Here is a 288358-nt window from a genome sequence, read left to right as displayed (position 1 = left end):
CATACTAAAAGCCAAAAAAACGTTAAATAGGGCACTATTTGAGGGAACAGCCATGAAACTGAAACCATTGTGGACATTATTGAGTGCACTTATTCAATCTCACATTCAATCCCACTACTGGAACTGTGTTCTAGAAATAAATGTGATATTGATATGAGGGTAGGGGCAGGCATAGATTCAGAGGCATAAGGCACTGTAAGTATTACATACAATGATGCAACAATAATAAAACAATGCATTAACATTTACTTTTTACTTTTGGTACTTAATACTTTTAAAAACGAGTACTTCTTTACAACTTTTACTTGTAACGGAGTAATATTTGACCAGTAGTATCTGTACTTTCACTCAAGTAAGGAAGTTGTGTACTTTGTCCACCTCTGCCAATTGCAAACCACAACCATCCAACCATCCAATCAATTCCAAATGGACAAAATAAAGTATTTTACTCGAACATATGTCACAATAGGGAAGAAAAGACTCTTGCAACTTCTGTTTCATGTTTACTTTCAGTTGCAATCATCTTAAGCTCTCACATATATCAAAAATCCAACCTACATTCACTATAGGTTGTTTTTGAAGCGATTCAAACAACTGCCATCAGTGTGTCTATGCCATGTGGAAGAGCAGCTGCAGTGGCTAAAACAGAGATGGTTTGAATACTTAAGGAAACATAATAAGGAAAGCAGAAAGTGGAAAATGCTGCCTCGGGGAGCTGCTCTGCCGTCCCATGTGCGCCGCTCCCTAAGCTATATCACATATATTACGTACTAAATATCTGTGTGCTGACATGCACAATGTGTGCAATGTGACAACATTCCCTGGAGATTGCTGTGTGGAAACATTCTCCACTATGGATCAAGAACATGGGGGGAAACACTCTGTTCATACATTATGGTTTACTGTCGAGACATTGTGACAATGTTACGATGCTTCCATTGAATGTGACAAATAATTGAAATAATTCAATCACTACAAGAGAGAGTGAAATTAGCCGGACCCTGCTGCAAAAGCACTTAGATAATGCTTGAGGAAACATGTGAAATCTCAATATATAAAATATAAATGAAGCTTCCCAATCATTAAACCCAGAGCTATGGCTGCACTGATGGAAATTACTCCTTTATCGTGGCTTCCAGTGTTTTTATAAATAAGACTAAAGGCTCTTTCACATAATTTGCATAAGCATTCTCACACTGGCATTATTTTATCTTACAATGTGCTTGATGTGGTAACAATATCAAATGATTTTATTCAAGCCAAAAAAAAAAAAAGTAAAATCACTGTAAGAACCACAAGTTACTTATTTCTTAGTACATACAGTATGTAGTTAAATCTACCTTGTATTAGGTTTGAATTCTTGGTCTGATTTTTATGTTGCGGGTCAAATTGACCCTTATTGGATTCAATACAATTCAAGAAAAACTAATTCAATCAATTTCCAGTGAAATTACCATTCTTGAACTGATAAAGATGTATGCCTTCAACGCTGTGTACATTTGTTTGGATAGAAGTGTCTGCCAAATGCATAAATGTAAATTTAAATACCCTGACTGACATAAAAAATACATATTTTTTTTATTTTGGGACTGTGCAGCTGCAGTTAACCATGAAATTGTGTGTCAAACCCGTGAACATCAAAATCGTCCAAAATTTTGTACACGCATTCCTTAACACCTCAGAGTGTCAAAACTTTGCAGGCAGTCTTTATGAACAAAGTGTACAATAATATTTAAATATTTCCAACAATGAAGGTCCAATAATCATACTTGATGATGGTGCAATAACTAGATCAGGTGGAAATATCTCCTTACAGTACTGTGACTATTGCAGGTGACCACTTTTCTCCTTAAAGATTAGCAAGAGTTAGGTCAAGAGTTGTGTAAGACATAAAGCCGAAGGCATTTCATAACATTCAAAGAAAAAAATAATGCGTGGCAGAAAGTCAATGTCAAAACATGGTAAATTGGCCCTTCTGTGGCACTATCTGCAGCGCTTTTGTGTGTTGAAGCTCTGACGCAAGTCATGTGAAAGGGACTTAACATCTTCCTAATTGTGTTTATGTCTCCAGTTTAAAGCTTTTAAACTCCTATCTTTGAATGCTGAACTACAAAACAGAACAATTGAGAGCTAAGTGGTGACTAGGAGCTTTCTAAAGCTCTTAAATTCAGCCCAAATGCCTCCTCAGACCTGCAATCTTCCCATTTTAGAAATCCTATCTCAGAAAATACTCTCCCTCCAGCATCCATGCTGGATCTATATATCACTTCTGGGTCAGTCTGTTGTGCCTCCAAGTAAGCAAATCTTAATTTTCTTTGTCTCTAAGAGATTTGATCTGGAAATATAATTAAATTCCAAGAGATGCATTGTCTTTATAAATTTTCCTCCAACACTTTCATTGTACAGTCTTCTCAGAAGGTGTAGTCTGTATATGGACACTGGGTGGAAGACAAACAAAATGGTTAACCTGCAGGTAACTGGATCATAACAACAAGATCTTTATTGCTTCTTAAAGGAGAAGCGTGCCATGTTTTGCACCACTAGCACCATAAAACAGAATTGGTCGAGATGTTTATAAAAGAACTCAACCTACTAATAGCTTACTTATTGTCTCTGCATAATAACCTGGGACAGTAGAAAGCGATTAAACACTGGGAAAAAATGACACACTTCACCTTAATAGGTGTTAGGAAAATAGATAACGTGATTATATTCAGCAACAAACAGCACAGGTTGACCTTTATCATCATCCACAGCCATTTTCTCAGATTGCAGCTCTCTGATTAGGCCTCATCAGAAAGAAAATAGAGCCTCCTTTTAAAGGTCTAATACTCTTCCTCTTTTCTGACAGACTATAATTAGAGAGATTATCCTCCCAACAGAAAGATGCTTCGAGGTAGAGGTCAACAGTTCACTGATGGATGCGACCTGAGTCAGACTCTGTGTGACAGTAATATACATTCAAATGGTTGCCTTTAAGCAAATGTAGCTGTTGTATCATTTACACAGCTGGGTCATTCAAACAATGTAGTATATGTTCATGTCCCCTTTAATTATGCTTTAAGATCAAATATTAAATTCACAATTTTTAAAGGATGGAAATCATATGAGTTTGCTTTAAATCACAATAAAGTGAAACTAAAATAAATAAAATAAAATAAAATAAATACAAAATGTATGTGTGTGTGTGTGTATACTTCAAGTCCCCATGTAAGGTAAAGCTCAATTCTAACATTATAGCTATAGCTCTTTATTTCCATCTTGTTTGGTTCATTTAATTGTGATTGTTTAAATAATCAGGTTATAATCGATGAAGTTAAAGGTTTATTTTTCTTTATTTGTTTCTTTTTCTTTCGTTACAGAGGCAGCATGCCTCTTAGAATGGCTATTTTCACTGTTTTTCTGCCTAAAGTAACTTTGCAACATGTCAACAGTTTGATTTCCAGTGAGCAACAACAAACCTCAAAGTCAAAATGAATGACATAGATATGATCTTCGCAAAAGCTGTTAAAACTATGCCTGAAAGCTGTTCATGTTCAAGGACACTGTTTACAAAGCCTGAATATGAAAACTCAAAAGTCAGTACTATACAACAAGAATGAATTCATTGATAATTCTTTGAGACAAACGACAGAGTAAAGACCAGAGAGGATGTAGAAACTTTCTCAAGTTTCCAGCATCATCCCAGTGAAGCTGATTTACATTATTCAGATTTGCTTATTTAGATATACTGTAGTCATAAAAATTATAAAGTTCACAACGTTCAACCCTGACAACCTTGCACCAAGTACAGTAGCAAAATCCCTCACACGAATAATTTAAATGTATCAATGTGTTTACTTTATATTGCAGGTGTTCTCAGGATCCTCTCAGCATTGAATCCCCAGCATCTAAAATTAAGATATGCTTTAATTTTTCTGTTTTGCAGTGGAAATTTCTGACATTTGTGTGGAAGTTCAACAAATTGCAAGTTTCACAATTATTAACAGAATCCCTATTACTCAAATTTGTAATCATTCTTGGAAAAAAATGGTTCAATGGTGTTCTACATAGAACCCATAGGGTTCTTGATTCAATTTTAAAGAACCATTTATGCCAAAAAGGTTCTATATAACGAGAAATGTCTAGTTAAGTCAAGTCACCTTTATATAGCGCTTTATATTGTTTCAAAGCAGCTTTACAGTGATAACAGAAAAAGTATTAATGGGTTGGTCTGAAGTAGGTTCATTATTCATAGGTGTAGTTTGGGCATAACGTGAAATAAACCAATCAGAGCAACATCTCACATTCCCTTTAAAAGCAGGAGCACTTGTTCCATGGCGGATTGCTATTATAACGACGGATTTGCCAGGTGCACGTCAGGAGCGGTTCACAGCTGAGGAGACCAACGTTCTCGTCAGGGCCGTAAAACAAAGAGAAGTGACACTGTATGGGGATGGGAGAAACCCACCCAAATTAGCTTCGGTTAAACAGGCGTATACAAATTTGGGTAAATGTGTAAGCTAGATTTATGCCTATTTTTTCACATCTTCATGGACACAACAATGATTTCCCTCATGTCGTAATATTTTTCCTTGTAATAATGTATGGTTTTCTAAAAATGAGAACTGCTGCTTCTGTGTGTAGATGAGATAAGCAAAGTGCATGCGCGTTGTGCACACGCTACATTATGGCCAAGCATGCGCCCTTAAAATAGCATCTGAATAACGCGCCACTGACTTTAGACTAGGTTTTTCCTGGTCAGTGATGGAATTGTTTTCTAAACCTGCAAAATAGCACCAGGGAATGTTTGCGCCGGAACACGCCTCCTCTTTGCGCTGAACCGCCCCCGGGAGCGCAAGTTAATTTCCTAATTTACCGACGTGCGTCTGTGGAGGGAAAAGTCCGCTGTGCTAGGGTGCAAAATAGGAATGATACATGCGTCCGTGTTCAAAGTCAATTGCGCTGGGTGCAAGATATTAGGCCCTCAGAGTATTAGTAGACTGTAAGGTTAGGGTTAGGTGTGTTTAGGTTAGTAGAATAAGTTGACATGTAATTGCAAAGTTACATATAGTCAATAGAATGTCTGTTGGGGGAGCATTAAAATAAAGTGATAGCAGATATTAAGCAGACAGTCTACTAATACAAACTACTAATGTAGTTGCAAAGCTACGTATAGTTAGTAAAATGTCTAAAGTGGACTATCGAAATAAAGTGCTACCAATAAATTAAAACATAATTAAATAATCAAAACTAAATCCATAAAATTATCCCATGATGAGACCCTTGAAAGTTTCTATACTGTATTGCACCTGACAGAACCCTTTAAGGTTCCATAACATTTTATTCTAAGAGTGTATTATGTTGTAAACCATTCACTAACCCTACAAGTATTAAACTTTAAAGAGAGACTTGCTTGATATTGTGTCGAACATACATCAAATCATGTGGTTTGTTGAGAAGAAGTTTTCATGATGAAACAGGTGAACAAAATCTGAAAGAAGGACTTAAAGGGTTAGTTCACTCAAAAACTCACGCTCATGTCGTTCCAAACCCATAAGACTACTTCTGCAAGAACCAATGAAATTTGTTCTGGCACGTCAAGCAAGTACGGTTGCGCTTCTGTTTATGTTGCTGACCAATGTTTATATGTGAATAAAACCTAAATTTAATCTGTTCATCATAAAAAGCGTTTTAATCTCTTCAGACAATTTGGACTAAACCGCCAATTAAACCAATTTGGACTAAAGTGGTAGTTGCGTAGCTGTCAATGGAGTCATTCGAAAACATCTGTGTTCCGAAGATGAATGAAAGTCTTACGAGTTTGGAACGACATGAGGGTGAGTAATTGATGACCATTTTTTAATTTTTGGGTGAACTAACCCTTTAAGACAAATATTGGCATCAAAATATCAAAAAGAATTGTTGCTCGGCTGAAACAAACATCCAGAACACCCTAGAAACTCCACCACCCACAACAGTTTTGCATGGGCATCCATCATTAGAAAATGTAAACATTAACAGTAAATCTGACTGGAAGATGTCAGTCTACAGTGATGAATTGCAGGTATCTTTGAAGCGTCTTTATCTGAGTTTCTGCTCTGTTCCTGGAAGCGACTATAGGAATGAAAGTATTATGTGGGCAAATAATACTGACAATGCTTTCTGTTTACCAACATTTTGCTGTTTTTCCATTAGTGGTGCGAAAAGAAGAACCATTACACCAGAATGGTGTCTGAAAGCCTTAATGATCTAACAGATTTCCAGAGCGTCACCGACTCTGACTGCAGGTGGTGTGGTTGGTACAAACTCTCCTCCCAGCGGGGTCCGGTATATTTTTATTCTTGTTGGATCATTTGCTGAGTATGGCTCCTCAGACCAGCATTGACTGAATCATCATAATTAAAACTGATGAAAAGTAACGAACAGATACATTCTGAAAATTAAGGGCCACTTATAAAGGACAGATTTATGACAGAGATCTTAGCCTCATTAAAAGAGTGGTGGAAATGTGAGCAAAAAGGCACTTTTTTTTACCCGCAGCCTTCCAACGCAACTCTCCAGAGAGACCCTGCAACTGCTAGAAAATCACAGCACCGTAATGAACCCCACAGGAATACCCCCACTCCGACATACACAGCTAAATAAAGCCTCGGCAAATTTCCAACAAAAAACCCATTCTTTGAATGGACTTGGAAAATGTAGTATCTATAGTTGTTTTTTGTTTTGTTTTTTCTCCATGCATATCGTAATACAGTATCAATCACATTGCCTAGCATTTAGATCTACAGCGTTCCTGTAACTCATGTGCAAATAATGCCATGGTCATGGTTTTGGTTCCCAAGGAATTCATATACTGAATAAATATCTAGCCAAGTTTTCACCTAATTGATAAATGTAATCAAGTATTTGTTGTTAACCAGATATTATTAGAAAAATATAACATTTTATCATAAAACCATAATTATAAATATATACAAAGGCAAAACTGATAAGTTTAGTACCTACATAAAAAAACTGCATAATTTGTGTTCTTAACAGAAAGCATGATAAAATATTTATTAAAAAATATAAAACAAAATATAAATAAATATGCTAATATAAAAATATATGCTTATATATATATATAAATAATGTTAAAATAATACACAAAAGTATTTAAATATATATTTTAGTGGTAGTAGTATAATATTTATAGATTATGATAAAAAAAGACAGACATGCATATATTTCATGGCTTCAACGCAGCTCATTCAAGAGCAATTTATCTGAGAACATTTCTTACTTAATTAATCCTGATGGTGAACTCCATGAGGAAAATGCAAATTTACTCTAAAAGACTTAATAAAGAATTTTACATTTTGATGAGCATCTTTATTTTAGTAACTTTTCCTCAAAGTCAAAAAGTGTAGGATAAAGGCTGGCAACATTTTTGGGCGACACAATATGTTCCAAACTCATCGCTATTAACTGATGCCTCAGACAGATACAGTGTATGACTTCCTTCGCAGCATTAACATTTCATGTCACTTTGACAACTTAGTTAAAATGTCGGTCTCTAGCTACATCACTGTCAAAACGGAGAAATCAGTTTCCAACAACCTCCCAAATAAATGGCAAACCAAATCTCAACAAGAACAGCATATCCTACAGGGCTCAGTGAATCAGTGCAGTACAGGGACAAAAATAATGCTATTCATTATTTAATGGAAGATGACTTGAGGGAAAAAACTAAGTTAAATAATCCATACTGTAATCCTTGTTTTTTTTAAATAAAATCTAGGAGAACCCATCCCATAATTTTTTTTTTTTTTTTTTTTTTTTCTTTCCAGGTAAATGCTTGAATTAATTCACACACTCTTTCAAGCATGCACACACAATCAAGTCTGGGTAAAAGTGATGGTGTAAGTGTGAAACTGTGTGTTAAGTGTTAAGTCAGGCTGTTGCCATTAGCATCTGAGTGGCATTTAACATCTAAACATATTGTGGTACAAAAAACTGAATCTGTCTGACACACTGGCTAAACAGTGCTATATATAGCCTAACATGCAGCACACAGAATATATTTCAATATCACTCAGCTCAGCATATTTTCTGCAACATTCAGCATCAGGCTAAAACCTATTGAACTAAATGGTTAGTTCACTCAAGAAAGAAAAATGTGTCATTTATTCACCTTCATGTGACCTTTCTTTCTCAAACCTGAATCACGAAACAACCAAGAAATCAGATCCATTTCTCCCATATCTCTAAGCAGTTAAAGCACAAGCAATGGACAAACATTATCCATTAAAATGAGTGTAATTCAGGCCACACCTACTATCCCTACTATCTTTGCACTCTTACATTTTAAATTAGTCAAAACCAGTGACATCTTCTTGGGCAGCAGATCAGAATTTGCATAACCAAACAGCCACTTATCTGCCTTCTGTCGCTCAGGCAGGGGTCCAGAAAAACAGCGATGCCGTTCTGCCCCAGAGGAATAACGTCATGGCTTCTGTACCAGCCCTGGCCTTCCGTTACAGACAATTCATCGGCCAGATGACGTAAGGCGCAGGGAAAGCAGGTTTTCGGTTTCTGTGCGTATGATTGCGTAGGATGAGGCGATGATGATATTAGCTAAATAAAGTACAGTTGCATCCATAACACTGAAAATTACACTGTTTATTATCTGGCTCCTCTTAATAAGAAAGATATGAATTTGCAATGTCCTTTCTCTCTGAATGTTTCCAACATATTTTAGTTTACTTTTACGTTATATTTCTGCATTTGGCAGATGCCTTTTTCCAAAGGGACTTCGTTCAAAATACATCAGTCCATGCAAACCCATGACTTTGCCATTGGTAGAAAATTATAATTTTCAATAATTTATTTTTCTTGCTCATTTCAATGTTCTTTACCGACCTTTCTTTCTTTTCATGTTCTTTTTTCCATGTTGTAAATTATAATAAAATCATTAGCTTAAGTTGGCTGTAGTCTTTTCTTCCCTATTGTCACATATACGAACAAAATGACTTCTTAAAGGTCCCATATATGCCCCTTTTCACAAGATGTAAAATAAGTCTCTGAAGTCCCCAGAGTGTGTATGTGAAGTTTCAGCTCAAAATACCCAACAGATCATTTTTTACATCATTTTTTGGGGCTCAGAAAAACGCGCTGTTTTAGTGTGTGCCCTTTAAATGCGAATAAGCTGCTGCTGGACGACCCAGGGGGCGGAGCTTCATGAGCTCGCGCTCAGTCTCTCAGGACAATTTCATCTCACGGAATGATGATAATATCAGAAACTCTCAGTAACGGTGTTCATTTCAAGTCGGACAATAATGCCTACAGAGTCAGAGTGCTGTATAGAGATGAAACAGGTATAGTTTAGTAGTTTATTTACGTTATTATGACGTATTTGTCATCTGCTTGTATGTATCCATTATTTATTAATAGCCTACAAGTCTGCTGTTTCGGACCAGGTCCGAATGATGATCAAACATATACTGATGAGTTTAATAAAGTTTATTGTACATCACACAAAAGATGAAGCGTCAGTTTTACTTCAGCAAATCACCGTAAGAGCTGAGTAAACACAGTAAGTTATTAGAAGTGCGCAAGTACATAAACGAATTTCGGTAGAGTTGAGGGAGCATTCCTGTGGGCGGAGGTTAGTCAAAAAACTGTTCTACTGACGTCATTAAAGAAGGAAGTAAGGATGTAGTCCAAACGGGCCGTTCGATGTAGGTGACTTCTGTTAAATAAAATATCTCGCTTGGCATTGAACTTTGAGCTTTATAATTTTACAGATATTATTTATACTCTAACAACAACATTACACACTAACTAAAGTTTGAAACATGGGATCACGAAGAACGGGACCTTTAAACAAGAAAAAATGTAGGGCGGGACTTGATTTTATCCATGGGGAATTGATTGGATGGTTGTTTGCTATTGGTTGATCTCATGTGAGTGACAGGTTGCCCCGCCCCAGTAAACACATCATCAGAGAAAAGAAGAGATGTTGCTGCTAGAGGGGAAGCTATTTTGGTTAAAGATTATGAGGGCACATGACAGATAAATCATTTATAATAAATACTGCTAGATCCCATAAAAAAATAAGAATTGTCAATTTCGATTTCATGGTGACATTACAGCGCACTCATGACACACATGTCAGACACTAGTGCACACACTACACATTTCTGGATGTATTTTTAGTCATATGGTCATCGTGTAGTATTAAACATTAGCAGTTCTTAAAACTAATGCCACAGTACTTTTCTCCTAAAAAGCTGGATTCTCTTGCCCAAAATGACGTTAAAGCTCTAGATCTCTAAAAACGAGCAGCAAAGCACGAATGAGATGACAGACTGCAGTTTAAACTCAGGAACTCAATAAATCTTAACATTGATTATAGGTTGTTGAATAGCACTACACTCATCTTAGATACAAGCAGTCCCTCTCTAACTCTAACTCTCATTATTGTTCACAGATAATTAAATCTTACACTGGTCATATTAGAGCGAACTGCTCACAATGTTTATTACATATTATTTGAAAGAGATTTTAAGGGCAAAGGATAGATCTGTCTAAATGAGATTTCCAGCTCCCCTGGGGCTCCACTTTAGGCCTGCTGAGAGAACGCTGCACAGAGATCTATCAGAATCCTTTCTTTTTTCTTTCTTTTTTTTCACATCCATTGCTCATCCACACAGAAAGTGCCATTCAGATTGTATTACAGCATTTGCCTCCGTCTCGCAGGTTTCACCGGGCTTTGAACAGAGTAGATTAAGCTAGCAATATGTTTGCTCATTTTTATGCAACCCATGGATTTGTTGGAGCACTGCTTTTGAACTGTTCGTATTTTACTTTCAGACACAATCAGCACTTGAATAACTTGACAAATTGTTCTACAGGTTACAGAGACGTCTTTCTGTCAGTGCTTTTTACTATTTGGAAGGGATTTGTTTTTCTCATTTTTCTGAATGTCAACAAATAAGAATGCTAGACCCTACAACCACACAGAACACCCTAAACAACCAATTATTAGTCACTCAGAACCATAGATATTTATACGTAGATCCCACATTGGACCATCTTGGAACGGTCAGCGTGCCGTCACTTACAGTAAGAATCAATGATGCCACAACATTGCTCAGCTTCTGGTTGTGAATATTTGAATATTTGGTTTGTCCATATTTTACCCATATTTGCGTTGAAACAACTCAGCATTTGACAGGTGAGAACGTGTTTTTACATGTATTAACTCAATATTACAGGTTTTTACTGTGGTAACTTTTTAATATCGTGTTAGCTGGTGCCTTCATCTTGTTGTATTGTGTTAGTTTAGCAAATTCATCTGCTGAAGTCTATTGCAGATACAGATATACATACACCTAACTACGGTTGCAGACGCTCAGTCAACTTGCTCTCGAATGTTCGTGGAACGGCTTTGACCAATATGGTGGGTGGTTTATGTATAGTGGCCTATAGAAACTGCTGCTAATAAGACAGCATATACTGTATATATGCTAATAATACACATTTTATATGTACTATATATAATATATATAAAGACATCAGATGCAAAAGCCTCTAAGTGCCATCTGAAATTTTCTTCTAAAATTAGCATTTTTATCGAGCTCGTATATTTAAAGGTGCATTGTGCAAGTCTCTGAGTTTTTGCAGAACTATGCCCCCTCTGGCGACAAGCGAAACTGCAACACTGCAACTGAACGCGCATGACGTCACGCCCAGTCTCAAAATTCCGACCCGAATCCCTCTTATTTATTTTACTGTACAGGATTATAGAGGCAATCGCTGTGATTAGAGAAGGGCTCATTCAGCCCATCAGGCAATTGTTTAAGCATGTATGGGTTAGAAAAACGGGTATTTTTAACATGAAATGTTGCGCAATGCACCTTTAAGTTCAGTAATTTCACTTTAATGACAATTAATAAATAATTATCATTGCCATTAAAGTGAAATAACTGAACATAAACAAACAAGCTTGATAAAAATTATCATTCTAGAAGAAAATTTCAGATGGCACTTAAAGACTTTTGCATCTGAAGTCTTCATATATCACTGTAAAAAGTGAACAGTTGGATCAACTTAAAAAAATACTTCAATTGGTAACACCTAAATAAATTAAGTTTTCTCAACTTAAATTATCACATTTTTCAACGTGATAATTTAAGTTGAGAAAACTTAATTTCTTTAGGTGTTACCAATTGAAGTAATTTTTTTAAGTTGATCCAACTGTTCACTTTTTACAGTGTACATATATATATATATATATATATATATATATATATATATATATATATATATATATATATTTCATGGCTTGGCTGAATTCTAATGTAGAATGCGGTCTGTTATTTCTTGACAACAGACCGCTGCTAAGTATAACACACCGTTGCCATGAAAAACAGAGCGTTGCTATGGACACAGGATTCTAACCGTAGAGACGGAACGGACTATTTTCTTTAGCGGAAGCAATACAATCGTTTTTAAATCAATAGACTCCTTTTTAAATCAATATTTTGTGTCAAATTATTGATTTATTTGGTAGGTAGCCATGTAAAAAGCGGGATAATGTAGAGCGAGGCGGTTGTTATAGCGAATACAACCCCTTCAGGATGATTCTAGATCCCTCCGCTTCGTGTCAGGGTCCTGATCAGCCTGTCAGGGTTGTATTCGCTTTAACAACCGCCTCGCTCTACATTATCCCTTACACATACACTGTATATCTATGCTCAGAGCACCCTAATAACTGCCTAGAACACCAAAGCAATAACCCAAAACAACGTCTTAAAAACCACCTAGCAATAAATTAGAAGTCACTCAAGCAGCTGCATAGGAATGCACTAAAATCCATCTTGAACAACTTAGCAAGTGCATACGAACATCCTGCCTCGCCCTGTTTATAACCACTTAGCAACCACACAGAATGCAACAGTATAAGAATGCAAGAAGGCAATGACAGAACATTAGAGCATCATTACAGCGAGTTTTTAACTGTCCAGCACTCACATTTTCTTTTAAAACATCTGTAATAATATTAATCTAGTTTCTATTAAGGTTTGAGGTGCAAATGGCTGTCTGCAGGCTTTCAGTTCTGCCCAATCAGCATAAATATGGCCCAGACACTAATGATGCTCTTTATTGCAGTTCATTTACTCCTCTTTTCACATCCCCGCATACACATCCTTTCTTTTTCTGTTCCTGTAGACTTTCCTTTACACCAGTGGCTACTCGATTATCCAGGGAAGTGTGAGCTTGTGAAAACACATGCCAGGGGTAGGGATGGCAGCGAAAGGCCCAATTAAGACTGCACTCCCAGAGGTCTGTGCTTTCAATGGTTTGCATCCTCAGTAGGACCAGGAAGAGCATAGTTGGGGCAGAACTGGCAGCCTGGGAGCCTGCAGAGGTAGCAAGTGTTGTAAACCATTCAGAATTTAATTGAGAATGTCTTTGAAATTCCAATTCAGCCCTTGGAGGTCGTAAACTGAATGCAGAATTAAATTGTAATTTAAGGAAAAATAATTAGGAAAGAAATGAATATCTCCTGAAATGAATTACCCATAAACATGTTATCATACACACTACCAGTTTCCCCCTAATTTTTATTTATTTTAATTTTATTTCAATTTATTTCCCCTTAAAAACGTAAAGTAAGGTAACAATTCTATTTAAATAGAATAGTGGATTTAACATCAAAATGTAACATCTAAGTATGTTACATCTATGTTAATGTATCCTTCTCCCTTTAAACACTCTGGTCAGTTCAAGATTAATTTTTTACTATTTTATGTTATTTACTTGAAAAAATTTAAAGAGCAGTTTCATATCTATCCTTGAATTGTACAACTGGTTGAGGTTGGTATGAGGTTTAGAAAGTAATTAGTAATTAGTTTTTAGAGAGAGTAATTAGGACATTAATCTAATTACACTGTTGAAGATATAATTAGTAGCTAATTGATTACTTACCCAACACTGCACACAACATATGGTCCAGTTCCAGAAAAATAATATAGAATTTATATTTTTATAATAATTATAATAATATTTAATAATGATATTTAATAATAATAATAATAAATATTCTATGGTTAAACCTAAGAATGTGAAAAAGTAATTTTCCCAAAGTCTTCCAAATGGATATAGCTACATGAAGCAGATCTTAAAAGATAATTCTTGAAATGAATGCTTTTTTGTGTTTTGGGCTAATGAAATTTCTCTGTTGTGTAACTGTTTAATTATTTTAAACTGCAATTAAATAAGGTCATTTTTCTCCAATTTCAATTCAACATAGTTGCGTGTGGTCAATTAAATTCAGATCTACACTAATTTACTGAAAATAAGCTTCTGCCTTGCATCATACCTTGTCATATTTCATCCCTAAAAAGGCCAAGGAGGAGCATTCAGTCTGTAGAGATGAGAGATGAGAGAGAGAGAGAAAGATAGAGGGGGGGAGAGGGAGAGAGAGAGGGGAGGGGGAGAGAGAGAGAAAACAGAGGCAGAGTAGAGGCTTTAAGGCCCCGATATAATCCCGATGAAGTTCTTTTGACCTCGATGGACTGAACAGGAGAAATGAACCGGAAAAGGCTTCCACGTGAAAAGAGGCGGGGCCTACGCACAAACCCACCAATTACATAATCACCACAGACCAATGATAGTACAAAGGTGTTTACCAGCCGAAACAAACTTTTCCGGAAAAGTTCGCTTTGGAAAGCTGTTTAGAACTCCCAAAACAAAATCCAAACAAACTTCATTTTGGCCTGGTTTTGTTCGAAATTACATCACAGCAGTTTATTCTTAGATTTCGCTTGAAGTATATCGGGCCCTTTACTGCAAAGCAATCCCCTCACACTCGTCATTTTGCTCTTTAGCTCCTTTATGCAGTCATAAAAGAAATCCATCATCCCCTTTTTTCCCCACTGAGTTAAGAAATCCGTGATCCCAATTTCTCCAAGTGGAAGATGAGCTATGAATATTTGAGATGCAGGTGATTACAGAGAGCAGCAGGCACTGACAGAGAGATAGAACAAGCTGCTTCAGCACTTCCTGACACATCCTTAACTGCTATCAACTGGAAGCGGCACGGCGGTCCCACCTTGGATTGAGCGGCATCAACACCCACGTACTCCGTCTTACAAAGCAGTTTAACTGAGTCAGAACTAAGCTGACATTTTGAAATGAAAGCACAGAAATATGTTTAGCATGCTGTATTTTCACTTAGATTCCAATTCAGCTTTATGCCAACAACCGAGTCGAAAGGGGATAGGTGAGGAATATGTTTTTAGTTTGGCGAGCACACGGCGAAATAACATTTATTAAAGATGGAACAGCATGAGAATTCATTTAAGCCAACTGTGCCGTTGACTGCACAATTATTTGCCAGCTTCTCTGTGGAAAATGCGGGTGTAGGAATCAGGCAATACTTCCGATTGCATCTGATAACTCATTTTTTTCAATGCCATTCATGCATTTCCATAGACTGATTGAGCCTGTGGAGGATACGTTAAGTCCTTTGAGCTTCCCAAATTCATTACCATTCCTGTTTTTTTAAAACACTGGGAAAGTCTTATTGGGTGGAAATTATGTCTATTTAAAACACTCATACAGTCCTGGAGGAAGGCCTTTGGTTTCAGGACTAAATACTGTTTTGAGCCAGGTAAAGTCATATATATTTTTGAGTGTGATTCTGTCCTTATTGGTAGTCAATAAGGATATGTAAAGATCAACATGTATCTGCTCTTTAAATCAGATTTTAGAGCTAAATAGTTGATCAGTGATCCAAACACAAGATCGTAAATGTTCCTTGACACTAAGGAAAACATCACCATTAGGTAAATGCCTTTTACATTTAAAGAACAGTCCACTCCAAAGTCAAGGGAAGACCTAGGGTGTGTTCACACTTGTAGTTCGGCTGTCTTGGTTCTTTTGATCCAGACCAAAAAAATTGGTTCGCATTCACACTGTCATTTTTAAGACAGAAAAAAACCCCTGTATTTTGCGTATCCAAAACAATGCTGTGTTCTGCGCTAAATGCACTCGTATGGGTGTACGTATGATAGTATGATGACCAGCTAAGAATGCTTAAATAACTGAAGAGTTGTATAAAATGTGGAGTCAAAAAAGCACCAGGAATCCCTCCATCACAAACAAAGATCTGCTGCGTGGAGACGCATTTTATGCCTGTACGTAACTTTTAATGGTGAATGTATCTCGTATGACAAGAAAAAAACAAGCATGCCTCAGGATTCTGTCCTTTTTAAGGTCGCATTTTGTGACATCACGTCCTGTTTTTGGTTCATCTAGATGTCTTTGGTTTGTGTTGCACTCATATTTCAGTCGAACCACACCAGAGTTCGTTTGAAAGCGGACCGAGACCAACCTTTTCAGGGGCCTCAGTCTGCTTGTTTGGTGCGCAACCAGGGTTCGGATAGCAGCGTTATTCACTTATTCAAATAAACCGCACTAACAGAGCAATCACACCAGAGTTTGTTTAATGGAACCAAGCCTGCAAAGTGTGAACACACCCTTAAGTAAGCTTGTGGTTTTAAAATACTTCCACTCTAACGAGGTTTCTACATAACAATTTAACGATTGCTTAGTAACCCATATCAAAAGACCCAATTCTATATTCTACATAATATTTTGACCCTAAAGAACCTCAAAGTATCTCTATGGAATATTTTTATGGAATGGTATTTGGTGGAAAATGTGGTTATCATAGTTTGTGAAATCAAATCTGATGAATTTGGCTTTTAACTCAATAGACCATAATCAATGTGCTATGGGGTCCAATAGGCTTGCTGCTGTATCCTCTATATAATCTATTTATGTGGAAAGTATGAAAAAATTGTTAACTTAATACATTACACCTTGTAATACTATATACAGAGAATTCCTAGAGGAAATAATAGTTACAGAATAACTGAGCCCAAGTATGAAAATGCATGTGCAACTCTTTGAAATTTTCCATGCAATCCTTTGATAAATTGCTCTAATATAGGCAGACAGTGTGAGCCAATCTCCCAGGCATTTTAGCACACTCACTTGATAAGAAGCTCTGGAGGAGCACAGAAACACTTAGCCTTGAGAGGAAATGATGTATGCTGGATAACACTACCTAAGACCAGAGGGAGCTGCACTCTGGGACTTTCACAGGTTTGCTAGCAGCCATTTAAAGTCCCTGGAGAAATTGTTCATTTCCCTTTATCCAAGAGAGGTGAGAACAGCATGCCGTGCTCAGGCCCAGCTCTAAGAGTCCTATCATAATGATGGACAAAAAAAAGAAGATCAAGAGCAGCAAAGGGACACATTTAGTTACGTAGGACATGATGAAATTGTATTTGTGCAGGTCCGAAAGAGGTTTACCAGCTCTAAGCAGCTTGACTAAAATGCTCTGCCAGGTGAGTCAGATCTTTTCAGTCTTTTCAAAAGAAGAAAAAAAGTTGTCAATGGCAACAAGATGCACAACAAGGTATTCAGATGCATTTTAGTATCCACCTAAAAAAAAAAATCAACTAATAATGTGTTTGCCCTTTTAAAGCTGACACATCGTCATAGAAATGCTCATGGTGCAAGATGCTCACACACTCACACACATTAATCCTAGTGGCAGTGCTAAACTATTTTTCTATTTTTTACTGGCTTCAGCATGCTTTTTTTTCCCCCTGTTTATTGGCCACCTTTTGCTTTACAATGGCATGGTTTTAGATCTGAAGTTATGTTCAGATAAGTCAGCCGTAAAGCTGCATCGTTCGTAATGCAATGCTGTTTAGATCCAAGATGAGAAGTTATTTCACACAGGACATCATCCATCATCTGCTCCTCTCTTTCTTTCTCACTGCCACTACCATTCTGCACTTTGCAGAGATGTTGACCACAGCTGTGCTTAGAAAACAGTTCAGCTGCTATTAAAAAGCGAAACCTTTTCTCAGAAAGATTCCCATCAGTTTCCTTCTTAAACCATTAAATCCAGCAATGCAGCATCCCATATATCTCCAATACACATTTAATTGCCCTATTCATCACTGTGATTACAGTCAACATGGTTTTAAAATGTATCTTTACTTTCTTACAACACGTTCCTGGTCTTATTGTAAATGATCCTTGGTGCATGTATGTCTTCTTTCATCAAATGCATGTAATCTTTCATCAAAATGTAATTGTACTTGCTCCACCTGAAATTACTTTCTTTGTTGACGTCTCCAAGCCCTCTTACAGTATTTTCAACCTTTCCCTTACAACTACCTATTATATAGGGAACACTTTTTACAATCTAGTCATTTCTCATTGGATAAAATCAAGTCCAGCTCTAATCCTCTCATTGAATGTACTGTTTCACTCAGAAATATGTCACATTATGCTGTTCTTTTGAACATTCTATTCACACACAAAAAAAAAAAAATATATATATATATATATATATATATATATATATATATATATATATATATCACGTTTTCCACAAAAATATCAAGCAGCACAACTGTTTTCAACATTGATAATAATAAGAAATCTTTATTGAGCAGCAAATTATATTAGAATGATTTCTGATTCCGAAGACTCATGCACTGAAAATTCAGCCATCATGAATACATGGCATACTATATTAAAATATAAAACCGTTATTTTAAATGGCTCTGTTTTATTAGCGTATTTAACTGAATTTAATAAATGCAGCCCGAGTGAGTATAGTATATAACTATTTTTACACTGGAATACCACATTTCAGCCTAGTAGATTCACAATAAGTGACACACAATAAGTACAAACAGACTGTTGTTCTTGCCTCTAGCTACCCAGCTGCGTTAAAATTGCAGTTAGTGTGCAAATGTGAAACTTTTGATATGTTCATCTACTCTAATGGGGTACCTAAAAAGTTAATGACATTGAAGGACGACCTACCATTTCTGACTGAAGACGGAGGAAATTTACTCTGCAATGCCTCTGCAATACAAATGAAAGGTATTTGGCTGCTGTACAGAAAGTCATTTATTTTTTCCCTGCACAGGAAAACAAGACAACGACCACGCTCTTACAAACGGTCACAGCTCGCCAGAACCGGTATTAAAATGGGTGATTATGTAGTAAGATCAGACGAGAGACACCCACAATAGATGCATTACATTAATCATTCCAAACGAAGATGCTTCTCATGTGATTTGGCCTGGATAGATAATAAGGAAGCTTTAAAAAAGCAGGTAGAGCTACTATATTTGCATCATTTTACCATGGGTGCAGACTTCAAACATTCTCTGCGGTTCTGTTGCAGTGCATGACCATATTTTAAATTGTCAGTGTAGAGAAAAACTATACCAACGTGCAGAGGCAGGCCATGAAATTTTAATGTTCTACAGACATCTGTAGATACCAAACCTCTGCATTCAACTGAGTAAGTTAAGAATAAGAGAGTGAATGCCCCAAAGTGTTTCTAAAATGCATATGCATGTAGGGTTGGTCCTAAGATAAGCTTTAATTGCTTATTTAATATGAATAAGACTTTAATTCACTGAGATACTTTGGGATCTGAATTACGTAATAATATATAGGAATAGGAATAGTTCAGTCAAAATAGTTGTCATCATTTGCTTCAGAAACACACACACAAGATTTAGTTTTGGTCCATACAATGATACAATCCAATTTTCCACAGGCCACAATCAACAACCTTTATATATATATATATATACACTGAACAAAATTATAAACACAATACTTTTGTTTTTGCCCCCATTTTTCATGAGATAAACTCGAAGATCTAAGACTTGTTCTATGTACACAAAAGGCCAATTTCTCTCAAATATTGTTCACAAATCTGTCTAAATCTGTGTTAGTGAGCACTTCTCCTTTGCCGAGATAATCCATCCATGAGTGTGCTGGCCATGCAAGAACGGGGATTTTTTCAGCTTCCAGGAATTGTGTACAGATCCTTGCAACATGGGGCTGTGCATTATCATGCTGCACCATGAGGTGATGGTCGTGGAAGAATGGCACTACAATGGGCCTCAGGATCTCGTCACGGTATCTCTGTGCGTTCAAAATGCCATCAATAAAATGCACCTGTGTTCGTTGTCCATAACATACGCCCGTCTATACCATAACCCTACCGCCACCATGGGCCACCCACACGACGCCATATACGCTGTCTGCCATCTGCCCTGCACAGTGAAAACCGGAAATCATCCGTGAAGAGAACACCTCTTCAAAGTGCCAGACGCCATCGAATGTGAGCATTTGCCCACTCAAGTTGGTTACGACGACGAATTGCAGTCAGGTCGAGACCCCAATGAGGACGACGAGCATGCAGATGAGCTTCCCTGAGACGGTTTCTGACAGTTTGTGCAGAAATTCTTTGGTTATGCAAACCGATTGTTGCAGCAGCTGTCCGGGTGGCTGGTCTCAGACGATCTTGGAGGTGAAGATGTCGGATGTGGAGGTCCTGGGCTGGTGTGGTTACACGTGGGCTGCGGTTGTGAGGCCGGTTGGATGTACTGCCAAATTCTCTAAAACGCCCTTGGAGACGGCTTATGGTAGAGAAATGAACATTCAATTCACGGGCAACAGCTCTGGTGGACATTCCTGCAGTCAGCATGAATGAATGTGTTTGGGATGCTGTGGATCGGCGTATATGACAGCGTGTTCTAGGTCCTGCCAATATCCAGCAACTTCGCGAAGCCATTGAAGAGAAGTGGACCAACATTCCACAGGCCACAATCAACAAACTTTTCTTTCTTTTTTTCAATACAGTAAAACTGCACATTTTAGAGTGGCCTTTTATTGTGGCCAGCCTAAGGCACACCTGTGCAATAACCATGCTGTCTAATCAGCATCTTGATATGCCACACCTGTGAGGTGGATGAATTATCTCGGCAAAGGAGAAGTGCTCACTAACAGATTTAGACAGATTTAGGCCTTTTGTGTACATAGAAAAGTCAGCTCATGAAAAATGGGGGCAAAAACAAAAGTGTTGCGTTTATAATTTTGTTCAGTGTATATATATACATACAACATAGGGCCATCTCATGCGGGCTGACATGCAAAGCACTACTCATTTATTCCTGATAATGTCGCTATTACCGAACACTCCTGAAAGGGAGAATTTACTGGTGGAATGAATTAATAGCTGACAACAAATAACATTCCTACAATGCTTTCGGCAGATAAAAGCAATTATTTTTTTGTGTGCATAATGCAGCTTTTGCATCGCTGTAAATAACGCAGATTTACATCAGTGTAAATCAAAGATGACTTCCACCAACCAAGACAACATGAGTGGTAAAATTAGTGCACTTTTAAACTGGGATAGTAGGAAGTATTTTAGCGTCAAAAAACCATTACCAAGATTCTGAGGTTCAATCCTGTAGGCCTGTAATGTACATTTTTGCTGTGAGAAAGAGAATCTAATTTCAACCACTGAAACTGTCAGAAAAATAATAAGCTTTATGACAATGAGGAAAGCTGCTTGGGGTTATGTAAGAGGGTAACTACACAAGATGAATGTGTTTTTCACTCATACAAGATACGTACAAGGCTGGAGCGAATGATTAGCCTGCAGATATATAACTCATTCACCACAGCTGGATTACAGGAGGGACACAGACACATTTAATCACACACTGATAAGACTAATTTGAAACAAAACCAAAAGAATTGTTGTGTCTGTTCTGTTGAAATTATGCTTTTGCTACAAAGAGAGCAATAACTGCATGTGCACTTCTTAACAGCTCCCTTACAATCAGTCAAAACAAATACCCGCTTAAATGTCTGGGGTTTTTTTTATTTATTTTTTTTAGTTTTAACAATCACAGAAAGCAAATATGGCTTTTTTCTTTTTTTTTTTTTCTTCCCCCCTACTGATTCTTCCCAGATGAAACAAAAAATGTCACGTACTAAAGTTAGAAGAGGTAGACGTCCATCAGGTCTATGGATGTCCTCAGGTTTGGGTTGTAAATCACGAGGGGAAACGTTAGGTGTAGCATCATTAGATTTCCCCACCTCCCACGACCTCTGGGTCCTCAGATGTGCGTCAGTTGGTAAATGTTAAGACCTGATGGCCTCCAGCTTCATGGCAGCAAATGATGCTCTAAAACGTTTCGGTTACTCACGTAACCTCTGTTCTCTCTAGAAGAGGGAACGAGTATTGCGTAGTTTGCTTACGCTACGGGAAAGCCTTTCTTTCTCGAGATACTGAAGCCAAAAATTATCCTTAATTTTTATAATCTTGTCAACGCAGTGCGGCAGCCTGCAGACCTAGGGCAAGCTTACTAGCGTGCCCATTGGCTGCCCTGCGGCAACTGCAGCAGCCTACCGCTGAGCCCTTGGCGTGACGTCACGACCAATGAGCGCGCTTGGCGCGCTTAATGCGTCACAGCCCGCGAAAAGGGGTGTGGCTTAGCGTATATAAACAGGGCTCGGAGGCTGCTTCTCTGGTTTCTGTCGCATGAAGCGAAATGAGCTCGTGGCGCGAGCACGGCGGGCTACGCAATACTCGTTCCCTCTTCTAGAGAGAACAGAGGTTACGTGAGTAACCGAAACGTTCTCTTACGAGAGGTTCTCTCGTATTGCGTAGTTTGCTTACGCTACGGGAACGCCCTTGTCAACGCCGTGCGCGCCCAGCATCCACTGAATGAGTCCCAGGGAGAGCCCGGGGAACGTGATAGCGGAGAGCCGGGCAGCCCGAAGAGGGCTAGCGCCGTACATAAGCACACACTAGGGGGTTAGGAGCGGCACGGCCGGTCCGAACTGACAATTCCCTGCATAGTGCAGCTCAACCAGTAGAGCTAAATCACACAACGTAGCCCGCGCACAGATAATGGGCTGGCATACGCGAGACTTAGACTGATAACACTTTCGCCTGCAAGGCGGGAACATCCAGGTTGTAAAACCTAACAAATGTGGAGGGGGAGGCCCAGCCTGCCGCTGCACAAATGTCATGAATGGGAATCCCGCTGGACCACGCCCACGACGAGGCCATGCCTCTGGTGGAGTGAGCTTGAATGCCCAATGGGCACTGCAGGTCTTTAGACGCATAAGCAGCAGCAATAGCGTCCACTATCCATCTGGACAGGCTGTGTTTCGAGGCGGCGAGACCCTTGGTGCGCCCGCCAAACGAAACAAAGAGCTGATCCACCACTCGTTTGACTGAAGACAGTGCTATCAGAAAAACGGTTTTGAGCGTGAGGTATTTCATATCCACAGTTTCCAAGGGTTCGAAGGGATGCGCTTTCAGGGCCTCCAAGACCAGTGAAAGATCCCACATAGGAACCGAGGGGGGTCGCGGGGGGTTCATCCTCCTGGCTCCTCTAAGGAAGCGGATGACGAACTCGTTCCTTCCTAATGCGCGGCCCAGCTCTGAACAGAGAGCGCTGAATGGCCGTGACATAGACTTTGAGCGTGGAGGGGGACCTGCCCGCGTCCAGTAACTCTTGAAGGAAACACCGTACTCGCGATACCCCACATGTCTGTGGATCGAGCCCCTTAGCAGTGCACCATCTGTTAAACACTGACCATTTCGACATGTAGAGCCGCCTCGTAGAGGGGGCTCTAGATTGTATGATCGTGTTCATGACCCCGTCTGGCAGATCAGCGTGTAATCGTTGAGGCTCCACGCATGCAGAGACAGCGCTCTGGATGGGGATGCCATATCGAGCCGCGGGCTTGAGAGAAAAGGTCTCTCTTCACCGGTATCGGCCAGGGGGCTGAGTCTGCCAGCTGTATTAGATCCGGGAACCAAGCTTGGTTCTCCCAGTATGGGGCTAAGAGGAGCACTGTGTGGCGCGCTTCCCTGATTCTCTTGATGACCTGAGGCAGCAGAGAGACCGGGGGAAAAGCATACAGCGGGCCGCTGGGCCGGGTCTGGGCCAGCGCGTCCTCGTTCTTCGAGAAGAACTCTGGGCAATGAGCGTTGTCTTTTGACGCAAAAAGGTCGACTTTCGCTTTGCCGAAACGGCGCCACAGTGACTGGACTGTTTGGGGGTGTTGAGACCACTCGCCAGGGGGAACGCTGTCCCTGGACAGTCTGTCGGGGCCCTCGTTCAGGTGGCCAGGCACATGCGCGGCTCTCAGCGAGCGCAGAGAGTGCTGAGCCCACACGAGGAGGCGTTCCGCCAGGGTGCAGAGCGTCTGATCTGACACCGCCCTGGCGATTCACATAGGCCACTACCGATGTATTGTCCGTGCGGACTAGAACATGGTGACCGTGGAGGAATGGGAGGAAGTGTTAGAGAGCTTTCTCGACCGCGAGCATCTCTAGACAGTTTATGTGTAGGAGATTCTCCTGGTCTGACCAGCGGCCATAGACCGGTCTGCCTTCGAAGAGCGCTCCCCAATCTAGGTTGGAAGCGTCTGTCGAGACAACTTTCCGGTGTGAAATCACTCCCATAGTCACTCCTGTGTGATACCATTCGGCTGCCAGCCAGGGCTGCAGGGCTGAAAAGCAGCTCTGATTCACTCTGACTCGCAAGCCGCCGGCCGCCCAGGCTCGGTGGGGCACGCGCGCTTTCAGCCAGCGTTTAAGCGGGCGCATGCGCAGTAAGCCCAGCTGGAGCGCTGCTGCAGCTGAGGCAATATGCCCCAGGATACGCTGGAATGTCCTCAGCGGAACCCGGCTGCCTATTTGGAGGGATGCGGCGAGGAGGCGGATGCGGCGCGCGCGCTGCTCCGACAGTCTGGCCGTCATAGCCACCGAGTCCAGTTCTATTCCAAGAAAGGAAATTGACTGACGGGGTGATAGCGAGCTCTTGGTCCAGTTGACCGAGAGACCCAGCTCCTCCAGATGGCTGAGAAGCGCTGTTCTGTGAGACACAAGTTCCGTCTCTGACTGCGCTAGAATAAGCCAATCGTCCAGATAATTCAGTATTCGCATTCCCTGTTTCCTCAGGGGAGCGAGGGCCGTGTCCATGCATTTCGTAAATGTACGGGGTGCCAAAGACAGGCCGAACGGCAGGACTGTGTACTGATATACTCGACCCTCGAAGGCGAATCTCAAGAATGGCCTGTGACGGGGAGTTATCTGGATCTGAAAGTATGCGTCTTTTAGATCGAGAGAGATAAACCAGTCTCCTGGGCGAATCTGCGCGAGGATTTTTCTGGTTGTGATCATTTTGAACGGCCGTCTCATGAGGGCTTTGTTCAGATGTCTCAGATCTAAAATAGGTCTGAACGCTCCGTCCTTCTTGGGCACGAGGAAGTAGCGGCTGTAAAAGCCCGACTCGCTCAAAGAAGGATGAACCTGTTCTATAGCCCCTTTGCGCAGCAGCTTCGCTATTTCTGCTTGAAGCAAGTGCGCAGCTTCTGAACTCACTCTCGTCTCCGTCTGTGCTGTATAGCGCGGAGGGCGACGAGCGAATTGAAGCGAATAGCCGTGTTTTATAGTTTTCAGCACCCATTCTGACGCGCCCTGAATCGCTTCCCATGCTTCCGCATGCATAGCTAGGGGTCGAATGGTCTCTGGGCTCAGATCGCCGCGCTGCGCGGGATGGGGAGCCTGTATCAGAGAGAAAGGCGCGGCGCGCGCGCCGCTGGTGCTCGAACACGGGGGCTGGTAAACAGTGTTGGCCGACTGTACAGCGTTCAGTAGCTCGGTCCCATCGGATGGAGCGTGATTTGCTGTCAAACATCCCAGGCGCGAGAGAGGCGTGGGGATTATCATGTCTACAAGTGAGTGCGCGTGCTCGTGAGCGGGCGCAGGGTTTACACTTATGACACGGCCAGTGTTTGGGAGCTTTAGAGGGTCCGTGACCCAAGGTAACTGGCTGGCAGAGCGAGCAGCGGGTAGGTGTGAGCACAAGGTTGTGGGCACATTTCCTACATTTAATACTCGAGCGGCTTGTGTCCGCTTTATGAGAGAGCGCTCTGTAAGCGTTACCATGGGGACCCTGTTTGTGTGAAGCAGTGAGCACATGGGAGTGGGCACATTTTCTACACCTATAACACCCTCGGCTTGAGCCGCTGTTGCCCGGGGTAACCGAGTGGCAGAGCGAGTTACAGGTAGATGTGAGCACAGAGTTGTGGGCACATTTACTACACTTATTACTCGAGCGGCGTGTGACCGCTTTATGAGAGAGCGCTCTGAACGCGTTACCATGGGGACCGTGTTTGTGTGTAGCAGTGAGCACGTGGGAGTGGGCACATTTTCTACACTTGTAACACCATCGGCGTTATAGAGCAAATGCTTTGATGGCTCATATGTTTAGACGCTCATAAATACTCAAGCACCATCCTGTGAGATGCGGGTTCGCTTTCTGTATGTAAGAAAGCTGGCCGCGAGCTCGGAGAAGACAGCAGAAAAAATATTTTCTGCCGCCAGAGCCGGATTTGAACACGGTTCTCCAGTGCAGAAGCGTAAAATTCTGCCACTGAGCCACAGGGGCACACATGAGCTTCCAGTTGGTGCGAGCATATGACCGAGCGTCGTGTTTCGGCGTTTGTTTGCAGGCGCGCGTGTATTAAAACAGGCCCGTTTACTGCAGCATTAGTATTTCCAGCCGCCTAACTTAGAGGGGACTGAGAAATATGTATCCCGTGAGATGCGGGTTTGCTTTCTGTATGTAAGAAAGCTGGCCGCGAGCTCGGAGAAGACAGCAGAAAAAAGTTTTTTTTTCTGCTGCCAGAGCCGGATTCGAACACGGGTCTCTGGTGCGGAAGCCTAATGTTCTGCCACTGAGCCACAGGGGCACACATGAACTTCCAGTCAGTGCGAGCATATGACCGAGCGTTTGTTTGCAGGCGCGCGTGTATTACAACAGGCTCGTTTACTGCAATAATAGTATTTCCAGCCGCCTGAACTTAGAGGGGACTGAGAAATATGCGAGGATTGGAGGAAGTCCGGCCTAAGCGGGACGAAAACACTCTCTCTTCCTCCTTTCGCCGGTGCTCGTGACGTCCGCTCTGATATCCCTTGAGAACGGCGCAGTTGCGCGGCTCGAACAAAGGGAGAGAGAGCGGGAAGATGTCATTATGTGCTGTGACATCGTTTGTTTGCAGGCGTGCGTGTATAACAGGCTCGTTTACTGCAATATAGATATTTCTAGTCGCCTGAGCTAGGAGGGGACTGAGAAATGTGTGAGAAAAGGAGGTGGCCGGAGAGTGACGCGCGCGACCGAGACGCGGGGTAGCTTTCTTATAACGTAAAGGAAGCCAGCCCGTGACCGTCTACTTCTGACATCCCTTGTGAGCGGCGCCTTGCGCGGCTCGAACAGAGGGGGAGAGGGCGTGCGTCATCCGGGGGGGGTAGCTTCCTTGTAACGTAAAGGAAGCTATAGCCCGTGACCGTCCGTTCTGACATCCCTTGTGAGCGGCGCCGTTGCGCGGCTTGACAGAGGGGAGTAACCTGCTGGTCTGCTTCATCCCCTGAGGCGACGGCAGTGCGGGCAGAGGCCGGCCGCTGCGCGTCGGTGAAGGGCGGGGGAGAAGGAGAGAGCGAGGCTCGCGGGAGGGGCTCCGGCGAGCGCTCAGCTATAACCACCGGCTCGGAAGGCCTTTGAGAGCGGCGTTTTTTTCTTACGCGGCCCGGAAGAGGCAGCCGGAGAAGGTGGAGGATCGTGAAACATGGCGAGTCGAGCCCGCAGGGTCGACATCGGCAAGTCCTCACACTGTTCGCAGCCGCCCGTGAAGGGCGCGGGCTGCGTGGTCGAAACCCAGGCAGAGAGCGCAGATTACGTGGCGGTCTCCGTCGCTGAGCGCGGCTCTGCACGAGCCACAGGATGAGCGAGGCATTTGCAACAACGCCTCGCGCTCTTTTAGATGCAAAGTGTGTCGCGGGGCGAACACACAAACACATACAACACAGAGCAGTAAAAGGATATATTCGCCGGATAGCGAAGCAGGCAGGGAAAGCTGAAGGCGGCGAAGGCGGCCGGCGTCCTCAGGCTGAGATCCTCGGCGTGCTGGTCACTTGATTCGACGGCGGCTTCCTCAGAGAGCAGCGATGCGTAGAGCTTCGCTGAAAAGACAGAAATCAGAGAAGCAGCCTCCGAGCCCTGTTTATATACGCTAAGCCACACCCCTTTTCGCGGGCTGTGACGCATTAAGCGCGCCAAGCGCGCTCATTGGTCGTGACGTCACGCCAAGGGCTCAGCGGTAGGCTGCTGCAGTTGCCGCAGGGCAGCCAATGGGCACGCTAGTAAGCTTGCCCTAGGTCTGCAGGCTGCCGCACTGCGTTGACAAGATTATAAAAATTAAGGATAATTTTTGGCTTCAGTATCTCGAGAAAGAAAGGCTTTCCCGTAGCGTAAGCAAACTACGCAATACGAGAGAACCTCTCGTAAGAGAACACAGCAGAGCTGGGCTAATCTGATAAAAATGTGGTGTGTGTGTGTGTGTGTGTGTGTGTGTGTGTGTGTGTGTGTGTGTGTGTGTGTGTGTGTGTGTGTGTGTGTGTGTGTGTGTGTGTGTGTGTGTGTGTGTGTGTGTGTGTGTGTGTGAATGAGTGAGTGAATGAGTGAGTGAATGAGTGAGTGAATTTGTGAGAGAGTTAGTTTGGCGTCAGATAAAAAAAATAAAAATAAAAATAATACTTTTATTCAGCAAGAATGCATACATTGATTAAAAAAAGTGGCATTTATAATGTTACAATATTTATCTAGAAAGAATGCTGATGTTTTGAACTTTGAAAAATAAATCTGAAAAAAAAAAAATACATTCCACAAAAATATTGAGCTGCACAACTGTTTTCAAAATTGATAATAATAAGAAGAATTTTTTTTTTTTTTAAGTAAATCAGTATATTACAATGATTTCTGAAGGATCATGTGACACTGAAGACTGGAGTAATGATGCTGAAAATTCAGCTTTGATCACAGTAATAAAAAAAACAAAATTAAAAATTAAAATAGATATTATAAATTATAATAATTTTTTTTTTAAATGCACTGCATTTTTGGCATTAGATTTTTAAAATGTTTTTTTAAAAGAAGACTTAAGACCCCAAACTTTTGAAGGCAAGTTTATACAGTATATGTTCTGAACACACTCGCATAATAATGGATGATGTTTTATGGACTCAGACTACCAGTGTCAGACCATGATGAGTTCCAGAAACTCTCCTATAAAACATCTAAAACGTGTCAGTCATCAATTGAAAGCCTATCATTCTATTGCCATTGCTGGGGAAGCCATGCATTCACATTTTTGCATCATGCAGACCAACAACTGCAACCATTCCTTCAGTATGGTATCAATACCTGTCAAAGGTCATGCTGTGTCATGAATAATTAAGAGACAGTGCATTCTCATGGGATAAGAACAATTAGGCTCTGCTTATATAAATACTATAGTGACACTGAAGAACTTGAAAAAACACATTTTTTTAAAAAATCGACAATTTTCCATTTAAAAATGTTTAAATCTTTACAAAAAGGTGGTTAGATTTAGGCAAAGAATATGTGTGTGTGTGTGTGTGTGTGTGTGTGTGTGTGTGTGTGTGTGTGTGTGTGTGTGTGTGTCCTCTGTTTCAGTTCCTCATTGCCTGGTGTTGTCTGTGCTTGTGTACACTGTTTCTTTGACTCATCTGTTGTATTATTAAAGGACTATTTTGAACTACTGCTTCTCTCTTCATCTTCTTCTTGCAATACCCGTGGACAGTAGGGTGAGCTCAGGATTAAAAAAAAAATCTTGTCAATGTCAAAAACTGGCCCAGTTCACCTGAATTCAGCCTATATTATGGTGATGTGATTCTTAGAAGTGCAGTAAAGACTTCCTCTTAAAAGCCCTGCCTGCAAACATAAGGTTCACGTCATTCAAATGAGATGTTGGATTTAGCAAAAAAAAAAGCCACAGGCTTAGGCTAATCTTTTTATCATTCTGCTGAAAATCCAGGAAGTCTTTTGCTCAGATATTTTTTCAAAGTATTCCACACTTTAGAGCTACCTCACACTGAAACACACCGGTCAGGCATCAGAAAATGCCCTGACAAACCAACAAACCATGTAAGACCACCAAACAATAGAATGGACGCATGGACATGCTAAATGGTCACATGTTAAAGAAATTGCTTACAAAAAAATGTTTTTTTTTGTTTTTTTGGGGTTTTTTTTAGAGAGAGAGAGAGAGAGAGAGAGTAGAACATAGCTGCAATCACTGTGTTTATTATTGAAAATGCAGAAATATGTGAAGTTGCACTCCATCCAGCTGTTTTCAAACACAAAAACACGTGACGTGAACTCAATGTAAAGAAACGGATTCAATTAGGTCAGGCGAACCCTGAAAAAAACGGTTTTCAATTAATATTCTGTTGTGTTCCGCAGAAGAAAGAAATGCACACAGCTTTAAAAAAGTAAATGATGCAAGATTTTTTCTTTTTGACTTAACTTTCCTTTTAAGATCAATTAGACTAACAACTATGATCTTGAAAATATGTAGTTTTGCACATAACCGCTAATCAACCAGCTTGGTGCAAACAGCAGCATCCCATGCTGAGGACCAGCGTCTAAATCCCATACGTGCATGACCAGCTATGTAGAGTTGCACTTTTTCTTTCATGCTGAGTAATGAGTATGCATAATACGCGGCCAACTGAGAGCAACATGTAGATGAACTTGGATATATCAGTGGTGTGTAGAAGCAGAGGAAGGAATAGTACACTACAGACTTCCAAGGATGTACGCTTCCCTCTTCTCCCACACACACTGTCTGCATTACAAGCAGCTGGTAGGTGGTGAGGTGCCGTTGACGTCTACTCGTGGGTTGCTAGTCTGTACAGCGTTTTTAACCTCTTTCTTTTTTCTTTCTCTCTCACTGTCCATTGACGGGGAGAAATGCAAAGATGAAGAAATGGTCTATCTTTATGATGCCAAAAGTCAGCTTTCAATATCTGTTTGTTTGTTGTTGTTTTTTACTATAGTCACAGATATATCCGACTCATCAGGGTTGCCATAGTTATGGAGAGGCAATGGAAAAATACAGCAGTGGGGGAAGTGAAAAACATCTCACATAGGACAGGATAAAAGATCAGCATGGCTTTTGAGAGTACAGAGACGAGAAATAAATGAAATGCCCTCATTTAAATGTGCTTTGTAGAAAATTATTATTATTATTATTTACTCATCATGCAGGTTGTTCCAAATCATTCCATTCCTTCGTGGAACACACTTATTGTGGATGCTACTTTCCATTTAATGAAAGCAAATGAAAATGGAGCTGTTAAGTCTAAAATGACAAAAATGCACCATGAAAGTTTTGCGAAAAATGATCCATGTGACTCGTATACTATATATTAAAGTTATACCATAAGTCATAAGATAACTTGTGTGAAGATCAGACCGAAATTTAAGCTACTAAATCAGTTCTTCAATGAAAATCATCCCCTTCCAGTGAGCTGTTAATCGCTGCAGCCTTTCGTGTTCAATGGAAGAATGAATCAAATGATGTTCTTTTAGTATTTTTTACACAATACACACACTATTATAATATTTATTAATATTTTAAATTTGCATTTATTTTCAGTATCCATTTTCATTTTAGTTTAAGTTAAATTTTTCATCTAATATTGATACTTTATTTCATTACAGCTTTATTTCAATGAACAAAAACGTTTTAGTTCTAGTTTAAAGAATAGTTCACCCAAAAATGAAAATTCTGTCATCATTTACTCTCCCTCAAGTTGTTCCAAACCTGTACGACTTTATTTCTTCTGCTGAACACAAAAGAAGATATTTTGAAGAAAGTCGGTAACCAAACGACTGATGGACCCCATTGACTTCCATAGTAGGAAAAAAAAATACTATGGATGTCAATGGGGACCAGCAACTGTTTAGTTACCAACCTTCTTTAAAATATTTTCTTTTATGTTTAGCAGAAGAAAGGAAATCATACAGGTTTGGAACAACTTGAGGGAGAGTAAATGATGACAGAATTTTCATTTTTGGGCGAACTATCCCTTTAACAATAGCGTGTGAGTAAATGACTAAATGATTCTGGCAAGATTCTGAAGAGTGAATACGATGAACACTTACTATACCATGAGGCCACGGGAGAGGATTTATGAATGGCAGTGAAGCGACGCAACTGACGCTGGTAGGTCACATGATAATCACAACATGGCGAATGTAGTCCATCCAGATTATATTCACACTACACACACTCATACTATATAAAACATACTTTTTAGCAGCCCTGAAGTAATTACTTATTCAAAACAAGTATGCGAGAGTATGCGATTTCGCCATTGTTTGTATTCACCACTCTATAGAAGTATGCATGTATACAGACGCATAGTGTTTCTTTACAATGTGACATCGCCAACTACTGGCCTGGCATGCATAATACAGCGGTTTTAGTCGTTTTCACAGATCCGTGAGAACAGGGATCTTTTTGACAAAGTTGTTGTCTGTAAGAGAACCTTTTCAAAAACGCAAAGGTAAAGCTTTTTTTTTTTTTTTTTCAGAAATCATATTGTCATGTAAAAGTAACCCAAACAACCATCTAGCAAGCATACACCAATGCCCTGACAACCCCCAAAACACAACCTAGCATTATTTTCAAGGGCAAGCACCTTGAAAATCAATAGTTTATTTTTCTTTATGCGCATTAATACTCATTTTAAAATAACTCTAAACCTCATGGCGTTCTGTTTACAATGACCTTGTGAAATATTTGTGCCTTTTTCGAGTCAACAAATTTCTTTGTACGAATTCTTTGCAGCCCTGTAGTTTATTTATGGACTGCTGTAAAGGTTTTCACCTTAGCTGACTGAAAATATCCTATCTTCTGAAGGACGTCTCTTCGGTTCAACGTGGCCCTTTAGTTGATTTCGGTTTAATGAAGTGTCTACTGCATGAACTCAAGAGTTCAGGGCTCTTATAACCTGTGAAGATGACAGTGATGAAAGAACAGCACATTCATCTTCACCAAACAAATCACCATGGGAACTACATCACACATCCATCGGCACGGCAAATGCAGATGCGTATGGGTCCTCTATGCTCCAGGAAGCAGGAGTGGTTTGGATGGAGGAGTGATGGATGGAGTGTTGATAATCAGAGAGATGAAAAAGAGTGCTTCACCGCTCTCCAATCATTTTAATGATCCTCCTGTGTGATTACTCATTTGGCCAATGACACTCTGATTATATAACACTTTACCGTATTCTGCACTTTGCTGCTCTTAATTTATATCTGTTGTGTTTTAGGGTTGACTCAATACCAAACCTTTGGATTTGGCATGATACATGCTTTGACGGAATAGATGTCCATATATACACACACTATACCGTTCACAAGTTTTTTAAGTCCCACTGTGGTGAAAATTAAGCTTTAAATGTTGTTTATATGTCTAAATATAATATAATATGTAAATATAAATGAAATGTCGTTTTACTATGCATTAAGACAAACCATGTGCAAATTCATCAGTCATCCCCATTGCTGAGTATTTTCTCTTTAAAACTGCAGTGAACCAAAGACCGTCTCAAAAACGTGTTTCTGACGTCACAAACTACCTTGTAATCGATCACGTCAATGTGTAATCGTCAAAGAGTGGAGGCGGGGCTAATTTGCATATTCATAGAACCGCGTATACTAAATGAGGCAAGAGTGTAGTTACATTCAAGCTATTTTAAGGCATGAATAATATATATATTTTTTTATTATTACTTTTTTTTATTATAAAGATCTTGCACATTTGACAACTTTTCTGACATTTTCTGCGAAAGACACACTTGCATAATAACTCAAAAACAGGAATAAAGTGTGACTTATGCTTATTAATTATGCACATTTGGAATAATATTTTTTTTAAGGAAAAACATTTAAATATGTAATTTTGGTGATCAAAGATGAGTTTTAAGAGATACAATTATTGACTATTTTCCCCCCTGGACTTTAAAATGTTTTTGAAAGAAGTAGCTCACAAATGCTGCATTTATTTGATCAAAAATACAGTAAAAAATGGTAAAATATTATTACAACTTAATATAACTGGCTTATATTTATTTTATTTTATTTTATTTTATTTGATTTAATAATGAGATGGCAAAGCTGAATTTTCAGCATCATTATTCCAGTCTTCAGTGTTATATGATCCTTCAGAAATCATTCTGATGAATAGAAAGTAAAAAAAGTCTCTTTTGATTCATTTAATGCATGCTTGCTAAATAAAAGTAATTTATTAAATATAGAAAGGTGAAATGCCAAACTGTGATGAATAGATTTTATACAAGAAAATAATTACAAAGAAACTGCAAGTAACTGGAAGTAAAAGACTTTAAAAGTATTTTTTTTTTCTTCTTCTTTTTTTTTCTTCTTTTTTTTGCAAAAGGTATTCCAATGTTGTTTTATTTACAACTTTAAAAAACATGAGATTTTTTACAGTTTTACTGTAATTTGCAAAACAATGATCATTTTGGTGCAATGGCATTTTTTGTACCGGTATACCATATTATGAGATCTCAGGCCATTTTCCCTCAAACTCCAATTCAAACTATTAACTTCAAACAGTTCTCCAAAAAGTCCACACATTTCCACCTCTAACAAGGCACTATCATCAGCCTCTCAGGAAGACTCTCTAACAGGAAGAGAGGGTGGGGATTTTCCCAGGTATAGGAGGTGCAGGTCGATGTGTGATCTTTAATTAAACAGCACTGCTGGACAGGAAGCCGCAATTATACCTCCCCCCCTCTGCTGAGTGAACCGTAGGTCCCTCTACTGCATGAATCATTCACCCGCCCAGGGGTGGGATGAATAATTCACGGGCCTTACTGGGAACCATTGACTGTCTAATCACTATCATCCAATCCAATAACATAATATCTTCAATATGATTATTATTCACTGGAAAACACAGGTTCAATCTTCAGCTTCAGTCTTGCAGGAGACATATATTTCTGATGTTTCAAACTTGATTAAACAGAAATAAACCTACAGGCAGTGAACCACAGGGATATTATATAAAAAAAAAATAACTCAAGGTTGGAAACCCGTATGCCAGTTCTTAAATACATACAAAAGATCACCATCTTGTTTAAAGAGAGTCATTTTAAATTATCACACATTAAAACCGGGCTCAGATTATAGGAGTATTTAAATCTTAACCAATTGTTAAATCTGGTTGCTTCATGCACAAGAGGAGAATTTTCTTCTTTCAAATCTCAAACCTACACACTACAGTGTTTTCACTAGAGTGTTTGCTGATCTGCAATACGTCTATAGGACGTTTCCTGTCAGATGTCAAATAGACGGTTAGAAAATGTCTTTAAGACGTGAATGTATGTAAATCTAACATCTTAAAGACGTCTATCGGATATTAGTAAACAGCAGATGCTTTCCAGATGAAGTGATGTTTAACAGACATCTTGCAGACGTACGTGTGCTATCACAACAAGATTTTCTTAAGATTATAATGCCAGATTTAGTACCTCACGGGGAAGTGGATGTAAACAAAATGGATACTGTGTCGCAGCAGCTTGCTGTAGAAATTATATGAGGATACATTATAAAAGCAGTTGTGTTGTTGCCACATTTCGACCAGCCGTTCCTCCTCCTCGGTTGTCCACAGGACCCGTACAGCTGCTCGTTGTTTCACGGTCGCCATTTCAAAACTTCCGTCACTTCCATCTCCTTGTAGACTTGTCCAAAGCTAAGGGACTTTGACTTGTCTCTAATTAGCTATTGTGGAAGTACTGACATAATCATCCTAAATATTAAACATGTCTGATATTGTCCGGGCGGCCCCGATCTGTCCACGAGTAATTTAGAAGGTTTAGATTTGATCTGTAAACGGCTCACATTACCAGATAATCTGGCCGAACATCAGAACCGACCAGACACGATTTTTTCACGGGCATAAATCAGTCCGAAACTCCTGTAGCCCTGTTTCACGGAAAGAGTTAACTCTTTCATCTTAGTGATGGAAATTTCCGTTATTTATAAGACAATGCTTAGTTCAAATTTTGCAGACCTTTTACACTCACAAACATCTACATCACACAGTAATATTCAGAAAAACATCATAGGCGCACTTTAAAGCTCCAGTATGCGACTTTGGTATTTGACCACAAGAGGGCGCAGTTTCCAACAATAACAAAGGCGAAGCTTGATGACGCTATGAAGGAGGTGACGATGGGAGATGTCGTTTTTAATGCGTTTTCACCATCTAGCGATATATCTACATGGAATTAATGAATCATGATCACTGATGAGGTAATTTATTCGTTTTTGTATTACCTGTATGTCTGATCGTATTATTTTATTTCATCATAATTAATGAACTGCAAGGAACGTGAAATGTTATGCTATATTATCCCGTTACAACATACAGCTATTTGTCAAATGATTTGTTTGGTTAATGTTGTGCAGTTTTACGTTTTTATGGTTAATGCCGTGTTGTTTAACGTGTTCAAACCAATATCTAAAAGTAAATTTGAACGAACATTTGCAAGTAATGACTAAATATATTTTTTTAACATCATATCCGATTGTATTTAATTGTACTGCCATAAGCTCGGTCACCACACGTGATAAAAAGCCTTACCAAAGTACAAAGAGCAATATAACTTTGTTTATAAGTGCTATTATTGACGGTTGCATGTCTTACCTGTCTATCAATACACTTGCGAGAGCAGAGTCTCGGTCAAGTCCAAGATTGACGCGCAGCTCTCTCCATCTCGAAAACGCCTGCCGATATTTATCTGGGTTTTATTCCTCCGTTTGTCACACAGTCTGAGTGTATCCGAATATGGACGCTTTCGTTTTGTTGGCACTTCAATACTCGCCAAAGAGTTCGTGATCCATAACAGCTATAACCATAGAGTCTATGGCTATAACGCTTTACCCACCACTTCCGCATTTGACCATGCGATATTCCGGTGTGGTGGGTCATATTTTTTATTTTATTCTTTTTTTATTCTTTGTCAGACGTCTTTATTGTTTATTGTGATAAGAAAAAAAAACTCAATAAAGTTGTTGTAAAAAAAAAAAAAAATCCGGTGTGGTGGAATATCCTATCACATGGTCCACACCGGAAAAAAGGGATATTGCGTCACTGAGGCGCTACATTTCTTTTCCGGGACGGCCAGTTATTTAAAATCGGAATTTCTCTGAAATAAAAAATCTTTGGAGACTTTTGAGATATTGTAAGTACACAACTGGAGGAAATATATCACACTGTGCAAGTTATTTTTGGAAATTTTATTACAAAATTCCTACATATTGGAGCTTTAATGCTAACCTCCAATTGCAAACCTCTTCACTTACAGTCAGTTTGGAAGTTGCGAAATCATCCTAAAACTTTATTAATGTAAAACCTCATAATGTTTCTGCTGATCTTGTACTTCTGGAATATCAAAGCAAACCTGTAGCCTCGTACGTGTTTTGCATATTCATGCTGTTACTTTGGACATTTCATTGGATCATGTTCTGAGAGAATTCTCACTCTCTCGAGTTCACAGACTAGACTCACTGTTTGCCAATGCCTATTATATCGCTCTGACCGCACCATTCAACACATAAATCCAGTGAGAACATCACGCCTCCTTATAGTGCCTCCATCTACCCTTTATGTATTTGTTCTATTCCTGAATAAAAAATAAAAAAGTAACCTTTATGACCCAACAAATCTTATGTAATATAAACATTTCAGAGGGAAAAATGGTGCACTTATGCCTGGAGTTCCAACTGTTCAATACACACTTCATATTGAACTGAATCCATTATTCACTACATCTACAGCCTTCAAAAAAGCACAAGCAAGGCCATTTGGTCTGGTTTGGAAGTGTTTCACAATCACTATTCCAGTTTTATGATCTACGGCAGCAAAATAAAGACAGCTTGAGAAAGAGAGAGATGTTTCGTAGCTGTGAATAATTCCATTTTTATAAAAGTCAGTCAGAAAGCAACAAACGTGTGTGTAAAGCAAACGCAGACCCGTTAATCTATAAACCAAAATTCTGGCTTTGCCTCTGGCAACCTACACATCCTCATTGTCAAAAAATCTGTTACCTAGGCAACAGGATCACGACAATAAGGCCATGCTAGGGAAGAAACAAACGTAGCGATAGCAGAGAGTGGAGGTTGGATCGGTGAGACACATTTACGTAATCACAAACGCTTCTACTGTACTGATCCTCAGTGCCATCTCCACGGAAACACTCTGAAAAGCACAGCTGCAGCTCCTTCTGTCCACGGCAAGAAATCACATATGGAACATTTGGAATTTTCTATTGTCCCTGAACATGAAACCAGACAGATTTTGTAGTTCTCTAAATAGATGTTGCTATGAATCGTACGTCAACTGCTATTTCTGGAAATCAACAAGAGATCTAATGCAGTAAACAACATTTTTGCATGCTTTCAACTTAACTAAAACCATACATGACGTTTCATTACATTTTGTTACTTGAAACACACTTAAAATACACTTATTTTATTTCAGCTAGTTGCCTAGGCAACATTTCTCATTTTGGATTAGTTTTGGGCTAAAATTACTCAAAGTATAATAAACTAAAACTAATAAATTATAATGAATAAAAATTATATAGACATACAGTATTAAAAATGACGAAAACACTCAAACTTACTAAAGCTTTAAATAAAATTAAAGTATGAGAAAATATAGTTCAAAATATGACATTATGTCATATGACATTAACTGAAATATCAATAATACTAAAATATCACTGCTATCATATTCGCCTCTAAACTGTATGAAAAATAAATGAAAGCCATTAAAACTGCACAAATGCAATTTTAATCATATTCCTTCATTTATTTATTTGTTTACTCATACACAATTTAAGTATTTTTGGCATGATCCTTTATTATTATTATTATTATTATTTATTGGAAAAATTATGAATGATAAAGCTTTTTTGTGACTTTTGTCCACCAAATCAAGTCAATATATTTATGTTATATATATTTTTTTTAATTAAAAAAAGATCATATTTTATCCTTGACATCAGTGAGATTTTGCACACACACACACACACACACACACACACACACACACACACACACACACAAAAGACTGCCATCAAAAGTCAGAAATCAATCATTTCTCTTCAAATTCTTTTTGATCAAATTATATGAGCTATGTTCAATCTGATTACTTTATGTTATCAATGTTATCTATTTTATTTCATCTAAAGGGATTTTAGGAGAATCATCTGAGACAAATTTGATACTTAAATGATGCGTAACTGAGAACTCCATTAAGTCTGCCGAGCTGTGAGCCTGTGAGTAATAAAAATCTTCCTCTGGGTATAACAATGCCATCCTAATGCAACTGTAGAACTGTGTAGAAGTGTTGGAGATATGTTTATGTAAGTAGTAATGGTCAGAGGGGTGTTATAATCTTGTCTCTTATTAGCTTTGCATTCTCAACACAGTCAAGCCAGAGAGAAGGTGTAAACAAAACCGGTTCAAATCCTGTCAGCACCCAGAATCGCTCCATTAGCTCACCTCTCCTCAACAGGGTGAGACTTTTGTGCTCGACCTACATTTCTCATGCCTAGAGGACAGCTTCCATCCAAAATTCAATTACAAGCAAACACTCCGATCATCAAGACAGGAAGGACACTGTATCGCAAACATAGATTTCCTGGATCTCAGTCTATTGTGGATATCATATGTGGACTCTCTCAGTTTAAACTCAAAATGTGGCAGGATTTGACTGAACTGAGTCCCTTTCAGTAAAGTCAGTTCACTCGGCGGCCATCTTGATAACGCCACATGGGCAGCTACACAATATAGATAATACCAAAAGTCAAGGTTTAGCTGGTTAGCATGATCCAAAAAAGCCAGATTTCTTATCAGTTGGGTGCGTCTCAATCAGCTCCCTAGGTCATTTATCAATATATCATTAACATTACATTTGTAAATTATGCCTAATTATAAATTTTAGCTAGATTATGTTTAATACCTTTCTAACGATGCATTTTTATGCTGAAATAACGGTTTGTATTTTTAAACATCTATCGCGTGTCATGGTGTGTATTGAGTTGGCTTTTGCAACTTATGTTTTGTGCTTTAAAACCTCAGTTAAGGAAATATAGTGAGCACCTGGTTTTTATGGTGCATTGTGGGACTTTTTAGGGAGTAAACGTTTCAGTGCATTGCAAGGATTCTGCAATTGAGACAGCGCTTAAAATGGCCGACTACCTGATCAGTACTCGTACTACTGAACAAGGGAGCTGATTGAAACAGTGTATAATACTATGTATAAAATACACTGCACAGGTTATAAGTTTCACAGCTATGATGCAGCATTTCATTTACACCAAAAATTTACGCCACAAGCTAAGCTTACTCAACACTATAGGCTCCATTTATTCCACTGCTGTTTCCTTCTGGAAATGCAAATCTAGTAACATACATGAAAGTTCTTATGCAGTGTCAGAAATATTGAATATCGCAATTTGTGCAGAAATTGTTTTCTCAGAAGTAAACACCAGAACAACAACAAAACTTCCTCTAAAGTGCTTTGGGCTCTTGCTGTGGTGAGTGGGGTCAAGGCACAGTGTCAAGAGTAAGCACTTCGTTGGGTTATTTTGGTGTTTACAGTGTTTGTAATTATACTGTGGGCGGTCTGAGTTACACATTTAGCTATTAGCTTCCAGGTGCCACTGCTGTTTTAGTGACCTTTTTTGTCTAACTTCACTCTGTCTTCCTCTAGCCCTTGTTCGTTTTCACTCGGCTCCTCTCCAGATCACTCAACGAATAAAAACTTTTACATCACAAACTTTCCGTCTCAGAGCCAGCTGAAGTTTCCAGCATTAGACGGCTTCGCCACAGTGTGAAACTCAATATTGGATTGAACATTCAGCTCTGAGAAGCAGACCATATAGCTCAAAAATAATGATCACCATTTCATTTTTAATAGTTCTTTGACGGGTGAGAAGACTCCATCATCGATTTAAACAAGCACTCTGTCTCTGTATGGGTGTGGATAGCTGTAGCTAAGTATAAAATGGCTGTCTGCACTGCAGGCTAATGGCTTTACAAGCCTCAAATTTTGGGCCATATTTCAAATGGAGAGTAATTTCTGATGTTATTCTGTGTAATTGGGAAAGGTGGTGGCAGCAATACATTTGTTCCATCAATAGAAGCATCATGTTGCTGACAGTGAAATCTCCACTTTTACAGAAGTTTCAAAACAAGAAACCAGACAAGACATTTTACCTTTATGTGTACAACAGCTTCTCACTATGGCACTGCTGTTAAAGGGACTAATTTATACTGTATTTACCCCTAAAAGGTCCATATTAGTACCTTCAAATAGTGGTAGTATGTAGCTGAATTAAACTTGTTTCATAATTGATGAACGTTGCATCTACATTAAACTAAATTGAGCTGAGTAATGACACTATTATCTTCAGTAGAGCTTCTTTACAGCTTAAACTGAATTTGTATAGCCTAATAACTGATCTTTTTACATCATGAAGTGTTATTTTTCGTGAAGCTGCTTTGAAACAACAAACAATCAGTACTGCATAAAGCACTATATATATATATATTTATATATATATATATAGTACTGCCCCAGTGACATAACATTTTTGCACATTTTTCCTGAGAGTGTCTCTTAAATTCCAATGTACAGTTCACTCTTGCAGGTCAAAAACTACAAGTTTAGTTTAATTTGTTGCACCATTTGTCCTAAGCTAGTAGATCAAGAAAGGATTTTAACCCTTACAGGTCCAATACAACAGTTGTGTAATATTTTCAATTACCACACTGATACATGATCAGATTCCTTCTTAGACATACAGTACAGTACAATTTCACTGACCATGTGTAAAACTGTAACAATGCTACAACCTCGAAAACACTGTTTACCGCATAATCCCAGTTCTGGGAGGTGTGCAATCAAATAGAGACAGAAAAGAAAGAGAAAAATACAGCATGATGGTGTCTATCTAGAAGACATGATGGGTTACAGCAGCTCTCCATGTGAATGTCACACTGGATTTCTTATGAGTCCATGGCTGCCTCATGGATTTCGACACCAACACCCTCCATTCTGAATAAATTCCGATTCCTATCAGCCGCAGCAGGAGTATGGCTTCGGTTTATCATAAAATGTGAATAAGAAGTGTTCCATACATAATGCTCATGAACCTTGTGAGAAACTGGGTCAGATGTGATGAAGACAATGTATTCTGCTGTGTGGCCCTGTATGGCATGTGTTTGTGTCATTGTGTTCTATGAATCTACATACTGTGTTGGCACTTTGAGTGCCTCTGGGCTCGTTCTATCCGATTATGCGGATTACACAGGTAGCACACACATGAGTGTTGACGTCTGCTGGAGGTGCATTCTTCAGTGGCACAGCATGATCACTGCGCTTTCAATATCTGCTATGACAAACACACAAGCCTCTGTAAAATACAACAAAATATATGACTTCAAATATAGTAGTCAACAATTAACCTTGGTGTGCAATTATTCTATTTCAAAAAAAATGAACAATAAACTATAATTATTGAATTATTGAGTTTTTTTTAATAAGCAACATATTGTGAAATATAACATAAGACATATCTTTATTATGTCTGATGTAAAAATGTAAACATCCATCTAATGGATAACCTTTGAAAAATCTTTGTATAATGAAACATAAAATGTATAAAACACAAAGAATAATATAAAAAGTTACTTACAAAAATAAATGTAATTTAATTTAAAAATGTTATGAATAAAATGATAATTTATCCAATGAAAAAACTATGTTCTTTGGATATGTAATTTAAATATAATGTAAAAAAAGTAGATATAAAAAAAACAAGTCTAAATGACCTTCAAAAGATCAGGGGTTGTTAAGATAAACTTTCTGTAAAAGTAGCTTTCAACATAAATAATTTCTTTAATTATTAGCATGAAGGCACAATAATAAATTATAATTATTAGTTATTGTTTTTCAAAAATGTAAATATCCATCTAATGTACAACCATTAAAAACATTTATATAATGAAATATTATAAAACAAAAAAAATATTTAAAACGTTGTGTGCAAAATTAAATTTTATTTAAAAATGTAATTAAAATTCTTTGGACGTGTCATTTATACATACATAAATGCATGCATATACACAAACACACACACATATGCATTAGCATGAAGGCACAATAATAAATTATAATTATTTATTAGTTATTGTTTTTCAAAAATGTAAATATCCATCTAATGTACAACCATTAAAAACATTTATGTAATGAAATATTATAAAACAAAAAAAATATTTAAAACGTTGTGTGCAAAATTAAATTGTATTTAAAAATGTAATTAAAATTCTTTGGACGTGTCATTTATACATACATAAATGCATGCATGCATATACACAAACACACACACATATTCCCCCTTCCATGTAAAGCGCTTTGAGTACCCAGAAAAGCGCAATATAAATGTAACAAATTATTATCATTATTATTATTATTATTATTAAAGGGATACTTCACCTCTGGAAAGATGAATGTGTATTTAAAATAGGTCATTTATGTAGAAGAAATTTTTTAATTTGGAGCTTTCTAGACTGAGAAAAGCCAGAAAATGTATTTTTGGCTTTTGTGGATGAAAGACAACAACTCCCAGAATGCACTTGCTTCGCTGCCCTAGGAGGCCACGCTTACCGGTTAGAGAGAGCAGTTGAAAACAACAAGGTTAGGCTACCAGTGAGTCTCCGTGACGAGTCTGCCTGGGATTTCGAGATTGCCCAAAATGTCCGGGATTTGGCTTTTGCGTTCTACAGTCGCCATTCATCATGTTTACTGTGGTGAGCAGGACGAGGCTGAGGGCCGTGGGAGAACGGCGCGAGGCCGGGGGCGTCATTACTGAGACGCGCCGGTCTCGTATCTCTCTCGGAGGTGCGGTAATTTTCTTAGCAATGTTAAAACGCACATCAACCGATCACTTGTTTAGCGTTCATGTAAACACTACATTCAGATTCACCAATCAGAATGAATTCAGTTAGATTGAAACAAGAGGTGTGCATGTAAACAATGAATGGCGACCGCAGAAAGCAAAAGCTGAATCCCGTACATTTTGGACGGTCTCGCCCGCCGGACAAGTCCGGGAAAAGGAGGATGGTAACCCCTACTACTCAGCTTTCCTCACAGAACAAGAGCCTGCAAGCTTAGCTTCCAAAGAAAGACGTCTGATTGTGTGTACATTCTGTGAGTGAGATCCCACCTCCTATGGGCGGGTTGAACACATGCGGGACAGCCCCTACTACTGGCTGTAGTCTTTAGCCTCTGGCCAGAAAATCCTCCGATGACGCAAAATGACGATTTTTGCGTCATCGGAGGATTTTGTCCAGACAAAAAATACATAAATCTCTCGTCTCAGGGGGATATGAGGGTGGAAAGCACGATAATTCGAAAATACTACAGGTTTTCTACTAATACAAAGCTTAATGCTAAATCCTGAAGTGTCCCTTTAATTAAATGACTTCGGGAAAAAACTGTAGCTGATTTATTACTTATTGTGAAAAATACCTGTACCTCTGTCCTTATAAGAGATAGCAAAAGCCTTCGTGTACAGATTTTACGATGAACTATTCATTCTTTTAAAAAATGCCTGTGCAAACACAGTAGATCATAGCAACAGCAATACATTTTAATAAAAGCTTTCCTTACTAACAGTACTACCCAAAATGCATTTTCATACACTGTAAAAATTAAAGGTGCCTGGAGGAACCTTTTGGGGTTCTTCACTTCGCCACACCGGGGGAACCGTCTGTAGATCCTCTAGGCACCCTTTAAAAAGGGGCGGTTCTCTGAGGAACCACACAGGTTTCCTGAGGAACTCTTATATTAGGCACTGTGTGGAACCACTTTGGGTGCCTCCAGGAACCAAATTTCATTTTTTTTTTTTTTATAATTTAATTTCATGTTGTTACTATGGTTACCTTTGACTTCTATTATAATAAACAAATTGAACCAAATACAAAATAAGAATTGTTTATTACATATTTGATATTAATTTTTATACATACACTTCCATGCACATGGGGAAAAAAGCTAACTACATATTAATATCAATGACTACACAAAAAAAATAGTATAATACATAAGCAACATGAATAATCAACCATGTATATACAATAGATAAACAAGAAAAGACATCTCAACAAAATGCATGGAAACACATATGTTCCACTAAATAAATCAATGTAAAAAAAAATTACATTTGAACTAATTAAAAATGTCCATCATACTTAACTTTAAAACATTTGTGTTTCAGTCCGATGGTAAGTCTGACATCACTGTTTCCAAGTCCAAAAGCTCTATCAGATGCCAAAAACAAACAACAGTGCTAATATACACTCATTGTGCTGTAACCTTTATCTCTATACTGAAATCTCAGATTGTTAGTTATTCAGCTATTTTGAATCATAAAATGTTTAAGTCTGGGATGCCGTTAGACTGGAGACTGTAATGTACACTATGGCTTTTGAAAAGCTTAAATGTGTGACTTGAATCAAAAGTGTTCATAAATGGTTGTAGAGTATTCTCATGAAACAAGATAGAGGAAGTAGAGGCTTCGACCCGGAAACAGTATTAAGGTGCAGTAAAATGATCTGTTGTTCTGTGAATGTTCACTGGTGAATTCAGTCATTTCAATATGAATTCACACGATCAGCAATTTCGTTTGTGGTCAAAAATGTCACTATGGGACCAAGTTGGTGTGAGGTACTTAACGAGTTAGAAAAGTGAAAAGGTACAGCATCGTTTTCCGTGTGTTTTTCCTCTTTTCTGGTGGATGGTCCAGGCACTTCAATGATTTTCAGGTCTACAGGAGGATTTTTATTCTTGATCAAACTTGTATTTCAGCTTACCGAGATCCCTGCAAAGTACAAAATTTACTGTTAGTAATGTTATTAAAGTGATAGTTGTGAAATTTAAATAATTTCCTCAGCCTTGTGACGTTCCAAACCTGTTTGACTTTCTGTCTGTGGAACCCAAAAGCAGATCTCAGGCATAATGCAACCCCAGTCACCGATCGCTGACACTGCATGAAACACAAGCAGAAAACAATTGTGTAAATCATTCATGAAACCATTCTTATGCACACTTGTCTAGTTCAATTCAATGCAACAATTTATGTAAAAATGGTTAAGCTCCAAAAATGTCCCAGAAAAGATTCTAAAAATAATCAATGAGTTCACAACTCATGTGTTATGGGTTGTGTTGCAAGTCTTCTGAAGCCTAATTGCTTTTTCCTATTTATTTATTTTTTTGTCGAAAAAGACTAAACTTGAAGTTATAATTCAGAGTTAAAATGTCTATAGCATTTTTTGTGAATCAAACCTGTGATATTATTTTTCTGAGTAACATGAATGAGATTTGAGATCATGAGAAAAGATTTTCAGAGAGTAACAGATTAAAAAACACAAGTACACAGTCAAACAATACAACTTCACACAGCTAAAGTTCATAGTAATAAAGTACTTGCATGTGGTGCAGGTACTTACTGTAATTCAATGTTGCCACTGAAATGTTCAGATTATTTTAGAAATGTAATGGTTGTTCTGGGGAAACAAAAGAACAAAGCTGATTATTCACATCATAATATTTATTGACCAGTAAATGGCTTTAAAATGGTATTTGAGAGAATGAGGGCACCTGTAGTAAGTAAAGTTAACGTTAGGCTAAACAAAAACAGAGCAAACTATAACCTGTTTTTGTTATTCATAACAAACGCCAAGAATCAGAGAATTTCCTAAATTAGTTAGGGTATATCAGCAATTTGAAGACACAGTTGTACAAAATATGTTGAATTGAATAACTAAATCAATCTAAGACAATAAGTCAATCATTTCCATTTGTTCATTAGATCAACGTAGTTAGCATCGCGGCTAAAACCTTCATACCAGATACTGTGCAATAAACGAGTGGTAAACACTGTAAAAACGTAGTAATGTATAATACATTTAGTTTATATATGTGTGTGTTTAAATATATAGTGAGTAGACTCTGTATTTATATTTATTTGGCGAGTTTACAAACCTTGTAATGGAGAGCCGAACAAACGGCGGAAGCTTTGATGAGAGGAGCCGTTACTTTCAAACCGATGACGTCGATCAGCTGAGCTTTGTTGCGCGCGAGCAGCGCGAGGATCACTGAAGCGACGACAGCAGAGGAATAGCAGCAGTTTCGTGACTGAATAAAACTTTTCTCCTCCTGCTTCTTCTTCTTCATATAATATTATTATTATTTAGTGTTGTTGTTTAAGGTTTAAATGACTTAATAAAATAGGCCTATACTAAATATATGTAAGCTACCCAAGTGAAAAAGACTATAGTTACTGTTAAATGTATTAAAAATGCATTAAAGTATATTTGTATTGTAGGTCTACTAAAAACACACTCAAGTACATTTTTAATACATTTAATAGTACATCTTTTTCACCTGGGTATGTATACTGAATCAAACTTGCCTATAATAATAATAATAATAATAATTAAAAAAATGCATTAAAGTAGGCTATATTTGTATTGTAGGTCTACTAAAAACACACTCAAGTACATTTTTAATACATTTAATAGTACGTCTTTTTCACCTGTGTATGTATACTGAATCAAACTTAAGTAGCCTATTATAATAATAATAATAATAGGATAATAATAATAATAATAATAGAATAATAATCTAATTCAGGCCTCACTGAACCATTGGGTTCCTCCAGATGCTGGCTTTAACATAAGAGATCTTCCAGGAACCACTTAAATGTTAAAAGATCTTCCAATAACCCTTTTATCGCATTTAAGTTCCTCTATTTTCCCCCAAAGCACTTCGAGGTCTCATGGTAATGAAAAGGTGACTCCAGAACCTCTGAACTAAATACAAAGTGCTTAAAGGATCCCATAAGTTCCAGCAAGAACCTCAAAGATTGTCAATGCTCCTCCAGTAACCCTACTATAGGAAAAAGAGCTTTGAGGCACCAAAATTACATTTTGAAGTTCCTTGAGTATCCAACAGGATACTTGAGGCTCCTTTAGTTTTTACAGTGTAGACTGACTTTGTTTATAGAGGATTCCTTTTAGTAAGTGCCACATTCCCACAAGCCAGGCTCTGAACTGGCAGCATAACAAACCAAATAAATCAGAGGGGGGCGACCAAGGGCACTTTGTAATGACTTCAACCAAAGCAAGAGGACTGAAGACAGTAAGTCACATTTCAAGGGTTTATATACGGGGAGGGTGACAGACACTAGAGGGGATTCTCAAAGGGCGAAGGAATATTCAAGCTCAGATGAGATCTGGTGTCTTAATCTGATATGACAGTTAGAGTCAGTGTGACAGCCAAGATATATTTTCATCTCACATCAGTTTATTTTCAGTGATGAAATCTGGATTTTTTTGCTTGGCAGAGGAAAACCTGTAGGATCTGCCCTGAGGTGAACCCTGAATTCAGGCCAAAACTCAACACTTCTACAACAATTTCCTCTGATAATTCATTTCATAACAATGCTGCATGAAGAGAATAAGTGTGAATGGCTTACAAATATGCTCTCCGTTACGCGATTAACAGTGTTGATTTAATGAGTTCACAATTTAAAAAAGGCCAAATACCATCACTCACAAAAATCAAAGGATAGCATTCTGCAATTCAATTCAGTTGCTGTTTGGAGTTTCATTTTTTATCAATATTAAAGGACTATAAAAGAAAAACACGTCAAAACTTGCCTTAAATGTTTCCTGAGTCGACTGCATCCTGCAAACTAGCACTCAAAACTGCCCTGCAAATTAAATTGTTGGGGTGTTAGCGCCACTACCTAATTTGCATAATACCTTTAGTGAATCATGTGCTAAAATAACACTGACAATACGAACAATTAACAACGCTATCATCAGCATCATTCATTCTTGATGAATTCCCCACTTTGTGTCTTGCATATTTTAGTATTTCGCTTTGTTAACACATTATATAACATCATTTTCCTCATGTCAGCAAGACGTAGAGAGATTATGAGCTACATTTCCAAGTTATTGTTCAACAAACCTACAGGGATTTGGGTTCAAGGCTGCGATATGAATGCGAGTGATTTTTCAGAATATATCATTATATGCATGACTCAACAGACTTCTAATGAGCGACCAGAGTAACTAGCGGAACAACAAGACTCATACTCGCACTGACAGTACTTTATCCTCTTGGCATTACTGTTAAACGAATAGAAGGGGAAGGTAATGTCAAAGCACAGGATGGCATATGAGAAAGCAGCACTTTTGTTTGCATGGCATACGGCTAATCAGAACACCATGACATTTTCCTGCTGTCTGCATTCGTTTTTGCAGTTTGCCAAAGGTAAACTGCTCACTTTCAGGAAGTGGTTATCTGAGATCCTGCTAGTAGTGTGCAAATATGCATATTTTTTCAAAATCACCTACATGAATGACTAGTTGACATCTCGGATTGTCTTAAAAACTGTCTGTGCCTCCATTGCCAGTTTATTGACACTTCAAAAAGTTCATAAAGAGATCGTAAAACTGTCAAATAAACCACACAAATATGTTTTAGTAGAGCTCAGGGAATTGTACACAATGGTAACAAAACATTATTATCAACAGCATGGAACCTAACAGAAAAAAAATAAAAATTTTGTGTGACTTTTGAAGGAGCAAACGTTTCAGTGCTCTGGAAGGATTTTGCGATTGAGACAGCACTTAAAATGGACGACTCCCTGATCAGTAATCCGACTACTGAACTAGGAAGCTGACTGACCAAACACAAATCAAACAAGCTCACAATTCAAACTAAATTCAAACCCAGAACAGACGTCACAATTACGACATGTATTATCAGAACATGAAAATGTGCTGCATAGTAGGAATGACTCAGCTACAGTTTTACAGAGCCTCGTTGAAAAGAGATCCTGCCGTGATCTTCCAACATGCTAGTCAATAACCATTGATTTACAAAGTGCTGTGTCTCTGAAGTTACAACCCGTCGATGTTAGACAGCTTCAGGCATTCAAATGCAAAATGTGTTGGATTATCTTTAGATTTAACAACCATGTTTATATAAATCGGCAGCAAGATAATTTGAAAGCTGATGGTACCATGCATCACCAATGGCAGCTTAAACACTTAATGATGAGTATGATGAGGCTAGCTAATGATGCCTCATGTGCCTTTTTATTCGCTCATTTTATTCCTCAAATAAAGTGCAGACTGTTTAAAAACTGAGTAGTAAATCATGCAAACGTACACTTAGTTGAATCGTGGCCTACGTTGAACTAATTCGGGAATAACAAAGGGAATGAATCATTACAATGTGGCCAAAGTTTAGTAAAACGAGAGAGTGAATTATTGTATCGTGCGCACAATTTTCTTAAAATGAGGTAACGAATTAGTAAAAGGTGTTGACGTATATGTTGTAGGAACTAATTGTTAATTTATGGGCTCCATACAAAACATCCAGTTTTTTAAATGTTTTAAAAATGTTTTCTTCTTGGTTATGTGAAAACATTAAGGGAACGGTCCATTTTATCATTTTGCAAACATTATGCAAACGTTACTTTTGTAATGGTCTCTGAATGGTCTCAAACAAGTAACGTTTTAAAAAAAAATTGACAAAAAGTATAACTAAAGCATCTATGAAAGATGTACCGTATAAATACTTTTTTGTGCTGATCTTTTGAGAACATTATTAAAGACCAGCTAACTTTGAACGAATAAGAAAGTTTGTTCATAATGTTGAGAGAACCTTGCCAGAATGTTCTGAGAATGTTCCCTGTTAGCAGGGATGAGGTTCAGTGTGTTGCATTCAGTGTGCAAAACTAGACACAATGCAGCAAAATATTGGTAAAATAAACTCAGAGTTTATATTCTCTCTCTTTCCTCCACTGCTCATAAGAGACCTCTTCAATCATACATTTTCTCTCCAGCATCTGATATGTAATTGAATTTTGGAGGTAAAAGATAAACTATGTGAGATTGTGTTTTTGAAGGGGAACAGTTTTTTTTTTACCTACGTTATTAGAAATAGAGTATATTATCAAAAAGCATTGACGTCATTATTGAACTTATGCATAGAAGTATTTGTGCTCATGAGAAGCACAGGTTTATATAATATAATTCTTGACTGATCCAGAACCAATAGTACCCATGCAACTCTCCCAGCTTCAGTTTGATGCCCACAAGAGCCCTTATCTCCCTCTGCAAACCCACAGGGGTCAGGTGTATGTGTGTGTGCGTGTGTGAGGGGTACTTGACAGGTGGTAGTGCAGCCAGCTCCCCATATTAAATATGGATGTGAATGTGAAGAGCGAACTTGTTGGTGTGATATTGCAGCAAACCCATCACATAGGCAAGAGTAGCGCTGATGTTTTCCCAGCAGTCATAGGCTGTCAGTGGGGTCGAGAGAGAACATTGGTTATAAGGGCTTAAAAACAGCATGGTCTGTTTGAGTGAGGGAACAACACTGACTTATTTCAGGATGATTGGAGCACACAGTAAACAGCCCTCTACACATAATCACATGCATAATGTGTTTTTATGAGACTGTGTATAGCTTGGGAGGGGGTTGTTTAGATCTGTATGAACCTTTTTGGAAGAAAAAGCATTTTTGGATTTGATTTAGGTGTGTTTATTAAGTAAATAGTTAAAACAAAAAAAATAATTTGTGATTATATAGTGTACAAGCTTTATGGAATCATTTTAAGATATTTTTATGGAGCAGTTGCATCTATTTTTTTCTTATAATTATTCTTTTTTCTTTGTATTGTTTTAATTTTCTTCTATGTAAAGCACTTTGAATTGCCATTGTGTATGAAATGTGCTATATAAATAAACTTGCCTTGCCTTGTTCCCCTGTTCTGTTCATTGTAATTCCATACGGAGTTTTCAAATTTTGTTCTGTGGAAGAAAATAAGTCATAAACAGTATGTGGAAAAACGATCATATTCAACCTTCCTTCTTACTCTCTGACAGAAATGATCCTTTAAGGCTTGTCAGTAAATGGCCAGTTATGATTGGCTGTCACTGCATAAGAAACAGTACTCACTCACTATTGCACGTTAGTGTTTTAAAAGCATTATTATCCATATAAAACCGTAATTTACAGACAAAGCATTATGTAATAATTTACCAGTTTGTGATGCAGCTGCTGTCAGAATCAGATACAGCTGACTGCTTCATCTGTCAGCAAAAGTTTCTTTGTGAACTCTCCATTACACCGTGCCTCCTGCCATCAAATTCTCCGAACAAACATATAATCCTCTGACGCGAGGCATGACGGCATTAAAAATAAACCATCCACTTGTTCCATGACGCTGGTTTCTGAAGTATCCAAAGAAATGAGCAAATGGACTGTTTAAAAAGGACGCGTAAATTGCAAATTATGCTTCAATTACTCTTCCATTTGTCCTGTTGTTGGCACACTCAAGCACATGGAGTCAGCAAACTGTATCCAGTGTAGACAGCGTCAGTGATTATAATGGGTTCAATTTGCTTTTGACGTGAGAAACGAGCAGCCTGAACGCCAATGGGCGGGGTTTATGATGTATAGACCTTATGTAGCCCCGCCCCTTTTCACCGCTGCGCGCGCTCGTTGTCTTTTTGACTTTTTGCGTGTTTATTAACGAACGGCTCGTTTTAAAATCTTCCCGGTCGACTGACATTTGTTAAGTCATCTGCTTTAAACATTACAGCCCTCATGATAACTTTCTTTAACTTTACATTAAGTAAATCCACTTCAAAAGTTAATTACTCATGGAGCGACCGCAAAAACGGAAGACAATATTCTAAACATGGCGGCGCCCTCGTTTCTCTGGCGCATAAGGTCTACGTCTTGCTTTGGAGGCAGACATTTGCAAATATATTTGGTCGTGTAATGTCACAGAAATCCACCATATTCAAACGAGCTGTTTTTTTTTAGCTTGATTAAATGTTTTGTTTATAATCATGAGGACTGAGGAGGGCATTTTAAGCTATGAAACTTGCAGGACGTTTAATTGGTACAAAGTTATGTCTAATGGTATAGGCTATGTCAAAAGATCAAGGCAAATTTGATTTCTCATGTCATGACCTCTTTAATTTCTGTATAGCACGTCTGAACTGTGATATACCATAAAGGAATGCTTCTCTGTGGTTCTGATATTTTTGGATACAAGTATTAGGTATTTGTCAAGGGTATTAGCTAACACTTAAAAATATGAAATGCCTTTAAGTTAGAGAACATTTGCTTTTCAAATGTCATTAGCTAAAAGATGTGTGCAAAAAATGTTTTTGTGCTGCAAACCTTTAAAACTCCAAAAGTGTTGACGTTTGAAAGTTTTGTAGGCTAATGGTCAGAAGAAGTTTATCAGTTTGCAGTTGCTTCTGCTGTCATTTACAAGGGGTGAAAACCCAATGCTTTTAACCTTTCTAAGTAGTTAAATATTGGACAGACTGCATAAATCTCAAGCCAGAAAACCACTTTTTCATCAAGTGACTGGAGCCAGGTTGTTATGCTGTATGCCCTTGAGTTATGTCCAGGTATGTTTTAAAGCAGTCTTATTTCATTTTTTTCTCTCTTTTATTGTTATCTATGTAGGCTATGTAAGCTCAACCATAATACGTGGTTAATCCCAGCTAGCAAAAATTGTGCGGGCCGAAAGCGGCCCGATTAAGGCTAAAACACTCGGCCAATGCTCGGCATGAATCTAGGTCCGATTGCTCTGCGAGCGCTCGGTTTTAACGCGGCCCGATTAAGGCTAAAACACTCGGCCAATGCTCGGCATGAATCTAGGTCCGATTGCTCTGCGAGCGCTCGGTTTTAACACGGCCCGATTGCGGAACCCCGAGTGAGAGGACGTAAGCTCGCCTCCAATCCCGTTCCTTATTTGGGCTTATTTGAACTTTGAATTCCATTCATATCAGGTTAATACTAAAATTGCTTAGCAGCCGTTATTTATGCAAGATAAACAAAGTAAAACAGCACAAGGAAGACAGGTTTCATGTTTAATGCATGTTTTATTGGACCACACTACAAAAATAGGATAAACACACTTTTTAATAACAGATTTGAATAGAATATAAATAATATCACAGCATTAATGTAGAATCAAGGAGTTCAAATACCATTTTCCAATATCAACATTTTTAACTTTGAAACATTTAATTCTGGCCCACTGCATTTGAGTTGTCTACGCACACACACTTTTTAATAACAGATTTGAATTGAAAAGAATAGAATAGAATAGAACAGAATAGAATAGAAATAATATCACAGCATTAATTGTAGAATCAAGGAGTTCAAATACCATTTTCCAATATCAACATTTTCACTTTGAAACATTTAATTCTGGCCCAGATGCGTTTTTGAGTAGTCTACGCACACACTTTTTAATAACAGATTTGAATTGAAAAGAATAGAATAGAATAGAAATAATATCAAAGCATTATGTAGAATCAAGGAGTTCAAATACCATTTTCCAATATCAACATTTTTAACTTTGAAACATTTAATTCTGGCCCACCGCGATTTTTGAGTTGTCTACGTTGTCTGCCTGTTCGCCCTCTTTGGCTTCGGCCACCATCCCTATCAGAGGCTAGCCACAGCCACCTGGTGATGAGCAGCTCGGTTTCCTCTTCTGTAAAATCTTTGGTCAGGGCATTCCGGCGGACTGCATCTGAGAAAAACACAAGATAGAAGAGAGCAGCATGACCATGTGATGTTACTCAGCAACCACCAAAACTTAATTTGGATGCAGGGCTCTACACTTACATTTCTTTTTAATTTAAAAAGTTTAGGAGCACAGTCAAAAATTTAGGAGCACCTTCTGATCAATGACAAATTAACCTACCCATTAAAAGGCGATATTTGATAAAATGACTTGCCGGGGCATTTTTTTTTTTTAAAGCGCATATTCTTAACTAAATCACAGCCTTTGTGATTTCATGATAGCACTATGCTATATTATGATTGTAAATGGTTTTAAATAGATCGCGTAGCCTTAGAAAACGGTGTAATAATGTTATTCATGGATTCTCGTCTGTGGAATGCGCCACTTCCAGTATTTTGCCGGTTACTCAACACGGGTAAATTGCAATTGAGAATTTTTTTAAATCGAGTGCTCGACTTTAATCGAGGAATCGTTGCAGCTCTAGTTTCAATGGAGGGTGCACCCATAGAACCTGATCAGGTCAGTCGCACTGGTGCTCCTAAATACTTTGTCACTGTCACAGCCAGTAAATAAATAAATAAATAAATAGGTTGCACTGTAGAGCCATGGGATGTCACCACAGTGCAGTTATCCAGCACTGACACTCACCCAGAACCACACTTATAATGTGTGTCTCGCCAGCGAAGTGTTCATTGCTCTTTTCAGGACCCGCCCCACAGTGTCTTTAAGAGTCATGCCTCCGACCATTCCAAGGAGAACAGTCTGAAACAAAGACATGTACCTCATTAGTTATTTAAGGAATATAGCATGAGTGAGAGTGGGGACTGACTTTTAGGAATGATCTGATTAATGCATAATTTAACTCACCAAATTCTTCTTCTCCTCTGGATTCTTTAACATCTCCTCCAAACATTGTAGATCCTCAATAGTTGAAAGTAGGAGCCCAAAATGTGTTGGGTCTGGCATGAAGTCTGGAACTGCTGGAGATTTGTAGGAGCTGCATCAGGATGAGCAACTGCTGCTGTCTGATAGAATCAAGCTGGATGAGGATCTCCTTAGCAATTGCTGTAAGACACAAGAAAAAGCAGGCATAACAGATTAGTAGCAAAACATTGTACGTAGATCAGAGTAAACCGAGAGAGATCACTTTGTAGAATTCCTACCTGTAGGCACAGCCTCCCGAGAAGACCTGTTTTTTGTGTCTTCCATGGTGTTGCTTTCCATGGTTGTGTTGACATTTCTGCCTTTATAACTGAGGGGATTATAATCAGAGGAAGGTTAAGTTTAAAATAAAAATGTTGAATGTAATATATTTTTCTCCTGGTCCTTATTTTAAATAGGTCATAAAAAATATCAATATTATCGACTGATATGAAACGCTTACATCATGATACAGTTTTCAGTCATATCGCCCAGCCCTATAGCTAATAAACTTTTCAAACCTGTCTGTACAGACCGCATTTAGCCAAAGGTAATGTTGATGTTAGCTATAAAGTGCGATTTCAGTTTGCGCCATAAAAGTTAGGGATGCACCGATGTGAAAATTGTGGCCGATACCGATAACCGATATTAATATTGCTGTTATGGCCGATACCGATATTTACCGATGTCGATATCTCTGTATAGAAAACAAATTTTAATGATTATCAAATAAAGAGCTATTTTCCAAAACACTTTTTTTTTTTTTTTTACTTTAGAAATGACTGATATTGGGCACCTTTACCTGTATGCAAAATATGTCACACATACGACACACATGCATTATATTGCATTGCATATAATGTGTGCTGGTCAACTTGTCTAAAATTATGAAACCCTTAGAAAACAGGAAAAAAAAAAACAGGAACATTGTGTACAATTAAGATAGGCTACTTAATTTATTATTCCAATATCCAAATATGATACTGAATACCACAGGGAAAAGGACTTCTATTTGTGACGTGCTGTCTTTGCCTTTGAACATTGCACATTTTAAACAGGACACGCATTAGCTGAATAAATGTTAGCCAATACAAACATATTTATAGAAAACAGTTGACAATGATTAGACAGGAGTCCAATAATAGCATAACGAATCACTTATTCTAAAAATAATAACAAGTAGGCTATAAGACGAATCCGACATATGGGCTGTGTTAACAGTAAAACGTCCGTCATTTAACGAATTTTAAAAACACGGATCGGATGGATAATACAAAATGCTTTCTGACATTTTGAAAGAAAAAAAAACAAGCAAGAACAAAATTTAAACTTAGCCCGTCAATTTTTCATTTTACAATTATCTTCTCTCTCTCTCTGTGTGCGCGCGTCCGTGTTTGTGAGGGACAGCTCGCGCAGCACTGATACATCGGTAGCCTACTTTTTAATCCATAAGTAACGAACGCGCTAGTTTTCATACAAAATAAATATGTAACATAATTAGGTAGGCTACTTTAGTTATTATCAACACAATAACGTAACACATGAAGGTACGTTTCTCAACACAGAATGAATAATAAACGCCTGTTTCTCCACTCGCGCTTATCAGTAATCCACAAATCACACGTGCGGTCACTTTTGAGAAAAAATCAAATTCGAACGGGTATCAAATATCAAGCAATATTCAAATATCTACGAGTCAAAAAACGATCAATCAAAAATGTGTCATGAGGGAAAAATCATAAGTCGCACTGGACTGCGTTAACAATGTTACTGACGGGACAGTTCTCTGTACCGCACGTCCAAAGACTGCTTTAAAACTTTCACAGAGACCTCAAACAGAAAGCACAAAGCCTGTCTTTAAATTTAATTTCGTTTTGTATTAATTGTATCTTAATTTTGATCAATGTTTCATCAAAAATAAACAAAGTAAATATTAGAAAATATTTAATCAGGACATGGAGGCGAAAAAAGCGCGTCTCAAATGAACCGAAACCTACCTGCCTCACAGACCTGAGACATAGCCTATATAGAAAGCTTGAAACATCTATTTTTAAACAGAACAATTCAAAATGAAAGAAAACAGACTGTTCTCTGCTTATGTCATCTGTATGAAATGTGTATTTCTCTCAGGCGCGTTCACTGCACGAGTCAGCATCAGTAACTTAATCTTCAACTTCACACGTCAAATATCGGCCTGTTCACATCGGCCCTATTTTGACATCGGACCGATACCGATGTGAAAAAAAATGACCATATCGGCCGATATTATATCGGCGGCCGATATATCGTGCACCCCTAATAAAAGTACAACTAGAGGCCAATTCACACCGCAGACAAACGCCAGCAAACACCAACAAAAAAAAGTCACCAACAAAAGTTGGCCGTTGTATTCAGAATGTTATGAAAAATAAGCGTCATGTTCACACTGCCCCAACCGACACCGACAAACTCAAGCACCCATGGAAAAACACGAGATATTCGTTCATTTTAGCAATACAAGTAAAAGATTGCTGCTTTCAGACACGACTTTCTTCTCGTTTTATATTGTTAAATGTCGAGAGTGCATCTGTTACAGGCCCCTGTGCAAAAGGCCATTAAATGCACTTCACGACGTCATACACAGCGTTCACAAAATGGCGGACGGTCTGCACATAGATCTTCACAACCCAGAACATTAATACACAAAATATTTGCAGCATGAACATATGTTGTATCATACCTGTAAAACCAGGAGCAACGTGTCAGCGTAATCATAATCCCCAGCAACTGTGAGGTCGCCGGCGCAGGCGCAGCTGCTCCTCTACCGTTATAAGAGTCCTCAGTTCATTTTCATAAGTCCCGATCTCACTCAGCAACAGACATGACCCAGCTTTCAGCAGACCAAAATCCCACATCATTCCTCTATATAAGTAAAATAAATATTTTCTTACAGGATCAAAATGTGCACATACTTTAGGACAAAACGTGTTTGTTGGCGTTTGTCTGTGCGGAATTGGCCTTAAGCCAGCTAACATTTGTTCCACTTTATTTTCTTCCACAGATCAAAGACTGTGCTCGTAAATATTATTCACGTAAATTGCATTCAATAAAATGGTGTCTAGCCTAGCAACTAATTCTTTGCTAACTAGCAGAACGAAAATATGAGCTGCTAGCGCAAAAACAGCGCAGCTAACGTTAGTCAATGTTAGCTTCGTTCGCGCCATAAAAGCTTTCATATTACCCCCATTTGCACTACTTTACTCAGAATTTTTTTTATATATATATTGTTGTCCTAATTAATAGAATTCGAGTTCTGAATTCTTTCTTTTCGTTTCATCTAGGGAAGCACTGTCAAATGAACATGAACAAAGTTTAAACGGATCGATAATAATCAACATTTAATCAGCAACAGTTCGAAATATGTAGGTCGACGTAACTCGATTGATATGCTCGGCGTGAAATGTTGATGCTTTTTAAGGAAATTGAACACAACTTACCTCAAGTTCACTGTAATGACGCATGATCGAAAAGGGATGATTTTAAGTCAGGCGTTGAGTTTTATCTCACCGAAAGTTGTGCACACGTCTTGCGTGCTGACGCTCGCTGCAGCAACTGTTGAAATCGGCTTCATACCGGTAAACGCATCTGAGCCGAGCGCCCAGAGTTTAACCGTCACTGCTGGTAAACATTTGAAATAGCCAGTAAAATGAATTTTAGACTCGGTGTTAATTTTAGACTACCCAACTACTCAGCCGATGCGCGACTGCAATCACCATGACTGTGCGAGTGATGTCAAGCGGCCATGCATTTTTAAAATACACGTAAAGAATCTTCATGACAACTAAATATTTTTGCTATGGTTATAAATATTAAAAATTGCTCTGTGCAAAATGACTCTATTATTATTATTATTTACCGCAGATATTTTGTTTTGGACAACGACATTCGACGAGTATAACATCCTAAGATACAGTCAGGAATTTACGTCAATTTTAAAATAATTTTTATGTTAATTATTGCTACATTAAAACCATCCTTGATTTAACCTAAGCCGAGTCATTTCCAGAAGTGGTCCAGATCATACAGCAGAGCCGAGTTACCAGTTACGGTGAACATGAATCGGCCCAGTGCTTACAGCCGTAACAAAAATGCATGTGCCAGAGCGAGCTGCGGGCCACAATCGGCCCGGTTAACACACGCCGATGCCGAGTCTGAGCCGCAGGCGCCGCGGGGCAGCCGAGCTCGGGCCGATTATACATGCTATCTGGGATAAAGCTTATTCTATAGCAGTTTGTTTTATTATTTATGTGCTATATTTACTGATATTTTGAATGAGCTTTTTTCAGTTTTAGTAGTTGTAGTACTTCACCAATAATATTTATTTCAGTAGTTGCCAAAGCAACATATTTAATTTTCATTTATGTTTTTTAAGTTTAAGTTTTTCATCTAATATTTATATTGTATTAGGGATGCTATTTAACACAATCTAAAAAAAATGTTTGGCCGATACTGATCACCAATAATTCTTTATATTTGAAAGCCGATGACTGATACATTGGTCGATAAATCTAAATCCAGTCTCACCATTAAAAAGCCATGTCTCAAGCACACAGTTCTCATTATAATTTCATGTAGACTTTATGACAGACTTGTGCTGTGCATGTTTCTGTATGTTCCTTTTTTGAAGTGATTCCCAATCATATTTGAAACAATTCAAAACCCTCATGGCAGACAATGCGCATCTGAAGTGTCTCAGCTGAAGGAAATAATCTGTTATTTAATATATCGGCAAAATTTTCTTATTGGGCCGATAACGATAAAATTTAAAATATGGTGGCCGATATATCGTGCATCCCTATTTTATTTCAGCTTTATTTCAAGTACCAAAATAATTTTAGTTTCTAATAACTACACTCACTGTTCTATAGGAAGGACAAAAATAACATGTATGATATGAGTGGAAAACAGTGAGTGTAATTCAAAGACTTTGGTGTATTGTTCACTTGCTATATAGCATCACAAAACAGTTCTTTCCTTTTTATAGTTGTTGAAGCCAACTGATCCGATGACAGCGACAACAACTACAGTACCTGTGATATTTCACATTTCTATGTTATCAACACCCACACAAACACACATAGAAATGAAGTCTCCTATTCCAACACAACCCTCAGTAACCTCGAGAGACTCCATCCACTGACTCTCAGATTGAGCAGACTGGCCAAGACAATGATTTCCTGTCACTCCCGCTCTTCAGCACACGCTAAGAGAGGTGCTAATGCCCTTCTAGATGCTGATTAATCTGAGACGGTGATGAGTTCTAATGTCTTATTTCATCTAGCAATGAGAGCCAGCCAAAAGCTTACAGACGCAGGATTTACCATATTTAAACTGATGGAAGCAAGTGCCAGATCTACATAGTGCTCCAAAGATATTTTAGGTTTTTCTAATGCCTCTGCATTAAGAATAATATACGGAAAAGCACCCATGTGAATAAATAACTTCACCACTTGCAACTAAATATTCATTGAGATTGATTTTGCCGATTAGATCGTGTTCCATGAATGTGTTCATGTAATATTCAGTGGTCATGACAAGCTTCATTAGTCATATTGCTGGTTGGTGGTTGTCTACAGTACCAAATGTACATGTAATGTCCAGAATGCTTGCCAATTGTCTTCTCTATTTGGTTTTGGATGGAAGAAAGGCATGGTAAAATGATTATTTTAGGCTTGAGAATAACAAGTTTATTTCTGCAATTCAAATGCATGTATATTCACATGAGATTCTGTGTAGACGTGCTTTGGGAGGTGATGCCAATCAACCTCACACAACCGCGCTTAACAATCAGATCGTTCGTTTCTTCATGCATTGTAAATACAATAACTGCTACCAGTCTGTTTCTGAATCATCACTATGACTCCTATTTTGAGGACGCCATCACAAATACCAAGTTTAGATATCATTCAAGTGAATTCAATTTAACTTCCTTTTTGTCAGGTCAGATAAGTGAAAGAGCATGTGATTGGTTGACGCATTTGAGATTGGTTGAGGAACATTCTGCAGTTATTGAAGTTCAAAATAGTGTACTACCATCCCAGCTAACAGGGAATGTTCTCAGAACTTTAGATAACGTTCTGGCAAACATTTTAAAAAATGACCCAAGGTTTCAAAGACAAGGTATGTGTAACCTTTAGTTTGTCGAGTCTTGTCTACAGTTACGTTGTGTTAAATATATAAATAAACCTATCAGACGTCCTGATACATATATTTCCTTCCTATCTCCTATATACGAAAAATAATCTAAATTATGGAAAGCTTCCATTAAACATGCAGGATGCATCTACTAGAAGGATTTTTTTTTTTTTTTTTTTTTTTTGAGGCACTGACAGAAGCTCCAGCAGAGTGAGTCTGGGTTTTTTCAGCCTTTACTTCTCCCTGCACCTATAACTTTTGTTTTGGAGCTCAGTAATGAGTGATTCAGAGCAACGCTCCTGGAACAGATCCCTACGGATGATAACCCAAACCTGGACGTGTTTTCAAACTCACACACATGCCGGAACGTCTTTGGTTCTCTCCTCCTGCCTCTCTGTCTTTCAAAGTTTGCTCTAGAGCTGTCTCTGTCTTGGACACAACAACCTAAACCAAATTTCTTTTTGACTCACCAGCCTCATTGATCTCTCTTTCTAATGCCAGCAGCATAAATCTATCAGACATTAATGACTCAAATTATGAGCTATGTGTGAGCTGCCTTCTTAGAAAGCATTTTATGGAGCTCAACACTGCAAAAAAAATGACTTAATCAGTATGTTTGTGTTGTTTTTCAGTAAAAAATATAAAAATTTCTTAAAACAAGATACAACCAGCAGGGGGCTTTGGCTAACATTCAAGGTTTTCGCAAAGTTATGAACATTCCAGTAACAGATTGTTTGGTCAAAGTTATCTGGTCTTTAATAATGTTCTCAAAACATTAACACAAAAAACATAATTTATGCATCACTCATGTTTTTTGGACGTCACGTTTGTCTAACATTTTTTAAATGGTACTTCTTGTTTCAGAATGTTAAGAGAACGTTCTCACAATGTGTGAGAGAGAGAGAGAGAGAGAGAGAGAGAGAGAGAGAGAGAGAGAGAGATGTGTAGAGTATGTGTTGATCTAAATCCGAGCTGTTAGAACATGATGAAAGGGTTCAAGGCTGCAGGTTGTGACTATGCGGCGAGAGCAGCCTGTGTCTACAGCTCACTATTCATCTCACCCAGTAGGAAATTTTCTTTCTCTCTCTCTCCCTCACACACACACACACACTTTTGACACTGGTGCAGATATGAGCACACAATCAAAGGCTGCATCTTCTGGGAATTTACTTTGGTTCTTTTATCTTGTAACAGAGGAAGTGAGCGAGGGACATGGGAGGGAAAAACAACGTTATGATGTTTGTTTCCCTCTCTGTTTTATTTGTATTGGCTTCTGTTGTTGGAATGAAACTTACTACCTCTGAACCTTGAGTTCTTCTTTGTGGCTTTTGTCGACTTGGATCTCTCTTTTTATTCTCTTCACGCTTCTGTCTGACACTGTCGGCCAACAAGTTTTGCAATTGTACAGTCAATTCAGTGTTGCAGGTTTTATAGTCTGTGCATTAAAAGTGAATAACGGATATGCATAACAGAATATAACACACAGTGAGAAGGAATCATAATAGTAAAACCACCATACAGTGATATTGAAAGACACACACTCTTCTCTCAAAAAAATAAAAAAAATAATCACATTGCTTTGAAAATGATTATTGGACTTTAAACTGTGTATGAGGGAATCATAATTTGTTTTTTGTTTTGTTCATTTTGCTGCAAACTGAGAAAAGTGCATCCCATTTAATATTTGCTCCATCATGAAAAGGTTTTTACTGACCCCTAGTGTTCTCTTCTAGCACAAGCTCAAAGGCACAGTGTGTTCCCTTTTATGATTTTAAAATACTTTTTTCTACCCCACTTTAAAATGCAAAGACACATATAGTGCCGGTTATATTTGGGGTCATAGTTTACTCCAAAAAAAAATCCTGGCCAAACAAAAACTGTACAATGTATGGATCTCTTCTCATTATATCAATACAAAACCTTTTTTTAATACAATGTATAAGAGCATTTTGGTTTTTATTTGTCATTTCCAGATGCTAATGATGCCAATAATTATTTAATAAGTTCTTTAAAAAAAAAGAAAAAGAAAAGATAATTCAAGTATACACAACCCTTTTGGCAAAATTGGATTTTATTTAGAGATGTGCATCGTAGATGTCAAATTCTCACTCGTTTCTACAGGCTCTATAACTGCAGGACGGTGATATATTCAGTTCAACACCTTTCAGTGCTGACTCATCCCAAACATTGTGCACTCAATCCCTTCTCTGTACAAGCATCTGATATAATCACAAACCAAACACCAAGTTAAGGCTCACTGATTACAACCTATCTTTAAAATTAAGTGGTGCAGATATAGGCCTATATATACACATAGGAAAATACTGAAAATTATTCACATAAAAATGTAGTTGTTTCATAAATAAAATATACATCCTCTACAACTGAAATTAATTCTAATGAGGACAGTGCTTGAGTGTGAAACAAATGTGTTAAGTGCTGTTCCTGTCACTGCTGACTTGATTTCAAAGTTAATCACTTCAAATGCTTCATTAACAATCCTGCACATACAGTACAAGGCCAGAAGTATACTAACATACAGGTTTCATACAGTATTTTGACTCTATGGCGAGCGTTATATGCAAAATATAACGTCATATGATATGAACTACACATAAATGTAACTTAGTTTGATTGCACTGGTATACTGCACATTTTTATAAATGTAGTTCTGTCATGACAACTCTCAGAGCGTTTGGCATGGTAATGGGTATGAGGATGTTGATATATTTGGTCTAGACTGCTGCTGCAGAGCAAGTACAGGACTTGCCACTGCCAATACATACATGACACGCTACTGTGAGTATACAAGACATGCTGCTGCTGTACAATATAGCGTACATGAATTACCCGTAGCAGATCTAGACAGGTGGAGCTGGGGAAGATGGAGGGTTTCTGAAAGTGTGCTGCACTGCTAAGGCAAATGCAAACCAAGTATTTGAAGGTTGATCACGCAAGCTCATTGGCTACAGATACAGCAGGAACCAATCAGCTGTGCCCTATAGAGAATGATATGATTGAAAGTCTGCACCATCTAGAGGTTCATTACAGAACTTTGTATTAGGTCATCCAACTCTTCCATGCACAGGCTACATTATAAAATGTTTAATTATAAAAGCCTAATAGGGGCTTTCGCACCAGAGGAACGTTTTCATAGTTCCTATAACTATTGGTGGAAGTACCCGCTTTTGGCGTGTTCGCACAGGGAACGATTTTAGTTATAGGAATGACTTTTGGGTGGACTAAATTAGCTCCTACTTCAGACTAGGGTTGAATGCTGCCTTCACGTGTTATCATAAATGTACTACTTCCCACTTCTGAAGTCGTAATTACGAGCTCGTCGCATTCAAGTGCTTTGTTTGCGAAAAAGAACAGGAATCCTTGAGGACGGTTTATTCTTTATTCTATATTTTATTGGGAAAATCTCGTAAAAGTCAAAATTATAATTTAGCGTCCAATATTCACAACCATACAAACATTCACCGCGCTATCCAGATGGAATTTTCTGGAATTTCGCTCAAACACAGGGTATTTTCGCTGTACAATGCGCTTCAAATGATTATTCATATATGTAAATATGCATTACTTTAAATGACAAGACAAGGCGATGTAACTGTTGTGAAAAACTAATAAAGAATAGCAGTCACAGCAGCAATCGTCTTCCCTCTGCAATGTTTAAAGTTTATTGCCCGCCCAACTAGGGAACTTGGGTATCAAAATTATCCCCAAGATTCCCAGAGGTAAATATGACTTGAAAGGACATTCATGTCCAATTTTTAACTAGGAAACCCATATTTATGATAATTCTGATAGCACATGAAGGTAGCATAACCTAGCACAAAAGGAACTACCAGTGACGCAAGTGTACGTCGACTGGTCGAACACATGTGAAACACCGGTACCCGCCATTTTTAAAAAGCTATGTAAACACACACAGTTTATAGCCTATATATTTACTCTAATAATACGGAAATACCGCCGAAATCCAGGCACTTCTCCACCTTTAAGCTAAGGAGGAAATCCAACGCGACTTTGAAGGGAACAAGCGAAACATGATATGTATTTCTGCTCAGACAGCGACATTGGGCATCAACCACAAGCCAAATGCTATAATACTTTTTCGTATACTGTTTACTTTCTTTCTACTGTTTACTTATCTAATATAAACTAAGGAAGACGTTCTCAGCGTTGTCAAAATAAAAATCCCACAGAACAACCAGAACGGCAGGACACAAGTGACAGAGTTTCTCTGCAGTTCTCGGGGGACCACCATGGTGGCTAGTTCCTATAACTGAGTGCAAAAGCCCCTATTAAATCCATATACCGTGCACCAGTATGGATACTGATAAAATAGTACTGTTTAAGTAGTATTCTAGCATGCTATTTAAAGAGGCCACATTATTCGCTTTTACAAAGTCCTGATTTTGTGTTTGGGGTCTATTAGAATAGGTTTACATACTTAAATGTTTAAAAATAACTTTATTTTTGACATTGTTGCAGCACCTCTCTTCCCAGTCTGTCAGTAACGCTCTGTTTAGTTCCTGTCTCTATGAAGCCCCTCCTTACTAAAAGAACAATGTGCTGATTGGTCGGCTGGGCCAGTGTGATTGGTCAACTGCTTCGGGCGTGTTTCGTAAATGTCACAACTCTTACCATAACCGCAAGTTTCAACACACTACTAATGCAACTGCACATTTTTTTGGTGTATGCCTTTGGCCGGGAATTATGATTATAAATTAGGGATATTGTGACATGTACGTTACCAGAAGAAAACTCAAGACTACAATCGAGGTGTTTCAGGGAGTTCAAAAACAGTGCTTACTGATATAGAGAAGAACTCCCTTTATAGTGGACTTTGTGCTTTGTAACTTTGCAGACCTTTTTCATGCTCAAACAGCAACATTACACACTAAAGAAAAAAGCATAATAAGTCCTCTTTAAAGCACAGTCGTTAGGTGTGTAGTGTGTTCGTATGCTTTCGAATCGCTCTTGCGGTACTTTGATGTCATACACCGATCAGTCTGCGCAGCACCACTTCAAGTCGAACACACCTACTGCCTTGTCAGCAAGGGCGTGAAAAAGATTCCCTTTTTAGTGAGTATCAAACCAGTTAGCCAATCAGCTAGAGACTGAGCCTGCATCATCTGCATCTGACGAATCATATTCATCGGCAGAGTCTGTTAGAGCGGGGTAGGGCCGGGGCTGGTCCAGATTTACATATGTGACCTTCAGGCTGATGTAGTGTTCCCCCTCCAGGCTGGAAAGGATACTCATTACAGCGGACACCAGTGTGGAGAAGGTTGGTCTCTTCTCAGGGTCAGGGTCCCAACACTGTAGCATAATGGCAAACCTGCAGATAGAGAGGTGAGGGTCAGTCATCTCTCAACTGGCTCACCTCAACTGAAAAGTGATCGGCTTTGTCATACTATATTTGCAAATTAGGCATCTGACATCATAGTAACCCCATATGATCTTGAGTCAAACACAATCACAGTTTCCATGGCTGAACTTCACCACCCGTCATGTTTCCACATCCTGTTACAACACTCTGTCATAATTTAAGGAATGGTTAGTGACTCAGAGTTTCCAACTCTGCCCTTTACAATGTAGTTCTGTTGTTCAATATAATTTATGACTGGAAAAGGCTCTCAGTCAAACAGATTAGAGAAACAGAACTAACTGTTGTGCGTGTATATGGGGCTTCTGTAACTATATCCAAGAAAAACAAAGTTAATACTTTTGTTTTGTTTTAAATATCTAAAACTTAAGAGAGAAAGAAACGGGGAAAAAAACGTATTTTGCTATCATGGAACTCTTTTAGAATATTCCCAGACATATTTTTCACAGTTCAACTCTGGCTAAAAGCTAAAAGTTGGGTTAGTGATTGCTGGAAATTTCTCAAGGTTTACAATGTTTTGCAGTGTCACTTGGGATTTTTAAATATTTCCCTCTGTCTGAAAGTGAATGATGATTAACTCTATGAGTGTAGTGCTTGAGGTGATGGATAATTGAAGGGACATTCACAATAACCTTTCGATTGACCTTTTCCACCGCTCTGAATACTGAGTAAGCTCTAAACCCTCTGAACCTCAAATGGTGGAAAAACACTAAACAGACTGACAGCTACTTAAAACCATTGAAATTCCAAAAGGCCATGCCACTCTTGTGGAGCAATGTCTAAAAACAAATGGAAGAATGGAAAACAACTGCAGAATAAAACCAGCCTGTGTAAGCCAAACTTTCTACTATACACCAACATTATCGCTCGACTAAGAAAAGTAAGTTGGAGTAGAAGTGCATCCTGTAGAAAAATAGAGAAACTTACAAGGGACCTGGACAATACTGTGGCTGAGGTAGCCGTCGTCCCTTTAAGAGGTAATGTGTGACATCATATGGGTCAACTTCAGGGTACGGGCTGGCTCCTCGTGTGAGCATCTCCCACATCAGAACCCCAAAAGACCACTGCAGTCAAAGACAGAATAAAAAGTTGAGAAGAAACAGTGTATAATTAATACTTACTGTAATCCAGTAGTTAAACATAAGCATATTTCATTTTCATATCTCACCACATCTGACTTGGTTGTGAACTTCTGCGTCTGCAGGCTCTCAATGGCCATCCATTTAACTGGTAATTTGGCTTTCCTGTGATCCTGGACACTGTAGTACTCCTTCTCAAGCACATCTCGAGCCATTCCGAAGTCTGCAACCTTTACGGTGTAGGATTCATCAAGCCTTGAGAGAACATTGGATGAGTCAGTACCAAATTCACAGCTGCACTCTGAACTTCACTGTGCATTTACATACATAATAGTTGGTATAGGCGAAATAAAATAAAGCAAAGATAAGAATGCAAATAATGCAAAGCTAGTGCTTACAGTTTATAAAGTTATAATTATGGATATTTTTCTTACAAAAAACTTCACTTCAGAAGGCCTTTATTAACCCCCTGGAGCCGTATGGATTACTTTTATGATGGATGGATGGACTTTTTTGGGCTTCAAAAAATTGGTACCATTCACTCCCATTATAAAGCTTGGAAGAGCCAGGATTTTTTTTATATAACTCCAATTGTGTTTGGCTGAAAGAAGAAAGTCATGTACACCTACAGTAGGATGGCTTGAGGGTGAGTAAAGTATGGGATAATTACAATTTTTGGGTGAACTGACCCTTTAATCAGAATGGACCAATAGTAGTTTGAAGGTATTTGCAAGTCGAAGTGAACTTTTATTGAACATTTGTTTGGCAAGCTGTTTCAAACTCCCGAAAGCTCCAAACAAACTTTGTTTGGGCCTGACTTTGTTCGAAATGACATCACATCAGTTTGTTCGTTGATTTCGCTTGATTTCGTTGATTTCGCTTATCAGGGCCTTAATTCATAATCTTTGTGCGTGCAAAACTCACATGCAATTGCGTGCCGCTAGATCGCGGTGTACGAATTTCTTTTGTGCCAGATACTCCATTCCTTTAGCAACCTGGAGCCCGAAGCCAATCAAATCCTTAACTGTGGGACTCTAGGATAAGACAACAAGACTATATAAGACCCAAACAAATAAGTAAAACAGACACAGTGAGTTTGTATAATTTTTGGCAACATCACTTCCTGGAACTTCTATAAAGGTTATGAGCAGTGCAGGAGGTCATGTTGTGAAATCCATCCCCAAATACAAACCTGTTGTGCAAGGCAACGGTGAAAGGCAAAATACATAACATATTTGATGTGTCTGAGTTCACGTTCTAGCAACTGACCCTCTTCTCACAGCGAATGAAGTGACGCAAGTCTCCGTGTTTCATGTAAGGTAAGACCACCAAGGGAAGTCCCTCTTCAGGAAGCAGGATACCAAGAAGAGAGAGAACATTACTGTGATGAAATCCCTTCATTAGAATGCCCTCTTTCAGAAACTGCTCCACTTCTTCCACATCTGTTATTCCTACCAGAGAGAAAGAAAAAAAAATTTGTTGTGATGCAAGCATTTATATGATGTATTAAGTCAATTTACATTTAGAGATCAGTCTTCTAAAAATGATCTTAGACCCAGGACGTTGTTTGAAAAAATGTTTTGAATATTTTGGAATGAAAACAATTTTTTCATAAAGTACTATTTATGCATTTGGCAGACACTTTTATCCAAAGGAAATTGCATTGTGTTCAAGGTACGGTAGACGTTTACTAAGTTATTGCATTCCCAGGGATTCAAACCCATGACCTTGGTTTAAGCAACAGGAACACAGCAAACAGCTAGCCAATTTTAAAGGCAGCTTATTGTGAGAAATAAATGTTTTTCATCAGGTAGGTCATCCCAAGAGTGCAGTTCAGATTTTCAGGAGTATCTTTATGAGCCATAGGGGAGTTTCTTACTGTTGAGAGATTTCACAGCACAATGGATTTCTCTGTTGTTGTGGTCAGTGAGGTAACCATGGTAAACTGTACCAAAGTGTCCTATGAAAAAAAAGCATGTTTATTAATCTTCAAGTTCAAAATATGACCTTATTCTTTTTTTTCAGTAATTGCATTTTTTGAGAAATGAAGCAATATCATGTTCTAAACCCTGGAGTTTAGGGTCAGTTATATTTTTACGTTAAAAAAAAGTGATAGTGAAGACATTCACAACGTTTCAAAAGATTTCTATTTCAAATAAATGCTGTTCTTTTGAACTTTCTATTCATCAAAGCATCTTGAAAAATAATGTATAACGGTTTCCACAAAAATAAAATCAGCATAATCAGCATATTAGAATGCTTTCTGAAGGATCATGGAACACTGAACACTGGAGAAATGATGCTGAAAATTCATCTTTGCATCACATGAATAAATTACATTCTAACATGCATTAAAATAGAAAGATTATAAAAATATTTCACAATATTTCTGTTTTTAACTGTATTTTTGATCAAATAAATACAGCCTTGAAGAGCATATAAGACTTTCAAAACATTTCAAAAATATTATCCACCCCAAACTTTCTAACGCAAATATATTGAACTTATTTGCAGCATTCAGCATATTTGATTTATAAGCATACCCTTTCCGATGATCTGGTGGTGGTGAACCTTGAGCATGGAAGCTGGGATCAGCACGTCCTTCACCTCCTCCAGAAGCTCAGGGCGGAAACTGGTGATGGAGATCTTCTCTGGGGGCATGAGAGGGGTCAGGGTTGTGTCCAGGGTGCCTGTGTAGGCCAGGCCGGGGAACGCCACGACCCCAGCGGGTGCAATGATGGTTGTGACGGGCAGTTCTACAAGGAGCAAAGAAAAATGGAAGTGCTTCTGAAATATTTTTAGCCTTCAAGTAAATGTGTAGACCTAATATTTCATGTGAACAGAAATGAGGTTTGTGCTCTTAGTAGGACACATACTTTATTTTAGTTATGTGTTATATTAAATCATATATTATGATATATAATGTTTGGTTCCATTTATTGTTCTTGCACATGGAATTAGAATCAGAACCGAACCAGAACTGTTCCCCCATCTCTAGTAGAAACCATTCAATTATATATCTAAAACTTATATTGAAAAATATTTCAATAAAAATATGAGAACACTGATAATTCAGTGATCGATCATTTGATCTTTTTTTAATTGGTTGCTGATGTGAAGGTGTCGTCTCACCACGTCTGTAGTCTCCTAAGGGACATAAATCCACACTATTATTACGCGAACGACTGTGGGAAAAATAAGACAGACGACTTTCTGCCAGCGAAGCTGTGGATTTAAAAAAAAAAAAAAAGTATTGATAAAATCGATAGTCTTAACTGTGCTTGCTAAGATGTGTAACTGAAAAATGACTGAAAAAGATTTGACCGCAAAATAAGAGTTGGCATTGCTTAAATGAATGGAAAATGTGAAATGTGCTCACCTTTTTTCTGCTTCCTCAGATGTTTCAGCACAATGAAGGCCATAACCGCACCCGTGACCAGAGCTGCCAGTATGCCAAGCACAATACCCACCATATAGTGGTTACTGACCAAGATTACAGTGCCAACATTATGTGTGTACCCATTAACTGTTACCTGGCATGAGAAAGTGTCAGAGTAAGGTTGTATTATGCAACTAATGGCAATCAAGGTATTTTGGCTAAAGACAAGGTAAAATTACTGCATTTATAGATCTACACATACTTTAAAGCACTCACCTTCACAGGTAAACCCTCACTGGGAATAGTGATATTATTAGGGATCCGGCATGTGATCTCATTATCTAGAACTTTAGCACCACAGTCAGCGTCTCCAACCGTCATCGTGATTGACATGCAAGAACTCACAAGGTTCAACTTCTGATGCTGCGTCATAAGAAAAAAGTTGTATAGTCACATACAGTGTCTTTATAGTGAAAGATATTACTAGTGAAATCTTTAAATATGATTTAGCACCACCATTTTAGAATATGAATTCTAAAATCTTTTATTTCCAGGTTTTTAAAAGTGGTCTCAGACTTTTGGACCCCATAAAACATTATCAAGGCATTCATTGAAAAATGATTGAGAGTGAAAAAAGTCAGAGCAGCAATGGAATAATGTGATTTAATACATACATGCAAGGACACTTCATCAAACCCAGGGTAGAGTCTCAGTATGTGACCTTCAGTCTCAAACGGGATGGGTCTGCCATAGGGGTGGTAGGAGAAGTCTTGTTTCCACAGGCCAAGCACTCCGTCCATGTCAAACGAGAGCTCGCCCTCTTCGGTCTCATCTCGATGGAAGACGGGGGTGACGCACTCCATTCGGGTGGGTTTTGCTTTACCCCTGCACTCCTTCAGAAAACAACAGTACGGAACAAATGTAAAACAAGGCGAATGTCAGGTTGTGCCATGTGCCCACAAACATATATCTGTTCGCTATGATGCTGCAATCTGAAAACACTAAGGCTGCACTGCAAACGTAAAGATTTAAAACACTTTAATCTTTCATTTATAATCACAGCTCTCGGTGGAAGAACCGAGACAACAGTATGAAAGTCTTACATGCTCCGAAGACACCAAAAACTATGCATTGTTGTTGTGGTCACTAAAGGTGTGTTCACACTTGGCAGGTTTGGTTCGATTAAAATGAACTCTTGTGCAATTTTTGTTGTTGCCATCTTTAGGTTTGGTGTTGAAATGTGTCATTTTCTTTTTTGGTCTGGACCAAAGGAACCAAGAGAACCGAACTACAAGTGTGAACACCCTAAAGAGAGTAGGTAGATTCACCCAACTATATATATATATAATCTTTAAACAGAAAATAAATAAAGAGAGCTGGACACTTATACTTGTAGCTTTAAAGAGGTAATTTCATACATTTTTAAACATTTATTATAATAATTTATTAATTTATTATTACCCCGAAAGCCACATTTAAAGTTTTTCTTTGTGCCAAAAATCATCATCATTTAGATTTTAAAGTTATCCATTTTGTGTTAATTAAATTGGCTGCTGTGCCTTTAAGACGATTATATGATTTGAAATGAGATACAGTGGTTTGAAAACATGTCACTGAAACAGATCCGACTGAAACGTAAAAATAAACTCCAGCTCTTTTCTAACATTTAGATTATATAAGATCTGCAGAGCTTTAGGTGCTACACAGCTAGGGACCACACATGTTTCACTAGTTTTACTAGTGTGTAGGAATAAGATTATCTATCCTGCTACCTTCTTATTCCCTCACCATGACTGTGTGGGCTAAATTTCAGTTTGTTCATGACAACTCTCTGAATAGTTTTAGCATGTTATTGAATATAGAAATGTTGTATTTAGTCTTGGTGGACTAGATTTGGTACGATGCTGCTGTTGATTATTGGTGCTGCGGTGGAGCAAGAACAGACTTGCTACTGCTAATAGATACACAGACACGCTGCTGTGAGCAAGTAAGATATGCTTAAATAAAATGCGGAAATAAACATACAGTAAATCCCATAGCAGAATTAGGCAGGTGGAGCTGGGAGAGGTGGAGGATTTCAGAGGAACTGTGATACAGTAAACAATGAACCAGACTATTTAAATAGCAAGCGATCTTATTGGCTGCAGGAACAGCAGAGGAAAATCAGTTTGTGCCATGCGGTAATAATGTGATTGCTTGTAGACTGCATGCAAAGGACACGCGTCCTGCGTCCTCTAGTCTAGAATTTCATGACTGAACTAGATATTTAATGTTCTTAAGGATTTTAGAATTGACCGTTTTTCCATCCTACAGTATAATATCAATGAATCTTTTTGAGTTCTGAAAGTTACAGAATAATACAATAAATGTTTATTTTAAATTATTAAGCAATATTCCTCATGATACATGACCCCTTTAAATAAACAAGGCAAAAGATCAGTAGTTATCAAATATCTCAAGAGCAAAAGTTTACAGTTCATACAGTGGAAACCGGCTTGAGGTGGCTTTCTTTGGGTTTAAAGTAGACAACAGTTTTGTAGACAGAGTCCAGATTTCGGCCTTCAATGACGATTCTTGACCCACTGCAATTCAGCAAGATAAAATGTTAGACAATCCATATATTTTATTTTTAAATAATAAACAATAAACAACTTCCTGCATCTACAGTACCTGTCAAAGCTGCAATCGGGCAGCACCGCAAGAATCTCAGGGGTCTTTTTGTAGCGGAAGACGTTAGTTGTCACAACACGGGACTTATCGATGTAGACACGGAGCACCACGTCCTTCACCTCCGTCACAGGCTGAGAGACACATACGATGGAGGACAGGTTTCCTCTGGCCACAGATACACTGAAGCATGAACACCATTATGTATTGTATGAAACTGTGCATTTTAGACCTGGCCAACAATAACATGCATTTACATACTTTAGGATATATTTCACACATTTTGCAAAACAATTAAATTAATCATTACTGTAATATATCATATACAAGTAATACCAATCAAAGGTTAGGGGTCATTAATTTCTATTCAGCAAGGACACATTAAATTGATCAAAAGTGACGTAAAAGTATAATAAATGCTGTTCTTTTGAACTTTCTACTCATCGAAGAATCCAGAAACAAATATTTTCACAAAAATATTAAGCAGCACAACTGTTTTCAAGATTTATAATAAAACTGTTGTTTTAAATTTGAATAATATTTGATAATAATACTCTTTTTACTGTATTTTTGATTAAATAAATGCAGCCTTCGTGAGCAAATGAGACTTATTTCAAAGACATCAAAAAAAAAAAAATCTAACCAACCTTAACATTTTTGAAAGTTAGTGTACATTATTTTAATTTATACCATGGTCTGGGTGAATACTCGATTCTGATTGGCTGCAGGGTGTCCATTAAAAAGTGATAGAGGACACCTAGTAAATAAACCGTCAGACGTAACCAGGGAAACCAAGTTATTGTTTGTAAAAACTTTAGATTTCGATTGTAAAACTAATTAAAATATAAACTAATGTTTTAAACGTGTTATTTGGCAAGTGACCATGGTATAAGCGGGTTAATGCCCTTCGAGGTGCCCATTGTCAGGTATTAATGAACTCCGCTGCGCGTCAGACTGTTCACGCCTCGCCGTCGTCCATTAATACCTGACAATGGACACCTTGTCGGGCATTAACCCTTACATATTACATGGCTCGGCTGAATTCCATTGTAGAATGCAATTATTTCTTGACAACAGACCGCTGCGAAGTATAACACACCGTTGCCATGAAAAACAGAGCGTTGCTATGGACACAGGATTCTAACCGTAGAGAAAGAACAGACTATTTTCTTTAGCGGAAGCAATACAATCGTTTTTAGATCAATAAACTCCTTTTTAAATCAATATTTTTGAATTGTGTCAAATTATTGATTTATTTGGTGGGTAGCCATGTAATAAGCAGGATAATGTAGAGCGAGGCGGTTGTTATAGCAACTACATTATCCCTTACATAATAAATTGTGTTTTAGGCATTTTCACACAAAAATGTATTTGATATAATTGGCAGCGCCTCTTCAGGCCACCAGTTGAAGACTAATATAATGGATACACACACACCTTCGGATTGGACATGTTTCTCCATCAAGCGTAACTTTCCTGTTCTTGCCAGAGTCCAGATAAGGACCTGTGATGGTGATGAGGGTTCCTCCGTCCACCGGCCCATAGTCAGGTTGAACCTCAGTGATGTTTGGAACCTGGTGAAAAAAGGATGTTGATCAAAGGTAATCTGTTGTCTACACACTTGCTAATGACTATTCTTAAAAAAATCAAGTTGACAAGAAAATGCATGTTTTGCTTGTTTAACGAATGAACTAATTACCACAAAGGTGAATCCAGGCATCTCTGCACTTCCTTCAATAGAGTAACGGCCCTCCACTCGGCCCTCGTGCACTTTTGCTGTGACGTTCACTGGTTTAAAAAGTGGCTCTGATGTCCCAGAGCGGATCTTACACAATAAGCTGGGCAGAAAAATGACCAGTTACATGACTTAAACACTCAACTTCAAATTTAATCAAAAATCTTTCTACTTTCCATGAGCATACAAAATCTATTTGCAAATATTTATGTGAAAATGAAGCCTAACTGCCTAATGACTTTTTCAACACTATTTATTCATTGTGCAGTTAAGATTGAGTTCATTTGGCAAAGGTTTTATATAGTTTATATATTAAGTTTGGGGTTAGTAAAACTGTTTAATGAATTTTTGAAAGAAGTGTCTTATGCTCACCTAGGCTATATTTATTTAATTAAATAATTACATTGAATTGAATTAAAAAAATATAGAAAAACAGTGAAAAATGATTCATTTTCAGTATCATAACAACAGTCTTCAGTGTCACAAGATTCTTCAGAAATCATTCTAAATGCAGATTTTAGCTCAAGAAACATTTATTATTATTATTATCAATGTTGAAAACAGTTGTTCTTGATATTTTTGAGGAAACAAAACAATATTTTTCAGGATTCTTTGATGAATAGCAAGTTAGAAAGAACAGCATTTATTTAAAATAATATCTTTCAACAAAGTGTAAATTTACACAAAAAACTGTGCACGTATTTAATGCATTCTTGCTGAATAAAGCATTCATTTCTTTAAAAAATAAATACTGCCACCAAAGTTTGACCAAAAAAATCAACTTTTATTGTTATTCATCATCTGTAAGAAGAGGAAATCAGGAATACTTACTGTGTGTTGTTGCTTTTGTGAGGCTGGACCACACAGGCGGTCTCACCCAGCTTCACCTCATGGGTTCTGGTCGTGATGGCGGGTCGCAGGGGAGACTGGAACTCCCATCCGCACAGAGTCATCTCACTCTGACCATCAGGGGGCGCTGTCTTTGGGAAAAACTGAGCACAGAACATTTCCATTCATGTTTTATTTGCTAAATGCTTTCTATTACCCTGTGGGTAAACATATTTAAACACATGTATACACAACCGGCCAAAAAAGCAAAAAGTCACTGTTTGGATTTAAATAGGCAAATGCTTAAAGGGACACTTCACCCATTTGCATTAAGCTTTGCATTGTTAGAAACCCAGTCATACTATTGAATGGTCGTGCAACACTCTCTCATTTTCCCCTGAGATGGGAGAAATCTGTTATTTACCTCTTACACTTCCTCCTACAATGACGCAAAAATCGTCATTTTGCGTCATTGTAGGAGGAAGTGTTAGAGGGGGGGATTTCTGTTAAGACTACAGACACTAGTTTCTCATCTTTCCCAGGGTGGGGCGCGCTCACGCTACAGACCTATTACAGATCAGTGGGTGGGACTTTACTCTCTGAAACTGAAAGCAATATCCTCCATCTTGTTTGTAGCTAAGCTAACAGGCGCTGTGGAGACAGATGTAAAGTTATGACAATAGCGGAGGAGAGTGCTCAATATGATATAGAAGAAGAGGATTTCGGAAGTCTGATGCTTGAATCAGGTGTTTGTGGCTACCTTTACAAGCCGCATTATAGCGAAGAGCAGCCGAGGCAGAAGACCTGCCTGCCGCGGACGAGGAGCCCGGACTGGCTCGGGTTAGGGCGGACCGGTGGCGCCGGTGATCTCACAATGCAGCTACGAACCGCTACGAACACAGAGATAGAGTCCGTCTGCGGCAAAGAATTTCAACGATGACAATTTCTCCTGGACGAAATCTCTGAATCAGACGAGGACACGGACGTTTGTGTTGAGAACTATCCTAGTCTCGCACCGCATATGTTCTGACTGAACATCCAGGTACCATGCAATAATTCACCTTTTCGAAAGAAATACAAACGAGGAGTAATGCACTATATGAGTTCGCCAACTAACTAGACATTTTGTGTGAATGTGAAATGAATTTCAAGCTCTGGTAGTAGCTAGCCTTGTAGACGGAAGAGTGATTTCTCTTATAGGCAAATATGCGCTTTCTGGATTAGTGGGAGTGGCTTGCGGAGCTGTGCAATGTGGTGCATTGTGGGAGTTGTTGTCTTTCATACAAATGCGTTCTGAAGTTATTTTTTGTCTTTTCTCGTTCACGAAGGCACCGAATTCAAAAATTATTTTACATTTCGACTACATATATGACCCACTTTAAATAAAAAACAATGTTCAAATGGGTGAAATGACCCTTTAAGAGTCCATGATTGGATCACTATTGCCGTGATTATTATGTTTCTAGCATGTTATATGTTTGGCAACAGTTCTTCTAATCCTAATTGATGGAGTGTGTAGCTTTCATTTCTTAAACAATCATGTAGGAAGACATCATGGCCATATTCCAGGATGACATTGCCAAGATTCATCAGGCTCAAATTGTGAAAGAATGGTTGGGAGGGAGCATGAAGAATCATTTTCACACATGAATCGGCACCTCTGAGTCCAGACCTTAAATTCATTGAAAGTCTTTGGGATGAGCTGGAGGAATTTTTACAAAGTGCTTGACTCTTGCATTCACCAAAAAATGATGGAAATATGGAATATGGCCATGATGTGTCTTCCTAGTTCCTACATGGTTGTTTAAGAAATGAAAAGCTACACACTCCATCAATTAGGGTTAGAAGAACAGTTGCCAAACAAGTAACATGCTAGAAACATAATAATTACAGCAATTATGATCCAATAATAAATCCAAAGAGCAACTTTTTTTTGCGGGCAGTGCATGTATAAACATATATCTATATATATATATAAATGTATCCATTCTTTACATCTACAGTCTTGTTGTAGACCATACAATTAATTCTCAAATCATATCTCACCTCTGTGATGCCGGGCGGACATGACTCGTTTCCCCAGTATCCCCTGCACTCAGAAGCCCAGGTGCACTGACCCGAGCACCATCCACACCCCATGAACTTTGGTGCGGTCAGGCACATGGCACATGTGAGGAAGTGCCGGCAACCTGGACCTCTCTGAGGCACCTGAATCATCTGCCAGTTATGAATATAGAACTTTTATTAGCCCAAATGAGGAATAAAGCCTTCTGGAAGCTTGGCCATGTCCACTTGGAATATTTCTTGCATGTGAAATCATGGTTGGAACTTTATCTGGATCATACCTTATCTCCAACAACAAACAGTAGATGGTCTGGGGAGAGAACCGCTGCGGTAGACGACACCTTCTGGTTCTCTACAAGGGAGTAATTCGCAAAGATGACAGGGCTGGACCTTCTCAAGACAAGCTGTGGAGTGAAAAGAAAAGAGGTTGATATAATGATAAATCAAACCGGCATAGCTAGCAACTGTCTTCTTTCTGATCCACACCTGCAGGAGTCTCCCATCTGATGTGCCTATATGAGCCACTGTCTTGTTCTCGATGCTGGTGACCAGTATAGAAGTGAGCAGAACGCCTCTCATCTGTCTGTTGAAGAGGTCTACTCTGTAGTACGGCTGAGACACCAGGGTGGGCTGATCTCTGCAGGTCATATTGTGCTCCATGCTCTGATCACACATATGCAAGAAAACAAACGGAGTTGCACTGCTGTATTACAGATATCTGTTTGTCTGTCTTTATAATAGATGCTCCGTGGTACAACATCCAAAAGTTCCACATTTTCACAAACACTTTCATTCATTTTCTAAAATCAGTCATTTACCCACACACAAAAAGTTATGTGTATATTTGTAAATAAATAACCAGAATGAACATAACATGAAAATAACATATGGGATGTTCAAAAAATGAAGAAAAAATGAAGAAATATATATTTTTAAATAGATCAATACAAAGTAAATAAAATAAAGTTTAAAAAAAAAGTAAAAAAAAATATATAGTAAATAAGTACAAAATAAAAAAAGACAGACAGATAGATAGACAGACAAAATGATGAACGATAGAGAGGCTAACAGATAGATAGAAAAATGAACGATAGAGAGACAGACAGACAGACCTATTGTTGGTTTGAATGCTTCAGCGTATTGCTCTCCTCATTTAGATAAAAGCATCTGCTAAATGATAAAATGTAAGTGTAATGTAAATGCTTCCACAGATAAAATGGCAGTTGTATGACAATGTTTTGCGAGGAATATTTAAAATAAAAAATTTGATTTTCCAGTAAACTAGGCCACCAATAGAATCTTACCACAATATTTCCAACCATAACACAAACAAACTCAGACTCAAATTTCTCTGTGCCTCAGTACTGTGGTGCTCTGGTGAATACTATCATGGTATTCTGCTCTGCTGTAAACTATGGTGAGCTCGTACATGTAGCTCTCTGAAGCCTTTCCTGTATTGTTTGGCACATACATTGTGTAGACATTAACCACACAATCACACAACCCCTGATCAACCAAAAACTGCCTACATAACTATGAAATAAGTGGCTGTGACTGACTTACTATTTAATTAAAGTGTGCAGTTTTTGGGGGGGTCACAAAGACAACACAATTCTCACTAATGCATTCCCAGTGTGGAAACTAAATATTTTACTATGTAGACTGATTTACCACAAACTAAACTAGCTCTATGCAGATGATGTTTTTAAAAAACATTTTTATCTGTTCAAAATGCTAAATCATCCTTTTTAACAAAATGAGTAATCTGTGTCTCTCATTGAAATCTCAATAATTACACTGTAATTTTCTACTTTTTCCACTCATTTCCCATAAACATTGACCACAATGGATAAACTCTTCTTTTAACTACACTAACACACACTCATACACACATACCATCTGTAAAGTGTGTTTTTATAGCACCAAACTCGCAATCACACCCTGAGATTTCTGAGACATTCTCCCACACATTACAGGGAAATTTGGATTGCGTAAAAGTAGGCAGTTCTCATCTGGACACTGAAAGAATGATCTTCACATATTTTAAAACACTTGCCACACATTTATGCTGCTTCTAACTCATTTCAAATGTACATTACCATTATAGGCAAATACAGAGAAATTTAAGTAACTTAGGTATGATACAAATAAGTTCTTGCAAATATGCAGTGTCCGCAAAAAGAATTCAGACATGAAAAAATGAATCCAGTGTCACTGCATTAGATATATCAAACCAAGAGGAAACCCTTGACTGACTTCATATATCCACTAAAAATCATCTGACACTGGTTAAAAGTAATTGCAAAAATGGCTTAGAAAAGAGTGTTTAACATACCAAGTAGACAACCTCATGCTAGTTTTAGACCACATACCATAATCATGAACTCAATGTCCTCCAGTCCTCCCTAATTTCAAGTTTCTCTGATACCCTCAGTGGAGCCTAAAAGTGTTCTATGCCGCATGCCCAAAAATGTTCCTCTAAACACTTTGCCTTACAAGTGCATTTTTTCCATTCACATTTTTTTAATGTTCCAAAACCTTCCACAAAACTGAAAATCAGACTTTTAATGCTTTCTATAATGAAAGAAAATTAAGCTAGCATCTCCTGTAAGTGGCTGAGATTGTTTTCTAAGAATCCTGCTGTGATACAGAGCAGGAACATTAGATTTCAGTAAGTTATTTAACAGATGTTAGGTAGTCTAGCAGAAGCAGAGCTATTGCAGGCCTGAATATGAAATATACATAACAGAAAAAGAAAAAAATATGATTTAAACACACACTCACACACAAAGCAAAGCACAGTCTACTTAAGAATCTTGTCTTAAAAGGCATGATGAAACTCAAAATGATGGAAGCACCAAAAACTTAAAAAATGGGGGTTTTAAAGTGACATTTTGCCAGCAGGCCAAGCAGGTCATTGTTTTGCAAGTCTGATTCAAGTTTTAAATCATTTCCAAGTCATGAGTAATGTCTCAGACGATCAGACTCACAAAAAGCACAGCCTCCAAAAAAAAAAAAAACAGTAACTATAATGCAATATCAACCTCATAAACCTTTTAACTATATTTGACTATCTGTCTGAGTCCAGCGGGTGCCAAATGGCTTTGCCACTGTGTTTTCCCCAAGAATTCTATTGGATTACAATAGTTGCTTTTAATTCCTGCATTAACAAAAACTGTTTTTGCCTTTTGTGTGCATGTGTAGAAGTACACCATTGCCCACTTAGAAAGCTTCGCAGGTCTCAATGTAAAACAATAACATGCGAAATGAGAGAGTGTAATGGGAACAGACTGAAGACGGAAACAATTAAAGCCAACATATGGAAAGTTATGATGGACAAGAAATGCAGTCCACCAGCCAATTCTTCAAAAGCACACGTAAAGTGTCATGTGCTAAAATTAAACATTAATTGCATTTTACCTTTAGAAGTCATGGATTGTTTTCTGTGGTAATCGACAGTATGTCGTGGATGCTTTCCATAAAACTGGTTCAAAATCGTACAGAATTTACAGTAGATTGTTGTGAACAAAAACAAAGTGGTAAATAAATAAGCTGAAATGCACCAACCTCGTGCGGGCAGCTCTCACAGGGCTGAAAATGGCAAAGGCCTCTGGAAAGCTGCTCTGGTCCCGACTTGCAACAGTCCTCCACTCCGTCATCTATTGCTGTGTTTACCGTATCCATCGGAAATGCACAAAGTGCCGAGTCATCTTCAGGAACACCCGAGTCATCAGTTACAGCGAACACACCATATAAGATATCATCCTCTTCTTCAGCACCCAGCTCATCGGCGAGCTCCCGTCCAGCCTTCCCAAAGTGGGCCGCTTGAACCACGTTGTAGACCACGTCTTTGAAAGGTTCGCTGACGTTGCTTCTCCGTCGCCGTTTGGGTTCAAAGCGACATTCTAAAACAATTTCACGATACCGTCGCATCTCCCACTCGTGCCGTGGTAGACGGCCTAGTCTTGTTTGAAAGGGCGAAGTGTCCAAGTCGGTTCTCTCTCGCTGGACAGACAAGAAGTAGACAAAGTCCTGCGTGTAGAAGCTGTAGATGTACTCAATGCTGTATGTCTGCCATAGAGCAGGCAAAACCGTCAACCCTCTGACGTCGGTGTAAAAACCATCCTCGGTTGCAACTGGTCGGCGTACGGAAATGGACATGCGACCGTATTTTTGAGTCACGCTGCTGTTCACTGTTGCCGCGACAAAGAAGTAAACCGTTTGACCCTCTTCCACCATGGAGACTTTAGTTCCCAAAGGACTAGCGATGCAATCCGGACAGAACTGCGGAGAGTTGAACTTCTTCCGGAATAAACACTTTGAAGGCCCGGGAGGCTTTCCATTTTCATGGAGTTGATGGAAATAGCAAACTCCATACTGGGAGCTTCCACACGAGTACAAGTACATCAGGAACGTGTCTAGAAGCAACACCTCATTGTCTGTGTCCTCATGAAAGGGATCTCTTGCGATATCACACAAATTGCATATCTCACACTCCGGACTGGCCACCGGGCCCGTACGGAGTTCCCACAGTTTCCCTAGAGTGATGTTCACTGCCTCGATGACGTTCTGAGAGGCCACATAGACCTCTTGGAAAAGGGAGTTGGTAACTATGTTCTGGATGGGATTGCGGGTCTGAAAGTAAGTCATGGGGTACGGCACCGAGAAGTCCACAGCGATGGGGGCAGTTGGGGGACAAGTGTCTAATGCAGAAGACATTATAGCCTGTATCCAGACACATGTCACCAGATGAGTGGCCCAATGGACCATGTCCACTCCAGGGTGAAAAAAATGGCTGTAGTGTTTCGGTTACCTCCAGCAGGCATCTGTCAGAGAAGACATCCTGAAAACAGGAAGCCCTGAGAACAGAACAAACGCTTTATTTAAAATGGTTAATCAATAGCTCAGACAAAAATTATAATTCTGTCATCATTTAGTCATCTAACCCTAACCTCGTGGATAATAAGTGATCCTACTATCTTAAAATAAAGGTTTCATAATCTAAATTATAATAAGATGACATAAACAATGTCTTATTGTAATGGAGGGAAAGATTTCAATGACCGCAAACAATTATGACATCAGTAAGTCTATAAACACCAACCGAGGTTTTGCGCATTCATGTCATTCTGTGCCAGCATCTATGCAAGAGAGAAAGTCATTAAAGGTAAAAATAGATATTTTGTACAACTCTGAGATAACAGAATGTTCTATGTAATATTTCTTGGTTTTCCTCTGAGTTATTTATTAACAGAGCTCATCACCATGTTCTACACTGAGGGCCTCTCTAATTGACATTCTTGTCACAACCTAGACGTGCTTTTTTGAGCTAAAGTTGCAAATGGACTGTTCTACTTTTCAGTCAAGCGCCTTTTAAAGTAACAAATGAACTAATTACTTTTCAAAATCGTGCCACAGCATTTGCACCGTGGCACAGAATGCATTACATGTAAAGAATTTATTAATCTTTAGGGAAACAATGGAAAGTAGTATGTGTTTCTTTAACACAGATCTGGACCGGAGGGTAGTGACCCAAAAATGGATCACATGTCTCTTTTGAAAACTAAATGCAAATAATCACCATATAACGATGCATAGTTAGGACAGATATCTGAATAGGCAGGCTTATCAACTTTTGAGATCCTTGTGCAAAACTACAAACAACTATTATATATACATATATTCAATAACTTGGATCCAGGCTTGCATGACTGCCCCACAATGTGCTATGTAAAACAGTCTGTCTCAGTAATATTTGCATTGACAACATTTTTTTTTAAATAAAGTAAAATAAAGTCCCCAAGGTTGTACAACATCTGAAATATTTGATTTATTTGTAGCAAGGATATTCATAGTAAGGATGTTAATAAGGATATTCATGAAAATATTATTCAATTTGTGTCTAACAAGAAGTCGTCTGATCAATTTTAATGCTTATTCGGTTAGTTTATTAATAAATGAACAAAACATATTTGTGATGCTCTGTACCTATGAATCTAATACTCTTCTTAACATTTATAAATCCTTATAATTATTACTGACAAAATTTCAACAGAGATAAAGTTGAGACTGAGCCTCGGAAATCGTCAATCGTTACCGATTTAGCATTATGACAAGAGACATGTGTTCGATTTTTTTTTATAATGTAGACGAGAACTCACAACGATTTGGGTTTAATCTGCTTTGAGGTATTGCAACCGATAGATTTTATAATGTTATGACGCAAGATAGCGGCCGTCTACAAAGTAGCTACAAGGAACAAAAGACAATTAATGATCGAATACTTACAATGACTTTTTACAAGACAAAAAATTAATCTTGTAAATAACTAATGATATATATATATAAAAAAATTATTGAAATATATATATATATATATATTAAGATAAAAAAGGCAATAAGAACACACTAACCTGTTAGTGATGATGATGATGATGATGATGATGACAAACCGGGCGAAGAACAGATCTCAAGACAGATCAATAACTGCATTTCCAACTCTAAACGTGTTAACACTTCCACGAGTGAAAACAATAAAAGAAAGGTAACAACTTTCCAAATACAATACCAGAATATATTGATTTTCGTTTATGCATCAAACCAGGAAAGAAACTTTAGAAATACATGATTAGAGAGCTGTCTTGGTGTTGTGGGCGACTGCTCGTTTCGTTTGAAGCACGAGCGCCACTGACTGGAGCTGATAGGCCCCGCCCAGGAATAAAACGGAATGAACTGTAGGCTAATGGTGACGGCAAGTCACGGCATTGCTTATTAATGTTATTTATGCCATGCAGACGTTAATGTTACCTTCTAGTCACGTGATCTAATTAATATTAATAAGACATTCCTTTGCCATAGTAGGGCAATGTTACTTATTTGATGCATAGAATAAATGAATCTCGTACACAACGTCCAAATAGGCCTAGTGTAATGTGTCAGTAAGTAACGTTAGTGGTTGTGAGAACACAACTGAGCAGTAGGCTAGCTACAAACCTAGCCAAACTTAGATAAACGCCATTATCTTTGGTTCAAACTTTGCCTTGAAATGGTTAACAAAGTTATCAAATAAACAGACACACCGCGTTCACTGTAATCAGTAATTTATTAAAAACAATAAGACCATGAATTATTGTTAAGTGAGGTTTATCTGAGCAACCTCTAAGTTTTACAAACATTATTGAAATCTAATCTACATAGCCTAGTGTCTTGACAGTACCAAACTTGATCTTAAATTATAAATCCAGAGTTAAATTGCTGGTGTGAATCTTACACTAGGTCACACTGTAAATCATTTTCAAGAGAATCTTTTTTTAAAGGATTAGACAAAATTCCAGATTTACTAACAGTTCCCATGTGAAAGCATTTTGAAGCAAAAATGCATTATAGTATATTTGTATTTGTACTAAAAACATATTTAAGTACATTTTTTAATACATTTAATAGGCCCTACGGCTTTTTCACCTGGCTTTGCCCCAGCGCAAACCCTCTTTTGGCATTAAAATAAAACTCCTGTCAGGATTTAATAAAGACATGCAGTGAAAAAATAGTGCTGAAAAGGTGTGAACATTGTTATTTTTGTGGCTGACCGTATTGCATACTATGCATTTGTAGTAGTTTTCCTTTCAGACGCAAAATTTATGTGAGGAAAGTATTTAAATTAATCATGCAAGGTGACTTAGTATAAGGTTTGCGCTATTCAATTTGCCACCATTATTAACAAAAATCAACATTTCCTTGATGTTTGTACTAATTTTAGTTTAGCTTTAGTTGATCTGATTTCATCAAAAACACATTTAAACATATTCAGAGCAAATCATATTTTCTTAAATCATAAAAAAAATCCTTAGACTCACGCAAGTTTAATTGTCCAAAGGTACCATTTTTATTATTATTATTTTGTTTCATAGGGAAAAATTTTTGTATTTACTACCAAAACTATTATATTATATTATATGATATTCATTATTATATTATGTTATATGATAAAGGGACTTGACATTCATTATATATCAACATTGCAGTGTCGGTTATTTAATGTTTATTTTACATGAAAAGCTTAAAATGCAAGCTTTACATTTTCAAAGACGAGCATAAGAGGATAAGAAAACCTCCTAAAAAGATCTAAGATGTAAAAAGTCGGGAAAGTATTGGTACAAGCAGGAGCACAGGTCCCTGTGTCATCTTCTGGGCATTATTACACAGGTTTTTTCCACAACATGAAGGCTTGAGTAGCTGTCGGGAAAGTGCACTGTTCAATAGTACGATGTTATCACATACGTATTTGCTTGCGCATCCTTTGAATGTGCCATTTGATTCAACTGAGAAAAAAAGAGAAGAGGAAAGGGATTTGTTGAAAGCTTACACTAAAAAATGAGTCTTGGTGGTAAACAAGAACTGTTATTCATTCACATTAGGAAACAGCAACTCTGTCTCTGCATAGTAGATTAGATTTTAATAAGCAATTGTCCATGAATCACCTTCTGCAGTGAAGCACTGGTCCTCGACACCTTTACATTTCAGTGTGTTTGTGACGTTTGTGCCATTGCAGGCGTAGCAGCTCAATTCGTTCTCTGAGTCTGAAGATGTAAAGAAAAGCGGAGACAGTTGAACTCAGACATTCATTAAAAAGCCTTAGCAACTGTCGCCATTTTGGCAGAGACTTTCAAAAAGGACACGAAACATCACAAGCATCATAAAAGTGATCCATAGCGCTTGTACGTTATATTTACATCTTCTGAATCTATACAATGGCTTTGTATGAAGAACATACTTATTTAAACAGTAACTCTCTGAAAAAAGAACATGATTCAGAAATAAATCATTCTTTTGAGTGAGATCTTTTCCCTGATTCAGTTGATTCAGTTGATCCAGTTCAGCGGTCAGAATGACCTGGTTCTTGATTTCAAATCAATGACGTACTAGAAATAAAGTTTATCAGTCAGTAATGACATAAAATATGTATGGGCCACTTTTATGGTGATTTTGTGCCCTTTTTGAAGTTTGAAACTTCCATTCATTGCAAATGCACTGAAAATAATGACTAGTAGCCTATATTCTTTAAGATGTCTCATTTTGTATTACATGGAAGACTGAAAATCATACAGGTTTGAACAAAAAATGAGTGAGTAAACAATGAAAATGACACATTGTTACGCATTGATTCAAATCATACTACCAACTAAAAGATCACAGTACCATGGTATGTTGTAGAAATGTTAGGAATAAATGTAAAATTGATATAAAGCAAACCTTTTCAAAAAATGTAATGTATGGAAAATTAGAATAATTGGAAACATCACAGTGTTGTTTCCTTTACATTTACATGTTTATACTACCTGTAGCATTGTTGCAGGAATCTGAAGAACAGCATTTGGAGGACATCCTGAACGATCCAACATTTATGCTCCAATAAACACACGAGGCATTTGCACAACTCTTCACATTCGAATAATGGCTAACACCTACAATCAACAACATTAAAAATAATGAAGATTCACTAGCAAACCCAGTCAATAACATATTCCTATATCAAATGCATGTTTCATAATCATGTTATTCTTACTGTATGTGGTCACGGAACTGCACTGTGAACTTGAAGAACAGTTAGCAGTTTGTGTGCATGCTCCAGCTGTAATGTTAGTGTCAGTACAGTTGAAACACATCAGTGTCAGTGCTGGAAGACAATGAGAAGATAATAAAACATTTCTAAATGTGATTTTTTTTTTTTAAACAATGACATAAATATCAGCAAAGCTATAAAAGAAATGTATGGACACATGGAAATAAATCCTGTATGACGTACCTTTGGAGAAAAACACAGTGAAAAGAACCACGGAGATGATTTGCAGTGCCATGATCCAAATGAAGGGTGTCAGATGGACAGTGCGGGAATATTATATACTGGATTTACAGAGGTGGGGTTTGTGTTAGATTTACATCATGACATTCCTTTGCATAACCTAAACACGATTACGTGATACACAATGTAGGTTTCATATATTAAGCAGAATACATGTCCTCATGACACTACTGAGTTATAGGATATTATACAGTAAATAATGTAAATATAATAAAAGAAAGAATGTATTCTAACTAAATATACATGAAAACTGGTTTGCAAAATATACAGTTCATCATTTGTAAATCTGAATGCAGAAGTACATAAAGTACAATTTCTTTTCATAAAAAGAAATAACACAAATACTGTACGTTAATGTATTTCACGACTCTAATTTTACAGATGGAGATGTCTATAAATGTTGTATTTATAAATGTTTTATCTCAGAATAACAACACACAAATATATCTCAAAAATAACAATTATGAACTGAGACTAAGATATGTCTTTTCATTCTTTTGAGAGTGGATAAATGTCAATTCTCAAATAAATAAATAAAAACTGTAAGTAAACTCTGTTAGCATATATTCAACTTATTGACAATGATTTAGTAACACTGACCAGTTATTACCATTTCAAAATAAATATATATTTAATATAAATAATTGAAATAAATACATAAAATAATTTGCTTTTGTGTTTATAAAGTAAAGTCTAAAATCATAAATTCAACTTGATGACAATGATTCAGTAAGACCAACCAAAAATAAATGTAATTTTACTTTCTTGACATCAACTATTTCCCCTTTATTTTACATACTTTCCCTGAATCTGTAAAGTTCATGTTTGTTTGTTTGTTGTGTTTTCCCCCCAAATTCAAATCATTCAGGGGTTTTTATTTGCATGCTGCATTTTTCTCTACAATCTACAGTTGAATGCAAATGTCATGTTTACATATGGAAATATTACAAATGATATCATCATTTACTCACCCTCAAGTTGTTTCAAACCTGTATGAATTTCTTTCTTCTGCTGAACACAAAAGAAGATATTTTGAAGAATGTCGGTAACCAAACAGTTGATGGACCCCATTGACTTCCATAGTTTTTCTTGAGTTTGTCAACTAGAATATTTGATCCTTACAATATGTTATTTCATTAGGATTGGTTCTAAATTATGACAGAAATCCCATAAGCATTCATCCCTCTTTTCATTTTTAGAATTATTTATTAACTGCAAGATATGACATCTTGACAGCAGAGGAGACCCATTTGTTCACACAAATTCATCAATTCACCCCCATGTTGTTCCAAACCTGTATGAATTACTTCTGAGAAACACACAAATACATTAACTGCAACCATCCTAACTTTTCTTGAACATCAACATATTTTCAGTATTTTTATTTCTGCTTTTGTCACTGATACTGATTTGCATACTTTTGCATTTCATGTGTATTTTCCTTGTCTCATCTTTCCAGTCACATCAAGAATAGCGTGAGTTTATTCACAAACAGAGTCACCAAATATCTATTTATACTGTAAGAATCAGTAATCCTTTGTCTCTAGACACATACCTGAGGAAAAGTTTTAAAGTTCAGGGTTTTTTTTTAAAGGAAATGAATACTTCTATTCAACAAGGGTTCATTAAATTGCTCAAAAGTAAAGATTTTTTTAATGTTACAAAAGATTTCTATTTCAAATAAATGCTGTTCTTTTGAACTTTTTATTCATCATCATCTAAAAATGTCAATATTGATCATAATAAAAAAGAGAATTTTTTCTTATTACCAAATACGCAAGCATAATTAGAATAATTTCTGAAGGTTCATGTGACTGGAGTAATGCTGAAAATTCAGCTTTGCATCACAGAAATAAATTAGATTTTAAAATATATTAAAATAGTAATTATATTTCACAAAATAATTTTTACTGTATTTTTAATTAAATAAATCCAGCTTTGGTGAGAAAGACTTCTTTCAAAAAACAAACAAACAAAAAAAATCTTACCAACCCCAAACTTTTGAACAGTAGTGTACAAGACACAAATACGCTTTTATAGCTTTTAATGACACAAATAAATCTTAACACAAATATTAAATCAACATGTTATTCTTTGATTATTTGTATTGATTACTATTAATTTGTTAATTATTGCTATTTTATATTCCTAAATAAAAACTATAAGGAGAATAAATGTCTGGATCCGACATGACTAAAGCTGTCATTCCTATATCCTAAAACACAACAGCATCATGTAATTTTTCATTTGATGAATTAAAGAGAGAGCCAAGCAATAAAGTAAACATATGGCAAAATGTATATGTCTTCTTTAAATGCATTTAATTTCTTAAGATTGTTTTCAACTTTGTGCATGTGACAAAATTGCTTTAGACGGAAATTATAAGCATGAGTGCCACCACCACCACCAGAAATATTTTTGAAATACCAGATGTACAAATGACTATTATTCTCTGGCATATATTAACATCTACATCATTTATCTCATTATTTCCCATAGGACTAGAATAACCAGACCACACATTGATAACTTGAGTGCATTAGAATCCCTAATGACACACAGTGTCACTTACACTATTAATTCAAATTAAAGCATTAGTAACAAATAAAAAATCAAGTGCACCAATGAAACAAAAGAAAATCATAATATAAAAAGTTACTATCTCTGATTCAATTGGTCCTTGTATAGTTTTGGAGAGGTGCTCAGTAGCAACACATTGTCAGTCACTGAAACATTTGAACCAGAGAGATCTTTATACAGACCAATTCACAAGTGGATTCCTCTTTAAATCGAGCCATGCTTCAGGTTTTTACAATGTTTGCACCTAGTCAGTCATGTCTTTTAAATAAAATGCTAGTCAGTTTGGTTAGCTATACTTTCAGTTCCTCTACATCACACATATTTGAATGTCACCCAAACGTAACACATAAAAAAAAAACCTTGTTTATCTTCTCATGAATATAAAGAAATATGAAGGCCACAGCTCAATAATCTATTAATGCAATCAGTAATACTTGTTAATTTGGCTCATTTAAAACTATAGATGTTAGGTTGAAACAGTGACAGGTCTATTATATATCTCTCTATATATATATATAGTGAAGGCCTAGATGTTCAGTTTCTAGCAGCGTACAGACAGTGTAAGCATTTATTAGATTTTTTAGTTCTGCTGCCTTCGATGTTTTGCTGCTGGTTACAGGGCCACATTTAAAAGCAATTATTTGTTAATACAGCATTACTTTCACAACACTTTTCCCACCCCTTTTTTTTACTCAGTTTAAACTTTCCTGATTCCACCGACTGCAGTTCACCAGTGTGAGTAGCCCTCAAAATAGCAATCAAGCCCTTAATATATGACAGCATCCTTTTACATATTCATGCATTCACGTAGGCTCACAGGTGCTGCTCTTCCAGCAGTCTGAAGTCAGACGTTCACTAGTGTTACAGGTGTTGAGAGCTACCTGAACTGGCTCAGTATGTTAAGGGACTGAGTATGAACAGACGATCCTCCTCCTTCCTGATCCACTTTAGGAGTTTGTTGACAGCAGATACAGCAAGGCTCTTTGTTCCCAAAGGACTGAAGCAGAGGTAGAGCTCGAAGCCACTTGTTACCTATAGAGAGTTGAGGTTTGACAATGTAAGAAAGTTAGAAAGCAGCAAAAACTGAAAGGAAGAGTTCACCCAAAAATGAAAATTCTGTCATTAAGTACTCGCCCTCATGTCGTTCCAAACCCATACGACTTTCGCTCATCTTCTGAACACAAATGAAGATCTGTTAGATCTGAGAGCTTTCAGTTCCTCCATTGACAGCTACGCAACTAACACTCTGAGGCTTCAAAAATGTATAAAGAGATGGTAAAACTAATCAAAATGAATTGAAGAGACGCGATCGCTTTATTTGATGAACAGATTGAATTTAGGCTCGGAACAACTTGAGGGTGAGTAAATGGCGACAGATATTCAATTTCATTTTTGGGTGAACTATGCCTTTAACTGGATACCTCCTCAAGAATGCATACACATAACAAAATCTCTGAAAGGTATCCATCTAATGCACTTTACAGCAGACTCACCAAGGCATAAAGGTTTTCAGTGTCTGCACAGCGATAAATGTAGCGTAGGAGGCGTGTGGGGTTATGCAGGCAGCTGTGCAGTTGCTGGTACAATCCCATCAGCCTTTCTTTCTCCTCTTCTCCCTGGTATGGTGCTGGAAGGTCAGGGCTGACAGGAAAACAGGAAGTTAGATAAAAGGCAGGTGAAAGCAATGAATATCAAGCTCCAATGCCTGTCCATCTATCATCCATCCATCTATCATTTATTGTCTTTTCTTTTCATGATCATCACTAAACTCTTACCTTGTATAGAGCCCAGAGCTTTTAGATTTGTACACAAAGTGTCGCAGCTCAGGTATGCCGACCTGTGAGACAGGATAACTTGGCATGTTCAGCGCTTCCTGTAGGGATTGATATGCACTGCGTCTGCGCAAACGCTCCAGGAACCGTTTCTTGCAGTCGGAGAGGTTAAAGAAATCCTCTCGATCGGTGGATACCAGGATTAGACACAGATCAGAGGCTGGTTCCAGGTAAGAAATATGTGCATGGAAAAATCCAGCCGGGTTAAATTTGGGCAGACATATGGGCGTCCACCCCTCGCCTGCACGGAAGGAGGACGAAGAGCCGACCAAGTTGAAGAGCAAGTGCAGGTCCATGTGGTGCAGGAACTGGTCCTTTTTGCGCACCAGCGTCACAAGCCTGTTTCCTGCTAGCAGGATGGAGAATACCAGGTTCTTGGCTTTAGCAGCCTGCAAGCTGGAGGAGACCATGTCCCGGGCCGAGCTGGCCAAAGGCAGGCACATCACGGCGCTCAGCAGCAGGCCCGGGTCTTGGTCCAGGAGCCGCAGCAGGTTGTCGGTGAGGTGCTCTGAGCCGGACAGCAGGCGCCGCAGGTCGTAGCTCTGCCGGTGCTGGAAAACGTGGTTCAGCTGCGTGAGGGTGAGCAGGCTAACAATCTGGTAGTAGATGTAATGAAGCTCTCGCGTCAATTCCCGGTCGGAGCAGCTTGTACGAAAGACGCCCACCAGGATGAGAGGGCTCTTCCGCAGGAATACCACCCTGTAGCCATCTGAAAGAGATGTTTACGCAAAAATGTCTAAGCTATATTGACTGTAGGGCAAAAACTCATGGAAGAGTGCATTTGCATTTTGATAATTTTAAACACAATATAAAACCAAAAAGCAAAGCATAAGTCAGTTTTTTCATTATAAAATAAAATAATTGTAATAAATATTATTAATACATAATAATAAATAAATAAATATAAACTAATGTTCCTGATAAAAATTGTCAAACATATCTCACAAGTATACACAACCATTCTAAAGTTCTGGAAAGAATCATTTATTTGATTTTTTTTTTTAATCAAAAATACATTAAATACTGTATAATTTTAATTAGAAAAAAATGTTTTCTATTTTTAATATATTTCGAAATATAATTTATTCCTGTGATGGAAAAGATAAAACATCAATACTCCAGTCTTCAGTGTCACATGATCCTTCAGAAATCATTCTAATATGCTGATCTAATGCTCAAGAAACATTTTTTATTTTTATTAACAATCTATATATGGAAACCGTTTTCAGGATTCTAACAGAAAGTTCAAAAGAACAGATTATATTTCAAATCGTTTTTTAACACAATATACTGTAGGCATCCTTACTGAATAAATGTATAAATCTTTTTTAACAAATCTTACTGAACCAAAACTTTTGAATAGTAGTGCACATATATCAATATCAGCTATTTTCCTTTTTGTTTCCTTTCTGGATATTCCCTACCTGCATGGATGGAGCGTATGATATTCTTCTTATCTTCTACAATTGACATGAGTAACATCATGACTCCCATGATGCTGGAGAGCGCCTCCTCTGTGCCGTAGCGTGTGTAGATGGGTTTCCCAGCCTCACTCAAGACAAACACATGCTTCCTGTGACTCCGCCACGTTTCGCTTGTCACATCCTCCTCTTTTGCCTTTTTCCTGCTCTGCACCTCCTCTTTGCCCACCTCCTCCTGTTCAGCCTCTAAGCTTTCCTCCTGTGCCTCCTCCTCACCTCCTTCCAGAGCCGCTTCTCGAGCGTCGCCCACCTCTGCAGATTTATCATCAGTGTTAGACTCACCGTCAGCAGTCAGGTCCTCAAAAGACTGGGCGTGAACGAACATGGCGCCCTCCTGTCCGGCACCTGTCAAGAAGTGACACATTGCTTAGAAAAGTTCTAGCACACCTCTGTTCAACAAGCTATATGATTTGAGGTATCATTAATGTAAATCACAGTGTTGACAATGGATAATAAAAAATCAAGAAAAATAAGTATTTTTCTGTGCATTTTGAGTAAAATAACATGGAAATTAAGAGTTAATTTACGATTAATATTCAGAAACTTTCTGTACTTCTCATTTTGTTGTCATAAAATTGTATCATATAACATTCAGACTAAGGTTTGGGGTCAGTACGATTTTTTCGAAAAGTGACAGTAAATTTTTTTTCAATTTATATTTTTCCTTGTCCCTTTTTTTCTTCTTTTTTTTTGCTATTGGATGGGGGGGGGGGGTCATGTAAGAGATTAATAATGGACAATATCTTACTGTCTACTGTTTATGATGTCGTATTCTGTACTGACACTGAAAACCAATAAAAAGATTTGGAGTAAAAGTGACAGTAAAGACATGTATAATATTACAAAAGATTTCTATTTCAAATAAATGCTGTTCTCTTGAACTTTCGATTCATCAAAGAATCATTAAAAAAATTATCATGGTTCTCACAAAAATATTAAGTAGCACAACTGTTTTAAACATTGATAACAGTATGTTACTTGAACTCCAAATCAGCATATTAGTTTGATTTATGAAAGATCATGTGACACTGAAGATTGGAGAAATAATGCAGAAAATTTAGCTTTGCATCACAGGAATAATCTCTACATTTTCATTGTGCCCCTAAAGTTCTATGTACTCCTACATTTTTTAAATTAAGAACAAGTGTTTCTTGTGAAAAAAGCAAGCATCAAGCCCTTCCTTGCTGGTTGCTGGTTAAGAGTGAGACTGGACAGTCAATGAGATTGAGGTGCTTCTGTACATGCATCAACTAAATGTATTAAAAACTTTTAACTCATTTAGGATCAAGAATTCCCACAAAGCCAAGTAGCCACTGTTATTTAACACAGGCACTCTTTTACTTTCCAGTTTGAGGAAACAGCCGGAAGCATTTCAAAGCATTATGAAACTGTTGTGATTAAACTTCAACTTCTGTAAAGAATCATTTACATGACTAAACTAGTTCTAAGATTCTAGTCATCTATCACATATATACAGATGACATCTGGGTTATTTGATCACTCACTACAGGAAATACAATGGGATGAGGATATGCATTAGGGTGGTCCTTATCAAGTCCAATTTTTTTTGTGTGCAAAATGTTAGTGTCTTAACCTCTTAAACTGTTACTTTTAACTTCAAAATTAGAAATATGCAGAGGTAGCTCAATCATGTGGAAGATTGCCTATGTTAAGCTGTGCGGCGTTATTGTGATATGCAAGTAATATTAAAAGTTGCTGCAAATGAACTACATTTTATTGAAATCAGAGCAACACTGACATGACAACAATGACAACAATCTCAAAAAAAGCACAAAGTTTTCAACAATCCCTCATTTCTGATGCTCAGCAGCCAGTGTTGACTTTTTGCAGTCTGGATAGATCCGTCTGTGATCTTCCAGCACATGAAGGAGAAACTGCAATTGTTCTTCAGAGTGTGTGAGATAGCCATTGTATTCTTGAATCAGAGCCACTCCTCTCTCGGCGTGATCATTGACTACTTTCAATGCATGTATGGTTGCCTGTGCCTCCTGATAATCTGCTTGATTCGGCCAAAGTTCCGGGTCAATTTCAAGGAACGTAATGTAATTTTTTAAACCAAAAAATGTGCTCTAAACCCAAACAATAAGCAAGGTCATCATCAATAGAAATATGTATTGATTCCACCAGGAAAGGTAAATCTGCAAAACCGGGTCATGGATGGATTAATTTGGATTTAGTTTCTACAATAAGTAAACTGAGATATGCATCTAAAATACATATTTAGGAATATATGGAGCATATGGAATATGTGGAGATTTTTTGGGAATTTTACTAGCCAGGTACAATACCAATTCAAATGATCGGTTTTTACGAAAATCATCAAAATCTCAGAAAGTTTAAAGCTATTGAGCTACCAGTAATTATTATGTTACTGCCATAAAAATTGGCATGCTGTATTTTCTTATATAAAGGAACAATTTGAAGGGTTAAGAGCATGACAATTGGAGACTTTAAAGGTGCTGTAAGTGATGCGACGCGTTTTTTAGGCCAAAACATTTTTTGTCACATACAGCAAACATCTCCTCACTATCCGCTAGCTGCCTGTCCCATGAACACACTGTAAAAAAACGCGGTCTCTCTAGACACCACAGGCTCCACAAACGGCAACAAAAACAAACTGGGCTCACCCGCACCACGAAACGTAATAAACAGTGTTCCAGCCAATAACCGACAAGAAGTATTGGAGGGTGGGGTTTGGGGGGTTGTGCGCGGACACATAAAGTGTGGGGAGTGGAGGAGAGAGAACAGAGAAGCATGAAGAGGGAAGTTTGAATTATGGCCGACACACGACCAAAGAGACGACGTTCCGATGAACAAATTGCAAAGAAGAGGGACAAGGATAAGGAACGCACGAAGTCCCGAATTTACATCGGAAAAACCTTTAAAAGGTGGCGAGAACTCCGCCGGCAGAAGGGCTTCCCATCCGACATAGTTGCTCTGTTTTTGCAGAACAGGTAAATCCATTTTTCTTTCTAAACTGATGTTCATGTTCGCTAAACCAACACAAGGATGTAATTAGCTAGATTAGAACTATGCAGTCAGCGTTAACTTTGGTGAATACAACATACGTTTCTAGCAGCTAACGTTAGCGATCAATCTCTATTGTAAATGATCAAGCAAATTCACAGTAGGGCGACAATTTGTGTGAATGATTGTTTTCATCCACTGTTTGTTATGAATTTGAATGTTCATTTATAGGCTGTTGACAACTTTGACTAAATTTGTTTACGCCGCCGCCGTTGTTTATGCTCACTGGGAAACACGAACGTTATCACTCTATTATTGCGTCCTTGTATGGGAGCTATAGTTATAACCTCAGGTGGCGAGATGATTTTAAGATAATGTTTCTCTTTTTCTGCATTCTGTTCTGCAATATATAAAAGCATCTAACTTGGCGACATTACTCATTGAAGTATCAGTAAAACTTAACTTTGTTTGTAGAGACTATTTGGACTTTCCTTTATGTCGGAAGGGAGGGGAGGAGGGAGGAGACGGGATGAGGAGGAGGGAGGGTCTAGCTAGCCTCCGTTTTGTTTGACAACAATTCAAATGTCAACTCCCGGGATCGCTTACAGCACCTTTAAAAATAAGGACCACCCTAATATGCATGACTAAGAAAAAAGGTGTGGTTTGTTTATAAAGGACCAACATGTAGGCTTAAGAACCATATAAGTCTCATTAACTACTTTGTTACAGCATCATAAAAACTTTGGAGACAAAATCTATTTAAATCTAATAATCATTACACAGCTTTATATCTGAGAGTGTGAACTGTGAAACTAACCTGGCTCTGTCCCCTCCACCAGGCCGGGGGTCGGACTGTCTGACCGGTCCTGCCGGAATCGATCTGATGGCGCCAAGTTACCATTTTTAACCTCCCAGGATACACCCTTATTGTGGACGTCTGCCGCCATCCTGGCATCAGGCATAGGAGAAGACGCGGTGTCCTGTAGTGCCAGTCAGTGCCAGGAGCGATTCACTGCAGGATCCCTACAGCTCTGAAGGGCCAACAGTACAATTGAAAGAGTTTCCATCAGTGTCTGGAAGTGAAATTACAGATAGACACATTAAAAGAGGAACTAGAAATTAGTAAATTCCTCAATTTAAAAAAGTTAACTTCTGACATTGGGTCATAGTGACCGACAACAGTGGAAAAATGGCATCATTTTCATTTTTTGGGTGAAAGTTATATGTGTTTGAGAACAACTGTTAGGAAAATCTATGCTTATCTGTAACGTTAGTATTAATAATAATGTGTTGTTGGTAATTATGAAAGAAATATTAGCATACAGTATATTTACATCACAGTAATTCAGACTGTTTATACTTCTATTATCAACAATAATAATAATCAGCCTATTGTTGTTATTGTTTTTAGAATAATTCTAGTAATAAAATTTTAATTAAAATCCAATGTAACGTATTAAAAAGGTCCTCGGTTTAAAGCTGTAAAACATAGTGTATGTTAATGCCAGTCTTGAGATATTCATGCACATGATTTGTGATTTTTCTCATATGTGCATAATAAATCCACTAGCACAGGCTAACGCACTAGCCACTGAGCTAACGTTAAACCTCTAAAAACTGTTGAATTTCACAACAAGACATTTTCTCCTGCGCCAAACTTCAATTTAATTACGTCTAACAGATGTTGTCCACACAGTTTAGACTCCTAATAAGACAATTTAACGCAACTGTACCTTAAACGGTCTTTATCCAAATCAGTGTAAGTTGACCTGCCGTTGGGTCAAAAATCAACTCCGCCTGTCACAGAACAGGCAACACAAGAAAAGAGATGCACTATGGGAAATGTAGTTGTTAATTCGGGAACTTGTAGTTTTGTTTAAGTATTGTTACTTTGCTCAATACAATGTACACGTTTTCATGTCAAATTTAACTTTACACGCAAACCATATAAATCTCGCTTGGCTTTTTCTAGAACGGTTTGATATTAACGGATTTCTGTAAATTTCTCAGGCAGTTCGGAGTCGTATGTTGATGACGCGATCAAAGAGGAGGAGTCATTACGTTTGAACTAAGCGCGCTGCTTTGCTGTTATCGGGAGCTCAAAACTTAACCAAAAACAAACTATTTAATCATGGTTATGGCGTTTAATTGAGCAAATTCGTGTGAATAAGGCCCTTCAACCGTCTCAGCGTCATCTGGGTGAGTAAATACAGCACATGAAGGAATAAACCAGTAGCACAAGGTATTACGCAACACATCAGTGAAGAACAAAACACAAAACGTTCCATCAACATGGAGGTTTTAAGCTTTTTGTGTCTAATATTTTAGCTCAACGATGCCCATTCGCGCATATTGCACCATCTGCTCGGATTTTTTTGATAATTCCAAAGATGTGGCTGCAATTCACTGTGGTCACACTTTTCACTATGTCTGGTAAGAGTCCTTTTTCATTCTACTGCATGTTTGTTTTTATTGGTGAGACTTGTGTATATTTATTAATAATATCAACAATTATTATAACATTACGTATTGCTCAACACAAGATCCTCAATGCCATGGAAAAGTCATGTAAATTTCTATAGTGAATTTAAATATTTTTGACCTAGTTATTCTGAACAATATTTAATTGGCTGAAATAAAAAGCTTATGAAAATTCATCAGTCAAAAGGTGTGGGAACATTTAAACAGAGTATTAATGCATGTACATTCAAATAGTTAGAAATGTCAATGTTTGAATCTTTTTTACAGTCTATGATTTGAATAATTAAACAGTGAATAATGACATTAAAATACTTTCCATGTTTATTTTCCTTTCAACAAAGTCTTCTCCAGTGGTTTCAGTCGGCCCCAAGCAAAACCTGTCCACAGTGCAGGAAACAGGTAAACCTTTGGCTTGATCTGCGAACTGACTAATTCTTCTGTGCGAGTGCGATTAAATGAATTTCTGGACTGAAATGAAACCCTCACTCTTTCTGTTTAAGGTCAGCACACGACACATTATCAACAAGCTGTTCTTTGACATAGCCCCAGAGGATGATGGGACGCCAGTGGACCCCGAAAGTTTACAGGTGATAAAGCATGCTGTTGAATTTATTCAGTGCTCAGAGTTTAACAGCGTATATTGACAAAATTGTCTTGTTTTATTGTTCCAATTTCAGAATGAGCTTGATCGCATGAAAGCAGTGTTGTCTGTAAAAGGTAAGATGGAAATAATTTCCTCACGTTATTGATTGGTAAATCCATCCATCCATTCATATTTGTATGTTTGCATGTGTTGTACATTCCAGAGAAAGAATGGAGGGACAAGCAGAAGTCAGTGGACACTCTAAAAGACACAATTGAGAAGCAGAAGAAGGACCTGGATAGAGTCCGGAAGGAAATCGGAGACAAAGAGATGCTGTGTTCTGTCCTCCGGGTACGTTTGTTTCAGTGGAAAACCTGTCTATTAGTCTGGCATGCTTTCTGCACTAATTTAATGCTGGTCTTTTTGTTGTATATGAATTCTCAGAAACAGATGAATTTCTTGGAGAGTCAGAAAAATGATGGACAGGCAGCCAAGGAGGAAGCCAAGCGACTCAGAGTCAAAATGAAAACCTATGAGAGGTACAAGTCATGTGTCTCGTAAGACACAACATTTCGTTTTTTAATGTGGAAAAGTCTAGAGAAAAACTGTAAAAAAAAAAAAGTAAATTAAATTAAAATAAATGAATAAAAAATGTGTTTAAAATAAAAAAAATAGGTAGTTATTAATCTAATAAATAGATTAAATTTGATTAAAATTAATATAAATAATACAATTAATATTAAATAAATAAATAATACATTTAACATTACTATAGTGAGAAGTAAATGTATATAATAAAGTATCTTAATGGAAATTAATTTTATATCTATAATTTATAATATTTTTCAGTTTATAAATTGGGTATTTATTAAAGATAGATGCCTTTTAAATTTTAGCATTGGGTCTGTGGCATCTAAAATTTAAAAAACCTCTAGTTTAACGTGTGTGAGAGAGTTATAGAGAAATAGACAACGAGTGAATGATTGTGTTTTTTCCAGCATCAATAACACCTCAATAGTGATTTGCACTCAAAGATCAAAGTTAATTATTTTTATTGATCACATGGAGAGATAGACACAAACCTTTCAATTGTGACAAACTAAAGAAGGCCTTGTGTCCATCTGCCCATATATAATCAATAAATATATTAACCTTTTGATTTTTGAGTGTGACCATTATGGTAATGGTAAATGTCACAGTTAAGTCACTGCAGTCGCGTGCGCATTGTGGTGATTAAAAATGGATGAGATCCACTGAATAAGGTAAAAAAAAATGTCTCGTTGTGCCTTTGGATGTCAGAATCAGAATGCAAAAAAAGATGTTCTTCAAGTCGTCGATGACGTTTATGATTGCAAGTCATTATACGTACGGGGGGGGGGGGGGGGTGTCTAAATATTGAGTTTATATCTCACAAATATGATTTTTCTTCTCAGAATTGTGAGATATAAACTCGGTAGGATCCGACCACAAAACACTTCATCACTGTTTGCAAACTCCCAAATGGTCTATTGAGGTTTTGATGCAAGTTATATGGATAATAAATATTTACTGAGCTTTATTCTTATTTTATTAAATAAATATTGCATATGTTTCTGTCCTTTAGTTTAGATGTGGTCCTACAGGGTCAAAGGTCAGAGGTGGAGGCTATGATCACTGATATGGGTGTTGGTCAGTCTGCAGTTGAGCAGCTCTCCATATACTGCATCTCACTTAAAAAGTAAGTTTTACTTCCAGCAAATCCACACATATATTTAGTGCAGTTGTGTAGTTTTAAACCTAGAACTTCAGTAGTTTTACTTCCCAAACCATCAATACTTCCTCAAAACACCAGTTGTGCTTCTTCAACTATACATTTACTAGGACTTGCTCAGACTTATTGTATTTGTCCTTAGGGAGTATGAAAACCTGAAAGAAAGCAAGAAATCAACAAATGAAATGTGTGAGAAGCTAAAAAGGGAACTGCTCTCTTCTAACAGCAAGGTTACTTTCTTTTCTGTGAAACTATACATTAAAAAAAATATTATTTTAAAATATATAATGGCTTATTGATTGTTTTATACTTTTCTTTAGCATTTATTTATGTATATGATCACTTATTTATATATTTTTTTTCTCACTGCAGTTGCAGAAAGCCACTAAAGAGACAAACAGGATAAAGGAGGACATGAAGGCACTTCAGAATGACCTGTCCAACGCAGACAAAGAGATCACTGTTAGAAAATCACAATTTTGTTATATAAAATACAAACACCCTTATAGCTTATATTGATTGTTTTTCCAGTTTGGTGTGTTTTAAGGTTAAAAGTTACATAATTCGTATGCAAATGAAATTCAAGGGAAAGATGAACTGAGAAATCTTACTGTTCTGGAAAAATGCATTTGTAATAAGTATGGAAATACTTTGACAAGATGCACACTCTTACATCTGTGTTTCTAAACTCCTGGTTTGATATCTGATGTTTTGCAGAGCCTGAAGAAGAAGGTGGAAATTCTTCAGCGGACGTTAAGCACTCCAACTCGCACCAATGAGGCCATCAGCAGACTGGTGTTCGAAAGGTCCGGAATGACTTTTATTTGAACTAAATCCTCTCTTTGGTAGATCATATACTTTGAGATTGATTTTATAGATCTGCTGAAAGAGATGTTTATTCCTGCATTTCCAGCCCTGCTCCTCTGGAGCTGAAGCCTCCTGGTCATGGTCCGATGACAGACTCTCAGGAAATTGATCTGAACCTGACCTTTGACATCAACACACCTGAACAGGTGGAGAAGAAACCCGTTCAGGTCCCGTCTAAGAAGATTCGTCTGGACCCTTCGGCGTGAGTTTTCATTCTGCGCTGTACTGTTTAGCTACTGTTCAGCAGATTTTTAGTGATATCTTTTTGTTTTCATTTTTTCACAGACCCTTATCCAACAACATGGAAAATGCACACGGACGTAGTGTATGTGTTCAAGCGGGCTGTCTTGGTGTTGAAGAATGTGACATTGGATTAGATGGAGGGTGTAATATTTGCATGTGTGTGTTTTTGCTCCTAGAATGGTCGTGTTAAAGAAGATGATGTCATGGGGCCCATGTTAAGGAACTCGCTGCTCTTCAGAAAGAACGCGTTTGGGAGCATGTTAGACCCGAGCAAATTTGGCACTGTGAGAGACGTATACGTTTTTGTAACTTATTCTCCAAAACCATTCATGTAGTTTTTATTCTCACCATAAATACAGTAAGAACAGTAATATTGTTAAATATTATTACAATTTTAAATAAATTTTTTTTATATATATAAAATAAATGTATTGCTGTGATGCAAAGCTGAATGTTCAGCATCATTACTCCAGTCTTCAGTGTCACTTCAGTGTCAATCATTCTAATATGATGATTTGCTGCTCAAGTAACATTCCTTATTATTATCAATGTTGAAATCAGTTGTGCTGCTTAATATTTGGTTGAAAACCATGAATTATTGTTTTTATATATATATATATATATATATATATATAAATATATATATATATAAATATATAAATCTGACTGACTTCAACCTTTAAATGTTCATGTATATTTGGTTTTGTTTTGTTGTGTTTGTGCAGTTTGCCTTCATGTATCTTGCTTTTTATTCCAGGTAAGATCCGGCTATGATGGACTTGGAGGAAGAGCCAAATTTATCCAACCTGTATCCTTATCCCATGAAAATAGTTATATTGCTAGTAATAATGATTTGAGTTATTGCTTTTGTTCATAAGATTTCCTTAATTATAGTATGTGCACCAGTCTCCTCTATCTGAGATTCGACCCCTCGCCATGAAGTCCAAGAGGAAGAAGGTTTCCAGGCCCGTTACAAGCAAGCCCACCTCCAGCCTGACCACTCTGGATGGTTTCTTGGAATAAAACATCTAACATTTGATGCCTGCCAAGAAAATGCAATATGGGAAGCAACTATTTACAGCAGATTCAATAAGAGAAGTGGCTCTATTGGGCCATCGCTAAGACAGTTTTACTGTGCATCTGACCAGTTTCAGGGGGATTTTCATCTGCAGTGATCTGGTGATAAACAGAGAAACACTTGATGCCACTTGCTTTTGGACATTTTTAGCAGAGACTGAAAATGAAGAAGTCCAGTGCTAAACAGTGTTTGTGGGAACCTCAATGGCCACTCTTAGCTCTTCTGTATGTTTGTCTGTGTTTGTTTTTAAGCTCTTCCTTGTACAGATTGAATCGTCCCACTGGGTAGTGGGCACCTCATATTACGCTGGAATGAACTCGTCATGAGATAGAAAAGTTTTATTTATTACTTTGACTTTGCTCACCATCAAAATCTAACAGGGCTGCATTTCTGTCGTTCAGTGTCTTTAGATCAGAATTTGTGTCCATTTTCTCTATTTGTTTTTTCCCCCTTTGATCTATAGAAGTTTCTGTCTTTATGTTCTTTGAGATTTTCCTCTTGTCTCTGTATAGATAAGTATAATTTGAAACAATAAACTATAGTTTTTTAAATAATATTTACATCTCCATTGTAATCCCTATCAGGATTCTTGAAATTCTTAAAAGGTGGCTTGTAATATATCCAAACACCAAAATATTGTATAAGCCAGACAAAAACCTGCTGAAAATGTAACAATGCCCTAGTGGAGTGTAAGTCTTCACATGTGCAGGCAGCAGGTGGCGCTAAAGGGTTGTGTATTTGACGGCTTCTTTTTTTCAATAATCAAGCAATTGAAAAACACTGGACCTGGGACAAGCATATCATGATTTCCACAAATATACTGTTTTCAACATTAATAAGAAATGTTTCTTAAGCACAAAATCAGCATATTAGAAAGCTGAAAATGTAGCTTTGGATAAATAATATTTTAAAATATATTAAAATAGAAAACAATTATAAACTCGATATAAACTTGAAATTGCACGAAAAAAAAGTCAGAATTGGGAGATATAATCTCTAAATTACCTTGTTTACAATTTTGTCCCATAGCTTCCATAGACTTCTACAGCAGAACAGTAATTTTCTGCCACCAGATAGGCTCCGCCCACAAAATACATCATGCAAACATCCAAATTATCTATTGATGAGAAAAGAAAATTGCATATTTGACGTGATTTTTAGCTGTTGTCAATACTACGAACAACTATATCCAATGTGTCTACTTCCAGTTGGCACATCCTTCCATGAAAGAACTATTTCATGAATAATTTCAATCCTATTTCAAAAAGACTAGGATTCCTTGAGCAGCTTAACACTGAAGTGCAGACACCACAAAACCAATCTAATTGTAATCTCAGACAGCCAATATAAAGCCAGAACTTACAGATCACCGTAAAGGTCTTGTGACGTCCTGTGGAGAACAATTTTAATCTTATCATCAGTTCTGGCACTTCAACATCATTACACGCCTGTAAGGCTCTTGTGCATCAGGTCCTCTCAGTTCCAATTTTGTCCCATATTTTCCCTTTATGAGGTGTGTGGACGACCTGCTGAATGCTGTTCATACTCTGGAAGGCTTCCATCAGGCTGAGGAGCCAGGGATTTATTCAGCGAACACAAAGGGAATCTGGTTTTGATGGGATGATTACTGATCTTGAAAGCCTCTCATGGAGCAGGTAATTGTGTCGTAGAGGTTATTATCTCTCCACAGCCTCCCGGTGCTACCCGAGTACCCATAATTCTCTCTGAGGTACACCAATGGAGCACTGAGTGATGTTTTCAAGCAATTTTCACCTATGTCTTAGTGTCTATGTCTTTGTTCTTATTGGGAAGATTGTTTTTCCTATTGAGAGGTATGAGCAATCTCTACTTGTCCCGCTCAAATAGCCGTGCGGTCTACTAATAGGCATTTGGAATGAGATGGTCAGGGTCGTTTCTAGGCACAGGCCACCTGAAGAGCCCCAACGCCACAGTTAGCACGTTAACATATTGACACTGCAATTTAGCAACAAAAAAAATTGTGTTAATTACATTTAAGTGGCTGAATATGAGCTTAAGTAAGATGGAATTTTTCAAATGTTATAGAAAGACGGTGATCAGATATACAAATATTTAGTGTATATTGAAATTAAATCGTTTTTAAATTAATTAAAGTGTGATGTGAAAATTAACGAGTGATGATTTCCACAACTAAAGCTTGAATGTCGTATTGGAGAAAAAAAAAAAACATTCCAGAAAACACGAAAAATAATTCTGTTCCTATCTGGAAATCTAAAGGTCAATGTAATAGATCTCGGTATCATAGGAAATATATCTTGTCTGAGGCACCAAAATACTTCTGGACACGGTTTTGGACTTGATAGGTTATAAGTGTAGACGTGAAAGGTTTTGTCTCCCTCCAAAACTTCCTTTCTCAGATTTCTCCGAACGTTTCTCAGAAGGTGTTCCTGTCAGATCAGTGCGCTCGCTTTATAAGAACCATCTGTGCCGACTCGTGGTCCGTAATTGTTTTCATTAGGTTAATGAAGCCATGGAAGATAAGATACGAGGTCTTTTTATGGACCATGAGGCTCATGGGAAAGCAGAACTGACAGGAAGCTGCGCATGAAAGTCCCACAGAACACACTAAGCCGAACTGACCTCTCGCTCTCCTCCTAGTGCCTTGAACTTCCGACAAGAAAAAGGACTGAGAAGAAATTAGTGTGGCTTTTCTCATGTTCCCCAAACAGAAAATATTTACAGCCACATTTAGCGATGAGTTAGGTTGCTCTGGCCATGGCCACTTCCTGTTCAGGGCAGCAGCTGGGCGGCAGTATAAACATCTGTGGCTGATTTGGTCGTTCTGCTCCTCTGGGCTGTTTTAAAGCAGATCCTGGAGTGTTTACACAGAGCCAGTGGGGGAACGGCATGTGAACTAAAGCGAGTGGGCAGAGCTAAAGCAGGAGAGGGGCTCCACCGGGCCTCCATTTCCTCTATTTTATGTCTATACAGATCTGGAAACTAATCATAGATCATGTAGGTTTGTGTTGAGATCTTTGCACAAATGCTTTATCACCCAAACTCCAGCGGGGGACGCTTGACAAGTGTTGTAAGCAAGTGAGAAATGCTCATAATTTCCCATCTTAAATAACAGGTCTCGATTTTTGCTCCTCTCAGCTAAAACTGCATCACAGTATACATGTGTGGGTAGGCATGTGCACTTTTACATTAATCTGTCCTGGGACCGGATTTACGAAAATCTTCTTAAAGTCACCATGAAATCAAAATATTGCAGTATTTATTATAAATGATTTATCCGTGCACATTATTATTTTTTTTTTTTCAAATCTAATCTTTAATCAAAATAACTTCCCCCTCCCTCTTGCAGCGACATCTCTTCTCTGATAGGAAAGAAAAGACTATCGCAACTTCCGTTTCATGACGACCTTAAGGAAGAAGTACAGAAATTCTTAAGAATTTCTTAAATATTGCCTTAAGAACATTTGAATTTTCTTAAGAAGAAAATGATCATTGATATTATCTGACTGTATGGCGGTTCTTGCCGAAGACTCGCTGATCAGCTCAATGGAAAAAGCCTCAAAGCCATCTTTTTGCGCTGCCTGCAGATTACGTAATAATTATAATAAGCATGCATACTATTTACTAGTTTCGTTGCAATTGACTTGGTGGGAGTTTAGCTCTTGGCATCAGGTTTAATGCGTTGTGTTATTTTGTGGAGAATACTGCCAAAATTGTTGAAAACGAGATCTCTATTTGAGTCGTTTTTGAATTTGAGTCGAGTTCTTACTGAATTTTGAATTCAGCAAAGTCACCATCAAATCATAACCACATTTGTGGTTTATCTGGGATATTAAAGGTCATCACGGCGAGCAGGGAAACTTATCGTGCTTTTGCAAACTATTCTAATACAAACTTTCCAACTTGCAGATTTTAAATAAAGATTTAAAGAGTTCTCGGAAGCTTAATAACGGTGACACTGAAGTCGTTCGACCATTGTATAGTTCATTTATAGCCTAAATTCAGCTACTTCTGGCGATTATTTAGGCCTCAAAATTCATTAACGTTGTGTTAATTTGTGAAGATTATCATGATGAACAAAATGTGTAAACTTTTGTTGGTCACAGATCATATTTTATGCAATAATCCAAAATCCAGTTGGAAAAAACAAATGTCTTTTTGCTGATGGAATCAGGGTGATGCTAACTTCCATGTTGGCCCACAATAATAGGCTACGACGTCAACACTGCAGAACTCTATATCTGCGATATTTTTATAGGGCAGAAATAGTAAGCCAATATGTTATTCTGAGTTCAGCCTATGTATGGCTGACGAAACAGTCAAAGGAATGCGATCTGTACATTTTCTCAATATTAACCAACTGCAGAACCGCAGAACCATACGTCATAGCAGTGAGAGGATGACAGCGCCAGCCTAACAGTCTGATGCCGGAAGTGGGCGGGGTAAAAGCATCTAAGGGGTGGAGATGGGTAGGTTTAGGGGTGGGTTAAGGGGTCAGGGGGTGGAGATGGGTAGGTTTAGGGGTGGGTTTAGGGATCAGGGGGTGGAGATGGGTAGGTTTAGGGGTGGGTTTAGGGGTCAAGGGGTGGAGATGGGTAGGTTTAGGGGTGGGTTTAGGGATCAGGGGGTGGAGATGGGTAGGTTTAGGGGTGGGTTTAGGGATCAGGGGGTGGAGATGGGTAGGTTTAGGGGTGGGTTTAGGGGTCAGGGGGTGGAGATGGGTAGGTTTAGGGGCCAGGGGGTGTAGATGGGTAGGTTTAGGGGTGGGTTTAGGGATCCGGGGGTGGAGATGGGTAGGTTTAGGGGTCAGGGGGTGTAGATGGGTAGGTTTAGGGGTAGGTTTAGGGGTCAGGGGGTGTAGATGGGTAGGTTTAGGGGTCGGGGTGTAGATGGGTAGGTTTAGGGGTGGGTTTAGGGGTCAGGGGGTGTAGATGGGTAGGTTTAGGGGTGGGTTTAGGGATCAGGGGGTGGAGATGGGTAGGTTTAGGGGTCAGGGGGTGTAGATGGGTAGGTTTAGGGGTGGGTTTAGGGATCCGGGGGTGGAGATGGGTAGGTTTAGGGGTCAGGGGGTGTAGATGGGTAGGTTTAGGGGTAGGTTTAGGGGTCAGGGGGTGTAGATGGGTAGGTTTAGGGGTCGGGGTGTAGATGGGTAGGTTTAGGGGTGGGTTTAGGGCTCAGGGGGTGTAGATGGGTAGGTTTAGGGGTGGGTTTAGGGATCAGGGGGTGGAGATGGGTAGGTTTAGGGGTCAGGGGGTGTAGATGGGTAGGTTTAGGGGTGGGTTTAGGGATCGGGGGGTGGAGATGGGTAGGTTTAGGGGTCAGGGGGTGTAGATGGGTAGGTTTAGGGGTAGGTTTAGGGATCAGGGGGTGTAGATGGGTAGGTTTAGGGGTCAGGGGGTGTAGATGGGTAGGTTTAGGGGTGGGTTTAGGGATCAGGGGGTGGAGATGGGTAGGTTTAGGTATGGTATATGTAAGGTGGATATGTATGGTATGCGGTTCCGGCATCAGACTGTTAGGCTGGCGCTGTTGTCCTCACACTTCTATGACATATGGTTCTGCGGTTCTGCAGTCAGACCTATATCCATTTTCTGGAGAATATTGTGCAAAAGTCACCATGATCATGGTCACAGGGAAGATGTCTGGGTACGGGAGACGTATATAGGGTCAATAATAAATAAGCAGCTCATTACTTCTGCTACAAATATCTTACATACGTTATGTTTTTGCACATTTTCATGGAAGCCCCACACACCTACACACCTTGGCTTAAACTGAATTTCAAGGTAAACTGAATAATAACGCCTGACAGCGTGTGCCCTTTAGGGGGCAGTATATGATGATTATGACGGCATCTTAAAACAAACTGCTTCATAATTAAAAGTAAAAGTAGACTGATGTAAATGCATTACAGACACTCATATCTGAAACATAACACTACTATCCTCTAGGATGAATTATATAATTATAGAACTATATCAAGAGTGTTTTTCTTTGTTCAGAAAGTCTCTACATTAATATTCCAGTGCGTCTGTTTTAAAAAAAATAATAAACTGGACTTTCTCGTGAGATAAAACCTCTGGGGGTGACAGGAAGAAAGGAACAAAACAGAAAAAAAGACTGTGAAAATCTGACTGCTGCTATTCATGGATGGTCCAGACTCCAGACATCATTCAGAAACTCACATCCTGTGTCAAAGTTTAATTTTATCATGGGAAGAAAGAATCAACTCTATTAAAAAGGACGAGCCATAAACAGGAAAGACTCCCATTGAGCCACTGTGTTTTCTCAAATGAAGAGACCCTCTCTGACATCAGCATCACACTCATGCACAGAGTTGGACACACTCATTAATAGAGAAGTGTTGGGTTTGGTGTGGACGAGGGAAGATCTACCCTTCTTGTCTTATGTTTTCTGTATTTATACTTCATTTTCATTACTGATAATTAGGAGGGTAAAATGATAACTTTATTAATCCCAGACGGACAATTTAGTTTTGAGGCTGCAGAATAAATCATAAGGACACAAAAATAAGAATAGAGAAATAAAATATCCTAAGAAATATGTCATATAATGTGCAATTAAATCTGTGCAATGTGACAATAAATACAATGTAAAGATGCCAGCCATGACCACCTATGAAATATACTGTTGTCTGAACTAAATATAAAATATTATGGAATATACTAAATAAATCTTAATAAAGCTGAATGAAATATATTGCAACTAAGATTGCAATAATAATGTATGCAAATCTGAAGTTATGGTAAAAGATTAGAAAGTTGAGAGCTTTAAGTGTCCTATAGAGACCTGAAGCCATGAATGCTTGTACATGTTCACATAAAGTATGTACCATCTTTATTGTGTTGTTGTGTTTGGATGGCTCTACTGTAAATGTCACACTCAGATAGTTGCCTTACGCTCTGATCCAGGAACAGCCTGTGTGATTCCAAAGGATCAGCTAAGCTGGTTTCAGATCAGTGTATTGACTATTAAATGTCAGGGGTCATGGGCGGACCGTGACTCATCCACTGCTGAGGACGGTTCGTCTGGAGAAAGGATGACAGTTTCTTTAATTCTTTGACCTTTACCTGAGACAGTGCTATGTTTATTTAACTGATCTCTGACTGATCTGTGAAAAGGTCAAAACAAAGAATACAATAAAAAGACCAAACTGCTAGATTCCAAAAAGGACCAAAGATAATATGAACATTTCATCACAAAGGACTCATTATTGATCAGATTATAATATTATTATGCTTTATAAAGGCCTGATGTGATTTTCAATAGCTGTTTTGATGCTTAAAATTTCATTTTAGTAATCATAATAGTAATCAGAAGTTAGAATTCATTATGTTTCTTTGATGAAATCGCTAGCCGGCACACACTGAATTAAGCTAAATGAATCTAAACAGGTTAATAAATCAGTGAAGCGGTTTATGAGAAAACAGGTTGACCCTCCCTACCTACACAACGCAACACGCCGGCGGTTACTGGTCTCCAGCTGATCAAACTGGCCTTTTGGGTTGTTGTGCCACTCCACCTCTCACCTGACCTGATCCATGTCTGAGCCTGTCCGCTCCGTGACACTTTTCTGTAAAGTAAAACACGGAGACAAAGGTTTGCAGGAAATCATGTGACTCATACCTGTACACATACAAAATATGATTAAAACCAGTCTGGCTATCCATGTTCGTGTCATTATGTGGAGCGTCACTCCTCTGAGTCTGGCTAGTGTGGAGGTGTTGGGCTATTAGGAAATGAGGTTCCTCAGATATTGACAAAGGGCATGTTCAGAATTGCATATAGCTTTTACATATATCTGCAGTAGCTTTGTATTATGTACAACATTAAAAGGTTTGGGTTTTTTTATGTTTTTTATTTTTTTATGTAAAGTATCTTATGTTTAAAAAGGCTGCATTTATTTGATATAAAAATCAGTAATATTGTGACATATTAACTGTTTTCTATTTTAATTTATTACTATATTTAGTCATTTATTCCTGTGATCAAAGCTGAATGTTCAGCATCATTACTCCAGTCTTCAGTGTCACATGATCCTTCAGAAATCATTCTAATATTCTGATTTGCTGCTCAATAAACATTTCTTATTTTTTATCAATGTGGAAAACAGTTGTGCTACTTATTTTTTGTGTGAAAAACATGATTATTTTAAATCTTCACTGTCACACTTTTGCTCAATTTATTGCATCCTTGCTAGTATTCATTTCTCCGCTGTAAAAAAATATTGTTGGTTTAAGTAAATTACCTGGTTGCCTTAACATTTTGAGTTAATACAATGATGGAGATTGATTTAATCAACAGAAACTCAAAATATTGTTATCTGAACCATATTAATTATCTAAGTTGATTTGACAGTTGTGATAGCAAATCATGAAAATACAGTGTTTCAAAAATAATATTCCTCATCACAAACTTTTGAATGTTAGTGTATATTTTTGCCATTGTATAACATGTACTGTTTCACATTATATAAATATAATTAAATCCATATTCAGTGTATAATGTGCATTATTGAGTATGCATTATCACAAAAAGCCAAAGATTCACCTGACATGACAAATAAATAGCTGATTAATAACCCTCAATTTACTTTCTTTTCCAATCACTCACAATATTTTGCCTTCTCTTTTTAAAAAAACGAACTTTCTCTCTTTCTTCTCTCTTCAAATCCATTACTGTGCACAACTGTTGGAGCTCTCAAAGATGTGTTTTTTTTCTCATTAAGTACTTGGAAAATGAATATAATAACAGAATAAAGCATACGAGGTGAGAGGAGGGGGCGTCCAGTAAAATATCACACACATTTCTGAAGAACCCCTTGAATACGGTCTTCACCCTGCGGTGAGATGACACCACAGCCTCTCCATTCTGAGAAGCATCACACACACACACACACACTCCCTCCAGCGGGAGATTGGTTTGAGTGGCGGTCCCATTGTTCTGAGCTCTGCTGTTTTTCCCCACACTGAAGCTGAGACGCAGATCTGGGGATGAGCAGCCGGAGCGAGAGATGACGGAGTGCATGATTTCAGAGTGGAGGTGTTGGTTTGGATCACGCATCACTGACCGCAGTACCTGTGCAGGTAGCCAGCCAATGAACAGATTCCAGAGGTGTTGGATTTCCCAAAACAAACGACGAAAGCCTGCAAATATCCCTCTGGCTCTAGAAGTCACTCCACCAAATCCTTTATACACACTCAAACACACATGCAAAAGAGAGTGACCTCATGTCGAGAATATTTCAGTCACGATTAAATAAGTCTGTGGCCGCTCATATGAAAATGATCCGGCTCTCGTACAGGTCGCTTTCAGCAAGATATTTCAAGTGACATCATAAGTCTAGTTGAAGGCTTTCAATGAAGGAAAAAAATTATATGGAAGAAGAACTGAAATTTGTGTTTTGTTTAGTCACTTGAATGAGACAGAGGGCTAAGTTCACACAAAAATGAAACATTTTCTCTCATGTCATTACAAATTAGCATGACTTTTATATTTCTAATTTAGTTAATTCTAGGTTTTTATAAAAATGCAAGAGAAAAATAACAGTTATTTTAGTATTTATAAATTTTGCTATGTACTTTTTTGAATTTTTTTCTAAAAATTTCTATTTCGCATTATTTTCATTTGCATTTTAGTAATTTTAATCATTTTAATACTCAAACATATTTTTGTAATTTTATTTCCTTTATTTAAGTTTAAGTTTAATATTTAATATTTATCTTTTATTGTATTTCAGCTCTATTTCAAATACCGAAAACTATTTTTAACAGCAAGTAAACGGCTTAAAAACAGAAGTTTTTGGAGTTTTACCTGTCTTTACTAACATTTACAATTGTTTTTTTATATAATATCTATTTTGTCTGGTTCACGGAAGAAAGAAAAACCAACAGGATTTTTTTTTTTTTTTTTTACGCTCTATTGCTTTAAATTACTGGTGAAATCTGTTTGTGTTGCTAGTTTTATGCCTGTGTGTGCCCCCGTAATAGCAAAATCTGTAGCCAAAGGCAATTCAAAGGCACACACAGGCACACACAAACACCTTCTGCCCACTCAGGCCAGAAAAGACAGGTGAGGAAAGAAAACAGCTATGTGGGTATCAGTGTGTGTGTTGTTGTGCACACCTGCCTTGCAGCCATAAATTGTCTTCAATGACTCTTGGCACTGCCCTCAGATTTTCATCCAGCATGAATCAGAATGAGTGAGTGTGTGTGTGTGTGTGTGTGTGTGTGTGTGTGTGTGTGTGTGTGTGTGTGTGTGTGTGTGTGTGTGTGTGTGTGTGTGTGTGTGTGTGTGTGTGTGTGTGTCACAGAGAGCAGAAGAGCTGACTAAACTCGCTGTGGTGCGTCAGTTTCTGTGGAACTGTCTGAACATGTTGAAGAGAAACCACCCACCCATGTCTTCCACCTTTCTATCTGCAGTACACTTTAATTCTGCCACAGGCTTCAAACATATCCAAAATGTCCATATTAACAAAATTCTTACATTTTCAAAAGAAAATTAATGGAGCTGTGCAACACTCCCTGTCACAGTGGAAAAAAATGACACAAAGAACACAAAATAAAGAAAGAAAGAAAGAGAAAAACAAGACAGTAATTCAGGTTCAGATTCTTATTAATGATTCCAGTTCATTAAAGGTTACTTTAAATGCTACTTTTAAGGATAAATATTTTGGGGGGAAAAGAAATGCAAAATGTGTTTACACAGACTTTTAATTATTTATTTTTTGTCTTTTTGGAGCATATATAATTGAAATCCAATAACTCATAAGAGTCATTCATTCAAGAATCAGATTACTGGGTGCAATGTATGATTCTAATGGACTAAAACGAACAAGCTCATAGAAGTCATTGATTCAGGAATCGAACTATACACTGGGGCTGCATCTGAAATCGCATACTCTCTTGAGTAGGTACTTATTTTGAATAAGTAATTACTTCATGGCTACTAAAAAAAAAAAGTTCTATATAGTATGAGTGTGTAGTGTGAATGTAGGTCATCCAGATACTTTTTGCCTACTCTTTTCTGAGTACTGTGAATTCGGACATACACTCACCTAAAGGATTATTAGGAACACCTGTTCAATTTCTCATTAATGCAATTATCTAATCAACCAATCACATGGCAGTTGCTTCAATGCATTTAGGGGTGTGGTCCTGGTCAAGACAATCTCCTGAACTCCAAACTGAATGTCAGAATGGGAAAGAAAGGTGATTTAAGCAATTTTGAGCGTGGCATGGTTGTTGGTGCTAGACGGGCCGGTCTGAGTATTTCACAATCTGCTCAGTTACTGGGATTTTCACGCACAACCATTTCTAGGGTTTACAAAGAATGGTGTGAAAAGGGAAAAACATCCAGTATGCGGCAGTCCTGTGGGCGAAAATGCCTTGTTGATGCTAGAGGTCAGAGGAGAATGGGCCGACTGATTCAAGCTGATAGAAGAGCAACTTTGACTGAAATAACCACTCGTTACAACCGAGGTATGCAGCAAAGCATTTGTGAAGCCACAACACGCACAACCTTGAGGCAGATGGGCTACAACAGCAGAAGACCCCACCGGGTACCACTCATCTCCACTACAAATAGGAAAAAGAGGCTACAATTTGCACGAGCTCACCAAAATTGGACAGTTGAAGACTGGAAAAATGTTGCCTGGTCTGATGAGTCTCGATTTCTGTTGAGACATTCAGATGGTAGAGTCAGAATTTGGCGTAAACAGAATGAGAACATGGATCCATCATGCATTGTTACCACTGTGCAGGCTGGTGGTGGTGGTGTAATGGTGTGGGGGATGTTTTCTTGGCACACTTTAGGCCCCTTAGTGCCAATTGGGCATCGTTTAAATGCCACGGCCTACCTGAGCATTGTTTCTGACCATGTCCATCCCTTTATGACCACCATGTACCCATCCTCTGATGGCTACTTCCAGCAGGATAATGCACCATGTCACAAAGCTCGAATCATTTCAAATTGGTTTCTTGAACATGACAGTGTACTAAAATGGCCCCCACAGTCACCAGATCTCAACCCAATAGAGCATCTTTGGGATGTGGTGGAACGGGAGCTTCGTGCCCTGGATGTGCATCCCACAAATCTCCATCAACTGCAAGATGCTATCCTATCAATATGGGCCAACATTTCTAAAGAATGCTTTCAGCACCTTGTTGAATCAATGCCATGTAGAATTAAGGCAGTTCTGAAGGCGAACACAGTATTAGTATGGTGTTCCTAATAATCCTTTAGGTGAGTGTACTTCTTCTGTCTGTTTTTCATCCTGTTTTAGAATCAGACTATACTTAGTAATATCAGAAGACCTTAAAAAAAATCTTGTCAGACTTGACAAGATTCCAAAGTCTGCAATCGAAAGTCGGAAATTTCAGTATGAGCTCAAACATTTCTCCTCAGATTCTCCTCAAATCAAATAATCTGAGCTATATTATACACAATCAATCTTTTTTTTTAGCTCTATAAACTTACAGTACGTCAACCATTGTCTCATATCTACAGTATATTTTAATATCTTCAATGTCATTTTAAGAGAAACTTAGATGAAACGTCTTGTGCTATGAATGAGCAACCTTTGAGCAACAGCATTTCCCTCTGCGCTACCTTCTTCTCAGTGTAACTAACACCTTCATAACAATCATAAATCCAAGTTCAACTCCCTGCTGCCGCCACACTAAACACTCACTGTTTTCTCTTCCACATAGAAGTGAAAAACGAGTTTGAGGTATCAACAGATATTCTGGCACGCTGAAAAAGGCCCCGTTAAAATAATTAGTGTGATTAATCAGAGAGTAAACACACGCAGGCGGCTCATTATCTCTCTCAGAGAGGGATTGTGACGACATCCGCAGAGCTCAGCTGGAAGGGTAATGAATAAAGCGGCTTCCTCGGCCTTGCAGAGATGAATGGATGCTCATTTGTATTTGGTCATTATCTACATGTCCGAGCGAGAGAAAGCAAAGAAAGACAGAGGATCTTGGGTAGACTTCAGTCCTTGGGTTACAGACGGATTGTGCTCTGCTCATATAAATCTTCAAGCCCTCAATGAAGAGTGATTTTAGTTGGAAAGAGATTATAGTGAGGAGAACAAGCCGAACAAATGTATGGCGAAGTGTGTGAGCGTAGCTTTAGAGAGATGTGAGACAGTCTGTCAGCTCTGTCGGCTGGGGTCTTGGCTAGTGGTCCTCATGGGGAGGGAGCTACGAGTGTGAGTTTGAGTGTTTAAGGTCCAGACCTTGTTTCCTGCATGTTTTAAAGTGGCTCTCTGTTTCCGCCGTCTGATGGGTACCAGACCTCAAGGTCAGACAGTTCTGGAGAAAACCCAGCATTACCATAGTCCTAACCTAACATTCATCCAAAGACCAAACCCAACAGTTTACCGCAGTGGATCTTTTCACAAACAGCCAAGCCAGGTGGAGGGAAGTTATAATCTATGTGTGTGTAAGTGTGTGTGAGTGTGTGCTTGACCTAACTCCCTCACACACTCCTCTGGCAGACATGTGAAGGCCGGGCAGTCCTCCAGTAAGAGCGCGCATAAACAGACTCAAGGCGAAGACACACACACACACACATACACACGCGCACACATCACAAAAGCATGTTGCTCATTTGCGTGAACAAAAGCATATTTTGTCAATATACAGTTCAGAATGAGTCGCAAACTGGACCAATATGTTTTTACATTTGTTATACTCATGAAAACCCCTTATGAGAAATATGCAGTTAAAATGAGAGAATATCACTGAGGTTTGACACAGGATCTTTTTGCTTGGGCTAGTGCACATCCACCCAGAACCTCCATCTCATAACCTATTAATGGCATAGCAAGCAAACAAAACAACCTAGTAACCACGTAGCAACCCCCCCCCCCCCCCCCACCCCCCCATGAATGCCCTAGCAACTGCATAACAACATGCTAAAACCACTCCGAAGAACATCATGCCAACCAATGACCTAGCAACTCCATAATCATGTATTAAAACCAATCAGAACATCTAATGAACTACATAGAAATGCACTAGCAGCACCCAAAAAACTGTAGCAAACATCCCAAGACACCCTAGCAACCACATAGCAACACCCTGGTGACGACCCAGAATGCCCTAGCAATGTACCAAAACACCTTAAATGGTTAGTTCATCCAAAAAGGAAAATGATCCCATAATTTACTCACCCTCAAGCCACCACTGCAACACTTTGGTGACCACCCAGAATAGTAATATTCTAGAAGCCTTTAGAACACCATAGCAACCCCTTGGTGACCACCCAGAATGCCATAGTAACTTGGAAGCATGTTGTGCAAAGCAAACAACACAAGTTCATTCTTTTTGCAAAAAATGTAATAATCTAGTGTGATGTTTCTTTCCAAACTTTTATGATGATGGTCATGCTGCCATTATTGTCATAAGCAATTTTCTTTTTCATTCTTCTATTTGTTCCTCACTCCTCATCTCATAGTTTTTCTCTCTCTCTCTTCCACCATCTGGTTTCCACATGTCATTCTGGTCCAAAGCTCATTCATCAGACTGTCCCCAGTCTCACATCTTCATACCAGCCAAACACACTTTACATTCATCATACACACTAACTTTAACTTCACACACACCCGAGCTGGGGAACTCTCTCCAAAAATGTCTGCAAGCAACCTTTTCAATTTCCATTTGTTTACTAGGGCCTTTCCTCATGCAATTTAATTCTCTTTTCACTTAGTTTAGCATTTTTTTCTTTTACATTTATTTATTACCATTTTTATTTTATTTTCATATTCTTTTTATTTATATGCACATGACTATTTATTCTCACCATATTTATGAATGTAATATTTATGTAAACGATACAAAAGTTTAGTCTGTAATATTTATTTTATATTACTGAAGGAAGTCTTATGAACCTTTTATTTAATAAAAAAAATTCAGTAAAACAGTAATGTAATATAAATGTAATAAATAAATATAATATAATATAATAAATGTTTTCTATTTTAAAATGTATTCCTGTGTTGGCAAAGCTGAATTTTCAGCATTATTACTCTAGTCTTCAGTTTTGATGGTTTCCTACAACAGGTTTACATCCATCCAAGGTCACAAAACACTTTAAATCTCTCATAATATACACATTGCAGCATCATCTCTTTTCTCACAGTGTCCGAAACGGTTCAATAAAGGATTCACTCTCTCTAAACCCCTCCTTTCCGGGAGCCTACTCCGCTCTGATTGGTCAGATGGCCCAGTATGTTGTGATTGGTCTACTGCTTAGAGCATGTGTCAGAAACCAAACCTCAATTACCATATCTGATTTCAGGCTTCCTCAGCACTTGTATACACAACAATATGAACAATAACAATGGCGTCAGATTTACCGCATCAATTCAAGTCCAAGTCCTCAACCTTTTGAAGTGTGTGCGAAGTGGATTTGTCTTCTTGACATATCAACAACATGAACCAAACTCTTCCAGGCCTCAGCTACAACTACAGTGTTTGAGGCGGGACATTGTTCGTGGACAGCCAATGAATCCTACAAAATAGTTCACATGATCCTTAAAAAATCATTCTAATATAATGATTTTGTGCTCAGGAAACATGTCTTATTATTATGAATGTTGAAAACAGTTGTGCTGCTTAATACTTTTATGAAAACCATTTTTTCAGCATCCATTGATTAATAAAGAATACAAAAGAGAACAGCATTTTTTTTGAACTAGTAACACAATAAATGTCTTTACTGTTACTTTTCATCAATTTAATGCACCATTATTGCTAAATAAAAGTATTAATTTTATTTAAAATAAAATCCTCAAACTTTTGAACAGGTTTGTACATGTTTCACTTTCTCCCCACCAAGAACACACACACACACATGCACCAACCTAACTAAAGCACTCTCCACACTCAACACATTTAACTACACATGTCTCTGTTCACCCTACACTGAATGCAACCACACGCTGACATAATAGATTTTGTCAGAGGAGCGAGTCTGGGCTCAGAGCCATGCTTGAGGGGCAGAGAGTTCCTCCAGAAGTTGTAGCTGGGCCTCTTACGAAAAACACCCCATTTCCCTTAAATTCCAGAGCTGTTTTGTAAGCTAAAGATCAAAAATGACGGTTCATGGTCTGTCGCAAGCGAGTGTGTTTATTATTAAAAATATCATGCTAATGTATATAGATGGATTTGACATGGTTAAAGGAATAGTTCACCCCCCAAAAATCGAATTCCGTCATAATTTATTATTGCATTTAAGTTTATGACTAAACTTAAATTTCAGTCTTTACTATAAGCTATTGGCATATAGTGCAAAACTTGTATAGTGGGTTTTGGTCACCATTCACCTTCATTTGATGGAAAAGCATAGCATCAACATCTTAAACTCTTAAGCATATAAACTCTTTTTATGTTCCACAGGAGAAAATCATAAATGTTTGGAATGACATGAGAGCGAGTAAATAATGACAGAAGTTAAAACTTTCCCTTTCAGGACTGCATTTTAATTAAACACAGTTCTCTCTCACGGATGCTGCAACCAGTTAATGGTAAAAGTGTGGTTGAAGGTCTGATAAAAATGCTTTGATGAGTATCAGATCTAGAATCAGACACAGGCGGTTATCGGGTAAACTTGTCAAACACTCAAAGCTCCTTGTCGAAGTGATCATTGAGCGGGGAGTAACTGAAGTGGCCTTGTTTCAGGGCTGCCGTCACCTCTGGCCCCCTCGGGCAATCGTAACCCCTCTCTGTGACCCCTGGTGACCCCTGAACCAGTGGCAGTCGCTTTAACCGACACTCATCTGGGATGAATTACAGTATCTTCAAGCGACACTCTAGACACCAAGCCTGTGATAATGTGAGAAGCAAAGCTCAGTCTAATATCTAAAACAGATTTACAGTAAATGATGGATTTACATGCGAGTGCTAGTGCTTCAGTTGAGGTGACAATTATGAATGCAGCTCTTATGAGGGTGGACGAGTGTTCATGATAGAGAGGAGGGGGAGAGATTATATTAGCTTTCATGTGAAGGTCGTGCTGATAGTGTAATCCTCTCTATTGTGCTCTCATAAAGCAGTCTAGCTTCTGTGAAAACCGGCTTCTACACACTGATTTTAAAGTGCCCCTATTCTGCTATTTTAAAGTTTTCTGTTTTTGTTTTGGAGGTCTCCTACAATAGGTTTACATCCATCCAAGGTCAAAAACACTTTAGTTTTCTTATAATATACATTGCAGCATTACCTCTTTTCTCACAGTGTCTGAAATGGTTCGATAATGGATTCAGTCTCTCTAAACCCCTCCTTTCTGAGAGCCTACTCTGCTCTGATTGGTCAGATGGCCCAGTCTGTTGTGATTGGTCTACTGTTTACAGTGCGTGTCAGAAATGAAACGCCACCCTAATAGATCAATCAAATTAGATGAGATATAACTGATGAATGCTCAAAAAGGCTGTTAAATACAGAAAAAATGAGTAATATTATAAAATATTGTATTGCAATTTAATATAACTATTCTATTTTTATATATTTTAAAATGTAATTTATTCCTGTGATGGCAAAGCTGAATTTTCAGCATCATTACTCCAGACTTCAGTGTCACATGATCCTTCAGACATCCTTCTAATATGCTGATTTGATGCTCAAGAAACATTTATTATTATTATCAGTGTTGAAAACAAGGTGTGCTGCTTAATAATTTTGTGGAAACCATGGTGTTCTATAGACTAGCTTTTATATGAAATAGATTTTTTTTTGTAATGTAAAACTCTTTGCTGTCACTAATGATCCTTGCTGGAAAAAAAAGTATTATTATTATTATTTTTAATATTACTGACCCCAAACTTTTGAAATGTATTGTATGTAAGCCATGTGTTGCTACGTGCTAATTTTGCATCCAAAATCTGACAACATCTTTAATATTACATAATCATTAATAATAAGTCATTACCATAAAATCAATGACTTCAGTTGAAAGGAAAAACACCCTACTGGTGAAAGGTCTCAGGTAGGAGAATTAAGGGCCAGATGGGATTTAGTCTGCCCCTGTATTTAGTTACCCTATAGCGGTAATTCATGGTGCTTCCTTTGTGTGAGTCTGGTGTACCTGAGCTACTACACAGATGGCAGAAATGAAGGACAGGAAGTGAACATATGTTTAATGTAAATCCATATACCCCAACACCAAACTGAAGTATTCTCTGAGAGACAATGTTTGTGCTTTGCATTTTGCAAGAGTAAAGTTTGACAATGCTGAAATTGCAAAATGCTGCTTTTTCACAAACTGTTTACTAGACCTAAAAGCAGCCTTCAGATGTTCTAGGCAAATTGGAAATGGTCATAGTGGTGTGTTTGCCTAATGAGGCAGAGAGAAACAGGGCATTTGGCACGGTCCTGGAGCTCACTAATTGGGTTCTCAGATTACATGTGAGCTACCTGATCTGCACCAGCAACCTTCACTAACGTGCTAACACACACACACACACACACACACACACACACACACACACACACACACACACACATTCAGCACGATCTACAGCTCACCTACCCTAAAAGACCTTGAGACCTTCCAGAGAGGGTTTTTCTGTGGTCACAAATACACATTCATGCATGCACACTAGTACAATTACACATAAGTAGCACCGTGCAAACACATATTTAATTACACTGCATTTACAATTTATATCACCTTGGAGCACAGAGTGTGTGTGAATGTGTTTCTGAGAATACACAGACCTTATCGTGATGTTCACTTTGTGCTGCCCAGAACGAATGTGTTGGTTCATATGTACATGTAGATGAGTCAATGATGTGATGCACAATTTTGGCCAGATCTGTAAAGATATAAAAATAAAAAAAACATCTCATAAAGATCTCAAAGAAAGCATCCTGAATATGATTGAAGCATATGTGTGTGTGTGTGTGTGTGTGTGTGTGTGTGTGTGTGTGTGTATATATATACTAGGGCTGTTTTCGACTAAGGATTTTCATAGTCGAATTTGATTCGTTAGATTTTGCCGTAGTCGACTGATAGTCGAACCTTTTTTTTTCTTTTTTTTTTTTTAGATAGCAGCTAGATTTTTTCCATTTCAAACAAAAGAGCTAAAAAACACATATATATCACACATATATCATAACATTTCATAAACATGAGGAGCAATATGAGAGAGAAATTTGGTGATGGTTGTTTAGGTACATTAAACCACGTAAAGCTTTTTCACGCCCATGAGAACCGCGTGGAGTCAACTCACAGCCGCTCCGCTGCCCTGCTGAAAATGTGAAGCAGAAACGCTTAATATCAGATAACGTCCATAATAATTGGATTCTGGGTTCGATTTTTTGACCATTTTCAGTGGTTATGAGGAGCAATATGAGAGGGAAATTTGGTAATCGTTGTTTAGGTACATTAAACAACGTAAAGCTTTTTAACGCACATGAGAACCGTGTGGAGTCAGCTTTTTAACGCACATGAGAACCGTGTGGAGTCAGCTTTTTAACGCACATGAGAACCGTGTGGAGTCAACTCACAGCCGCTCCGCAGCCCTGCTGAAAATGTGAAGCAGAAACGCTTAATATCAGATAACGTCCATAATAATTGGACTCTGGGTTCGATTTTTTTTACCATTTTAAGTGGTTATGAGGAGCAACATGAGAGGGGAATTTGGTAATCATTGTTTAGGTACATTAAACCACGTAAAGCTTTTTAACGCACATGAGAACCGCGTGGAGTCAACTCACAGCCGCTCCGCAGCCCTGCTGAAAATGTGAAGCAGATTTTTGAATACATTTTTATTTATTTACATTAGTAAGCTACAGGACATCGTCTTTCAAAACATGACCTGCGCAAAAGCGAAAAAATAAAATAAAAATGGTACCCAGCCCTTCTGAAAATGCGAATGCGTCTCTGTCCCCAGCACATTTCAAACCAAACTGACGCCCATGTATTCGACTATGAGGTTCATAGTCGAATCAGACCTCTCCGAATCGAATCGTCGAATCCTCGACTATTAGAAGTCAGCCCTAATATATACACACACACACACTCACCAGCCACTTTATATAAGGTAGACCTTGCTAGTACCGGGTCTTCTTGACCTTGCTAGACCTTGCTGGACCTCCTTTTGCCTTTAGAACAGCATTAATTCTTCATGGCATAGATTCAGCAAGGAGCTGGAAACATTCCACAGAGATATTGGTTCATATTTTCATGATAGCATCATGCAGTTGCAGCAGATTTGTCGCTGCACATCTATGATGAGAATCTCCCGTTTCCACCACATCCCAGAAATCTTTAAAGGTTTTAATATAGGTTTTTATCATCTCAGGTAACCTTATTTGTCATTGACCCAGACACACTCCCAAATGCTCCTCATATCTCCATATAGTGTTTGGCAAACTCTCTCTGTTTTCACCATGGACAGTTTCTATTGAGACACTAATGGCCACCACACTGGGAGAAAACATGCAGTTGGATATTTGCATGCATTTTAACAGTGTCAAACACATAAAAGAAGCTAATCAAACTGCAGGAGGTGAGACTTCTTACTATTCAGGAATGGAGGATGTCAGTCGTTAGATGGTTTGACCACATGGTTAATCACCTGGAGAGACAGATAAAGATAGAGAGAGCATTCATTTATAAAATTATAAGCTGTATAACAAAATAAAACGTTGAGCAATGATAATAAGAAGGGTTTACTTTTAGAAGAACAGAACAATCCATTACTGCAATGATGCAGACTAAAAATATCTTGCAACTGGTTTATGATGCACACTGCTTTGATAAAGAAACAAACATTCATCAAACACGAGTACATGGCATTCCTCCAAATATATTTATATTAGACAATTAAGTTGTGCAAAAAAACTGTGACATCTGACAACAGTAACAGTGTACATTCTGTTCTAGGACTGTCTACCCAGCCCAATGACACTTTACATAATCTATGCATATTATGTACGTATGCTAGTATTTGTGAAATGAGTCCTACAATGTCCTCTGTATAGGGTGTCATTGTATTGTGTCTTGCGCTTGTACAACATATTACAGTATGCCAAGTGAATAGCCATTTGAGGTTTTTTCTTTTCTTTTTTATGAAAATCTGAGCATGTAATCTACTTGGGCATGTAAAAGTTGACGTCTGAATCTTAGGATGCTTATAACATTCGGTTAACAACTAGGTTTATACATAATTTAGTAACACTGTTATATTTTTATTCAAATAAAATAAAATAAAATTTCCAGGTGGTTGCCAAGTTGTCATTTCTGGCTCAAGTCAAGAAGCTTACAAGCAATTATAATTTAAAAACAGACTTTTAGCAAATCTCTAAATAAATATCTAATTTCACAATGTACATTCATTTGTTTTTATACTTAAATGTACTTTGAGCATTTATAACAATTTGTTTTTTGTTTTTTTTACACAAAAAAAAAAGTATAGACTTTTAATATCTGCCATTTATCGGTTATTGGAAATATATGAAATATGGAATTTAGCTTACCTGTAACTTTAATATTAGTACATCCCTAATTTGTGCTTACCTTAAAAAACACTTCTGCTAATAAAGCACACATGTTAATGGTGCTGGCCAGTAGGAAATAACAAGCCGTTTATGAATCCAGAATGTGAGATCAACTTCTTATCTCATGGCTCCTCAAGGAAAAGTCTGTGCCATCAAACACATCTGCTTTGCCAATCACAATCCTTCCTGCATATTTATCAAGGGATCTGGAATGAGTGCAACATTCAGAGTTTTCTGTGAATGTGGAAACCCAAAACTCAAGCTCAGATATTTGTCTGTTGACTTCTGATACGCTTGATATAAAGGTGTGCAGCTCAGGCCTGAAAAATCCCATATATTTTTGCCTAAGAAAATATCATTATCATATTGAGTTTGGGGTCAGGTCAGCTCCACATGTTGCTGACGGGCGTCAGATTTTTTCAGTGACTCCGTGACCTTTAAAGGCGGGCGGGTACGGCTTCACCCCAGGCCTCGGCAGCTCTAATGTGGCTTCCTGTGGGGAAACTGACCTTAGGAACGCCAGAGAAGCAGTTTCCAGAGCTCGTGCAGAAGACAGGGAGGCTTTGTTGGGGCTTTTGAGAGTGAAGGGCCATTTCCTGCCTTCACAGGAAGAAGTCATATTGGAAACAGATTTGCTCTCCCGTCTGTGCCTGTGATCTAGACTTCTGTGCTAATCGCTAAAGAGAGAGAGAGAGAAGAGAGGGGAGGAAAAGGGGGTTTACAAACTCATCCACTTTGTCTTTTCACTTCCTTTTCCTTTCACTTTTTATCAGTTAGAAATATCAACTCCATCTCTGAATCTTCCTCTTTCAGTCAGCTCCTGTTTCAGGGCAAGATTTTCAAATATAAACACAAAGGAGAGCCAAATACGGGAGACACCCAATCATGAAAGGAGCCACGGGCCGCCCACGCAGGCTGAGTCTCATCAGCTCGGCAAACGTAAATAATACAGCCGGTTCAGAATCAAGAGAAAGCCATACCAGTGGGAGTGAAGATATGAAACCTTCCAGTGAATGTAGCCAGCCATCTATTGGGTATATATAAAACTGTCAAAGCAGAGCCAACTGACCCTGGCGTCAACCCAAACATCCCCGTCCTGCTGCGCCAGAGAACGCCTGAAACTTCTAGCGCACACACACACACCATAAAAATACAGCTGATTATGTTCGAATGAAGTGTGTGTATGTATGTTTGTCAGGGTGGTTACATTAGCTGAGGATTGTTATAGTTATATAACCTGCTGACCAGGAGGATCTGTGGCTTGATTGTATAACAGTCCCGTACCTCATCCAGCGCTGAGGGGATAACTTCGGTTCCGTTTTATGATGTCTTCTTTGTCATGGGATATTTGCTTACGGAGCATGATATTTATTTGGATTTACGAACACCGACTGCCAGCATTTCTAACCCATTCAGAGAAGTTTATTTTGTTTTTCATAAGGTCGTAGAAGCACGTGTCTTTCTCTCAGTTTTGTAGTGTCATCTGCATTATTGTTTTACATGCATTATTACAAAGACATCAATTTAAATAAAATGATGGATGGATGGATGGATAGATGGATAGATAGATGGATGGATGGATGGATGGATGGATGGATGGATGGATGGATGGATGGATGGATGGATGGATGGATAAAAACCAATGGATGGATGGATGGATGGATGGATGGATGGATGGATAAAAACCAATGGATGGATGGATGGATGGATAGATAGATAGATAGATGGATGGATGGATGGATGGATGGATGGATGGATGGATGGATGGATGGATGGATGGATGGATGGATGGATGGATGGATGGATGGATGGATAAAAACCAATGGATGGATGGATGGATGGATGGATAAAAACCAATGGATGGATGGATGGATGGATGGATAGATGGATGGATGGATGGATAAAAATCAATGGATGGATGGATGGATAAAAACCAATGGATGGATGGATGGATAGATGGATGGATGGATGGATGGATGGATGGATACAAACCAATGGATGGATGGATGGATGGATGGATGGATGGATAGATAGATGGATAGATGGATGGATGGATGGATAGATAGATGGATAGATGGATAGATAGATGGATAGATGGATGGATGGATGGATAAAAACCAATGGATGGATGGATGGATGGATGGATAAAAACCAATGGATGGATGGATGGATGGATAGATGGATAGATGGATGGATGGATGGATAAAAAACAATGGATGGATGGATGGATGGATACAAACCAATGGATGGATGGATGGATCTTGTTATAAGCCACTTCGAAATAAAATACTTAAATAAAATAATTAAACTACTAAATCAATACCACCAGGCAGCACCACAGATCATCTGAATTCAATCCAGTAGCGTTCCCTATGGGAGCCGTAGAAGTGTGTTGTCATGGAGATGACCCTGGGGTCGGAGGAAGTGTGCCAGTGTGAGACCCCCCACACTGAGGCAGGACCCCTGGGCTGTCCTGTGTACATTACTGTAGCGCTAGGGATGCCTTGTTGATCTTTTCCCTTTTGTAAGAATGTGGCAAGTCTACATGGGAGGCTAACAGATATTTCAAACTGAGCACAGTTTCACTCCCAAAAGTGAAGTCAGTTGGGAAGATAGGTCATTCCTGGAGCCTTTAGGTATTTATAACATCATGAGCATTCAAGCATTAAATTTGATAATGTTCTGGGTTTAAATCAACACCATTTTCCTTTCATTGTGTTACATAATGCATGTTAAAAAGCAACATCACCCGACTGGCTGGAGAATGATTTTTACCAGGGCGTTCTTTGGGCGGTGCAACTGGGACCTGCACTTTGGGGTCGCGGACTGACTGACCTAGGAGGGCCCCGCTTTCTCTAACTTGCACTGGGATGCACACGCCCCATGCTTGAGATGGCCCTGGTTTATTACCACATATTACTCATTATATTCTCTGTAAAACATAATCCTACAGGAAAGATACAGTTTAATTTATCATTTAGAAACTCCACAAATGATCCACAGCAAATCAGTATTCACAAATCTCACAGAATTCCAATCAAACTTTCAGTTTTTCAATACACTTATTTGGGTAAATCATGGTGTTTGTCAGACAAATGCTTGAACAGTGTTAAAGACATCTGGAAAATTTCAAATAAGCCCATGGAAAGATTTGTCATTCCAGGATGATGTTGTTAAAACTGAGCTCCGCTAGAAGAAAAAGCTCTCTGCAGTAACTTGTGGAGGTGCAATTAGTTTAAAAAGGACAAAGTCAAAAGAACACAAGATTAAAGTTTCCTTTCCGAGTCATTCTGACATGCCTGTGAGTCTGAAAGCATCTAGACACAGTACACCCAATCATTAAAGCAATTGAACTGTCTTTTGAATATTGGTCCCCATGGCCTGTGCATTTTGGCATTCAAGGCTAATCTTCATTTCTTTGTTTATCTAAGCAAGTTAACTCTGGTCTATTTCACCTTTCTTGTCAGTGTATTTTGTTTCACATCCGCGAATTTTCATCGTCTTTTATTTTCTTTGAGCAGATTCTTCTGCGCCAGTGCGTGTCACAGCATGCCGTCTTCAAAGCTTTTTGTTCTCTTGGACGGTGAGGTAAGCCCTTAACTTTACCTGGGCAGGTGCTGGCAGCCAGGCGGAGGTTTCCTATAGCAACCCAGCAGGGCTGAGGGTTAGCCGAGGCGGGCACTTGGGAATCTATGGGGAGGCTGCGTCCTAAATTATCAGGTTCCACACAAATAAGAGAGACTAAGATTGCCGCCAACATGTCTCACATGAAAACACATGGCCTGCGATTGACCCAAAACAAAATATAATTTGAAAACTGCAGCTATCAATAGATTCAATATATGGATTTTTTTTATTTATTTTTTTTATTCAGTGTTATTTTCTTTTATTTATTTTTTGGGGGTCAGTGGATTTTTATGTAGACTTTATTTAGAAAGTATGTAAACCATTTACATTTTAAAAGTTAAATAATTTGATTATATTTTTAAAAATTATTTATATACAGTATATATACATATAATATATATATAAACTACCAGTCAAAAGTTATGGATTGTAAGATTTTTCATGTTTTTAAAAGTCTCTTCTGCTCACCAAGGCTGCATTTATTTGATTAAAAATGCAAAAAAACAGCAATATTGTTAAATATTATGAGAATTTAAAATATTTTCTATTTTAATATATTTTAAAATGTAAATTATTCCTGTGATCAAAGCTGAATTTTCAGCATCATTACTGCAGTCTTCGGGGTCACATGATCTTTCAGAAATCATTCTAATATGATGATTTCATGCTCAAAAAGCATTCATTATTATTATTCAATGTTGAACAGTTGTGTAAAAAAATGTTTTCAGGATTCTTTGATGAATAGAAAGTTCAAAAGAACAGCATTTATTTGAAATAGAATCTTTTGTAATATATATAAAATATATATATATATATATATATATATATATATATATATATATATATATATATATATATATATATATGTATATGTATAATTCTACCTATTTTTAATTATATGTTGAACACATTTACCGTTATTATTATTTTTATATTGTTGGTCAATAGCTCAGATGATAAGGGATATGTGTATATATATGTTTGTGTGTACACTGTAAAAAATATTTTCATTATTTGTTATCACAACTTTTAATCTTTTGTCAAATCAACTTAGATAATTAATGTGGTTCAGATAACATATATTTTGAAGTTCTATTTATTAAACCATAATCTTTTGTCAAATCAACTTAGATAATGTTGTTCAGATAACATATATTTTGAGTTTCTATTTATTAAACCAATCTCTTTGTTGCATTAACTCAATTTTTTAATTTCAATGAACTCAAAATTTTAAGGCAACCAGGTAACTTACATTTTTAAGTTAAACCTTTAACTTAAAAATGTAAGTTACCTGGTTGCCTTAAAATTTTGAGTTCATTGAAATAAAAAAATATAATAATTTATTATATTTATATATGATTAACATTACATTGATAGCCCTATTCAAAACACATTGTAAATACTGTTGCAATCTGACTGGCTATGACTTATTGCGAAAAACACACATAAATGAGTTGGCATAAATGATGTGGCAAAAGATGCAGTATGACTAAAACTGAACCCACTGTGGTCCGTTGTGCAGTCAATCAAGGGCCGCACCTATCTCGGTCCGAAACAGAAAATGTGTGTGGTTGTGTCAATGGAAACGCCCATGAAATCAAGAAAAGAAAGATCTATTTGAGTGTCACGCATGCACAGCGCATACAGGGGTGAAATTACAGGTTGAATTCGCTCGCACTCAATCTGGATCTCCTCAGCGGAGCCGCGCCGCGCCGGGACGCTCTGCAGTTTTGGCAACAGCAGCAGGGTTGTTTCTGTAACAGGCTGCTGGAAGCACAGGCCGCAGTATATCATTCTGTTCCTCACATTTTGCCTATATTTGTACACCAAGTGATCCAGAGAATAAACAGGCGCTTTGACAGAGTTTAAAGAGGCAGTTTCTCTTGGAATAGCTTGTGACAATGTTTTAAAGCAAGACGGTGAAAAGCTCACAGTGTATTCTCAAACAAACCACTGCTGAAAATGTTCTCTGCTCTTAGTCAGTTGAGATGAGCGACTAATGTGCATTAAAGAGGATCTAACAGTCACAGACGCTGCATTATTAACACAGATGTGATGGGAAACTTTTACATAAAAACCTGTTGTAGGTATAATAAGCATTGAAACAAAATAACTAATGATGAATGATAGACTGATGGATAGAACGATGGAAAGATAGATGGAGTGTGTGTGTGTGTGTGTAGGGTGGCATGTGGCTGTAATTAAGCGGCCTAAAGCCCCAAGAGAGTGTTAATTGAGACCTGTGCTTCTCTTTCTTTTCACAGCAGTCTGATCTAAAGCTCTAAGACATGTGCATCCATAAACACACACACATACACACTCTTTCTCTCTCACACCCACACACACACACACACAAATATATATTTATTTTTTATGGGGACATTCCATAGACATAATGATTTGTTAGTACAAACTGTTTATTCTATCTCCTAACCCTATACCCCCACAAGGACAAGTATTTCGGATATTGCCTTCTTTGTGGGTAACGAGTAAACACAAGGGTGCAGAAGAAAAGAATAAAGCCATGTGAATCATATATGTGGCTTTTCAATCTCTTCCTCTCAGCTGTTAAACTGATTGTTATTTCTACAGTTTAATTGGTGGTTTTTGCTGTGAATGGTTTGTGGGGTGCATGTGTGTGTGTGTGTGTGTGTGTGTGTTCGCCCTCATTATATATGACACTGACGTTCTTGCTGGAGGTCCAGATGGTTGAAAACAGCTCTCTATACTTCAGAGCCATGCAAATAATCTCCTATAGAGTCAGAGAAGGAAACCACATCATACTGCTTGCACTCCTCTAATCCTGATGTGGACGCTCACTTCAGAACAAAATACATAAACATCATTATTTCTACTCTTTTCAAACAAACTTCTAGCATCAACTGAATTCTATATGAATGCGTCTATATAATATAATATAATATAATATAATATAATATAATATAATATAATATAATATAATATAATATAATATAATATAATATAATATAATATAATATAATATAATATAATACCCAAAAGTTTGGTATCAGTAAGATTTTTTTATTACGTTTTATTTAAAACGATCATTCTAAAAGAAAGTTCAGATGGCACTTTTCACTCTCTTCATATACATATGCAAAGCATTCCTGGCTTGTAGATTGGGTGTTGTGTGGTCAGGTGTGAGAACTGATGTCGATGTAACTGGATATGAGGACAGCAGGAGAGGCGAGCACACTGGGGATCTGGTGTAAATTGGTGCGGTGATTGCACTTAACCCAGCAGGGACTGAGGTTAGCTGGTCTGCTCAGATTTACAGCTCTTCTCTTAATAAAGGTGAATGAGACAAAGACTAGAAACAATACTGTCAGCACTACTAGTGCAGGTTGAGGAAAAAAAATGAAACAGTCCCATTAATCACCAGATAGTTTCATAAAAAAATGGTGCTTTAAAAAAAAAGTTTTTTACATGGCAGTCCTTTAAATAAAGCCCTTCCAGGTGATGCTTATGTATATGTTACCGGCAAAGTGTGTAATCCGGCATTCTATAGAATGCCTAGGTAATGTATAGAATTAGGTAATGTATTTTTTGCAAAAAAACATCAGGCATTCTATACATTGCCTAGGCATTCTATACAATACCGGGATTTCACACTTTGCCGGTAGCATATATATTATGCATAAATATTCAGCAAATCTGCATATTTTCTAAAGCATTTGGGGGTCTGAGAAAATGGCAAGTCACAATAACTAACTTTTTATCAGTCATTCTTGAGACAGAAAAGTAAAGAAACTGCCACGTTCTGCCTGTTTACTTTCATTTACATGGACTTTTAGTTTGTTTCTCTCAGTTACCTGTTTTCCTTTGTTCTATTTTCCCGCTGTTCATTTGTTACCATGGATTTTGATTGATTAGTTGTCACTTGTTCATCATTGAGTTCATTCACCCTGTGTATTTAAGTTCCTCATTTCTATCAATTGTTTGTCTGGTATTGGTCGTGCTGTCGTATGTTATGCTGTTACGCTGTCGTCATATCTGTGGATTACCTGTGTTTGTTTTATTTAATAAACACTTTTGTTTCGGAACCTTTTTGCATCTTTATCATCTTCATCTGACCTAAAACGTAAACTTACTAGAGAAACAAGTAATAAAAACTCAGTGAGTGTTTTAGCGCAATTTTCTGACGTCATGGGATCACAACACTAAGAGATAGTCAATCTTTTTAAGGTTTTTTTTTTTTTTTTTTTTTTTTTTTTGTTCGTTCCCGAGATTAGACCTTCCTTAACATAATGCCGAAAACCCGAAGTCTCTAGGTGGTCTGGTTGAGGAGGAGATAGAAGTGCAAGATTGGTGCGCACAGACAGAACAGAAATCATGAGTTAACAATCGCAATTTTGTACGTTGGAAAATTGCGCTAAAAATATAACCTATAAAAAAAGTCTGTGATATGATAGTAAAATACTTTAAAGGGGTGGTTGATTATTATTTCAATTTTCTAACTTTAGTTAGTGTGTAATGTTGCTGTTTGAGTATAAACAACATCTGCAGTTACAATGCTCAAAGTTCAAAGCAAAGGGAGATATTTGCTTCTACATGTTGCCACTTCTTCTTGAGTCTCTCCATCATTGTCTGACTTCGGTTTGAACATAAAAGGCTAAACGTTTTTGAAATTTTCAGTGCATGTCTGTGTGAGGTAAAAGGACATGATCTCTTGAAGCTCCGCCCTCTGTGCCGGGAGCAGCAGCTCATTTGCATTTAAAGGAACAGACAAAACGGTGCATTTTTGCTCACCCTCAAAAAGTGACAACTTTAACATGCTATATAAAAATATCCGTGGGGTATTTTGAGCTAAAACTTCACATACACACTCTGGGGACATCAAAGACTTATTTTATGAAAAGGGCATTATACCACCCCTTTAAGGCCATAAGTATCTAATATCTCATAAATCTCTTATTCCAGATCTGAGGTGCAACACAATGCTGTGAACCAGCTCCCACTCAACTTATTGAAATACATCCGCCCTGTAATTACGATCTCTTCAGCACAGCCTTCACTGACCGTCAGACCGAGCCAAGATTCAAAACAGCTGGTCCTTTTCGGTTCAATCTGACCCAGCAGACGGAGTTAAATGCCAAAAATAAAGTTGACATCTGCTGTGTCCCAAAAGGGAACCGCCATTATTCATAAGTCAGTTTCTCTGTCTGTCATTGTGTCTCAGCTGAATCCAGTGGAGTTTGATGTTAACATGTTGCTACCACAATAGACTCTCCAATAAACAAAAAAATACATAGTTACCTTTACAGTATATTTATCATAATTATTATGAATTTTACCATTATTATTTAATTATTTTTATAAATACTTTCTGATATTGGATGATTTTTCCGCCTCAATGCATTCTGGGAATACTTTCTTCATGAAGGGTATTTGCAATGCTAAGGAACGCATCTTTGAAGACGGCATAATTATTATCATATTTGCTAAAATCATAATAATGCTGCCTACCTTTTGGATGCAGTTCACTGGCAAAGTTATAGTCATACACATATACACACCCCATCCTTCCCACACACACTCCAAAACCAGACTGGGGCCCTGCACTATTCCCTGGGTCAAAGGTCAAAAGTGAGCCCCATTTCCTGTGGCCTGTAACATCAAAAAGTCTTTATTATTCAGATCTGTCATCAGAACTAGTAAAAAGGCTCCAATCCTGAAACCGTTACAGACAACAGTCTACCAGATGTTCATAATAACACTGACATAAACATAAAAAACAAAATGATCAAAAGTGAATTCATCAAGGAAACTTAAAGCAGACAAGGCTGATTATTTGTGTGTTGACGTGATGCTGAAATAAATAAAGCACAACGTGACATACATTAATGTCATAATTGACAAAGAATGTTTCAGTTTTGGGCATCAAAGCCCTTCTGTTCACAAGGGAGCATAAAAAGAAAAGAAAAGAATGGAAAAAGAGGGGGAAATGCTATCCGCATGACCGCCATCTAAATGCTAATGTGTTTAGTGTGAGAAGAGAGCAGCTATTTGTGCACAACATCCTTCATGCAGCACTTTTAAAGAGCGGTAATGTGGACGGATGCCTTCAGGGCCTGGTTCGGGTAATACGACTTTGTGTGACTTCTCAGCATTCCACATTAAAGACTCACTCCTTTTCTTTAAAAGGGACTCTGTTTCTCTTTAATCGGGGCCACTGGCTGCCCAGATGCTTAATAAAATGAGTGTGAGGAAGTGGATTACAACGATCTGGCACTTACATGATCGCATTGGCAAGGGACACTCAAGGCTGTTTTGTGCAGAACTATCTCTTCCTCACTGGTTTGAAGATTGATTCTCATGGAAAACCTCATAATGCGTTGGTGAATTCTCATAGAAAGCATCCTAATTTGTATAGTCTCCTAATGATGCATGATCTGTGCTGAAATCATCCTCAGTTTTAAAGGTTTTCTTCAACTAAAAACATATAATGAGTCATTATTGCATTATCAGTCATTGCATTATGTTTTTTTCCAAACTTTTTTTCTTTTCTTTCTAAGTTCAGCATAATGTTGACAGCTCTTATATATATATCAAAAGCATACAGTGACCTTTTTTGTCCAAAAAGGACCCCAAAAAAAAATCACCATAAAAGTGGTCCATGATTCATCCTGCTATTGTTCAAATACACATTTTCATTCACTGAAAATCATTCACCACAAACTCTCAAATCTCGTTGCATATATTCAAAAATGCTTGAATGCACACCAGATTGAATGCCAATCAATGATCCCATTGTGAGTTGACTGGTGAATAAATGATGACAGATTATTCATATTGTGGTAAATTATGCTGTTTAGTAAATTGGATAAAATAATCAGCAATACATGTAGCCTTGAGTTAAAACAATTTAATTCAGTCTTTGTCAATATATTGTGAGAGAAACTGCAGCAACAAGGTATAATGAGCAAAGATGCTGGACTGACAATGATTAGTAAAGATTAAATACTAATAAAATATCATAAAAAACATTTTATGTGCATGTTTTGGTAAAGCATATCTTCATCTAGGCTGATATTGCATGTGCTGAATATAAATGAGCAAAAATTTATCATTCATCAATCCTGCAGAAACACTTGTCCCATCTTGTTTAGGTCACAGGGGAAGACGTATCAACAGGTATAGCCAAATCCAATCAACACGTCCGGCACACACTTGTAATTGTGCAAGATGAGTTACACGTCAAAGTTTAATTCTTAAGTTAAGGGTTTTGGGAAAGCATTTGTTTGAATCACTCTCGTTTCTGTGATCAATAGTGAGTAACACATTTATCAACAGGGCAGATCGTAAAATTTCCTGAAATCCAAGCCAAGAATCTCTCAGTCAACAATGCTTTAAAAAGCGGTTACTCATCACAATGTCTGTCTGAGACTTTCACTTCAAATCATGCATCGGTTGTCCTGAATGATGATTCTCAGGAATGAGAAAGTTACCATACAGCATAAATGTAAGCATACTACTTCAATAATGTTTTTGTTTTTATCATGATTATATTCTTAGTACATGACTGGCAAGTTGTGAAAATTTTTTTGATTTTACTGTTAAGGTAAAAATCAACATCCACGAACGTGTGAAATCCACATGTGATCCTCAGGTGAGGATGGTCAACTAACTTTGCTGAACTATTTTGTCTAATGCCAAATCCTAGGTGGAACATATTTTATGTTTGTACCAGCTATAAAAAAAAAAAAAATTGTCTACTGTGTTAATTTCCCTCAAAACTCATCTTTGATCACCAAAATCACATATTTTAAATGTTTTTTCCTTGAAAAAAAAAATTCTTCATGCTAAAATAGCTTGAATGTAACTCTACACCCTTGCCTCATTTAGTATACGTGGTGCTATGAATATGCAAATGAGCCCCGCCTCCACTCACCCACACTAGCTCAGACATCCACTCTTTGACGATCACACGTTCACCTGATTGGTTACAGGTAGTTTGTGCTGTCTCTTGAGACTGTCTTTGGTTCACTGCAGTTTTAAGGAGAAAATACTCAGCAATGGTGCTGACTTATGAATTTGAACATGGCTTGTCTTAAAGCATATTAAAAAACACCACGTAGACATATAAACAACATTAAAAGCTTGATTTTCACCACATGGGGACTTTAAAAGTGAATTTACAATTTAGTTAAACAAGTCTAGGAGAGCTTTTTAAAAACTGTATCACCTCGTGCAATTATACATGTAAAATCATAAAAGAATTCTTCCAGTCTTGAATGCTGATATGAAAAATCATGAGAGTGAAGGGCACAGTGAAAGTTCAGGGCAGTATTTGTGTTTGGTGTCGTACAGCGGGCAGTAATGGCTGATGGGCTCTCAGCAGGGGCAGTGCGGGGTCAGATCTCGGGTCAGGGTAATTAGGCAGACAGTGGTCGGTCTGTGCTGTCAGATGTTAGTAGCTATTGATGCTGTCTGCCCTACGGCTACCCACGAGGCTAATGAAAAGAAGGGAATGGTCATCAGTGACATGACCCCATCTCACATCCTGCCAGTGCATTAAAAAAAAACATTATATTTCTTGGCCTCTGGTTTCTTTCACATTCACAGGTTTTGAGCTAAAAACTAGAAAAATCAGAAAACTACCAATTCCAAAATACCTATTAAGGCCAATTCACACCGCACAGACTAACGCCAACAAACAAGTTGGCCTTAGAATTTTATGAAAAATAACTGTCATGTTCACAATGCCACAACAGACACCGACAAACATTGAACATGTTCAGTCGGGTGAAAACAAACCCTATAACCAAAGCCAACAGGGGTAACACACTGATCCAACAAAACCCAGCAAACATGTTTGTTGGCATTTTTCTGTGCTGTGTGAATTGCACTTTACAATAGATTTACAGTCGTGGCCACAATGTTATATACGCCTTGCGGAATCTGCAAAATGTTAATCATTTTTAACAAACATGAGGGATCATGCAAAATGCATTCTGTGTGATTTGATATGTGTTATTAAAAATGTTAGTTATTATTTAGTACTTTCCTGAAAGATGTTTACATATACTCCAAAAGACAAATTAAAAGTTGAATTTATAAAAAATGACCCTGTTTACATACACTTGTTTCTTAATACTCGGTGTCGTTACCTGGATGATCCACGACTCTTAAAAAATCATCCTGTTCAAATGTTTAATTCATCGTGTTTTCTTTCAGGAGCATCACAGAATGTTTTCACCTTTTGTAATAGTTGCATACGAGTCCCTCAGTTGTCATCAGTGTGAAAATCTCAAAATCATGCAGTCACTGCTGGAAAGGGTTCAAATATGTAAAAAAATGCTGGAAAACCAAATAATTTGCATAAGAATTTGAGGATTTTTCTGAAGAAAATATGGCAGTTGAACTATTCAGGACAAACAAGAGACTCAAGTACAACCATCACAAAACTAAACAGGTCATGATACGCAAGTCAATCAAATGAATGTAAACTTTAGAACAGGGTCAAAGTAAAACTTTTATTTTGTCTTGTGGACTATAAGTAAACATGTTTGATGTAAATAAAATACTTATTTTTTGTATGATCCCTCTGATTTTTTTAACATAATTAGCATCTTGCAGATGCCGCAAGGTATATGTAAAATTTTGACCATGACTGTATATACACGTTCCGTATACACACACACATATTTATCAATTATTAAATATATATAAAATTGCTTTTTCCATTGTAATGTTATCTTCCATGTAAGTTTTAGCAGCAGCAGTATCGTTTAGTCGACTATTCTTGCACATCTCTACTCAGAACCCCTTAGAAATGGCCAAGAAACCACTCAAGACAACTTAGCAATTTTTATATAAAATATTGGGAAAGTCTGGCTAACTCTAGCATTGGAGCAGTGAGTTTTGCATGGGCAAGCACCATTCACATTTTCTTCAGAAAATATTACACCTATCACACCCATACAGTTGATAATGGGAATTTCTGGATGCTATTTTTGTAAACGCTTTCCTCCTCGTTTACATGTGTAGCTGGTTCTGCAGGTATCTCCACAACAGTCGATTCCCATGTTCCTTTGTGCCCTAGCGGCACTGCCACTGTCACTAACTCGCTGACTCAACTCATTTCACACACTCCACCGTTACACCGTTAAAACATAATCAAATGTCATAGCGTGACTGAACTTCATCACGTGTGACATTGCCTTTGTAGACGGGTTTGAGATAACTGGGTTTACATGCTAATGCTATAAAATGAGTCCTTCCCGTCAAGAATACACCCAAACAGATTCAAGGAAAAGGATCAATGCAGCTAAACACAGAGGACACTGTGTGGTATCTAGGACAAATTAACCCTTAAACAGATTAGATAACTTAATATCTCTCTTTTAAATAATGTGATCAAATGATGCTATGTTAGATAATAGCAATTCAGGGACACAATAAGACAATCCCCCACATGACTGCAGAGTCCAACTTAGGGAGATTGTGAATGTGTGACTTTCATTTTTCACAATCAGTTTCAACTGGTTTCTCCTTGTTGCGTTAAGAGACTATAAAAGGGTAGCGAAGAAAGAGAGAGAGATACTTGGTCACTTTATGCTCATTTTAATTTGAAATTTTATACTAATGATTTGTGTGATATTTAATGAAAAAATATTATAAAAGAGTATTTCTGGGAGCAGTTCGTTAAAAATGGTATAATTGTAAAAGCTTTACCCATATCATTGATTCTCTCTTACCGAACCAGTTGTGCTTTAATTATCCGTTGGTTTTGACTTAAGCTGCAGCACTTGAAATTCTAGTCAATGTGACTGACAGCATTAAAAAGAAAAATAATAAACAACTGAGTCAGTCTTTCAAGAAAAACATCTGCCCTAGATCTTGTACAATTAAACAGAAATGAGATAAAAGTTGGTGAAATTGCTATTAGCCAAAAAATTGTTATTAGTAATTTTTACAGTGAATAAAGTTTATAATCTTTAACAGATATGAAGATTTTAGCTTTGTTTTGAAACCTAGTGACCTAGAGAGAATCACAGGTGTGCTTCCGACATGAAGGCTGCTCCTTCTAAGATACCTCGTTTTTGTCAAATTCTAACAGCAAGTGATAAGACAACCCCAGAATGCATTGCAACTAGCTCTGTGAAAACAGTTCATCCAAGAGGGTTGATTATAAACATATTCTGTGAGTATTTAATTCATTATTGCAAAGTATCGATACAAAAAATACCTTTTTGTGATTATTGTAAGCTTAACAATATGCTAATACCAACTTTTATTGGAACCAATTGTTTGCAAGAAGTTACGAAAGTTGCCGCCTATGTAGAGCATACCAAATCAGTCACTTATGATCTTCCATCCTTCACTTTCATCTTCTGAACTCGTGCTGCGTTAGAAGCTGAATAGACAAGCTGACTAGGAACAGAACTAAATCACACATTCGGTTTCTCTGCTTCACCACATATATGTGAATGTGTGCGTTTTTGGCAGTGGTGCTTGTGTGCACAGTTTAATGTTTAACTCAGTTGTTAGGCCAGTTTCTCATGTGTGTGTATAATGGTTTGACAGGCGAGTTTGAGGCCGTAGATGTCCAGGTGTAAGAAAACGGGCCGCACACACTCACTATCTATCCTTAACCCTCTCAGCTCACCGAGAATAAACACCATATCAGAGGGGAACCATCGGGGCCCTCTAGGGCCTAAACTATTGTATAAAAAAAAAAAAAAAAAAAAAAAAAAAAACTTTTTCAATAAAGTCATCAGTTCTAATGTTGTTTTTGGAATTCATAAATTTACAATAAATATCTAAATCTTTTTAAGGAAATAAACCCTTCAAATTCAGTTTGTGTTGTGTTGTGTAGATGCCCATTTTCTCCATATTAGAATTTTCCCACTTAACGCTTTCAGTTCTGTGATTGGTGATCCAGCTATGAAACTACAGAGGGCCAAGCAATAGCAAATCAGAGCTTTAAGCTTTGAAATCGTGTTTCAAAGTGCATGTTTTTGACAACAATACCATCATTGCCTCTGTGTAAACTACAAAAACGGTGCTGTCATGCGCATGCATATCATTTGTTCGGTCTATATGTGTGTAGTGTTTCTTCACAAAGTGACATCGCCAACTACTGGCCTGGCAGCAGAATACAGCATTTTTGTGGATCTGTGTGAACGGGATCATTTTGATAACGTTGTTGTCTGTACGTGAAAAACAAAGGAAAATCTTTTCAGTTTTAGTACATTGTTGTCGTGTAAACGTACCCTAAGTTTATGATAAGTTCCGTCCGCTGTGGGGAACGTGATCGGGGGGGAACAACGCTGATAAAATAGCAAGCGCTATTCGCTATGGAAAACGCAAGTAATGTTAGTGAGGAGGACATCATTGCTAATTTATCATCCTGACCGTTTTCAAGATTTTCAAGAAAAGCTGTAGTTAATCGGCAAAGGCGTAGCTACACCAGAGCTTCATTTGGTGCAGAAAGCCAAAGTTTTTGAAAGCATTTCAACCCCAGCAATTATAAGCGATACGCCTGGATGACAACATCAATCAAGAAGCTAAAGCGTTACTGCTGGAAATGTTCGATGTTAGGGTAAGCTATTGCAACGCATTCTCATCCTTGGGCGTCATATACTGACGCTTTTGACATTTCGTCTACATCGAACGCACATGGCACCCTTTAGCATCCAATATGAGACGCACAGAGCTTTGTTCGGTTATGGGTAGGTTTAGGTCTGGTGTAGGGTTAGGGTTAGACCGCTAGGAGGCGCCTTCTGGCCCATTTCTATCTGCGTCTCATATTGACGCTAAAGGGTGCCATGTGCGTTCGATGTAGACGAAATGTAGACGAAATGTCAAAAGCGTCAATATATGACGCCGCCCTAGGATGAGAACGGGCTGGCTATTTCAGATAGAATAAGTCACGTGCCAACTGATTTTATTGAGACATCAATTCAAATAAAAACAGTTTGATAGATAGATAGATAGATAGATAGATAGATAGATAGATAGATAGATAGATAGATAGATAGATAGATAGATAGATAGATAGATAGATAGATAGATAGATAGATAGATAGATAGATAGATAGATAGATAGATAGATAGATAGATAGTAGAATTTTGTCAGATTTACTGTACCATTGTAGCTATAATTTATATAAAATGGTAAAAAAAACAAATGTCACATGTAAAAATGTAATGGAGCAAGAGAGAAGGAATGTGAATGCTTTGGTTGTGAAAAAGCATTATCCACACCGAGGTCATACGGTTAGTGCGGCTGCCATGTGACCCTTCACAACACCCTCTCTCCCTCTTTTTTCCCCTTTTCTCCTTCTCTCTCTAGGCTACGAGACTGCCCGCTGACTTCCTCTCCGGCCATTGCCGCCTATACAGACAAGCAGACAGCTCTTATACAAGAGCTATTGAGCTTAACCCAAAGAGAGCATCAATACAGTATTACATCATCGCTCAGGCTTAGCAATGATCACCATGTGTTTATCTTAATGAGAATGCTATTGCCGCAATGGTGTTGGTGTGAGAGGGCAAAAATCAAACCGTCACGTCTGGTCTGGTCATATAATACCCTTGAGTGTTCACAGAAAAAGCAGCTCTTGTTTGCATAAGTAAGGGGGAAATACAAATGCACTTAAGCAATTACGAGATAAAGGAATGCTCCGGACTCAATTATTTCAGCCCATCTCGTTTGTAAAAACAGGCAAAAAAAGGTTTACAGTAATACACTTACAATGGAACAGCATGGCTTTTTATGCTGCCTAAAAAGACAGATATTTGCTATGCGTGAATTTTTCTTACATGTGAAAAGTTGCTTTCTGGTATCCGTGCACTTTGAAATAAAAAGAATATGAATGAAATATTAAGAGTTGGAAATGTTAAATATAAAATTGCACATTGTTAGCACAAGTTTTGTGGCTCTACTTTCAATATTCTCTACTCTTTACTTTCAAATCTTTTTGTTAAAACGTACTTTAACATTAAGTGCAATCCAGTGCCTCATTTATTGACATCCAGAATAAGCGCATCACTGTAAACATGATTTTTGTAGAAATTATTCTGGCAGTAAAATACTTATTTTTTCATTTTCTTAAGTAACGATGTTATGGCCGGTAACTGATGAATGGCTAATAATAATAATAAACTAAAAACTAAAACGGTCATTTATTATCAGTAAATTATCAGTGTCACAGATACTGGGACAGATACCAGAGCTTGAAATTTGAATGGAATATTCAGACACTTTAAGAAGACACAAATATAGACCCAATTCTTTCTCTCTCTCATTCAGGCAGTAACGTACTGAGTCAGTCTCTTCTATGCATCAGTGTGGGCCACCGCTTGACATGTCTATTCTACTGTCGGCCACAGAGACGCTCCGCATCAGGGTCGGGACTCTGACCTCAGCTTCCCGTCTCCCAAAGCTAGTCTTTATGTGGCCACACAGGGTGACATCATGGTCACCACCGGCGGCCGATCACTGTTCATCTGCACTTTACACCCCTGCAGCCAGCCACAGAGCTCAACAGAACCGGCTTTGTGTGTGTGTGAGACAGAGAGAGAGAGAGAGAGAGAGAGAGAGACAGAGAGAGAGAGAGAGAGAGAGAGAGAGAGAGAGAGAGAGAGAGAGAGAGAGAGAGAGAGAGAGAGAGCAAGAAATAAAGAGAGTGTGTGTGTGTGTGTGTGTGTGTGTGTGTGTGTGTGTGTGTGTGTGTGTGTGTGTGTGTGTGTGTCCTTATCACTATGAGTCCCATTCCAACTGTAGCAAGGCCAGAAGAACATCCACTCCTCCATTCCAAACCATTTCCTGTGTTTCAGACATCAGCCAGGCTGATTCTCTGCTAATGAAAGGCATTGTGGGTCAGTAGAGGTCATGGCATCCGTGGTTGTTCATAAGACCTCTTGATTCTTCAGGTCCAGATGAATATGAATGAATGTGATTAAAGCATATTACGCAAGTGGAAAGCTTAACGCGTCAAGTGCTACTCGTGCGCTGACTGACTGGCATTCATATGCTGATGATTCCAATGAATGATGAAATGGGAAGGGGAAATGGGACAAGATGTCATTAGGCACTTCACAGTTTTTTTGTCCTTTCCATCTGTCGTGCTTTAAAAAATGACAGATTTAGAGACGGCTCTGAATGTCATTTTTTGTTATATAATGTTGATAATCTGTGTTGAACATCATCACAAGCTCTAGAACACACAATTCAGCAGACTTTAGAGGTGTTGATTAAGGGGTCACTTACATAAAAACTTTTGTATGTGTTTTAAGCTGTTCATTTACATGACAATGGTGTTTTGGGGGCCTCTGCAAACTTTTTAAAAAGGGTTTCAAAGTGAAAGTTTTAAAAATGATATCGTTATTGTTTCTGTGTAAACGACTGTGTAAAATCATTTTTGAAATGGTGATGTCATGCGCATGTGTATTCAGTCTATAGGCGCGTAGTGTTTCTTTACAAACTGACATCGCCAACTACTGGCCGGTCAACATAATACAGCATTTTTAATCATTTTGCGCGGGATCATTTTTACAAGTTGTCGTCTGTACGTGAAAAACATTTCCGTTTTTAGTACATTATTGACGTGTAAATGTTCCCTTGGTGAAATATGCATAAAAGTAGGGCTCCACAATTAATCAAAAAGAAAATGAAATCGCTTTGTGTGATTATTAAATCCCAATGGCTGTAATTTAATTAAATAAATATATGCTCTGCGTGTTTCAGAGCGAAACGTGGCACTGTGTTCTTACATGAGCAGCTCATTATCTACTGATGTTCACAGTAAATCTCTGCATCTACTCTGAGTAACGTGTTTGTTCTGTTTAGTTCCTGTTAAGCCTGCCTGTGTTCGTTTTCTTGGTAACTCATTAGGTAATCTTTCTGTTCATCTGTGCCTGTTTAGCTCCCTCATTTAGGCCGTTTTGATCAGTTCTTTGTCCTTTCTCGTCTATGTTAAGTGGTTGTGTTATCTCCTAAATCTCTATGACATGTTATCTGTTGGATTATTGTATTAAATACTGTTTGTGTGTATCTACTCCTGTGTTGTGCGATTTATATACGCAACCCACACTTGTGACACTCTGAGTTTGGCTTACTTTAACCTGTATTTGGGAACGCAACATGCGCCAACTATCTACCAAAACTTGCAATGATAAGCATTTATCAACAAAAGAGAGGCTTTAAGTGCTACCTGTGGTTTTCCGTAAAAAAATAAAAGTTTGATTAACATTTAAAAATTAAGAAATTAAGACAGCCATAAACATTAGTATTGCAATTTTACAGTTGTAATTGTTAGTATTATTTTATAGCCATATTGATATATAATCACAAACTTTGGACAAATTGTGCAGTCTTACAAACAAGCACAGAAATCGCAAATTGCGATTTTTAGCAGAAAAATGAAAACACAATTAGACCCCCCCCCCCAACTGTGCTCTACATAAAAGCCATAGTAAAATATGTGATATGCGTTGTTGTTTGAGCAAACACAACAGCCAGCCAAAATGTGAAAGAATCTGTCAGGAATCTAAAGGTGTTTGTTCGGCTTTTCAGGACAAGCACACACATATACAGTCGGATCTTTATAGCAAAGACATGGAGGAATGTGGAGTATTCCTTCTATGTGTCCACAGTGGCACCTTCTGCTTATTGTGGCTGTAAAGAGGCATAAACGTTCAAACAAACACAATCTCACTAAAGCACGTGACACAGCTCAGTTCACTTTGGCGATATTTGGTGGCTTTTCTTGCATCAGAGAAAAGCTCTCAGTGCCAGCAACTATATGCTCACAATTTGTATACCCAGTTCAAGCAAAACACATCTCACTCTAAATGTAATTTGTCTTCTTTTTCTCAAGAGAAACATCTGAGAATCTCACTGAGGAGAAAAATCGAGAATTGAGATACTAATCGGCACAAAATAGAAATTTATCTATTTTCTAAATGCACGTTACTGATCTTATTGTGAAAGATTCATCCATCTCTGTTTCTCTTTATTGACTTTGTAATTTGTAATCAAAATGTGATAACTCAATCTTCCAGTGATGCTTCACTGCCTCTGCTTAAACACTGCCTCTTTCTTACAGCTGACTGCATGCTCACTTTCAACCTCCATTCAATCAATAACCGATTGAACGTTTTTCTTTTTTCTTTTTGATAGTCACTTTCACTTGGATGTACATACCGAAGAAAGATCTGTCACATTACTTCAGTTACATTGTGACTTTAAAGGGATCTCATTTGTACATTTTCCTTCTAATAGTAATATAGACAATAACAGAATTAACATCTGACAAGAAACTAACTAAAAAATGATTTGTGTATGTTTACAATATGCATTTATAATAGCTTCGTTCAGTTTTATAGCTGTATGTATCAAAAGCCAGAATGACTTTAAGAACATTTATGAAACAACAATGAAACCCAATGAAAGAAGTAACAGGAACTGAACTGTGTCCAGGTGTAAGTGTGTGTTTTTTCCATTCTTCCTAAATTAGGTGTGTATATGCATCTGTGTGGGCCAAAGTTGTCTTTTTTCTTCCCCCTTTTTCCACTAAACCGCAGCAAATTCAGATCATGCCTGATACTGATGCATCGAACGTGACTCCAAGGATTCTGGATCTGTAATGAGGAACAGCCTGAGGGTTTCTGCTACTCACACACATATTTCCACAGATTTGCTCTCTTGCACAATTGTAAAAAAAAAAAGCAGAGTTCACGTTCTGATCTGAAAATAAATAATAACTGACAATCAGAAAGAAAAGCAACAGCAATGAGCTGACTTCTGTACTAATTCCTCATATATCTGATCCTGTGTTCTTCTCTTTCTGAAGAAAAACCCCTTTCTCTCTACTTAACTTTTGGCACTGGACGATCATCTGTCTTCATTGTGACACCACAGGAAATACAAGAGACTTTGTCTGCCTCAGCCACCACAGATAAGATTTTCAACCTTAATGTTGTAAGTAATCATATGACTGTCCAGCAACTGACCTCCGTACGAAGAATCTGCGAATGAGATATATGGTACACTCAGAAAAAAAATGGTACAAAAGCTGTAACTGGGACGGAACCCTTTAAAAAGGTTCTAATATGTACACTTTTGGTACCAATATCCTAGATAACAGGGAACGCTCTCAAGATTTTCAACAACGTTCTTAAAAAGTTATTTAAATGTTGACAAAATGTTCTTATAATGTTATTAATAGTTAATATACGTTCTCGTAATGTTGAGAGAAAACGTTCTAATAATAACATACTCGGAACATCCTTATAATGTTATTTTTATTTGCTGAATGTTTTCATAATATTCATGGTACGTCCTTATGATGTAGTTTATACCCGAATGCTCTAGTAATGTTGAGAGAAAACGTTCTTGGGATAACAAATCTCGGAACGTCCTTTTAATGTTATTATTATTTGCTGAATGTTTTAATTATGTTATGAAACGTTCTGAACACAACATAAAAACTCGCAATTCTGTCTTTTTTCTTGAAATTGCGAGTTATCTCACAATATTTCTTCTGTGCAATACAGTAGAGATGAGTAGCGACATTTTATTGCCGACATTTGCTCTCAAAAGGCATATTAATAGCCTAAGTTGATGGTTCACCAAATATGAAAGAAAAAAATATCCAAAATACATTATAAAACCAGGACGGATAGCTTAAACTTTCAGCAAATTTTCATTTTCACACACTTAAGAACAATACCTATAAAGACAACTACATCGATAATGTTCTGTTGATTATTAAAGTGAGCTGCACTTTTGTCGTTTGGTGAGTTCTGATTGGCTGTAAATGTTTTTATCATTCATCAGCTTTCATTTCTGAAAACGGTTGCAATGATATCGATTCTGTGTCGTTATCATTATAGATGTGGTGTAAACCTCCCTATTCTCATAGAATTAGAATGATTATTAAAACTATATAGATGTAGTTATCATTGCCCGTTCACACGAAGAAAAATAACTATAAAGATTAACTTTATAGTCTTAAGTGCACTGCAATTAAGTTGTCTGACTTGTTAAATGTTTTTATTGTTCACCAAAAGATGATGAAAATGATTTTTTGTTTATTGTTCGTCTGCGTCATTATCGTTACAGCTGTGGTGTGAACTTCCTAATTCTCATAATTAGAGATTAGACTATTAAAACTATATGTCTCCTTCTTGGTGTGAACGACCCTTAACTCTTTAACAATGATCTTACTTATAGTCTGGGAGAAAGACTGATCTGATTGTGAATCTGTTCCTCCGGGAAGTAACAAGATCGATCTTGGATATCTACAACCTTTGGTTTCTCCTTCTGTGAGGAATTTGGGTGTGGAGTTTCACAATTAACTTAAGTTTAATAAACATATTAGCTTGGTTCTAGTTTCTGTCATCTCCGTTTGCTTGCTAAAATTAAGCCGTTTCTATCCAAAAAGTCTCTGGAAGTTGCAAACTATTATGGTATATCAAAGTCTCAAACTGCTCGATCTACATTGGTTGCCAGATAATTAAAGAATTGAGTTTAAAATCCTATTACTTGTCTATAAATCTTTACATAATAAAATGCAGCGCAATCTGTCTAATTTACTCCACCCCTATAATCCCTCATAGCCTAAGGTCTGAAGATCAAAACTTGCTACAAATTCCAAGAACTCGCTTAAAGTGTCGGGGTAATAGAGCTTTATCTGTGGTTTCTCCCACTTTATGGAACAGCCTTCTACTTTATCTGCATTCAAATCTAGTCTTAAAACGTACATCTTTTTATTGGCTTTTAATACATTGTAATGTCTTGTTTTGTTATTCTCTGATTCCGTTTGAACTGAAACTGAATTAAAGCAACATTCACACAGTTAACCCTGACCCAGATTTACATTCTCAAAGGTAAGAAAAATAAACCACAGTTTCTGAGTATTACAACTTCATAGCAGAGTCTGTCTTTGTGTTTAACAATTTATTATTGGCCTGTGAAAGATCATGTTTGGCAAGCAGAGGGAAATGGCCTGTGACCCTGAAGGCCATGTTTGGCCTCCCTCATGACCATGAGAACTGCAAAGCGTCGTGGGATATGCCTTCGGTTCGGCCTTCAGGCCTGTTTTTTCCCCATGGACTTCAACGTTAGGTTACAGATGAGACTTCAAATCAATCTACATAGATATATGGAGCAGCATAAGGGTTGTGTTGACATCAAACAGAGATTTTTTTTATTGTAACTGTTACTGTGTTTAAAGATGATCAATGTGAGTGTTGTACATTACTTAATGTCCACAAAAAGACAATTTTGCCCTCAATATTCAAGTGTTGCATTTATAGCTTTGTTCAAATCTTGTCAGCAGCAAATAAAAGTTATTTTCTCTGCTGAAGGTAGTTCTCTCAAAAGGAGGGAGGGATTGACCTCTGTGACAGCTTTGGTCTTCACCCTGACTGATTCTTGTTTACCCAGAATCCACTGTGTTTACCCAGAGGACCTGCAGAGAGATGGGCATTCATCACATTCACCTGGGTTCGAAAAACCGCTGATGCCTTGCCGTGCGTTTATTCTCAATTGACAGGGCCGGACCAGAACAAAGACTAAGTAAAAAAATAAGTACAGATCCTGTTTTTCAATGTCTTCATTCCCATTTGTGGTTGCCGCATTACATCGCTGCTCATTTATGTGCTATTTACCACAGTGCAATGAAACATTTTCAGCTAAAGGTTTCGGGCCATGCGACACCAATTTAGCCCTCCACAAATTAAATCATTAAAGGTTGCATAATTGTGCCCAATTTTATGATATCTCATAAAGTAAAATGTGAATATAAAAGGCAGCATGCACACATTTTGTCTAAGACAGTCTGTTTGCACACATTTCAATTCACCAAAGAGCTGCATTACTGCTCTCAAATTGCAGTGTATTAATAGTGCATTCTCCTTTAAAAATGTAGCTCACATCGCGTGTGTGTGTGTGTGTGTGTGTGTGTGTGTGTGTGTGTGTGTGTGTGTGTGTGTGTTTAAAGGCTTTTATATATAAATGTACAATTCGAGTGAGCCCAAATGCACTGTCTAATTAGCCAGTGAAGAAAATGTAGAAGCAGTAATGTACACATCTGCACACACACACAAAGCACTAATGTGAGCATTAACATTTTCCTGACATTGCCAGGCCATTAGCGGCTGGTTGACTGGCTATTATGGACCAGGATCCTAATTTAGGAGGTGAAAAACTCCGCTTTTAATGAGAGGGGCGAGTGGGGGTGTATGAACAGAAAAGACACGCACAAAAAAAAAAATAGGATAGTTTTCTTTTCGTGAATAGCAGCCGACGCATACACAGACAACAAGCATTAGTTGGCGAGTCCGGACACATTTCCTTCCTTGCTTTTAATTCACCCTAATTCACCAGTCACGTTCTTTGAAATGTTCCAACGGTTCGATGTCATTTCCTGGGTGCATCACTACAGTCTTGAGGCTTATTTTTCCAGTTTCAAAGGAATTGTGGAAAAGCACCCACTACATAAATAGAACAGGGATTTCATCTTACTTCCTTTTACTTCTCTAGTTCTTGAACCTATTAAACAGACAAGCAGGGTGTTTACCATTGGAGGTCAACTGCCCCATTGACACAGGCGTTAACGCTTGGACATCGGTCTAAAAGTGACATCTCTGTGTCATCAGATGTTGCCGAAATGCTTGGCTGATTGGCTGCTGTTGAATGAGGCACATCTTGTCCACTATCTCAATTCAGACTCTATTGTAAGGTATATGACCACCAGAGTCAGCCCACATTTCCATTGTAGATGTTCACAATGTGTTTAACAACCTCTCTCGACCAGCATTGAGAATTCAACGGTTGTTTACACACTGAAAAATGTCCAGATTTTGTCCAAAGACTGTGGAATATCAATGACGGGGTGACAGGGACACAGTCAGTCATCGTGGTGAACACACAGTGATGGTGGCAGTCGTGTGCTGTTGTTAATTTCAGATGTATTTGAAAAAGAACTGGGAGCTTCTCAACAGTGTTTGCCAACACAGACAGCGGTGATGATTCTGCCTCTGTGCATCTGGTCTGAGTTGACTTGTTCAATGTTTGAAGTCACTGACATCTGGCCCCTTCACACACTTACACGTTTACTTCAATTAACACACTCCACACACACTTACACTCTGTAAAAGCTGGCACACATTCAACGCTTGCTTTTGCACTAGAGCTTTAAAACACAGGAGGCAAACACCACCAATAGAGCTTCCATGCATGCGAGGAATCTTAAAGGGTAACTCGCTGAAATGCAATCTAGGGTCTTTTTGTTAATCTACCCGAGGCAAACTTTCGTTTAAAAGCATAATTAGAATGGAAACGCCACTATTAAGTTTGACCGTGTTTTCGCTTTCGGTCAAATTGCCTTTTGAATGGGAGTGCTTGGGGCACTTCTATGATAGCATCAAAAATCGCTATTTTTAAAACACTAAGAAGGCTCGACACAACATGAAACTTTGCTCAAAGTATCACCAGAGGCTCTACACATGAACTCGAGCAATGAGAACATTGCATTGAGAACATCAGTCTAAATACATTTTCATAAATACATTTTGTGAAAACATAAGAATCTGTCAGACTTAGGCTATAAACAAGCAGACAAGTACGCAAATGCCTGACGAATGCATTGCAAGTGTACAGTACAGTTGTGCATAGTTACTAAACTAAGTCTCAACCTCAGACGTCACACCCACGGACACCTGATGCATATGGCACACAAAATTGAAAACACTTCAGAAGTCTCAAAGTCATCATCTTATTAGTTGAATTCTACATTTTACATTTACATTTTCACACCCCCAAACATGAAGCTGAACAAAGTCGCAATTGCAAGTTATAAAGTCAGACTTGCGAGTTTATATCTCGCAATTCTGACTATAACTCGCAATTTTTTTAATTTTTTTTTATTGTTATATTTCACAATTCTGACTTTAAAATTCACAATTGCGTGATATAAAGTCAGAACTGTGGGTTTATATCTTGAAACTGTGACTTTACATCACACAATTCTGACTTTATAACATGCAATTGCAACTTTATATCACGCAATTCTAAGAAAAAAAAGAATTGAGAGATGTAAACTCGCAATTGCGAGAAAAAAGTCAGAATTGTGAGATAAAAAGTCGCAATTACATTTGTTGTTCCATGGCGGAAATAAGCTTCCACGCCTAATGGCAATGTTGAAAATGCAATGCTTGCATGCAGTGATTTATGAATTAAAACAAGTGAAAATGAGCTTGTGTAGTTACAAGTGATTGTATATTTACGTAGATCATTTTTGGGGCCTTTAACACTACAAATAAACACATCTACACACTATGACAGAAACAAAGGAAAGGAAAGGAAAGGAAAGGAAAGGAAAGGAAAGGAAAGGAAAGGAAAGGAAAGGAAAGGAAAGGAAAGGAAAGGAAAGGAAAGGAAAGGAAAGGAAAGGAAAGGAAAGGAAAGGAAAGGAAAGGAAAGGAAAGGAAAGGAAAGGAACTTTTTGAACACTGCACAAAACTAAGAAATTTGTTTACTATAAATATTAGACTACAAATAAAATAATAATATAAATTATAAATACATAGGCTATAGGAGAAAATGTTAGCATTAAATTATCACAATCTATAAATAACATTACCCACACACACTTTTTCTATGTAGAAAAATGAAATATTCAAGTTGACCTGGCTCTATGAATCTTTTGTTCTTCTCCATAAATTATTTAAATCATTTTGGATGTATTTTGAAGTCACATTGCAAAAATTCTCTCCAAGGAGTGAGGCACGAGGCTCCTGGATATTCTTAAAACCTCTGGCAAGGAATTTGTTGGCTGTTATGTATTCCACTAAGCTCTAAGTGCAATTCCCTGTTTCCACTTGTACACCAGAAACTCTGTCCATCTGTTCCATGTAACCTCAATGGAAAAAGAAAACCCCTTAAATATAGTTTTTTATATAAGCATGGTAACTTAAGACTGTTAAAGGATAAGGCCTGATTTTACTGCCGCAATAATTCACTTTTTCCACACAAAGGCCGAGATAAACAACATACTGATACTATACTTAGTATTTCTCTCTCTCTCTCTCACCTTACGTGGTCAGTTGTGATCTTAACTGTAACACTTAAAACAGAAATATAGCAGGCTGCAACGCATTTGTCATTAATTCCTGGTATTATCTCGAAAATAATAACTCTGACATCATACGGTGAGAACAGCCTTCAGTATAGGAGTTTTATTTTCTTTTATGACTCTGCAGTCACCATCTGTGACTTTAAGTCTTTCAAACAAACCAAAAATGATTAATAAGTCTTTAAGGAGACGTATCCATATGAGCAGGCACAAGTTGCGGTGTTGCAAGATGCATTAGTCTGATAACTGAGGCACTCTAAAGCTTAATGAAGCTAAAGTCAACGTCTTCACCCTCTGACCAGCTGCTGCAGATTTTTCCCTATTGGGTCGTGAAGGGACACAAGCAGGGTTACCTCATTTAACACAAGCTGCTGGGGCCACCTGAGATATGTGTGTTGCTACAGCCTCTCTGCCATTACTAAAGATCTTTCTGCTTTTTTCCACTCCAGAGACGCCAAAAAGCAAGTTGAACACTGCGTTCCTGTCCACTGCTGTAAGCTGCTAAAAATAATTTCAGCTGTTCACAATAACAAAAACTGGTTAAAGGTTATAACTGAACAAGTACAGACAATGCTCATTTAAAAACGTTTTGAAATATAATAAAATAACCATTTTTGTCCTGCTTGCATCAATATTCTATTTTAATATACTTTGAAATATAATTTATTCCCGTGATGCAAAGCTGAATTTTCAGCATCATTACTCCAGTCTTCAGTGTAACATGATCCTTCAAATATCATTCTAATATGCTGATTTGCTGCTCAAGAAGCATTTCTTATTAAATATTATAAATGTTGAAAACAGTTGGGCTGATTAATATTTTTGCGGAAACCTTGATACATTTTTGTATAAGATTAAATAAGTAAATAAGATTATTTGATGAATAGAATGTTTAAATTTAATTGAAATAGAAATCTTTTCTAACTTTATAAATGTATTTACTGTCACTTTTGATCAATGTAATGTGTCCTTGCTGAATATAAGTATTTATTTCTTTAAAAAAAACGTTGTACTGTTTGTATGTGTAAATACAGGTATAAACTTGATAATGTACATTATCACCGGTTATCACTATCATTATCACAAAATAACCCCCTTCAGGGTAAAATAAGCCCCCTTGTCTTCATGTCTGGACCCTGTCTGTTTTTTTTTATGTTTGTTTGTTTGTGATAATGACAGGCTGAGCGAACAGAAAATCCTGTTAGCCGCATGAAGTTCCTTTCATTCATCGAGCTCATTGAGGCCGCCAACAAGAGCAATGCAATGACCAGTATGACTTTGTAATTTTTTTTATTTTTGTGCATTTTACATAGCATTTCGAAAGCTTATTATAAAAAATAATAATTAGTCTCTCCTGGAGATATTGTCCATTTAGATATTGTCCAGTTCTGTAGTCATATGTACCCAATAATGTCATTACAGACAATGGGCATTCTGCTTCCAGATTTCATGAGTGCTGTAACCTTGAAGAAATCTGTGTCCAGTTCGTTCAGACCTGTGTGAGATTTATAGAAGAATGGCATTTTGTGTTGTTGTACGTCAACTTGGCAAGAAAGTCGTTTGGGAGCCATAATTGATTTGCTCAGCTTTGTACCATCTGACGACTTTCTTCGCCCATCAGCACTCCGCGAAATCCCGGCTATCCTCCGTTTGACGTTTACCATGAAGTCTTTAGCGAAACTGCGTCCAGAACTGTGCTTTTGTTCCGTCTGTTCCGGACATTCCGGTAAGTCCATCCAGTTCTGAATGAGATCAGCGAAGCTGTTGTCTCCCAGCACTAGCGGCTGCCGGTTACGCCCGCGCGTGAGTAGTGACGTAGTCCAGTCATCCGGGTCACTTGCGGTCTCAAACGCCGTCCAACTTTCCAAGCAAGCATCGGAAGTTGACTTCGGACGTACTCTGGAGTTGGCCGCCTGGTTGGTGCGAAGACACGCAGACGAAGATACACGGATGTTTTTGGCGCGCCGTAACACCACTCCTTCATCCTGCCAGGAGGCCTCAGAGTAACCCGAATCAAACTCCAGACTCCGCTCGCTGCTCGGTGAGCTAACAGCCGATGGGTCGCCGGCGGTGTCCTCCTCCTCCAGAGAGCTGGACAGACAGCAGGCAGAGTCGTAACTGCTCGCCTCACTGGCATCGCTGATCCTCAAGCGTGCTCGCCGTTCTCGTTGGGCTATCAGCTGTTTGCATGCACGCAACCTCACTGGAGGTCCGACGGGGGGCGCTGCGCAGCTCCGCCGCAAATGCTTTAGATCCTGCAGGGATTGCATCATATAACGCATCTGTTCCCGCAGACAGTCGCTAGATTCCTGTAGACACAACTGCAAAGAGACAGAAAGAAACAGTAAGAAACAGTGCAAAACAAATATAAATGCACGAACATACTTATATTTTAATTAAGCCCAAGCTACCATTAGAAGATAACCACCACTAAATTTAATTTGGGTCACCCTCCTTTTGGTTTTGTTTTCCTCTGATTGACTTATCATGCTCCTTAAACAGGCTTGGACTTGCACTGTTAGAGGGCATGGCTCTATTTATCTGGAGGAGCTGAAAAACCACTCTATTCTAGATAGAGGGAAACTGAACAACCGATGAATGCACATGGTGTGGACACACTCACGCCCAGCTATCAAAATGGATGGATGACTACTACCAATCAGTTAGAATAAACCTGTTACTAGCCACACCTGAAATATATCTTTTCAATAGAGTAATTACCACACCTTCCATCCATGCTGTCAGAAACATGTACACAAACATACACACAAATCATAATCAAGAAATAGAAGAGCAATAGCTTCCTCATTTGAAATGAGTAAATTGCAATTTCAATACAAACTACTTGCTTTCAAGAGTGAAGCTACATCTTTTATTCATAGACAGTAAAATAAAATATGGAAAATGGAAATATGACCACATACTGTAAGTCTGAGATTAACAGTCTCAAAAGGTCCCAGATCCTAACTTAACCGATAAATGCTACTACTGCCATGTTTGATGTAGTTGCATTCACCCAAATGCATATTAATTTCTAATAACTCATCACAAACAAAACCAGCACAATAATGCAAGTGCCTAATTCTGTTTCATCTGTCTGAAATACTCCAATGCATGAGTATTTTCCAAACTGTACCAACATCAACATTTTCCCTCTTTGGGAAAATCTTCAGGTTTTTTTGGGCAGATACAGATCTTGTTTTTTAACATATTTGCTGAAATCTGTATCTAAATTGACAAAAAAGCTCAGAAACACAGAGTGTGGATACCGCATGAACGCAGCAATAATGGCATGCAGACGGGGTCGAGTGACTTGCATTGTTTATATGCACAGATTGGCATGTGGTCCAGATGTCATTCCATATGCTAAAATTTCATCAACGGACATTACTTCACAATAACTAATCCTTTGCTGCACATAATGTAAAGTGATGACCAATCAGTGTAGTTCTACAGAGTAAACAATCTATTGTAATTAACAAGACAAAGTCCAACGAGTGTGGAGAGGTGATGATTTAGAGGCATGCTTACCATGATTCTGGAATGATGGCAATCAAAAATCCAGTAGCTTTAAATACTCCTGAAATAGAAAAATGTTTTATGAAACATCATGCTTTGCAAAGGTAAAATAAAGCAAAAAAGTTAAATAAAGCAATAAATATGATTTTGCATTTTAATTATTAGGAAAACAGAAGTAACTTTTGTCAGGTAAAATAATGTAGAACTAAGTCTTGCACTTACATTTGTTGTGAAGCACAAAATCAGTATAATCCAGGCAGTGCAGATGTGGCTGTTGTGACTCAAACTCCAGATCATGAGCCCCTCACTGCAGACAAGCTCATATAATGTGCGTCTGTGTCATTCTAGCATGCGCGTCTCAGCCAATCACAGCGCAGCATCGCGGCGCAATCCAATCAAATTATCGCAGCTGGAACCAATCAGAGGTCGCCTGAAATCTGAGCGCTCGTTTCCACCCTCGCTCAAATTATGAGAATATTCAGTGATGCCAAAAAAACAAACAAACAAAAAAACAGAAAATATCCAATACAAGACTTTCTTTCTATCTATCTATCTGCATAATTGTTTTATTTAAAAATAAGTATGTAAGATATTTATTTTACGTACTTTCAATTTTACTGCTATTCTTGGTACGAAAGGCAAGGAAACAAGCATTGTTGAAGTGGCAAATTTAAAATGTCGTGCTGTTGATGGGTGCACAATACAATTTGTTAATTAATTCCTTGTTCATTTTAACATAAAAGACTAATTTAAGCTTAAAAACTGAATCTATACCGTTTAGCAACAATGTTGAATCATAAGAAAACCATCGTCTTAATATACGAACAAATTTAGGCTGCCAGGAGACATTAATGTCTTCGCCCAAAGTTGCTCATTTGAGCATCCCATTTTCGCACCTTTAAATATGTTAAAGATGTACGCAGACACATCTCAAATCCACTTACCCTGCTGTTATCAGCATAACTGAAATGTATGTGTAATGTGTGAATGTCTGTCCATACGACATTCAGAAGAGTAAGAGTTAGTGAGATTCACGGCGTGTTGAGCAGCGCTCTCTGGCGGCCGGAGAAAACGCAGCATCGTCCGAGTCTTTCTTCTTCTTTTTTGCATTTTCAGAAAATAAACTTAGCCTAGCTCTGCGAAAATATTATTTTCTCAACTAATTCAACGAAATTCCCACAAAGCCACATGGGGTTGATGCCACTGTCAAGGTGTTTATTGTAATTAGAGTAGAATCTTCCCATTCATGTTTCCATTCTTTATTTTTCTCCCATCCTAATCGGTGACACATTAGGTCAGAGATTAGAAGTGTTTGGATGATTAGGCTTGCACACAAAAACATTGCTTTACAATAATGTTGATCCTTTTGTGATGCAAAGCTGAAATGTGGCAATCCAGTTTACATATAGGAAAAAGTCTGAACAATTGCCTAAACCTGTGAATCCACCCATTGTGTTAAAGATGGCCACTTGATCCTAGTTGTTAAAGTGATCTTCCTGAAGCGTTAAACGTAAATGCACAAGTTTACTATAAGTCAGATCAGCAACCCGGGCATGTCTTCAAGATTTGTTTCTTCATTTGCCTTCACCAAACAGAAATAACTCAACACATGCTGCTTAAAGTTAGCGTTCATAACAACAGTAACCTACAGTTTGCTTTTCATCTATATAAAAAATAAGGACAAAGTTTAGCAAGACCAGACTGACCCTTAAACTAATTTTAAGTAAGTAATTCAGACTTCCAAGCAACCAAGGGAGTGTAAAAATAACATTTACCAATCTCCAAGTGCATAAAGAGAGAAGTTCATCTAAACTTCACCTGCACTTTCTAAATAGAAAAATATGGACAGCAAATGTGTGTTGTGTCCTGTCACAGAATTACCAGTGTACCATTAATTAAATATTATCAGCAATATTTAATAATTTGATGTGTTGGTGTGATTTAAGACTTTCTAATATGCAAAATTACATTTTAAAAGCTGCCCAAACAATTACTGGAAATAGAACAATTAAGTTTATTTATTTAATTACTTTCTTTAGGTTTTTACTATATGGACTTATATTAATGTATTGTGGATTTAATATTATTATAGGCCTATAATATTACAGAATCCCATTAAAGTTCTAGAAATGATTCAATATTATGTGTTACTTTACGTATGCTAAGTGTAACAGGCTATAGGATTTTTTCCCCCTTATAAGCAACAACTTTTTTAACAGTGAAACAAAATGCAGATTGTAAAATGTTCTTTTTATAAATTTGTTCTACTCCCAGTACAACCATCACCACAGCTGTAAAACTCAAACCATGAAGCATGTACTGCAGGGACAGTACATCCACATGTAAAACTATACTTATACTTTTACAATCACTTTGATAACCTCATTGAGTCATTTTGCAAGAAGAAGTGACTATGATAGGTTTAATGACTGATCTGTGATCTGTTCAAGGCTTGCGTTCACCTGCCTGCATGGGTGGATGTGTTGGAGAGCACTGTTCTCAGAGCCGTCCTGCTGGAGTTTCAGATCCTCTCTGTCACACCATCAGCTGCTGTGTTTGAGGATCCCGTCATCAATCCCACCGACATCTTCACCATCCAGGTCACCTGAACATAAGCAAATGAATATATTCAGCATTTTTACTGTACTGAATATAGTAATCTGACAGTAAGGTATCAAAATCAAATAATTCAGCAGTGCATTTTTAATATATAAGCATTGTGGCTACAAAGTCTTTGGTAATGTTGATTTATTCTGGTTCAGATCTGATACAGACTTTAGCAACCAGAATATTCTATGCATAAAATCTTCTGATGTTAAAGGGATAGTTCATCCAAAAATGAAAATGTTGTCATCATTTACTCACCCTCATGTTGTTCCAAACCTGTATGAGTTTATTTCTTCTGTTGAACACAAAAGAAGATATTTTGAAAAATGTTGGTAATCAAACAGTTGATGGTAGTCATTGGCTTTAACCCTGCTCTGACAAGTCACAAAGCTCATAAATAATTTTCATTTTTACAGCATTTTTATTTTAATCCTCATCATTAGAAGCTCATATTGGTCTCTCAAGAGTCAATAAGCAATATGTACCAGGAAATATAATCAATATAGTCAATCAATAACATATATACAAATATATATATTTAAAATTCTCAGTTGAAATTAACATCTATGTATCTAAGATGTACAAATATGACACCAAATGAATATAAATCAATTAAGTGCCACCAGCTCTGGGAATAAATTCCCTGACAAACAAACAAACAAAATAATTGACATTTTGAATTCACCCAGTAAGTTAGACGGTCATATGAACTAAAATGCATTTCAAATCTGTATGAACTGCAGTCAAAAGTGATTCCAGTCCCATTTTCTCTCCAGCCGAAATCCAGATCCTGATCACAGTCACTCCAGTAAATGAGTTTGACCCTCAGATTGTGGGTCCGTTGGCGCTGCCCGTCCCTGAAGACGCCAGTCGTATTAGTGATGCATGCAGTCGATGGAGACTGGCCATCTCAGGTTTCACCATTGATCAAGTCGGAGGTGAGATCATATGGATCATCCCTACTTAAATGCTCATAAATGGTCCATTATACTCAAAACGTAATTTTAAATGATTATTTCAATTACCCTCCACAATAATCACATTGTCCAGCTGCATCAGTCCAGCTTTTTCAATCTGTTGGACAGCTGTATTTGGCTACAGAACTGGACAATCACAGCAAAAGTGTGATTTACCAGCTGAATACTGAATACAAAAACACACATTTGCCAATGTATTAGCCATATTGTTAAGTGACAGAGGAACTTGTGGCATAATACACAATTTGAAAGAAGAAAATATTTTGTTTTAAATGTTAATGCCTTTTTTTTGCAGCAGAATATTGCATTGCATTTACTGTAGTAGCATTGTCACGACCAACCAGTTGAGAGCCACTATCTTTTCAGAGAAGTGATGCAGACGTTCACATTATTCTCTTTCTCTTTTAGTGCAGAATGTAAACGATAACTCTCCAGTCTGTGACCCATTCTCATATAAATCCATTATCTTCTCCACCCTGGCGGCTGGAGTTCCCATTGTCACCCTCTGTTGCACAATCACCAATGTTAACATCACAATCATTATGAATTCAACAGTCAAAGCTGAACATCAACTATCCACCATTATACGTAGGCCTAAATGATCACACTCAACAACAGCACCATGTTTATGTTGTCAAAGGTGCCATCATAGACCGTTTCCACATGAATGGTTTGAGCCTGACAACAACAACAAAAAACTCTTCTCCTACATGCCAGAATGTGTCTGATGACACCATGTTTGAGGTCACCATTCAGGTGCCTGATGGGAAATATAGCACTGAAATGGTCACCACTAAACCCACAGCAAGTAGGCTACAACCACCACCACAGTGAGCATTTCCTATCAGCCTACAGATGAGTTTTTTTCTAATAATAGACACTCACTATTCCTACAGATGCATGTACCTGTTTGTGTCTGTATTCTCAGACAAGAGCGTGTTGAGTGAGTTCTGGGATTCACAGCCCTGCGGTTTGTGGTTGTTTTCCATCACAGGAGCTCTGCTGCTGCTGTACACATACAGCGCGAGAACACCTGGCTGTGTAGCGATTCAAAATTATAATTAAAAAATTTAAATTATTAAAAGCAGAGTGTGGGGTGTGGGAGCACCTTACACAGCTCAACAGTAGGCCTACCATATAGCCTAAATACATAAAAAGTATTTAAAAAAAACATTATGTTCCGTACAAACATTTATTGTAATTACAGTTTCTGTCAAAATACTATTACCATTAGTATTTCTACATCAGCCACCAGTTCACACACACTAAAAAAATCATATGTCGCGCAATTTTACATAAAAAAATAAATAAAATGGCGCAAAATGTGGCGCGCACGCGCGTGGAGCTGAAAGAGCAATTCGCAACCGTCAGCATTATTTTCGAACGCGGAAGTAAACATGGGTCCAATATCCGGTTTTTGTGCGGCACTTCCGTTTCCTCGCTTCCCTGGGCTAAATAACATATCGATCGCGAAGGATTATGCAGAGTTGATAGAAAAATGTTACACATGCCGTAGCAGATGAATACTACAAAGAACTAAAGCCCCGCCTCACTCAGTTAGGGTACCGGACCTGGTTGAAAACACTCATGCATCTAGCTGGCAGAGTGACAAAACTTCATCGGCGCCTTCAGCCCCGCCCTAAACATAGTCGAGCCAACGCTGGACTAATATAGAGGTATTTTGTCATGTCAAATGTATTAATAATGCCATAAGAATGCAACCAAAGCATAGGATGGATAGCAATAAGTAGATGGCTATAAATAGTTGTAAATCATACAAAATAAATGCCATGATCATGCCATTATGCCATGATCACTAGATTTTATACAGGGGTTACTATAATGATTTTGTTTCTCCTTGGAGTTTTTATCATGGTTTTTATTGAGACTTCATAGCCCAGCCACTTTTCTGGTATCGGGTGGTCTTCTATAGGTGCTCACGAAATGAAAAGAACAAACATACGGTCGTTTCGATGGTTTCTTCAAATGTAAAGCTTTTAACCACAGGCGAAGGGATTCCTCAGGCCGGCGACACACTGCGTGTCCGTTTTTATTTCGGCTCCCATGTTAACAGGTTAGAACGTGCACACTGCCTGCGTGACATGCGCGTCTCACAGGCGCGGAAAACGCGTGCATGCTATAAATAGAATCGACGCCTATTTTTCACGCGACACGCAAGCGTTTTGGAAGCGTTTCCAGACAAAATAGAATAGGAAAAGATCTTTGTATTTAATTTTACATGAATACATATTAATAAATTACATTTTGATGTTTGAAATTTTAGGTTTTGACAAATGCAGATATAAATGCAATGAAAAAAAATCGATTTTCTAATATTGCACCTGTCAATACAGAACGAAATATTCTGTAGCCTGTTTTGCCGTCAATACTGCCGACGTTGTCTTTGCTGCTATATATATGTTTAACATTAAAGGCCTTCCACAACTCTCTCCCCATTATGTCGAATATAATCACCAATGAATGAGGATCATATGTCACCTAGCAGTGCCGCGTCAGACACGTTACTGGTGTGCAAAGACATGTAAAACGCCACGCAACAGAAACGCCACGCAGCCAGTGTGTCTCTGGTCGTAGGGCGCCTGATTAAAATGTCAATGATTTCGATGATTAAAACACTCCTGCTCCAAGTAAACCTTTCTTTTGTATCAGTTTATGACAACCTCTAACTGCACAAACAATCCCGGTCTTCCCCGAAGCCATGACGATGAGTTAGTTGTTAGGAACACTTGTTTAATTAACCGATATGGTGAAAAGTGATCAGCGCGCCAGTTACCGGAAGTGCCTGACCGGAAGTCTCGCACAAAATACCGTCAACTGGCTGCGTCCGTATTTCCGTTAAAAATAAGGTGAGTACACAAACAAATAATAATGAAAAATATTAATTCAACGCATAAAAACGCTTTCTATGTGAACCAGCTTTACTTTTTGTAAGGAAAATAATGTACTAAACCACTGAACATTATTATTTAACTTAGTACGCTAGTTTTACATTTAATATAAGTTACAAGTCTGTCGTTCATTCTTTGGTGTAAGTTACACAGTACACCAGTTTGTCGAACATAAGAACTTCACTGGACTTCTATTGAATGGCAGGTGAGCTTGAAAATAATTAGAGAAATGGGTTTCTCGGGTTTGTTGGTATTTGTGATCTTTTCAGTAACGTTACTCAAACTAACGCTGAAAGAACTGAGAATCCATCCGCATTAGATCAGAACGACAAGGTGGGTCAAATCTGTTCATGAGAAGTGAGATTATGTAGATTTAATTGTTAATAGGCTGATATAGTATATGGTGCCATTTCAAATAACAGCCGCTAGATGACAGTGTCAGTCTGTCAAAAGACAGCATACAAGGGGCGTCACCGACTTTTATTTCACCCTCCAAACACTAGTTAAGATCTTAAAACCATATTTTCCATTCATTTGTAGAGGTTTAATGGAAAAGCTCAAGACCCAGGTTAGATTACAGTGTGTGAGACGTTTCCAAATGAGTGTAATTATAATTTTGAGAAGCATGTTCCGAACACGGTGATTAGCCTAATTAACCTGAGATTTTCTGTCTTTCGACAGTAACAGGACGCAGATACTTGTTTAATTCAGCAACGAGCCTTATCTTCCAGCTGTCTGATCTTAGAAAAGAAATTAATCTTAATGTTCTTAAATAATTAAGTTAGTTAATGTTCTTACAGACCTCTCCAGGTAATGGTTAGCCAATTTCAGCTAAAGCATAATATACTAAAATTAGAAAATGTTCCAGTTGATGCCCTACAGCAAGTCCTTAAATGTGTGCTTAATTACTGCGATTGGATATTAAATTAATTATTCATTCAGCCACTGAAATGAACTTATTAACCTCCACAAAATGAACACTTGAAATAAAAACCACAGCCGGCAGAGCTTCATCTAGTGAATGAACTTTTATTTAAATTAAATCATTATATAGGACTTTCAAAAGAACTTTATTCTTTACCCAAAAAAAGGAACAAAAAAAAACTACCCTTTTTTTCAATTAGATTTCCATTATTAATCACTATTTATTCTTACATGGTGTGAAATTTCTGGAGCAGAAATGTTTACGTACAGTAGGACAACTGGGGGAGAAAATAAAGTCCATTGTAAACGGAAGTCAAGGCACAAACAGAATGCTAGAAAGAGGAATGAGAAGATAGAAAAGAAGAAAAAAAGACTGTTAGATACTGTTACGTACATACTTTAAATATCAGTTACATTTTAGCAGTTCTTTCTCCATTTGTGAAGCTTTTTTTGTGCTTTTTTTATAGTTTTTTGTTGTTTTTGTACTTTTTTTAAATTTAATTTTAAAAAGGAATGTTACGCTGATGTGAACTGATTACTTGTATTGATATATTTGCTATCCTCTATCATGCAGGAAAACTTTCCATTTGCTATCAACAAGGACGTCATGTAAACATCATAAAAAAGCGCTTTCCTTTTTCAATCATACTCTATATCCAATGCCTGCTGGTTGTTTAAAAAATAAGCATTATGTAATTAAAAGTTCAATAAAATTTGCACATCATATTCCCTAGAGTTAAATGAAAGTATCATATAAAACATTTTGTTGCCTCTGCTATTACTCAGGGGACAAAAAAAAAAAAAAAATGACCAAAAGGACAGAAAATAAACAAGACAAATTGACAATGGATAATACAACAGTTGGCGATTTGTGTCATAGCCCAAGGAGTTATTAATACAGATATTAAATGTCAAACACAATGATGGGACGGTGTCCAGAGGGAGGGAGGACAGAGGCTAAGGTTGTTGGCAATCATTGAAATTGTGTCGGGCTCCTCTGAGCTATCAGTCGTGGTTGGCTAGAGCATTTGCCCGGGACGTAATCCACCCCTGCTTCCTCTGGTCATCAAAACTGTTCAAGTAATCTAAAAGAGAAAGAGAAATAAGTTAGAATGCCAAGCAAAGTAGTACAACTAGACAGGACACTGATTTTGTGTATTTCTTCTTACCTCGAATAACCTTCCTGTTATTATGCTCTAGAAGAGCCCACAATCCTTCAGGTTGTTTTTGATGATGACGTCGGTGACGGCGTCGAAAACGAACTGCACGTTCTTGGTGTCTGTGGCACAGGTGAAGTGAGGGTAAATCTCCTTGGTTTCTTTCTTCTTGTTCAGGTCCTCAAACTTGGTGCGGATGTACTCGGCAGCCTCGTCGTAGTTGTTAGCACCTTGTCGAGAGGGGAAATACAAAGCACAATGAGAAAACAGCAGGGAAGGATGGAGACGGAAAGACAGAAAATAAGTGAAAGACAGGGAGCCAGAAAAATTGGAAAACAACATGAAATCGAAAAAATTCACAGGATGATTCCCACTTTGATCATTACAATGACACATGATCTCTTCCAGTTGATGGATATCAACAGCTTTATTGATATCCATCAACTGGGAGAGATCATGTGTCATGATCATGTGTCGCTTGCTCTGTGTTAGATCGATGTCGCATGCACTATACTCTGCATGGGATGTAATGAATTGCTGGCCTTTTGGATATCAACATTGATGGACACCCAAAGTGGACCTCATTTGAATAAACCCCTTGATGAGCACTTGAAGTGAACAGCCTCACAAAGACGGGAAATGCCTGAATTAAACTGGTTTGGATTGGTCTGTTTTTCACATGGAATATGTGCATGCTTCAAAGACAACATGAATATGACATTAGCAACACATTTTAACTTCTGTAATGTGATGCATTTCAGGGTGGAAACGAATATTCAGTCTGAAATAATGTAGGACAGATTTATGAGCATTTGATTGGATCGTGAAAAGTAGGGAATGATAGTATTGGTTGAAGGGATAGTTCAACCAAAAATGAAAATTATGTCATTAATTATTAACCTTCATGTCGTTCCAAACCCATAAGACTTCTGTTTATCTTCTGAACACAAATCTTTTTGATGAAATCAGAGAGCTTCTGTCCCTCCATAAACAGATACTCAACTATTTTTTTGTATCCGATTATTAATATTCATTATTGATATTAATGCTACAATAATCTAATATAAATGATAATAAATTAATATTAACAATTTAATATGATTAATGTATTTTATTTTTATTGCACAAAAAGACCAGGTACAATTACTAAGAAACTAAAAAGGTCTGTATTGATTTCATGTTTTCTTTAATGCATAAGTAAAGCAATGAGCTTGCATTTTATTGAACTGAAGCACTCAAAAGCACTTCTAGAGCACTTGTGCACTTGATTTAGATGATTTATTGGGAAGTTGGCTGTTTTATAGTACCTGCATACTCAGGGAAGCAGATGGTCAAGGGGCTGTGTATGATCTTCTGCTCAAACAGATCTTTCTTGTTGAGGAAGAGAATGATGGAGGTCTCGGTGAACCACTTGTTGTTGCAGATGCTGTCGAAGAGCTTCATGCTCTCGTGCATTCGATTCTGTGGTGGAATTAAGAACCAGTTCATTATTCAGGCCTGTATTGATGAATGAAAGCCTGAAATATGACGCAACTACACTACCGTTCCAAAGCTTGGGTCAGAGAGATTTTTTTATTTATTTTTTAAATTGATCAAAAGTGATAGTAAAGACATTTAGAATTTTACTAAAAATTTCTAATAAAAAAAAATGCTGTTCTTTTGAACTTTCTATTCATCAAAGAATCATGAAAAACAATGTATTCACAAAAATATTAAGCAGTTTTCAACATTGACAATAAGAAATGTTTCTTGAGAAGCAAACCAGCATATTAGAATGATTTCTGAAGGATATGACACTGACGACTGGAGTAATGATTTGCAATCAGGAATAATATTTTTCAATATTACTGTTTTGACTACTTTTGATTAAAAAAAATCTTACCAAACCCAAACTTTTGAACGGCAGTCTTTGCCGTATCATACATGAAGAAGTCTTAAAGGTGCGGTAGAAAAGCAGCGTATTTAATTCTAACAATACAGAGGTTTAATAAATTAAACCTTGACTAACAAAACAAATTGTGCAGAAGTGCAGCCTCTTTGATTCTTAATACAGGGTTTCTGCAGGTTTCAGTAAGTCAAATTTAAGACCTTTTTAAGACATTTTAAGACCATAAAGATTGAAATTTAAGACCTACACGACGCATTATCCAAGTTAGATAGATCGTTACCTCGGGATCATTAGAGTATCTATCTATCTATCTATCTATCTATCTATCTATCTATCTAGGATTACCTGATGTGTGTGTGTGAGAGAGAGGGAGAGGGAGAGGTAGATTTCTTTTATAGAAAATTGTACTTTTGCATATTATACTGTAAAAACACAATTATTGTTGATCATAGTTGATCATAACTAGAGAGGAAATGATGATGATTAAAGTGACCAAAATTATCACGGTTATCACAGAATCCTGTTCAAAAAGTACTAATACTACAGAATGAAGTCAATTCAACAAGTTTTATGTAAAAAAAAAACAGCAAATAACAAATTGATTAGCATCAATATGCACTTTGTTTACGTAAACATTAAAATACCATTAAAAATGATGGCCAGATTTTAAAAGTTGACAAAAAAGGGTTTATACAAAGCTAAACCTCATATTTCATCCTTTAAATATTTTTTTATAAAAACAATCAGTCAAAAAAGATAAATTACTGACATTTACACTTTAGCTTATATTTATTAGTAGTGTTTGGGTGCACCCCCATCCTTCATGTTGACTGAGCTGCCAATGTTGTTATGGAAATAAAAGGGGTGATTGGTTGGTTCCTGTCACATGACCTGCGGTGCGTTTGCGGCATTGTGAAAAGTTAAGATTTTTTTTATCTCGTTGCGTCTGGTAAAAAAATTAGCGCGTTGCTTCAATTATGAGCGCGCTTGCCACGCGCCTACATTTGAACAAACTTGAGCGCGCAAAAGACGCGATATGTGAACGCCCTCTGGCGAGCTAGCTCATATCAAGCCACGAGCTACTGGTAGCACGCAAGCGACGTGTTGGAGCCCCCTGCTAGAGCTCCGCTTTGTAGGCTACAACTCTATACGTTTTTGCTACTTTGTAATAACTTTCTGCGGCCAGCGATTCTGGAAATGAACGAGGGTAAACACTTTTTAAGACCTGACTAAATTAAATTTAAGACCTAGGATGAAAATCTGGCCGTTTTTAAGACTTTTTAAGGCCTTAAATTCAAAGTTCAGAATTTTAGACTTTTTAAGACTTTTTAAGACCCCGCGGAAACCCTGTAATAGTTTCATGAATTATAAACTGATCTGGGGTAAAAGCTAAGAGGATCTCACCATTTCTTCATCCTCAGCCAGCACCAGGTCGTACGCACTCATGGCCACACAGAAGATAATGGCCGTCACACCTTCGAAACAGTGGATCCACTTCTTTCTCTCTGAACGCTGGCCGCCGACATCAAACATCCTATGGAGAGAGAGAGGAGACACGTAAATGGCCAGCAGTATATACAGACAAATGTACAAGTAATCAATGACAAAAATGCCTTGAACAACCAACAAAGCAAGACAGAACATTCAATCATCCAAATAAGCAGACAGATCATTTAATTTGACGCAAAAGTAATAGAGATGAAGTTGTATACAAATATGTTTGTTATTGTTATCCAAGTGCCTTTACTTTGTTTTTGTGTGCAAATCAATAAATATATGAAACAGAAAAGTAATAGAGATGTAATGGGCAGAAGAACAGCCTGTTCAATATGTCATACTGTCCTAAAGGAATAGTTTTGTCATCATTTTCTGAATTTCATTCATAAACTATCAAAACATAACATAAAGCTCCTCCGACCATGTCTTAACCAATAGCATTAGTTATTGTATTGGCTTAATAGACTTGAAATAAGGTACACGTGGTATGGACTGTTCTTATTATGTTTTATGATGTTGTTTTGTCCTGTTTGACAAAATAGAAATGACCCGAGGGCAAGTAAATGATGACAGTATTCCTCATTGTAGGTCACATCTAGTTTCCACAAACCATATGTTCCCAGAGCTTGTTTTTATCTACTGGAAATTTGTGGGAAATTTTCAATGTTTTGTCAGCAGAATATTGAGGTTGCTGACTCAGTGTTCTGATGCCCTTAGAGAGGTTTATCATGCCGTTTCCTCTTCTTTAGGTCCGGACGGTTCACATGTGTCACTGGCATTTGTTGACATTTGAGTCTGGGCTTTGTTTCTATGGTAATGGAGGGGTTGAAAGCAAAATGGATGAGACTGGGAGGGAGGATGGAAGAGCTGGGACTTCCAGTCAGTTGCAGGAGTCATTTATTTCTGTCAGTCACACATTTGTCTCTTTAAACGTGTGGACCTGGAAAAGACGTCATTGGCATTTCTAGGAAATTCCATAATCATTCTCCCTCTTGTGTGGCATTTTTTTTTTTACACACGATACATAATATAATTTACAAGTCATTAAATAAAGTAATAGACCATCTTGGACAGCTGGCTTGTGTTTGATCTTTCTAAAGGTCGGGCTGACATTTCTTCTGTAGATTAAAGCCGACTCATTCAAAGAGAATCATCCCAGCCTTGCTAAATCCCATAAACTCCTAAAACCAAACGCCCTCAACAGTTTTAAGAGAAATTAATCCCAAAACCTCAGGCCAGAACACATGGATGGCATGGAATTAATTCCTTGATGCCATTGAGGGTTAAAGAGGGTGTTGCTAGCTAACGGAAATAGTGGAGGCTGTTCCGATATGGCAGATGAGTTGTTTGAAGTGCGAATGTGTGTGAACACACGTTAGCGCAGCTACTAGAGAGTGTGAAAAATCTGTTAAAATCAGAGCGAAAGAGACATCTATGTGCGTAGAGGTTTCTCACTTGAAGTGTAGGTCTTTGAAGGTGAAATGTGTCTCTACGATGCCAGTAGTCTTCACTCTGGTCCTCAGCACGTCCTGCTGGGTTGGGATGTAGTCTGCTTTGGCTATCCTCTCCATGTCATTCAGATAACTGCAAAACACACACACAGGATGGTACGTGTAACAATTAGCTTTTTTAAATAATAGCATTTCCTTCTAACTAGACCCTTTCAATGTTCACTACTGTATAAAAATGACTATATAGAGTGGTGGCCAAAATTATTAGAACGGTAAGATTTTTTTTATGTTTTAAAAGAAGTCTCTTCTGCTCACCAAGGCTTCATTTATTTGATCCAAAATACAGCAAAAACAGTTATATTGTGAAATATTTTTACAATTTAAAATAACTTTATTTGAATACATTTTAAAATGTAATTTATTTCTGTGATCAAAGCTGAATTTTCAGCAGCATTACTCCAGTCTTCAGTGTCACATGATCCTTCAGAAATCATTCTAATATGCCGATTTGCTGCTCAAGAAACATTTATTATTATTAATCATCAATGTTGAAAGCAGTTGTGTACAATTTTTTTCAGGGTTCTTTGATGAATAGAAAGTTCAAAAGAACAGCATTTATCTGAAATAGAAAGCTTTTGCAACATAACAAATGTCTATACTGTCACTTTTGATCAATTGAATGCATCCTTGCTGGATAAAATTATAATTTTTCCATTTCTTTCCAAAATAAAAAAACTGACCCCAAACGTTTGAATGGTAGTGATGATGTTACAAAAGCTTTCTATTTCAGATAAACGCTGTTCTTTTGAACTTTCTATTCATAAAATAATCCTGTAAAAAATTGTACACAACTGTTTTCACCATTGATAATAATAATAAATGTTTCTTGAGCATCAAATCAGCATATTAGAATGATTTCTGAAGACTGGAGTAACGATGCTGAAAATTCAATGTGTGAATGTATGTATATATATGTGTGTATACCCGAGGTGTAACGGCCACATAAAGTGTTATACCACAGGGCTGTTGAACGCTTGAATTGGTTGACTAATGTTCTGAGGTATGCAATTATTTATTTCAGGGAAACGCACAGCTAAAGTAGTTCCAGGCAGGTCTTGACCGTATTAAAGTTCCACATCACTTCGCCAAATGATTTCAGTTATTTCAAAGTTCCCTACAGCCTACAACAGCAAAAGAACCAAAACCCACACTGACCAAGCAAATATAGTAAAAAATAGGATAAAAAATGACAAATTATTTCCATGTTTTTGCCACAAAATTATGCTATATTATGTACGGAATGCACATACTCTCTTTCTCCTACTCTCCACTCAAACGCACACATATACAGTATGGACACACACTCGCACAGAAAAGTGTTATCAGCGCGACGATTTTATCAATAAAATATTTAGCAACCTAAAAGCTACATGACATTTCTCACTACTGAGGACATAACGGTGCTGTTCTTGGAGCAGATAAACTTACATTTTCGCTATTAGTAGAGACACTGCTGCTGAACACTGTTGAGAGACGAACAGACTCATTCAGTTAATTCACACGTCTCTAACTCTAACTGCATTAGTCTATCACTGGCTGAACCCTCAGTTACTAGCTCTAAAATTAAGTTTTTGAATTAGCAACGGAGGCTTGGGACTTCGCTTCGTGTTGCGGACACATTATCACCTCTGGTGTGCATTATTTTTCAAATTATTCAACGGCCTGTCGTCAATTATTCCTTAAGAATATTTTACACCTGAAGTTAACTAGTTAACTTTGACTGCACAAAAATCTCAAATTTTCCAGACACCCACGCACCCAACTTTACTCTGAAAACCTCTGCCATAAAATACTAAATATTCTCTCTAAATATACATAAGTCAAATATTTTTTAGGTATATATGATGCAAAGTATTGTACACTTCTGTCTCTCAGTTTCAGCATTGGTTTGAACAGGGCAGGCCTTGTAGATGTTCTTACGTAAAACACTGTTTGGAAATCTGATTAGACAATTGCACACAGAGAGCAGACGAACCGCCTAAGTCTCGGAGGCTGCGAGAGTGACAATGCAGATCTTCATTCAGCTGCCAATCAAAGGCTGATAAAGACTCACAGTAACACAGCTTGGATAAGCTGCGTAGGCAAGAACTCCTGCCAGAAACACTGAATGTTATTATTATTCCACCTAATGCCGTACAATCCCACCACAGCTCAAATGTACGGTTCAAAGACGAACCAAGAATTCAAGTTTTCAATATCACAAAGACCATAAGTTCCTCCAAGTTGTTTTCTTTCTTTCTTAGGCCCCGTTTACACCTGGTATTAAGATGCGTTTTGGCCGATCGGAAAACAAGTAGACGAGAGAGACAAACACCTGGTGTTTTAATCCACTTTCAACCACTTCTGTCCTGATTTCTTCGAGGGTCTATGGGCAGGTAAATGTGTTTGTTCAGATCTTTCGATCTAATGCACAAAATAAGCTTGCGCTATTTACATATTAATGCGCCTGGAGATGATGGAAAAACATATGGAGAGCAGCATTGACCGACCGATCAAAACGCATTTTAATACCAGGTGTAAACAGGATTGGTGGAGGCTGTTCGATATAGCAGATGTTAAACATTTATCAGTCCTGAGAGCGGTCTCTCAATATTGTGTGGATCCCCGCAGACACTCGCACTCCACTGGAATCCTCAGGCATTAAAACAATCAAGCACAACCTAAATCAAATTGAAAAGTGCTGATAATCCCTCTTCACAAAGCATGGCTTAGAGCTGCCTTTGTAGTTCTTACCTAAATCAACCCCCCCCCAACCCCTACCTCTCCCAAAAACAGAAAAAAAGACATTAAAAAACATTCAGTTTCACATTTCGGCTTGAGTGAGCTTTGTTTTGAAGGAGGGCTCTCTTGAAGACTTATTTATTCTATTATTCACACTTAAGTACATGGTGTGCTGTGATTTATGCAATGAAAGATCTGGCCTGTAGGGTGCAGGACAAAGGGGTGTGCTGACTGTGTGTAGAGAGAGATTAATGACCACATGCTATCATTTAAGGTTCGGGGAATTAAAGTCATGTCTCTGATAAACGCAGCTAGAGTTTATCAAAGCCAAGAGTGCAGTCTGACACTGTAGCTGTGGATCTAATGAGAACAATACACCAACGCTAGGCACTTAATACAGTGGCTGTTCAAAATAATACACCAGTCTAAAACATCTGATGGGATTCAGTGCATGCTATTTACTGATGTAGGCTCTACTGGTACTGTTATTCTGAATCTGAACGCAGTAAGTGTGTATGGAAGTTTGTCTTGTTTTTTGACTGGAACAGGAGCTGTGCTGGACGTCTGGCTCTGGTTCAGAGGCTGGAAAGATTTCAGGGAAGAAAAATGTGTTCCAATTCCAGTTAATCTTAACGCTACAGCATACATTGGTTTTCTAGAGAACTGTGTGCTTCTAACTTAGTTTTGGGAGGGCAGGTTTCAAAGATGGATCGTACATGAACTCCACTAGTCTTCACAAAGTGCCAACCTATACTCAATTAGACACTTTTGGGATAAATTTGAATTCTGATTCTGAGCCATCGCTCAGTGTCATCCAATTGTCTCATGTCACTCTGCAATCTCTTTCTTCTCACATAAAATGAGAAGTCAGGGTTCATTTACAGTATGACAGTATCCTGTCAGGGTTCATTTAGCAATAATGACAGATTTTCTATACATAATGCCAAAACTCTAATTGTGTGAATATATTTAATATCTCATTATCAATGTTGAAAACAGTTTGTGACAACTGCTAAAAAAAAACTGTATTCTTTTATGAATAGACCACTACATTTTTCACAAGTCTTTACTGTCACTTTTGATCAATTTAATGCATCCTTGCTAAAAGTACTGATTCCAAACCTTTGAATGCTAGTGTGTATGTGGAGGGTTTCTATTTTTATATATTGCTTTTAACATAAGCTAATTATGATTTCTATAGACTGCATCTCTCTAAAAGGAGGTTTTCTTTTTGACAGACATTTTAGCCTCTGTTCTGAGGGTGGGGAAGGAGTGGCTGCCTCTGTAAAACCACACTTCTCTCCACCCACCCACACACAGGCTGTAAAACCTCTCACATAAACATCTGCTGAACCTAGCAAACACAACTAAATATTATGAAAACTAAGATTAGAACTCCCTCTATCCTTTCACAATCTCTTTTCCCACCAACAAATGACATCATGATTAATTTTCTAATTCAAGGCCAAATCGACTGTGATCCCCCAGTGAGGGAACGCTCCGCCTACCCCGATTGATTCTGAGTGTATCAAGCATGGGAAAATTCTTGGAAATCCTGACCCAGGCCAACCCTCCATTTAACAGCAATTGGTTTCTCAACGGACCGTTAACTGTTAATGCCAGAGTTTCTGCTTGCTTTGACGTATCGATCTGATCCTACCCGCTCCCATCACACAATTTCATCTTTCTATCCATTTTGAATTTAAAGAGACTCTTGGGTAGGTGTCAGTTTTAGTTTTGCTGTTCATTAAAAAAAATACACTTATATTAATTTTGACCAATAGCAGAGTGGTTTTGGTGTCTATATAAAACTTGTGAATATTTGAATTTTATTTGAGTTTATATTCCAAGAAAAATACCCACAATGCTATAGTGCACCACCCTGTTCCATCTGTAAATGCATATTTATCATCTGACAGGCTGAGCATTATGTGCTATGATATTTGTTTGCCATGAATATTGACGAATTGTCATAGGTCAATATCTTTTGTGACCAATAACGGAGAGAGAACTCACTATGCAGCGGAGTCGTTGAGCTGGTACTCTCTGGCGCGGGTGAAGCAGCTCTGTACCCCTCCATCAGCCCACAGTCTGGTGATGACATTTGCCAGGTCATCAGGCAGAATGCCCTGTTCCTCCGCCGCCCCGGACAGGGCAAACAACTGACGGGCATCATCCTATAAAACAAACAAATAAAAATTTGCCTCAAAACTAATGCACATTAACACACCAATATACATAAACTAGCACATTCATACACACTATATATATAATAATACTTTCACACTGAATCTCCAAAGTAATGTAGCAACAACAAAGATGGTATATTTTAAATATTTGTTTAATGGCATCTTTTAACAAAGCACTATAAATGCAGTCCAGTATCCCTGATACCAGTAGAGATAATGATGTCTCGATTACATAGATTTTTTTGCTCAGTTTTAACCGTTAATTATAGCCATTCAACATTACAGTATAATTGAAAGCTATCAATTTTAACATTTAATAGGCTTTATGATGAAGTATATAACAATTTTAATTTAAGTGAACTTAAAACAATCTTCACATTAACTCATTGAAATAAATGCGATGCCTTTAATATATAACGGCTCATTGCTAAGGGTTTTTTCTACTGGTCCAGTCAGGCCGGTTCATTTTTACCTGCCCTGCAAAAATGCACAACAAAGTTAATGTTTTCTTTTTTTTTGTTGACCCATGTAACCTCGTAAACAGTGCTTTAAGATTATCAGGTAGGTTTAAAAGGTTAAGTTTTTTTCTTTGTCTTTTGTTCTTTGATTTACATTAATGACAGCAGCAGGTTTATTAGGCTGTTGTCACTTTAAGACCTGATGTACATGACGTGGATCTGACGGTTTCTATTTTCTCACAACTCTTTATGTTCATTTAACACTTTTTAACACATTTAAGACTGTGCTTACGGTAAAAAAGTGATTTCGGTAGAAATAAATATTGTTTAAAAAAATATTGGATATTTGCTTTTCCTAGACAACCATTATCATGAGGACAGACCAGTTGCATGGTGGCATTCTGGAAGGAGAGACGTTTTTGCCGTGTGTGCATGTGTGTATATGTGCTTTGGGGGGGGTTACTTGATGATTTAAAGATTTATTTGCCAGGCAGGTCAAAAGTGCAGTGTACAAATGTGAGCTATGCATCCCCTGAGAGAAGGAGCCTATGAACCGGTTTCCTGACTAGCTCTTACCTCTAGATTCTACTATCATGTCTGAGTCTCGATCCATTTGACGAGTGTCTTGCAGCCTGCCTGCCTTCCTGTCTGTCTCCCACACGTTTTCCTCAACGGTTCTCTCAGAACTACAAAAATAACCGTCTACCTACATATCTGTCTCTTGCCAAAACCCCTCCCATCATAGAGATGAACTAGGTCACAGGAAGTCAGCCCTGGGGTGGAACATGGGAGCCATGAGCAGAAGTGATGGGCTGAGAGACGTGTGACACGAACGACCCTGCACTTCTAGGGAACGTGATGAATTCTTAAACTGTGTGCTACTGTAGATTACAGACATTGTAAAGGTGAAAAAGCGCAGTGTTTCACAATTCAGAAGTTAAGTAGCTTGTAAATTCAAGGAATGCTTGGATATCTATTTCACAACAGGAATACTATAAGTTCTTTTACTAGGTGGTGGGGAAAAAAGCCAATAGATATGAATAGAGAGAGGACAGAATGGTTACAGGCCTTTTAAAAGATTTACAGCCTCAAGAGAAGAGAGCAAAAGAGGGAAAAAAAAAAATGAGGGAGTTACAGCAATCAGCCCCAAGGGATGCTGTTTTCCGCGTGTCTAAAGCACACTGCTCAAACTGTGACATATGGTTAACACATGCACTCACTCATATGGTTTAAAAGGTACACTGGCCAACGTTTCACTTCCTGTATTACGCACAGCGCTGCATTCTCAGTGTTTTTAAAGGTAAGTAGTAACAGAGTCAAATTAAACAGGGATGGATCAAGATAATGATTTGTAAGGTCCACTAGTGTATTTAGATTGTTATCTTGTTTTTTTTTTTTTTTGTTTTTTGTTTTGGAATACATTGGATCTCTAGTACCTGTCAGAAATCACTCAAATCTATAAACAGCAGGGCCGCACGATTCAGGGAAAACAGATTTAAATTGCAATAAATAATTTTTATATTACAGTAAAACTATAAAATTCTAATACATACATTTATGGCTCTTTAATTTCTTAATTTTCAAACCATATATCATCAATTATTTTGGCAGAGAACCGCAGGAAGCAAACAGTCAGTTTATAAGTGCTTCTTATTACAAGTTCGGGAAGATGGTTGGCACATGTTGCTTTCCCAAAAGCTCATTATGAGCGACCCAAACTCAAAGCGGATGCAAAGATGAGTTCACGTGGAGCAGCTTTTACTGTTAACTGAACTGCTTTGAGACACGGAAAACACTGGGACAAAAAATATATATATGTCAAAAGATATCTGTGCATTAAATCTTGCAGTTATTCATGGAGACTAACAGCTAGGCTACAATGCTAACGTTTTAATGTATTATTTACTTATAATTATTACTAGCATTAATCATGAACTCCTTTAATTTTTTTTGACATGGTTAAATAAAGAGATTTTTGCTATGGTACCAAAATTGTTACAGAGAACTGTTAGTTTGTCCATTATGTGGGAATGCAAATTTGTTAAAATGTTTAATTTAGGTTTACATTGAATTTAGCATGTTAAGGTTAGGTATAAATTATGATTATCAGAGTTTTCTAAGCAAAAGACTCTGGTCAGTCCTGTTTTACTGAAACTCTTGGAGTTTGTGTTTTAGCAAGAAAGTCCAGCCAGTCCTGTACTCGGGTCTCAATGTTTGAATAGATATGCTGAGTGGATTAGGGTGGGCAATGCTCTCAGTCTAAAACCGGTTCCTAAACCTGTCTTTTTCGGTTCCTGCCCCTAAATGTATATAAACTGTAAGAGAACATTCACGTCAGACTTGGTGACTGCAGCCAGTGGCGTAACTTTGTTTTAAAAAGTGGGTGGGACAGGTGGGGGGGGATAACTCAATGCTAAATCATAAAACAGATGTATGTACAGTAACATTACGATGTCCAGCAATCGATTTAAATAGTAGGCCTACAGGGATTGGGTTTAATTAGTCGTTTAATGAGGCCTATTATATGTTGATCCGACTATTTTAAGAGTGTATTTAAATGGTCCAGGGGCAGAACTTTCGCCCAGCGCGGGAGAGGTTTTCGGTTCTTGGTTCCAATCCGCACTCATGTAGGTTTTTTTTTTTTTTTTTTTTTTTTTTTCTCTCGATTATGTTTTTCAGTGGTTGTATATCAGGCATGGACACGTTTGTGTGCATTTTGTTTTGTAATTTAACCGGAACGAATAGAAAGTCTCTCTCCACAACGGATTGAAGCGCGCGTCCGAGTGAAGACTGTGCGCGAGCCACAAACAGACACAGTATCCGACCGCGCGCCACTGATCGCAGCGGCAACGAGCACTTTGATCACTTGATTTCAAAAACAACACATTTCAGCGCTAGATCGCCTCTTATTTGACAAACAAACGAAATTAATGCTCTGGTAGTTAATTGGAGATGTTTTGTTTATTTGTATTGGTACATTCGTGCCGCGAGATGTTTCAAAAGTGGTGGGGACAATATCGACCTTAGCAAAAAGTGGTGGGGACATGTCCCACCCGTCCCACCCGCAAATTACGCCTATGACTGCAGCTACCGACAGCTCGTGTTCTCAATAAAGAATCCTGCTGAAGAAACAACCAAGTCTCCTGGTCTTTCGATTCTAAGTTCACAACAATTAGATCGAAACATCTGGAAAAAAAAAAAAAAAAAAAGATTTATCCGCCTAGAGACCCTCCCCTCGAAGAAGTCAGGACGGAAGTGGTTGAAAGTGGACAAAAGAGATTAAATGTCTGCCTCATCAACTTGAGATCCGATCGACCAAAAAGCATCTTAATACCAGGTGTAAAGAGGGCCTGGGGGCATCCTCACCCAGAAGAAATGTAAACAAAGCATTCTAGTGCACTCTGACAAGAAAATAACGGGAAAAGACAACATTTGCTTCAAGTAAATAAAACCCATTTACTAGGGCTGGGTATTGACAAATTTCACAATTCGATTCAATTTGGTTTCACAAGCTAGCAATTGGATTCGATTCTGATTAGATTCAATTATATATATATATATATTTATTTATTTGGGGTCTATCAGGTACAGTGCATGGAAAATTTACTGTAAGAAAAAATGAATCTCTCAATTAATGCTGTAAACCAAGGTTCCTCAAATCCGGTCCTAGAGGGCCACTACTACCCCTTTTCCCCCAAGGCAGTGCTGGTGCTGGTTCGGAGCCGGTGCCTACTCGTGAACCAGTTCTTTGTGTTTCGACAGCCAAAGAACCGGTTCTCAGCCAGGAAAATTGGTTCCAAAGCAGCCCCAACTCTTTGCTGGACTAGAACCGTTCTTTTACCACGTCATGCTTATGTCAGGGGCTGGGGGCGGGGTTATTGTCGAACTTCTTCTCGAACGTAACCTCCGTCTATAGTAATCCAGATGAGCAGCACAAAATGTGTTCTAAATGTCTTCTTCTGACCCCAATATAGGATCGCAATGCCAGGAGAAACATTTGCAGAAAGACGATGTAGTCCGCCATTGTAATTGTTATGCTTGAAGTTGGCGCAAGCGGTTCTAGGAAAGCTAAGTAGCCGCCTATGGCAACGTACACAGTGATGTAACGACGTCGTTCGCTCTCTAGTCAGTGGAAAAACAAACAGGTTCTGAGAAGGTTTGCAAGTTGAACCAACTTTGAACCAGCACCAGTTCCGAACCAGTTCTTTTTTGGTGGAAAAGGGGTATACAAGTCAAACACACCTGAACAAGCTAGACAAGGTCTTCTAGCTTTTCTAGCTGACTAATGAATTTTTGGACATTAAATGGCTTTCATGAGGTAAATGTGACGTTATGTGACATTGTTAACAAGCTGTTTATTGATGCCTTTTTTTTTTAAAGTGGAACAGTGATTGAGCGACTACATGAGATTAAGGTAAGTTCAGTTGTACTGTATCTTTTTTTTGACATACCTTCTGATGTTTATTCATATTTAGTTTGTGCTGTAACTAGTAGTAAAGCGGAACGAGATGATTGGTTCAACTGCGCTCCATGCAATCTTTCACGCCACATTAAAGAGCGCCAAAAAAGATGCCGATAGCTTGAGATAAGTCTAGGGTCTCACTCCAGTCTATGGGAAATTAGCCCACCCCCCCACCCCTCTCTTTGGATCAACACAATTCACACAAATTACATATTCTTATCAAAACGGCGAATTTTGCCGAAAAACAACTAGTTCGCAAGTATGACACATAGACCAAGGTTGAACAATTTTTTTTTTTACATTTAGCCTCCACAACATGATGTTTCTCCCAGTTCAGCCCTCAACCACTCATGATAAATCGCACAGAAATGCATCTGATCGCTGTCTGTTGGACAAGACTCTTGAACTAGCTTACAGGGTTTCCTTAACAGACTAATCAACTAGTCGTTCAGACAACCCACTGACTTATCGACCCTAAAATACATAGTTTAGCACATCCCTCATCAAATACACCATAAACAAGAAAGAAAGATTCATACTTGAGCAATGTCTCCAACAGATCTCCCTCTCTTACTAATTAAACGTGATGGAGAGATGTTGTTAGCTTCTCTCACAGCACTTTACAGCTCTAATCCCAGAGCGGAAACACAATCCATCTCTCCCTTCATCCGTCTAATTAAACTACACACTGCTGCTACAAAAAAAAGAAAGAATCTGTATTGTTTTTAAGAAGCCATATTCCTCACTTGATTTTCTGCATCATGAGTGCTGCTTTTTTAAGATGCTGTGACAAGTTAAAAGAAGTTCGACTTTTAAAAACACGTCTCGAGACTCCTGCATCCTACTTCCTTACATTCAGACAGACAGTTAACCCTGTAGATTCAGTGAATGACCGTAAATCTAGACTATCAGTGATTCTAAGATATAGTGAGGATAAATCTGTGCTGATAGAGATCAGTGTTTCTCCAAAGCCTCAGGTGGATCAGATGCACTGAACATACTGCTGCCTTCAGGCTGTTCTCTAGACATCCTAGATAGCAAGCTACTGTAACGCTCTCACTTGCTCATTCTCTTTTTCCCTTACACTTTGCAAGTTTTGAGAATCGGTGCTTAGCAGAATAAAAGATTTATTGTGCAATGTTTGATCTGTTGTCTTTTACAGGACACAGAACAGAACAGAAAGAATAAGCTTTAGTTTTCTTTGTCTTATTCCCATGTGGCCAGTGGACTGTTCAAGTGAGCATCTAATGGATTTCACACAACGAGGAGGACAAGAGGTGGCTGGAATCACTATTTGTAATCTGATTGCCTGGCTTTATGCAATTTTTGCAGGTCACAGTGCACAAGTTTCATCATTCTAACAGAAAAAACAAGTTGCATTTGAAAATTCTCAGGCTCGTTCAATACCGTTAAAATATTATTTTTTTTCTTTAAAGAAGTTAATACTTTTATTCAGAAAGGATGCATTAAATTGATTAAAAGTGGCAGTTTAGATATTGAGAGTGTTACAAAAGGATCAACTGAGGCTGGTGGGCCTCTGTACAGTGTTACACACAGGCTCAGATCTATCTCAGGGTGTGTGTGTGTGATTATTTGCTGAGGTAATGCTGTGTGTACTCACCGCTCTGCCACTGTCGTCATATTCAATCTTGAGGTTGCTCATGGCTTTAATGATGGCCATGATGGACTGGATGGTGTTACTGTAGACCACCGCTCGATACTGCTTGCACTCTTCCTCCGAGTAGCCATCCTCATGGATAATCCTGCAAAACGGACACCCAGACGATCAATCGATCAGTGTTGTACAGGATATTTAGCCATCATTGTTTTGATGTGACGTTATACATTATATATAATGAACACATTCAATTTATAAATAGTGACAGTAAAAAATTGTTACAAAAAAGAAACTATTCAAAATAAATGCTGTTCTTTTGAACTTTCTATTTAAAAAATAATTCTGAAAAAAATTTATCATATATCATGGTTTACACAAAGATATTAAGCTAATATAGTCAGCTCTGGATCACGGAGATGCAAGCGAGCCAGTTCACTCTGTCACTCTTGGCATACAGATGGCATACAAATCACCTGAGGGGATTCTCTCGGGTATAACTAAGCACAACTAGTTTCTAGAGTCATTTTTTAATAATGTAAATCTATTATAACAGAATAAATGTTGCTATTATGAGTGTGTGCGTGTCGGGGTGCATTCAGTAATGAGATGGAGTAGTAAACATTTTCCATCAGAGTGATTAGAGTGTAAAACTACTTTGGGAAACAGAGGCGCAAGAAGAGCAGCAGAGGTCAAGGTCAGATAAACAGTATTATCTGCTTCCAGGGGCCTGACTACACGCACACTTCCACATCCACAGCTGTTTATGAGAGTGTGAGCTAAGATGACATTTAAGTTAACAGCATTTTTAGCCTTTAGTGTTATGGTTGCAACAATCCTTATGTTAAAAAATGATATCAAGGTAGGCAACTTGCTCGGTTTTGAGACATACCATCTATCTGTAAGACCTGAAAACACTCTTCTCAAGTACGCCAACAAGGCAAACACGGTTTCATGTATTATTATTGTCACAAGGGGTGCCAGAGCAAGAATTTGTAAACTGTCTTCCATGATTGCTTTTCTGTTATGGTGAAATAAACCTGCTGAACAATTTGCACTAATTAAAGTCGGCATGAAAAAGAAATTCACCCCATATATTCTTAAAAGGCATGTTATTGATCTTACTGTTAGTGATTCATCCATGCCTGCATTTAATTTAAAAAAAAAACATCAAAATGTCACAACTCAATCCTTCAGTTAAACAGCAGAGTTCTCTCTGGTGATGTATGTTGAATTTCTTTTCTATTCTATTCAATTGACTAGCTAGCGGCCTTAGAACTGATTCATTGAAGCTGTGAAAATGAAATGAATGATTCTAAACTAGACTTGGAGCTCAGGGGTTTGTGTATGAGTATGTGCACTTTGAGTTTTTATCAGGGGCAAAAAAAAACCCTCCCAATGTGCCATGTGAATGTGTGTGCGTATTTGAGTTATTTTCTTTTTCAACATTTTCTAATAGTAGAGTTGCAGCTGCTCCCTCTCATATCATCCACACCAGCATTAACAACTGTCTGAAAGAGAGTGGAGAGAAAATTGTCGATTCACTCACTTCATCTGTTTTACGATGGTGCTCTTCCCCGATTCTCCAGCACCTGTGACAGAAACACAAAACAAACGGGGTTAAAAAACACACTCATGCACTCATTTCATCTTCAGACAGGAAAGCAAGCACACAGTCAATGTTTTTTCCTCCGTCTGGTCAGAGTCTTAGTGCTAACTGCAGTGTGTGTGCGTGTGTGTGTGTGTGTGCGCAGCCTATACTTTCAGTAACTCAAGTCTTGCTGACTTAGCTGTCGATCTTCAGCATTCCAATCTCTGCCAGACCTGGTGTTTATCAAGTTTGGCCTTTAATGGAGATGTCTGAGTGCTTCACAAACAGGAAACGAGGTCTTATCAATGTAATTTCCACAGGCCTGTGGGGGCATGCTACTCATTTGGCATCTAACTCCCTCATTTGAACATTAAATAAACACACAAAACATAACGGCCATACACAAGAATCAAAAAAACTCAGACAAGCACCTATTAACATCTCAAAAACAAACATGCACACGTCAGACCGACGCATCCGATGCAGACTGGCACATTTGTGCTCAGGGAAACATGTTTGTGTCACATGACATGCAGCTCTGAGATAGAGCGCTGCCCCCGGCCGTCAGTCTGAGACCCTCTTACACAACTCTAAACCCAGCTTACGCTCTAAACTGAGCGGAAACCATGAAATGCTGCCCTCAAACTCCAATGAAAAAGTATCAGAAGATAATAAAGAGATGAGTGTGAGTTGAAGGGCTTTTCAAGCAAAAATAATATTCGAAGATCGCTGGGAATTATTCGAAAATCGCACCCCTCCCCCACATGCTCACTGGTAAAACGGTGTTCGCTCAAATCCCGCTCCAACATTAAATTTCTCTGTAGCCTACTGTAGGCCTACTATATATAGCCTACGTGTTGTATCCATTAAAGAAAACATATTTAGTATCATATTTATGTTTAAATAATATAAATGTTAGTTTTTTATTTCATCTATGTTGATTATATGAAAAGTGAACAGCATGAGAGATAGGATCATAAGATAAGCAATGTATCTGGATGGAGTGGGTCAGACATGATTTCGACCACTTCAATTTTGTTTTGTAGAAAGCCTTTCTTTAAAGTGAATTTCGTTTTGTATAGATTGTATCTTAAGTTGAATCAATGTTTCATTAAACAATTGCCTGGATTTAATAAATAAGCAAATATAGCAGACCCTATAATCAGGACATGGAGGCGCCGGCGCGATAACTTGCACTGCACGTGAACTGGAGCTCGTCTCATGAATGAACCGAAACTCAGCATAGAAATATGCAGATAGTTTGAAATCTCTAGGCCAACCTTTAAACAAAACAATTAATAACGAAAATAAACCGACTACTATCTGCTTATGTAATCTGAATGAAATGTGCATTTCTCCTATAGGCGCGTTCACTACTGCAAAGATGGCGAGTCAGTATCATCAACTTCTTTGCAGCCGAGTCCAACACTGACACAAAAAAAGCTAGTTTATTAATAAACAACTAAAATGTCCCCTTGCTATAGATTACATTCATAATCGAACATTCGAAAATCGTGACTCATCACTAGTGTGTTGTAAGATCTCAAAAGATACAGAGTTCAAAATCCTGGTGTTAGCACACCTGCCAACATGCCACACTCTCACGCCCACTTTTTCTATGTGAAGAGACAACTTCACACTTGAGCAGCTGGTGTCAACACCCAAAACATGCAAAATCAGATCTCTCACACCTTACGGAGACAGCAGCCGTTCAAACTTAAGTAATGCGTCAGTTTGTGGCTTTCATTTGAGAGATTTTTGCTGCTACTGCACGTTTAGAATGTTAGCATTGAAGGGTCATGAAACCCTAAAATGTTATGTTTTTTTTAATCACAGATATAAACAGTTTTGGCACATCAGTGAATATAATGATATCACTCATTACGTTGATTATTTTTGTTGTTTTTTTAAACCACTTTTCTGGTTTAAAAGGAAAAATTGAACCAACGTCACAAAATGTAAGCTATTTGTTTCGGAGTGGTGACGGAGTGGAGAGTACACATCAGTTTCTGAGCCTTTCTACGAATTATACGATATATACATGTACAAATACATGAGAATGAACTCTTTCAGTCCAATAAAAGTGCTGTATTACGCATGAGATCGCATTACAGGAAAGAATTCAAATTATTCCAAACAAACTGATGCACAACAGAGGTGTATTGTTAAAATTAAAACATGAAAGAAATTGTGATATTTCCTGTGGATATCCTACTGTATAATAGTAATATTTTAGATAGGTCACTACTATAACAATAACTATAAAGATTTATTAATTGTTCTAATTCTATAACAATAGGAAACATCACACCACAGCTGTAACGATAATGACACAGGAATGAAATCGACAAATAACAACAGGCAACCAATCAGAATCCATGGCTTACAGAGCTCAAGCATTTAAAGAGGCAGACGACATGACTTTGTTTATTATACATGCCAACTGCAGTGATCATGCATTGGTGTGGATGGATATAGTTATCGTTATAGTTATCGAAATAGTTATGATTCTCGTTAACTTTTTTCAACAACAACAAAAAAAATCCAAATTTCTTGCTCTGACTTTTGATGAGTATTTAATCATGTATATTTAAAAGGTTTTAACAAACAAATCGAACACAAACGCAAGCTGTGAACTCCTATTGTGCTCAATCCCTTAGAGGACAGACAGGAGACGGGATAGCCCGCATGGGAAAATGAATGCCTGTATGAATCACCCCATCTATTGTGTATTAGTATTCATACAACTAGTGTTGCGCACCTGCAGGATGTGTCCGTGTATGTTTTAGTTATTGTCTGTGAATAAAACATTGGCGACACTTCCACAGAATATGTTTTAAGCCATAACAAAAGACAAAGGTCGTTGCATGAGCAACACTCAACCGAACAGAAGTTGGGTGATGGATTACCTGCAAAACTCTCTTTTAAAGGATCTTAAATGAGCTACACACTGAAGCATGCTACATCTCTCCGATTTGTCCAATTATGGTTTTAGATCGTTTGTAGGGTCTCAGAACTGAAATTTGTGTGCCATCTCCCACAAAACTCATTTTAAACATTACCAGCGATTCCACTGGGACAGTAATAGTGTTTCTAAGAGTATTTATTAGATGTCCTGGATTTTCATGCACACTATCATTTAAACCAAACCTGTTTTCACTTTATGAGCTAACATCCAAAGCAATATGCACATCTTGGCCAGAATATTCACTTGCAGTAGTTTTTCCTTAAGAATAATAATAATAATAATAGAAAATCCAAAGTGGTAAAGAAGATTAATATCCACAATTTATCAGTATCAACATAACTTAAAAATAATTGTCAGAAAAAAACAGCGGGATGCACGATAATAATTTCACATTATGGTGATTCCAATAAATGATAAAAAAAATATAGATTTTTAAATAAATTAAATTAAATCAAAAACTAAAATCAATTATTTTGAAGACTACAAGTGAATTTAGGCATCACAACATCATAATGTACAGCATAAAACAATTATCAAATTATTAGTGCTTTTAAAGATGAACTTTAAGTGAGAATCAGATGAAAACAAAGATGCAAAGAGAGGAAATGAGAGACACAATTAAATAAATTAATAATAATAATAATAATAATAATAATAATAATAATAATAATAATAATAATAATAATAATAATAATAAAACTCTACCAAAAATATTGGCCATTTCATGTTGACTCAAGACCTCCAGATGTATGCAAATGGCCTGGTATCAGGTGTTGTTTATGCTGTCCAAACACCTCAACGCATCACATGGTTGCGGTACCTCGGATCTGAGGGAAAGTGTGGGCGTGTGAATGACAGCATTGCCTACGCTAATGAGAGGTGCACCAATACAGTAAAGCAATGTGCCAGTGAGCTCAGGTGTCTACTCCTGATCTGGGGCCAGTGTGTCCGGCTAAGTTTTTATGGTCATTATGGTCTGAGGCACACAGGTTCACAGTGAAGACAAGAATAATTTGGTTTTGTTGCAGCAGCTGCGCCCCAGGTTACAGCAGTGCACATCTGTCTCTGTCTGTCCACTCTGCTCGTCTTATTTTTTTTAGGTTGGTCTTCGCCTAACCAGTTTTACGGTCTCTCAGCTGCAGCTCTCAACTTCATAAGCAAGTAATTTACTTATTTAAAATGCTAAGATCATGTGTGTGATCAAACAGACTTAAGTTCTTGCTCTCTCGCTCTTACTTCATTCGTCCTTTGGGTTTTTGCATTGAATGCTCTAGAAGCTCACAGTTCTCCGCTCTTTGTGGCACGGTTGCTAGGCATTAGCTCCTTTCTGCTCAAATTCTGGGAATCTCCGGGCCTTCACAAGCAGAGCGTGATCTCTCTGACTGTTCACTTAATAAATTCATCTCACTCTTCTCCGTTCTCTTCTGCTCTCTGGTACTAGACTAATAACAATGCTGGACTAATAATCTGAAGGGAGCCTTTATACAAAATACTATATTTATACTATAAAAATACTATAAAAAATAAAATATACATGGGTAGTTAAAGGTATAGCGGAGGATTTTCTTTTCCAGGTGGAACATCAAGACTATTGGTCCTCCTAAGTGTCAATCATTCTGGTGATATGTTTACGTAAGGCCGTCGTACGTGCTCATGCACACGATTCACACGATGGCGTGCGCTCAAAACACAGGTTGGGCTTCCCACTGATGCCTCAGTTGCGAAGTTTCTACTTGACAGGTTAAGTTTGGCATGCTATTTGGAGAAATCCATTTAAAATCACTGCTAGTAAAAGTTCATGTAAGCTATGATTAGCTCGTGCATGCTCTCTCGTGCACACGTTTAATAAGCGTTCCCTCTCGGGAGCAGAGTGTTGCGCATGTGCATTTTTTCAAAAAGTGGAGAGGGCGGTTCTTTTCTAAAATTCGGGAAAATCCTCCGCTATACCTTTAACAAAAAACCTGTTCATGAGCTTTTTTTTTTTCCAAATAAACAAGCATCAAGAAATTAGGTTTTAATAAATATGAATGTGTCAGAGCTGTGGTGCAATGGACTGTGCACATGCTCTGGAAAATAATATTATTAAAAAAAGATATAAAATTATAGCATGTCATTCCGCAGGAGGCCAACTTGCCCTCAACAATTAAATGCCAATTAGCCACATTTTACTTTTACCATATTGAAGTCACATGCAGTTCCCTTTGTAGTCTGAGGATCCATTAAACAAGACTTGAATGACTGAACTAAAAGCTTGAGAGCTGAAACAAAAAACAAGCCATTTCCATTAGGTTTCTCTGTGCAGAGTGATGTTAAATGAACAAAAAGTCTCACTGCTCTCACAAAAACAACACTGCTTGAACTCGATGTTAGTTAACCGTTTCAACGTAGGAGGCCTGTGATTATCCAAAAAAAAATAAATAAAACTATTTATGAATTATGTACTATCTGACAAAATATAAAAACACCCTGACAAATGCACATACACGCTCACAAACCGAATACTTTGGATTAATGAAGCGATGGTTTAATAAGTGCTGAACTTCATTGCAGTGTCTCTTGGGCCATCTGAAATGTTACACGCCTGCTAAAACAACCCGCTGGATAATGAATCGGCAATGACAGAGCTGTTCTGAAACCAGTCAAACACTTCTAGTGTGGTACACCCTGATCAATGCACCGGAGACTAGACCGCAGACTGATGATGCCCCGCAGATGGGCGAGTCTGATTGTTTTTATGCCCCCATTTATATCTACTAAATGGATAAAACTGTCAGCTGTTTATTGGGCTGTCTGAAAAATTTATTTGCCTGCTTATTTGATAGCCTTAATTTTTCCCCAAGGTTGGTTTATTGCCCAGTGGTCATATCAATAGAGTTAGGAAATGTTGTTCTTAACAAGACTGAGACAAAAGTTCAAATGTGTCGCACATTTGTTCGGTGGTTTCACAGGCTATTACACACATTCGTAATACCTGAAACTCCAACACACACCATTCTTTGGTGACGTAGTGGGAAGTTTGTGTGTTCAGTAAACAAGCTTTTATTGGTCTGTGGGTGAGACACCTTCAAAACGGCTGCACCTGCTGGTCAACGGTAACACACACTAGCTCTGTCAAAAACCTAGTGTGCTACTTAGAAGGCAGACAGCAAAGACAGCACCCTTAAATAGAGACTAAATTGGAATCTTCTACACATGCGGCTGATTTTGATGCGAATATGTTGCATAGAACATAATACTCGAAGTAGGATAAGAAGGTTAAAATATATAGCACTCAAACATTGGAATTTTAAAAAATGTTACTGATACTTGTCAATATATAATACTGTTCAAGTCGATTTTTTTTAACAAAAAGACAGTAAGACTTTTACATTGTTACAAAAAATTATATTTCAAATAAATGCTGTTTTTTAACAGAGACTGGTTAACTGAGTACTGAGAAGAGTAATGGCAACTGAAAGTCTTACTAAAAATGACTCGCTGTTTCGTGGCTAAAACAACCACTGGATAATGAATCGGCAATGACAGAGCTGTTCTGAAAGACTTCGTGTCCACAAACGTGCCCAGTGTGAAAGCCCCCAAAGAAATATCTCTAAACCTAAAAGGAAATCCAGAAGGAAAAATAACTAAGGAGCTCTGGAAACCACATTAGCGTGCACCTAAATCACATCTAAACAGCTTCCACAACATCTCACACGTGTGTATTAGTGGAAGTATGATGTAACACGTTGGGAAACGCAAACTAGAAACAAAAGACTCTTTCCACGCTTGGCTCCTAAGATGCCAAAGAGAGTCACGTAGCCATTGTCCCAGAGTCCCCTGCTTCTTACAGTTTCCACCCAGGGAGGGAAATCCATGCCAGTCCAGTCTGCTTGGGGCCATCCTGCTGCCTATAGCCCTTATGGCTACAAATGGCCCGTATGTGTGTGTGTGTGTGTGTGTGTGTGTGTGTGTGTGTATCGGAGGGGGTGGAAAGAGAAGGACAAAGAGGCCAGTGTCAATGTGGCTCTGGTTGTGTGGACAGCAATACCACTGTTTACCATCATTTAGGTCACAACAATTACAGCTGAACCAGCCTCACAAACACACACACACACACACACACCCCCCCTCTTAGAGCATCAACACCCCAGGCCTCCATCAGCACCGCAAAACTCTTCATTCAAACAGAAAGGAAGCAGCACACATGGACAGAATATAATAGTGCTTGCATGGGCCCACTGCACTATTAGGCTTATCGTGATTGTCATCAAACAGAGGCGTTAACAGCCTCTAGTCCACAGCTGCATCAATCAGTTTGGGTCCTTTAAAAAGTACAGCTCTGAAAGTTCAACAAAGTGCTGTGTCAGATTTTACAAGCTCAGCAGCAGCAGTAATGAACTCCTAATCGGGCTGTTTTCATGAGACTGAGATAATCGCCATTGAGTTGATCTATAATTTAGGGTGGTTGGTTCTTTATTCCAAGCCTGCGGTCGGTCTTGGCTATCTTGGGCTGCACCAACCAGTCTGGTCTGGTCTGATATGACAGGCTGTTCAGATGGTGTGATGTTTTAATATTCCAATTGTTTTTGCTACAGGCTTTTGTACTGACTGACTTTCTCCAGTCCTGTTTTCTGTTTGCGAGGTGAACAGTATTACCTTACATGACCAAGCGATGTCAAAACCACAGGAATGAAGAAGTTTAGCCTGTGGCATCTCGCCAAAGCTGCCATGACCACAAATATTATAATACCTGCAATTAGAGGGTGAATCTCATGAAGAAATTACCAGGTCATACCTGACTCCAAAATCAACAGAATAATTGAATTTTAATAATTAACAAAATCATTAAATTCACCAAATTATACATTCAAATTATATTTTTCCATTTTTAGGACAATTAAAACTAAATTCTTACTACTGTAATAATGAAAATCATTTTTAAATGAAAAGCTGCTAAAATTAAATTCAGTAAAACAAATACATGATGTATAAACGTTAACATTTCTATAACCTTTTCGTATAACAGTACAGAGAATGAGTTTTTTTATTACAGTAATGAGAAATTGAGTGAGTATTTTTTAATAATGCCTCTTTTTTGTTCTTGACCGGGTTCTTGAGATTCACCCTTGTGGGGAAGAGCCGAGATTCAATTTTTCCCCAGTGCAGAGATATACCAAAAGATGACGTGTTTTGATCCTTTGTGGTGAGACGGTTAAACAGTTAAGGTTAGATGTGGGTGGGGAGGAAGCAGGTCCTAGTTTAGGGAATAACGGAACAAAGGGTCTGAGCAGAAAGCATTTCCTCCAAATCCCATAAGGACACAGAGAGAGAGAAAGAGAGATATTGCCAAAAGTTCCTCCTGCCTCTAGCACTTCCACGTCTGTGGTCGAACAGAGCCAGGATGCAGGAGGTCCAAACACTGAACAAATTTCCCAAGGAAGAAATAATAATTATTGATTAGAGGTGTGACGAGATTAAAATGTGACGAGATTTCTAGTCGAGGCGAAAAGCTGTCTCGTGATATTGAGTGTGAGGGTGAAATTGGGATAGAATATGGCACCGCTACGTTTACATTACGCCTCAAATGTCGTTTTGCTTTTTATAGAAATTAAAAGTTCACTGATCACGTGATGAGAGTAAGTGATGAAATAACTGACAAGACCATGGCAGAGGCCTAAGCATCTGTAAAAAGTCTTATCTTGTAGAATGAGCACTCAGCATATAGAAATCTCGTTTGAACGCACGCTCGCGTTTTACTTTCGATTTCAAACACGATTTCAATAAACCACATTTTGAAAGTGGCTGTCTGATGCATGCACATATCTGCCAATATGAAAGCTTATATCTTAGGCTGGACTGTGTAGTTGTAACCATCTCTTAGCTCTGTATCATGCTTGAGAAAAATTTGGTCTCTAATTGCACTTTGAATATTGAGAGAGTACTTTGATTATGGCTTTGAGAAAACTGTGTTATTCATTTTTATTCATATACTGTTTTCATTTCTATGATCAATTTGTGGAAAGGAGTTCATTTAGGAGATCAAAAGTTGTAGAAGCTCATAAATCATGTACATGTACAGGAGAGAAGCCAGACAGTTGAGTTTGTGGAAAAACCTTTTACAGTGCTTGAGTATTGTTGTCTTTTACTGGATATGATAATTCATACTCAGAAAGTAGAGCTGAAATGACATTTTATTATTATTAATAATTCAGAGATTCATCCAGAATGTAAAATCAATGTCCTGAAGTTTGACATTTAAAGAAAAGATGATGGATGAATTCATTTTCCATTCTTCAAAGCACACAGAGGTAACACAAGAGAGAGACAAAGAGATGAAAACACATGGCATCTTTTCAAGACTCATTTACTAAGAATACAGCTTACACCGCTGGATGGAGATGCCATAGAGAAATAAAGAAGAAATGGCTGCTACATGAAAACACTAGCATAATGAGGCTGTCTTTGTTAAAGAAACACTAAGACAGATTCTGGTCTCATGTTCCTCCTTCCATGAAAGTCTATGCAAGCCTTCAATGAAAGAATTTTTCAGTTGCCTTGTGTATCCACAAGGTGAAAATTGTAGGTACTTAGAAAAGTAATAGCATACCTCTCCTCAAACAAACCACATGATTTGAGGTATCATGCCCATAGCAAAAAATGGTGCAAAACAAGTTATTTGGCCAAAGCTGAATAGGAGTTAATGGTTTGCTCAACACAAATTTGTTAAAAATACAGTACTAAAGCTGAAGTCGATAAATCAGCGAGAAATCAATAAGACCCCAGGCAGTGTCTAGCATGAGCAGTGAGGTAGGAGTTCAAACTGAGGCCTCACACAGACTTCAAGAGACAACTAAGGAAAGAAAAGTGTGTTACACAACAGCAATGACCTTAGATCGGTTTCATTTAGAAGCATGACGGTCATTCTCATGACCTGTGACCATGTGTACACTTCACCACATGCACTTTCAGAAACCCACATCACATGTGCCCTTGACAATCAAATCAAAATAATGAGGGATAAACACTAAAAAGAACTGAAAAAAATCCGATTATTCTCCAGCTGGAACATCTGCATTTACTTCCAGCCCATGAGATGTTTAATTAAAGAACCGCAGTGTTTCTAATGACTCTAACAGGTCCACTGAGAGGCGTGTTGATGTAAATAAAGTGCTTGGTTAGAGGTTATGCGCAGAGTAATATCTATTAAACACCTGCCTTTGGGCCCTTGTGAATAAGACAGTGTGTATGTGTGTTTGTCTGGGCAAAGCATGACACTGGTCTCATTAATCTAGGCAGGCAGCAGAAGGACGGAGCATTGTGTTTGTGTTTGTGTGTGTGTGTGTGTGTGTGTGTGTGTGTGTGTGTGTGTGTGTGTGTGTGTGTGTGTGTGTGTGTGTGTGTGTGTGAGAGTCTCAAAGCAAGCAAGCAGTAGCCCAGAGGCCTTGAAGTCTCCTGGCAGACGGCAGATCTCCCCTGAGCTCTCCAGTCGAACTCATCTAAGAAACCCTCTTATCACATACAAAAACACATCAGACGCATCTAAAAGCTTTACATCCATCAGACAGCAAGGAGCAAATCTTACTGACAACGAAACTCTATCACAAACAAACACACGTTGTTCTCCTCCCACTTTTGTTACCTAAAGGCTCAGCCACATGCCCACAAATCATTCAGACTAGGGATGAACATTTTTCAAAAATATTGCATTCGAATATTCGGGCTCATAAAAATCGAATATTCAAATATTTGTTTATTTAAATGATGGTTAACAAATTTTTTTGCAGTGATGGACAGCTGTCTTTCCTCATTCGACTGCTGTTTTGATTTCATGTGATTTCTCATTGTGGTGTTGATAAAGTAATTCCATTTTGTACGATTATTTATTAAGATCATTTTCATCTAAGTAGTCTAATTCCAAACTTCGTCCGAAATTATGTGATCACATAAAAACAACTTAAGTTAACAAACACGCTGCACAGCACCTTAGTGCATTTAATTATAACTGCGAGTTAGATATTGGGATTAATCATGGATTCACTGCATTTACGGCCAGCAAAGCAACGTAGTAAAATTCACCCCTAGTTCAGAGTGTTCATTGCATCAAAAAGAAAGTGCTTCCTCAAAACTATGGTATTGGGTATGAAAAGTAATAGAGGTAAAAACATTCAGAAACTACTATACAAAGCATAAAATTAAAAACTACCATAGTTGCAATGCAATTTCAAAATCATACTGAGATTATATAAAAAAATTGGATGGATGGCCCATAAATGGCCTATAAAAAGAAAGAAAAAAACTGTGGTTGTCAAACTGTCACTTTATATGTTGGTTGATCAGTTGTTCCTGTTAAAAGGCTGGTTACGCGACACTACCCTCAGTGTCAGCTCTCACCCGCTTAGCAACCATATAAGCAGCAGTGCTGTTTGTGCTGATCGATACGTAAATGACAGTAAAAGGTTGGAGACTGCATCCCGTGCACTGGCAGAGGGGTCAGAAAGACTTGACGTTAGAATAGGCATAGTGTCAGATCAGTGTAGAAAAAATGTTTTAGGTCCCTCTGCTGAGTATGCAGATCTCAGTTTCAAAAGTAGTTCTTATAGTCATGTGACTTTTCAAAACCAGCCCATCCTATTTTCACAGATTCTCATCCCAGAGTTTTACAGTCCCGGGATGAATTAGCTAGAAATAATGTGTATGCGTGAGGAGAGTCTGAGCGTTCGGCACAATCTTGCTGCAGATCTGACTGAGCAGAAACAGGCGATGGGCCAGTTTGAGAGTGTGCGTGCAATTATTCAAGAGAGAGACAGAGAAAGAACAGTATGTGCACGGCTGATGTTTTAAGCATCTAAAAATCAATTAGCCATGTGAACTCTTTTCTGAGGTGACGGTTTCTTCCATATGAGATCGGGCTGACGCACAGATTAAGAAGAGTGCTTTGACTAACTCTACAAACAGAAAATCCTCTTTAATTCCACAGTTGCAACAAACAGCAGACAAACGAATTAGAGCATGTGACTGTCCGGAGACAATATACTTATAAACAATGTCATGCACAGTGCACACACACATATACAATAGAATACACCAACTATAGACATCAACATACACACTCAGAATGTCTTGCTTTTATGAGACAAGAAAGGCAGGAACATGAAAAGACACTTAAGGTACTTCCTGACACTTAAGCTGCTATTGTTTTAGAGGGGGAAACCAGACATCCACTTCAGAACAGAAAGATGCTGAAACAAAGCTTAATATGAAAATCTGTACAGCTGGACGTCCTTTGTACTCAACGAGTGTTCCTCTGTCACTGAATAGTGGATGTATACAAGCTACTGGTGATGTAAAGCTATTCAATACATTACAGCAAAACTCTTTCATAAACTGTGCATGTCATATGTATATTTACTTATTCATTTATTTATATTACATACTTGGATTATTAATACAAATTAAAATCAATACTTTTATTGAGCAATGAGACATTCAATTGATCAAATGTGATCAAATATGATCAAAACTTTCACATTGTTTAAAATAATGTTCTGTTTAAGGTGAAAATAATGTTCATCCTGTTTAAAATAATAAAAGCTGTTCTTTAGAACTTTCTTTTCATCCAAAAATCAACTTAGTCTTACAAAAATCAAAACTTAGTATTATTTGATGATATTACATTGACATTATTAATTAATTAACTAATTTAATGAATTTTATGAACGAGGACCAAATTTGTTTGGCAGTAATCCACTAATGTATCCACCTTATTATCAATGCAAAGGTAATCTATTTTACGTGAATATGCAAGACTTATAGTATAGAATAGAGCCAGGATCCGCCACTAGACATCCTCATGAATTAAAAATTCATTAAGATGTTTTAAGGTTAAAAATATTGCTGCATGTGATTTAAAGACATAAATTAATCAAATTTGGCAGTGTTATGTAAAAAACTTCTGTTCTGTCACTTGTCGTCAGCTATTTGATGCAAGGAGGCTTCATCATTTATTTATTTTGCAGGTTTTCAGCATTCGAAGTCCATGCAGTGCCGCTTCTGCAAGTTTTCATCACGTCACCAAGACATCCTTTTCAAGCACGACAGAATTGGCCATTGGTCAAGTTAATGCAACTTCTTTTCCCTGTTTACACCCAGAATGTGTTTGTATTTTCAAAAGAATTGGGGCTTTAAAAACACATCTGTGGAGGGTACATCCTAAGTCTGGCTTTATGGAGAATGTCACATTTTCTTGTGACAACTGTGATTTTAAGGCTCTCACAATCTGCTCTCAATCAGCATTTCTTCACCATTTAAGAGGACATCATGAGCTCAAAGTACCTCCTGTGAGAATACTTAAATTCACATGAAATTACACTAAACACTGAGTGAAGTAACCCTGAAGTACTTCCCGTTTTTCCTTTTTTTGTGTGTGTGACTTTTGCAGTCTTACAAAATATTTATAAATGTTTTAGATGTTTAATGTTTATAAATTGTCAAGATGCAGTTTCATGAGCTCAAATACCTTGTTTCACAATACTCATCATATCATGATTCAAAGATATTGATGTGTCAAATTGTGGAATCCATGGTTATTCCCAGACTTTAGTATGTCATGGAACAGACGCAGTACTCGCCTCAATTTCGGAATGGGTCACCAGAGGCTCCAATAAAAGCACGGCGAATGCATTATGCATACCTCCATTAAGGAGCTGGCTTCCTGAACACACACATATAAATTATGGATAATTTCGACAAAGCATACGTAAGAAAAAAAGAAATGCGGGAGAGACAGAACAAGAGAAGGAAAGAGAACGAGAAAAAGAGAGTCGGATTTTCATCCTTCAAATCAGGCTGGTACTAAGGGACATCTCCCTGATTTCCCATTTGAACTGCACTTGTGTGTCTAAGGTTAGGCAAGAAAAACAGAGATACAAAGAACAGGTTAGCAATTGGCAATATATGTATAAAATAATATATTTGACCATTGTGACCCATGCCTAATTTCTACAAAGTATCAGGTTTCTACAATGGGCACTTCCAAAGATGATCTTATCAGTGAGAGTACAATATGTATCCATTTGACAATCCAGAGTCAGTAAAAGGTGACAAAATTAGATATTTCTTAGAGAATTCAATGACATAGCTTACTCATTAATTCTAGCTTTTATTACACAGCCACATTTGTGAAGTCTACAGCACTCCTGAGTCTACAGACAGTCCTGTGTTTGATTCCTCCTCTAGGCACAGATCAGACTTTAATAAAGCCACGCCACTACCCACTGCCAGGCAATGCATTACTAAAATATCATTAATGCTCAGCAGGGGGCACAGATATGCCCTTCAACAATGAACAGCCCTAAAATTGGTTCAGCTCAAAGTTAGACCAAAAAAAATGTGGATTTTGTAAACAAAGTCACCACAGACGGAGACAGACGCTTAAGCCACGAGATGAAGAGATACAAGGAACATTTTTCACATAAAGTGTAGCACGCCAGACTTGCTATTGTGCTGTTTTGGCAGAGGCGAGGAAGAAAGCTACCGAGGAGGTGTGTTGACAGATGCCTGTTCATTCACACACTTGCGCAATGGACGGCACACCCAAGCAACATGCTTGATAATTAATTCTGGCAGAAAGGCCTTCAAAGGAAGAAGTCTGTCTAACGCTCTAGGTTGCCTTGAAGCCCAAAGAGAAGAGAGGAAGACTCCAGACAGCCACACACAAACCAAAATGCCCTTCATGATCCCGATTGGAGCCAATTTGATTCAAAAGTGACATTCAACTGAACCTGTTCCAAAGCCAACCTGGTAGCTTTCATCATATAAAACTACATCCGACAAACGACTCCATATCATCTTCCAGCCACGGTGGAGAAGAAATTAGGCACTGCTGCCTCTAACCTTTGGTCCAATTCTGTTTGTAGAAAAGTACCAATGCTGCTCTTTTACATCTGAAACAGGGAGCAAAGCAGGGGTGAAATATCAGCTTTTCATCTCTTCAAATGAAATCAAAGTTCAAAAGAAATGTGTGGCTCAAAGCTGACGATCTCCAGACCCTAAGAGCAGGCTGAGGCTTGTCAGAGGTAAGATACAGATGGATGGTGGCCAGTCACTCACAAGGCCTGGGCACTGTAGGGAAACACATTCAATTTCCTGAAGACAAACTGTCATACAACTATAATATACTGAAGGCCAAATCCTGACAAAAATTTCATGAGTACTTTTCATTTTTTTTGATTTTCAGGTAAGAACAAGTCCTTTGTAAACTTGAGTTAATACTGTGTCTTTTTCTCAATAGCCAGTTTTCTACTCATGCAAATTCAATGTCCCTTAAAAAAGGATGCTAATAACACATTTTTATCGACAGTCACTTGTTATTACTTACACCTTTCTTCTATTTAAGTTAGCAGCTACAAAAAAAAAACAAAAAAAACGATGGTATATTAAACCATGTAGCATTGGATGTAACATGGCACAGATGTGTGGATTAAAGATGAAAGAGCAAAGGTTCAGGTGTGTTTCTGAGGAAACTGGTATATTTCTCTCAATTATTCAAAAGTGAGATTAGGTCTAAAGTGGAAAGGAGGGTTTTGTCCGATCTACTTTTATCAAGAGCTATTCAAGCAACTATGCAAGTAATATCATATCAAAATTACACTGATGGACGGAATATATTAATGTGTTGAATCAATGTTAAAGGCCATCTTTCCAAAACAAAACATAAGATCAATGTTACGTTTTCACAAATGTAGGTCAACTGAAAAGTGATTAATATCAGCAATCTGTGTTATAAGCTTGTGACTAATGTTAACGCAATACACATAATGTGTGTTGCAAAATATTGAAGCACAGCATATTTCATTAATGAAAATGCACCAAGATTGACTTCACATGAAATCACTTGGAAGTACCATGAATCATATCAAACTTGTTTTCCTCTGCAATGCTGTGAAGTCCAACATTGATCCACAGTCAATCTGAATTAATTGTGTATTTGTGCCAAACTAATGCAGATAATTAAAATATGATTAAAACACAAACTTTAAAAACGAAATTATTACTATAATTAAACATTGGTACTTAAAATATCATAACACTCCTGCATCAGTTTCCACCTCTCACATCGAATATGAAGTGTAACTGCTCCAGAAATCAAGCTTTAAATTCATTAATGTTATTTGTCCTGTAGCCAAACACAACGTGTTTAAAAGCAAAAGTGCAAACATCTGAAGGAATTAACAGTCTTCCAGCAGGTACACTTTCTACACACTAATCTTCTAATGCAACAAAATGAGAGAAATGTTTATTATAAATATAAAAATGATAATTAATTGCAATACATAATGAGTGTAGTGCTCAATTTGTATGCTACCCAAGCTCCAAATCAGTCACTAAACTAACTACCTCAAAAGGCAGCTGCCTACCTAGGCCATCTACCAACCCACCTTCTAGTTAACAGCAGCCGCTATTGAAACATCCATACGCTACAATTTCAGACATCCCGTTTCAAATGCAATGCAACCATGAGCAATTTAAAAACTCCAGCACCTGTTATCTGCCTCATATGATTAATTATTTATGCCTCAGGTTTAAACAGCCAGCTCAGTATTGACAGACGAGGTACGCATTAGGCCCAGTCCTTAGTGATGCTTTTGAAAACATTCTGCCTAGAAATCCATGCTAATGGCTCCTGCGTCACACTGAAAATTGGAAAGCAATGATTTGGGAACAGGTCTACCGTCTCTCGAATGTCTACTCGATGGGTACTGGGAACCAGGGGCTTTGAGGAGAAATGTTGGTATCTCAAATAGCATCAAGCTAGCTTCTCAAAACAGCCTAATTTGCCACGTTCCCAGAAGCACACGCAAGTTTGCAGCCTTACAGGAACAATATGTTGTGACAAACAAGCAAAGGCCAGCCCGTCAATATTTCTTGATTGTTCCTGTCATTCAAGTTTTAATTTCCTTAGTGAGAATGGTAAACATGTATTGATGCTTTGCTGGACTAACGGTTTTAGATTAGAGCAGGATTCTCAGAAAGAAAACATGTCTGACCACAGGACAGGAAGTTTAGTCCCATTTGCATTGCTATTGTAATTACTACCCAGCGAAATTCACAAAAAACACAGGAAATGTAAAGAGAACAGGAGGAAAGAGGTGTGGTTACAGTTACAATATTTATATAAGGGCTAAAGGTCTTATGCCAGACCTACGGTGTTCATTTATTCCTTGTGGCGTACTCTTGAGGCATCATTACATTTATTAACTTTGAAATATAGACTAAGCTTTGACTCAGATGCCATATCACATGGCAACTAATACACCATCTACCTTTAAAAGTATAGCTAAAAGGCTCATGATATTAAATCTGGCTTATAAGTTAAGACCAGGCGTAACCTGTGAGCGACCCTACCATGACAAGCCAACTGAAAGACCTTTTCTCCCACCGGCTTTGAAAGCCGTTGTTTGGGCCGTGTTCAGAAGCCAAGAGCACTGACAAATCAGGATCATTATCCATCATAGGATCCCTCAGGCCATGAAGGGAGTGAGATAAGACGCCCCTGAAGAAGAGATTAGTTTTTGAGAAACCTGTTTTAGACCAGCGTGGCGTCCCAATTCGCCTACTTATACTATGCCCTAAAAGTATGTACCGTTTTTGTGAAGAAAAAGTACATACTTTGAGTGTGTAGCAGAATAGTAGGCAAGATTTGGGACATACTACGCCATAATTGCGTCTTTAACGGACGCTCTCTCGCTTAGTTACATGCATCCTGTCACTGTTTGAACTGCCCTGTCAATTACAGTATCTTGTCACAGTTCAAATCCACCACATTCAATTACTATTACTACTTCTATTTTAATAATACTATTTAGGATGGATAGCATGTGAATCGGGTCAAGGGGGTTGAAGAGGAAGAGAAATGTACAGTCCTGAAAACAAAAGCTGGATTGTACCAGGAGGATTTAATTTTTCAAGAACAGCGAGACAAAGCAAGGACTCATGCACAATGATCATGAAAGGTAGTCACTGATGCTAGAGGCGGCACTATACGATTGATATTTGATTGATCAGCCATCCTACAATACAATAAGAAAATAAAATAAAAATGATGGAGCCTTAAGGGAAAACTGATGGTTTTACCCATCCAAAATCAACTCTCATCTGTGGCTGAGCAATCTAATGTCACGTACTATTCGGTACTGCATTTATACATTTAATTATCCATTTGACGTCTTCTCTTACCACCATGAGAGGCTCAGCCGATTACTTTAACTGCATAAAAGTACCTTTAGATGTGATAAAACTCAATAGCATAAAAAGCCAGAACGCCCACCACACACCAGCTTATTGGTGGAGAGGAGACAGAGAGTGATGAAGCCTATCAGTATATCTATGGGGATGATTAGGAGGCCATGATGAACAGAGGCCACTGGGCAAATTTGGCCAGGAGACCGTTACACCACTACTCTTTCGAAAGACATCCTGGGATTTTTTGTGACCACAGAGAGTCAGGCCCTCAGTTTAACGTCTCATCCGAAGGACGATGCTCTATGAGAGTATAGTGTCCCCGTCACTATACTGGGGCGTTAGGACCCACACAGACCACAGGGTGAGCACCCCCTGCTGGCCTTACTAACACCTCTTCCAGCAGCAACCTGGTTTTCCCAGGAGGTCTCCCATTGAGGCACTGACCAAGCTCAATCCTGCTTAGCTTCAGTGGACGACCAGTCTTAGGCTACAGGGTGATATGGCTGCTGGCCTACAGTCTTCAAAATCACTACATTCCCAAGACTTTCAAGTAGTCATGGGACGTTATGGGATTTTGACGTTATGATAACCAAAGCAAAAATATTATGATTTCATGGTATCGCGATTACAGCTCAAAAATGGTCTAGCAACATACAGAATATTTGGATCAGTAGTAAACATGTATTTCAGGTTAAATAAATTAAATAATTGGATTCTAAAATAAGAACAAAACCAAATTGCAAACGATAGCACTAGGCTTGGCGCGATAGTTGGTGTTACCGGTGTTACACGGTGTTCAGTCGCAACACCGGTTTCATCACTTGCCCACCGCAGCACCGCAAAAAGCACCGCAATTTTTTTTTTTTTTTTAAAGCAATACGCAGTATCCGTATTTTCTGTCACCAGTTGACTAGCGTTGTATGATCACGCTCAACCATTCAAGCGCGACAAAACAAGAGACCGCGCTGTAAGTCCTGCCTATTACACACACACACGGAAAAGACGCGCGTCAGTATCTAGTTCTTTTTTCGGCCTTTGAACAAAACATAACACACACAAATTATGCCAAAATGTCCGTTTTGTCGAGTGTTCTCATAAGAGCAAATGATTTAAATAATATCATAAATGAATGTAGAGATTTGTGAGAAAATGGGACGCGTGTCAGATGGAGTGTCATTAATGTTAATCAAAGAACAAAGGTAAGAGAGTAAATTACTCACTCAGACCCGGCGCCAGGAGGATTAGTATACCGGTAGCCTAATAATCATGAATACACTCTCTTGTGTGCATGAATGAATCTTTTAACACATCTCCGGCGAACGGCTTCTTCACGCAAAATAAAAACTCTTCATAAAGCGCAGTGAAATTCATGTGGCGTTTCCTGATTGAACGAGGTTGTTGACCAGGGCCGGGTTTTCCGATAACGATGTATCTTGGATCTTAAGAGCGTTCTCTATGTGCAAGGTTACGCTCGTCACACGCCGCAATTCCACGCGCGTTTCCCAAAAATGCACTTAACATGAATGCGCGAGAACGCGTTCGTGATACTTAAGAGTCGCTGTCCATTCGCGAAGTGCTGAAATAATAACATGCGTTTTTCAAGAATAATAACGAACCCACCATTCAAACACTGTGGTTGAATCCGAAATCGCGCCCTATACACTCAAATAGGGCGTTATTGTTCTCAACATGATCTCAAGCAGTGAAAAATAGAGGACACGGACAACGCACTGAAAGACAGGACCGAGCAGGTAATATTTAATATGAAACAAAGTCTCAACTTTCAAATTTGGTCAGTCAAACAAAAATAAAATAGGCCTACCATTTTTTGGCTCTTTAATGTGTCGTGACAGATTGCCTCAGTTAAAGCCAAGTTCAAATCCACCGAAGTTTATCAATAGCCTAACTCTTCTGACTGCTTTATCGCACAAAAATGGTGGAATTTGATTGGTCAGATCGCATGTCAATCAAACTCAATACGAATGATGAATTGACGCCATGTAAAAAAAAAAAAAAAAATACGTCACTCTAACACCCCCCACCCCCACGATGAAACCGGTAATACCGGTGTTGTCACAAGTCGATTAACCGGTGGGAGAATATTATCACCGTCACATCTCTAGATAGCACAAATAAATACAATAGAATAAAGAGACAAATTAAATATAGCTTTAATTTTTTCAGGTGGGTCTAACAGTAGTAGCCTATATTCAGGTTGAAAAACTACTGAAATGAAAGCAATCAAATGTAAAATAACACTGGATCGTTTTCATTGTAAAAATAAATTAAATACAGATTAATGCTTTTAATTAAATGCTTACAATTAAAGTTACAAAAGTTATTCAGTCTCTTTGTCTTTTGTTCTTTGATTAACATGACAGACAGCAGTAGCTGGTTTATTAGGCTGCTGCCACTATAAGAGTTTATGCACAGATCCAATATACTGTTACATCACATGCGTTTTCTCGCAACTATTTACGTTCCAAAACTGACTGGATTTACCTGAATACTTGGTGACTGACTGCTCACACCAACTAGAGGGAGGGGTCGTGTTACTCTTACCCTGAGGGATACCTGCACTTTCCTTCTTTGACAAGACATAAAAAAACAGCCCATACCACAGGAAAGGTATAACAGAAATTGTAGTTACTGAAACCGGCAACCGGCCCATGCCTACTTTCAAGCCACATATGTATTAGGTGGCACATGCACCCTTAATGAATGCATGCAACCCTATGAAACAAAACGATACAACTGAGTTCAGATCAGTGATGGGAACGTGCAGCAGCACCTGCCGAATGGTTTGGTGGAGAGGGCTGGCAGTATGCAACAGGAATACGGAGAGATTTCCTCCCGCTGCTCTAACAGAGATGGCACTGTTCGAGACCACCTTCCCCTGAACCTCACACGGCCCTCAACCCTGCTACTGCTTTATTTTCTTTCCTCTTCTTTTATTTATTCTGTTTCCTTTCAATGTTTCTCCCTGTCTCTCAAATGCAGCTGATTACTGGACTCTAGAGAAACAAGGGAGATGGATGAATAGAAAAAAATTAAATAAAGAGAAATTATTGGGGGGGGGGGGTGGACTTCGTCTCATAGGTTAAACTATCTCTCTTGCAATCATTCTTTAGAAGTTCTGTCATGCTACAGAAACGTAAAACGGATTTTGGTTGCAAGCAACTTCTATTAAAAAGAAGCACAGCTGTAAATTACATCATACACGGGCTATTAATAATACAAAGAATGTGTCTGGGAAGGATAGTGTGGTCTTGTTTCTTGTGCAGTGAAATAAAAGCTTGCAAAAAAAGGCACAAAGTGGTTCAAAAACTCCACAAAACACAACACTGCTTGAAGTCTGAAAGAGTTTCACCTCGCTGAATGTGCAAACAGCTGGCCGCAGTCAACATTTTAGTGAATGGCTGTATTATTGCAAACTCCCTTTTTTCCAGCACTCCATGCTTTGCACTTCAATTTTCTGCCTTTCTCCCTCTCTTTCACCCGCCTAAACAGGCCTGTTTGCTTTTAAAACAAACGTCACTGCGGTTTCATGGAAACAAACACTGCAGCTTGGCCTAGCTTGCCCTGCCCGAGTCATGTGTACAAAAACAATTACAGTAACAATTACATTTTAAAACATATGTCAAAAGCCAAATTAATGAAGCTTGATGCATAAACTCTGATGCATCCTCTGATGAATTTAGTGAAACTCTTATCTGACAGTGGCCAAGTGGCATCACAAAAGTGTAATTTCCAACCAACCTTGATGTAGCATAAATTATGTGTTAACAACATGATCAGCAATGGAGTTCCATTCCTTGAGAAAGATGCCCTGCATGTGAAATATAATATGCACAATGAGTCGAGATACAGATAAGTTCTCAGGGTCTCACAGTCTTCAGCGGTTACTGCATTGTACGATCGCTATCGCCGTCCTCCTTCGTTGTGAAAACACATCTACGTGCCTTTGTCTGAGGGCACAACAAACAGAGGGATGGATACGGTCATTTACCGCTATCAAGTTAAATCTCTGACATGATATAAGAGTGATGGAGGACATCGAGCTTGTTGAGCAACAAAAAAACTGAAGTGACTTAGCATTAAAGATCTACGACATGGATTGAGGAAAGTCCGCACAGGAAGAGGAAGAAGTGCGTTTCAAAGTGAGCGGGAGATGAAGATAAGTTAAGATTGAGTCAAAGAACACCCGACCTGTATGACGACTTAAGTGTCTTCACTGGACGCAAGCTGCTCGAAATGACAAAAGACAACAGAAGCCATTATAATCAGAGACGCTGTCTACACTGGATGCGGCACAACACGACAAATCCCCGACAGTAAACTTATGCCAGTTCTGTTTTGGATGTATTCCAAGCACTCGTGCTATTTCTGACACAAAGAACAAATGGAGCGTTTGCTTTGTCTCGTAAACTGTAGACACAATGTTACTTTCTTCTGTGGAACACAAAAGAAGATATTTTGAATTATGATTTGACTCTTTATATCCACACAATGAAAGTCAAACACCATTGGACCAGTGTTGTTAATAGTAACTGGGCGATTCCACAGTTTAGGGCCAACTGCAAGGACAACAGCCTGCAAAATTAATCTTCATGGAGAAAGCCATTGTCCTCAGGTTAACATCCTGAGAAAACCTGGGGTACAGCTGTGTGAAAGGCAGGATAAATCTGGCAATGGTAAACTAGTAAACTTTGATCAAAGTTGAGTTGATGTCAAATTTAACGTATGTAACATGGACGGAAAAACAATGTAAGTTCAAGCAGAAAGTGTACTTAATCTAATTCAGTTTAATAAAATTCTGGTTGAATCCCAGTTCATGTTTTACTTTGTTCCTAATTTTGTGTAGTTATGAGTCATGCGTTGTGTATGGTTCACAAAACTGGTAATAGGAGGCAGGCAGGGTGGCCATCTAATATTATCTGTTCTATATCTTAAAGGTGCATTTTTGAGTCTGGTATTCTCATAAACTGAAAGCCAGCAAAATACTAACAAATACCACAGGTATATTTTTCAAATTTATTTGCCAAATGTAGAAGACAAAGAAACTCTTACAAGTGTGCTAAGTTATAATGTGTGTAACGTGGACGGAAAAAATTAAACAATCCTGCAAGATTGCCTCTGTAACACAAAATAATACCATTTCATGAAAACTGGCAAAGAATAGAACAAGTTCATAACACATTAAAATAACCTGTCATCATACTATCAAATTTAAAGATCATACAGATTGTGTTAACGCACTATAACGTGTTAACTTCGTCAGCCTAGGCTATATTCTTACGAACATTGGACAGAAGAAAAAAAAAAAAATGTCATTGACGATGTTGACTTTCATGAACAGCTTATTGAGTCAAAAATACGCAGAAAACAACGTTGGAAGTTGGACAGACTGAAAATTTCCGTCTAATTTACGAACAAGATGTGCAGAATCTGTCAAAATGTATAAAACCACCATTCATGCACGCTCTTTCACGATGAACGACGCTTTCAATACGAAACCACTCGGAATCATCCGACTTGCACACTCTTTTATCCTTTCTTACCACAATGATCCTATTTAATGTTTACTTAACTAAAGTTTACCACGTTCGTAACATTTTAACGTTCGTAACCTTTTGGACAGAATCCACAAACTTACCCACATTCGTCGAAATCCGTGAAATCCTTTTAACTCTTCCTCCCGCGCAGAGCGACCGTGACCTAGACAATCTTATTGCTGACATGAGAACCGTTGAGACATTAGGAGATGGAAATTCAGCGTCAGAATAAAATGTTCGAGCGTTATGATTTTTTGACAGAAAATCACGGCCCCTGTTTTATCCCGATTTATTAACAATTTATCATCTAGCAACGCATATGAGAATTTAACCCACACAAGATGGTTTTATCGTTATGCTACTGATAGAATTACATGGAAAGATTATATCTCCGCTTCCTTTAGAATCATAGTTTAACGTGCGTAACTGCTTGGACAGAAAGTGTAACGAACGTTAGTGAATGTTTCCATTGCATCGTGGTGGATTAAGGGAATTCTACTTTCAGTGTTAGTAGTAGTATTTTGTAGAAGACACACCAAAATAAATGTTATGCGCAAAAATTTAGGATTTTATTAAAGGAAATGAAAGAAATGACTTAGGAAAAACCAGATGCACTGAATGTCCTACCCTGACATCCGCAATTTCTGGGGACGGAAATAAAATAAAGTCTCATTACACGATAATGCCCAGGCTTAGTGGGATAAAAGTAACTTTATTATTTCTTACATCTATCTTTAACAAAATAGTGAACTAAAAATAAAAAAATGACAATAAATGGGTATTATTCAATCTATATTGTTCATTACACCCCTTGTGGACAGAAACTGTGGAATCGCCCAACTAAAACTATTTAAGTCTAGGCTAGGCTATATCTAGGCTAATTGAACTGAAATAAAGGTGAAATAAAATAAAAAATATTAATGAAAATCTTAAACTTAAACTATGTTGCCCTGGCAAATAAATGATACAAGTTTAATTTGAAGTGCTAAAATAAAAAAAACGAACTAAAATAGAAAAATAAATAGTTATATGAATAGTATGACAGAAGCCCATAACATAATTTGGTAACACTTTATTTTATAGTGTCCTTGTTACATATGTTACATGTACTTACCATAGTAATAACATTAAATTATGCATAATTACATGCAACTAACCCTCAACCAAATCCTAATCCTACTCTAACCCTTTAGTAAGTATATGTAGTTGCTTAAAATAAAGTATAACCCATAATTTAAGTTTTAAAAATAAAAGTTAAATCAAACTAATAATAAATATTACAATCATAATTAAATAATACTAAAATAACAGTGAATTGGACCCCGTTGACTCACTGCATGGAAAAAAAGAAAAAGAAAAGACCTTTTTATTAAAGATCTTCAGTGTTCCACAGTAGAAATAAAGAGATAGCCTACATGTTTGGAACAACAGAGTGAGTAAATGAAAGAATTTTCATCTTTGTGTAAACTCTCCACTTAGGAGACAAGATCACAAGCCTCCCAGAAAATTATTTAAAAAGAAGTATTTTTGATTTTAGGAAGAGAAGAAAGTGAAGGCCGCAATACGCAAATTCTCCTACTTGCAAACTTCAAATCCCTCTCCGGCCGAGTCAACAGGAAATTGGCATCAATGACAAAAGACTCCTTTGCGTTGTCCTCTTCCATCATGAGGGTCAGCTACAGACATTGATAACCTTTACAGAGTCATACACTGTGACCAGCAAAGCACTTTTAAATGCCACCCTATCCATCTTCACACGGCCCTCCTCAAACAAATTGCACATTTATTAATTGAATGAAACAAGCTCAATGAAAGGAAGACAATTTCCAGAATTAGAGAATAGTTAATAAATTAGAGAGTGCAGAAAAAGATCCGCAAAACAAAAACAATGACTTTTCCATCTTTAATTACATCTGAGAGACGACACTTTGGCCTGAGCCTCAGTAATAAATAATTCTGTAGTCATTAAAGGAGGAGTATAACCAAGGTCCTAACCAAAGAACTAAAATAAATATAAATATTCCTCTCACGACTATTTGGCAATGAATTCCAATGAAGCAAACCACTTTATTAAATGTAATTTCCAATAAGTTTCCATATAAGTTTCTTTCCCATGCCCTTTTTATGATCATTTTTCTCCATTCTGGTCCTAAATGTTTCCAAATATGATTTCCAAATCTTGCAGACTTCCTAAAACATTGCGAAACTAAATCACTTCCTGTCGACAAGTGCAACACTGATTTATACAGAGCCAAAACTCCAGACTTGCATGTTTCATTACCGCTTTTCAGGGTGAAAGATGGTGTCATGACTTTGCAGTAAAGTTCCTCAAAAATTGAAGTGAGATTCAGGTTGTTTTTCCATCAGGCACAGTGTTGGTTTTGTGTTAAACTTTTTGGAGGGCTGCATAGTCTTATTATACAATAAATTACAATGTGTTTGAAAGGCAGAAGACAAATCTTCTTGGGGTATAAACTAAAAGAAGGAACTATCTTTCCAGAGTTAGCCAACAGAGTTCTCTGAAAGGATAGGGGAAAATACTGAGCATGTGGTTTGGTGTCTGTTATTCATTCATCATAGTTGATGCTTTTGGAGAGCTATTTGCTTTGGATCACTGCTAGGGGGAAACCGTGTCACTACTCAAAGATACTTCCTGCCTAACAGGAAGCTAGCGTGAAGGTTCCGCCCCAACCCTTCCTGTTCTGGATGCCAGTTAGCGTAGCACAGAATATCCGCCCTACATTAGTGTTTCCACAGCACTTTCCACAGATAACGCTAAAAACGGTCACCTCTGCACCCTATTGTACCTCATTGCAACACAAGTTGGCGTTTTAAGCACCCCTGACTCAACAGTAAACTTGAACATAGGTCATGGCTGCTTTCTCTGCTCTTACAGAATACAATTGGACCACATCTTTTAGTCAGCTTTGGCAAACTCACTTCAGAGAAGCGATTGCCTCAAGCACAGTGCCATGATAAATGTGGACGGCCACCTTTACTCAACCTCAAGCAAAACATTGAGCAACCTGAGAGCGCCTGACTGAAGGACAAAGAGTGAAGACGACGAAGAGAAACAGACAGACATTTGATTTTCCATTGTTTCAAGGAGTTTGAGGCAAAGCGCCCAGATTTCTGTAATTTAAACAAGGCAATGCTGAAAATAAAACAGTCTCCTCAGCCCTTCACTCCAAGAATGCTCAAAACGCTACAGGAAAATACATATTTATTGCTTTGACAGAGACTTTCTTGCAAAGGGACTTTTAAGAATATGAATATATTGCATACAAACAAGTTTTATAATCATTGCACTTGGGTTAGGTAACAGAATCTCAACTAGGACTAGAAGTGCCGCATAAAATGAAGGAAACAATTATCAATTTATTAAATAATAAATGTAAAAATTAAATGAAAATGTGTACATCACTTTTCAAATGGACAAATAGACATTTATAGTTGCTTTACTGGCACTCCTAGTCCTCCATAGAAAATAGCATTCATACTGAGGGTGTACATGCATGTAGCATCACAAAAACTGCATCAAAATAAGCAAAAAAGTGACAGGAAATATGGTAAGGCCACTACCTCTATGACCTAAGGGATAGAGAAAATGATGACAGCAGAATTCCCTTGCAATTTAGCTTCCTATTAACATCCTGAAGAATTCACAGCATAACTTACAGATGATAATGACTTTGACAGTTGAAGTAAAAAAAAAAAAAAGAAAATGCCATGTTTTCTGAATCAGAGGCACGTTTTATTAGCATAAGCAATCTCTTTTAAGTTTTCAGCTGTTAATTAATTTCACTTCATGGAAGTTCTGTAATGACAGGCCCTTCAAGCCGGCTTTCCAGTAGCAGTATCCATGGTTACTAAAGCAAAGCAAGGAAAAGTCAGTTCAGGAGGGAGTTCTGTGAATTTGAGGTGTGAGTCTCTGTGTGTGAGCCAGATTGAGATTCAAGTCTTTAAAGGGAAAGACCAAAAGGAGCTTAAGGGGGGTGGGGGGTGGGGGCTCCTCAGAGTCATTCAGGGTGGCAAAGTTGTACAAGGGTATCAAATAAATTACAGTAATACAGCGACAACAATGACAAATATGTATAAGGAAACAGAAGAGTAAGCAACCACCTAGAAACCTCCATCTAAAAAACCCTTTAGAGTACAAGAGTGCTCGGCCACTTTTTCAGTGGGCTTTGTTCTGGAAGTATTTCTCCCATTCATTTTTTCTCATAGGGCTTTTAAAAACCATCTTTGTTAAAGAATGATAAGCCATGAACCAAACTAACCAGCCACAAGGTGAACCAAAACATTACAAACTTTGATTTGAAGCAAAAAAGTATTTGAAAATCAGACCGTTACAAGACTTCAATGTCATGACGCATTGCGAATGACCATCGAAACTAAAAATGACAGAAAAATATAAAACTATTGATTTAAATAATCAATTTAAATATTAAATTGATAATAGTCTGTTGATAATAGATACAGAAGCAAAATATTTTCAGTTTATTGCAAAACATGCACATATTTCAGTAGTTTGAGAGTGTAGAGAGTTTGACTACGTCATTCGCAGTAGCATTTGCTTTTAGCAGGATTTTCTAGTCACGATTCTCTGATTGTTGGAGATTTCTTTGCAGAATCATGGTTTTTCATTATTAATGTAGAAGAATTCATTTAGTTTTTCAACAAGAATTCCACTGATAAAACTTGATTATTTAAAAATAAGTTGAAATAAAGCAAACTGATGGCTTCAACAGCATACCATAAATTAACAACATTGTAGCTTCATAGTTCTGTCTTTAAAAGTTTAAAAATTATTGTTGAAAATCAGTCCCGTTATGGAGAAAATAAATGGGATTTTTACTTCTGGAACCTGACTGTTTTTCAATCTGATTAGTTGATTGTCATTTAAGAAATATACGCAAATTACATCTGCGAGTGTGGATGAGAAAAAATAATGGGGCACTGGGTCATGTTAATGGCTGAATTTTGGCACTCATAGTGTCTCGCGTGTATGTAGTCGGAATCACAACACTTTAACCTTGAATAGCTCAGGTTTCCAGCGCTCGTGCCAACTATAGAATGGGTCTTTTATTCCAGACAGCTCTCCTCTTACGTACTGTGTGTAATCACATGGTTTTCTTGCCCTTGCTCACTGTTTCCTGCATTTCTTTCATGTTTAAAGAACCTTTGCACTCAAGGCTTGGAATTCAATGGATGCAAGATCCTAAAGAAATAAGCGAACTGAACTATTCCTTCAAGATGCTTTCCGTGATGAGATTCTCTTACTTTAATGTCTGCAACTCTATAATTGTGGGTCACTGTCAGAGTGTTTGTCACCTTAATCAAAGCATTTAGAACCCTCAAAAAATGGTTTTATATCCTATATTTTTCCCTTCTAACCACTTTCTTCTCTATAGACACATGCACTTCTCACAATCAGGTAGCTGTGTATCCTGCCATTATTGATCTCAGTGTCGCATCTCCTGCTACAGGAGTGGTGTGAAACACAGCTGCCCCAAGCTAATGATTAGCCCAGTGGTGGGGAAACAGCCCTGACACCGACTGTTCAAAGGTACAGGATAACTAAGAGGCACTATACTTAGGAAAACCTTTATAAACAATGTCATACATATTGTGTGGCAGAATGGCAGAATTCACTGGAACTGAAGAGCATGAAACAAGATCAAAATGTTAAGGCTGAAGAGTCACACAACCGGGTTTGAAATGGTCGTAAAAACTTGAGGGGGAAGCTCTCCACTGAATTACCTTTCACTCACTTTCTCTTTCATTATGTGGGTGGATCTTTGAGGGCTGTAAACGTATTCCTCTCTCTCTCTCTCTCTGAGGTTTTTCACAGTCTGCTCACGTTATGCTGCCCCACAAAGAGTCTTTCTGTGGCAGGGCACAAAACTACAGGCCTGCGGAGCACGACATAATTACAAATCACAAAGCCCTCAGTACTGCAGGCCAGCCCCAGCTGCATTCTGCACCCTTTCCAAACCCCAAACACACTCTCCTGCCATTCCTCTCTTGACTGACTGAAATCCCTCCTATTTTCTGTTTTACTACACGCTTTCCCTTCCCAGTAAAAACCAGGTCTCACTATCTTCCTAAATCATGCATGAAAGACTTCAAGGATCAGTTAGGCCAAACAAACAACACACGTTTCAACACTAGTTTAGTCAGGACCAGAGCCCCCTATGGGTCTCTTTTTTACATTATATTATTTGGCTCTGAACTGCTGCATAGGGATGCACCCATATTAAAAGTCTGGATAATACAGATAATCCATTAAAAAAAAAAAGTGTAAATAAATTCAAAACAAAACTCAAATCAATAGTTTAAAACGCTACAAGTGAATTTAGGCATCACAGCATTACAATGTGCAGTATGAAAAATGGATATTAGTTTTAAGATTTGCAAAAGATTACATTTAACAGTGTTATTAAAGTATTAGCTATTTTTATTAAATCTAATTAAACAGGCTATATAATAGTATCAATTTAATTATTATTGTTTAAATATTAACTTTAACGGCAAAGGTAATCTTAATGTAAAAATAGGGGAAACAAGCATGCACAATTTAATATCAACTTATTTCAAATATCGATATAAAAAATAAATAAAAAACTGGTATGCCAATCTCGAATCTAGAGTCCACAAAAAATGCTCTGTGAAAACGGCCTTATTATGATGAGATAAGTCCATATAAGCGGCAGTCAAAAAGAAGACTCAAATCACTCCATTCTCAAACTTACCAAATTTTGCAATTCATTCCCCTGCATGAGTCATTTGTTATAAGTACTTAGGAAGTGCTGTTTTATCATCCTTCCTCATGAGTCCCTGTCTAATCAAACATCGAGGGATTTTTTTCTTCATTGAGATGAAGGTCTTACTTAATCCAACTTCTAATCATCCTCTCAGCAGCAGACTGATGACAGCCGTGGTTGTCCGAGATAAGAGGGCACAGATTCAGGCAGCTGTGGCTCCGTACATGCACACTATCCGCTACCTAGTACACACATACTGAAAAAACATTGGGTTATCTTGAAAAAACAATTGACCGTCAGAGCTTGTAGCAGTGTGAGTCAGACTGATGTTGCACCTGCCACACGTCTTGGATTAAAGCAGGAAGTTGAAAGCAGGAAGTGGTGCAATTTTGAAACAAATAAGGTATAACTGCAACCTCTCTAATGCAACTTCTTCGTTAAACATCATTTTGGAGTGACCGTTTTGGGAAAAATGTCAATGAAGTGCCTTCTCAGCATTCTGAGCTGGTTAAGAGGCCTGAGGCGGGATTGCAAGTCAGGTCTTCAAACGGTGTTTTCCCCAGTAAAATGATTGTCTGTTTCCTCATGCCTTGGGTTAAAAGAGGACAGGTATGACAGAGAAGACACAGGCTAATTGTGGAAAAAGCTAAAAAATTCTATTCCAGCATCTTTAATAAATGTCGGGACGGATATATACGCAAGCTCTCCCACCCAGACAGAGCAGATCAGTGGTGTACACTTCATTTCACATTCAATGGTTAATTACCCCAGCTCGGGCACTACAGTGGCTGTTATAGCAGCATTCATACCAATCCAAGAGCACTTTTAAAAGGGAGTCTTTCAATCATCCTTGTTAAAGAGCGAGTTCTACGTTCATTTCACATGCTTGGATTGGAATCATGACAGCTGTATCATTATCAAGTATGAATTTTAAATTCCACCGCATAATTAAAGTGGATTATGCAAGCAACAATAGTAGCAACTAGGCTTGCTGCGATAGTTGGCGTTACACGGTGTTCAGCCGCAATACTGGTTACATCACTTGCCCACTGCGGCTACACGCGGCTCCCCACCGCTGTTTTGATTTTTTTTTTATAGTAGCCTAATAAAAATAATTTAGTTTAGTTAGAGAACAGACACTACAATTAAAAACTGAACGCGTCTGCTCAATGCAGCGAGAGCCAAACAAGTGTCGCAGCAGCAGGAATCAGTTCAGAAACAAGTATTTGGTAAGAGGCGTGACCTTTCCGGGCAACATGCGCTAAGCTGCTGTCGAATCACAACACAGGAACCGCTGGCACAATCAGAACTCGTTACGTATTTCTGAAGGAGGGACTTCATAGAACAAGGAAGTCATCAGCCCGTTCTTAGGACAGTGAAAACAGCGGTATACAGAGAAGTAAATTGTGTGAAAAATACTGTGTTTTTTTACACGCGAAACAAGAACACATGTTATATTGCACACTGTAAACACAATCAAAGCTTCAAAAACACACGAAAAACGGGACCTTTAAAATAAAACAAACATAAAATGAATACATGTTTTTGTCCATCTAATTGTGTTTAAGGAAAGTAATTGCAAACCTTTCCTAAACAAGCCATATGCTTTAAGATATCATTCAAGTTTGTAGCACAATCAGTTTGGGTTATGCAATACTTTAATTTGGACATATCACTAACCCCAACTATGAGCAACAGTAATAACATAGCTTATCAAACTAATTAACAACAATAAGGCTCAGAGTGTTTATAGCTAATGTTATTTGCCAATGACCAGCTCAGATTCATCTCAGATAATCACATGGATGTTTGGGAAAGTCCAGAAAAGGTCAAGAGTGTTTATGACTTACAACCGACACACACACACACACACACACATCTTCCAGCTTCTGCTGAGACTCTCGCATGAGAGCAGAAGCAGTGACTGCACATTTGGCACATCACAATTCCAGGGAGTGTAGCGTGGCACATGTAAATGTGTGTGTAACGGTTCTATAGGGCATTTCCGGGCACCATGCCCTGCCCGCTCCATCTTATCAGCTGTAGAGACACAGAATTGCCAGCTTTTATGAAAGGCTTCCTGAAGCTCATCTAATCCTCTGGCAGAACGGATCTACGCGAGCAGTACGTCAGCAGAGCTCCATCAAAAAGCCAAAAGACAGTTACAATCACAGTTATGATCACAGATGTGTCAGAAACGACCCTAATCTTGGCATACTATCATTAACACTACTTCACTTTGATTTTGTGTGTGTGTGCATTCAGATACGAGAAACATGATGGAAGTGAAAGGTTTTTCACATGCAAAAAAGACTGCACATGACAGTCACGTAATAAATGTACTTCCTCTTTTCTGGTGTCCTTGCAAAACCATCATCTTATACCAGAGCATTAATATACGACTGAGTAGAGTTCAAACAAAGCTGTAGTCCATGAACACATCATTAACTTTATTTTAAGAAGTATACACCATTGAGACATCTTCCTTCTATACGTAATTATTAAGCTCAAACTCTAAAACATGAAAAGTGAAACGAGGCACACGATAGAGACTGAAACTGTTAACGCAGTTTCACTCTTTTTTTTGCGGACACGTCAAGTCTCTCTTGGCATTTGGCCAACTTTCAATTGCTAATGAGTGGTAAATCGTCACATTTGTATAATAAGATTTATTGCATTGTGAAGACGTTGCCAATATCTAGCTCTATTGGATAAACATTACCTCACTACAAAGTGAAGACAGAATAATCAGCATGATCAAATCCTTGTTTAAAATTGGCCAAACAACACTGAATTTAATCTTTAATATTTGGCCACTTTACAATAGAAATGCTACAGCCAATGTGATTTCTAAAAATAAAATAACATGTGGACATCAAAACATGCAAACTCAGAGTGAATGTTTAAACTTTTATTACGATGACCTTCAAGGAATATTAGAAATGGTGCACGCTGCATTCCCAGATGAACGTCATAAGCAACCCAAACTTACAGCATATGCAGAGATGGAGTTTGTTAACCGAGCTTCTAAGACGCGCTCCACACATGTAAAATGATAACAGTGCAACACTACGCTTTGAAACACAAAGCACGTCAGACTTTAAATGCGTTCCCGAAATGCACATTATTGGAAACCCAAACAAACAGTACATGCAGAGACTGAGTTTGTGTGGAGCAGCATTTCCTGTGTACGAAGCTACTCATATCCACTGGTCGAAACGCGTAACCTGCATTTATTTACATTTAAATCGAGGATCCGTGACAGCCTTAATCTGGATCTAATTACATGGCAAGTTACCAAGCTATTGTCTATGCTTTATGGTAAATGATCTAGATGGTAAGTGAGTGCACAAATAATTGATGATTTTTGCAATTCCATTTGGTGATAATTTTTGCTGTGGATTTGTCATAATGGCTTTAAATTTTGGGGGGGTTTTACTCAAAATCAGAGCACTTGCGAGGAAGAGCTTGACAATTTGCCCCTGAATTAGTGAAACAGGATGGGCAGGGCGTGTAAGCTTCCTGTGGCAAATGAACAAAGGGATAGCACCAACCTCAGTCTCAGCATTGACTGAGACAAGCCAAAAGAGGAAGTGGTTTGAGGGAAAGAGCAGGAAATTACATCATTCCTCCAGCACCAGCTTTTTAAAACAGGGATTGAGAGACAGCAAAGTAACAGCTTCTGTGGTTGAGAATGCCATAAAGACACTCAGTATGACAGCATAACATAAATACAACAAACGTTGACTTTGCCATGCCACCAAAAATAACCATTTTGGAAGCCCGGGCTACTGTTAGTTGCCCTTGCGGCCATTTACATTCTCCAGACTCTCCATGATAATTAAAATCAATGTGACTTGAACAGCTGAATTGACCAAATCAGGGAAAAGGGCCAAGCGAGAGGCACAAGCACAAGTTGTGCCTGTTGAGCAGCCATTAAATCAAAAGTGAAAGGAAGACATTATACCAATTAAGGCTGAACATCAGCTATGGGGAGAGGACTGAATGTGTAAAAGAAATCAGGCACAGCATGGACCTGGAAACTGGATCCCACCACAATGCTAAACCAGAACACCAGTGGCCACAAAATACATCTAAAGTAGGGATGTGCAAAACTACATCATTTCATAATCGACATAGCCAATTACATAGCCCTGTGTTATTATGCTGGTCATATTCATAGTCGTCACGTGCTTAGAGAGTGTTTACATAAGGAGAAGATTGACAGAATAGGACAAAAGTACGCAAAATAGAATCTAGATAAGCCTCTAGACTAGTCATTCTAAAGTGTATGCTAACACAGGAATGAGGGAGAGCATTCGTTGAAGACTACAGCGTAAGTGTTTTCCCTAATGAACGCTTTGCTTTTGTGCATTGCACTGCAAACACAGACACAGAGAATAGTGGGCCAGCATGAACGAGCAATAGACTAAAAAGGAAATGGGAGTTTCTGTGTTTTTCATTTTCACTCCCTTCACCCTGCACCTCTGAGACAGAGTTGGCTGATCTTTCTTCTCCCAAGCGGCTGGCACCATCTCTTCATGCCCCACAGTCCCAAGAACAAAGATCTGTGCTGCATCACCTCACTGTCTCACTCTCTTGTCAAGGATTAAAGGGGTCATATAATGCCATTTTTGTACAAGCTAATATGATTCTTTAGGGTTTAAATTAAAAGTTTGTAATATACTTTAATTAAAAATTCTCATTGGTATTGTAAGAAAACACTAATTTTACCTGGTCAAAAACAGCTCTGTTTTCAGCACGCCGTTTAAGTGCATGTGTCTTTAAATGATAATGAGCTTCGCTCACCCCGCCCCTCTGTTCTGTGGGTACACCGTTTGAAATAATAACACAATATCCATAACGCCTTGTTAATTATAAACGTGGGATTATGAATTATATTGAGAACGTCGTACATAGAAAACATGCCGTAATGTACCCTGAGTGTAAACCTTAGATGCATTCATCGTGAAGCGTGCAGCAAGGTTTGCAAATTTGCAAAGATTAATATATTAATATAAAGGTTAATAAAACATTACACTCACTTCTGGAGGTTCAGCAGGAACACGTTGGTACCGATCCGTTTTTTCTCGTTTGTAAAGCTGTCTGGTGTGAAATGATTCGCGCAAACATGAAAGCATGAGGGAATCCCCGCGTCAATCCTTTGGGCATATCCCTTCAAAAACAAAACTCGGCCACTGCGTCTTCAACGGTTCGGATTTAGGAACATCAAAATTACTGCTGTGTTCCTTATTACACCGAAGAACAATCGCAGACGCCATTCTGCTCATAGACAGCGCTCCAGTGAGGGTATCAACAATGATGCGCAGACTATGATGACAGACAGCTCGCTCACGAGCGAGGGCGGGTCTGTGTTGAAACGCTGCTGTCACTCACCAATCGTGGGAGGGGCGTCGATTTTGTGACGTCACAAAATCGAACGGCTTGATTTCAGAGAGGGTCAAACATATAAGGAGATTAAAAAAAAACCACTGGATGGATTTTTATCATTTTATGATGGTTGTGTACAGGCACTGCCAACACACATTTCAGTACAATCAACTTGTAAAAGTGCATGTACCATTATATGACCCCTTTAACAAACCTGCCTCTTATGAAAATAAGAGAATCTGTAGCTAATTACAAGATTTAATAAACAGAGCAATTCCTAACAAGCTTCTATAGCCGCATTTCCACCGCAGGAACTTTCCTCAGGAACTAGGAACTTTGGGGTGGTACTCGTTTACACTGCAGGAACCAGGGTCTAAATGAAGTTCTGGGTAAATATTTCCCCCTCCGAAAGTACCTGGTCGCGAGGTAGTACTTTTTTAAAGTTCGGGAACTGTACCGACGACAAGATTCAGGCTTTATTAAGCTTAACCCTCTGAGGTCGACAAACGCGCCGGCGCGTTTTGCTGGATTTTCTCCACATTGTAGCACTTTAAACTTAAATTTCTCCGTCATTTATGGTCATACAGAAAAAATAAATATAAAAAAAGAATCTGTGGTATTTCTACTTTTGTATGTGTCCACTTCCAATCAAATCAAAACATTGTGCTTTTGTAAAATAAGGAAAAAAAACAGTGTGTGCGTTCTGCCTCTCCGTCGCGGTGAACTTTTTTTTCTTGAGCACGTCTATAAACTGAAACAAAACTCAGCGAATACTTGTTACACATTTATGAGCCATACACCTTTATAAACATTTAAGTGTGTACTTTTAAATGATCGGATTCAAAACGAAAACAAATATTCTCTGTTTAAGTAATTTGTATAAAACCAACAAGATTTCCAGCTTCTCAAACGCTTCCTAATTATTTTTAATTCGGCCACGCCCACTCGCGCAAAAGATATTCACATGCAAATCTCCACATGGAACGCGATCGCCCTCATTACCTCAACAACAAAACACTTCACTTCACTTTTCGTCGAGTTTGAAAGACGTGCCTGAGCTTACATTGGATTTACATCAGAAGAAGAAGAACGATATTTGAAGACAAGAAAGATAAGGTAAGAAATTCTTACATATTAGTTTGCTATTGTTGCATAAATTTCACATTGCAGTTGAACTGTTGCTAGATATATGGTGAATATTATAATATTTAGACCCGTGTTTACTGTTACTGTGTTTGTGGATATCTGCTCAAACGTAGATAGGCTATGTATATGGTAGGCCTAACCATAATGTTTTATATTTGATCGCAATCGCGTTTTAATGTATCATATTTTTGATCGCGATCGCGTTTTAATGTATCATATTTTTGATCGCGATCGCGTTTGAATGTATCATATTTTGGAAAAGCAAAACGCTCCAAACGGCTTCATGTTTTTACTATTATCTCATTTCATATCATCATAACGAATGGAAACATTTGAAGTAACATGATAATCAATATATTTTTCTCTAGCTTAGTTGTTACTGAAATCTTTTTGAAAATATATATAGGCTGCTATATTGTTATTATTTTATGCAGCACTGCGCATAGCCTATACCTACAAGGCACAACAAACCTGGTGTTCATTATATATTGTTGGAAACATTTGTGTGAGTGTGTGTGTGTATTCTGTGAATTTTAAAAAGCAATTTTAACAAGAAAAATCTAAAATGTATTCCCAAAATCGTGCAGGCCTTTCTCTTGATATCAGTATGTTCACTTTTTTTTTTCAGGGCCCAGATGCCACTGAGTCCTGCTGACTTCAACATTCACAGTACATGTCTCTGTACATGAACATGGTAAAGTGAAAGTCAAACACCTTAGAAAATGAAAGGTATGTACAATGTTTTTAGGAATGGCACAAAGGTCTCTTTCTTCAATAAGTGCTTTTTTGTTGTGTATCTTTAGATTATGTTGTGTTGTAAATAAATCCAAACAATTTTAAAAGCCATTCTTTTTTAAATCTCCTCATTCTTTGTGCAAGGTTGGTCAGAATGATGGGCCCTGATAAGCTCCTAATAGGGCCATTAGGGAGGTTCTTTGTCTTTCTCAGGTGTGGAAAGCTTTCATATTAATGAGGTGATCCGCCCCTTCGCATATTGCTTTCTAACACAAAACACGTCGTAAAATTTTTAAATCAATATATTGTCTTCTCTGAATGAGCAGTCAGGGTGATTCTCACATCGTTTTGGAGCAAATATTCTAGGCTACGTGATACAATTTTCAAAAGTCTTGTGAAGAAATAATCAGTATGGGTTTCATGACCTTATTTCAGTGAGAATTTATTTTTGTATTTTCACAAACCACGCATAAATGTCATTATCTCAAAACTACAAACTTTTACATACATGCTGCTGATATATTATTGTAGCAGAGTTTGTGCTGAATACAGTGTAATTAGACTTTAGCCATGAAAATGTCACAAGTAACAGAAATAACCACAAATGTCAGAGCATGTCAGAACACCTCCAGGGCCCAGAAAACAGCTCAGACCCCAGAGGGTTAAATTCAGAGGATGAAATCCAGTGGGAACTGTAAAGTCGCGCGCAGTCCTACGTCACCGGACTATTTGCCTAATCTTCACGGTACTTTAGATCACGGTGGAAACGCGGCTAGCAACAGGTCTGGGGAAAAAAAGTTCATGGGACAAATTGTTCCGGGTAATTTCGGTGGAAACGCGGCTTAAGTGTAGTTCGATGTATGTTGATGTTAACATTTAATGGAAATTGGCACAAAAGCAAACATCAAATGATCTCATACTTTGCCATCCCAATCCAGTATTAGTAATGAAAGATCACAGGCTACTTGATAAAATCTCCGGTATTAGATTAACTTTTAAATTAAATTAAAACTTGTTCTTTCAATAAACTGAAAAATGTAGACGTCAATCAGTCTTGTGATTTTACAGTCTGACTATTAGAAAAGGCAGCAACATCAAATATGAGGGAAAATAGCTTGAAGTCAACATGAAATTACATTCGCAACCTATTTTACTTCTGTAATGCAATGTATTTCTGGATAAAAAAAGGATCTATAGCCTAATGAGAAAAACTAAAGTTTTGGGAAAAGATTTTGTTTCAGGGATGTGTTGCACTGAATTGATCAAAAGTGACAGTAAAGACGTAAATTGTTAAAAAAAAAATATTTCAAATACATGCTGTTCTTTTAAACTTTCTATTCATCAAAAAATAATAATTTAAATCACAAAAAATTAAGCAGCACAACTGTTTTCAGCAATGATAATAAGAAATGTTTCTTGAGCACCAAATCAGTATATTTGAATGATCATGTCATGTGACACTGAAGACTGGAGTAATCACAGTTAGATAACAGTTATCCCAAATAGAAAAAAAAAATCATAATATTACTTTTTTTGTCAAATAAATGCAGTCTTGGTGAGCATAAAATACTTCTTTTTTTTCAAATGGTAGTCTATATAGCAGCTTGATTTTATCCGTTGTTTTGATGGCAAGTAAGACGTTTTCTCTATGGCCTGATGATTCATTTATAATAAGGCTAAAGACATGTATTTTAGTAAGTAAATGGTGTCAGTTTTCATTTCGTGTTCACTTTAACAGCAATGCAGTAAATAAAAGCATCTATATAAAACATATACAATATAGGCTATTACTCCAGATCCACAAGATAAGAATTACCCCTGCTCATGCTTCTGTAAAGATCATGTTTGTTCTAGCCCAAGGAGACATCTTGTCAGCGTAACAATCCACGAATGAGAGGCTTCTGCCACAAGGCACATGAGCAGCCTACCTTAATTATACACATCATAACCCCAATGTTCAATGAACAAAGAAAGTTGGATACATAAGATGAAATGCAATCTGTCGGCCATTTCCTGAGGTAAAACAAATGTAAACCCACTATAGAGATGACCTTTCACCTTCCTGATGACGTTAGAGGTTATGAACTTCTGTTCAGTGCATTTCAGTAACCTCCGGCAAAGACTTTAGATAAGTCGCTTTTTCCACCATGTGCTTTCTAAGACATCGCCGTTTACAATAGCTGCATGTCGTTACTGGTTCTTATGGGTCAGATTGAAGTAAACAGAGAGAGTTTTCAGTGATGCACTCATGCAGACGTTCGTTTACAGAATGGCAGGCACGTATCTGGTCTGTTTAAAAATACAATATATATTATAATATATACAATAAAAATACGATATATTCCATCACACATACAACAAGTTCCATCTTATAACGCAGCTTTAACTTCATGCATTCAAAGGATAGTAAAATATGCTGCACAACCATTTGCCATTTTTCATGTCAGCAAACCAGCAAAGAGCAGGTCTGCACAATGTCATCAACACCACCTTGTCCCACACAAACAGATGGCCGGGCCAGTGTCCATGATCCAACTCCTAATTTCCGGGCACCTCGCACATCTATGCCAACGTTCTCTTTGCTCTTACAGCAGTGTGACAGAGTGCTGTGTTCCCACTTAGAGGTGAGCAAAGCGAGCAAGCTCTGGTCCTGGTGTAAAATGGAGCCAGATGGACATTATTATCCATTCGAGGGACAGTTTTCACTTCTCAAACCCTACAAGGAAAGCTGCTAAAGAGCAAATAGAAAGACTTTAAACAAATCGGTTCAGAGGAGAACAGAAAAGGTCAGAAAGGAAATCCCAGTTGGGTTTGCGAGAGACTGCATGTCTGTAAAACTTGTCATTATCATCAACACTATTGTTTTCCATCATGGATGTGAAAAGAATGTGTCTGGTTTTGGGGCGTGAGGGAATAAAATCTGAACACACAGATGATAGGCTACTTGCACACAATGGGTTTGATCAACATCGATTGCTGCAAAACACCACAAATTCTGCCATTGCTTACGCACTCATGTCATTTGTGATCACATCCATTCAAATAGAGCATGTCAAGATGGTTCACCAGGTTTCAATTCAGTTTTTCACAATGCATAGGCCTATTTCAAAGCAGCTTCACAGAAACTGCATGTTTCTACATTACAATTTAGAGTGATCTGTTATCAGAGGTGACTGTGTCAAAGTAATGTCCATATTTAAAAAATCTACAGTTCTAAGATAAAACAAATCATAAGCTAATATTCATCTATTCATTAATGCAACAATGATCTAATTATTACAATATATAGAACATCTTTGGTTTGATGTAGAGCCCGACCGATATATCGGCAGGCCGATATTATCGGCCGATATTATCGGCCGATATTAGGCATTTTCAAAACTATCGGTATCGGCATTTATAACGGCCGATAAATTAATATTTCAAAAATAAAATAAAAACGGACGAAACACCCTTCAACCATGTTATGAGGGTTGCCGTTGTATAGTTTGTCCACCAGAGGGCACTCTACACCGTCCCTGTTGGCAACACTCGTGTATAACGTGCCACACATTCTGCAACCTGCTGATCCAGCCAGAGTCGGGCAGAGAGAACCGCGAGTGAGATCAGCAGTGAATTGTGTTCATGGTGAGTTGGTAACGACTCACGAGACATACATTGCTTGAATAACAATTAAAAGAACATCCCTATCAGTTCTCTTAACTCAAATAAGGATGACAAAATTCGTGACTCATGTCCAGTTTTGCTGCGGTTAAATAAGCCGAGAGTGAAGCGGAACAACGCGACGTAGGCTATATTCACATAAAATGTTAACACTGCAGTTCACAAAAGTTCATAATGTGCATGTGCTTTAATGCTTTGTCGGTTAAACATTTAATTTTAAATGCTGATGCGCTGTTCTAACGTGTGCGTTTCTCAGCGCGTACATGTGAAGCTCACATGCACTAAAAGCCTTTCTAGTACCAGCGCCTGGATACTGGACTAAGTTATCTTTCGAGTATTATTGTGCTAATACTGTTAAATACACACAAGATTTACATAAACAATGTCGGTTGTCCGCTTGTCAAATGCGTGTACATTAGACGTGTCGTGCTCAGCTCTTAAAGAGACAGTAGCAAATGTAAACACATTGCCGCTTGTCCTTAAAGGGATAGTTCACCCAATAATAAAAATGATCTCATTATTTACAGGCACTCTAATGTTGTTCCAACTGTATTAATTTCCTTCTAATATTTTTCTAATATTAATAGTTTGAAGAATGTGGGTAACCAAACAGTAGCTGGTCCCCATTGACTTCCAAAGGAGAAAAATATACTATGGAAGTCACTGGGGTACATCAACTGTTTGGTTACCCACATTCATCCAAATAACTTATTTTCAACAGAAGAAAAAAACAACTTGAGAGAGTAAATTATGACAATTTGAATTTGTTGTCAATTTGAATGTGAAATTGTTGTTTTTGTTCAAAGGACTAAACGTTTAGTCTTAAAAAAAAATCTTAAGTTTGTATTTTTATACATTTTATTTATCAGAACTTTAATATATTTTGATGTTCCTCTGTTCTGTTGTGACAATACAAGAAACAAGTTTCTTTTTAAAATGCATTATCATATAGGAGGATCTTTGTTGACATCTTTGTACGCATGCGCGAGTGGTTGTGTGGCAACAAATCAAAGATCTTATGTACTGCATTGAGGTGCTACTGGGCTGTAAAGACGCGACGAGCACTTTCAAGAGAGTTAGCGGGCAAAATCCACAATATATAAGCACTTTAACATCTGAAGACCGGAGGAGGTTTGGAGAGAAGCTCAAAATTTGTATTGGTGACAAAATCGAAGTTATTCAAAGCCCATATGAGATCTCCGCTGACTGTGCGTGCAACTCCCCAAACAGACGAGGCATTTATACTTGACGCAACTGTTTTGTTTTAGACTGAACACCAGACCATACAACTGATTTAGACGCGCAAACTGGGTGATGATGAGATGTACTAATATCCGTCTGCTCGGGCAGATTCGGCTCAAAGTCGTGCATCTGCGGATGCGGAGGCGCGCGCGCTGTAAAGCCGAATCTGCCCGAGCAGGCGGATATTACTAGTTTTTTTATTACCTTCGCGCTCATGCGGACGCGTCGAGTATAAACAAGGTTTTACAGCTCAGCCACTTGTTTTTTCATATTTTTTTGCAAGTGGAAGATCTTGGTTTACATTTGGACTTGGATGTGATCTTATAGGCTTGAAAAGGTTGGTGACCACTGCATAACGCAAACCCAGTCAAACGTTTGACAGCAGTATCTTCTATTCTATGCGCCTTATAATCCGGTGCGCCCTATATATGAAAACAGTTATAAAAATGGCCATTCATTGAAGGTGCGCCTCTGCTTATAGTGCGGAAAATACGGTAGTCTGGGTGCTGTGGATCGCGGTTTGGGACACCTGAATCAGAACGCGAAAACATATGACTCGGTTGATTTGACTCAGTTTTATTATTTTTTATTTTATTCAATCTTCTATAAATACATAGTCACTAAGACTTAGGCCTACCATGAACAAAATGAGCCTCACAAACTCGATCAGTAACGTTAGGAATCCAGGCTTCGGAGCGTCCAGGTTCAATCGCCTAATTGCACACAACCATTTCTTTCGTTTTTCACGATCCTTTTCGGAGGGAATTCGAAAAAACTTTTTATCAGGCCCCCAACGAGCCGTACAATCGACCACACAGCAAGAGTGAACCATCCTCTTCTCTAAATCCTCCTCCAAACGTGCAAAACAACATGTATCTAGCGGTGTTTTCTGCCACACGATTCCCATGATGCAACGCGGCAAACATAAACAATGACGCCACAAAAGATCCGCCTATTAGTTTAGTTAAAACTCATAAATAACTACAAATAACTAATGTTAGGGAAATTTGTTAATGTTTTGTTGCGCGTTTCTGAAAAAAAAATATATATATATCGTCCGATATATCGGAATATCGGATTTTAAAACCAACAAATATTTGTACCGGTATCAGCCTTTATCAAAATCCTTTATCAGTCGGGCTCTAGTACCCATCAAAAGTTTGTACACACCAATTGTAAAGTGTGTCCAAACTTACTGTACTATAATACACATAAATAATATTGCTACTGTATTATAATATACACATAAATAATATCGGCCGATATATCGGTATCTGGCTTTTTTTATCGGTATCGGCGCCCAAAAATCCATATCGGTCGGGCTCTAGTTTGATGTCAATGATCTCACTTTGAGTCCATTTAAATATAACAGCAAATAAAGTTTGACATCAATGCCATATTACCATTAAACTAATTTTCTTTAGAAAGCAAAAGCTATTTTATAGTCACTGATGTCAAACTTGCCGCTATATTTGAATGGACTGGACTCAAATGTGAGTGAGATTTGAGAGCTATGGTGGAAAGGAAGACTTTCAGTGAATACATTTAATATCAGTCTGATCTTCATACAAAGCTGTTACAAATGATAAAAGCTGTTAATGCATGATAAAATCCCATGAAGCATTCAGCAGATTAGCCTAAAGAGAAAAAGAGCAGTTACTCTTTTTGCACTTGCAAATTTTAATAACCACTATAGGATTCAGTAATTTAGTGGCTGATATTAATCAAACTGATAGAAAGCAAAAACTATTTAAAGCATATCGAGGTATATGCATAAGCATAGGCTAACTGATTAATTATACATTCACAAGCGCCAAGTAAAAACACTGATGAAAGCCCCTTTAACTCATATATCACTGTATCTTAGTGATAGAAAACTGGCCAAGGTTTTTCTGTGAAGATACACTGTTTATATTTTGGTACCAAACGGATCACTTAAAAAGTTAAGCCACTTTTTATGGAATATAGCCTATTAAACAACCCTTGACCTCACCAACAAGCAACTTCTAGGAATCCAGAAGACTTTCTAAGTAAGTGTCATACTTCACTGCCCCACAGTTAATGTTGAATAAGTTCAACAATGCGCTGGTCCTCTAGCCAGGTTACTGAAAGAATTATTTTGAAAGCAAAAAATAATGCAAAAGCAGCAAAAACAATGGCTACGTTTACATGCAACCAAATAATCCATTCGTAATCGGATTGACGGCTCAATCGGACTGAAAAGCCTTCATGTAAACACCTTAATCGATCAAAAAGAAATTTCAATCGGATCGAAAGGGGTGGTTTATTCCTTTTCTAATCCGATCCAGAGAACATGTAAACACTTGATCGGACTGAAAACCGTAGAATGACATAGAAATAGCGTAATGACGTATGACGTGTGGAATGGGCTGCTCTTCCTGTTGAATAAAGTGTCACATAAATACGTCATTCTAAAATTCTCCTTTCACTCAGCGTCTGTGAAGTGGAGCAGGACAACGTCCTTGTTTTGGATTCTCATCCACAGATGACACGGCACAACGGTTCATATGCTCATTGTCTCCAAATTATGATCAGAAATGGATAAATATTAAGTCTGCTGTTTAAAACGAATAAAGGACCAATGTAGGAGAATAGTTGTCAAAAAATCTATTTCGATTTGAAGCTTGTGACATATAAACGCGCACATCAGCCTGATCGCATGTTTAGCGTTCATGTAAACACTACATTCAGATTCATCAATTGGAATGAATTCAGTCCGATTGACACAAAAGTTGTGCATGTAAACACGCCACTGTGTCGGAGCAAAAACAATTCTGGAGCCAAAGGACTCAATGAGCATTCTGACCTTGCTTTGAGGAAATACTTGAGAACATTGTGACGGACCATTGAGCTTGCCTGACATAAAAAACCTTTCGAGGACAGATGCAGTTTGATTTCATCAGTCTGATATGCACTGCTCATCAGAGCATGCAAACTGGCGAGAAGGGCATTATAAGGCCATTTTTCACATTAGAATAGCTTAATAATCAACTACTTCCAAACCCAAAATTAACAAGAGCACAAAAGTTAGGGAAAGTTTTCCAAATTCTGTAAATGGTTTGTCTTGAGTCTAAGTTCAATCTAGTGATTTGAGCTAACTGCGGTCCTTCCATGTCTTTGGTGGATAGTGACCAGAGACCAATAAATATTAAATATCAGACCTGGATAAAATACATGAAAGCCTATACCGTCCATAAAATACCCAAAGAACTACATCTGTTGCTTGGTGTGCATGTGCATATTTGCACAAATTTTATTATAACAAACTACTCAATCTTTGATGAAATAATCTGAAGATGATTTCAGAACAACAAAACTTTAATTTCGTCATGCGTATCAACTCATGCAACGTCCAAAGATCAGATCAATCAAGCCATTTTCTAAAAACGATGTTTCTTTAAATTTACTTTCTGTTCTTTAGCTTGAATCACACCAGGCAGGATTCAAAATCAGGTCTGCTGCCAGAAGAGTATGCGCTCTACTGACCAGGCCACTCCCCCTATGTGTCATGATTTTTTTTTAATCATAATCATCTGGTCACCCTATCAGCAGACCAGAGAAGAGATCTGCCAAAAGACAGATATAAACCCTGAACGCAAATGCTAGAGACCGAAGTAAATATAAACAAAACCCAATACCCCTCACAATATCTTCTGCCCAGAGGAAAAGCAGGGCATTCCGTCTCCATTACTAAAAATGCGGAGTAAGAACCAGACACAGCCTTGTCAGTAGCAGTAAGAGATCTCACACACACATATCCACACAGCCTGCTATTACTATAATCATACAGTGGAGGCCTTCAAACCTACATTATAACTATACACCACCAAACATAATAAATCTGCTCATTCTTGCAACTAATTATAAGCGTAATCATCTGGGGCCAGATGCATTTAACCTGCCTTTAGACCCGTGACAGCGGAACCCTAAACAGACCGGCCGGCTTTTTCCACTAAGCGCTCAACAGAGAAGGCAAATAAGGTGTGTAAATGCACAGCGTGATTTCCATGTGGTGAAGGACCATTACAGCCATGCTGACAGGAGACAGTAACAGTTCCAGTTTGCAGTCATCTTTCCAGCCCAAAAGGGCTTAATGGGTTTTTGTGTCTGTTTGTTTGTTTTGGGGCCTTTTGCCAAAAGCCTGTCGGCATTTATATGTCAGTACAGTAAGAGTGTGAAAACAAAACAGCACACAGGATGAGCGATTGTGTTCTGGGAGTTATCCTCGCTCTATTTATCACCATCAACGCTATTAAGCCCGGTGGCTAAAGCAAAGAGAGCGAAAGCACGCATCAGTTAAACAGGTTCTGTTCAAACCTATTAAATGGGATCAAGGAAGCATCACAGATGCAGAAGCATGCTTGACTATGTTCTTTTGCAATTTGATAAGAGTAAAATTACAGCGCAGTGACTCCAGAAATAATTCAACAAATTAATTTAAACATGAAATATTAATCCTTTTACATGACTTTTCATGCATTAAACGAAAGTGCAAATTTCATGTACACTCATGCTGCAAGCAAAGGTCTGGAGATGTTCAGACTTGCCTGTGCATCGAGGATGATGAGTGCAATGGCACAAATGAATATTTCCCTCAGCCAGTAAAAGCGGAAAACAAAGGCAGTTAGAACAATCCAGGACTAGAAGAAATAAACAGAGCCATGTGCTGGAATTCACTGTGAAAGATTAAATTTGATCAAAGTTCAGAAAACTTAAAGGGTAAGCCGAGCTAAAGAATCATTCCTGGAATTAAGAGGAACAAACACATAGAAAAGTCTGCACAATTTTATTGTTAACGGAGTTTCAGAAAGACGTTCAGGGGAGGTAAAGTTAAAAGCCTAAACTCAGGGAGCCTGGAAATACAACTTTTCCCTACATCTGCCTCAAGCTAAAAATAGTCCATCATCCATCCAAGCCATGCAACACTCCCCTCTGAACCAAAAGTTTGACTTTGGAAAGACCAGAGGGGTGGAACAGAGGTTGAGACATCGGCCCGTGTGAGACTGACCACGTCTTTTCCAAACTCAACCAACTTTTCCAAACCAGAGGTCTTTTCCTGGCATTAGAAGTAGTTTTGGGATTAAAACGCAATCATTTTGAGAAACTGGTGGTGATTCTAGGGAATAAGATTGTATGTGCCCTAAAAAACTAGCATGTAAAGTTCTGTTCAATGTTGTAACTCGTTACTTTTAAAATGGGAAGTGACTTGTCTATATGTGCGTCATTTAAACCTCCACAGAGTCAGACAGTGACTCAAATCCCTAACCTAGTGTTTACTCTCCAGGTCTGCTATTAAAACACAGCCCACTGAGAACTACAATTAAATGTAGTAACTGACAAGGGAAACATTATTAGGACTGTTCATGGTTACTTAACTGAGTAGGTAGGTGTCCTGCAGACTGACAAGAAAACTGACTCACTAGAATATAAAGCTTAAAATTAGGGTCTAAATTTATTACTCAAATTAAAAGCTGAATTGGAAAAGCTCAGCGGGAATGTTACCATCGTACATTTCTATGATACCTAAAGATTCTCCATAGCACATTTGTGGAATATTTCTCACATAAAGATACAAAAAACAAAACAAAATTAAGGAGCAGAATCAAAATGAGTTTTCAGGTTTTTGTGACTGGCATGGAAAATGGCTCATCTTGTATATGATGCTGGAAGTGTTTATCATACATATGAAAGGAATAACACAATTTTGAATGGGATAAAAATACACTAAAATGATTCAGACAATTGGCAAGCTTAATGCCTGTGAGAAATATTCGTACTTTTTAAATTCACCCTCCACTAAAGAGTTAATTTTGGACAGTGTTTGAAATCCAACTTGCTGGTGTTTGAGGGACAAACACCATCATGAAAGATAACTAACAGGTTTTGTTTGACATATGAAATGTGAGAGAGAAGAAAACATACAAAATGACTGCCGTTCACAACGTTGTCTCCCTCGCATATATTTTTTAAGTCGACGCAGTGGTATGCCAAAGCAATTTTCTGAGTTCATAAAGTAAAATTCAAAAGGCTTTAGAACGCACAATAAAAAGCTCCACACCAAGTATTTCATTTCCCAGCAAGAGTCCTTAGCAAACACGCAAAGCAGTACAGCACACAACCCCTGCCAAAAACGTACTTTCAACACTTTCTTTGGTTCAGGGTGCATGTTCCAGGCTTCTGTTTGGGCTTGAAGCCTTCCAAAAACATCCCCCCACAGAATTCCTGCATTTCTGTCAAAACACAGTTCGGACCAGGCCAAAGTGCATGCTGAGTGTGAGTGTGTGTGGCCATGCTGCACCACAAGGGATGTTGAGAGTGATCACAGGCACTGTCAAAACATTCCCTCAACCTCTCCCCTCAGTCACACTGAAATAACCAGTTTCCAAATCTTTGACGTACTTATGTTTTTCTGTGATTGAGAAAGTTTCATACATACACTATCAGTCAAAGAAATGTGGAAACACTACAGTGAATTTGTTTCTCAGGGTCTTTTACAACTTTTTGATCTAAATTTCATCCTTACCATGGATGATTTGGGTCAGATATTGAAACATTTGTGGCATTTAAAGGGTTAGTTCACCCAAATATGAAAATTATACCATAATTTACTCACTCTCAAGCTATCCTAGGTGTATATGACTTTCTTTTTTCAGTCAAACACAATCTGATTTATATTAAAACGTATCCTGTAATCTATAAATATGGATATTTTTCTTACGAAAAAACGCATTTCTTTGCTTCAGAAGACCTTTATTAACCCCCCTGGAACCGTATGGATTGCATGATTATGCTTTTTAGGGCTTCAAAATCCAAGTTACCATTCACTCCCATTATAAAGCTTAGAAGAGCCAGGATATTTTTAATATATCTCTGATTGTGTTTGGCTGAAATAAGACATTGATATACACCTAGGGTGGCTTAAGGGTGAGTAAATCGTTTTGATGCCTTTTACTATTACTCTAAAGTTTGGGAAATAATCATAACTACAAAAAAATAGTAGGTGTGTGTATACACTTTTAACTGGTAGAGTAATTTCGTGAGGAAATAATGCCAATTTTTTTGTTGAGTGCCAAAAACGACCGTCATCATTTCTTCAGCTTTTCAAATGACAAGTTTGCCTCAATAAATTAATTAAATAAAAAATATAACTGAAATACAAGTAACATTTAAATTGCTAAACACGTAAACGCTTGCTCTATCGTAGTTTACATTTTCTTCAAATCCGTTGACAGTTTCTTGCAGGCCACACCTGAGGAGGAAACCTGACACACACACACACATTACCTAGAAACCTGCCCTCAAACTCTGCAAGAATATCTCCCTTTCTGTCTCAAACACGTTTAAAAGGAGTTTTTGAATCTCATTGCCACTTACTAATATGGAAAAGTGCTTAAAAATTTGTTATGTGTTGCAGCAACGAGTCGCTGACCGTTATCTGTGATTCTTCACTCACCCAACAGCAGCAGCTTCACTTCTTTGGCGGCTTTCTCGCCGTCCTCGCGCAGATTCCTGTCAATCATTTTGGACCGCTCGGCCGCGGCTTTATCTTCCTGGCTCACGGTACAGCCCATGGTTCCGAATGCGCGCTTCAGGGCTACGGATTTATGAGTATAGATTTAGGAGAAAAAAATAAAAGGTATTACCCTTTTAAAGCGACTGTATGTTTTTTTTTAAACAGTCTTCCGTGACCAACTTCCTCTTTTGGCTTTGAAAAAAAAAAATAACTGCCAGGGAAAGGAAATGTCCTTAAGACACTAGTAGATCCAAAACTGATGTTTTTATGCGACGGAATAATCTTACAAAAGACGTCTGGGGGGTTGGGAGAAAGATTTAAATGGATATATTTGACTGAGATCAGAACACCACCTGGAAACTGTTGACGTTTAAGGCTCCCAGGAGAAACCAAGTAACGTTAGCCAGACGCTGGAGTTTTACATCACGCGAATAGGGAGGGGAAAAAACTTAAATCCACATATCCAAAAAAAAAAAAAAAAGTTAGCAGAGAAAGTTGAGATCAACCCCTTGTGCTCATGTGTAAAAAAAAGCAAGCGGATCGACGAGACAACTCGGCGAAACTGAATGAATCAGAAAATGCAAAAATCCCGGTGGTTTCCTCGGTTAGTCCTTTCAGTGAACGCCGATGGTTTTGAATAATATGCGCCGCTAGACAGCTAACATTGAACGGTCTCTGATTTCTTTCAGTGTTTTCAAAGCCGCCACACCCCAGTCTGCTGAGAAGTTGCTCTCTGCCACACAGCAGAAGACAGTTTAGAACTGTTGGGTTCCTCGCGCATTGGTGCCAGCCCCTCGCGGATACGCCCACCGCGGGTGCTCATGGGAAATGTAGTTTTCCCACAGTACACTGAAAAATCAGTTAGTAAATTTCACAATTAAAAGGATAGTTCACCCAAAAATGAAAATTCTTTCATTAATTATTCACCCTCATGTCGTTACAAACCTGTCAGACTTTCGTTCATCTTCTGAACACAAATCAAGATCTTTTTGATGAAATCGAAAAGAGAGCTTTCTGTCCTTCCATTGACAGCCACGAAAACTTCCACTTTGATGCTTAAAAAGGTCCATAAAGAGATTGTAAAGCTAACCCGTATGAACTGAGCGGTTTTGTCCAAATTTTCTGAAGAGACTTGATCAATGAACGGACAGGCTTTTATTATTTAACATATAAACATTGGTCAGCAAACATAAACAGAAGCTGAACCAAATCTGCTTGATGCGCGAGAACAAACCTCATTGTGCAGAAGCTCAAACATGCTGCGTAAGACACGAGAATGAACCTCATTGGCTCTTGCAGAAGCTCAAACGTGCTGCGTAACACGAGAATGATCCTCATTGGTTCTTGCAGAAGCTCAAACGTGCTGCGTAAGACACGAGAATGAACCTCATTGGTTCTTGCAGAAGCTCAAACGTGCTGCGTAAGACACGAGAATGAACCTCATTGGCTCTTGCAGAAGCTCAAACGTGCTGCGTAACACGAGAATGATCCTCATTGGTTCTTGCAGAAGCTCAAACGTGCTGCATAACACGAGAATGAACCTCATTGGTTCTTGCAGAAGCTCAAACGTGCTGCGTAACACGAGAATGAACCTCATTGGTTCTCACAGAAGCTCAAACGTGCTGCGTAACACGAGAATGAACCTCATTGGTTCTTGCAGAAGCTCAAACGTGCTGCGTAACACGAGAATGAACCTCATTGGTTCTCACAGAAGCTCAAACGTGCTGCGTAACACGAGAATGAACCTCATTGGTTCTCACAGAAGCTCAAACGTGCTGCGTAACACGAGAATGAACCTCACTGGTTCTCGCAGAAGCTCAAACGTGCTGCGTAACACGAGAATGAACCTCATTGGTTCTTGCAGAAGCTCAAACGTGCTGCGTAACACGAGAATGAACCTCATTGGTTCTCACAGAAGCTCAAACGTGCTGCGTAACACGAGAATGAACCTCATTGGTTCTCACAGAAGCTCAAACGTGCTGCGTAACACGAGAATGAACCTCATTGGTTCTCACAGAAGCTCAAACGTGCTGCGTAACACGAGAATGAACCTCATTGGTTCTCACAGAAGCTCAAACGTGCTGCGTAACACGAGAATGAACCTCATTGGTTCTCACAGAAGCTCAAACGTGCTGCGTAACACGAGAATGAACCTCATTGGTTCTCACAGAAGCTCAAACGTGCTGCGTAACACGAGAATGAACCTCATTGGTTCTTACAGAAGCTCAAACGTGCTGCGTAACACGAGAATGAACCTCATTGGTTCTTACAGAAGCTCAAACGTGCTGCGTAACACGAGAATGAACCTCATTGGCTCTTGCAGAAGCTCAAACGTGCTGCGTAACACGAGAATGAACCTCATTGGTTTTCACACATCAAGCAAACATGCTTGAGCTTCCGTTTACCAGATCTGATGTGTACGTTGAGGAATGCTTTATATGTGAATAAAAGCATAAATTCAATCTGTTCATTATATAAAGTGATTGTGTCTCTTCAGAAAATATTAAATAAACCCCTCTATTAGTTTTATGATCTCTATGAACTTTCTGAAGCGTCAAAGTGGTAGTTGCGTAGCTGTCAATGAAGGGATAGAAAGCTCTCAGATTTCATCTCAAAGACCTTCACTTGTGTTCAGAAGATGAACGAAAGTCTTACGGGTTTGGAACGACATGAAGGTGAGTAATTAATGACAGAATTTTCATTTTTGGGTGAACTATCCTTTTAATTGTGTGGATTTTAAATCCGTCAGAAAGACAGAAATGTATTAACCAAAATTGAAATGATTTTTCATTATTTTAAACTTTCTTTTTAAATGTGATATTTATTTATTCAATGCATGAACTGATCAAGTTTATGCAAAGTTAGGTTAATAGCATCTGCCAAAAGCATAAATGTAAATAATAATTGTATTTGTTTGTTTATTTATTTAGCTCAAGCAGTAGAGCATGCGCTAGCAATGCCAAAGCTGGGGTTTGATTCAGGGAATAAATGAACTGATAAAGTAGCCTATATGCTAAGCTGCTTGGATAAAGGCATCTGCCAAATGTGCAAATTTTAAATAAATAAGCAAAATTATTATTTACGAGTAACTATTTATTGAATGTTTCTTGTGACAAAAGTGCCTGTGTGATGGGTAGGCTATGGCTTTCTCTTGTTTGCCGTTCAATAACAATTGACATTCTTTAGAGCCTCTGTAAGAAATCTCTTTTGTTGAGACTATGTCAATATTGACGCACTGATTGCAGTATGTGTTCTGTATGATTTGTGCTTAGGCAGGAGATGAAACCTTTTCAAAGTAAATGCTCGCACTGATTTTTCCATATGGAGTGTTTCCATCGTTTGGCTAAAGCAAACAGCATCTCGACAGAGAGATAGAGCCGTTTCTGTGTTAATACCGCCCTCATGTGTCTGAAATTATATAAATTGACACTATATTGTACACCAGCCCAACATCGAATTATCAAAGTCATTTCTTTAATTAAAACGTTAATTAAAGTATATTATTGATCGATTGATTATTTGATTGTTGAGTTTTAAAGCTGAAACTGCACGTTTATCCTCCAAGCTAATGTTAGCGTTAGCATGTAAACAAAACAGTTAAAAGTACAATGGCATCATTTCCTTGTGGGAAAAGTACCAAATTAAATATTCTTTGTGTCTTTATGGATTCAGGTTGCACATTTTGGTAAACAGCTTTTGGAAACAAAACTATTGAGGTGATTATACATTAAAACGAACTTTGGAATTCTATGTGTCCGATTGGATGGGTTTTTGTGACAAATTTTTTAACCAAATGTACTGCCCATTTTCTCACATGAGAGGAAACACGTTGTGTGAACGTTTTCAGGAAACTGCTGCTTCAAGGCAAGACTTTTTTTGACATCAACAGAGGACAAAAAAATCTGCAGGTTTGATCCCAGGAACTTGAGATGTCAGATCTGCTTTCAGAGAACTGTGACTCAACCTCCAATTAGTGTAGGTTGTTTTAGATATAGATCTGCTAAACAAAAGAGCATTTATTCATACTGTTCAATGAGCCACAGAGACATCATATAAACACTCACATGAATATAAGAAACACACCTGTGAAGACTGAACCAAGAAAGAATGAATATTATTTATTCTTTTTTTATTTTAACATTGTTTACAGTACATTAAATGCCAGCAATGTACTCGATACTGAGAATAAAGAAAATAAAGACATAAACTGGCTTTTTAAAAAGCATTTTTAAAAATTATTACGTTTTAATCATCGACTAAACATCATCTGACTATTTACAATATATAAACTATAGATGTGCTTATAATATAAAGGGTTTACATTTATGTACATTATTTATAAATGCTGCCATGTAAGTAATGAATTCATATAAACTGTTACAAACAGATGACACTTTCATTACATCACAAGGGAAACATCACGCTGACTGGACACAAGTACACAACTGCTAAAAAGACAATTAAATGCTTCCCCCTTCTGCTACTTTGTGAATCACTGCAGATTTGGAGATCATACAATCTGCAGGTGCTTAAAAAGTGCTGCCGTCAGCCCAGGCGTCAGCTCGGAAGCTACAAAAGCGGTGCGTGTGAAAGTCTGGGGATGGAAGCACAGCATTATGGGGGATCTTGTTGGTCAGGGCAGTTTCTGCTGCACCGCTGCTAATGTTATAGTTGCAGCAATCACGGATTGTACTTCTAAAGGGAAAAGTATGTATGCATGATTCATCATCGATGCTAAACATTTCTACTTTGTGCTATATGATAGTAAGTTAATAAGATCTAACTGGTTTACTACCTTCATCATTAAATCAGAGGAGTCAAATACTCGGCATCATCATGAAATCAATGTTACACTCTATGAAATTTCACTCCAAATTCAGAAGAAATTCTCTCTCTATGTATATATATGATTTTGGAGGGAAATGAGCCTTTGTTTCAAACTCATCTTCAGCAATCAGGAATCATTTTGAGCCATTAGATAAGGACAGATAGTGGCAATTCTTTAACAACTGGCACATTTAGTTCTCAGGTTTGTAAACACACATTAACACACACTGCTAAAACAATGGGACACTTTTGTGCTTGAGAAACCACATTGGTGTGTGAGGCATTAAACCACTACAGACAACACCATCATCAAAACACACAAATAAAGGCTTCTTTTCCAAAAAAATTAACCATGATCTCAATGGGTTATTTCACTGATGCACTTCAGAAATCATACACATGTTTAATCAGTAAATCACTAATTTCTCTTTGTATATCCAAAAAACCACAAAGAGGGAAATGAAGCATCTGGCCATGATAAACAAGGATGTTTTTTTTTTTTACAGCCTGGAAAAGGAAGTACAGATTGTAATTTGGAATATATTACAGTGCCTTTGCTGTCAGACAGGCCCTTGATGCAGCACCAGAGACATTTAAAACACTGAAAGAAGATATCAAGATATGTAATTATGCTGATACTGGTTCACAGATATGATGGTTTATTTATATGTGTGGCTGGCCTATCCATTAAACATTAATTAAGCAGACAAAATGAATTAAAAAAGTACCACAATTTAAATGCACATCTCATTTAGACAGTCCATTACAGTACATTCACTGACTGAAATATTCTTTCTCCGTAAGCATAAAGAGGAGAGAACGCACGCATTCACACACAATAAAACACCACAGTGTTACCACTTAGATCATTATGGGCCAGTAAGTGCTTGATTTATAGTATTTTAGGATGACGAGATTCAATTACAAAGATTAAAATATTCATGATGTACCATGTTAAACATTCACACATTACTTGTTTTGTTTTTTTTCCTTCAAACAATTTACAGTTAGTAGTACATATGCTTTGTTCATATATCTGTCTACAAAATATATTATTAATCTATGATTATGTCATAAGTCGTAACTGGGTCACTAGGTCAAGAGATTGAGCGGAAGTTGTGCTTCAAATGAAAGTGCTACAGTTTAAGGTTTCAATAATCGCCAAATGACCCTTTGACCGGGAACCGATCTCCAAAATCATCCGTCTGGTTCGGTTAATAGCATAACTAGAAGCAACATTTTAATACGATCAGCTTTCCACTGAGCAACATTTACCACACGTACAGTACGCCATTTGCCCTGGAACTAAAACGTTTATGTGCACCAATGCACAATATTTGTTTCTCCAATCAAGGAGAAGACCCTGTGAATGTTTTTTTTTCTTTTTCTTTTTTGGTTTTCTCTGCTTATAAATCCAGAGAGTCTTTCAAAATCAGTCTGTCAGTAGGACTCATGAGACCATTACAAACTGACCGTACGATTAACTGTGCTTTCCAATCTGTGCTTTCCCATTGCAACCAGCAGTATTTATTAAAATATTCAAAACGTGCCTTTCACCGTAATTATTGTTGATCGGAATCTTTTAAAGATGGCATTTAAGCTGAACAGTTAAATATTGTAAAGGGATGTGATAGATATCCTTGAGGACCAGATGAATTGGAATACTCTTCTATTTTCTATATCATATATATATATGTATGCTCATATACCTGCTAATAGATTTATCTCTAAATATTGTAGAAAGGATAAACATTATAAATCCATATAAAAATGTGACATGTACATCTGTTCTATACGTACAATTTGCATAAATTTGAAATTGTGTAATAGACTGCAGCCAAATCAAGTCTGGGTTCTGGACGAGGTCGTGTGTTGCCTCTCAACAGCCTTCAGTGTCAGATATCGCACAGCTATTGCACAGAGTATTGCTATATCTAAAATGAGATATGATCAAATAAAACACTTTAATAACCACCAATCCTCCCATCAGAACTGAGCACTTACTGTGATTCTAATCTCTTGTGAATGTGGCCGAGGGGTAAAGGTGAAAGGTCATGATATTGAGGGATGGATGGGAGGTTGGACCAGCTGATGAGTCCGTTTGGTTAGAATGCAAAATCCCTTTTGTTTGCAAACCCTGCATACTGCATGTGCTGTTACTATGGCACATACTGACTTTTTATGGGCTTTTGATTTTCTAGTTCTGGTCATCTTCTCCCCACATATCAAGCTTAAAAATTAATTAATATTTCCATGCCCTTTCATGACTTTAAATGGAATTAATGCCGGCCTGAGATGGGTCAACACCCCATTTACAGCACATGCAGGTCACAAGGCCAAATAATGCATTGATTGAAATCTAGGAATCTAGTGACTGATTACTGACTGATCTAGTGAGAGATTCTGCATCCTCCCCAACTACTGACCCGAAAATAAAATGAAAAAGCATAAACCATTAGAGGATGAGGTCTAATGACCACTGTTTCCTTTGCTGTTCCCTGACGTCCAATCAATGATGATGAAGCTCAGGCTCATTATCATAAATAAGACTCCTAAAATGGCGAAGCAAGCAGCCTATAAAAAAAGAAGAGAGGCAAGATTATTAACACTGCGATGCAAATAAGCAATTGAAAAATTTGATTGGGTGCATATTCTGAAGAAATGTCTAAACTAATTAGACATAAATAAAATAAAATATATATTTTGTTTAGCATACAAACAAAGCTAATTTTTAGAACATTAAGATTTTCTTTTGTATTGTGCCACTTTCATGTTTGTGATTTTAAAATTAAACACATTGGCCCCGTACACACTGCGGCTAAATTCAGTAGTCATTCACCTTTTAGGGCTTAATCCTGTTCTGTACAGACACAGTTCAATCCATTTGCGGGAGTGACAATCACATTTTACAACCGAATTAACTCCTGAAAATGCAGGTATCGACAACCGCATTTACAAAAATTCTTCTTTACGGACCCAAACTGAACAAAGTTGTTAATGATGTATTTAAAAGTTTATCAGAAATGTTTCTCTCTTCTTTATGTGCGGAGCAAGAAATCACAAATTTACTCATTTGTGGTTCCATAAATAAAAATGTGCATGCTTTTTTAAATAAAACAAAAAAACACAACAATGAGAATTGAGGGGGGAAATGTGCTTGACTGTCATGAAAAACAATATCACAATGCGAAAAAAAAAAATATATATAATTCTTAAAGCTGGACATTTCTTAGAATTTCTCCAGGAACTTCTCCAGATTCCTGCAGTTTGCTGTAACTTGAGGTGAACTAGTTCACTAGTTTTCAATAGTTTGGGTCACACCAAAGATTTACCCGAGGGATTACAAAGCACTTAGAATGATTCGTTTTCAGAGAATCTCAGTCTAAAAGTGTGAAAGGTTTCAAAGCATCTACATTCCTAAGAGAGGCAAGAAACCAGATCCCACTGTGGATGAATGGGAGGAAACCGAATACAGTATGTGTGCAAGTACTTACAAGGATTTTCGGCGGTGAGCGCATGGGTTCATCTTCCTCGGGAACAATGCGGATGTAAAACACAGCAGGAAATATAAAGATGAGGCACGGCGCGGACGTGGCACCTGTGGAACAAATAAACACATGTAGATACTTACTTACTAAATGTAAACCTAAACCTTCACTAACATGATTCATCCCTCAGGAATAAGTCATAACTGTGTCAAAAAATCTTTAGTTAAAGCAGTTCAAGTTACATAGGTCTCAGTCATTTAAGGAGATTTCTTGTCGGGCCCTTACAGAACAATAGTGTCCATTCTTCTCTGAGGTAGGTAAAACTCACATGAAGTGGAGAAACAATTGGTGTTAACGAGTTAAGTATGAGATCAGGAGAAACTATCATGTACTGTAATAAAGGGAAAGCATAATGGGACTTTGTTGATAATTATATACACATTCCAAAGGCGATTAATAATGCTGGTGGGGATTTATGCACGACTGGCACTGTGCGTACAGTATTATAGTCTGAAACTTTAATGCATGTGCTGATGAAAGCGAATGTGAGGTCCTTGAGGTTGCCATGGAACAGTACGCTGCTCTCACGCTCTTTTCACACTAATGGAACTTCAAAAGAAAGAAAGAATCCATCGAGAATCCAACATCACTCAAGAGCCGAGAGCACCAAACCTACCGATGATCCCGAAGATACCCAGGATGTTTGGGGCGAAGATGACCAGTAAGTTGATGAGGGTGAGGAGGCAGACAGCTATGGCAATGTGACGTGGCCACCAGAAGGTTTTATTTGCGAAGAACAGCTGCTGAATTGCTCTCCTTACCTGAGAAAAAACATGAAATAACAAAGCATTGAAAACAGATACTGAAATACTACCTGACTCCTCAACAAAGTTGTAACTGGATAAGATTAAGTTTATTTAAAATGGTAAAGTGTGTGTGTGTGTGTGTGTGTGTGTGTGTGTGTGTGTGTGTGTGTGTGTGTGTGTGTGTGTGTGTGTAAGTGTGTAATACTCACAGGAAACAGCACGATGGGTACAGTGAGTGTGACGGCAGTCAGCACAGCTAGACGAACGCACAGGATGAGTGTGTCATACGGGTCAATTCGACTGTAGGTGTGCAACAGCTCGGCTTCCACCTTATCTACACACAAATAAAATCATTTGTATTTAAACGTAAAATTAAAAAAAGGTTTATTCAAATTATGTTGCATTCCTCATGGCTTTAGATCAATAGTTCTCAAACTTTTTCAGGTGGCGGACCATTTTAAAAGTAAAACAAACTTTGTGGACTAAACACTAAAAAACTTCAAAATGAAAATTCTGTCATTATTTACTCATCCTCAAGTTGTTTCAAACCTGTATGAATTTCTTTCTTCTGCTGAACACAAAGGAAGACATTATGAAGAATGTCGGTAACCAGACAGTTGTTTAAGTACTATGGTCATTGAGGCCCATCAGCTGTTTGGTTACTTCAAAATATATTCTTTTGTGTTCAGCAGAAGAAAGAAATTCATACAGGTTTGAAACAACTTGAGGATGAGTAAATGATGACAGAATTGTCATTTTGAACTAATCCTTTAATAAATACTGAGATTAAATAGACTGCTACTTTTAGGTATTGAACCTAAATGAGCCAAATATTTGCTAGCTACGAAGTTTTGAATGAATTGAATCACTGAATTGAAAAACAGAAACATTTAATCACAAATAAATGTTAATACAATGAGTTAATTCATTATTTGTTGGGTAATTAGCTGATTAATTCAATCTAGGGATTTTTGCCATCTAAAATTATTTTATATATTTTCAGTATGTCAGAAAGAATACTTCATTTATATGATAATAATATATTCAGCAAGGATACATTAAATTGATCAAAAGACTTTGAGATTGTACAAATATTTTTTTAAATAAATGCTGGGGAAAATGTATTACGGTTTCCACAAAAATATTGAAATGTTTCTCGGGCAGCAATCATGTGACACTGAAGACAGGGGTAATGATGCTGAAAATTCAGCTTTATCATCACATGAATACATTAGATTATAAAATATATTAAAACAGTTATTTTAAATTGTAATATATTACACAATATTACAATTTTACTGTATTTTTGATTGAAAAAAAAAATGCAGCCTTGGTGAGAATGAGACTTTTTTCAACAAAAAAAAAATCATAACAACCCTAAATTTTTTAATGGTTTGTATATAATTTTCTTAATCACTAAATCAACTCTCAGACCTACTGACCACAGTTTGAGAACCACTGCATTACTCTTACCCAGATCACATTGGTAATAGTTTTCATTAATGCACAATGGCCACTAGATGGAGTGCTAACACTTTACCAACATGACCATGCATCCAACACACATTTATTGAATCAGATGATTAGATCTGTGACATCAGCATACACATGCTGATCGTGTAGCTGAGCAGGTCTCAATCTTCTCTTGTATTTCAAAAGCTCTGGAACATGAGGGTGAATATTTTGTGTCTAAAATAAGAAAATACACTCTTCCTCTTTCCCACTGCAGTCACACTGATCTCACCTAGACTCTGACATCTCAACTTGAATGACCACTCAGCACATCCATCTTGACAGGTCTTAACAAAACTAAAAAAACCTCCTTCACTCTCTCCATCTCATCTGAGTCACACTGTTGTCTCCTGATGTGTAAAAAGGTAGGGAGCTGTCCTGGATGACCAAATGACCTTTAATAATTGCGGCAACTTCCCATCCCTGCTGCTTCATGCTCTGTAACATATGACAATTTTGCCTTGCTCTTCACCTCTACCCCTAGATGTTTGATTCATTCTGTATAGCACATCCAACTCTGAATGTTATCTACAATACAGCGGTTTCTGTTATCTAACTTTTGGAGACTTGGAAACAGTTAGAGGCTTAATGCCTCTTTACTGGCACAATATCTGCATTTCTATTGCTATTCTTAGAGGACATTCACATAGGACATGTTTTTACATCCATCTGCAGCGTTTTTTACATTTTTGGTTTGTGTGCACATGCCTCTGACTATTTTTAAACAATTTAAGATACTCTGTCTGGTAATAAATAGTCCAATGCATTCTGTTCCCTTCATTTCTGCTACATCTAACTCTGTCAACAGAATAAAGGCCCTTCACACCAAGAACGATAACTATAACGATAACCATATTAGCGTCCACACCAACGGACGATTTCGTTCTGTTTATTATAAGAGCGCACTGCCGTTTTCGTCTGTCGCTTTAAATGCTCAAGCTCTTTAAAGCAAGATAGATTCTAAATGGCTGTCAATGTTTTCATCGTTCATCAGCTAGAACAAAAAAAAAAGATGTAATCGTTATAGTTGTGGTGTGAACTCTATTTTCTATGTGGTGTGCTATTTTTTTATATTTATAATGATTTTTAGAACTATGTTATTATCATTATCATTAATAGTTATCGTCCTTGGTGTGAACGGGCCTAAACTCTGTATAACACTCACTGATGCTATAGCTAAGGCCTTAGCAATGGCCTCGTAGCTAAATCAGAGCATATAATCACGCCTCCAAAGCACATTTACCTTTGCTCTATGAAATTTCATGAGTAAAATGGGAATTTCAGTCATTTCATTGGGAATCAGTGCAATGAAGAATTGCCTGATGCAATGAGAAGCTTGATAATCTTGTTCCAGTTTGGTGAACTTAAACACAAATTCCCAGCACCAACCAATAGCAAGCCTCTTGGTTTGGCAAGTGACCTGTGTTGGCAGAGATTTGTAACTTTGCAAAAAGCAATAGAAGTAGAAGAGGTGCTCAATTGTAGTCATCATTTGACAGTCATTTCGGTACATTTTCACTTCTGAGTACTCAGTTTCTACTATCTTGAGTGAAGGAAATGATGGTAATAGGCCTCACCGATGAAGGTCAGATATCCAAACAGAGCAGCCAGGAGGTACATGATGTACATGACCGCAATGGAGATGTTGGAGACGTGTTGCATCTTTGTCTTTGTGGGGCTGAAATCAGAAAAATATAAGGATGTGACAAAAGACAGATAGACTAAGCACATTCCAACTCAAAATATCAGTTCATGAAGTTTATACAGTCAACACACACTTCAGACACATTTCAGTCTCAATCTCTGAAGTGGTCGTAAGGCATAAATATTCATACTAATGGTCTATTTCTACCACTTTGATGTCTAATTATAATAGAATGTTTAACAAGTACGTACTTGTATGTACTTAAAGGAATACTGTGGCATAATTTTGATTACCACAATAAAATAATTTCTTGATTTCTAGTAAAGTCAGTATATTAATTTTTAGAGATTGGTCCTTTTCACTAAGTGCCTCACTGTAATCCAGATTTTTGCTTTTTTATAAGAAAATGATGGAAAAAAGTATGCCACTAGTGTTGTCGCTTGGGCTTAACTTGTACTGAACCCATAATATTCCTGTAATGTCTGTTTAAATATGCTAATTCCAGACTGGTAAACCACAGCTCTCCGAACAGAGAAGATGGGTAGTGGCGCACAGTGCAATAGCCTCCATATGCACACTGTGACTCATCTCTGATTCCAGAACTTTGAAAGATCTTGCCACCTACTTGCGCAGCTCTGTGTAAATTGGCAGCACCTCGGGGTGGCACACGAAAGCAAATGCCAGGATGGGAACCGTGTAGGCCGTCTAAAAAAATTAAAAACACAGACCATACCACGTCACGTCACCATGGATACAACAGCAGCAACCATAAAACCCAAAGTCCACACTTTAAAGCCCATTAAACACTGTAGAGCATTTCAGAGAGCTAATTGTAGCTGTGATTAAGTCAGACTTGGACAGAGCTCAGGCCTGGACTCATTAAAAATGCTGGTCCTGTGCACACAGAGAAAGACTGAACTTAACACTCCTGACTACAGACTTTTACACACGTAACACTCTGACAGTAAAGGACATGTGTGGGAAAACTGCACACGGCGATGTGCACACGGCAGGAGATGCATTAATGCTCGAAACATGAATAATAAAGCACCATAGGCCACAGACTGGAATAAATATGGACCTGTTTGGTTAACATCTTACAAAGAATTTTCATATGGGAAGGTTTCATTTTTCCTGCAATTAGAGAGCAAAAGAGAGGTAGTAAAATGCCAGTTCTTTCCATTTCTTCCCAATTTAGCAAACCACTCAGCAATAATCTTTAAAACCACAGCCCGTCAAAGGTTCCAAACTTCCTGTGCTTTAGAAATGTGAATATATTATAATGACATACTACATAATATCATATATTATCATAACATAAGCTGAAAATCCAGACTGATGCGTATATAAGCCCACATATATACAAGTTGTGCAATGGATTATTGGGAACTACAGTGTGTGTCATTTGATTTCGCTTAAAGTCTTATGTCACATGACTCATCATGATTTGAATGAATGTCACAGCATGATTTCAGTGCATTCGTATTGTAAGTTACGCAATGACATACCTGCGAGTTCATGTTAAAGAGGTGAGGGGTGCAGGCAGGGTCACCCTCAGGGGTCATCTCCACTCCTCTGTGGTCAGACACGATACTTGTGTTAAAGCCCACAACCGTCATGTTATGCGTAAAGTCCTCAAAAGGACATTTCACCTGGAACTTCTTATAGATCACCTGGAGGGAGACAAGAGATTCAGTAACTAAACAAGTCTTGCATAGGTTGCGCTAATCTCACAGTGAGTTTTTAAGGGTTCATATCTTTTAATCATTATTCCCTTAGGGTCCACTTATCATAAGTTATAACGTTTTTCATGACCATTTCAAACCCGCTTTCTGTCCCTTATAATTAGCCAGGACATTTTGTTCAGCTATGGGTTGCATTTGCATGCTTTTATAGCAAGTAAAAGGGCTTTTAGTATAATTTTAAAAACGTCCCTTTTCAGGTCGTGGCTCACGTGTCTTTATGCTGTGAAATCTGATTTTTATAAAGTGAACGTAAACGTTTTTAGAAAAATCATTTTAGAGTATCAAAGACATTATTGGGAGATATAAAGTGACAACTGATATTTAAATGGATTTTATGTAAGCATCTATACTGTAATAAAGATCTCATTGACATTGATCTCATTGATATTTAAATTGCATCTTACTTTTTTGGACATAGTCACAGCACCAAATTGCACATTTGTGCTCAGTTTGGGGCTCTGAATAAAATTTAATTTTTTTCCCTCCCCAATTATGAGCTCCATATTGACCTATATCATACTATATAAGCCATAAACGCCTGATGTATCAAATATTATACATATGCATTTTTTTTGTAAATTTGTCTGAAGGTTTCAATAAACTGCTCCATTAAGAAAAAAATTATTAGACATATATCAGGCTTTACAGGGAACATGTTGACATGGAAATGTGGGTTGTCATTGGCTGATTTATTTGTTTTTCCGATGCCAGAAATCCAAGGATGAATCGTGTTTACTGCTTAGTTTCAAAAGATGGTGCTTTTGAGTTCCAAATTTATGAAGTTACAAATTCATAAATAATATTGTTCTATTACATTTTAGCTTGGTTTCGCATGGTTTGACCCCTTTAATCCTGAAAGGTACACTGCTTTATACTGTAATGTTATTCATCTGTGTCACATGACCAGTCGGATGAGAGAGAGAGAATATTGGGGTGGCTCTGGCGCGATTATGTCAATTGGTGCTTGTTCAGATCACAGCAGGGATGATGAATCGAGTGAAGAAGAGGGAGGCAATGTTATCGTATTCAGACAGGACCATGGTGTAAAGACCAGACGGTTTCATGAATCCAGTGTGAAGATGTGGCACAGCCAATGCCACATGCACACACTAGCATGAGGACAGAGAGAGAGAGAGAGAGAGAGAGCCGTGTGCACAGATTAAAGCTCCCCTCCGAAACTAGGTCAGTGAGGTGCACTGAACACAACCCCACTCTAAAAATACTAAACACTCTCACACAACATCACACACTCATTCTGCTGGTGGAAAAGATGAGCACATCATAAAATCCCCTAGCTTACTATAAGATTTATAAACTGCTAATTGGAACTGTATCAAGATTAAATATAAATTTTCATGCTCTCAGCACATTCAAGAAGAAATGTCAAAATAGCAGAGTACTGCTTCATGATGAGAATACTAAGCAGCACATGGCATCTGAATGAAACAGATTTAAAGGGATAGTTCACCCAAAAATGAAAATTACACCCATCATTTACTTGCACATGTTGTTAGTAGTAAATAGTGAGTAACTTATATTTTAGACACAATATTGCCAGATAATTTGTCCTTTTTTTATCTGCCAATGAAAACAGTTCCAAACAAAGCTTAATAGAATTAAACATAGTGTGTCTCCGAGCAACACATAGTAGTGGAGTTTCAAATGAATCAGTGTACTGAACGAATCGATTCGAATGGACGGAATGAATTGTTTTATGACTCACTCAAAAAGAAAGACTTTTTGCCTACTGACGTATCGATGTTACATCTAAAACAGACTGAGAGTCTGTCTGGAGCGAACAAAAAAGCTGACTTATCCACCTTATTTTTCAACACGGAAGTACAGTAAGCTGTTTTCTGTGAATGTGCTAAACTTACAATTCATAAGACGCTATAGGGAAATAAGAAGAATATCAAAGTACAGTAAAGAGTAAAACTGTTTGTGCTACAAACCAGTGTGTTTATTATGAAGGTAATATGATGCCATAAAGAATCGCATGTGCAGGGTAGGTTTTGTATTTGTGTACATAAGACTGCAAGCGTTAATAAAATGTGCATGTGCAAGAGAAGATTCATAAATCCCCTTTCAAGTGTAAGAAAAAAATGTTTGCAGCATTTTACTGTTATTCTTAAGTGTAATTTCTTATATTGTGAAACTGCAGCTTCATGCTACGCAAAATAAATATGATCTGTATTCTTCTATCGTCCATTTTTCTGCGCTTACACTTTTGGCAAGTTTTTTTTTTTGCAGAAATACAGCCAAAAGCACTGCAAGCCTGTGAACAGCAATTTGCAAGTGAAAACAACAGAGTCAGGAACTACAAAACAGATTGATCACGTAAAACCAACCTTTGTGTAAAAAAAGAAACTGTTGCAAATGTCTAAATGACTTGTTGTGTACATGGGGCAAAAAAGTTTCCGAAATAACCAGATTTCTACAGTTGCGTCTTTCTTTTAGCTGCGCTTCAAGTTTTGGCACGATTCTCTCACTCACTGAGTTTTGCAAGCGTGAAGAGGAGGGCGGGTCCACCTTCTTCATGTAGCCAATCAAATGAGCTTCTCGCTGACTCTTGTTTTACTCTTATCTGACTGGTTCAATAAACATGCCAGTCGCCTGAACACATCTTTATCTTCATTTGGCTCAGCATCGTTCTCTTTGCCGAAATGCTACTTTTAATGTGCACTTACATGTTAAATAAATAAATAAAGGTTGCTTAATCAGCTGTGCACCATTAGGCTGACCAAGGCTGACTGACATCAGAATTTCAAGCTCATTTTAGACATTTGCGTGATCAATCTGTTTTACAGTTCCAGACTCAGTTGTTTTCGCTTGAAAATTGCTGTTTACAGGCTGGCAGTGCTTTTGGCCGTATTTGTGCGAAAAAAGCGTGCCAAAAGTGTAAGTGCGCAAAAATGGAAGTCAGAACAACACAGATAATTGCACTTACGCATAACAGTAAAATGCTGCAAATATTTTTTTCTTACACTTGAAAGGCGATTATATCCATTACAAATCTTCTCTTGCACATGTAAAACATTTTTACGCTTGCAATGTTATGTATACTTATACTACAAATCTTACCCTGCGCATGCGATTCTTTATGGCATCATATTACCTTCATAGTTTATAATTAATATTAAAATAAAATAGTAAGACACATCAGTTTGAAATATCAAGCAGCATAACAAGCTGTTTTTGTACAGCTAAAAATAACTGGAAGTGAATGACACCGGAGGCAGTGAAAAGTCAGTTTTGTTGGATTGTGTATAATAATAATAATTTCCATAAAAAAAAAAAATTAATAATAAATAATAAAAAAATTAAAATAAAATACATTACATTAGAAAAACTTAAACTTAAAAAACTTAGAAATGTTGCCTTGGTAACTAACCAACATAAAATAAAGTTAAGTTGAATAAGCTAAGCTGAAGTACTTAAATAAATAAAAATAAAATTGAAATAAAAATAAATGAAAGCTAACTAAATTGACATTTTTCAAAACAAAAAAACTAATACAAATGACAAAACCACATAACAAAATTACTAAAAAATGAATTTAAAATTAAAATATAAAAAAAAATTATAATATATCAAATATATCAATTATAATATTATATCTTATAATAATATCAAAGATCCTAACTAACTGTTGTATGATGCAAAATGCTCAGATAATTTTTTTAATAATGATAAAAAAATAGAGGCATGAGATGAGAAGCAAAAAAACAATTTTTCATTTTAGGTGAATTTTTTTTTTGACAAGGTCATCAAACATACCGAAATAAGGAAGAAGACCATACAACTGAGAGAGAAACCGCTGGTGTAGCCCAGGTACCCTGAAACACACAGTGTGATGATGGAGGAGAGCCAGTGATCGTATACAGCATTTACCCACAACACTTCTATGAGCAGTCTGACCAGATCACATTTAACCCTTTATTAAGATTCAATACTTTTACAATTCAATAAAACATGAATATAAGCATTTTACATTAAGTGGTTGTGCAGAAAGGAAGTTGTGAGCAGAACAAGGGGTGTGTGCAATCAGACATTAGAATTAAAAGTTTGAGAAAACTTACCGAGCTGCTTCATTAAAGCTAGCGGCAATATGACACTGCATGATACAATGACGACCAGGTAGTTTCCGTTTACATACCACTCCCTGTCAAACAAATCAAAGAAGAAAGGCAAACACAAAAAAAGAATTATAATATGGATCACAGTTAACTTTCTTCCAAACTTGATAAGTTCTTGTGAATTCACATTTCCTTAAAAATAATAAAAAAAACAAAGGACTGTCATTTTACCTCATTGATAATGGAATGTTACAGCAATAAATATAAAGATTTATACCATTTTTAGATTTTTTTTCCCCACTGTTAGAAGTTGTGAGAGTCACAGAGCTTTTCATTTCCATCTGTATCTTTTTTATTTGATTTATTACATTTATTACATAAATCAAAATTAAATTTTATTTTATTTGATATATTATAAGTTTATGTCAGATAAAAATGTGGGTCGGATATCATTCTTACCAGTGTTATTAATGTAAACTAAACTTAAAAACTGTTTTCATTAATTGAAATAAAGCTTAAATAAAAATAAAATAGAAAAACTTAAACTTAAAGTTCAAGTTGAAATACTAAAATGACTAAACCTAAAACTGAAATAAATTAAAAATTAAAGCTAAATAAAAATATTAGCAAAAACTAATAAAAATGACAAATGCACATAACAAAATTACTCAAAACTTTAACAAATATTAAAATGAAAACTGAAAATATATATATATATAAATACTATAATTCTATATAAATAATACAAAAACCAACATTCTTACATTCTGAATTCAAACTATTGTTTTAAGACTGGCAACCTCAATATTGTCAGTTTCACTGAAGCCAGTTCAATATTGATTCTGGCACTAAAATTCAATTGGATAAGTCAATTAGGCTAAGGAACTAGCTTATTTTATGCAAGAATTGTTAATTGTAATTATTAATACTGATACATTTCTCCATGGGTGTTGGAACCATTGTACTGTATATGGGTGGAACAAGACCCACTCGCTTTTTAAGACCAATGATATTGGACCCGCTCACTTTTACCGTCTCTAATTCAGCGCATATGTCTGTTCACTTTTCAGAGCGCCGTCAGTCAAATCCATTCCACTTACTAAATTGCTACATTATATTTCTCAACGAGCCGTAACTGACAAAAATAACTCTCAGTTTTACCCTTCCAGTCAAATTTTGTGCTGCAAACATCAATAACAGCAATTTAATGCACAATGTGGAGGCAAGACGAAGCAGAGTTTAATTTACTTGTTTAATTAAAAGGCACCAGAATACAGGAAATGGCATTTACTCCTGTAACATTTTTCTGGGGGAGGACCACCCACATTTTTTTTTTTTTTCTGACGCCCATGCATTTATCCACTGAATCCATTTTTTAAATCATATAGCTATTACTGTGGTTTTATAAACACATCAATGCTGTGTGATACAATGATTTTACTATGTTTAAAGGCCATGTTGCAGGTTAACAACCACTGTCGATTAATGGGTACATAAATCACTCAAGATATGTATATCATTTTTAAAATGTCCCAAAAATGGCCTTAAAGCCTAGTTTTTTACGTTTTTGGTATTAACGTTTTTTTTACGCAACTCGGTGATGACGTCACGTTGGGGAGAAGTGGAGGAAAGGTAGCCTCAGCCTAGTATTATGGTGCGTTCAAAGTCATCTCGTATAGATCGTATTTACGAGTTGAATGCCACCAAAATGTCGTAAATACTTAATAATTAAATGCATGGTCCGAGGAGAATGAGTGGAGAGTTGGTGAAGTGTTCTGGTGAGTTGCTATCATTTAACAACGCAGCAATGAGCACTGGAGCTAGTCTACGAGCAGCAGTGCACAATAACGACACTTTTTTTTTCTTTTCATCTAGAAATAGAAGGCATCATGCTAGCTATATGGGTGTTTCTAAGCGTTTATCTCTTCCTCCGGTGAAAATGTTGTTGCAAACGTAGCCGCCGCATGTCTGTCGCTGTGTTTGGCAGGTGCTTGTCTGGGCGCCGGCGGTGCCGTCCCATGGAAACTGCGCTGGAAAGCTTGTGCTGTAGGGAAGTGAGTGTGTTTTGGTCGCTGGTCGAGGAGCTCACCTCGCACCAGATGTGACGTGCCTCACTCAGCATCCAGAGTTTTTACACCCAGCACAAACAGTAGTTCACCATTGTCAATCTACCTAACGTTATATATTTCTATATATTTATCTATCTAGCTGCTAGCTATCTATGCTATTGCTAACGTTATGCTATCTGGCTGTCTGCCTACCTCTCTATACTAGCCTATCTATCTATCTATCTATTTATCTGTCTGTCTATCTATATCTATTTATTTATCTATAATCTGCGCTAACGTTATCTGAATACTCTCGTCTGCTACTCGTCTCTCTAGTCACTCTCAATGCGGGCCGCGGGCTTTGGTAAATTCTCTCCCCAACGTGACGTAATGGCATTGTGGGGGAAAGGAGAGTCGTTGCAAACCGCTCTACTTTTTCGTATTATATTCCGCTTTGTGATACCCAACGACATAAAATACAATGGATAACAGTTTAAATGTTTATTACCAACAAGTAAATAGCACAAATTCGATGAAAAAAAAAACCTGCAACACGGCCTTTAAAGTGGTTTCAGACCAACACCAATTAATTGTAATAAAATTTGTAAGGCTTCAAGTGGCCATTCATAATAAATATTGACCCATTTAACATTCCCCTTGTGCATTTGCAAATGCACAGCAGTTCTCTTATTAACCTAATGCATAACATTTCCATGCTTTTACAGTAAAAGAGTGCTTACTGCAGTATGTTCTTTAAATGGCTTAAAGTAAAGTGCATTAATCACATTACTGGACAACACCAGGACAGGGAGGTGGTGTTTATTTTGGGGTGTGACCAATGCCCTTTCTTTTAAATGTGTTGTGATGTGTGACTGAGCTGCTATTTAGATCCGGAACCTTGTGCTCCGACTATCACAGGCCAATTTAGAGGGGAAATCCTCTCCCTCTCTACCTCATCCCTAAAGCTACTAATCTTGTTATTCTGCCCGTTATTAAGACCGAAATCATGGCATCTCTCAAAGAAGCTTTGAACGACAAAGACTGAGAGACTTCCCATGGACGGCCTGTACCCTGCCCGGAAATTCAGCTTGATTTAAGACAATAGAGCGACTCTATAAAGCCAAGGATGTTCGATGGACCGTGAATTTTATTAAGTGGAGACGTTGCAATCTCAATGAGGTGAATGGTACCAGGTACATTAAGAGCTGAGAGCTGGTCAACAGCGCTAAAGCAAAGTTATCTCGAGAGGTCGAGCTACATTGGAGGTGATGGTGCTTGACTCTTGTACTGATTGGCTAAGGTGTGTGTGTGTGTGTGTGTGTGTGTGTGTGTGTGTGTGTGTGTGTGTGTGTGTGTGTGTGTGTGTGTGTGTGTGTGTGTGTGTGTGTGTGATGTTTCACATGAGCAATAGTGTGAGTCAGCGATTGAAAGGCATGCCAACACTCGTCTAAACAAACTGAGTTACTTCCTCTCAACAGTTTTCTCCCCACCCACCCACCCCTCCATGTCTAGTCTGGATGAGGACATGTCTGGGTGTAGAATGAATGGGGCACATTAACCAAAGTTACTTAAAATACAGTGTACAAATTGTGGTATTTCCAAATAGCAAGACAGGAAAAGAAGAAAATAGCCACTTTCACAAATGCAACAGATTTCCATATTGTATCTGCACTGCTATCGTTCACATTTCAGAACCAAACTACTGTTAAAATGTGTTGCAATCTCTGACTTGAATATCTAACCGTTACAGCATCATGTTGACTAATTTGCTTGGATGAAAAGAAGCTAATTTATTTCAGCATCTAATTTGATTATATTTCTTTCTATAGCATATACCATTAAACATTTTAGGGTGAGAATAAGATTTTTTTTTATTCAGCAAGGATGCATTAAATTGATCTTAAGTGGCAGTAAAAACACTGTAAAAAGTGATCAGTTGACTTAACTTAATAATTTTAAGGCAATGGGTTTCCTCACTTTTTTAAGATAAGTCAACTGACCATTTTTTACAGTGTAATGTTACAAAAGATTTCTATACTTTCCAATTATCAAAAAAATACAAAATTTTGTTTATCAAGGTTTACACAAAAATATCAACTGTTTTCAACATTAATAATAATAATATGAAATGTTTCTTGAGCATCAAATCAGCATATTGGAATAATTTCTGAAGGATCATGTGACAGTAATGACTGAGGAAAATTCAGCTTTACCATCACAGGAATAAATCACATTTCAAAATAGGAAATATTTTAAATTGTAATAATTTCACAATATTATTGTTTTAACTGTAATTTTGAAAAGCATAGGTGAGCATAACAGACTTCTTAAAAAAAAAGAAAAAAAAGAAAGGTTGTGCATATAACTAAGTTTTTTGACCTAGTTTGCCTTGCTGGGATAACGAGTGACACCAAGATACACATAAGTACATCCTACTTAACGGACTGTCTATTGTCACCCTTGTTTTCATTTGTGTCAAATGAAATATGTATGCAATGACTAAGGTCCTTTCATAACATTTTCCTGCTAGTTTTAATTTACAAAAAATGTCACGCACTTAGATTCATGTGCACTGCCAGCTAAAACTGAAATTAATAGTCACTGTTTACAGCGCTGTGATCCTCCTCACTCGCCTGGAGAGGTGAGGAATTCAAATGAGGCATCCAAAGGTCGTTTCCGTGGAGTTTTTGAGGTGTCCTCCAGAGTGTGTGCACAGGCCTTCTGTCAGGTCGAACTCCAGTCATCGTATCTGCAGCCGGCTTGCGTCACCGACCGTCACACACTCATACACACACATTTCCTTGGCTGGGCAAGTGAGTGTTAGTCAGGAAAGATCTGACCTTCACATGCTTACATACATACAAACCTGTTCTCACCAAATCTAGTCCATCTATCACAGTTCTTCTCCTACACACACACACACGTACACTTTTACACAATTACGCCAAAGGATTTAACTATGTGACTCAAAAATCCTAAGGGACCTATTGATCTGACAGAAACTGCGCAGCTCACACACATTCACAAATTGGCAGTAATCATTACGAGGGGCAAAACTGATGTGGTTGCTAATGTTAATGGCCTCATGTCCACAATGACAGGCTGGTATTTGACAAAAAGGAAAAGAAATGCCATTGAAAGAGGAGCTTTTACAGACTCGACTAATGAACAACACTTTTCCTTGTGACCTTTAGTGTAGACCTTCCAACACACTAGTTTCTTTCATTCTTTCTCTTACTATCTTATCCCAAAGGACATTTTTTAAATTTATTATGACGTTTTTGCAGCCGTGTAGTCAACTTTATCTCAGGTGTTTGTAATATAATAGCTAAATATAAAAAAAAAAAATAGACACAAATGAGACTTGTTGGCATACAGTACACTCTTTAATTATCTATATTTTGCAGCACCTCTTAAAAGGCATAATATTGCCTCTTAAAAGTTAAGAATCCAAACGCAGGTTTTCCCAGAGAACCTTTCAGTGAAAAGTTCTTAAAAGAACCTTTTTTTTCTTAGTTTGAAGAACATTTTAATAATCTAAAGAACTTTTTTCCACTATAAAGTGGAAAGGTTCATGGATGTTATAAGGTCTTTATTGAACCATCAAGGACAAGTGTATAGGGTTATAAAATAAAGTCTGATCTCTTGTCTTGAAATATCTGACTTTTGAACACATACACAGTTTGAGACATTGTTGAGCCTGCAAGACCTTTTTTGAATCTTTGGATAAGTTACTGGGTCTTTTTCTTAGGAGAAACATTTGAAGCAGGAGACTACTTTTGGTTTCCCCTTTTGTCTACAATTAGAGACATTAAACAGATCTCATGTTTCATTTGACTTTCTAGTGAGTGCTTCCGTGTGCGGATACCCTAACATGCTTGAAACGGGTGGCGTGGTAATCTAGAGTCATGATGTGGCCAATAAACAGTGGGAAAAAACAAGATGTATTTGTGTTGCTTTCTGAGAACTAAAAAACATCTTTAAACACACACAGACATGTGTACTCACCCTGATGTACTGTCCACCTTGAGAAAAGCCTGGATAACCAGTGGAAACTCGTACTTCACTATGTACAAGTAGCTGGACATGGCTATGAGAGGAGAGAAAGAGAGAGTGAGATTCATACACAAACACACACATACAGTAAACACCCTAATCCAGGACGTATTTGTCTACTCCAGGGGATTGTGGTTATTATCCTGGAAGCAAATGTCACAGTAAAGAAGAGAATCAGTTCTATATTTAGTTACTATAAACATGCACCAAACAGCAACCAGCTTAGGGTCTTTTTCCACTACTGTAGATCAAATCACAGTTAAAATGACAAAGCTCTCTAAAAACTATTGACGGAAATGCAAAACAATATTAAAAGAAAAAATACATAAAAAAAGAAGAAATGATAATGTTATACAATAGGCAGGATACTGGTATAAACATTTTAAAAACAAATTATGCTGAAAATAATCGGTGTGCCTTAGCAGATGGACCATAATAATAATAATAATATATAGTTGAAATAGGCTACAGCTTTCGAAAATGAGGACAACATGAAAGAAAGGGAGGAAAGGTTACAATGAGATTGAAGGAATAAAAAAATAACAAAGCGATGACCTGGACTGTAAATGAGAAATGAATGACAATGCTATCTATCTACGTCCTGTCACTTTCTCTGCAGAACTGTACTGTGTCCTTGACAGGTTCACAAAGCATTACATTGTGTCTCCCGAGACGTAACTTTTGACAGCGTCTCACCTCCAATGTTCTGCAGGGTGATTGCAATGCCGGCAGCCATCTTGCCTGGTGTGCCGAAGGCTCGGAAGCCCAGTTGCTCGTAAGCTCTAATGCCTGACAACAAATCAAAAAGAAATTAAATTCACACATCGCCCAATTGCTATGAATATACAACAATATAGTAAAAAACATTCATCTCCCACCTCAAATAATAACAATAATAATCATTGTATATGAATTTAATTTAATATACTAATACATTTAAAAACGTATATATTAGTAATAATAATAATAATAATAATAATAAATATCTGTCATGTTCTGTTTGTGTTTAGTTTAATTTTCATAGACTTTCAGTTTGTTTCTCTTCAGTCGTCTGTTTCTTTTGTTCTAGTTTCTTGCCATTCATTAATTGCGATGGATATTCATTTTATTCATTTAATGATCACACCTGTTAGCCTTGGAGTTTGTTATCATTGTATATTTAAGTTCCTCTTGGTTTTCAGTTCATTGTTGGGTATTGTCGCGTTGTTATGCGCATGCTGTCATATTACTTACTCATCTTTGGATAACCTGTGTTTGTTTTGTTTAAATAAATACCTTTTTGTTATTAGTACCCTTTTGGATTTTCTATTCGTCATCATTGGACAAAACCTTACACTATCATCAAGTAATATGTATATCATGGTATTTGTAAGGTTTGTCAGTTTTCAAGGTAACCATGTGGTTGACATGGGTTTGGGGCATCAATGTAACCATGGGCATATAGTTGATATAGCATTGACAATGACAGCCACAATTGATCAAGCACAGCAGAAGCTTGGCTATTTTTAGCCTAATGCACACCAGAAATATTCTTGCCAATTAAAATCTCTCACAGAGCAATGAGGCAGATGGTCACTGAGCCAACAGAGAAACCAATGTCACATAAGCCTCTATTTAAACCGGCTCTTCATTTTAACTCAGGAAAAGTTTTCCCTATCCATTTAATAATCTTAACTACAGAAGAGAGTTTAAACTGGTCTCAGGTCAGTGTAATGAAATACTCACCCACAATGCCTGAAGATTTTAGCAGCAGGTGAATGGAGTATGAAGACAGGCCAGCAACAGCAGTGAGAAGAATTCTGAAAGACAGGAAAGATTATATAAATGCAATTGGACCCAAATGTCACTTTCATGACCCGTTGTGACTATGTGTTATATTTATATAATACTTAAACGGCCAATGGTTCAAAAACATTCTGTGAACTGAACTGAAAGGTAGTAGGATCAAACCATACATGTGGTAATCCAACTCAAATCACAAAATATTTTATATATAAGAAATTAAAAATATCTGTGACAATATACAGATAGATAGATAGATAGATAGATAGATAGATAGATAGATAGATAGATAGATAGATAGATAGATAGATAGATAGATAGATAGATAGATAGATAGATAGATAGATAGATAGATAGATAGATAGATAGATAGATAGATAGATAGATATGTAAATTCTTGACAGCATGTCACAGATATTTTTAATTTTTAATTGAATAATTAAACAATTTTCATTGTATATCTAAATCATTTATAAATATGTTACATTTATGAATATTAATATATGAAATATAGAACATTAAATAGTTACAGGCCTAATGCTAAGAGTTGAAAAGAGGTTCTAGCCTCAATAAGGTGGAAAAATACTAGACAGCGTAATCACAGGCAAGATAGCCCATAAATGCAACGGCACCCTCCAGCTGTCAACATCTGGACAAACATCTCAAGCTGTGAAAACGAAACACGCTCTACTAACTCTTTTTCTTGCATAAAAATGCCCTGTTTAGTCCCTTTTCCTAGTTCCAGAATGTCTTGGCATCTCTACGGACCAGGCCTAACCACTCTCTGCCAAGCACTCAGTTTCAACTCTGCACTTTCTCACGTTTTCCCTTGTCCTTCTTTTTTCCAAATGACGTGGCTGAACTGCAGAAGTCAACGAGTGCAGTTCTGCTGAAAACACTGTTGCCTTGACTCACACGAGCTCTGAAACAGATATTCAGCATCAAAACTCCCATCTCTGACTAACATTCCAGTCATATATAAGTAGAGAACAATTGGTATAGCTAATCGCTCGCGTTTAATAACAAATTACGCAGGAGTAGGGAGCATTACGAGATTAAAAAGCTTTGAAAATTCTGCTGAAACTGAGACAGAACGTGTGATTTGTTCACCAGCTGCAGTGTGTTAATAGACGCAGCTGGCTTGAATGAAGACAGCATGCAATCAGTTCAGCATCTAATCAACTTCTTTAGCAGCTGATTGTGATGAAATATTCGATATTATCCAAGCTCCAAAAGATGCAAAAAACTTCTTAATTTAGCCTATTATGTGCACAGAAGAATGGAATATATCTATCTATCTATCTATCTATCTATCTATCTATCTATCTATCTATCTATCTATCTATCTATCTATCTATCTATCTATCTATCTATCTATCTATCTATCTACAATATTTGTGACTTCTATGTATTCTTATGTTTTTTGAAAATATCTAAAATCAATGTTAATATTTACATTTTACCTTTTACCTGCCCAGGCTGCATTTATTTGATCAAAAATACCCTAAAAACACCAACATATATATATTTTTTAAATAACCGTTTTCTGTTTTAATATAGTTTAAAATGTAATTAGAATTGAAATCTTCGAATTGCTCCGTTTGTTATTTATTCCTGTTATGCACAAATTAATTTTCAGTCTTCAGTGTCACATGATCCTTCAGAAATCATTTTAATATGCTAATAACAGTATATAATTATAATAATGTGCTTAAGAAACATTTCTTATAATTATCAATGGATAATAAAATAAATGGAATAATGAAGACCGGGATACATTTTTTCTGGATTCTTTGATAAATAGAAAAGAACAGTATTTATTTTGAAATAGAAATATTTTATAACATTATAAAAGTCATTACTGTCAGTTTTGATAAATGTAATGGGTCCTTGATAGATAAATTAAAAAATATTAATTACTTTCAAAAATAAAAATCTTACTGGCCCCAAAGTTTTGAACGGTAGTGCAGTTAAAACATTATATATTAATATAAAATGATCATATCATTTTTTTTTTTTTATTAAATTAACATTTTCTGTTGATTAATTTCAGCACAGAATGAAATGTATTGATAATCAGCATTTCTCTTTACCTATCTGCCATATTAGGTGATTTTGTCACCTTGATTTTTTGTCAGTGAGCTCACCACAAGAGAGTTATAAATCTGAGATTGAGACCGGTCTCGAGTGATGCTTTGCTAGAACGCCTTATTAGAACCTGAAGACAAATTACACAATTTACTCTGGAGCATCTGTACGTGTTTCTCCATTTATTGAAGAACTTTCATCCAAGTGGCTTCATCAGTTTTTCAATGTAAAAACACCTCTTCAGCAAATGGAGGAAGAAGTGGATGAAATCCAAGCACTGTTAATTGAGACTCCAGCAGCACTGTGTCACTGAGGCTATTCAAAATTATTTTAAAGGGGGGGTACAATGGTGTTTCATGTATTCAGAGTTGTTTACAGTGTTAAAGAGATGGATTCTCATGCTAAACATGGGCAAAGTTTAAAAAATATATTTTGGACGAATAACGGAGAATTTCTGTGCCGAAAATCTTACTTCCGGGTTGGTACAAGTTTCGGCTGGTTTTTTTCGATCGTGGATCTAATGACGTAGATCAGAGTGGAACTCCTTATATGAGCATTTCTCCCGGAAAAGCGCGCCCGCGCACACGTCGAACAGAGGAGAGCGAGACCGCGCACATCAACGCGCTTCAACAGGAAATCATCGGCAGCCAGCGCTGCATAGGATTTGTTCAAGAATGTCTCCAAAAAAGTGTGTTTTTGGATGTGAGGGAAAGCTTACCGTGTTCAGCTTTCCAAAGAACCCAGTGTTACAGGAACAGTGGATGCAGTTTGTTTTTCCGGGGCAGCAACGGAGTGTACCAAGTGCGGTTGTGTGTTCTGGCCATTTCAGTGACGAATGTTTTATTAACAAGGCCCAGGTCGACGCTGGATTTGCAAATCGTTTGCTATTAAAACGTGGAGCGGTCCCAGTGATAAAAGACCCCATTCATGTAAGTACAACTGGATCAGATTTCTGTATTTTGCTGGAAATCAAGCACTACCGCTTGATTCTATAGCTCCGCCTCCAGGACCTCGGCTTTTTCCGGAGAGAATCGGAAAGCTGTATTTTTCTTTAATAAATATAATAAAACTAAACACTTTTTGGAGATATTAAAGATGCACTACTACTCTATAGGTAGGTACTCAAGATTAACATGAGATTAGGTGAAACTGTGCATGTTATGTACCCTTTAATGGAGAAAGAATATACAGTATGAACATTTAATCCAGCATGGTCCTACAGCAAATTATCATATCAGATATGAATTTTTTTGATCCCATAACTACTTCGTATGACACAATTCTTGCTCCCACTGTCTCTCATGAACATGTCTTTTATTACATAAACATCAAATCATGTAGCCTAATTTCAGAAAGCCTAATTTCAAGGCAAAAGTTGAGGTTTGTCATAATCTTTCTCAAAGAGCTGCTCTTTCAAAGACAATCAGTTTTAGTTATGCTTCATGAACCGCTAATATTTGATGTAACGTGTGGAATAATATTTACGTGGTCATTTGTGGGTGCGGGTTGGGAATCAATAGGCATGGTTAGACTGAGGGTCTAATAGCCAATACTATTTCGACTCAATTCGGTACCCACTGATAGGCAGCTGCTTTCAAATGGTCCCGTGCTTATTTGCTTTCTAATTACAACACGATTTTCAGCGTTGAGCACAGCGTTTGCACTGCAACTGAAGTGACTGACAGCTTCAGTCATTAAGGGAGCGCTTAATTTCTCTCTGTATATAATCTATTCACAATTTCAATAAAAGCCACGTATACACCGCAGACTTTCAGGAGACAACCGCATTTAACTGCAGAGTGAATCTGCTAAAACATCCCTGATATTATGTCACAGTAAAGGCTCATATTTAGCTATATGTTTTTTTAATGTATAGAGACCTCTAAGCGTCCGTATAGCCTATGGTATGATTTAAACAAATGTGCATAAATGTGTTAAAAATAGCCTGCAATACCCTGTATGGGCAGATTGTTCACATGATGTAGGCAAAAGTTTTGTGTTGTTTACACGACGGATGCACATTCTCAAATTGTTTACATTTAATTATTAACATGTTGGGCTGTGTGTCTATTTTTCTTAAAAAACATAATGTTAGTTTGATTGCTTGTGTTACATAAGAAAATAAATATTTTTTGTCTGCCTGATGTAGATTTAATGCGGGTGCAGTTCGGGTCACGGTCTTTATGTCAAGCGGGTCGGGTCAGGTACGGAATTAAATTAGTGCTGCTGTCGGATAACGGGTTGGGTGTTCTGTTAAATACTACGATGAGAAGACCCGTGCAGGGCTTTACGTTTCATTTACGTAATAACATAGTCCTAAATGTTTCTCCTAAAATAAAATACAAATAAAAAAAAGAAGCAAATTAGATATTGAGATCATATTTAAAAAATAGAACAATAAAAGTAAAGTGGATGGTCTTATGTTATCACACAAGAAATTAATTAATATACTGAAATCTCTGACTTGGTTTCTGATGATAACATGATGAAATCTTTTGCGAAACTCCAGAGGAGACAAATTTACTGTGCTCTTTTTCTCAGAAGAATCTGAGCATGAGTCACTCATATCTAGAAGAAAAGAAGGAAAGGAACTCCACACACTGTGTTATGTGATGTTGGATATTCTGTGGTTTGTGATGTTGTGCATTTCTGAGAGATGTGGACCTACTCTCGCCTCTAGGGAACTGCTGCCGAGATTCAAAGTGACAGAGAAAAATCAAGCCTGAAGTCAAACCACAGCTCATACAGGCAAAACCCAACATAAACATTTCAGAATCTGTCCTTCCTCTGTATACACCAAATTCTATATACACCTAACGACAATGTATTACAGTATGAGACTCTACAAAGATATCTCCATAGCAAGGTCTATAGTAACTCCCATAAACCTTATGAATTCATCCACAAGAGCTGCAGTATTGTTGAAAGGAATATTAGTGCTGTTTAATTAAATCGTGTCTGGGATTGATTTATGTGTAGCCTGAAGCCACAATCAGCACTGGAGAAACACGATTCTCAGATCAGACAGGTACCACACACGCAGAAATCGAGAGTACGGAAAGTTTAAGTGTGCCAAATATCGCACAACCCCAGTCACACCAAACAGCTCAAACCCAAAGCCCTTTCAGAAAAAAGAAAAAAAATCCTCTGTACATTGCTTAACCCAGATTAAAAGGCCAGACTGGTTTTCATAAAGCATGCACAGCCCATGTTAAGTAGCACAGATCATTAGATCATTCTCTTTGTTAACTAAAGTAATGTAGCGTGCCTGGAGTGAATGTGGAACTCCCTCCGTGCAACATAAGTTTCCTGGTGCAGCCCGCTCAGCTCTATACTGAAGGTCAGTCAGGACACAAATCTCTCCGGCAATCTGACTTTACTAATAAAGGCTGCTTTACTGGAGGATTAATACAGCAGGGGAACCAGTGCAGAGAACGGGACTTAACCCAGATCATGACAACTAACAAACTTTAGGGAAGCTGTAATGTTTACACTGCATAAGAACTGAAGCAAGATTTGAGAAAAACCCTATGAAAAGCTAAAGAGATTAGCCAATGATGTTTATATTACATGAACTATTGTTAGCGAATGTTCAAGAGTTATCCAGGAACTATAAAGTGTTAAATATCTGCTTCCACTGCCTCATAAGAGTCTAAACCTATAGCCTCTTACAGGTCCATAACATTATACCTAATAACTTCTATAGAAAATCCCATCGACTTACAGAACTGTTCAAATGCTTGGGGTTGGTACGTTTTTATGGCCTTGAAAGAAATCTCTTGAGCTCACCAAGGCTGCATTTATTTGATCGAAAATACATTAAAACAGTAATATTGTGAAATATAATTACAATTTGAAATAATTGTTTTCTATTTTAATACTTAAAATTTAATTATTTCTGTGCTGGCAAAGCTGAATTTTCCGCATCATTACTCCAGTCTTTAGTGTCACATGATCCTTCATTCTAATGTATGATTTGGTGTGCAAGAAACATTTCTTACTATTATCAATACTGAAAACAGTTGTACTGCTTAATATTTTTGTGCAGTGATACAAAATTGTCAGGATTCTTTGATAGAAAGTTCAAAAGAACATAATTTATTTGAAATAGAAATCCATGAAGAACCTTTAACATTCATGGAACGTTTCCAGTGCACAAAAGGGGTTTTTTTTATAGTGGAAAAAGGTTCTTTAAGTTATGTTTTTTACACTTATAAAATGTGTCTTTTGAGGAACTTTTCAGTAAAACTCTGTTCTACTGCATCGCTGTGAAAAGGAACCTCTTATTAGGAACCTTTATTTTTAATAGTATAAAAAAACTTAACAATAATAAAAGATCATTTATTCTGACTTCTGACTTTAATGTTTCCCCACAAAGTGATTTATGATGTATCAAATACACAATGATCATATTAATTCTAGCTTAAAATGAATTATCTGTTCTCCATTAAAGTCCCCCCCATTATGCTTTTTCAGAGTCGTCAGTAATTCCAGTCTTACTGGAAATCACAACAGACTGGGCCATCTGACCAATCAGAGCAGAGTAGACTCTCAGAAAGGAGGGGTTTAGAAAGGCTGAATCTTTTACAGAACCGTTTCGGACACTGTGAGAAAAGGGGTGATTCTGCAATGAATATTATGAGAGATTTAAAGTGTTTTTTGACCTTGGATGCATGTAAACCAATTGTAAAAGACCCCCAAAACAAAACAAGGAACCTTTAAAAAAAAGCACTTTAAGGAATTACCCCAAAAATCTGAACACAGAGTTTGACCTAAAACTGTAACTTACATAAAGAGGACAATGCCCGTGTTAGCCATGGCATACGCTAATCCCAGAATTCCACTTCCCATGATGGCGTTTCCCAAGTTGAAGACGGACATCCCAAAAGAAGTTTTTCCCTCAAACTAACAAGAAGAAAAACAGAGCAGTTAGTCCACACATTCACGCTTGAAACACTTCACAACATTATGGTCTCATCTGAAGGAGACACACTGTCACATTGCTCTAATGAAATCTTACCAAAAGTTCAACTTACATCCGTGAAGCGAGGGTTTTTCTTGTCATCTACATTGGACAGGAACTCTGAGTTTTCTGGCAGGTTTGCCTCTGCATTACCTGGAGTTCTCTCAGTACTAAAAACACATACAACAGCCATGAGGGATTGCCTTGTTTGGCAGTGCATCAACAGATAGGGTTAACACCACCAAAACAGTAACTGAGGGTGGGTGCTTTAATTATAGATGCATGATTTGTAGCAGCAGACACACACACACACACACACACAAAAAAAAAGCTTTTGTCTGCAACAATTCTGCTCTCTGCATGACGTACCTGACATTTTCTGTGCTATTTGGTACAAGTTCCCTAAGGAGCAGAATAGGAGCCGCATCCACGAAAGCACAAGAGACAAGGAAATCATTGATGAACACATCCTTAGTTAAACACACTGATGAAGGTATGTGGCCAGTTAGGGGGAAGTGATGTCTAGCTGAGAAACTTTTCATTTCCTTAGGGTGAAGGTAGGCAGTTCTTCTACATGCAGGGTGATTTTATTTTGCATATAAAATTATATATAGGTGTTTCTTCAACTATGGGCCCTTTTTGCCATGTGGAGAAAAAAAGGATTACCTTAAAAGACACTTTTTGCATTGTCACTAATCATTTATTACTACTAGCAATGTGTTCTGTCATTTTTTTCTAAAACAAACCATTTAAGTTCCACCATATCTCACACTACTATGTGCTGCATTTGACAACATTCAGTGGTGGAAATTATTTTTGATGCATTTTTGAAACATTTATGATGTTAAATTTCAGACTCCTTTGTCTTGCTAAGGTAGATTTCATAGCATTTTATGTATCTTAAATGCACACAATCAAATTATATTTTCACACATTTTTCATAATCTGACACAATTACAGCTTAACTGGAAATTACACAATTGTGAAACCTTCTTTTTACAAGTGATTTTACCTTGATTTACCATCTCAGGCATGCTCTTCTTTGTGAACAAGTACATTAAAGCTACACTGTGTAATTTTTTTAGTTGATTCTTAGCAAAAAGCACTTAGTTCTTTCAAAAATATATGTGCTCATTAATGTATATTTACTTCTTTTAAGTAAAAGTATTCTCGTAAGTTTATAATCTGCCATTGAAAGTACATACGGGTGAGGGGTTCGAATGCCGGTCGCCATGTTGCCCCTCCATCTTGAAACTACATTAGCCAAAGAGGGACATACCTTTAAATTCAAGCTTCGCCTTTCGCGCTTTACAGAGACGAATGCGAGGGGGAGATTACTCGCGACTGCCGGCAGATTTGAAAGATTGCTGATGGAGGATCACACCTATTTTCGAGGACATGTAGCAGAGTCGACAGGCAAATCAGCAAGACCAAAGTCAATATTGGAGTAACTTTTCCCAGATGGAAAGAGCTCATGAGGAGCAAAGATTTTAAAACGGACGCCGAAGTTGCCTGCTTTCTTCTCGGCAGGTAATCCAGCCTATGTGTAAATTCGAAGTTTTATTGTTGCTTGTCTAACCATAGCATGGTTGTGCATAACGCCAGAACGACCTCTAGTATAACTTGCGTTACTTTTCCTCACGTCAATGGTGAAAACGTATTGTTTACCTTGTAACATAAATCTGTGCTGCAACGGATCACAGGTGATAGTTTTAAAGGCGCAATTGGACGAAGTCGAACTGGAAACCATGTTAATCTTGGAATAATACGGCCACCGTAGGAGTTAAAACGCCCTCGAAATTGAAAGGAACAGAAACTAATATTCACTGGGTAGTCATATACAATTTCACCGCCAGATGGGGGAAAATATCACAGAGTGTAGCTTTAACTAATGAAACTTTATTAGTGGCAAAAAATTTAGCTGTAAATTTTGAAACAATGCCACAACTGAGGGACAGATTTGCTTTGTGTAAACAAAAAACTGTTAATAAAAGTAAGTATTTTAATCTGTAGATCAGTTAATAGTGATGCACCATTTTTTTTATATACCAAAAATGTACTGGATGATAGGCAAGCTAAAAAATAACGTTCAGTGAAGTTTTGTTCATGCGTCAACTCAAAACAGCATAGACTAAAAAAAAATTAAATAATCACAGTTCATTAAAATGAAGATTCATTAAAAATGAAAAATCGATATTGTCAATCCAGACCTACCATCCATCTACCTGTTCAAAACGTGCCATCGGAGAAGTGCTGATTAAACGTCACCGTTTAGTTAAATGATTTTGACCCTCCGAATCTGCTTTTTATTCAGCAACCAAATATTTTTATCGATTTTGGAATAATTTCAGTGCATCACTAGTTGTTTTTTAGTAGTTTGTAGATTGAATGTCTGGGTCTTAGAAAAAATCTAAAGTCGTCACATAAAAAATTCCTGTAGTTTAAGAAACACCTATATACATTAGTATATACATTACATAAACATCTACACATAAACATCTACACAATCACAAACACATTGGAGCTTTGAACATAGTTACATAGAAAGAGCATAACATCAGTGCTACTGAATGTGCCCAGTGATGTCTGAACTGTGCTGTTCAGAGACATTTAGGACTGTGATGACAGACAGGCTTCACCTTATTAGGATGACATGACTGGATGATACTGCAAAAACACACACTAATGTTCATAAATACTGGATATATGCACTAATATAAGGCACCCCATAAACACATTTTATTCCATAATCCATAATCCATTAAACCAACCGAAACTGTATTACTAAAACTGAACACATTGTATGACTGACACTAAATCATCCTGAACTAGACAGACACTATAGTGCACCCTTGAGCGCATACTTACTGAGCAGCATCTTCTGATTGGCTTTTTATTGCAGTCACAGTTGTCTCCTCACCAGCTTCGTGCCCCTTCCCATTGGGGATAGTGTTCATCTCGGCAGGCTCCATGCTTTCAGAACGATTATTCTCGGTCTTCAAGTGTGCGTGTGTGAGAGAGACAGATCTTTAGAGAAACTGTGTCTGTCCCTTGTTTCCCTATAAGAGAAGGATGTAAAAAAAACAGCATACGTTAATCCTAGCTTAAAGGAGATGTGTTCATCTCTCTAAAATGGAGCAGTGAAGGTACGTATTATGTAAGGCATTGAAATAGGATAGTAACGTGATCCTCAAGGCCCAAAACACACTCATAGGTAAGTCTACACAAACTCAATTTCAAATGCTGATGCTTTCCGAAATGTTTGAGAATTTAAAGTCTGCATGAAACGGACATAGAGATAATTTTTCCCTCTATTGTAACATATAATATATCCAAGGGAAACAACTTCTCAAATGAGAAAAAAAATGTAAGCCAGCACTTGATTTTGTCGATCAATAATTGATTGGATCAGTGGATTGTTGTTGTTTGCTAATTGCTACGATCTCATGTGAGTGACAGGTTGCTGCTGGTAATGGAGAGGTTATTGTCCCGTCCTCACGTCATCAGAGAAGAAATGTCGTTGCGAGGGGAAGAAGTTAATATTTTTTATTAAAGATTATGAAGGCACATGAATTAAAACAAATTATGATGTACATAGATAAATTATTTATAATAAACACCGTAATATTCTTTGAAAAAAAAAAGTGAATTTCATGCTGACTTTAAGCTCAAGGATTAGTTGCATTCTTCTCAGCGTTGCCACTAGGGGTGCTACAGAAAATCAGTATCCCTAGAAACAATTTAGAATATCAGTGGAGAAAGGCAAATAGTTCATCATAACATCGTAATATACATAATTCACCCGCTATGTTGCTAAATATAAAAACCGGGATAGCTGGCTTCTCTTGAGACTCCCCTGCTTCGCAGCATAGTAAATAAAATATACTAAAGCCTGCCGGCACGTCGACATTATTGGTTACAAGGTAGTTTGTGATGTAAGAAACAAGCAAAACGAAAATACTCAGCAATGGTGTTGACTTATGATTTTGCACATGTTTTTTCTTTAAGCATATTAGCAACACCACATAGAAATATAAAAAACATTCAAATCTTGATATTCACCACAGGGGGTCTTTAAAAAGGCTTTAATAGGCCTTATGGACAGACAGAACTTCCTCTATTACTTTGGTTCTCTGTATCTGTATTTCTCTCATGTTTTTTTTTTTTCCTTCTAGCATGACAAAACAGCTCCATCAAATCTCTGCCCCTGCCAAATTAACTTTGCAAAACAGTCGGTAACCTTTTGCACCGTTACCGTAAAACTGAATAAGTCGTCACTTTCCTGACTCTACTGAGAGGTGTTGTTCTTGCTTCTCTCCTTTCACTATACGGCTCCTGATGTCTCTATAGCTGTTTTTGTGGTCTCTTCCTGTCTTCTTTGGTGCCTGACTCCCTGTGGCTGCTTATGATGGACCTGTTGGGGTGCTGAGTCCTGAAAGCACAAGCTGACATGCGTCTCCAGGCTCCCATTTGGCCCCCTGGTATTCCCAATCCTGGTCTGAAAGGACAGAGCCCTAGTATCACATTAGCTACAAAGCATAAACAGAAGTAGGGGGAAAGAGTAGGGGAGGGAACCTACACTCCAAACCAGTGGCCCCATAGAGGAAAGCAATGAAAGCCAGCAGAACCAGCTATGACCAGCTCAGAACCAGTTCTGGCCCACTCTTTGTCTATTCATCTCGCTTTTTTTTTCTTTCTTCCCATTCCTTTGCTTTTAATTAGGAGAAGCTTAACATAACAGTCATGCTCTCTTCATGCTTAAAACTCCAGGCTGGCATTACCTCAAGTTCCCCCAGCTCCTTTTCTCCCTTCTTCCCCCTCGCTCTTCCCCGCTACGCCCTGGAAATGTGAATTAATAACCAAGCAGAAAACGAATCGGTGTGAACTCTGAGAAGATAATCTCTGAGTTATCCAGTGAGATGCCACGTTACCCGGCTTGCTACGCAGCCACGGCGAGAGCAATGTGGTTGGGCAGCAAAGCACGGTACGCAATTGTGCATGCTGTGCTGTTTCCTGGGAACAGGGCTGGAGGAACAGAAGGGTGATTGTGCCAAGCGTCATTATACCAGTGGGGCCTCCTTGGCTCAAACTCGCCAGGGCACTCGAAGGGCTGAAAAGGTAATTCAACGGACCCCCAAATTGAAAAAAATGGTGAACCTTAAATTTGGGAATGGGAAGCGGACCTATGATGGGGGCAGAGGTTTGTGCCAAGATGCTGAATGGAGAACCAGCCTGTCCTTCATGCACTCCACTAATCAGACAGACAGTGGTTACAAGTGATTGGCCGGAGGAGTTCAAGGCTTTGGGCGGAGTCAATTGAGCTAACTGCAACAGGTCCCGTTGTTGCATATTTAAACACATAATAGCTGCGGCGTTCGCTCTGCGCCAGAATATGTGACGACTTTCAACCGGGTCTGAAAAACACAAACAGAATTTGTTTTCATTCTACGCCGACGTCTGGCAACTCCTAAACACACTGGGGATGAAACTGCTTTGCCAACTAGGTCATAGCTTAAGTTTCTTGAATAATGAGAAGTTTATTCATGGATTAAATACTCTATGCAGCCTGCTTTCAATTGCTCATCTAGACTAAACCCGCTAGTACAGACGCACGCTTCCAAAGAGTCGTAACATTGCCTCCCTGCTTATGTAACAATGTCCCACGTACTCAAAAAGAGGAGTGGACATGCTAATTTGCACCCATTATGTCTGCATGACATCAAGCAGTCACATGCAAAAGAGCATGAATTTGTTGCAACATGATTGGTGTTGTCAGGAGCTGATTTAGCACGGTGTCTGTGAAAAGCACTTATTAAAAGTGCTGCAACGACACATCAATGTTAATTAAAAACAGCCTACGAATGTGTTTAAAGTGTCCATAAATTACTGCTATTAAGACTGATTCATCCCTCTCTGTCACGGGATTCAACACCAACAAAAACGTGAGTGCAAGTGGAAGAAATCGGCTAAGAATGGATTACAGCAAATGGTGGCGAGAAAGAGGTTAAAAATAGTGGTTGCTAGGCCATTTCTAGGTGGTTGCTAGGGTGTTCTGGAAGTGGCTGCTTACTAGTCGATGTCAAAAGAGCACACCCATGTCTTTAATGGTTTTGAAAGAAGTCTCCTTTGCTCACTAAGGCTGCATTTATTTGATAAAAATTTTACTAAAAGCATTCATATTTAAACGGTAGTCGAGGTCTCTAAGATTTTAACACCACTATAACAAATTGTTTGATTAGTAAAGTAATTTTTGCACCTAAGTTTAATACTAATAACACATAAATGCAGTACATCTGTCTTGGGTACATTAGGATTTTCTAGGGTGAAACAGGCTTAAACTTACCCAAGCAACGTGAGCATAATCATCTCTCTGTCTCCAAAAAAACACAGAATCTTATTTACAAAAATTAAATAAAAGACAAAATTAGATGAGGTGAGAAAAATCAAAAAGAAAGCCAGATGCAGACAGAGAAATCTCGCACCCCCACAACACAGCTGATGCAACTCCACATCATCAGTGACGTGGGCAAAGCTATATCGGGACGTCACTCGTTCCAGGGGTTTACACACAGCACTGGAATTTTTGCCCTCAGCTTTCAGATGTGAGTGAGCTGTATACGTGGTTTGGTGTTCTGCTCTTTTAAATGATCCCTGCTGTCAGATTACTTACAGACATACCAGCTCTGTATACCTGGCACACACTCACACACCTCTGCTATTCACTTCATTAAACCTGCACTGTAATATACAGGCTAATTGCTCAGTCAAAAGCCCCAGGTCTTTAATTAACCAATGAAGGATTTGGAACTGCTGTGAACATCCCTCTGTCCGGCCTACCATCTGGATTATAATCTCAGATTATGTAGGATATTCCATCAAATTCATCATATTCCAAGAAAAATGATTCAGGTTATTAATAAAGCAACATTATGGGAGATTTGTCTTAAGCTTTATATATTTGAGAAATTGAAGGGGCTCTTCCCTTGCAGAACACCATTAAAAACACAAAGTATATTCTCCAAAAAAAAAAGCATTTGATAAATTATATGGAAAAAACACTATTAGAAATATATAAAACACATAAATATATGCGTATAACACACGTGCGTGTGTGTGTGTGTGTGTGTGTGTGTGTGTGTGTGTGTGTGTGATTATGTAAATTATCTACAATTATGTCATCATTTACTCAGCATCATGTTATTTTAAACCCAAATGATTTTCTTCAGCGAGAAAACACAAAAGAAGTAATATTTTAAGAATGCCCGAGCACACGTTTTTCACACCTTGATGCTCCATATGCTAGTAAAAAAGTAAATTAGAGTTGTGCTGAAAGGGAACATAATAAACATTTTTTTACTTTTAGGTGCTCATTTTTGGAGCTTGACAGTCTCAATTAATTTTCATTCTATTAAAAAGAGCAGCAAACATCCCGCTTGATTCCACTGAAGAAAATATTATACAGGTTTGGGATCAACGACATGAGAGTGAGTAAATGATGACAGAATTTTTATTTCGAGTGAATTTTCTCTGTAGGTTGGAATAATCACAACTTCCCTCCACAAGAGAAATGGTGGAGATTAAACAGACTAAGAAATTGACAATGTCAATGACAGTTCTCTCCCACTTTAGATGAGCAGCTAATACAGCAATGTTTTCATTGAGTCATATGCCACAATCCAACACTTATTCACACAAGTGCAGAATCTGTTGGATTTTTCAAAGCCGTCACACATGGGCTAAACTGGATTAAAACTGGATCACATGCCCGCCTGACTGCAGGATAAACACCAGACTCTACATTCGCAGTCAAAAATAGCACAGAACATTCATAATCAGTCATGTGACAAGCAGAGATGTATAGCGCTAGCATCACACTATGCATTCTGTGATGTAAAGAGCAGACGTTCTGTCAAGGTTGCTTTTGAAGTGGGTGGATAACAGTCAACTGTGCAAGGACTGGATACATAAACAAGACATAAACAAGTGTCTCAAGGCTGAAAATATATTTTCTGACTGCCATGATAAAAACACCTTGTTTTCCAATGCAAAATTCTGAACATTATCCCCGCTGTAAGAAATTAGACCGTGAGCTGCATTTACATGAGTGATTGAAATGGTGGCTAGCAGACAAAAACAATCTCTGGGGTTAATTTTGATCATGGCTTGTCTTGAAAAGAAAAAAAAAATGAAGACTGTGTGTAGAGCAAGTGGTGGTTTGTTGTCTCACTGGTTGAGTCATAAGGTTGTGCGCAACTATTGGTTCTTCTGAATTTCATTGGAGGTAAAAATTTGATCGTTGCGGTTATTAATCAGCTGTAGGTGAACATAAAACTAACGATCAAAGACTTCAGATTTTTGCCTAGAATTCAAGGAATCTTTCAGGATTCTCAACATTTGTCTCAAATGGCCAAATTGTGGGCAAAATCGTACAGTGTTTCGTTGGGTCTTGTAAAGAATATACCCAAGTGTGAACATCTAAGTTTTCTACAGGGCTGCCAACTCTCACGCATTGAGCGTGAGACTCACGCAATTGACACTTTTCACATGCTCTCACACCACAGATCCATTTTCTCACGCACAGAAAAATTGCAGAGCAAAGAGGTACTTTTAATATTAAACTAATTCTCAGCTCTTAGATTCTGTCAATTTTATTATGAAATTCAGACAAAAATACGTTTGGCGCTTCATGCTTGTAAATGTGACGTGACAGATCGCTGAGCGCCTCAGTTCAAGTGCACGTGAACCGATCATCTGTTACTTTTTTATTTAAAGATGCAGTACAACTTACCGAAAGTATACATAATATCGACCAATTAGTGTTTTTCAACCACTGAAAGAGGTCAATATAACAGCGGGAGAACAATTATGTCACATAACGTTACATTTACCTCAGGAAAGCCATTTAATGACCATGTTAATTGAATAGAAAAATAGCTTGAGAGGAGATTTTGCTGAGCACTATATTACATATTTATTATATTTTTACTTATGCCATTAAATAATTGTTATTATAACAAAAACTGCATTATATTTAATTGAACCTTTAATAATACCAGCAGATTAGGCCCTCTATGTTTACAGCATTAGGTGAGATTATTTTTTTAAATAAAATTTAAAATAAACATGTAACCAAATTAGTCATTATTGAATCAAAATCGGAATCAAATCACAAGAATGGAATTGAAATCTTTGTCAAGCAATAATAAAAACTGTATACTAGGCTACCAGTCAACTTCATAAAATTCTATTTAGTTACCAAATGCTTTGACAATCACAATTACACTTATTGTGATGCAATATTTGTTTTTACACCCGTACAACACTAAAAGGATGGTTCGCACAAAGCACTTCCCAACAAAATCAGCCCATCAATCTGCACAGTATGATACTGGATGTCAAACTGCATCACAAATCAAAAACATCAAAGTGAAACATCTGAGTGAACTGGTCCTGTTGCTCAAGTGTCCTTTGTCATCACTTTTTCATCACTCCAGTCCAAAGATTATCACAATCTAGTGCTTGTCTTCATCTGTACTGCACTTCCCTCCTCTTTTCCCCCTCCATCTAGAGAGGATTTGTGATTAGTGAGATCTGTGTGACAGAGATTAATACTGAACACACCAATTTAAATGTCAAATGTCAACCCTTAACTTTTCTCCTAAATTACATGAATATATACACACTACATATCAAAAGTTTGGGGTGTTTTGAAAGGAGTCTCTTATTCTCACCAAGGCTGCATTTATTTGATAAAAAATACAGTAAAAACGGTAATATTGTGAAATATCATTACAATTTAAAATAAATGTTTTCTATATTAATATATTTTCAAATGTAATTGACTCCTGTGATGGCAGAGCTGACTTTTCAGCATCATTACTTCAGTGTCACATGATCCTTCAGAAATCATTCTAATATGCTGATTTTGGTGCTCAAGAAACAATTCTTATATCATTATCTTAATATTTTAACGGAAAATGTTTTTCAATGTTCTTTGATGAATCGAAAGTTCAAAAGAACAGCATTTTTAAATAGAAATAAAAAACAGTACTAAATCCAAAATTTGTGGGTAGTGTTAAATAAAATAAATAGTATGGGCCAAACTATTATTAAATGATGCAATGAAAAAAAAAATGCAGGCAGGTGCATCTCGCATGGGAGAGGACGATCGTCATATGGAGGTACGTCACATGCTTCGAGAGCAGCTTCCTAAAAGGGAGATTTAGCAAATCTCTTTCATCCTGGCAAATTCTCTCACTCTCATCTCAAAAAGAGGCTTCAGGCTCAGAATGAAGCTGTCAGATCCTGATGAAGAGTTGTTGTTTTTTTCTCATCTGCCACAGTGGAGGGGTTTGGAGACGTCACAGTCATCAGGCATTGCCCATCATATATGATGAGCTTTGCCTGGCCTCTTTGTTCCTCCCCTACTCTCCTTCACTCCCTCTTTCCACTCCCAACGCTTTCTGTGTCTCTTTCCCCGGAGGCAGCGTGGAGAGTGACTCATTGCAAATGTGATTTATTTATAGGCCTGTGCTCCACATCCTGTCGGGGCCGCTCAGGTTCCCACACTGAGATCGCCACAGGTAGTGGAGTTAACATCACACGTGCACAAACCAAGCACAGGTAAAGCACAGACCAGTGTAGACCTAAAATGGCTTGATCCACATTGAATACAGGGCTCACATTGACATGCCAGGGAAACAAGATGTAGTAGTAAATCAAATCATCTGTTTAAATGATGTGATATATGTTCCATTACGGTGATTATGCTCCTTTATTCATATTATCATTAAACCACAGCACATCTGTGTCAGTGAAAAGATTTTAAAGAAATTAAAAAGGTCAAATCTCTATTTTTTTAATGACATCAAAAAACTTTTTTAAAAGTCTTCATTTGTTTATTTTTATATTCCTATTATAGTTTATTTTGATAGCATATGAATAAAGTTTACAATCTGTTAATTATGAGGTTTAAATTCAGTTGGGATACTGCCTTTTAAAGGGTAACTTAGAATGCAAACGCCACTTTTAAGTTTGACCGTATTTTCGTTTTAGGTTAAAATGCCTTGTGAATGGGGCACTTTTATGATAGCATCAAAAATCACTATTTTTAAAACACTAAGAAGGCTCGACGCAACATGAAACTTTGCTCTAAGTATCACCAGGGGCTCTTCACATGAACTCGAGCATTGAGAACATTGTTTGTGTACACAGAGTTTACTAAAAAGAACGATTTTGAACAACTCACTGTCGCTGTGTCCGCCGGCATTTTGACAGTTATAAATAGTCGATCTCCGAATGTGAATGAACTGACTCTGAATTTTAGTATTGATTCTTATATGAGGATCATTTTTCAAATATAAGGTTAATATTGATTTTCACTACAAAACAACAAATTATCCATGAATTTATATGGAACTAAGCTTTATGAGCTTTCCATCTTTACTCTCCTCCCTGTTACGTTGCATTCGGAGATCGACTATTTATAACTGTCAAAATGCCGGTGGACACAGCGACAGTGAGTTGTTCAAAATCTCTCTTTTTAGTAAACTCTGTGTACACAAACAATGTTCTCAATGCTCGAGTTCATGTGAAGAGCCCCAGTGATACTTCGAGCAAAGTTTCATGTTGTGTCGAGCCTTCTTAGTGTTTTAAAAATAGTGATTTTTGATGCTATCATAAAAGTGCCCCATTCACTCCCATCCACAAGGCATTTAACCTAGGCCTAAAAAAAAAATTTGTTTGGTTCCGGTTTCCGGCCGACCCTGTCAATTTATGTGCGACCCAAATTTATTTTATGAGACTGGGGAAGAACGGTCTTTCACACATCGTTAATTAAATTACAGTTTCCTTTAAATGCTGTTTTACACTTAAGTAATCCGTTAAAAACCATTAAGTATTGCATCAAAACCCTTTAACTGTCAATTCCTAAAGTGAGCTATAACTTAAGGTTTGGAAATCGTAACATTAAGAGAAACACGGGGGGGAGGGGGGGGAGTCAACAATATATCGCGGAACAGAGAGGGCAGAGTGACAGACAGGACATAGTTAACATTACCAGCTTACTTCTATGTCTATGGCAACAACAGACTTTAAACGGGAATACAGAATCACTGTCGTAAAAGTTTGATTCGCCCGCGTAAATTAGTAATATCAAATACAGTAGCGTAACTTTAGCCTAGTCCATATCAACATATTATTCTTTCTTTTGCAATGATGGACATGTGTAACGTGATAATTATTTGCCCATGCAACACTAGCATGTCAACCAAAATTGTAAAATTGGGTTTAAAAACATTTGAAACCGTGCTTCAAGAAGTCAAAAAATGCTCTTGTAGATTCGTATCAGCTGCCGGCAAAGTCGACAGAGCTGAGAAATGGACAGACCTAGCAAGCGATGTGGTGTCTGTCGACACCAACTCACCAGCTTGGTTCGGTTGTCAGTGGTGTGACGTCCTTATTTCAGTTCAGGTATTTAGTGAGCAGAGTCAATGGCTGCCATAAGTTTCCTTAAGTTCAACGGTTTGAATTGTTACATTTTATTTTGAAGATTTTCTGAGAAGATTTGTATTGAGGTTAATACTATTAAAGATATTAGATGAAACATTGCTTGAGATGTCTGGTTTTTAGTAGAAAAAAGTACCGGTACACACATTTAAAATCAGCGCGCGTGTGTGTGTGCGTGTAAAACTGCCACTGGAGGAAAATAAATAAATAAATAAAATTAAAAAAAATCCCTACCGACCCATGACCTCAACTGACAACCAACCGGAACCAAACTTTTTTTTTTTTTAGGCCCTAAAATGAAAATACGGTCAAACTCAAAAGTGGCGTTTCCATTCTAATTATGCTTTTAAACAAAAGTTTGCCTCGAGTAGATTAACACAAAGAACCTAGTTTGCATTTTGGCAAGAGTTACCCTTTAGGTGTCTAGACAGTATACAGCAAAGCAACCCACTAGGTTTTAGAACAGAGACATTAACAACAGATGATATTCTAAAATAGAATTAAGAAAAATACTGTGAAATTGTCCCACTATAGCTCTTTGTCTCCAGTAACCAATCATCTCTTGATTCACACTCTTCTTATCCATTAATAGTTACTGAATGTGTCAATCCTGAGATACAGTGTGAATGCAAGGTTTTGGATGAAAATGTTGTGTGAAGAAACAAACATTATCCAGCGAGAAAGGACGGATTAAAAAGTGTGACAAGCATTAGAGATCTCATTACTTTACTAAGCTGTAAATAAATAAATAAATGTCACAAAAGAAAGAAAAAGTGATGAGCTGGCAAGCTGTCACATTAATCCTGATTGTATAAGATGATGGCATGAAGACACAAACACAGTGATTAGATGCTACTGCCTGACTGCACTGAAGTTGATAAATCACTGAAAAAAGAAAAGAAATTGAGAATCATTCACATGTTGTAGCTGGCCCTAATGGGTAGCGGACCCTAACATGATAAGGATAGTGGATCTGGATAGTGCATAAAGTGGACTATAAGAATTTCAAAAATAAGAATTTCATATATATGAAAATAAATAAGTTTGCAGAGGGAGGTGATATTACTAAGCTAGTTATAAAAAACTAAAAAAAATATTTAAAAATATTTTTAAAAAATAACTGTAGGCAACAAGTTCTTAAAAATGTGATGTCAGTCCAAATGTGTTTGTACCAATTTTTAAAAAATGTTAATAAATGAAAAACATGTGTAGAAACATTTGGTGTAACCAAGAAGAACCAAAAAAAAAAGACCTTCCTTTCACATTTATTACACGCGTGTACCTAAGGGTGGTCGACATGATCATATCACAATTTTTTTCAGAGAGGATCACGATTTTATCACAATTCTTTTCATGTTGGCTTTTAAGACTGTTTTGCAAGTTACTAATTTCACTACTTAAAAATGTAGCCCTACAAAGTTACAAAAAAATTAAAGAAAAACGAATGTCAGGTTATTAATTATTATTTAAAAATAAAAAATATGATTTCCATTGCATTAAAAAATAATATAATAAATAAACAAACCAAGTGGCACCTGTAACCATATTAGCTATAAGAATTGAGAGAGTAATAGCATGTAAAAGTACTCACTCTGAGCCCCATATCTAGAACAATCAAGTTCTAGAGTAATTATATCCTGCTCACTGAAAAAAAGGCTACAGTACATCTTCAATAAGAATGTACCTTACTCTACTTGAGTTCTCTTGGTTCAGTGACCGTATTTGTTTTCACTCTCTCCACGCAACTGCCATTTCCGGTGTGTAGGGGCATGTTTCTCTGTTAGGAAGTTATTGTTTGATTCGGAGCGTAGAGGAGAACACTGAGGCAGTGTTGGATCGGTCAGGCGCTCAGCAGATGAGGGAAGCCTCCACATGTTGGCATGTCATCTGCAACAATAGAAGAGCATAACAGTGGTCCAAATAGGGCATATCGTTTCAGGTCGGCCCATCAAAAGCCATTCTGTGCCAGTGTCCACACACCACTCCTAAACAAAGGGACACCCTCTCCTGTCTTCCCCGATGTTCTTCTCCTGAGTCACGTGGTGAGAGCAGAACATCGTGAGGGGATGTCACCGTGACCAGATGGCAAATCTATATACTGCTGCTGACACCTCTGATGAACCCGGGCGACCAATCAGAAGCCAAAGTTCAGCTGAAGACATCAAGAGACCCCCAATCACTTTCAAGCTCTTAAGACAAAGGATACTAGGCATTCATTTCCTCTTTAACAATAACACTATTGGTTGAGTAGTAGAGAGAGATAATGTTTCATTGACTTGATTCTTGGCGAGAATTAACGGTGTTGTAATCGGAGTCACATTCAGTCAAATCCTTTATTAAATCAGTGAATTAAAAGCATGCATTCTCAATGGCTACGTTTACATGCAACCAAATAATCCGTTAGTAATCCGATTGAGCCCTCATGTAAACGAAATTTCGATCGGATTGAAAGGGGTGGTTTATTCCTTTTCTAATCCGATCGAGAGAACATGTAAACATTGATCGTATTGAAAACCGAAACTGAAAGGACTGCGCCTGTGCAATGATCTGTTGCAATGATCTTCCTGTTGAATAAAGTGTCATATAAATGAGTGTCCCGCCATTCTAAAATTCGTCAACGTCCCACCAGTCCTTGTTTCGGATTCTCATCCACAGACGGCGCTTTCAGGCACGGGAAGGGGCATTTTTACTGCGTGACAAATATAAGCAGCACGGCACAACGGTTCATATGCTCATATGACCAGAAATGGATAAATATTAAGTCTGCTGTTTAAAACAAATAAAGAACCAATGTAGAAGAATAGTTATTATGCGCAAATAGCAGGAAACTCTGTATATTTGTGCAGTGTGCGCATGTCTGGTACCCTGTGACTTAGTTTTGCTGTGTTCTGATTAGTTCACTATTCCCACCTGTTGTCTTGTTAATTATCCCATTAGTCCCAGTGTTTAAATACCCTTAGGGGCTGTTTACACCATAGATATCATACAATAAAGGCTAGATGTCTCGTGCGCGCTGCTGGCCAATGGAGGTCGACGTCCGCACACGGCGGCCATCTTACCACAGTGTGCTCGCTCACTCGTATCATGGTGCATGTACTTTTAAATAACCATAACTTGCTCAATTTTCGGTTTGGTTTGTTATAAACGTCAGCTGTAACTATAGCTATAACACTGCATACATATGAATAATTATGTTCAAAATGCTTAAGCATTCAGAATTATAGCCACGTTAATAACGTTTGTAAGAAACCAAACCGTTTGTAAATCCGTCCAGATTTCAGCGAAATAAGAGGATTTGTGTGCGTGCTGATCACTCGCCTTAATTCACAGCTTCCCTGTGGTAAGATGGCCGCCGGTGATGCCGGAAGTGACTCCGCCGTAAGACATCTAGCCTTTATTATATGATATCTATGGTTTACACGACACCGTTTTCATTTAAAAATGTAAAAACTTTTTATGAGTTTTAGCTGTTTGTTTACACGATAACAGCGTTTTGGGTGCCTGAAAACGCAAGTTTTTGAAAACGGTCTCTGTGTAAACAACAAAAACACGAATCTCTGAAGATGATGACGTCATGCACATGCGTATTACGTGTTCAGTCTATATGTTTCGTCGCCATCACCAGTCGTTTTCGCGGATCCATGTGAATGGGGAACTCAAAGGAAACACTTCTCCATTTTAAGCATATCGTTGACAAGTAAACGTACCCTTAGTTTCTTTCGGCTGTCGGTCTACATATGATCATTGATGTTTGGTTGCTCTCTACATGTTTCCTGTGAAAATTTCAATTAAAGTGAGTTCCTTTATATTCCTTCGTCTTGCGAGTCATTGCTACAACCGAGCACGTTAAAATATCTCCCAATAATGTCTTAGTAAGATGATATTTTAATGCATTTTTGGTTAAAGCTTTTTATTGTGGGAGCAAAACATTTGATATTCAATGCAATGACTAAGAGATGTACAAATAAATGTTCCTAAAAAGCCTGATGTATCATAATACTCACATTTTAACATGATCTTTCTTTAAAAAAAATTATGTATGGATATAATTAAGTAAACCTAAGTGGCCTCAGTCCAGTAAGTGTCTGTTAATCTTGAAATATTACTAACAATGTAAAAGATATTCTTACATTTACTTAATACAAATCAGTAAAAATTTCACAGCAAAAAGACATGTGTACAAGACCTGAAGTTGGATGTTTTTAAAATTATAGTAAAAGGCCTTTTTCTTGCTAAAATAGTATAAACTGTCAATCAGACGTCAGAAGGAATGTAGTAGATTGTGTACAGATTGTGTATCAAATATGAGAGAGTAAACTTTATAGGGTTGAAGGGATAGTTTTACAAAAAATGAAATTTCTGTCATTTATACTTTTTTAATTTATATTTTCCTTTCGGTGTATTGCATGACACATTTTCACACAAACATCCTCATTCTATCGTTGAAATGCTGTGAAGTCTGACAGAAACAGTGTAGGCCTATTACACGACATTTGACATCACGCTGCTGTTCTCTTATCAATCTCTGTCTGATATTTACAGTACATAACCCTGAACTTGTACTTGTTAGATTTATTACATCATTTTAAGTAATTCATATAGACAAACAGCACGCTGTTTTCTGCGCTGAGCACACATATAGTGTGCAAATACTGAATTGAATTCTCTTTCACGTCTTCTTGCACTTGAACGGACAAATACACAGAAAATTGTGAACGTGAAACACGTGTAACAGTATATAGGCTTTTTGCCTTACATTGCATCTGCTTGTCAGAGAAAGTTTTAAAGGCCTAACTGCTGGCGATATCTATGGACTTTGCAAAATGTTTTGCAAAAAGACACAGAATAAATATGTTTGATATCTAAATGTTTGACCTTTTTTTTTTTTTTTTACCTTATTGTAATCGAAACTTGGAATCGATAAGAATCAGATTCAGAATCGCTAAAATTCAAACGATACCCATCCCTAGTGTTCGAAAGCATTACTACACATGCAACTTGATGCCAAAACTATCCATAGCCGCTATTTTGAACATGGCCAGACGATTCAAATTCAATAGATCAAAAATGGCATTAACTATAGGTTTCCTGTGTGTGAAATCTGAATCATGTACTCAGTATCAATGCATTAACAACCAGTAATCCAGCTAATGAGATTGGCTAGACTCCAAAAACTGCTGCTGGATGACAATGCTGCTCTGCCAACACTAAAGTGTCGATACTGATCTACAAGCAAACCTCAATGGCCAGTTTGCAAGCAATGCTGAAACACAACTGCCAAAGATGGACAAATTACATGTACAATATGACACAGACAAGACCTTTTCCAACACATTTAATCAGATTCAAGCAAACTGAACCATTACACAAAATACACCAGTAAGACATTTTAAAGTAAAGGCCAGGGAATGCACACATTTTGTTATTTTATTTTATTTATTTATTTTAGTTTTGTTTAAATGTGTAACTGTGTGTTTTTGTGTATCAAACTTTTATTTGTCTGTTTTTGTCTGGAATCTACTACAGTCCTTAATCCATAAATTGTGTAAATCAGAGTCAAGGGCTGTTGTTAAAACTTACCACACGCACATTTTAAATTGTGTGCATGGATTTAGTGGTATTTAAGAATTTACTTGTTCAAAATAATTGTTATGCCATCCACCAAACATTTTAATTCAAAATGTTAAACATATAGAAGATATTTTAAAAGTGGATCAGTCATTTTACAAATGAAGAGTTTTACAACTTCTGCTACTTCAGGATGGTGTTGGTCAGTGGTCAAGTATGATAGTGATGTCACCGTGTAGCACATATCTAATTGGTTAAACAGATTGTGTTACAACTCACCACGTGTCACTCCCCGCCCGGTCTTCCCTACTCAATAATTTACAACCACTAATTAAAAAACAAAACATAAATATCCATAAGTGGGGCTTCATACAATAGACGCCTTATACTGTGGAGTAATGGAGGTCCTTTCTGTGTTTTCATCCCACTTCAAGCACACAATTGACCCTACTGAGAGCTGTCACATCAACACACACAATCTGCTTGGGATGTGAAGTGCTTTCAACAGAACCAGTGATAGCGGACCAGCTGCGCTGTATCTGTGATAAATACCGTCCTCTATTTTTCTTTGGCTTGTGTTATTCAATCCAGCAATTACAGGAACAGCGCACATGCATCCATTTTTAACACACATAAAGAGTTCTGTTAAGTTTCAAATAAATGATAGGCCCAAAATTATGTCTATCATAAATGAAAAAAAGAACAAAGTCACCTTGAGTCACGAAGCTATGCTTCAAACTCTCTTGCAGCACAGTGTAATTCACATTTCATGCATATTAAGAAAATAATTCATGTTTGCTTTTCATTTATGAGGAATTAAAAACCAGCTGCACTGATATCCCAAACAGACAAACGTCAGACTAATCTACTAAAGCTAACATAGTTCAGATCGGGCCACCCATCCTGTGTGACTGAACATCACACTGAAATCGAATTCTGAATCAAATAAAAAATAGCCATGATCCCAAAATGCCTTAGGATAAGAATAAATAACCTTTGTTGAGGCATTCTCTATTGAACCACCTTTTAAACAACTCTAAACTTAATTATTTTGTCAAATGTCCTAAGGGCATGTCCCAATGAGATTTCAGTGAATTTCAAAGGGCATAAAATAATAATAAGAGTAATATCAATGTGCACATTTCATGTATTCACCTGTTATCTTGACCTGTGAAATGCCACTTCAGATAACATGTTGAAGGAGAACAAGCCGGAGACATCTAAGAGGATGTACGGTTAAAAGTGAGAGGATTAGAGAGAAATCAATTCTTTTGAAGTCAAGATGTGATTATTATGCTCTGTCTAACAGCCCCTGTGTATCGGATAAAAAGAAAGGAAGAGAAAGGGAAATCGTGCTTTCACTCTTCCTCACCTAATCACTGGTTAGAGCACAGCACCTTCTGTGCTTTACTCTGCCACCTCAACCACCTGACGTGCTCTATAGAGTGAACTCATGATACTGAATATATCAGCTTCACCTAGGTCAGTTCTGCTGGGTCTCATCTGTTACCCAGACGCTCAGGCTGATGCTTCACTAAGGCACAGGTGCACACAGGAACACAAGTACAATCATATCCCGATAACCCAACTGAAGCCATAACATTTAAGTCTAAACATGAAGCCTAAAAAAAACCTGATGAAAGGCAAGTTATTAACACAAAGCAGGCAACTAGTTCTTAGAAAGGTAATCTTTGTGTCCAAAAAAAGCATTTATACTATTTTCTAAAAAATATATATATATATCTGTATATTTATTTATAAACTTGTGTAAAAAAAAAAAAAAGTGGTGTAAAGTAAGAAATGTCCTTGCACCTTGACTAATAACATAATATAATATAATTAAACATAATATTTTAAGTCAGGATGATCAGTTTTTTATTTGAGCTGAAAAATGTGGAATAAAAATGGCAAAAAAAAAAAAAATCAGATTTTTAACAATCTACTGTCCTTGACACGTAAATATGTGTGTGTCTGTGTGTGTATATATATTTTAGATTATTTATATTAAAGATTTTACCAAAGAAACAAAAAAATTTGCCTCAAAAAATATCATATAATATTTAATGAGACTTTTTCTTTCTTTCTTACAACAAGCAAACAGTTAACGTTACACCTTGACATCATAATTTGCCATAGGCTGTGTCTCAAACCGTAGTAGGCTTCCTAACTAAACAACATTTTTTTTGGTTACTCGGGCGCGTGCAGAGTGGGCTTCACAGACGTCTTCCTCTTTAAGCTCTCGCTAAGTTCACCTAATTATGATTTAGTTTTGACATCTGCACGCGCACATAGGATGCCAAAAATGCTGTCTTGGTGGACACCGCACCAGAATTTGAGACAGCCATTACCAAACAGGAAAGTTTCTTCTGTTTCTAGGCGACATAAAGTATTCACACACTGATATTCAAATAACCCACACAAAGAATTAACGGACGTATGACAAATTATTATATTTAGAAAAACATCAAGGTGTTCATCGGTCAATAGTTTTACATATATCCAGTGAGGAATAGTAATGTCATTGTTAAAAGACTACGACTAAAATGTGGGTCACAACGGACAAAAAAATATGGAAAACGACACCATGTGTCGTGTCTATGAGAGATGTAACGTTATTGTGTGATGAACAATATCACAATATTACAAACGTTCAGTCTTACCGGACAGATTTTCTATGATGGCAGATTGTTGAGAAATGTCCTTCAGATGAAGCTCTCCCCGTAGGTTACCTCAGATAAAACATACAACACCACAAAACTTGAGGACGGGGATGGGAGGACCGTCCGTTATGAATTACTGCCGTTATTCTCATTGACTTGGAGCCCGTGAGTCGGTTTTGACGGGGTTTTAAAGTGGGCTGTAACGACTCTTCAGTTCCCCGCCTCCGATTGTCTAGACCCAGCCGCGACCAATCAAATCACTCCATTGAATATTCGTCACACACTGGTGGACGCAACGCTGGCGTTCTAATCAAAGTAGCCGAGTATCCAGTAGGCGCGTGCGCTGTGCACGTCTTTTTTTACAGTCTATGGTTCAGATTGTGGGGCGCCGCTCACATTTGATTGATCGACTAGGTGTATAATGTAGGGGAAACGTCATAATTCAATAATAGCCTACGTTGTGTATGATATTTACGACTTCTCGCTTGCTGTGCTGCTGATGGAGTGTTGATGGACGCAAGAAAAGAGACATGAGCCGTTAATCATCATGCTAATGCTGCAGCTGAAT

General features: G+C 37.8%; 7 protein-coding genes across 11 annotated transcripts; 1 reads left to right on the top strand and 6 right to left on the bottom strand.

Moving 5' to 3' along the window:
• Positions 1 to 63671: 63671 nt before the first annotated feature.
• mst1rb (macrophage stimulating 1 receptor b) lies at positions 63672 to 85460 on the bottom strand. Of its 2 annotated transcripts, XM_081357570.1 has the most exons (21): positions 85185 to 85460; positions 82339 to 83630; positions 79258 to 79434; positions 79053 to 79175; positions 78754 to 78924; positions 76711 to 76871; positions 75844 to 75982; positions 75582 to 75718; positions 74148 to 74327; positions 73960 to 74059; positions 72152 to 72370; positions 71754 to 71900; positions 71478 to 71631; positions 71231 to 71323; positions 70642 to 70854; positions 69978 to 70058; positions 69368 to 69549; positions 69023 to 69132; positions 68188 to 68353; positions 67947 to 68083; positions 63679 to 66971 (listed from the first exon to the last, which is right to left on the bottom strand). In XM_081357570.1, exons 2-21 carry the CDS (start codon positions 83539 to 83541, stop codon positions 66740 to 66742), a joined length of 4125 nt encoding a protein of 1374 aa, XP_081213696.1. In that variant the 5' UTR covers positions 83542 to 83630; positions 85185 to 85460; the 3' UTR covers positions 63679 to 66739. The 2 variants fall into 2 exon arrangements, with proteins under 2 accessions (XP_081213697.1, XP_081213696.1); XM_081357571.1 differs by lacking the exons at positions 71231 to 71323; positions 85185 to 85460 and having other exon boundaries at positions 63672 to 66971; positions 82339 to 83572.
• A 1275-nt stretch (positions 85461 to 86735) lies between these two features.
• On the bottom strand, positions 86736 to 88625 carry LOC308685726 (uncharacterized protein; the record flags this gene model as incomplete). The annotated part of the gene is made up of 5 exons (XM_081357689.1): positions 86736 to 87089; positions 87249 to 87347; positions 88107 to 88232; positions 88334 to 88444; positions 88574 to 88625. The coding sequence occupies 5 exons, from the start codon at positions 88623 to 88625 to the stop codon at positions 86893 to 86895; spliced, it is 585 nt and encodes a 194-aa protein (XP_081213815.1). The 3' UTR covers positions 86736 to 86892.
• A 2034-nt stretch (positions 88626 to 90659) lies between these two features.
• On the bottom strand, positions 90660 to 99553 carry mon1a (MON1 secretory trafficking family member A). 2 transcript variants are annotated; one of them, XM_081358395.1, is made up of 6 exons: positions 99245 to 99553; positions 98329 to 98584; positions 94467 to 94868; positions 92986 to 93751; positions 92704 to 92851; positions 90660 to 92242 (listed from the first exon to the last, which is right to left on the bottom strand). In XM_081358395.1, exons 2-6 carry the CDS (start codon positions 98471 to 98473, stop codon positions 92102 to 92104), a joined length of 1602 nt encoding a protein of 533 aa, XP_081214521.1. In that variant the 5' UTR covers positions 98474 to 98584; positions 99245 to 99553; the 3' UTR covers positions 90660 to 92101. The 2 variants fall into 2 exon arrangements, with proteins under 2 accessions (XP_081214521.1, XP_081214520.1); XM_081358394.1 differs by having other exon boundaries at positions 98329 to 98542; positions 99245 to 99360.
• Positions 99524 to 105361, top strand: traip (TRAF-interacting protein). Its single transcript, XM_081358396.1, has 16 exons — positions 99524 to 99710; positions 99840 to 99944; positions 100334 to 100391; positions 100493 to 100579; positions 100670 to 100709; positions 100799 to 100926; positions 101020 to 101114; positions 102179 to 102292; positions 102468 to 102555; positions 102698 to 102787; positions 103043 to 103131; positions 103239 to 103394; positions 103478 to 103517; positions 103612 to 103719; positions 104193 to 104243; positions 104342 to 105361. Exons 2-16 carry the CDS (start codon positions 99847 to 99849, stop codon positions 104456 to 104458), a joined length of 1359 nt encoding a protein of 452 aa, XP_081214522.1. The 5' UTR covers positions 99524 to 99710; positions 99840 to 99846; the 3' UTR covers positions 104459 to 105361.
• Positions 105362 to 155047: 49686 nt separating this feature from the next.
• On the bottom strand, positions 155048 to 158333 carry inka1a (inka box actin regulator 1a). 2 transcript variants are annotated; one of them, XM_081357631.1, is made up of 4 exons: positions 158238 to 158333; positions 157516 to 157702; positions 157306 to 157354; positions 155048 to 156095 (listed from the first exon to the last, which is right to left on the bottom strand). In XM_081357631.1, the coding sequence occupies exons 3-4, from the start codon at positions 157306 to 157308 to the stop codon at positions 155169 to 155171; spliced, it is 930 nt and encodes a 309-aa protein (XP_081213757.1). In that variant the 5' UTR covers positions 157309 to 157354; positions 157516 to 157702; positions 158238 to 158333; the 3' UTR covers positions 155048 to 155168. The 2 variants fall into 2 exon arrangements, with proteins under 2 accessions (XP_081213757.1, XP_081213756.1); XM_081357630.1 differs by having other exon boundaries at positions 157516 to 158286.
• Positions 158334 to 164801: 6468 nt separating this feature from the next.
• gnai2a (guanine nucleotide binding protein (G protein), alpha inhibiting activity polypeptide 2a) lies at positions 164802 to 234762 on the bottom strand. Its single transcript, XM_081357934.1, has 10 exons — positions 234373 to 234762; positions 233960 to 234100; positions 183758 to 183800; positions 182215 to 182356; positions 175501 to 175661; positions 170708 to 170836; positions 169160 to 169289; positions 167175 to 167328; positions 165880 to 166097; positions 164802 to 165795 (listed from the first exon to the last, which is right to left on the bottom strand). The coding sequence occupies exons 2-9, from the start codon at positions 234075 to 234077 to the stop codon at positions 165907 to 165909; spliced, it is 1068 nt and encodes a 355-aa protein (XP_081214060.1). The 5' UTR covers positions 234078 to 234100; positions 234373 to 234762; the 3' UTR covers positions 164802 to 165795; positions 165880 to 165906.
• Positions 234763 to 238123: 3361 nt separating this feature from the next.
• Positions 238124 to 287962, bottom strand: slc38a3a (solute carrier family 38 member 3a). 2 transcript variants are annotated; one of them, XM_081358393.1, is made up of 16 exons: positions 287791 to 287962; positions 269924 to 270114; positions 267129 to 267225; positions 266882 to 266997; positions 259948 to 260021; positions 258919 to 259011; positions 258175 to 258256; positions 252122 to 252204; positions 251820 to 251878; positions 247806 to 247970; positions 246923 to 247002; positions 246230 to 246330; positions 243350 to 243474; positions 243011 to 243155; positions 242341 to 242444; positions 238124 to 238613 (listed from the first exon to the last, which is right to left on the bottom strand). In XM_081358393.1, the coding sequence occupies exons 2-16, from the start codon at positions 270025 to 270027 to the stop codon at positions 238530 to 238532; spliced, it is 1512 nt and encodes a 503-aa protein (XP_081214519.1). In that variant the 5' UTR covers positions 270028 to 270114; positions 287791 to 287962; the 3' UTR covers positions 238124 to 238529. The 2 variants fall into 2 exon arrangements, with proteins under 2 accessions (XP_081214519.1, XP_081214518.1); XM_081358392.1 differs by lacking the exon at positions 238124 to 238613 and adding an exon at positions 240241 to 241420.
• Positions 287963 to 288358: the final 396 nt, after the last annotated feature.

This window comes from Scardinius erythrophthalmus (assembly GCF_964197995.2).
Source record: "Scardinius erythrophthalmus genome assembly, chromosome: 25".
Classification (NCBI taxonomy): Eukaryota; Metazoa; Chordata; class Actinopteri; order Cypriniformes; family Leuciscidae; genus Scardinius; species Scardinius erythrophthalmus.
The sequence above is the reverse complement of the archived record's forward strand: the minus strand, read 5'-3'. Positions and strand labels throughout refer to the sequence as shown.

What these genes read in the sequence shown, in the direction of transcription:
- mst1rb (XM_081357570.1), bottom strand. Translation starts at nt 83,541, where the DNA reads ATGGTCCATTGGGCCACTCATCTGGTGACATGTGTCTGGATACAGGCT. An exon ending in TGCTGTGAAATCTCTCAACA is followed by an intron (nt 69,550 to 69,977) that starts GTAAGAAACTCC and finishes TCTCTCTGGTAG; the next exon opens with GAATAACAGATGTGGAAGAA. An exon ending in CAGTATTGTCCAGGTCCCTT is followed by an intron (nt 66,972 to 67,946) that starts GTAAGTTTCTCT and finishes CTCTATCTGCAG; the next exon opens with GTTTGCCATTATGCTACAGT.
- mon1a (XM_081358395.1), bottom strand. Translation starts at nt 98,473, where the DNA reads ATGCCTGATGCCAGGATGGCGGCAGACGTCCACAATAAGGGTGTATCC. An exon ending in GGTGGAGGGGACAGAGCCAG is followed by an intron (nt 94,869 to 98,328) that starts GTTAGTTTCACA and finishes ACTTCTTGACAG; the next exon opens with GTGCCGGACAGGAGGGCGCC. An exon ending in CATACGCTCCATCCATGCAG is followed by an intron (nt 93,752 to 94,466) that starts GTAGGGAATATC and finishes CATCTCTTTCAG; the next exon opens with ATGGCTACAGGGTGGTATTC.
- traip (XM_081358396.1), top strand. Translation starts at nt 99,847, where the DNA reads ATGCCCATTCGCGCATATTGCACCATCTGCTCGGATTTTTTTGATAAT. An exon ending in TGCTGTGTTCTGTCCTCCGG is followed by an intron (nt 100,927 to 101,019) that starts GTACGTTTGTTT and finishes ATGAATTCTCAG; the next exon opens with AAACAGATGAATTTCTTGGA. An exon ending in ACCCGAGCAAATTTGGCACT is followed by an intron (nt 103,720 to 104,192) that starts GTGAGAGACGTA and finishes TTTTTATTCCAG; the next exon opens with GTAAGATCCGGCTATGATGG.
- gnai2a (XM_081357934.1), bottom strand. Translation starts at nt 234,077, where the DNA reads ATGGGCTGTACCGTGAGCCAGGAAGATAAAGCCGCGGCCGAGCGGTCC. An exon ending in TTCAAAGACCTACACTTCAA is followed by an intron (nt 169,290 to 170,707) that starts GTGAGAAACCTC and finishes CTCTCTCCATAG; the next exon opens with GATGTTTGATGTCGGCGGCC. An exon ending in CTGCTTCCCTGAGTATGCAG is followed by an intron (nt 166,098 to 167,174) that starts GTACTATAAAAC and finishes CCTCTCGACAAG; the next exon opens with GTGCTAACAACTACGACGAG.
- slc38a3a (XM_081358392.1), bottom strand. Translation starts at nt 270,027, where the DNA reads ATGGAGCCTGCCGAGATGAACACTATCCCCAATGGGAAGGGGCACGAA. An exon ending in AAAACCCTCGCTTCACGGAT is followed by an intron (nt 266,998 to 267,128) that starts GTAAGTTGAACT and finishes TCTTCTTGTTAG; the next exon opens with TTTGAGGGAAAAACTTCTTT. An exon ending in AAAATCTTCAGGCATTGTGG is followed by an intron (nt 259,012 to 259,947) that starts GTGAGTATTTCA and finishes ATTTGTTGTCAG; the next exon opens with GCATTAGAGCTTACGAGCAA.